The 276,294-nt window shown below is 44.2% G+C and overlaps 2 protein-coding genes and 1 pseudogene across 3 annotated transcripts in view; 1 reads left to right on the top strand and 2 right to left on the bottom strand.

The window, feature by feature from the left end:
- Window positions 1–45,113: 45,113 nt before the first annotated feature.
- On the top strand, window positions 45,114–206,790 carry LOC311108859 (sodium channel protein type 3 subunit alpha-like; the record flags this gene model as incomplete). The annotated part of the gene is made up of 27 exons (XM_084151630.1): window positions 45,114–45,380; window positions 48,800–48,930; window positions 57,145–57,225; window positions 59,304–59,432; window positions 61,862–61,953; window positions 64,402–64,644; window positions 68,746–68,809; window positions 88,086–88,227; window positions 88,327–88,524; window positions 89,788–89,949; window positions 90,194–90,532; window positions 111,739–111,859; window positions 112,263–112,501; window positions 123,899–124,072; window positions 125,010–125,366; window positions 160,250–160,390; window positions 160,616–160,963; window positions 175,400–175,523; window positions 186,547–186,701; window positions 193,041–193,214; window positions 195,687–195,809; window positions 198,536–198,808; window positions 200,472–200,525; window positions 200,788–200,929; window positions 201,044–201,144; window positions 201,524–201,794; window positions 205,538–206,790. 27 exons carry the CDS (start codon window positions 45,114–45,116, stop codon window positions 206,788–206,790), a joined length of 5,898 nt encoding a protein of 1,965 aa, XP_084007756.1.
- A 40,229-nt stretch (window positions 206,791–247,019) lies between these two features.
- LOC311109260 (nuclease EXOG, mitochondrial-like) lies at window positions 247,020–262,542 on the bottom strand (annotated as a pseudogene). Its single transcript has 6 exons — window positions 262,536–262,542; window positions 252,079–252,229; window positions 251,834–251,971; window positions 250,954–251,030; window positions 250,680–250,794; window positions 247,020–247,512 (listed from the first exon to the last, which is right to left on the bottom strand). The product of its transcript is annotated as a nuclease EXOG, mitochondrial-like (transcript).
- A 671-nt stretch (window positions 262,543–263,213) lies between these two features.
- The window catches only part of LOC311109259 (activin receptor type-2B-like), a 55,884-nt gene continuing 42,803 nt past the window's right edge, over window positions 263,214–276,294 (bottom strand). The window contains exons 6-10 of the mRNA XM_084152096.1: window positions 266,728–266,876; window positions 264,613–264,727; window positions 264,220–264,358; window positions 263,860–263,990; window positions 263,214–263,682 (exon numbers count right to left, since the gene is read on the bottom strand). Of these exons, the coding sequence (XP_084008222.1) occupies window positions 263,488–263,682; window positions 263,860–263,990; window positions 264,220–264,358; window positions 264,613–264,727; window positions 266,728–266,876 (729 nt within the window). The 3' untranslated portion in view covers window positions 263,214–263,487. The remainder of the gene's footprint in view (window positions 263,683–263,859; window positions 263,991–264,219; window positions 264,359–264,612; window positions 264,728–266,727; window positions 266,877–276,294) is intronic.

Raw genomic sequence — 276,294 nt, 5'->3', positions numbered from 1 at the left:
GGGAAATCTTAATGCTAAAGCATACAATTATATTCTAGACGATTCTGTGCTTCCACCTTTGTGGCAACAATTGGGGAAGGTCCTTTCCTGTTTCAGCATGACAATGCCCCCGTGTACAAAGCAAGGTCTATACAGAAATGGTTTGTCGAGATCGGTGTGGAAGAACTTGTCTGGCTTGCATAGAGCCCTGATCGCAACCCCATTGAACACCTTTGGGATGAATTATAACGCAGACTGCGAGCCAGGCCTTATCGCCCAACATCAGTGCCCAACCTCACTAATGCTATTGTGGCTGAATGGAAGCAAGTCCCCAAAGCAATGTTCCAACATCTAGTGGGAAGCCTTCCCAGAAGAGTGGAGGCTGTTACAGCAGCAAAGGGGGGGACCAACTTCATATTAATGCCCATGATTCATAATGACACAGCACTTATGTAAGACATTAAAAAATGTAAACAGAAAAGTGCAACATGTTTGGATGTGCTATGTCTAGAGCGTTCTCCACTAATGTGACATCATACTACACATCAGATCGATGTTATGGCTGAAGCTTTTGTTTTCCATTCTATTTCTCCCATAGGGCAGCGCACAATTGGCCCAGCATCGTCCGTGTTTGGCTGGGGTAGGCCGTCATTGTAAATAAGAATTTGTTCTTAGCTGACTTGCCTAGTTAAATAAAGGTTAAATAAAAAAATATATAAAAACACCACACCATGTTGCCCTAAGTCAGGTATCTAGAAGTGGAGCCTCTGACTGTGCTATGAGGGGGTTTGTTGGTTATATAAAATACCAGGCTCATGCATGCTTGTTATGTGGTTGCACATGATTAACAGCCTTTGTATTTGCATAAAACTGTCAAAACATCATCAACGCCTTTGGCAAGACATCCACAACTCACGCTGCCTTGCTTGACTGTGTGTGTGTATATATAGAGAGATAGTTATGAATTCATGATTATGAGTCTAAGCAAAAGGTTTAATTTGTTGAAGTCTTGTTATTATCAGCAATAGGCACATCTGGAATGTTCTCTCAAAACTTGTCTTATCGACCCCCAGCAGCATTAGGGAAAGAAATGAGGGCAAATGCATTCACATGCTCTCATTTCATTGTTATTGAACACTACAAATGGATAGCACTTATCATTTTATCCCATGGTTTGTCTAAATCCTACGCCAGGGCTATAGCCTATGGGGAGGATCCATCCGAGTGTAGAGGTTTCATCAGGGTCCCTATTGTTGTTTTTCCAAACGCTTCAGTGTGCTATGATATAAATGATATGCTAATGTTTTATGACTCTGGTGGTGAAGCAAAGGAGTCCAGTCAATCACAGAATGGGCATGCCCGCATTACATCTCTGAAAATGTATTGGCAGCAGACCAGGTTGTTGTGAAACATTGTATCCCACATGTATTTGTTTGTTGTGGTTTTCAATGGTAGAAACATAATCCTCATCATTTTGACATGACCAGCATCTGTTTCACTAAAGCAAAGCAAGCCATGACTCTCTAATAGCAGATACCACCGATGACCATGGGTTCATTATTTGTTTTGCAGCTCATGGTATTCTCTGTGTGAATACAGACATTTCTGTGATTTATTGGATATTGCTTGGTGTCACAAGTGTAGAGAGTCGCAGGTTTAGAACTATTGAATTTATTAAAGCACCATTGCTTAAAGTGGGACGAAACCCACAGTGCAAAATATAAAGTACTCAGGAATTAGTAGGAGATACCTCTCAGCAAAACAAGCAACATATACAATGACTGACAAAGACAAATGACAGAGGTAGTATATATACAGTGATAGAGTGGGGATTGAAACCAGGTGTGTGTAATGATGACAAGACAAGTCCGGGGTTGATGAGTGAAGGGCATTTGCCAGCAGCAGGTTCGGCAGCAGCTAGAAGGCCTACGACGCTGAACGCCTGTGCTGGACAGGAGGGGGAGCCAAAGCGAAGGCTGGTGTGACAGTACCCCCCGAGGCACTACTCCAGCAGCGGGGCGCCGCCGACCTTGAGGACGACCCCGGAGACGCGGTGCGGGTCGGTCGGGACGTCACCTGTGGAAATCCCGAATGAGAGAACGGTTCAGGATGTCCCGTGCCGGAACCCAGCACCGCTCTTCGGAACCGTACCCCTCCCAGTCGACCAGGTACTGCAGAGACCCCCCACGACGCCTTGAGTCCAACAGGCTGCGGACGGAGTACGCCGGGGCTTCCTCAATGTCCAAGGGAGGGGGAGGTGCGTCGTGGGGTCCAGCACTAGCCAAGGGACCAGCTGCCACCGGCCTGAGGAGAGATACATGAAATGAGGGTGAGACACGGTAATTGACGGGGAGCTGTAATCTGTACGTCACATCATTGATTCTCCTCAGGACTTTGAACTGCCCCACAAACTGCGGGCTCAGCTTCCGGCAGAACAGGCGGAGGGGCAGGTCCTTCATAGAAAGCCAGACCCTGTCACCGGGTTGAAAGACCGGGGCCACACTGCGGTAACGATCGGCCTGCACCTTCTGCTGGAGGACGACGCGTTGGAAATGGGTGTGAGCTGTGTTCCATACCTCCTCGGCGCACCGGGACCAGTCGTCCACCGCAGGAGCCTCGATCAGACTCCGGTGCCAGGGTCGGCTGATAGCCTAGAACACACTGAAAGGGTGTGAGGTTAGTGGTGGAGTGACGGAGGGAGTTTTGTGCGTATTTTGCACAAGGCAGAAACGCAGCCCACTCCCCCGGCCGGTTCTGACAGTAACTACGAAGGTACCTACCCAGTTCCTGATTTACCCTTTCCATCTGCCCATTTGATTGGGGACGGTATCCGGAGGTGAGGCTGACCGTGACCCCCAGTCCTTCCATGAAGGCCTTCCCGGTATTCCTCCGGGATAGTGACGTGGGTGGCCTGGTCCGGACTTTCCACAGAGGTGGCACAGAGAGACACCTCCCCTGACACTCCTGCGACCAACCCAACAACCTCCTTTCTGTCCACGATATACTGGGCTTATGCAACTGTAGCCAGGGGAAACCTAAAACTACGGGGTGTGCAGGAGAGTCTAAGATGAGGAAAGTGATGCGTTCATGGTGGTTGTGATTAATTGTGAGGGAAATGGGAATCGTGGTCTGGTGCACCAGTCCTGTTCCTAGAGGATGGTTGTCTAGGGCATGGACTGGGATGGGGGGTTGTAAAGGGACTAGAGGAATGCGTAATGATAAGGCCACTGACCGGTCTAGGAAATTGCCTGCAGCATCTGAGTCCACTAGGGCAGGACTCAGTGGGGGACCAGGATAGTCAGGGAAGGTGACAGGGAGGAGGACGGGCTGGGTGGACAGAGAGGAGCAAGGCACGTCCACGCCTACCTGGGAAGGTGCAGGAGTGCTCCTCGGCCTGTCGCTTCCTCGCCTGGCAGTAGGAGCAGAGACCCTGTTGACGGCGGCGTTGACGTTCCGCAGGGGGAAGGTGCGTCATGCACACCTCCATGGGCTCAGTCTCGCTGGAGGTTCCTGGGAGAGACCTGAACCCCCGGGATGGGCAACGACGGGCACGCAGGAGATTATCCAGGCGGATGGCCATGGCGATGAGCTGGTCCAGCGTGAGGTCCTCATCGCGACAGGCCAGCTCGGTCTGGACATCCACCTGTAGCCCGCTGCAGAAAACCGTCAACAGGGCCTGGTCGTTCCAGCCAGTGGACTCAGCCAGTGGACTCAGCCACCGTCCGGAAATCCAGAGCGTACGCAGACGCTGTCCTGGACCCCTGGTGTAGACGGAGGAGATGCTCACCTCCCTCTCTGCCCTCTGTTGGGTGGTTGAAGACGGCACGGAATAATTGGGTGAAGCGCTCATAGGACTGCACTTCTGGACCGTCCCTCTCCCAGACGGCATGCGCCCACTCCAGAGTGGAAATTACAAACTTTAGAGAAGCCTTTTCAAACCTCAAATACACTACGACTTTCATTTACTGCATTGCTGGAAACTTATCCTGCAACAGGGTGATCAAATTAAGATCCTACATCTGAATGATGTACTGACTTCAGCTGCTCTGAGTCATGTAGGTTACACAAGCTGTCAGCAGATCTTTCTTCACAACTCTCATTGCTAGAATTAGCAGTGTGCCATACTTAGAACTCCATTTGCATTTATAGATTTTCATTTATTTGAAATGGATTTGAGCATTTTCCCCTCTCAACTTTGCCTTCATGCTACACAATCGCATGTATATTTTTTACTGGGTTGGGGTGTGGTGTAACTCACACCAATCATGGTGGTGCCGTTGCACTATTGACCTGTCACTAATCACCAGGGAAACGATTGTAAACAACTTTGTCTTATCTTTCAACCACCTCTGTCTTTGTTGCTCTACTGTAATAACCCTTTTGGGTGGCCAATAAACAATCTCTTAAAGAGACCAATTTAAAGGCCAAATGGTTTGTCAGTGTTTTGACATGTGCCTTCTGGAGGATCCTGAGGGGGTTGATATGAGGAATGGTTTAAAGGATGACCTTGATTACCATCTTGTTTGCCTGAGATGACCCCTATGTCAAGGGATTTGTCTGCGGCCTAAGTTTAGTTACGGGTGCCATTTGATCTAAGCTATCTCAGTGGCTAAGAACACAGATTAGTCAATGGCCACGCAGTAATCTCTACTTTTAATGGTTCCCCCTGGGAACATGACAGACTGCTCTATTTGATTGTATATGTAACGATGACGCTGGGAGTAAGGAAGCAGGTGCAGGTGGAGAGTAAAAAATTAATAAATAATAATAATAATAATAATAACATAGAGTGATACAAAACAAGAGAAGCATCTGGACATGAACTCAGAACCAATACTGCCGCAGGACAACCCAGAGGGCGAGGAGCGGGCCGGTCCGGACGGCAAAGGTGGAAATCTCTGATAATGTTGGGATCTAGGACATCGTCCACCTGAACCCAACACCGCTCCTCTGGACCGTATCCCTCCCAGTCCACCGGCCTGAGGAGGGAAACATGAAAAGAGGGTGAGATCCAGTAATTAGTGGGGAGCTGTAATATATATGTTACCTCGTTGACCCTCCGGAGGACCTTGAATGGCCCCACAAACCAGGGTCTCAGCTTTTTACAGGACAGGCGGAGTGGGAGGTTCCTGGTGGAGAGCCAGACACGATCATCAGGATGGAACATGGGAGCCTCTTTCTGGTGGCGGAGCCTCACGTGGGTGTTGTTCCAAACCTCTTCTGCGTGCCTGAACCACTCGTCCACCGCAGAGGCTTCGTTCTGGCTCTGGGGTTGGCTGATAACCCAGAACACACTGGAAGGGAGTCAGCCCAGTGGAGGAGTGACACAATGAATTCTGAGCGTACTCCGCCCAGGGAAGGAATCGGAACCACTCCCCCTGCCGGTCCTTGCAGTGACTCCTCAGGAACCTCCCCAGCTCCTGGTTCATCCTCTCCACATGCCCGTTAGACTGAGGCCAGTACCCGGAAGTGAGGCTGACCATGACCCCCAGCTTCTCCATGAAGGCTTTCCATACCCTTGACGTGAATTGGGGGCCATGGTCGGAGATTATGTCCTCCGGAAGGCCATAGCGCCGGAAGACCTGCTGGAACAGTGCCTCAGTGAACTGGAGAGTGGTAGGGAGACCAGAAAGAGGGATAAAATGGCAAGATGTTGAGAATCTGTCCGCAACCACCAGAATGGTGGTGAAACCATCAGATGAGACCAGGGACGCTGAGGCACGGGAAGGGGAACAGAGTTTCCCTGTGAGATTTAGTTTGGGGACATACGGAATAGGAGTTGATGTAGCGAGTGACGTCCTGCACCAAGGTGGGCCACCAGTACTTTTCGGAGATAGATTGAATAGTGCGATGTCCACAGGACTCTCAACCGACGTGGAACCACAGGGGAAGGGAAAGCAGGTCCTCCCTCATTCGGGTGCCCAGTCTGTGATTGTTATCCTCGACCATGAGATGGTGGGGTTATGGCGTTGGAGCCATGGAGAGCCGAGGATGATCTTGTGTAACGGTGCACTGATAATAATATGCCATTTAGCAGACGCTTTTATCCAAAGCGACTTACAGTCATGTGCGCATACATTTTTACGTATGGGTGGTCCCGGGGATCGAACCCACTACCCTGGCGTTACAAGCGCCATGCTCTACCAGCTGAGCTACAGAGGACCACACTGATGATGAAGAAGGGAATGCTTTCTTGATTTATGGACTCCACGGTGAGGGTGTGTGGTGTGATAGTCCCAGAGGTCGATTATCTAGCACTTGAACCGGAAATAGAGAGGAGAGCAGGTATGAGGTGATGTTCAGAGAGGAGGCAAGGGCCTGGCCAATAGAATTCCCCGCAGCACCGGAATCCACTAGAGCTGTAGAAACAGTAGATGAGGGACAGCCAGTTAGTGAAATCGATACTAAAAAGTGATTTAAATAAATTCATTTGGCCCTAATCTTTAGATTTCACATGACTTGGAATACACATATGCATCTGTTGGTCACAGATACCTTTAAAAAAAGGTAGGGGCGTGGATCAGAAAACCAGTCAGTACCTGGTGTGACCACCATTTGCATCATGCAGCGCAACATCTCCTTCGCATAGAGTTGATCAGGCTGTTGATTGTGGCCTGTGGAATGTTGTCCCACTCCTCTTCAATGGCTGTGCAAAGTTGCTGGATATTGGCGGGAACTGGGACACGTACCATCCCAAACATGCTCAATTGTTGGCATGTCTGGGGAGTATGCAGGCCATGGAAGAACTGGGACATTTACTGCTTCCAGGAATTGTGTACAGATCCTTGCGACATGGGGCCGTGCATTACAATGCTGAAACATGAGGTGATGGTGGCGGATGAATGGCACGACAATGGGCCTCAAGATCTCATCACGGTATCTCTGTGCATTCATATTGCCATCGATAAAATGCAATTGTGTTTGTTGTCCGTAGCTTATGCCTGCCTGCCCATACCATAACCCCACCGCCACCATGGGGCACTCTGTTCACAACGCTGATATCAAGCAAACTGCTCACCCACACGATGCCATACACATGGTCTGCGGTTGTGAGACAGGTTGGACGTACTGCCAAATTCTCTAAAACGACATTATGGTAGAGAAATTAACATAAAATTATCTGGCAACAGCTCTGGTGGACATTGCACGCTCCCTCAAAACGTGAAACATCTGTGGCATTGTGTTGTGTGACAAAACTGCACATTTTAGAGTGGCCTTTCATTGTCCCTAGCACAAGGTGCACCTGTGTAATGATCACGCTGTTTAATCAGCTTCTTGATATGTGTGATGAGGTGTGAATGACAGAGTCAGGTGCAGGAAGTAAAACACAGAAATCCAGAGGTTATTCAGTGTACATGAATAAAGCGCAGCAAGCGTCAAAACGAAACTAGCACAAGGGAAAAATCCACCTTGGCTACATACAAGGAAAGAGTAGCTCAACCAAGCTACTCACTCTCACAACGAACAATCAATCACAAAGGACAAGGGGGCAGAGGGAACACTTATACACAGACTAATGAGGGAATGAGTACCAGGTGTGTGTGATTGACAAGACAAGACAAGACAAATGGAGTGATGATAAATGGAGCGGTAGTGGCTAGTAAGCCGGTGACGACGAACGCCGAAACCTGCCCGAGCAAGGAGGAGGGGCAGCTTCGGCTGAATTCGTGACAATATGCCACACCTGTCAGGTGGATGGATTATCTTGGCAAAGGAGAAATCCTAACTAACAGGGATGTAAACAAATTTGTGCCTAACATTTGAGATAAAAACATTTTTTTATGCATATGGAGCATTTCTGAGATCTTTTATTTCAGCTCATGAAACATGGGACCAACACTTTACATGTTGCGTTTATATTTATGTTCAGTGCATACTGATCACGCAGCTTCCCAAGTATTTTTGAAGAGACAAGCCTTTGTCAATGGACAAAGAAAAGTGATTCATACCTTGTTATGGAATGGCCCCTTTTGACCAGATTTGCAGTGTTTAAATGCTGTATTCAGAGTAAGGTTAGTCATATAGCACAAGATGATATCTGGCTTCGTCCCATGAGACAATATGAGTGTAATACGGTCTCATTAGATGGTATCAGTAGGCCTTCATGATTTTGTGTACAAGTGGAATTAGTATATGAGAGATGAGAGGAGTTTTGATGAACTCAGTCATTAAATAAGACAGCAGTGGTCAGACAGCAGGAATGTGCTACCACTGTTCTAACCGGTGTTGGGAATGTAAAGGCTTTGGGAGATGACCAAGTCTCACCAGCAGTAACAGCAGTCTAAGTCCCCTGCCTTTTCATTTGAGATTTGCAGGCCGACCGGCATTCAGTCAGAAGGGTTCAAGCACGGTATGACCTTACAATAATGAGTTGGAGATTTGTGGCATTGATAACGCTCAAAGGCACTATAATTACGCAAAAAGGCCAGAGGGGGTGTGGTATATGGCCAATATACCACGGCTAAGGGCTGTTCTTAGGTACGACGTAACGCAGAGTATATTGGCCAAATACCACAAACCCCCGAGGTGCCTTATTGCTATTATAAACTGGTTACTAACGTAATTAGAGCAGTAAAAATAAATGTTTTGTCATACCCGTGGTATATGGTCTGATATACCACGGCTGTCAGCCAATTAGCATTCAGGGCTCGAACCACCCAGTCTATAAAATAATGTTAATAACACATCAACATAAGACACAGCAATAAATGCAATTCCACAGAGGAAGTACATTGTCTTAATCCCTGTGTGGTTTACCTTACAGAATGCTAACAACATAAACAGAAGAAAGGGGATGTTTTTATTCGCCATTGACAAATATCTTGTTGGAGTGAATTAAAAAGCTGTCCTTGAGGTTTCAACGGTTCTTTCGTCAGTAAATCATTCCTAGGTACCCATTTTGATGTTTAAACCAAGTTAAAACACGGAGTAGAGGGGACACTTAGCTTTGAGGCTATACATCACTGGTTTACAGACAGGATGTCCTTGTGACTTTAGTGTTCTGCTTTCTGATATCGCCAGCTCCATTACTAGTTGTGGTTCAGTTGGGCTAGTTTTGCAGAGTTTCCCTTCAGATAGGTCCTTTTCAATAGGACATTTATTTTAGAATGGGAGTATTTAATTCATTGGACATTTCACTACATGTATCTCTTTTAGTTGATCTTTTCAGAAATTAAAGGATATTTGAGGGTTAAGAAGAGCAAAGGAGGGATGTTTTGTCAGCGTCAATCATACATGTACATATTAGTCACTTTACCCCTACCTACATGTACATATTACCTCAATTACCTCGTCTAACCTGTACCCCTGCACATTGACTCGGTACCGGTACCCCCTGTATATAGCCTCGTTATTGTTCTTTTATTATTACTTTTTTAAATTTGATTTAGTACATCTTTTCTTAACTCTTATTTTTCTTAAAACTGCATTGTTGGTTAAGGGCTTGTAAGTAAGCATTTCACGGTAAGGTCTACACCTGTTGTATTTGGCGCATGTGACAAATACAATTTGATTTGATCATTCAGTACATACTTTGAACAAAGTCGAATGTGGCAGACACGGAAGGGGGGAAACACTGTACATATCTCTCCATAGATTGTGACATCGCCTCCATCGTACAGGAGAGGAGGCACACAGCTATTATTGGAAGCCAGTTTGGATGCATTATGAATTACACACACACTGATTCTGGCATCCACCCTAGTCTATGTCGGCAGTAGGCTCGGGGGAAATATGGCCATCACACTTGTAGTAGCTAGATGAGCTGCGCTGCCCTCCAACAGTGTTTCACATGTCTGACAAGCACAGACCGTGCTGAGATTGGCAGACTTAAATACTAGAAATGCCAGATCCTGTAGAAAAGTGCAACAACAATGTCCCGCTGGGCACAGATGTCAGTTCAACATCTAGTTTTGATTTACATTTGGTTGAGTTGTCAACTAACTTGAATTCAATGTGAAATCAACAAAACATTTCACCATGTCATTGGATTTAGGTTAAAAGTTGGGTGACTTTTTGCAAATCCAATCAGTTTCCCACATTGATTAAACGTCATTACATTGATTTGTTTTGGGTTGAAATGACGTGAGAAACCTGTTTTTGCCCAGTGGGGTATGAGATTTAGTGGGTATGTGTGTTTGTTTGTTCGTTTGTGTGTGTGTGTATGTGAGCACATGCGCGTGTGTGTGTATTAAGAAAGTGTATGTTTGACAATAAAGTATTTTTAACACATGGCTGATCCGTTACAAATGTATTGAAACTACAGATGAAAACGACAAGTCAAGACATACATAAGACCAGATTGGAGTAGATTGAACAACCCAAAAAGGAAAGTAGTGCGGAGAAAAACGGAAAAACAACATGAGACCGAGCGTCATGACAGTGCACAAAGCCCTGCATGAGCTTCATCAAGCCACTGAGTTCTACTAAAGAGGCGACGCTGATCTTTTAGCAGGAAACTAATGTGACAAGGTGGGGAGGAGAGGATTCAAACAAGATGAATCTAAGTGGGTCGCGAGAGCATGAGGCAATTCTGCATCCATAAAACAGACGGAAAGGGAGTGAATCAACGTAAAGGCTATTAGGATGATCAAGATCATGTCATTTTAGGACCAGAACGGGGCCAAAACAGAGTTTGTTGAATATATGCAAAGGCAAGGCTTTCTGCACCGTTGCTTTGTCTCAAATATGCACATATTAGGTCAAATGTAGGGTTGGGGTTTGAAATTCCTGTATTTCTCGGCTATTACCAACTCTAAATATGTCAGTGACAGTAGTTTTTGTATTTTATCTGTATGTAGTGGCTATGTGTTTGACTATGTGTAACGATGTTGTGCGAAGGAAATGAACAGAACTAACTAGCAGTGAGCTTTGTTTTGATTCAACATTGACTTAGTAGGCCTCATTCTAGCCTCGGGGGAATCCGGTAAAACATTATTACTAAGATGGACAATTTAATAATTTCTAATGAAGTGGATTGTGATTTGCCTCAAAAGTGGAAGTGGGTGGTTTGTTATGACGTACGCATTACATCAAGATAATGCCTTAAGGATATCAAAGGGGGAAAAATCAAAGGGGGGGGAAATGCTGTGCCGCTTCACTTACAACACTGTCACGATCGTTGAGAGACGGGTCAGACCAAGGCGCAGCGTGGAATGCATACATGTTTATTAACAAATAAACACTCACGACAAAACAACGTAACGTAAAGCTCAACACAGGCTAAACACAAACAAGCCAAACTAGAGTCAAGATCCCACAACTAAGGTAGGCAAAATGGCTACTTAAGTATGATCCCCAATCAGAGACAACGATCGACAGCTGCCTCTGATTGGGAACCACACCCGGCCAACATAGACATACAGTGATATAGAATGTCCACATAGACATACACACACATGATATTTATGCCCTGACCAAACTGCCTCGAGAATTAACAGTCTCTCCAGGTCAGGGCGTGACAGTACCCCCACCCAAAGGTGTGTACTCCGGCCGCACCAACCTGACTCATTAAGGTAGGGTCCGGGTGGGCATTCCGCCTCGGAGGCGGATCCGGCTCCGGGCGTGACGACCTCTCCCTCTCTGCCTCCCCGTTGCGCCCCTGGTCTGGTCTGGACCTCGGCACGATGCTTCCCCTCTCCTTCCTCCCGCGATGCACCAAGCCCTGTCTGGACCCTGGTGTGGGAGGCCCCGACCCTGGAGAGGGGCTGACTTCTGGGTCTGGAGTGGAGCCGCTGACCGGAGCTGAGCTGGACCCCGGTGGAGCGGACTGCTCTGGCTCCGGAGTGGAGCCGCTGACCGGAGCTGGACTGGGCACTGGTGGAGCGGACTGCTCTGGCTCCGGAGTGGAACCACTGACCTGAGCTGGACTGGGCACCGGTGGAGCGGACTGCTCTGGCTCCGGAATGGAACCGCTGACCGGAGCTGGACTGGGTACCGGTGGAGCGGACTGCTTTGGCTCCGGAGTGGAGCAGCTGACCGGTGCTGGATCAGGCACCGGTGGAACGGGCACGGGCCGTGCTGGACTGGGAACACGCACCACTGGCTTGGTGCGAGGAGCAGGAACGGGCCGGACCGGACTGGGAACACGCACCACTGGTCTGGTGCGAGGAGCAGGGCCGGGCCGGGCCGGACTGGGGACACGCACCACTGGTCTGGTGCGAGGAGCAGGAACGGGCCGGGCCGGACTGGAGACACGCACCACAGGTCTGGTGCGAGGAGCAGGGACCGGCCGTACTGGACTGGGAATACGCACCACTGGCTTGGTGCGAGGAGCAGGTACGGGGCGTACCGGGCTGGCGACACGCACACTGGTTTGGTGCGAGGAGCAGGGACGGGCCGTACTGGACTGGGAACATGCACCACTGTCTTGGTGCGGGGAGCAGGTACGGGGCATACCGGGCTGGTGACACGCACCACTGATTTGGTGCGAGGAGCAGGCACGGACCTTACCGCACTGGGAGCACGCACCACTGGCTTTGTGCGAGAAGCAGGCACGAGGCGTACCGGACTGGGAACCGGCGCTGGAGGTCTACGACTGTACCAGTCCTTTACTCTCCACGCCCAATCCTCCTCCAGTGAGGACTCCTCCTTGAGCCCCCCACGAGTGCAGTGATCGGGGCTCTTCTCTATCGATCCCCGACCACCCTTTTAGCCCCCCCCAAAAAAATGATTGGGGCTGTCTCTCGGGCTTCCTCCTCGGCCGGCGCCTTCTGTGTTGCCGTTGCTCCTCTCTAACCCGGGCTTCCTCTGTCTGTTCCCAAGGACGGCGATCCATCCCAGCCTGGATCTCCTCCCATGTCCAAGATCCCTTACCATCCAGGATCTCCTCCCATGTCCAGGATGTCTGCTCCTGGCCACACTGCTTGGTCCTCGTTTGGTGGGATCTTCTGTCACGATCGTTGAGAGACGGGTCAGACCAAGGCGCAGCGTGGAATGCATACATGTTTATTAACTAATAAACACTCACGACAAAACAACAAACAACGTAACATGAAGCTCAACACAGGCTAAACACAAACTAGAGTAGAGATCCCACAACTAAGGTAGGCAAAATGGCTACTTAAGTATGATCCCCAATCAGAGACAACGATCGACAGCTGCCTCTGATTGGGAACCACACCCGGCCAACATAGACATACAATGATATAGAATGTCCACATAGACATACACACACATGATATTCACACCCTGACCAAACTACCTCGAGAATAACAGTCTCTCCAGGTCAGGGCGTGACAAACACATACTGCTCTGTCACATGGGAGGCAGCGAAAAGTATGCTTTCAAGTTAGCTATCGCCCATGTAAGCTTTTCCATGTAATCTCAGAATATGACTGAATGTGGTCTCTCCTGTCTCCTTCACCAAGGTAGACAGCAACAAAGATGGTAATAATAATAATAATAATAATAATAATAATAATAATAATAATAATAATAATAATAATAATAATAAAATGTAACTCTGACCTTGGCTATGCTAGCCTACATTAACAGTACCAACTTCCCCCTCACAACCCTACCTGTAGCACAGACCATATCGTCATCCCTTATAGAACACTGATGGGACCGACGCTGGCTTGAACCTGGGTCTCCTTCTGAGCTTAAGCCTAGGCATTATCTCAGTGAGTCAACATAAGGGGAAGGGGAAAGTGGGATTTCTAGTCAGTTGTACAACTGAATGCATTCAACTGAAATGTGTCTTCCTCATTTAACCCAACCCCTCTGAATCAGAGAGGTGCGGTATATCTGTCTCAGGCAAGGTCATCAGACGAGTGTGTTTCTGAATAACTTCTGTTACAGTAACCGGAGTCATGGCTGTGTAAACACCATGCTCATTTGCTTGTTTGGACTATGATACATATGTTATTACTGTTGACGCTTCTGTTTTTTCCCTCCCCATCAGTCTACTGAACTTTGCTCACGTTGGCAGTGAATTTGATCTCGATGTTTCCCCGGTAGCTCAGTAAACACTGGGATGGCGATTGGAGACTCACCCTGAACTAGAGTAGAGGGGTGACAGGGTTTCTTCCCATTACACTATCACTCTGCTGCCTAGTTGACATTCAAGGCTGCACAAGTAATTGGCAAAGACAGGGAACCCTGAACAATGATTCATATACAGTGCCTTCGGAAAGTATTCAGACCCCTTGACTTTTTCCACATTTTGTTAGGTTACGGCCTTATTCTAAAATTGATTAAATTGTTTTTTCCCCTCATCAATCTACACATACAATACCCCATAATGTCAAAGCAAAAACTGTTTTTTAGAAATATTTGATAATTCTTAAAAAATACAAAACTGAAATATCACATTTACATAAGTATTCAGACCCTTTACTCAGTACTTTGTTGAAGCGCCTTTGGCAGCGATTACAGCCTCGAATCTTCTTGGGTATGACGCTACAAGCTTGGCACACCTGTATTTGGGGAGTTTCTCCAATTCTTCTCTGCAGATCCTCTCAAGCTCTGTCAGGTTGGATGGGGAGCGTTGCTGCACAGCTATTTTCAGGTATCTCCAGAGATGTTAGATTGGGTTAAATTCCAGGCTCTGGCTGGGCCACTGAAGAACATTCAGAGGGCTCTGGAGCACGTTTTCATCAAGGATCTCTCTGTACTTTGCTCCATTCATCTTTGCCTCAATCCTGACTAGTCTCCGAAGTCCCTGCCACTGAAAAACATCCCCACAGCATGATGCTGCCACCACCATGCTTCACTGTACGGATGGTGCCAGGTTTCCTCCAGACGTGACGCTTGGCATTCAGGCCAAAGATTTCAATATTGGTTTCATCAGACCAGAGAATCTTGTTTCTCATGGTCTGAGAGTCTTTAGGTGCCTTTTGGCAAACTCCAAGCAGGCTGTCATGTGCCTTTTACTGAGGAGTGGCTTCCGTCTGGCCACTCTACCATAAAGGCCTGATTGGTGGAGTGCTGCAGAGATGGTTGTCCTTCTGGAAAGTTATCTCATCTCCACAGAGGAACTCTAGAGCTCTGTCAGAGTGACCATCAGGTTCTTGGTCACCGTCCTGACCAAGGCCCTTCTCCCCCGATTGCTCAGTTTGGCCAGGCGGCTTGTTCTGTGAAGAAGTTCCAAACTTCTTCCATTTAAGAATGATGGAGGCCACTGTGTTCTTGGGGACTTTCAATGCTGCAGAAATGTTTTGGTACCCTTCGCCAGATCTGTGCCTCGACACAATCCTGTCTCTGAGCTCTACGGACAATTCCTTCGACCTCATGGCTTGGTCAACTGTGGGACCTTATATAGACAGGTGTGTGCCTTTCCAATTAATGTCCAATCAATTGAATTTACCACAGGTAGACCCCATTCAAGTTGTAGAAACATCTCAAGGATGATCAATGGAAACAGGATACACCTGAGCTCGATTTCGAGTCTCATAGCAAAAAATATCTGTGGAATTAGAACTGATTGACTGTGGAGTGTGGACGCCACACACTGACAATGAAGACAAAATAGCAAAAACGACCAATCCTTTCTGATCTCTTTTCAAGCTAAATTAAAATTAATCTGAACTTTCATGCCCACTGAAGAACACATACTGTGCAGTGAAGGCTTAAAGCGGAGCACTCTGCAAAATGACTGAGCTAAAGGTAGGCTATGTGTGGGAGTCTGAGAGCCATTTCTCCTCATTCATTGGTACAGTATTCTGCGATGCAGGGAAGGTGTCGTAAAAGTACTATATTTTATACTGGGGGGCCAGTATAAAAAAAATATGTATTCACTAACTGTAAGTCGCTCTGGATAAGAGCGTCTGCTAAATGACTAAAATGTAAAATGTAAATATGACCAATAGTGTTAAAAAGGGCTCAATATCTGATTTGTTGATTTTCTGTTGTTTTTTTGCAGTTCATTTAAGTACATTAAGAGCTTCAAAATGGTGTATCATACACTATATTGGCACAAACGCAAAGCTGTTTTTAGGATGTTTTAATCCAGGTGTTGCAAACTGCAACCTATGCCTAAGGCTGAAGCAGCACCATAGACATAGATTTTTTCTAACCATATGTGGCATGCCAAAGGAGAGAGTTGGTCTCCACTCTTCTGGGAAGGCTTTCCACTAGATTTTGGAACATTGCTGCAGGGTCTTGCTTCCATTCAGCCACAAGAGCATTAGTGAGGTCGGGCACGGGTGATTAGGCCTGGCTCGCAGTCGGCATTTCAATTCATCCCAAAGGGGTTTGATGGGGTTGAGGTCAGGGTCCATTCTCTGTGCAGTCCATTCAAGTTCTTCCACACCGATCTCGACAAACCATTTCTGTATGGACCTCGCTTTGTGCACGGGGGCATACTGAAACTGGAACGGGCCTACCCCAAACTGTTGCCACAAAGTTGGAAGCACAGAATCGTCTAGAATGTCATTGTATGCTGTAGCGTTAAGATTTCCCTTCACTGGAACTAAGGGGCCTAGCCCGAAACATGAAAAACAGCCCCAGACCATTATTCCTTCTCCACCGAACTTTACAGTTGGCACTATGCATTGGGGCAGGTAGCGTTCTCCTGGCATCCGCCAAACCCAGATTTGACTGTCGGACTGCCAGATGGTGAAGAGTGACTCATCACTCCAGAGAATGCGTTTCCACTCCTCCAGAGTCCAATGTCGGCGAGCTTTACACCACTCCAGCCAACGCTTGTAATTGCGCATGGTGATCTTAGGCTTGTGCTCGGCTGCTCGGTCATGGAAACCCATTTCATGAAGCTCCCGACGAACAGTTCTTGTGCTGACGTTGCTTCCAGAGGCAGTTTGGAACTCAGTAGTTAGGGTTGCGACCAAGGACAGACGATTGTTACGCGCTACGCGGTGGTCCCGTTCTGTGAGCTTGTGCGGCCCACCACTTCGCGGCTGAGCCGTTATTGCTCCTAGACGTATACACTTCACAATAAAAGCACTTACAGTTGACCGGGGCAGCTCTAGCAGGGCAGAAATTTGACTAACTGAATTGTTGGAAAGGTGGCATTCCTATGAGGGTGACACGTTGAAAGTCACTGAGCTCTTCAGTAACGCCATTCTACTGCCAATGTTTGTGTATGAAGATTGCATGGCTGTGTGCTCGATTTTATACACCTGTCAGCAACGGGTGTGTCTGAAATAGTCTAATCCACTAATTTGATATGGTGTCCACATAATTTTGTATATATAGTGCATATAGCCATACTGAAAATTGGACCTAGCCAGTTCAACCTCTCACTTTGACCAGTCTTAACTGGACGGTTTTGTTGGAGCCCATCGTTATATTCTTATTTTTAACCAATGGGTAGGCTTTTTCCTCACTGCCAGAGTGTAGAATTTAAAAGAGATTCCTAGAGGCCTGTGGGTAAGAATCAGTGAGACAATGGCCATTGTCCATACTAGCATACCATGCACACTTGGAATAAGCAATGTATTGGGCTTGCATTCTAAGTTATATGCCAGTGCTGTTATTGGAACAGACTACGTTATGTTCCATTGCGAAAGGTCCACTGTTGTATTGGAACAGAGCCTATGACACTGGACAATAAGAGTATGCAAGATGCATGACCCCTCCAAACTGAATTACACTTGTCACTGTACTCCAACTGACCCCAGCAACTGTGTGTATGTGTGTGTGTTATTTAGCGAGCAGGGGCGTCTAACAGGGCGTCTAATAATATCAGAGTTTGCCTTGTCCACCACGGGGGTCCTGGGATAACTCGTGGTTGGCTTTGGCCCGGCATGGTGCGAGAGTGGCTGAAACAACACCCCCCTGAAAGGTGCAGGACATGGGTGGCGGCGAGCTGCTGGTTGATAATCTTTAGACGGGGGATCAAAGAAAAGTGATAGCTGAGCAGCGAAGCACTTCCACAGGCGAGATGGAAATTCAGGTTATAAGGCTAAGGATATAAGGCTGGAAAGAGGGCCAAACCAAGGGCCGGGCTGACCCAATGCCTTTCATCAACAGGCAGGCAGGCAGGCTGGCATCAAGGCACACACACTACATGTTAATGTTTTTTAATGTATTTCAATTAAAGCATTCAAAGTATTTTGTCTGTAATGTCTTTTTCGTTATGTGTCGAACCCCAGTAAGACTAGCTGTTGCCATTGGGATCAGCTAATGGGGATCCTAATAAATCACATCAAAATCAAGGCAGGCAGACACAGACAGGCAAACAGACAGACAGGCAGGCAGACAGGACTTTCAAATCAGGCACCACTACGGACAGCACATCCATTTGGACACGACCCCCTCACAACCTGCTGACACCTGTATGGTGTCTAGTTTAGGACACCCTCAGCCTCACGCCTCATGCCTCACGCCTCATGCCTCATGCCTCATGCCTCATGCCTCATGCCTCACCCCTCCTTGAGTCAATGGTGTCCAGTTTAGGGTAACCTCAGCCTCACGCCTCACGCCTCACGCCTCACGCCTCACGCCTCACCCCTCCTTGAGTCAATGGTGTCCAGTTTAGGGTAACCTCAGCCTCACGCCTCACGCCACACGCCTCACGCCTCACGCCTCACGCCTCACGCCTCACGCCTCACCCCTGCTTGAGTCAATGAGGGACTCTCACCAAAAAGCACTGACACTTACATTAGCTTCCATCATGGAGGAGCAGCCATACAGAGCCAGATGGCAGAACAACAGCCGGGGCGTCCGTGCCTTGTCACATCCTTCTCTGGCTCCATGGCAATCTATCTGGTCTGTGGTCTGCCTCCTAGACTCCCTGACTCTCTGTCTTTCTCTGTTTTAAAAAAATCCTCTCTCTCTCTCTCTCTCTCTCTCTCTCTCTCTCTCTCTCTCTCTCTCTCTCTCTCTCTCTCTCTCTCTCTCTCTTGTCCCTCTCACTATCTCTCTCTCTCTCTGTCTCTCCACCTCCACACACTGGCTGGGGATTGACTGAGACGCTATGTTTTTAATGGTGCAATTCACCTCATTTTTCATTCTAGTGTTTTCACCTCTTAGCACAGTCATCCTCTCTCAATTTGTCAATAACAGTCAAATTAACTAGAGCACAATTATGTGGCAGCATTCATATCACCATAAAATGGTGTGAAACATAATGTTTATTATTTTCCAAGGACCTCCAGAGTGGAATTCAATCTGAACAACACCACACATGGGACTGGTTTCCCGGATATAGAATAAGCTTAGTCCCGCACTAAAAGCTATTTCAATGGATTTTCCATTGAGCATGATTTTTTGTCAAGGACTAGGCTTAATCTTGTCGGCCCTTAATGTAATTTTAATTATTCTGTCTTGGTTGTCGAGTCCTCCCATTCTATTGTTTCCAGTCCTGACATGTGGAGTCATCCTTGATGAGCCTTGCTTTAATGTTCTTTTAAATGTTGCCTAAATGTTGCCTAAATGTGCCTAAATGTTGCCCAAATGTTGCCACCAGAATGGATCAGGCCACACAGAGTATACAGTGCCAAGCAAAAGTATTAATCCCCCTTTGTCACACCCTGACATAGAGATCTCTAGTTGGGTTGGTCAGGGTGTGAATATCTATGTGAATATCTATGTTATCTATATCTATGTTGGCCGGGTGTGGTTCCCAATCAGAGGCAGCTGTCGATCGTTGTCTCTGATTGGGGATCATACTTAGGCAGCCATTTTGCCTACCTATGTTGTGGGATCTTGTTTCAGTTTGGCTTATTGGATGTTTTAGCCTTTTGAACTTTACGTTCTGTTGGATTTTGTTATTTTGTCTGTGTTTCTATAATAAACAACTATGTACACAAGGAAGAAGCCCAGGCAGGAGAGGATCAACGGCGACGCCGAAGTGCTCAACAACGAAGGAGGCCCGAGAGGCAACCCCAAGAAAAAAAATTGGGGGCACACGGGGTGGTCGACGAAGCAGCAGGATGCCGTGAAAAGGTTGACTGTAGAGGAGGAGAAAGCCGCTATAGTAGAGGCCCTCCAAGACCTGCAGCTCAGCAGTCTGAGAGAGGAGACCACCACAATGCGGGGGCTGTTAGCTCAGAGGGAGCAGGAGTTCTCCCTTCAGAGGGAGGCGCTACAGGAGGCTCACAGGGAGAAGGAGTCAGTGGATGCACTGAGAGAGGAGTTGGCCAGGCAACAGGAGGAGCTGAGAGAGGAGTTAACCCTTCAGCAGCAGAGAGCTCAGTACTTACAGTGAGGGAAAAAAGTATTTGATCCATGCTGATTTTGTACGTTTGCCCACTGACAAAGAAATGATCAGTCTATAATTTTTATGGTAGGTTTTATTTGAACAGTGAGAGACAGATTAACAACAAAAACATCCAGAAAAACGCATGTCAAAAATATTATAAATTGATTTGCATTTTAATGAGGGAAATAAGTATTTGACCCCCTCTCAATCACAAAGATTTCTGGCTCCCAGGTGTCTTTTATACAGGTAATGATCTGAGATTAGGAGCACACTCTTAAAGGGAGTGCTCCTAATCTCAGTTTTTTACCTGTATAAAAGACACCTGTCCACAGAAGCAATCAATCAATCATTTTCCAAACTCTCCACCATGGCCAAAGAGCTCTCCAAGGTTGTAGACCTACACAAGGCTGGAATGGGCTACAAGACCATCGCCAAGCAGCTTGGTGAGAAGGTGACAACAGTTGGTGTGATTATTCGCAAATGGAAGAAACACAAAATAACTGTCAATCTTCCTCGGCCTGGGGCTCCATGCAAGATCTCACCTCGTGGAGTTGCAATGATCATGAGAACGGTGAGGAATCAGCCCAGAACTACACAGGAGGATCTTGTCAATGATCTCAAGGCAGCTGGGACCATAGTCACCAAGAAAACATTTGGTAACACACTACACCGTGAAGGACTGAAATCCTGCAGCGCCCGCAAGGTCCCCCTGCTCAAGAAAGAACATATACATGCACGTCTGAAGTTTGCCAATGAACATCTGAATGATTCAGAGGAGAACTGGGTGAAAGTGTTGTGGTCAGATGAGACCAAAATGGAGCTCTTTGGCATCAACTCAACTCGCCGTGTTTGGAGGAGGAGGAATGCTGCCTATGACTCCAAGAACACCATCCCCACCGTCAAACATGGAGGTGGAAACATTATGCTTTGGGGGTGTTTTTCTGCTAAGGGGACAGGACAACTTCAACGCATCTAAGGGACGATGGATGGGGCCATGTACCGTCAAATCTTGGGTGAGAACCTCCTTCCCTCATCCAGGGCATTGAAAATGGGTCATGGATGGGTATTCCAGCATGACAATGACCCAAAACACACGGCCAAGGCAACAAAGGAGTGGCTCAAGAAGAAGCACATTAAGGTCCTGGAGTGGCCTAGCCAGTCTCCAGAACTTAATCCCATAGGAAATCTGTGGAGGGAGCTGAAGGTTCGAGTTGCCAAACGTCAGCCTCGAAACCTTAATGACTTGGAGAAGATCTGCAAAGAGGAGTGGGACAAAATCCCTCCTGAGATGTGTGCAAACCTGGTGGCCAACTACAAGAAACATCTGACCTCTGTGATTGCCAACAAGGGTTTTGCCACCAAGTACTAAGTCATGTTTTTCAGAGGGGTCAAATACTTATTTCCCTCATTAAAATGCAAATCAATTTATAACATTTTTGACATGCGTTTTTCTGGATTTTGTTGTTGTTATTCTGTCTCTCACTGTTCAAATAAACCTACCATTAAAATTATAGACTGATCATGTCTTTGTCAGTGGGCAAACGTACAAAATCAGCAGGGGATCAAATACTTTTTTCCCTCACTGTAGAGCAGAGGCTGACGAGGCCAGGTTGCAGAGCAGAGCCAACTCCCCGCACTCGCTTTGAGGAGCGTGTGACCGTGCAGGCACCAGGCACTGTGCCGCCAGGGCGCCTTCACAGACCCGTGGTGCCTGTTTTCAGTCCGGTACGGCCCGTGCCTGCTCCTTGCACCAAACCAGTGGTGCGTGTCTCCAGTCCGGCATGGCCCGTGCCTGCTCCTCGCACCAAACCAGTGGTGCGTGTCTCCAGTCCGGCACGGCCCGTGCCTGCTCCTCGCACCAAACCAGTGGTGTGTGTTTCCAGTCCGGCACGGCCCGTACCTGCTCCTCGCACCAAACCAGTGGTGCGTGTCGCCAGCCCGGTACGCCCCGTACCTGCTCCCCGCACCAAACCAGTGGTGCGTGTCTCCAGTCCTGTACGGCCCGTACCTGCTCCCCGCACCAAACCAGTGGTGCGTGTCTTCAGTCCTGTACGGCCCGTACCTGCTCCTCCTATCAAACCAGTGGTGCGTGTCGCCAGCCCGGTACGCCCCGTACCTACTCCCCGCACCAAACCAGTGGTGCGAGTCTCCAGTCCTGTACGGCCCGTTCCTGCTCCTCGCACCAAACCAGTGGTGCGTGTCGCCAGCCCGGTGCGCCCCGTACCTGCTCCCCGCACCAAACCAGTGGTGCGTGTCGCCAGCCCAATACGGTCCACTCCAGTGCCAGAGTAGTCCGCTCCACCGGTGCCTAGTCCAGCTCCGGTCAGCTGCTCCACTCCAGTGCCAGAGCAGTCCGCTCCACCAGTGCCTAGTCCAGCTCCGGTCAGCTGCTCCACTCCAGTGCCAGAGCAGTCTGCTCCACCGGTGCCCAGTCTAGCTCCGGTCAGCTGCTCCACTCCAGTGCCAGAGTAGTCCGCTCCACCGGTGCCTAGTCTAGCTCCAGTCAGCTGCTCCACTCCAGTGCCAGAGCAGTCCGCTCCACCGGTGCCCAGTCCAGCTCCGGTCAGCTGCTCCACTCCTGTGCCAGAGCAGTCCACTCCACCGGTGCCCAGTCGAGCTCCGGTCAGCTGCTCCACTCCAGTGCCAGAGCTGTCCGCTCCACCGGGGTCCAGTTCAGCTCCGTTCAGCGGCTCCACTCCAGTGCCAGAGCTGTCCGCTCCACCGGTGCCCAGTCCGGGTCCGGTCATCTACTCTCCCACACCAAGGTCCAGACAGGACTTGGTGCATTGCGGGAGGACTGCAGAGCCAGAACCAGACGTCAACCCCTCTCCAGGGTCGGGGCCTCCCACACCAGGGTCCAGACAGGGCTTGGTGCATCGTGGGAGGACTGAGAGGGGAAGCATCGCGCCGGGGTCCAGACCGGACCAGGTGTGCAATGGGGAGCCAGAAAAGGAGAGGACAGTAAGGTTGACGTCGCGCCCGGAGCTGGAGCCGCCACCGAGGCTAAATGCCCACCCGGACCCTCCCCTAATGAGTCAGGTTTTGCTGCCAGAGTGGGCACCTTTGGGGGAGGGGGGGGAGGGGTGCGGTACTGTCACGCCCTGACATAGAGATCTCTAGTTGAGTTGGTCAGGGTGTGAATATCTATGTGAATATCTATGTCATCTATATCTATGTTGGCTGGGTATGGTTCCCAATCAGAGACAGCTGTCGATCGTTGTCTCTGATTGGGGTAATGGACATACACAAAATAGTCCAAATTGGTGAAGTGAAATGAAAAAAATAAGTTGTTTCAAAAAATTATACAAAATAAATAACAGAAAAGTGGTGCATGCATGTGTATTCACCCCCTTTGCTATGAAACCCCTAAATAAGATCTGATGCAACCAATTACCGTCAGAAGTCACATAATTAATTAAATAAAGTCCACCTGTGTGCAATCTAAGTGTCACATGATCTGTCACATGATCTCAGTATATATACACCTGTTCTGAAAGACCCCAGAGTCTGCAACACCACTAAGCAAGTGGCACCACCAAGCAAGCGGCACCATGAAGACCAAGGAGCTCTCCAAACAGGTCAGGGACAAAGTTGTGGAGAAGTACAGATCAGGGTTGGGTTATAAAAAAAGATCTGAAACTTTGAACATCCCACGGAGCACCATGAAATCCATTATTAAAAAGTGGAAAGAATATGGCCCCACAACAAACATGCCAAGAGAAGGCCGCCCAACAAAACTCACAGACCAGACAAGGAGGGCATTAATCAGAGAGTCAACAAAAAGACCAAAGATAACCCTGAAGGAGCTGCAAAGCTCCACAGCGGAGATTGGAGTATTTGTCCATTGTGACACTCTGGCTCTATGGACGTTTATATTGAGCCAGGGTTGTTCATTTTCATGTGTTTGGGTGTATTTCATTTGGTGGTGTTGGGGATGGGTGAGTTTCATTTTGTTTGTGTCATGTGGTGATTGGTCGATGACTCCCAATCGGAGGTAACGAGTGTCAGCTGTCGGCTCGTTATCTCTGATTGGGAGCCATATATATTCTGTATGTTTTCTCCTTTGTGTTGTGGGTTATTGTTTCTTTGTTGCTGTTAGTCGTATTCAGTATAGAACTTCACGTATCGTCATTTGTTGTTTTTCGTGGTTGCTTTAATTTAATAAAGTCATCATGTTCACTCCACGCGCTGCGTATTGGTCCGCTCCTTCAGACGATCGTGACAGAATAACCCACCACAAGAGGACCAAGCGGCGTAACAAGCGGCAACAGGACCTACCTACGCAGGATTTATGGAAGCCTCCTAAGGACTTTTGGACATGGGAGGAGATTCGGGCTGGAAAGGGTCCTTGGGCACAACCGGAGGAATATCACCGCCCTCGTGAAGAGCTGGAGGCAGCTGCAGCCGAGAGGAGGTGGTATGAGGAGGAATATCACCGCCCTCGTGAAGAGCTGGAGGCAGCTGCAGCCGAGAGGAGGTGGTATGAAGAGGAAGCGCGGAGTCGAGGCTGGAAGCCCGTGGTTACTCCCCAAAAGTTTTTTGGGGGGGGGCACATGGCTTGGGCGCCTGGGCAGCAGGAGGCTGCCACAGGTAGAGCTGGAGAGAAGGCTATCGGATTACGGGAGCCATTGGCGAGTAGAGGGAGGGAAGTTGTTGTGGCACGGCATGAGAGACTGAAGTGTGTTCCCAGTCTGGTCCGGTCCGTTCTTGATCCCCAGTTAAGGCCAGTGGTGGGTGTTCCCGGTACGGACCGGTCTGTTCCTACTCCACGCACCAGGTCCACGATGTGCGTCGCCAGCCCGGCCCGGCCTGTTCCGGCCACTCGCACCAGGGATAAGGTGCGCGTCGCCAGCCCAGCCCGGCCTGTTCCTGCTCCACGCACGAATCCTACGGGGTGCGTCACCAGTCGGCCAGAGTCTGCCGTCTGCCCAACGGCGCCTGAACTGGCCGTCTGCCCAACGGCGCCTGAACTGCCTGTCGGCCCTATGGCGTCTGAACTGCCCGTCTGTCAAGCGCTGCATAAGCCGCCCGTCTGTACTGAGCCTGCAAAGCCGCCCGTCTGCCATGAGCCTTCAGAGCCGTCCGCCAGATCGGAGCCGCTAGTGCCTTCCGCCAGACAGGAGCCGCTAGAGCCTTCCGCCAGACAGAATCATACACCTGCTATGGAATCAGCAGGAGCCGACGCAGCCCATATCAGACTGGAAGCTCAGGTTCGGAACCAGAAAGAGCAGCTCCTGCAGATGGGAGCCGCCCTGCTGGAGGTGATGACTGCAATCCGAGGCTGGGGTCCGCCTCCACCGCCAGCCTCCCAGCCAGCACCATCAGCCAGCCATGAGCAGCCAGATCTGTCAACCAGCCATGAGCAGCCAGACCCGTCAGCCAGCCATGAGCAGCCAGACCCGTCAGCCAGCCATGAGCAGCCAGATCCGTCAGCCAGCCATGAGCAGCCAGACCCGTCAGCCAGCCATGAGCAGCCAGATCCGTCAGCCAGCCATGAGCAGCCAGATCCGTCAGCCAGCCATGAGCAGCCAGATCCGTCAGCCAGCCATGAGCAGCCAGATCCGTCAGCCAGCCATGAGCAGCCAGACCCGTCAGCCAGCCATGAGCAGCCAGATCCGTCAGCCAGCCATGAGCAGCCAGATCCGTCAGCCAGCCATGAGCAGCCAGACCCGTCAGCCAGCCATGAGCAGCCAGACCCGTCAGCCAGCCATGAGCAGCCAGATCCGTCAGCCAGCCATGAGCAGCCAGATCCGTCAGCCAGCCATGAGCAGCCAGATCCGTCAGCCAGCCATGAGCAGCCAGATCCGTCAGCCCGCCAGGATCCGCCAGATCCGTCAGCCAGCCAGGATCCGCCAGAGCCGTCCAGCCAGGATCCGCCAGAGCCGTCCAGCCAGGATCCGCCAGAGCCGTCCAGCCAGGATCCGCCAGAACCGTCTAGCCAGGATCCGCCAGAGCCGTCCAGCCAGGATCCGCCAGAGCCGTCCAGCCAGGATCCGCCAGAGCCGTCCAGCCAGGATCTGCCAGAGCCGTCCAGCCAGGATCCGCCAGAGCCGTCCAGCCAGGATCCGCCAGAGCCGTCCAGCCAGGATCCGCCAGAGCCGTCCAGCCAGGATCCGCCAGAGCCGTCCAGCCAGGATCCGCCAGAGCCGTCCCGCCAGGATCCGCCAGAGCCGTCCAGCCTGGATCCGCCAGAGCCGTCCCGCCAGGATCCGCCAGAGCCGTCTCGCCAGGATCCGCCAGAGCCGTCCCGCCAGGATCCGCCAGAGCCAGCCAGCCAGGATCCGCCATCTAGTCAGGTACTGCCCCTTAGCCCGGTGCTGCCCCTTAGTCCGGTGCTGCCCTTTAGCCCGGTGCTGCCCCTTAGTCCGGTGCTGCCCCTGAGTCCGGTACTGCCCCTTAGCCCGGTGCTGCCCCTTAGTCCTGTACTGCCCTTTAGTCCGGTACTGCCCCGTAGTCCGGTGCTGCCCCTTAGTCCGGTGCTGTCCCTTAGCCCGGTGCTGCCCCTTATCCCGGTGCTGCCCCTTATCCCGGTGCTGCCCCTTAGGCCGATGCTGCCCCTTAGTCCGGGGTTGCCCCTTAGTCCAGGTGGGGTTAGGTGGAGGGTGGTCATTAGGAGGAGGCTACCGAAGCAGGTTGTGACTGTGGTGGGGTGGGGATCACGACCGGGGCCAGAGCCGCCACCATGGACAGACGCCCACCCAGACCCTCCCCTAGTCCTGATGTTGGTGCGCCCGGAGTTCGCACCTTTAGGGGGGGGTACTGTGACACTCTGGCTCTATGGACGTTTATATTGAGCCAGGGTTGTTCATTTTCATGTGTTTGGGTGTATTTCATTTGGTGGTGTTGGGGATGGGTGAGTTTCATTTTGTTTGTGTCATGTGGTGATTGGTCGATGACTCCCAATCGGAGGTAACGAGTGTCAGCTGTCGGCTCGTTATCTCTGATTGGGAGCCATATATATTCTGTATGTTTTCTCCTTTGTGTTGTGGGTTATTGTTTCTTTGTTGCTGTTAGTCGTATTCAGTATAGAACTTCACGTATCGTCATTTGTTGTTTTTCGTGGTTGCTTTAATTTAATAAAGTCATCATGTTCACTCCACGCGCTGCGTATTGGTCCGCTCCTTCAGACGATCGTGACATCCATAGGACCACTTTAAGCCGTACACTCCACAGAGCTGGGCTTTATGGAAGAGTGGCCAGAAAAAAGCCATTGCTTAAAGAAAAAAATAAGCAAACACGTGGGAGACTCCCCAAACATATGGAAGAAGGTACTCTGGTCAGATGAGACTAAAATTGAGCTTTTTGGCCATCAAGGAAAACACTATGTCTGGTGCAAACCCAACACCTCACACCCATTCTTGAGGGAAACCTGTTTCAGTCTTCCAGAGATTTGAGACTGGGACGGAGGTTCACCTTCCAGCAGGACAATGACCCTAAGCATACTGCTAAAGCAACACTCAAGTGGTTTAAGGGGAAACATTTAAATGTCTTGGAATGGCCTAGTCAAAGCCCAGACCTCAATCCAATTGAGAATCTGTGGTATGACTTAAAGATTGCTGTACACCAGCGGAACCCATCCAACTTAAAGGAGCTGGAGCAGTTTTGCCTTGAAGAATGGGCAAAAATCCCAGTGGCTAGATGTGCCAATCTTTTAGAGACATACCTCAAGAGACTTGCAGCTGTAATTGCTGCAAAAGGTGGCTCTACAAAGTATTGACTTTGGGGGCGTGAATAGTTATGCACGCTCAAGTTTTCTGTTTTTTTGTCTTATTTCAAGTTTGTTTCACAATAAAACGTATTTTGCATCTTGAAAGTGGTAGGCATGTTGTGTAAATCAAATGATACAAACCCCCCCAAAATCTAATTTAATTCCAGGTTGTAAGGCAACAAAATAGGAAAAATGCCAAGGGGGGTGAATACTTTTGCAAGCCACTGTAGATTTCAGAAGGAGATCAACCCCAACGCAACCATCTGCTCAGGTGTTCTTCATTATTTACTGTCCTTGTTTCACACTCTGATAGCGGTCATTACTTTAGAGCGAGATGTCTCTCATGTTTAACCAAACTAAGCTGCGGTGAAGCCCAAGCCGCCCCCCTGAGCTGTGAAGGTCCCTGTCAGTCAGTCAGACGGCAGGCAACCTTAATGACTCAGTTAACACACGCACACACACACGTTGGCATGAACGAACACACACACACACACGGCTAATACACCACCTATTAATACTCCCATTCCATGGTCACTGGCCAACACCCAAGCCTGCCACTGCCTCTGGATGAGATATTAATGACAGGATTGCTGGAGCATTCCACGGCTGGCTCATCCCAGCGTCTAACATTTGATATTTGTTCATTTTTGGGTTGTTTAAACGGTTTGTTTGTCTGGTTGTATAGATGTCGAGTTATTCGAGAAAGGAAAGAGACGAAGGCATCACTCTCTCACTTGAGTATCTTACATAGTTATTTTTAGATTATCTCAATTTGCTCTTTTGTAGCTTTGGCAAGTATGTATGTGTTTTCTATCCTAGTTAGCTCCTCTCCATGTAGGTTTTACAGACGCTCTGCACCTCATGGCTACAACCTTTCTAATTTAGTGTACCCTGCGTGCACAACCCATGTGGAATTCCTAGTCTCTGGCAGCGTTTGAAACTGCCGATCTGCGGTCAATAAGGCTGAGTTTATCTCAGCCTATATTGCCCTTCAGTCACTGCACTTTTTGGCCCTGACGGAGACATGGATCACCCCAGAGAACACTGCTACTCCAGCTGCTCTCTCTTCATCTTACTAAGTTTTCTCTCATAGTCCAGGAGCATCTGGTCATTGAGGTGGTGGCATGGGGCTACTCATTTTTTCAAAGTGGAGATTTTCTCTTTTCTCCCTCTCTCACCTGTCCATCTCCTAATTGGAATTCCATGCAGCCACTGTCACTTGTCCACTCAAGCTTAACATTGTTGTCATTTATCGTCCACCAGGTGCCCTTGGAGAATTCCCCAATGAGCTTGACACCACTTGATAAGCTAATTTCCCGACACTGGCTCACCACGCATTGTACTGGGCGACTTTAACCTCCCGAAGCTTGACTTCAATTAATTTCTTTCCATCTCTTTCTTTCTACTCCTTTCCTCTTTTGACCTCACCCTTTCCCAGTCACCTCCCACTTACAAGGTAGGCAATATGCTTGATCTCATCTTTACTAGAGGCTATTCGACTACTAATCTCACTGCAACCCCCCTCCAGGTCTCTGATCACTACTTTGTTTCCTTTTCTGTTTCCCTTTCCGCCAACCCTAACCACTCAGCCCCTACCCAGATGGTAATGTGCCGTTGCAATATTCTCTCTCTCTCTCCCTCCTATCATCTCTCCCTTCTGCTAAATCCTTCTCCCTCCGCCTCTTTGACCCTACTCTCCTCCCTTTCCACATCCTTTGAATCTCACTGTCCACTTTTCTCCTGGCTGGCTCGACCTTCCGCTCCCACCTTCCCCTTCCACTCCGTGTCTGACTGCATGCTAACTGAACAGGGCTGCAGGCAGCTGAGCGGAAAACTAAACTTCCGGAGGATCTATCATCCTTCCACTCCCTCCTCTTTTCCTTCTCGTCCTCTGTATCTGCTGCTAAAGCCACTTTCTATCACTCTAAATGTCAAGCTTCTGCCTCCAAACTCTTTTCCACTTTCTCCTCCCTCCTTAATCCTCCACCTCTTCCCCTTCCCTCTGCAGACGACTTTGTCAACCATGTTCAAAAAAGGTTGACGACATCCGCTCCTCATTCACTCAGCCTACTGAGCCCACTGATCCCACTCACACAGAATTACCCCATGCCTTGACCTCTTTCTCCTGTTTTTCTCCAGAGGAAATCCTGCAACTAGTGATGTCCGGCCACCCATCCACCTGCCCACTTCACCCCATCCCCTCCTCCCTTCTCTGGAGACTTCCCATTCCTCACTTCACCCCATCCCCTCCTCCCTTCTCTGGAGACTTCCCATTCCTCACTTCACCCCATCCCCTCCTCCCTTCTCTGGAGACTTCCCATTCCTCAGTTCACCCCATCCCCTCCTCCCTTCTCTGGAGACTTCCCATTCCTCACTTCACCCCATCCCCTCCTCCCTTCTCTGGAGACTTCCCATTCCTCACTTCCCTCATCAACTCATCCCTGACCACTGGCTTCGTCTCCTCTGACTTCAAGATGGCCAGAGTGGCTCCCTTCATTAAGAAACCGACACTCGACCACCCTGACGTCAAAAGCTGCAGACCGATATCCCTTCTTTCTTTTCTTTCCAAAACATTTGAGCGTACTGTCACTGACCAACTTTCTCGTTATCTCTCTCAGAACGACCTTCTTGACCCTAATCAGTCAGGCTTCAAGGCGACTCACAGAAGCTCTCTGCTCTGTCAACGCTGACTTTCTCTCCTCTATTCTCATCTTCCTAGATCTATCCACTGCCTTCTACACCGTGAACCATCAGATCCTGCTCTCCACCGTCTCAGGACTTGGCGTCTCAGGCTCTGCACACTCCTGGATTGCATCCTACCGGGTGGCGTGGAGAGGATCTGTGTCTACACCATGTGCTCTCACTACTGGTGTCCCCCAGGGCTCATTTCTAGGTCCTCTCCTTTTCTCTCTATACACCAAGTCTCTTGGCTCTGTCATACTCCTCACTTGGCCTATCCTATCATTGCTATACGGATGACACTCAACTACTCAGGTGGCTTCACTCATCTCTGCGTGCCTGGCAGACATCTCAGCTTTGATGTCGGCCCACCACCTCAAGCTCAACCTCGACAAAATGGAGCTGCTCTTCCTCCCGGGGAAGGCCTGCCCGCTCCAAGACCTCTCCATCATGGTTGACAACTCCACGGTCTTCCCCTCCCAGAGTGCAAAGAACCTTGGCGTGACCCTGGACAACACCCTGTTGTTCTCTGCAAACATCAAAGCAGAGACTTGCTCCTGCAGGTTCATGCTCTACAACATCCGTAGAGTACGACCTTCCTCTCAAAGGAAGTGGGGCAGGTCCTAATCCAGGTACCTGTCATCTCCTGTCTAGACTACTGCAACTCTCTGTTGGCTGGGCTCCCCGCTTGTGCCATCAAACCCCTACAACTTATCCAGAATGCTGCAGCCCGCCTGGTGTTCAACTTTCCTATGTTCTCCCATGTCACCCCACTCCTCCGCACACTCCACTAGCTTTTAGTCGGAGCTCGCATAATCTTCAAGACCCTGGGGCTTGCCTACGGAGGAGCAAGGGGAACTGCCCCTCCTTACCTTCAGGCTATTCTCAAACCTCTGGTCTCTTGGCCCTCCCACTCCTACGGGAGGGCAGGTCCCGCTCAGCCCAGTCAAAGCTCTGTCCTGGCACCCCAATGGTGGAACAAGCTTTCCCCTAAAGTCAGGACAGCGGAGTCCCTGACCATCTTCCAAAAATATCTAAAACCCTCCCTCTTTGAAGAATATCTTAAAGATGTACTATGCAGAAATCGCTCTGCCATTTCCTGGTTGCTGAAATTCTAATAGTTCACCTAATTTCAGTATATGTGACAAAACAAGCAAGTAGAGAATCATTGTACCATCTAAACCGCTGTGAAATATATTTTTCATAACAAAACATTATTGTATTATTATTGAAAGTAAAAGACAAAAACATTTAACGTAAGAACGATAAGCATAGAAATAGGGCAGATAGGAGAGATCTACTTCTTAGACTTGCTTTCAATGAGAATGACTGATCTATAACTCATATTTCTATATGGATCTGGTCGGGTCATACTTGTCTTTTCTTACTAGTACTGACTTTGCTGATAAATACTTTGTTGAGGAAAAATGTACTTGATACGACTGTGACATGTTGTCGTCTCACCTAGCTACCTTAAGATGAACACGCTAATTGTAAGTCTCTGTGGATAACAGCGGCTGCTAAATGACTACAATGTAAAATGTACTTATTTTAGACAAACACACAGCTTAAAGGGATAGTTCACCCAAATGGCCATCTATGGACAAGGTATGACAGCAGTCCATGCTTTGTTTGTTTCTTCACGATTATGTCCAAATCATCCTAAAGTATCTGAAATTGATTGTGAAGTAACGTATAGATGATTTGGACATGAAACATGAAAAATTGTAAAATCGGTACTATTCACTTGCATTGGATTTGTGCCACAAATTAGAATTTGGAAACAGTGGCCAGGTAAACATAACCAAAGTATGGATTGCCGTCATAGCTTGTCAATTGACTGCTTACAAGGTAAAAAAAACATAATTTTGTAATTTGGGTGAACTATCCTTTTAAGTATTAGGGTGCGAGCTCATTTAGTCAAAAAAACAAAAAAACTAAAACAAATCAACAATCAACAATGAAGCAACATGTTGGCAAGAACACCAAGGACACAATTTAATAATCAAACAGTGCCATTGATTACAAACACACAGACAAACTGAGAGACTCTGACTTCCCAAATCAATGACCTCTACGTGAACCCCCCCACCCCCTCCTTTATTTCTTAATTTACTCTAATTTATCATATTTTCTCTCTTCCCCTCTTGTCTTCTCTTCCCCTGTGGTCGGAGCGAGGGAGTTGATTACACAGAGGGTTCAGTTCGGGTACAGTTGTCTTGCCCAGATGAATAATCTGTCACGAGGTGGAACGAGGGGGTCACCAGTCATTGATGATAGTGTTTTGTCTTCACCCCCTTGTTAATTAAGCATGTAACGGCTTCGGGGGAGGCTCAGGGTGTGTGTGAACGCGTTTGTGTGTGTCTGTGTGTATGCTTTTGTGTGTGTGTATGTGTGTGTGTGTGTACGTCTTAAGTGAAGGGAGCTAGATTAAAGACAAGTTGTAATCCTATAAAATCAAATCAAATTTGATCTGTCACATGCTTCATAAACAACAGGTGTAGACTAACAGTGAAATGCTTACGGTCCTTCCCAGCAATGCAGAGAGAGAAATAAACAGAAACAATAGTAAAATAATAACAAGAGGAATAAATACACAATGAGTAACGATAACTTGGCTATTTACACGGGGAACCAGTGCAGGGGTATGAGGTATTTGAGGCAGATATGTACATATAGGTAGGGGTAAAATAACTAGGCAACAGGATAGATAATAAACAGTAGCAGCAGCGTATGCGATAATTCAAAAAATGAGTGCAAAAAGGGTCAATGCAGGTAGTCCGGGTAGCTATTGGTTAACTGAACAAAAATATAAACGCAACATGTAAAGCGTTGGTCCCATGTTTCATGATCTGAAATAATAGATCCCAAAAATTGTCCATACGCACAAAAAGCTTATTTCTGTCAAATTTTGTGCACAGATTTCTTTACATCCCTGTTATTGAGTATTTCTCCTTTGCCAATATCATTACACAGGTGCACCTTGTTCTGGGGACAATAAAAGGCCACTCTAAAATTTGCAGTTTTGTCACACAACACCATGTCACAGATGTCTCAAGTTTTGAGGGAGCGTGCAATTGGTATGCTGACTGCAGGAATGTCCACCAGAACTGTTCCCAGAGAATGTAATGTACATTTCTCTACCATAAGCAGCATCCAATGTCGTTTGTAGGAACTTGTAGATCTTGATAGGGACTTAAAGGGATACTGTGAGATTCTGGCATTTAGAGATTATGTTAGATTCTGTGAGATTTTTATGTCTCTGTGTGCAGTATGAAGGAAGTTAGCGGTAGTTTCGCGAGCCAACGCTAACTGGCGTTAGCGCAATGACTGGAAGTCTATAGGTACGGTAGCATTGCGGTGGCATTGACCTTTAAAGTCTCAATAATAACTAACTCATGATAAAGAAGCCGTCGGTTAAGATGCATTGATTAAGCATGATCCCCCTTTCCCCCTTATCACGGTGACTGTGGAATCAATTCCATAGTCCTGTGTAGCTCAGTTGGTAGAGCATGGCGTTTGCAACGGCAGGGTTGTGGGTTCGATTCCCATGGGGGGCCAGTATGAAAAGAAAAATGTATACACTTATTAACTGTAAGTCGCTCTGGATAAGAGCGTCTGCTAAATGACGTAAATGTAATTCAACAAAGCCTGTATTTTGTAGGAAGACTTTCAGCTCAGTGTTTCTTCTAGTGACTGGCTCCTTTGCAAACTGAGCATCAAGGTTTGAGGTGCACCACACACAATAATGATGAGGAATAACTCCGCTGTCAGCATCTGTTGACCATGGTACGCTCCTACACTCACATGCACCCCAAGTCTCTTTCCATTATGTGATCTGGAGTGGTTTACTATGTTTAAATCATAGAATGAATCGTCAATTGCACAGGAACACTACATAAAACAAATAATGGTTCTTGTCCTCACATCTCCCAATGAACAGTTTCTATGTATTTATACAACAGGTGGGTCTAATCCTGAATGCTGATTGGTTAAAACCGCATTCAAGCTAGTGTCTATTCCACAAGTTACCACCGGCTGAATCTATGACGTTAAAATGCCATCCCATCCTAGGCTACCATACGATGGTGAGACGTGAACGTGTGGGTCTGAAGACGAGTCATGCCACAGCATCCAGTCAGTCCTTTCAGGGTTATGGCTTTTCTTACATCCTAGTACAAGTTGTGCTTTAAAAAAAAAAAGGAAACATAAACGAATCATGCTGGCAACCTGTAAAGTGAGAGATTCTTCTCTCTGCTTTGGTTGAATATGCTGGATAGAGGCTCTGACTGAGCCCATAGCCTCTGGCACCGCTGGTACACTGCTCCTCCATGTGTTGCTCTTTATTGCTGATTTCCCAAAGCGATACCAGGTCAATCCCCAGTCCCAGGATTGACGGATTTGGGGTGGAATTGAGGGGCAGAGGGTGGTGGGCTTGACCGCAGCGCTGAAGTAAGGTGCTAGGTCTCCCTTGAAAAAGCAGTACTTTGACCTCAATGGGACAGGTAAAATAATGATTAGGTTTAGTTCTGATTTATTGGGGTTTTCCTGGGTTATGGGCACATAGCTGGGGTGTGTTCAATGAGGTGAAATGTTCATAACATTTCACACAGAAATGTTGCTGACATGATTCCTAATTCTACTCAACAGACAATCGCATCTGTTCTTCACAATATATTTATATCTGCATGTTGCGCTATGTTTTGCCTAATAAACTACTGTTTTAATCCTGTTAGTTTCAATGCCAGGGAACCTGCATGATTAGTGTACTGTTCTTGACCAGTTCACTTTTGTCAATACGGGTCGGAATCATACCAGAAAAATAAAACATCAGTGACATTGACATCATTTTGATTGTGATCAGAAGTATAGACATTTAAAAAAATGAGAGGATAGTATTTTCAGAGTGAAGAAAAAGGCATTGGGGATCTCTGCTTGAAATGAGTTCTTGATAGGCTCTCTGCTTTCACTCTTCATTTCCCTGGTGTCTCTTTATCTGCCCCATAATGAATTCATAATGATGAAACTGTCCAAGTCATATTTTGCAACGTGTTCTTCCATGCAAAGAAGCATCCTAGTGATATTCTCTGCTCTTGCCCAGTTGTTTTTGTGAGTGTGCGAGTGTGTGTGTGACAGAGAAGGAGAGACAGAGAGAGAGAGAGAGAGAGAGAGAGAGAGAGAGAGAGAGAGAGAGAGAGAGAGAGAGAGAGAGAGAGAGAGAGAGAGAGAGAGAGAAATAGAATGTGGTTGTGTGTGTGTGTTTGTGTGTAGTGAGCAAGCTGTACTAAATCATGGACATCAGGCCAACAAGCTATGTGCTCCTATCCTCAGGTAAACCCTGTATTTCCCCCTCTCCCTTTTGTTCGGACTTCTCTTTAGACGCCTGCGCTCTAGTGCTGCAGCTGAAGGACCCGAGCGGCGCAGGCAGCGAGCCTTTGAAATGAATCCAAGGCCCATTTAACTTGTTCAATGCCCCTGGTGACTTATATAGTGTACTATTTTGGGAGGGAATTGTATTTGCCTAAATGGACTCTCAGTCAAGCTGGCCGAGCTGGCCTTTACATTCAATTAACTCCAGCTATGCTGACTATAGGGTGCTAGACTACAGGATGTTAGAGTAAAGGTCACTAGACTACAAGTCACTAGACTGCAAGGTGCAAGACTTCGGTGTGCTAGACTACAGTGCGCTAGTCTACAGGGTGTTAGAGTTAAGGTCACTAGACTACAAGTCACTAGACTACAGTGTGCTAGACTACTGGGTGTTAGACTACATGTCACTAGACTACAGGGTGTTAGACTACATGGTGTTAGACTACATGGTGTTAGACTACAGGGTGTTAGACTACAGGGTGCTAGACTACAGGTCACTAGACTACAGGGTGTTAGACTACAGGGTATTAGACTACAGGGTGCTAGACTACAGGGTACTAGACTACAGGGTGTTAGACTACAGGGTGTTAGACTACAGGGTGTTAGACTACAGGGTGCTAGACTACAGGGTGTTAGACTACAGGGTGCTAGACTACAGGGTACTAGACTACAGGGTGTTAGACTACAGGGTGTTAGACTACAGGGTGTTAGACTACAGGGTGCTAGACTACAGGGTGCTAGACTACAGGGTGTTAGACTACAGGTCACTAGACTACAGGTCACTAAGCTACAGTCTGCTAGACTACAGTTTGTTAGACTACACAGTGTTAGACTACAGCGTGTGGTAGACTACAGGGTGTTAGAGTACAGGTCACTAGACAATGGGTGTTAGACTACAGGGTGCTAGACTACAGGGTGTTAAACAGAAGGGTGCTAGATAACAGGATTCTAGACTGCAGGGTGTTAGACTACAGGGTGCTACATAACAGGGTGTTAGACTACAGGTCACTAAACTACAGGGTGTTTGACTACAGGCCACTAGACTACAGGGTGCTGGACTACAGGCCACTAGACTACAGGGTGCTGGACTACAGTGTGCCAGACTATAGGTTGTTAGACTACAGGGTGCTAGACTACAGGGTGCTAGACTACAGGGTGCTAGACTACAGGGTGTTAGACTACAGGGTGTTTGACTACAGGGTGCTAGACTGCAAGGTGCTCCACAACAGTGTACTAGACTACAGGGTGTTAGACTCCACAGTGTTAGATTAAAGGGTGCTAGACTAAAGTGTGCTGGACTACAGGGTGCTACACCACAGTGTGCAAGACTACACAATGCTACACTACAGTGTGCTAGACTCCAGGTTAGCAGACTACAGGGTGCAAGACTCCAGGGTGCTAGACTCCAGGGTGCTAGACTAAAGGGTGTTAGACTACAGGGTGCTAGACTAAAGGGTTTTACATTCCATGCTGGTAGACTACAGGGTGTTAGACTACAGGTCACTAGACTACAGGGTGTTAGACTACAGGGTGCTAGACTACAGGGTGTTAGACTACAGGTCACTAGATAACAGGGTGTTAGACTACAGGGTGCTAGACAACAGGTCACTAGACTACAGTGTGTTAAACTACAGGGTGCTAGACTATATGTCACTAGACTTCAGGCCACTAGACTACAGTGTGCTGGACTACACGTCACTAGACTACAGCGTGTTAGCCTACATGGTGTTAGACTACAGGTCACTAGACTACAGGTCACTAGGCTACAGTCTGCTAGACTATAGTTTGTTAGACTACTACAGCGTGTGGTAGACTACAGGGTGTTAGAGTGCAGGTCACTAGACAACGGGGTGTTAGACTACAGGGTGCTAGATTACAGGATGTTAGAGTAAAGGTCACTAGACTGTAGGTCAATAGACTACAGGGTGCTAGACTACAGGGTGTTAAACAGAAGGGTGCTAGATAACAGGAATCTAGACTGCAGGGTGCTAGACTACAGGTCACTAGACTACAGGGTGCTACATAACAGGGTGTTAGACTACAGGTCACTAAACTACAGGTCACTAAACTACAGGGTGTTAGACTACAGGGTGCTAGTCTACAGGCCACTAGACTACAGGGTGCTAGACAACAGGGTGCTAGACTACATGGTGTTAGACTACAGGGTGCTAGACTACAGGATACTAGACTACAGGGTGTTAGACTACAGGGTGCTAGACTACAGGATACTAGACTACAGGGTGCTGGAATACAGTGTGCTAGACTACAGGGTGCTAGACTACATGATGTTAGACTACATGGTGTTAGACTACAGGGTGATAGACTACATGGTGTTAGACTACAGGGTGCTAGACTGCAAGGTGCTAGACTACAGGGTATTTGACTACATGGTGTTAGACTACAGGTCACTAAACTACAGGGTGTTAGACTACAGGGTGCTAGACTACAGGCTACTAGACTACAGGGTGCTGGACTTAAGTGTGCTAGACTACAGGCTGCTAGACTACATGGTTTTAGACTACAGGAGCTAGACTGCAGGGTGCTAGACTAAAGGGTGTTAGACTACATGTCACTAGACTACATGGTTTTAGACTACAGGGTGTCAGACTACCGTATGCTACACTACAGTGTACTAAACTACAGGATGTTAGACTACACCGTGTTGGATTAAAAGGTGCTAGACTAAAGGGTGCTAGACTATAGGGTGCTGTACTACAGTGTGCTAGATTACAGGTCAGTAGACTACAGGGTGCTAGACTACAGGGTGCTAGACTAAAGGGTGCTAGACTACAGGGTGCTAGACTACAGGTCAGTAGACTAGAGTGTGTTAGACTACAGTGTGTTAGACTACAATGTACTAGACTAAAGGGTGTTACATTACATGCTGTTAGAATACAGGGTGTTAGAGTACAGGGTGTTAGACTACAGTGTGGTAGACTACAGGGTGTTAGACTACAGTGTGGTAGACTACAGGGTGTTAGACTACATGTCACTAGACTACAGGTCACTAGATTACAGGGTGTTAGAGTACAGGTCACTAGACATCAAGGATTAGACTACAGGGTGCTTGACTAGAGGCTGCTGGACTACAGGGTGTTAGACTACAGGTCACTAGACTATAGGTCAGTAGACTACAGGGTGTTAGACTATAGGGTGTTAGACTGAAGGGTGCTAAATAACAGGGTGCTAGACTACAGGGTGGTAGACTACATGGTGTTGGACTACAGTGTCGTAGACTACAGTTTGTTAGAGTACAGGGTTTTAGACTACAGGGGTGTTAGACTGAAGGGTGCTAGATAACAGGTCACTATAATATAGGGTTTTAGATAGCAGGGTGTTAGACTACGGTGTGCTAGACTACAGGTCACTAGACTACAGGGTGTTAGACTATAGGGTGCTAGACTACATGGCACTAGATTACAGGGTCCTGGACTACAGTGTGCTAGAAGACAGGTCACGAGACCACGGGTGTTAGACTACAGGTCACTAGACTACAGTGTGGTAGACTACATGGTGCTAGACTACAGGGTGTTAGACTGCAGGGTGCTAGACTACAGGGATTTAGACTACAGGTCAATAGACAACAGGGTGTTAGGCTACAGGGTGCTAGACTATTGTGAGTTAGACTAGATTATATTAAACTGCAGGGTGCTAGACCACAGGGTCATAGAGTACAGGTCACTAAATTACAGGGTGCTAGACTACAGTTTTCTAGTCTATAGGCCACTAGACTACAGGGTGCTAGAAAACAGGGTGTTAGACTACAGGTTGCTAGACTACAGGTCAATTGAATACAGGGTGCTAGATAACAGGGTGTTAGACAAAAGGGTCATAGACTACAGGTCACTAGACTACAATGTGCTAGACTACAGGTAACTAGACTACAGGTTGTTAGACTATAGGTTGCTAGACTACAATTCACTAGATTATAGTGCACTAGTACTACAGTTTGCTAGACTACGGGTCACTAGACTACAGGGTGGTAGACAAAAGGTCACTAAACAACATGTTGCTAGACTACAGGGTGCTAGACTACAGTGTATTAGACTACAGGGTGTTAGACTACAGGGTGTTAGACTACAGGGTGTTAGACTACAGGCCACTAGACTACAGGGTGCTAGACTACAGGGTGTTAGACTACAGGGTGTTAGACTACAGGCCACTAGACTACAGGGTGCTAGACTACAGGGTGTTAGACTACAGGTCAGTAGACTACAGGGTGCTAGACTACAGGGTGTTAGACTAAAGGGTGCTAGACTACAGGGTGTTAGACTACAGGCTGTTAGATTACAGGCTGTTAGACTACAGGGTGCTAGACTACAGGGTGTTAGACTACAGGCTGTTAGACTACAGGGTGCTAGACTACAGGGTGTTAGACTACAGGCTGTTAGACTACAGGGTGCTAGACTACAGGGTGTTAGACTACAGGCTGTTAGACTACAGGGTGCTAGACTACAGGGTGTTAGACTACAGGGTGCTAGACTACAGGGTGCTAGACTACAGGGTGTTAGACTACAGGGTGCTAGACTACAGGGTGCTAGATTACAGGGTGCTAGACTACAGGGTGTTAGACTACAGGGTGCTAGACTACAGGGTGTTAGACTACAGGTCGCTAGATAACAGGGTGTTAGACTACAGGGTGCTAGACAACAGGTCACTAGACTACAGTGTGTTAAGCTACAGGGTGCTAGACTATATGTCACTAGACTTCAGGCCACTAGACTACAGTGTTCTAGACTACACGTCACTAGACTACAGCGTGTTAGACTGCATGGTGTTAGAATACAGGGCACTAAACTAAAGTCTGATGGAATACAGGGTGTTAGACTACATGGTGTTAGACTACAACGTGTTAGACTACAGTTCACTAGACTAAAGTCAGGTAGACTACAGTGGGTTAGACTACAATGTGCTAGACTACAGAGTGATAGACTACAGGTCAGTAGACTACAGGATGTTAGACTACAGGGTGTTAGACTACAGGGTGCTAGACTACAGGATACTAGACTACAGGGTGTTAGACTACAGGGTGCTAGACTACAGGGTGCTAGACTACAGGGTGTTAGACTACAGGGTGCTAGACTACAGGGTGCTAGACTACAGGGTGTTAGACTACAGGGTGTTAGACTACAGGGTGCTAGACTACAGGGTGCTAGACTACAGGGTGTTAGACTACAGGGTGTTAGACTACAGGGTGTTAGACTACAGGCCACTAGACTACAGGGTGCTAGACTACAGGGTGTTAGACTACAGGTCAGTAGACTACAGGGTGTTAGACTACAGGGTGTTAGACTACAGGCCACTAGACTACAGGGTGCTAGACTACAGGTCACTAGACTACAGGGTGCTAGACTACAGGTCACTAGACTACAGGGTGTTAGACTACAGGGTGTTAGACTACAGGGTGTTAGACTACAGGCCACTAGAATACAGGGTGTTAGACTACAGGTCACTAGACTACAGGGTGCTAGACTACAGGATGTTAGACTACAGGATGTTAGACTACAGGGTGTTAGACTACAGGGTGCTAGACTACCGGGTGCTAGACTACAGGGTGCTAGACTACAGGGTGTTAGACTACAGGGTGTTAGACTACAGGGTGCTAGACTACAGGTCACTAGACTACAGGGTGTTAGACTACAGGGTGTTAGACTACAGGCCACTAGAATACAGGGTGCTAGACTACAGGTCACTAGACTACAGGGTGCTAGACTACAGGATGTTAGATTACAGGCCACTAGAATACAGGGTGTTAGACTTTACACTTACAGAGCAGAAATAACGATGGTTGTATAATGCCGTAAACAAAGCGTTATACTTACAGGATTCAATCATCTGGACTGGCCTAGGGGGCCCTGGTGGTAGCTTCCCAAATAATTAATACAGAGGTTGTGTGTGTGTGTGTCACCAGCCATCTTGCTCTCTAACCTCCTTAGTGGTGACCCATGACCGTGTAGCTGGGGGGTCAACAGGTCACTGATATGTGTTGAGAATGGGGGACAGCTCTGCCCACCAGGCCCTAGTGACAATCAATGTTATTAACACAATACGGTATTTGGACACACAACACCACACTATCTGAGTTGTGTTCATAAGGGCACGTTTAAAAAGAAAAAGTTTTTCCAATGGAAAACAAATTTCTGTGTTTGTTATTGGACGAGTCCAAGTAGTCCCTCGCTGTTTCAGTCTGTTTTTTTCCGTTTTGGTGCCTGGTTCTCCTGTCTGCTTGGCCACACGTTGTGATGTTAGAGTCAGTGATGACCGCATGCACACAATCACACATACAAGGTCAAAACCGCCTATACTATATAGTAGGCCTATTACGCAAATACCAATAGACAAATGACAGGAGAAAATTAATATGCCGTTCTTTTGTTGCTTGTGTTGCATGTACAGTACAGCACAGCACAGTACAGTGCAATTCAGTGCAGTATAGTGCAGTACAGTAGAGTCATTCTGCATCAGTGGTGATGTGTTATCAGGATATCCAAGTCTGCGGTGCGTATTCTCTTAGTTCCATTAGGTGTCTCTTCAGATAGCATCTCTGGGCTCCATAACAACAACGCATTAGAAGCAGAGGTGTGCATTGAATTACCCACCATGCTTTCCCATGGATGTACACAGCAAATCAAACACGTAACATATTTTATTTATACACAACAACAAGTTATTGAATTATCTTTATATTTTCCCAAAGATCTATAATACAAGCACTGAACATGTTGATTATATTCATGTTACACATGAATCCTGGACTGGTGGTTACCACGATAATTATACAGACTAAAGGAACATGGGAATAACCAGAGCTGGATGTGAAAGCATGGATACATGAGAGAGGAAGGATTCTGCCAAAGCAAAAGCAGAAGCGACGTTGGTTAAGATTATGCTGCAAGGGGGGAAAAAGCAACCCAAGCGTACTGGCGTTTTGTTCAGCCCTGCACAATGTCCGTTGCGTCAGGGGACCATACAGTGCAGGTTGCCCGGTTGCGGTGAATAGCTGAAATGGTATGGAAATAAAAGACGAGACTTCAGATGCATGGTATACAGGCGCAGGGGGCCACACAAAGGCCATGGAGTCACACACAGATTGATTTAACCCGTTTATAAAGCTGCAAAGAAGGACGGAATACTTTAGCCATAGGCTTTAATGCAGGTCAGGCCTGAGATATTGTATAACATGTATAATATCTTATTGTGTGGTTGACTCTCATTGAAATACTGCATTTGAGGAATATTTTAATGGGTATATTGACCCAGAAAGTGATTTCTGAAGACGAATATTCAGTAACACTTCATGAGCATTTATTTAAGTGATAATGCCTGAGAAGCCGGTGTTTGGAGGATATATTGGCACGGGTGTTGTTAGTGGCAAACCGTGGCAATATATCCTCTAAACACCAGCTTCGAGGGCATTATCACTTTTATACAATGGGTTATCAACATATTCAAATAATGATTTACATATTTTCATTAAAAACATTATTTTTTATTAATTTATTCATACTATTTCATCCTTCCACAAGATATTGTCCCGACACAAATCTAGAGTTACTACCCACGTCGGCTGATCGTACCATACTGGCTGGCAACGTTATTATCCCTTGCTTGCTAGCTAGCCAACTATGGCTAACTTACAGTCATGTCAAACAGTGCAGCCAGAATAACAGCAAAGTAGCTGCATTTGCGTTTGTTTAAGCTGTTTTCTAGTGACATTTATTTGGATACATCCATAACAATGAGCTAATGATGCACGATTTCACATGGCGTAGAAAATGTGCTCTCTCTCGTCAGGACACTGTTGTTCAGAGGAGCTAGCCAACAACACAGCTAACACAATCACTTCAAACTAAAGCTGGAAAGACAGCAAACTAGCTGTTGACCTGTTTTCTATTGATAGTTCTTTGTATATATCAATACAAATGATTCTGATTCATGATTTTGACTGGCTGAGAAAAGCTGCCTGCCTGTCTGTCTCATCCCGACACGTTCATTACTATGGGACATCTGGATATTGAATTTTAATAATGAAACAATGTTGCAAATGTTGGAGAGACAGACGGCAAGGTTTATACAAATCTCCACTGTTGAAAACTAAATGTTAGTCTCAAAGAAATGTGAGATAATGTCTAGATGCTTTTTATAGTGGAGATCAAGTTTATAAACTCCCCCCAATACACACACACACACACACCAACTCCCCCCAATACACACACACATAAACACACACCAACTACCCCAATACACACACACACACACACATAAACACACACCAACTACCCCAATACACACACACACCAACTACCCCCAATAAACACACAAACACACACACACACCAACTCCCCCCCAATAAACATACACACACACCAACTACCCCAATACACACACACACCAACTACCCCCAATAAACACACAAACACACACACACACACCAACTCCCCCCCAATAAACATACACACACACACCAACTACCCCAATACACATACACACACACACACACCAACTCCCACCAATACACACACAAACACACAAACACACATACACCAACTCACCCAATACACACACACCAGATGGAACAGAGTAAATAGGCATTTTAACGTCATAGATTTAGCCGGTGGTAACTTGTGGAATAGACACCGGCTGGAATGTGGTTTTAACCAATCAGCATTCAGGATTAGACCCACCCGTTGTATAATAGCGGCAATGTTGTACATTATACTGTTAAACAGTACATAAATGCACACACAAACACACACATACACACACCAACTCCCCCAATACACACACACCAACTCCCACCAATACACACACAAACACACATACACACACACCAACTCCCACCAATACACACACAAACACACATACACACACACCAACTCCCCCAATACACACACACCAACTCCCACCAATACACACACAAACACACACATACACACACCAACTCCCCCAATACACACACACCAACTCCCCCAATACACACACACCAACTCCCACCAATACACACACACCAACTCCCACCAATACACACACACCAACTCCCACCAATACACACACACCAACTCCCCCAATACACACACACCAACTCCCCCAAACCCTCCCCTGTGTAACTGCCCTGTTGATTAACCCTTTACGTCTCCTGATCTCTCTCTATCTCCCCCTCCGTAATCCCTCTCTTTCTCTCTCGCTCTCTCTTTATCTCTCTCTTTCCCTCCCCTTCTTCCCCCCTGATAGCTGGTGAAGTCATCCCTAGGACAGGAGACTCAGGATGAGAAGATGGCTACCCTGCTGCTACCACCGGGTCCTGACAGCTTGCACCGGTTTACCTGTGAGTCCCTGGCTGCCGTGGAGCAGCGGATCGCCGAAGAAGAGGCCCGGCGCACCAAGCACTACCAGGAGGACCTGGGAGATGTGGAGCTGCCCAGGCCCCGGGCCGACCTGGAGGCCGGTAAACAGCTGCCGCGCATCTTCGGCGACATCCCCAACGGCCTGGTGGGCGTCCCACTGGAGGACTTCGACCCGTTCTATTTCAAGAACCAGAGAGTGAGAATGGGGTGGGAATGGATACTTGAGGGTGTGTGTGGGTGTGTGGGTGTGTGTGTGGTGTGTGTGTCCTTATACCTGTGCTTGGATGCCTGGGAATATTGAATCTGTATCCAAATGCGTGTCACTTCTTATATCATCACTGCCATCTCTTTCCTTTGTGTATTTGACCTCCTTGAAGGATGTCATTTTTAGTACGACTCTAATTACCGGAATCTTCCAGTGTTCTTTTGTACATCTGAACCAATATCCCCCTCTGAAACACATCTGATGTATTCACAATGACCATCCTTATATGAATGCTATGAAATAGTGTGTGTGTGTTTGTGTGTGTGTGTGTTTGTGTGTGTGTGTGTGTGTGTGTGTGTGTGTGTGTGTGTGTGTGTGTGTGTGTGTGTGTCAGTATCAGTCCTAATTGAAACTGGCTGAGCCTTTGAGGAAGGGTTGAAATGATTTCCCATGCCCATATTTGGGCCCTGTGACTGGACCTTTCCTGTGACTGGACCTTTGGGCCGCTGATTCAGGAAGTGTGTGTGTTGGCAGGACGTAAAGGAAAGGACAGACTGATGGATAGAAGGATGAATCAGTTAGACAGACAGACAGACAGGCAGACAGACAGACAGACATACAGACAGACAGACAGACAGACAGACAGACAGACAGACAGACAGACAGACAGACAGACAGACAGACAGACAGACAGACAGACAGACAGACTGACAGACAGACAGACTGACTGACTGACTGATGAATAGAAGGATGAGTCAGTCAGACAGACAGACAGACAGACAGACTGATGAATAGAAGGATGAGTCAGACAGACAGACAGACAGACAGACAGACAGACAGATGATAGGTTTAGTGTTGCTACTGCTAGCGCTGTCTGTTTCCCTTACTCTCCTTCTTCCCTAATAAGAGTTTAAAGTTCTGCTTTGAAATGGGATCGTGCCCCTCTCACTGAGTAGGGCTGTTGAATGTCGGTCCTGGAGGGCCGAAACACTTCTGGTTTTCATCCTGTTCTTCTAATAAGGGACTAATTCAGACCTGAGACACCAGGTGAGTGCAATTAACTACCAGGTAGAAACAAAAACCTGAAGTGTTTTGGCACTCCAGGACCGGCATTCAACAGACCTGGTGTAGAGGGTGATTCTATACAGCAGGGGTTTCAAACTCGTTCCATGGAGGGCCTAGTGTCAGCTGGATTTTGGTTTTTCCTTTCAATTAAGCCCTAGAAAACCAGTTGAGGGCAGTTCCTTACTTATTAGTGACCTTAATTCATCAACCAAGTACAAGGGAGGAGCGAAAACCCGCAGACACTCCTCCGTAGAATGAGTTTGACACGTGCTATACAATACGTATTACAGTAAACCCCCCAGAGTGGCACATTTGTGTTCCAGCCCAACACTAGCACATTGCTCTTTTGCACCCCAGTATCTCTATTTGCACATAATCTCTTGCACATCTAGCATTCCAGTGTTAACACTAATTGTAATTATTTTGCACTATAGCCTATTTATTGCCTTACCTCCATAACTTGCTACATTTGCACACACTGTATATATATTTTCTGTTGTATTTTTTGACTTTATGTTTTTTTTACCCCATATGTAACTCTGTGTTGTTGTTTTTATCGCACTGCTTTGCTTTATCTTGGCCAGGTCGCAGTTGTAAATGAGAACTTGTTCTCAACTGGCTTAAAAAAAAAAAAAAAAATCCTGAGTGAACTTTACTTGACTTATTGTCAAGCCACTTGATAAGTTGAATCAGGTGTGATAGTGTTGGGCTGGAACAAAAATGTGCAACCCTGGGGTTACTGGACTAAACATGCATTCCAGGATGTGAGTATTAGGCTTTTAAGCTGGTGGATAAATCTAATTGAACTGACAGCTATGGCTGTAGTTGCTGTGGCATGAGTTGTGATTTCAGTGTGTAGCAGTTGAGAAAATACATTGAATCAGCTGCCCAGGGAGTGGAAATTGTACTGTTACAGTATGTGAAAAGGACAGAGGCCATAGTAGGCTACTGGTTTCAAGGTGCTCAGTTTGAAATGTATTCTTTCAAAATTCATCAGTCAGGAGCTTTGGCTGGTTTGCCCAGGACACAGAAGGAGGCTGAGGTGGGTATGGAAAGCTATTTCTCCTGGGTATAGATAGTTCTCCTGGGGATAGATAGTTCTCTCTAACACTATCACTTCCTTAATGTCTCTGCCTCTCTCTCTCTCTCTCTCTCTCTCTCTCTCTCTCTCTCTCTCTCTCTCTCTCTCTCTCTCTCTCTCTCTCTCTCCCTCCCTCCTCGCTCTCTCGTTCTCTCTCTTTTTCTCTCTTTCACTCTCTCACTCTCTCTCCCCTCCCTCCTCGTCCCCAAATCAGCCCAGGTGCACATCTCCTCCAGGGGAAACAAAACCAACCTGTCACTGTTTATCTTAAACGGCATAGGCCTCGCTATCTGATAATCCAATAGGTTTCCACAGCGAAAGACTGTGAGAGAGTGGATAGGCATTCAGACTTCTTTGATGGCCAACAGTCTAGTATAGAGTGGGCTATCTTTGTTGTTATCTCTGGATGTTAGAGGAATGATAACCCTACTTCACAGAATGTTCCACCCCAGTGATGTGACTACAGCCACTGTAATGTTCTTACACGTTCTCACACTTCCAGCAGACCTGCTGGAATTTTAATGGACGTTATACTCCAAAATCAGCATCTGTCAGATATGTTCTGACCTCCGAAGTGGTCCACGTTCCAGGCCATCTGATTAGCCACATCCCAAAATGCATTGAAAAGATAAGCACCATATCATTTCAAAAGTTTGGTACTTATGTTTTACATCCATTTGGGGTTGAGGTGAATAGCTGGATCGACACAACCGATGGCTTGGGATGTGGACTCATCTTGACATTACACTACTTTTGAGGTCTGAAAACATCTGACACACTTTGAGTGTAATGTCCCTTTAAGCACAGAGCAGCAGTTGATAGAGTACAGAGTATTAGGGAGTTTCAGCACATTCTGGACTGGCTGATATCAATCTCCTTCATCTCTGTGTTGTGTTGTATCTCCCATGAGGAGACTCCCTTAAAGGTAACATCTTCTATAGACCTGTCAGGTTTTATCATTGACAGGGCATTAAAGGAAGTTATTATTTTTTTTACGAGCGCCATCTTGCTCGTTATAATACGTAATCAGTGCTTTTATTTGTGCATGTCTGTGTGTGTAGATGTGTGTGTGTGTATGTGTGTGTGTGTAGATGTGAGTGTGTGTGTGTAGATGTGAGTGTGTGGTTGGTGTCACTGCAAGTTTATTGTACATGTTTATTGCCATGCCATGTTGTCCTTAACCATGACGCATCTTTCTGTCTCTTTCGATCGCCTTCTCTCTCCCCCTCTCTCTCCGCCTATCTCACTTTCTGTTTCTCCACAGACTTTTATAGTACTGAACAAAGGGAAGGCCATCTTCCGATTTAGTGCCACATCTGCACTCTATATTTTTAGCCCCTTTCATCCTGTTAGAAGAGCATCAATAAAGGTTTTAGTTCACTCATATCCTTTCTGGTGGAACGCTCACATTTCCACCAACACTCCTCTGTCAAAATGAAAATCAATGAGCAGAGATGTAACATTTGGGAGGGAGGTAAAAGCCTTGGGATAGCCTGTAAGAACCTACTCTAGTTCAGTTTGTCTAGATATATTATCCTGTCATTCTCGTTGTAATCATGTTGATCTTGTATACTGATGGGGGAAATAGGGTCTGGGAAGGGCGAGCTGGTCAGAATTGAGCCGTTGGTATTGCCTGCTGTCTCTCCGTCAGTGAATAAAGGGAGCTTCAGTCCCGCTATTAGTTTGTAGTGTTTTATTACGCAATCAATGATTGAGAGGATTCTAAACAGGACTGGACTTATACTGTGAAATCAGAATATTTGAGTATCTCTTGAAAATGTCTCAACACAGATGGAACTCTTCAAGAATTGCCCCATGCTTTATGTGCATTGAACTCATTTTAGAGGTCATACTCCAAAAGAGATTTAATCTCAAGCTGTCACTGACTCATAGACTCAAACAGTAATAGACCCACCAGCAACCATGGTGATCACTGTTAGGTTATGTACAGATGTAGGATCTTAATTATAGCCAGTTTGCAACAGCAGGAAAAGAATCCTGCAGCAACAGGAAATATGAATTATTATGTGAATTATAATTCATGGTAATTTTTTGTAGGGGTTAATCAATTTTTTCGTTAGGGCAAATCAAGTCTGACATGTTAAAGTGGAAATTACAAACTTTAGAAGCCTTTTTAAACTTTGAATACACTACAAGTTAGCATTTCCTGCTGTGCAGGAACATTCTCACCAACAAAAGAGTGATCAAATTAAGATCCTACATCTGTAATAGACTGGATGGTTACTGTTAGGTTATGTAATAGACTGGATGGTTACTGTTAGGTTATGTAATAAACTGGATGGTTAATGTTAGGTTATGTAATAAACTGGATGGTTACTGTTAGGTTATGTAATAGACTGGATGGTTACTGTTAGGTTATGTAATAAACTGGATGGTTACTGTTAGGTTATGTAATAAACTGGATGATTACTGTTAGGTTATGTAATAGACTGGATGGTTACTGTTAGGTTATGTAATAAACTGGATGATTACTGTTAGGTTATGTAATAAACTGGATGATTACTGTTAGGTTATGTAATAGACTGGATGGTTACTGTTAGGTTATGTAATAGACTGGATGGTTACTGTTAGGTTATGTAATAGACTGGATGGTTACTGTTAGGTTATGTAATAGACTGGATGGTTACTGTTAGGTTATGTATAGACTGGATGGTTACTGTTAGGTTATGTAATAGACTGGATGGTTACTGTTAGGTTATGTAATAGACTGGATGGTTACTGTTAGGTTATGTAATAGACTGGATGGTTACTGTTAGGTTATGTATAGACTGGATGGTTACTGTTAGGTTATGTAATAGACTGGATGGTTACTGTTAGGTTATGTAATAAACTGGATGGTTACTGTTAGGTTATGTAATAAACTGGATGGTTACTGTTAGGTTATGTAATAGACTGGATGGTTACTGTTAGGTTATGTAATAAACTGGATGGTTACTGTTAGGTTATGTAATAAACTGGATGGTTACTGTTAGGTAATGATACAGTCTATTACAGTTACCCATCATCCATTAGAAGCCAGAAAGTGACTGAATCTTCCTGAAGAAAGTTTGACTAGATTTTGTAAAAAGATATTGAGTAATTAAAAAACAATATTTAGGAGCAGAGGCTAAAAAGAACATTTGAGACAGGAAATCAAGTTTCAAGCCACCTAGTTTCCATAAACACCTTCTCAATTCCACCTCACTGGGTGAGTTTAAGTTGCATATTTAATATGCTTTTTAATAGGCGGTTTGGGTTCCTCCTACACCCCCCCCCCCCCCCCCCCCCACTCCTCTCTTCCTCCGCTGAGAACTGTTATAAATATCGGGAGCAGAGTTTGCGGGTGTTGATAAATATTACGCTGCCGGACACTTTGCTCTTGTCAGCCCGATAAGCGGGTGAAATAGGTCTTCTCTAAAGGTGCTGTGTGGGTAGGGACAGACAGGGAGGGGGGGGGGGTTAGGAGTTAGGATTTAGGACCGTGTGACTGCTCTGCCGGATAGCTCTCAAGACGGGCAGCATGAGCAATCACATACTACAATATTTACTGTACATACACACACATGCAAAGAGCTGTGCACACACATGAACACACACAGCGATTCTTCGTCGGCTCGTCCTTTTATGTGTGTGCCTATCTCTCTGTTCATGCCAGTGTCCTGCCTGTATGTGTGCATGAGTGAGCTGACAGAGTGGTGAAAAGCGCTCACTTTGAGGCGGTGTTACATATGCCATGTGTCCTCACTGGTAGCTGATTACCCAGGGGCCCTTGGGCCAGGGTACATGTTTGATAATTAACAAGGGATCAATGAGGTTGTAGCCAGAACACTCTTCCTTTGAAGGGGGTACAGCACTACAAAGCTGTGAGTGAAGTCATCAGAGAGAGAAGATAGAATATAGTCTGTAGATGAAGCCGTATGAGACCTTAAAGCGGGAAAACCTAAGTAAGCATTCTATAAAGGGATGATAATTCAGGCTAAAGCTGCCGCCGAGATTTGCTTTGACGACTGGCAGTTTGACAGGCCAGTTAGCGCGTAAGAAAATGGCTGTGTACATTTGTCTAGCGGTTTATAAACAAACCCTGGGATTCCAGGCCTTAGCAGCTTTTTGGCAGCAGTCTGATTTGTACATAATGCTGAAATTGACTTTTACATTAATAGTGTGGGTGCTCTGGAATCCTCTGCAGAGCCAGGGTGCTTATCGTTATGATGACTCATTTGAGTAAAGTGCTGTCTGTGAGTGTGGGAATTTAAACAAGCCGTTGGGACGTGAGAGGTACTTCATAGTAATGCAGTGCTTCCTCAGGCAAAAGGACACGGCAGCCATTATTTTAACACTTCAGTTTTGGCAGTGGAGTCATTTGATTGTGTAACTAACCAGGGGTTTGAAACCTGGGTCGCCTGTGGGTAGCCCTCTGAGCTGAAGCCTAAGCATTAGCATGAGGAATCTTCAGGTCTCAGTCAAGGTTATTCATCACCTGAGGGTGTTTCCGAACCACCTGCTCTCGTAGAAAAAAAATTGTTATCTAGAACTTAAAATGGTTCTTCGGCTGTCCCCAAAGGAGAACCCTTTGAAGAACCCTGTTTGGTTCCAGGTAGAACCCTTTCACATACAATGTAGGACCCTTTCCACAGAGGGCTCTACATGGAACCCAAAAGGGTTCTCCCTGCAACTAAAAAGGGTTTTCCTATGGGGACAGCCGAAGAACCCTTTTGGAACCCTTTTGTCTAAGAGTGTATAAATACAAGACACAATAAGGACGCAGAACATTCTCCCATACAAATGACTCAGTGCTTTTGGCGTAGTCTACAGCAAGCCAATTCCAACTATTAATGCAGATGAGGGACAAGTTATTCTATCAAGAAACGTTTGACAGACATATCAACCAATCAACATCCTACAATATAGGCTAAATAGAACATTTGGGACAGGAAATCAAGTTTCAATCCACCTAGTTTCCATAAACACCTTCTCAATTCCACCTCACTGGGTGAGTTTAAGTTGCATATTTAATATGTTTTTTAATAGGCGGTTTGGGTTCCTCTTACCACTCTCCACACAGCACGGTGGACGTTCTAATCTTGCCCATGAAATGAGAAGGGAGGGGGGAGTGGGAGGATAATGCTATTAGCACCATGGGGGACAGGGCTAACCAACTGCTGAGGTATAATTGTCGGCGTCAATTAGCTTTCGCCCCCCCCACCCCAGCAAACAGTTTGAATATTTGTTCTGTGCTTGCTCTTTGCCCAACCTGGTCTCAGGGCAATTCGTAGGATTCAATACTGTTCCCTCCATTTAGTTTGATGTACAGTATTACGTTACGTTAGGTTACATTATAAATGGAATAGCGGTCGTACAATATCATATGAATTAGAGGACGTATAGCATCATGCATTGTACCCAGTTTTATAATAGCATGCAAATTGGATGATGTTACTTATCATACATCTTGGAGGACATATACAGTTCATTCGGAAAGTATTCAGACCCCTAGACTTTTTCCACATTTTGTTACGTTACAGCCTTATTCTAAAATTGATTAAATTATTTATTTTCCTCATCACTCTACACACGATACCCCATCATGACAAAGTGAAAACAGGTTTTTAGAAATGTTTGCAAATGTATTAAAAATAAAAAAATGAAATATCTTATTTACATAAGTATTCAGACCCTTTGCTATGAGACTCAAACTTGAGCTCAGGTGCATCCTGTTTCCATTGATCATCCTTGAGATGTTTCTACAACTTGATTGGAGTCCACCTGTGGTAAATTCAATTGGACATGATTTGGAAAGGCACACACCTGTCTATATAATGTCCCACACTTGACAATGCATGTCAGAGCAAAAACCAAGCCACGAGGTCGAAGGAATTGTCCGTAGAGCTCCGAGACAGAATTGTGTCGAGGCACAGATCTGGGAAAGGGTACCAAAAAATGTGTGCAGCATTGAAGGTCCCCAAGAACACAGTGGCCTCCATCATTCTTAGATGGAAGAAGTTTGGAACCACCAAGACTCTTCCTAGAGCTGGCCGCCCGGCCAAACTGAGCAATCGGGGGAGAAGGGCCTTGGTCAGGGAAGTGACCAAGAACCCGATGGTCACTCTGACAGAGCTCCAGAGTTCGTCTGTGGATGGGAGAACCTTCCAGCAGCACTCCACCAATCGGGCCTTTATGGTACAGTGGCCAGACGGAAGCCACTCCTCAGTAAAAGGCACATGACAGCCCACTTGGAGTTTGCCAAAAGGCACCTAAAGGACTCTTAGACCATGAGAAACAAGATTCTCTGGTCTGATGAAACCAAGATTGAACTGTTTGGCCTGAATGCCAAGCGTCACATCTGGAGGAAACCTGACACCATCCCTACTGTGAAGCATGGTGGTGGCAGCATCTTGCTGTGGGGATGTTTTTCAGTGGCAGAGACTGGGAGACTAGTCAGGATTGAGGGAAAGATTAATGGAGCAAAGTACAGATAGATCCTTGATGAAAACCTCCTCCAGAGCGCTCAGGACCTCAGTCTAGGGCGAAGGTTCACCTTCCAACAGGACAACAACCCTAAGCACACAGCCAAGACAACGCAGGAGTGGCTTCGGAACAAGTCTCTGAATGTCCTTGAGTGGCCCAGCCAGAGCCCGGACATGAACCCGATCTAACATCTCTGGAGAGACCTGAAAATAGCTATGCAGCAATGCTCCCCATCCGACCTGACAGATCTTGAGAGGATATGCAGGGAAGAATGGGAGAAACTCCCCAAATACAGGTGTGCCCAAGCTTGTAGCGTCATACCCAAGAAGACTTGAGGCTGTAATCGCTGCCAAAGGTGCTTCAACAAAGTACTGAGTAAAGGGTCTGAATACTTATGTAAATGTAATATTTCCGTTTTTATTCTTAACAAATATGCAAACATTTCTAAAAACCTGTTTTTGCTTTGCCATTATGGGGTATTGTATGTAGATTGACAAAAAAACAAAACAAAAACAGACATTATAACGTAACAGAATCTGAAAACTTTCCGAAATAACTGTAGTATTATACATCTTTCTCTGAGACCAGGTTGCTTGTTGGGATGTAACAACAAAGAAGACCTATGGGGAGAATTGATGTTGGTGTTTAGGTGAACTAACAACAAAGTTTAGGATAATTTAAGTAAAAAGGTTAGGTGAATTAGGTCAAATTTAGAATAAAGTTTAGGGGAAGGGTTAGCTAAAATGCTACAGTTGTCTCCGACGCTCCCGAACATTTAACCTTTGGATTGCTAGATGGTCACGGATTACACCCACCCACCAATCCTCCCCGACCAACCTCCCTACTTTTGTTTCTGTCTAAAGTACCTAGTCCATTAGTACATATCATATGTCTGGGAGGTGCTCAGAAACACGTATATACAGTGAGGGAAAAAAATTTTTGATCCCCTGCTGATTTTGTACGTTTGCCCACTGACAAAGAAATGATCAGTCTATAATTTTAATGGTAAGTTTATTTGAACAGTGAGAGACAGAATAACAAGAAAAAAATACAGAAAAACGCATGTCAACAATGTTATAAATTGATTTGCATTTTAATGAGGGAAATAAGTATTTGACCCCCTCTCAATCAGAAAGATTTCTGGTTCCCAGGTGTCTTTTATACAGGTAACGAGCTGAGATTAGGATCACACACTTAAAGGGAGTGCTCCTAATCTCAGTTTGTTACCTGTATAAAAGACACCTATCCACAGAAGCAAGCAATCAATCAGATTCCAAACTCTCCACCATGGCCAAGACCAAAGAGCTCTCCAAGGATGTCAGGGACAAGATTGTAGACCTACACAAGGCTGGAATGGGCTACAAGACCATCGCCAAGCAGCTTGGTGAGAAGGTGACAACAGTTGGTGCGATTATTCGCAAATGGAAGAAACACAAAAGCACTGTCAATCTCGCTCGGCCTGGGGCTCCATGCAAGATCTCACCTCGTGGAGTTGCAATGATCATGAGAATGGTGAGGAATCAGCCCAGAACTACACGGGAGAATCTTGTCAATGATCTCAAGGCAGCTGGGACCATAGTCACCAAGAAAACAATTGGTAACACACTACGCCGTGAAGGACTGAAATCCTGCAGCGCCCGCAAGGTCCCCCTGCTCAAGAAAGCACACATACAGGGCCGTCTGAAGTTTGTCAATGAACATCTGAATGATTCAAAGGAGAACTGGGTGAAAGTGTTGTGGTCAGATGAGACCAAAATTGAGCTCTTTGGCATCAACTCAACTCGCCGTGTTTGGAGGAGGAGGAATGCTGCCTATGACCCCAAGAACACCATCCCCACCGTCAAACATGGAGGTGGAAACATTATGCTTTGGGGGTGTTTTTCTGCTAAGGGGACAGGACAACTTCACCGCATCAAAGGGACGATGGACGGGGCCATGTACTGTCAAATCTTGGGTGAGAACATCCTTCCCTCAGCCAGGGCATTGAAAATGGGTCGTGGATGGGTATTCCAGCATGACAATGACCCAAAACACACGGCCAAGGCAACAAAGGAGTGGCTCAAAAAGAAGCACATTAAGGTCCTGGAGTGACCTAGCCAGTCTCCAGACCTTAATCCCATAGAAAATCTGTGGAGGGAGCTGAATGTTCGAGTTGCCAAACGCCAGCCTCGAAACCTTAATAACTTGGAGAAGATCTGCAAAGAGGAGTGGAACAAAATCCCTCCTGAGATGTGTGCAAACCTGGTGGCCAACTACAAGAAACATCTGACCTCTGTGATTGCCAACAAGGGTTTTGCCACCAAGTACTAAGTCATGTTTTGAAGAGGGGTCAAATACTGATTTCCCTCATTAAATTGCAAATCAATTTATAACATATTTGACATGCGTTTTTCTGGATTTTTTGTTGTTGTTATTCTGTCTCTCACTATTCAAATAAACCTACCATTAAAATGATAGACTGATCATGTCTTTGTCAGTGGGCAAACGTACAAAATCAGCAGGGGATCAAATACTTTTTTCCCTCACTGTATATGTTTCGTATGGCTATGAGGCCAGACTGCTTTGCCCCTGTAATTGAAACACACTGGAATGATGCACTGTGAGTATTTAAAAGTGATATACTTCTTACGTAGTGGGGAAAATTATACATTTATTTTGGACAGATATTATTGACAGTATGTTTATAATTTGAGATATTTTTGAGTAATTTGGTTTCCTAAACATAGAAGATATTGAAAACTATTCAAATGTACAGCACACACCTACAGAGATGCAGAGATGTGGTTTCTCAGCCTAGCGGCAAAGCTTCAAATACTGTATAATTCTGTGTCAATGTAGCTTTTGATCAAATTCCATTACCATTCAACTACAACACTGAAATAGTATGTAACAACAATGTTGTTACTGGGGTTATTACAGTGTTACTACACATGAACAATGTAACGTAACGCGTTAGCAACGTTTTTGGTTGTTCTTCTCTTTACTCTGCTCATTGAAAGTGATTATGACAGCAGGCAAACCAAACCTAAACGGGGTACAAGGGCATAATCATGATGTCTTTATATTTAGAATAGTAGCGTTGTGATGTACAGTATATGTTGTTATTGAATCACCATTTTCCTTAACCACGTGCACGTTATTCAGTCTGTTCATAATGTGCACCATTTTGACCAACTGTTGCTTCATGGCCATGTCGGAACCAGCGTATTGGGCCAAGTATGTAGAGTAAGTATACCTTGTCCTCCTATCTTCTCTGTCTCTCAGCATTGACGCTAGCTTCTTCTGTGAATTCTCTCTGTGTTCTTCTTTCTTTTCTGTTCCCTCAACCCTCTTTGACTGTATTGACCCTCTGTGCCCTATGTGTCCTGATGTAACGCTTTGCCAGGTGTTTGTTGCCTTGCCAACCACAATTAGCAAGTAAGTTCACGATTTTAGTGTACCCGGCTAATTTGCTGATTGCATTCTTGCTATGCTGCATCGGAATGAACAACCATGGGTGACACATACCGTTTATGCCTTAATAAATGTGTATTAAAGGGATTCATATTCCAACCACTACGATAAACAAACAACTGAAAGCAAAATCAATGAAGGAATGGGAATTATCATTCAGATGAATCTTTATAGAAATGGGATCAGTAGAGTTGAACTTGGGTAAAATATATCCATCTATCTATCTATCTATCTATCTATCTATCTATCTATCTATCTATCTATCTATCTATCTATCTATCTATCTATCTATCTATCTATCTATCTATCTATCTATCTATCTATCTATCTATCTATCTATCTATCTATCTATCTATCTATCTATCTATCTATCTATCTATCTATCTATCTATCTATCTATCTATCTATCTATCTATCTATCTATCTATCTATCTATCTATCTATCTATCTATCTATCTATCTATCTATCTATCTTCTGTCTGTCTGTCTGTCTGTCTCTGTCTGTCTGTCTGTCTGTCTGTCTGTCTGTCTGTCTGTCTGTCTGTCTGTCTGTCTGTCTGTCTGTCTGTCTGTCTGTCTGTCTGTCTGTCTGTCTGTCTGTCTGTCTGTCTGTCTGTCTGCCTGCCTGCCTGCCTGCCTGCCTGCCTGCCTGCCTGCCTGCCTGCCTGCCTGCCTGCCTGCCTGCCTGCCTGCCTGCCTGTCTGTCTGTCTGTCTGTCTGTCTGTCTGTCTGTCTGTCTGTCTGTCTGTCTGTCTGCCTGCCTGCCTGCCTGCCTGAATGCCTGCCTGCCTGCCTGCCTGCCTGTCTGTCTGTCTGTCTGTCTGTCTGTCTGTCTGTCTGTCTGTCTGTCTAACTGATTCAGTCTGTGTATCTATCTATTTATAATGTCTCTCTCTCTCTTCTCTATTCTCAATCATTCAGAGTATAAGTCCATCCCACACTATGGATTTGCTGTTAGGCAGAGGCATCTGTCATATGGATAGAGTGGATTTGACCCACAAACATGTAACCAATAGTAGTCCTCTATGTTATGAAAATCAACCACCCTGAGTCTAAAGCCAGAGTCAGCCTGCCAAGTTTACCTTTAATGAAGACAGCCTTTCAGCAAATGGAATCTGCAATGTCAACAACACTACAAATCAGGCAGTTTATATTCTCACTCAAAAAGGGGCTCATTGGAACAATCTGTAACATGCAATGACTCCCAGCCAGTCACAGTCTCCCTTATTAACCATTAACATTACAGGAAGAACAGAGTCAGTAGCTATGACAAAAACTAAAAGGAATATGGCTGTGCACTTCCTCCGAATGCTGCATCCTCCATCCCAGTCTCCATTGACTCTGACTATGAAGAGTGTCTCTCTCTCTCTCTTTAATTGATTCGATGTTAAAATTAAGTGACTGTAATGTATTGACTTGGACTGATCTATACTGTCAATGTAAAGTACAGTTCAATGATTCCCGTCAGTCCGAGTCAAACCAATACATCACAGTGACATCCTGGATTTGAATGCCTATTCTTGTCTTAATGACCTGCTTAACTCATCAAGGAGCGCTGCTGTCAAAGAGCTTGCTGTCTGTCTCATTCCCTCTGGGCTGTATTATCCACGCGCTTCTCATTCTTTCTGTCCTGTGTCTCTGTGTCTCCCTAAAGCTGCTACATGTCTACCTGTCTGTCCCTTTCCTTCTTGTTTTCGTTCTTCTTTTGACATTTGGTTGAATTAGAACTGCACTTGGAGTTGGGGCAACCATGTGCAGGAAGAAGGGGGGGGGGGGCTTATGCCATTGCTTGCTAATGTTTTCACTTTTTGTTCCCCCCTTCCCTTCCCTTCCCCCATACACCCACCCAGGTACACTTTCACTGGCATTTACACGTTTGAATCGTTGATAAAGATTCTGGCGAGGGGATTCTGTGTGGGTCCATTTACCTTCCTGCGAGACCCTTGGAACTGGCTGGATTTCAGTGTGATTGTCATGGCGTAAGTATCTCTCCTGTTACAGTAGACCTCTCTGTATCTCTCCTGTTACTGTGTGACCATAACCCTAACCCTTCCTTTTAACCTGTCCTCTCCTTCTAACCTTCCTTCTAACCTACAATCGAATCTACACTCTCAAAGCCCTTTTTATTCCTTCTCTAATACTCTTTTCACACTATTGAGATGAGTCGAAATGAGCCGAGCCAAGCTGTACTGTGCTGGCCTGGTTATGCATCCACAATGTTGTAACCGTTGTTGTAACAGTTGTTGTAACCATGCTGGAATGGAAAACGTGAAAGGAAAACATCTGAGGCAGCAAAACTACGTTTTGGGTTGGCACAATAGTGTGAAGGGTGTATTAGAGTGTTGTATAATATTTATTGTCTGACATGTTGTATTCTGACTTCCTTCTATCTTTCCTCTATACTCCTTTGTCAAATCCCTTAACGTTCGACGGAAAAATGTCACTGGAAGTAAAAGTTTGCGGATGCTGTTCTTACTTCCTCTTTTTCTAGAATATTGGAGGAAAGTAAAGTTCTACGAAAACAACTCTGTTGTTTTAAGTTGACCTACATCTTTTTGATGCATCCATACTACTTAATGAATAACTGAAAATCACTAACATCGGGATTAGTTACTGATCCAATTGGAGATTAACTTGAGTTGACGAAGTGTTATACGACTCAGATAAGATGAATGATCCTCAACTCTAAAGCTTCAATTAATATTTGACCTCAATATTGAGGGCTGCTCTTTATGATTGTAAAACTAATATATGTTCCGCAAAATTTGAATGTGACATTTGTATTACTGTAATAGAGTAAACTTTTACTTCCAAAATTGTACAATGCAACCTAAATTAAATGACCAATTACCAATATCCTCAAACGTTATATTTTGCTTTGGTTGTGTGGGTAAAGAAAGTACCTTAAGTTGCTTTTGAATAATGTATTTAGCTCCTGACCTACTGTGGATGGTCTAAACACAGCATATTTTATCTATGGCAACTATTTTGAACACCCCCCCCCCCCCCCCCCACCCCACCCCCCCACATGCATCCCCCCATACGGTGATGAAGTGTTGATGTCTCTTTTGGCTTCTACAGTTTTATTTACCCCTCCTTCCAGAGGGCCAGTCGTCCTTGAACTGGAAGCCTCTGTGGGGTCAGATGGATCTTTAGCAGGACAGGAACACATAAGTCACCGACCCTCGCATCCCTCCTGCTAGTTTCGACGACAGGCTACCTTCCTTCCCACTGCTGGCTTTATTAAATCCAGACTGATGACCGGGGAAATGGATAACCCCCCCTACCATGCTGATAAATGTCCACACCCCCAACCCCGTGGGTTCCCATGGAAACGGAGGGGTGTCGCCCCCCTGTGGGGTGACAGGTAGCCTAGCTGTTGAGAGCGTTGGGCCAGTAACTGCAAGGTCGCTGGTTTGAATCCCCGAGCCAGCAAGGTAGAAAAATCTACCGTCATACCCTTAAGCAAGGCAGTTAACCCCCAACAACGACTGCTCCCCGGGCGCCAATGACGTGGATGTCGATTAAGGCAGCCCCCCGCACCTCTCTGATTCAGACAAGACACATTTTGGTTGAATGCATCCAGTTGTGCCGCTGACTAGGTATCCTCTTTCCCTTCCCTTGAATTACAGAATTCAAGAAATTAAGCACTTTGCTGTTCTACAAGTGGGCTATGCCTGGGTCCCCGAGAGAAATAACGTGCCATGTTAGCTATGAAGCTTTTGGGAAACTCACCTCAGAAATGTAATAGGGAATGGAACCACTTATGTCCAGAAGACTTGATATACTGTAACTCACATAAGCAGCACATGGACTGGCACCATACTGGTTTTTCCCAACATTTTCGAGAATCTCAGCTGTCTCTTGGTTTGGAGACACACTAACAGCAGTCATAAAGGTCAAAAGGGTCCCTCTAAATATCTATTCTGGGATGTTTCTGTCCTGTTCTTCAGGGAAATTTTACACTAAGACACAGTGAGCAGTGCTTAGCCTACAGTTGTCTTTCCTTTTTTGTGTTTGACCAAATAACTGTAATTTGATCCTGCAGGTTGCTAACCGAGTTTGTTAAAGTAGGCAATCTCCAAGCACTTCGAACATTCAGGGTCCTCAGAGCATTGAAAACTATTTCAGTAATCCCAGGTAAGAGGGAGACTCCCCTGCTGCTGCAGTGTTACCGAAAAAATGGGTTGCATCTTCTATTGTCCAGTCCACGTACTGTTACTGTTCTGTACAGCCCCTCCCCCCTCTTCCTCCTCTCTGTCCAATCCAAAGCCACTCTCTCTGACCCTTGACCTGTTGCCACATTCCCCCCTCTTTCCTCTCCTCCAATCCTGGCCCCTTCACCTGTTGTGTTTTACCTGTCGTTTGTGCTTTGTCATTGTGTCTGCTTGACTTTCACTTATTGCAGATATGTTACTGAATTTGTGGACCTGGGCAATGTCTCAGCATTACGGACATTCAGAGTCCTACGAGCACTGAAAACTATCTCAGTCATCCCAGGTGAGAAGGGAGTTTCAAACACTAAGACACCACCCACCGCTGGAAGAACTAAACCACGGCTACGTTCCAATATGTCCATATTAGCACACTACTTAGGATGAAGCAATGTATTTGGCATGCATTCAAAGTGGCCTGCTAGTGTGGGTATTGGAACAGAGTTCCTTGTCATTTCCTTTTTGTTTCTGTTGATTAAATAACGGGTGAGTGGAAATGTCAAAGAGGTGAAGGAAATGAGACCTTTGGGTTGGGCAACCTCTGATTCAAAATGGAGGATTGTCACATTTTAGATACTCTATAGAATATGTTTGCCTAGAGTTTGTTTTAACTTCAAAATTGTTTTGTATTAAGATGTTAATTTTGATGTATGTCAATCATTTATTAAAAATACAAATCTAGTTTCTATCAAGGCATGGTCATGCATCCACCTGCTATATGCAAACACTATGCTATAGACATCAACAAAGTGAATGTAGTCCATTAATAAAGTTTCAACATGACATCTGGCCTTAAGCCCAAAGATCATGTTACCTCGTTACCTGGCTCAACAGGTCTCATTCACCCTTAGTGTTTAACATCAAACAGGCATGGGTATAGTCAAATACCACTTTGTATGGTAATAATATCTTCACAACAGATGCTCCCCTAGGAAGTAGGACATCCATTCAGAATGGATCTCTACTCAAATTGGACTAAATCTCGTTTGGATGATACAGGTGTACAGTACCCTTAGCAACATATAGTGCAGTATATTTCTGAGCAGGACCTTATATGACTTAGGATCTTAATTTGATCACCTTGTTGTTGCAGGAAATGTCATGCACAGCAGGAAATGCAAACTTGTAGTGTATTCGCGGTTTTAAAATACTTTTAAAGTTTGTAATTTCCACTTTAAAATGTCAGACTTGATTTGCTCTAACATAAATGTATCAACCCCTACAGAACATTACATGTTTTATAATCCATACAATAATTCACATTTTCTGTTGCTGCAGGATTATTTTCCTGCTGTGATAAACTGGTCAAATTAAGATCCTACATCTGTAATCCTACAGTACGTAACATGTCCACTTGACCTGACAAGGGAAAAACCCTCAACCCTACTTGTTATTTTAGCCTAACTAGGGCCTAGAGTTTTTCCTGGTTAGGTCACATAGGGATTGCCAGTACCATAGGTACCCAGTATCTACTCTGAAGGGGCTAACTTCCATCAGTCATGGCCCAGGTATTCCACCACTACTTCCTGTTATCTGGTGCTCTTCAGAGACATGGTGCGTCAGGCTCTTCATGGCCGACCTCCTTTGGCCCACGCCGTCTGCTGGAAATGCCAGGGTGGAAGCGATGGCTTAGAGGCTGTCAATTCCTTTTTGTGTTCATACTGTACTGCACAGCAATTTGACCCTGCTCCAGCTACACTACCTTTAATCCAATAGGAATCAGGATAGTGAGATAATAGCATAGGCTCAGATGAGATATAGTTAGCTAGCAAACAGAATGCTATGAAAGCTTGGAAATGCTTTGGGCACACTCTGAGACAGGGTTAAAGTTCAAATATGTCAGCCAGTCAGTCAGTTAGTCAGCCAGCCAGTCAGCCAGCCAGCCAGCCAGCCAGCCAGCCAGCCAGCCAATCAGCCAGTCAGTTAGTTTGTCAGCCAGTCAGCCTCCATAGTCAGCCAGTCAGTTAGTTTGTCAGTCAGCCAGTCAGCCAGTTTGTCAGCCAGTCAGCCAGTCAACCAGTCGGTTCGTTTTTCAGTCAGTCAGTCAGTTGGTTTGTCAGTCAGTCAGTTATTTAGTTTGTCAGCCAGTCAGCTAGTCAGCCAGCCAGTCAACCAGCCAGCCAGCATAAACTAGTTCAATTAGATTGTTTCACTCATTATTTGGGAAGTGTCTGTTGTCAATGACCATACATTGTGAATTTGCGGTGCATTTTGATATCTCGAAAAGAAACACAAGACAATGTTTCTTTCTGCAGTGGTTAATTAGTTTGCGTTAGCTTTCGTTTTGTCTTGACTGTCGTGTTGGTGTCTTCAGTTTGTGTGTGTGTGTGGCTTTGTTGGTTTGATGTTCTGAATTTGTTACTGTACAGTATATTTAATCCATGTCATGATTATGGATAGTGAGTCGTTGTTTTGTTCCTAATACAATTGTTGTAATTTGTATAACTTCTTGTACATAGTAATACACTGTACTTAAGTCACTGTTACTACTGTACAGTATGTGATTGTAAAAAGTAAACAGACCACTAGCTTCCAGAATTTTTAATAAAAAATATAAAACGTTTTGTTAATAAATTACATATACACAATAAACATAACTTCAGATTTTAGATCTAAACCAACTCCTTATGATTACACAGAGGTAGCTAGCCAAATATATTTACCCTGTGTCCATTTCCATGTCCATGTGTGTGCGTGCTGACCTATTGACCTCTGCCCCTGTTTCCCCGGGCAGGTCTGAAGACCATCGTGGGTGCACTGATCCAGTCAGTGAAGAAGCTGGCGGACGTGATGATCCTAACCGTTTTCTGCCTCAGTGTGTTCGCCCTCATCGGCCTTCAGCTCTTCATGGGTAACCTGCGGCAGAAGTGCGTCCGCAGTACAACGCACTGCGTCAACGACACCCTCAACACCAACACAACCTTCTTCTGCAACAACCGGACGTGGCCCTCACTCAAACACTTCATTGCAGACGAAGGTGAGCACTGTGTATCAGTTAAATGCCTGTTTAATTGATTAATGAATGTATCATTTATTTAAAAAGGTTGACCCTATTGAGAGCAAAGTTATGTTATGTTTGAGGAGACTGAAAATAGTCAGCCAGTCACCCAGTCAGCCAATCAGCCAATCAGCCAGTCAGCCAGTCAGCCAGCCAGTCAGTTTGTCAGCCAGTCAGCCAGCTAGTCAGTTTGTCAGCCAGTCAGCCAGTCAGTTAATTTGTCAGTATTAGGAGACTGGGAGTGTAGGGCAAGTGCCGCCCTACACTCTATATTCCTGCCACTGGCACAATCTAATTAGACTTATGTAATGGCGTGGGCCTGCCTCAAGTTTCTGTGACGTTGAGTTTTCACTCAAGGCTATGTGTGTTGTTGACTTGTAACACGATATCCTCGAAATATGAAACATATGAACAACGCTACAGCAGTAGTTTAATAGTATTACTGCCCTCGAAGTGACTCTTCTTATCAACTCTATGCAAGGATGCCTGTGTGTTGTCTTCGGAACGCCTCATTATCTCTCCAACCCCCATTGTCTCACCTCTGAGAAGAAGAGGTTCTGTTGTATTTACATCATGTAGGTCTGATGTCTGATTGGAAGTTAACTCAACAGTGATACTATTGGTCAACCAGTCAGATTTTGAATCCAAACAACTCAGATTCTTATAAAAGGGTTTTAGATTCATTGTTCTTTCTCTTCTTTGTTCCTGACCTGCGCTGGTGAGATACCTACACTCTCTTTTTCTTTCACTCTCCCTTGAGCTATGGGCCATGGCACAAGCCATGGTTACTTTGTCTCTCTCTCTCCCATGAGCTATGGGCCATGGCACAAGCCATGGTTACTTTGTTTCTCTCTCCCATGAGCTATGGGCCATGGCACAAGCCATGGTTACTTTGTTTCTCTCTCCCATGAGCTATGGGCCATGGTACAAGCCATGGTTACTTTGTCTCTCTCTCCCATGAGCTATGGGCCATGGTACAAGCCATGGTTACTTTGTCTCTCTCTCTCCCATGAGCTATGGGCCATGGTACAAGCCATGGTTACTTTGTCTCTCTCTCCCCCATGAGCTATGGGCCATGGTACAAGCCATGGTTACTTTGTCTCTCTCTCTCCCATGAGCTATGGGCCATGGTACAAGCCATGGTTACTTTGTCTCTCTCTCTCCCATGAGCTATGGGCCATGGTACAAGCCATGGTTACTTTGTCTCTCTCTCTCCCATGAGCTATGGGCCATGGTACAAGCCATGGTTACTTTGTCTCTCTCTCTCCCATGAGCTATGGGCCATGGCACAAGCCATGGTTACTTTGTCTCTCTCTCTCCCATGAGCTATGGGCCATGGTACAAGCCATGGTTACTTTGTCTCTCTCTCTCCCATGAGCTATGGGCCATGGTACAAGCCATGGTTACTTTGTCTCTCTCTCCCATGAGCTATGGGCCATGGTACAAGCCATGGTTACTTTGTCTCTCTCTCCCATGAGCTATGGGCCATGGTACAAGCCATGGTTACTTTGTCTCTGTTAGCGTATAAGATTAACGTGCTGTAATATAGACCTGGTTTCAAACAGTATTTTAAATCTTTCAAATACTCTCAGCGCTTGCTTTAACCTGCCTGTAGTGCCACATGGGCGGAGTTTGTACGTTTGGGACTATTCAGTTGGCTACATTGTGAATGTATTTGACTGATTCCAACTAGTTAAACCCAGGTCTGGCTCACATGCTGTCGTAGCGATCGACGTTTCTTAACTGCACTGATATGGTCACGTTGTTGGTCGTGGGTCTCTTAGCTTTGGGTGAGTCTCACAGTTGTTGTGTGACAGTGATGTCGACAAGACGCTACTTGCAGCTATAACATAACATGTTTGCAGGGGATAATTTGTAGCCTAGAAAAAGTCCCACACAGCAGTTCTGAAGCTTGTCATGGGCACACATGACATGGCAGTGTTCCATTCCAGTGTCCTCTTTCCTGTACCATCCAAACAGGCAGTAACAGAGACAGCCCTGCAGCGATTGCACTACTAGGGTGGGTCCACACTCACCGACACAGATTATGGCGTGCTTACTTTTGCTGCACAACACTGATGTGGGGCAGATGTTTAAATGGACAGTTGTTCCTCTAATGGTGAATGGTCACGTGAGCGGACTTCATATTTCAAGTTATTACATATTTCATGATTGACCATTTCAGATTACTTCATACAGTTACAGGTCACTTTGCCTCTACCCACATGTACATATTACCTCAATTACCTGGACTAACCGGTGCCCCCAGCACATTGACTCTGTACCGGTGCCCCTGTATAAAGCCTCGCTATTGTTATTTTATTGTTGCTCTTTAATTATTTTTTATTTTCCTATTTTTTATTTTTTACTTCAGTTTATTTTAGTAAATACTTTCTTAACACTTATTTTTCTTAAAACGGCATTGTTGGTTAAGGGCTTGTAAGTAAGCATTTCACTGTAAGGTCTCTACACCTGTTGTGTTCGGCACATGTGACAAATAAAATTAGATTAGATTTGATTTACATTTTACATTTTAGTCATTTAGCAGACGCTCTTATCCAGAGCGACTTACAGTTAGTGAGTGCATACATTTTCATACTGATTTGATACATACGTGTAGATGAGTCAGAGGTCGTGGACATTTGTCCATTGTTCAAAGACTGTGCTTCTCAATCCTGGCCCCGGGGACCCAGAGGGGTGCACATTGTACGATGCTTAAAGATGACAGTACATGAGACAACCAAAGCAACAAGGCATTTCCTGAGATTGCGTCTACTCTTTTTTTCTTTAACACAGCAATGATGGAAAGCTAATAAAAAATAAAAAAACACCCTCATCAAAACGTAAGACTCATCTTTCAGATACACATCTAGTCAATCTGCACAGTACAGTGGTGTAATGTGAAAGCTGTCGCTGAAGAGTGTCTCTGAGCTGTCGCTGAAGAGTGTCTCTGAGCTGTCACTGAAAAGTGGCTCTGGGGTCCAGCTTTTGTGTGTGTGTGTGTGTGTGCGTGTATGTGTGTTGGAGAGGTCCATGGTCCATAAAGGAGGAACATTTAAGGCCACACTGAAACCAGGAATGCCTACAGCTGACGGAGGGCTCGGGCCGCCTGCCAAAGAGCCCGTCAGGCGAGCCCTTCTCCAGCCCCTCTCCCCATAGTGGTCTAACGGCACTCAAACCCTCTAGAGTGGGACAGTGAAGCTGAAACGCTGTGAAAAGGAGGGGAGATAAAATGTAGGAACACTTAGCATGAAGGAGCATTGGAGTGGACATGGAGCCTTCTGGACGTGTAATCTCTTAGTGTGTTCTAGTGGGAGTCGGCAGCAACACAGTCACCGGGTTATTGCTATTGCTATTTATTCATTCATTTCCATCCCCTTCAACTTCAAGCAGTCTCTGCTATCCATCACCTTACACAAATGTCAAATGTCCAAGGCAGGCCTCCGTATTGATCCCTTAAAGCTCGGGCGAAACATGAAACAAAACCATTTTCTTAATTTGATAAATGGCTAAAATCATACATCCAGTGGGTTATTTAAAGGTGGACTGAATCAATGATGGCGCCTTATGATTAATATAATACAGTCGATAAACTTCTTTCCCCAACCAGGGCTTCTGGTCATAAGGTCTGAGTACCACTGAAAGACTTTTGACCTTGAGATGAAAATGCTTGTAGGATCAGCAATACTAGGGCCATGTAATCAAATGAATCCCTGTAATCAAAGTAATCACTGCAATCAAATGAATCCCTGTAATCAAAGTAATCACTGCAATCAAATGAATCCCTGTAATCAAAGTAATCACTGCAATCAAATGAATCCCTGTAATCAAAGTAATCACTGTAATCAAATGAATCCCTGTAATCAAATGAATCACTGTAGTTAGTCAAATGAATCACTGTAATCAAATTAATTACTGTAATTAAATTAATTACTGTAATCAAATTAATCACTGTAGTCAAATAAATTGCTGTAATCAAATGAATCACTGTAATCAAATGAATCACTGTAATCAAATGAATCACTGTAATCAAATGAATCGAATCCAGGCCTCATCCATTATTTTATTTTCTTTCTTCAGAAAACTACTACAAAGTGGAGGGAGCGAAGGATGCCTTAATATGTGGGGACGGGAGTGATGCTGGGTAAGTGACACTACTCTTTCTCCTCCTTCTATCGCTCTTGCTATCGGTGAAGAAAAGCCAATGATTATGAATGTGCGTTAGTGTGATGATAGCCTGGTCCCATTCTGTACGTTCTGTGGCCAGCTCCCCTCTTGTTGATCGTGTTTGGCATGGCTGAAGCCCAAACAGACTGGACCACCAGGCTAGTGTGACGGTGACTTGTAGACGGTTCAACCATAGCCTCGTGAACCATAGCCTCGTGAACCATAGCCTCATGAACCATAGCCTCGTGAACCATAGCCTCATGCTGTATACTCTAATCCAGTACATGCTGTTGAGCAATACCAGAGGATGTCACGAAGGGGCCCTGAGGTTAAGGTTTAGGTGGCTGAGGTGATGCCTGTCGCCGTGTGGCTAAGTCAACAGAGATAGCCCGGCTCTGAGGGTGTGAGTCAGCAAGATGGAGTGATGGCGACCGATGGTGACTCAGCTGCCCTCAGGCTGTAGGGAGACGACACCATGGGCTTATCAACCACCATCCAGCCTGTGAGAGCCAATGGGCTTTAACAAGAGAGTGGGCCTTGACAGTGATGTTAATTATGGTTGTGTTTATTATGTACCTGAGGTGGTTTCCCCAAACTATGCTTGATGAGTAACCTTGTCTTGGACGGGAAGAGTTGTGTTAGCTCCAGAGCTAATACCTTGTTTAGGCTTTAGCTCAGAGGGATAATGCCTTTTTGAGTCGTGCGGATGACACTGGTGTGCTAGGCAGTAGTCTTACAGGTCTAAGAAGGACTGAATCACACAGCTTATTATTTTTTTTTTGCTGTCATAATGCGTGCACCCCAAGTTATTATAGGATAGTTGGAGGACTGTCGATAGAAGTAAGCCCAGCTGATAAATGCAGTGTCATTTTGTGTAACTAATAACTTTGGTGTGTGTAACTTTGATTGTAGTGTCACTTTGGCATTGGATGATCTTTGTGTTTTAAAGATTGGGGCCAACTCCATTTTACAGTAGGTAATTCTTTAAAAAAGTATCACATTTTTTATATTTTTTCTACAATTCCTGATTATCTCCCACATTGACTGAAGTGAAACGAAATTGACCTCAAACCAACTCTGATGTATTTTGGACCGAGATTTGGAATGGCGAGGGGATGTATTGTCTTTTGGACTGAGATGGGAGTGGTGATTCGGAGAACATGCGTGTTGCTGCTTGGCTGTAACCTCTGACATCCCTCAGAGTTTACAGTGTCCATTTTAGGAGACTCAGTGGCAGTTGTATTGTCCACAGTCAGGAAGGAAATGAGCCTGGACATAACTACACTGAGTACGCAACAGTGAAAAATATGTGTCCATGAAAATGTGTCATCTTTCTTAGTCAAGAAATAACATCTAAGTCACTTTCACATACAGAAAGACGGGGGAACAAAGGGGCTGTCCATTGCACATGATATCTGTGATGTCTCCCAAACCCTCTGATGTAGGTCTGAGACATTCTCAGTCTCATTCTCAACCCGGCTACTCATAAATTGACTGCATTGTCCATAGACATAGAATTAACGAATACCCTTAACACTAGCACGACCTGTCCCGCCGACACTCTAATCCTGTAATGCCAAGTGCTTTTGGAGCGGCGGGCAGGAGTGGCAGGAGAGGAGTTCCTGATACCAACGCTGCCAGGGCAAAGATCTAATACCCATCTGTGTTCTGTTGGAACTAATGTTCCCCTAATGTTTCTATGTTGATTATATATGAGGCTCTGTTTTTGGTCTGGTATTGATATTTGAACAACTGTAATGGCTTCAAATACATGGTTTGTGTTGGTGCACGACATTATTGCAAGGTAGCAGTGGTGGAAAACGTACCCAATTGTCATACTTGAGTAAAATGATTTTATTTATTTAACTAGGCAAGTCAGTTAAGAACAAATTCTTATTTACAATGACGGCCTACACCGGCCAAACCCGGACGATGCTGGGCCAATTTTGGGGCTCCCAATCACGGCCGGTTGTGATACAGCCTGGAATCGAACCAGGGGGTCTATAGTGACACCTCAAGCACTGCGATGCAGTGCCTTAGACCGCTGCGCCACTCGGGAGCCCAATCAAAGATACCTTAATAGAAATGACTCAAGTAAATGTGAAAGTAACCCGGTAAAATACTACTTGAGTAAAAGTCTCAAAGTATTTGGTTTTAAATATACTTAAGTATCAAAAGTAAAAGTATAAGTATAAATAATTTCACATTCCTTATGTTAAGCAAACCAGACGGCACAATTGTTTTATTTTTTATTTAATTTCCGGATAGCCAGGGGCACGCTTCAACACTCAGACATCATTTACAAACTAAGCATGTGTGTTTAATGAGTCTGCCAGATCAAAGGCAGATGACCAGGGATATTCTCTTGATAAGTGTGTGAATTGGACCATTTCCCTGTCCTGCTAAGCATTCAAAATGTAACGAGTACTTTTGGGTGTCAGGGAAAATGTATGGAGTGAAAAGTACATAATTTTCTTTAGGAATGTAGTGAAGTAAAAGTAAAAGTTGCCAAAAATATAAATAGTAAAGTAAAGTACAGATACCCCAAAAAACTACTTTACAACACTGGAAGGTATCCATTATTGGAAACCCCTTGTTATCAGTATTAATACATGGATAAATGTATTAGAACCAGATCAATCAATAAGTAAGTAACTATACTGAACAAAAATATAAACGCAACATGCAACAATTTCAACGATTTTACTGAGTTATATTCATATAAGGAAATCAGAATTGAAATAAATTCATTAGGCTTTATTACAGACAGAAATACTCCTCAGTTTAATCAGCAGTCCGGTGGCTGGTTTCCGACGATACCGCAGATGTGGAAGTCCTGGGCTGGCGTGGTTACACGTGGTCTGCGGTTGTGAGGCCAGTTGGACATACAGCCAAATTCTCTAAAATTATGTTGGAGCGGCTTATGGTAGAGAAATTAACATTACATTCTATGGCAACAGCTCTGGTGGACATTCCTGCAGTCAGCATGCCAATTCCACACTCCCTCAAAACTTGAGACATCTGTGGCATTGTGTTTTGTGACAAAACTGCACATTTTAGAGTGGCCTTTTATTATCCCCAGCACAAGGTGCACCTGTGTAATGATCATGCGGTTTAATCAGCTTCTTGACATACCACAACAATCAGGTGGATGGATTATGTTGGCAAAGGAGAAATGCTCACTAACAGGGATGTAAACAAATTTGTGCACAACATTTGAGAGAAATAAGCTTTTTGTGTGCATAAAAAATTCTGGGATCTTTTATTTCAGCTCATGAAACATGGGACCAACACTTTACATGTTGCGTTTATATTTTTGTTCAGTATAGATTCAATTATTTAATATAAAAGTAGATATCATTGTCTTATTATTTCCGTGCGTGCCTAAAGTCACAGTTCTGCCAGACTTGAAGAGTATAATTTAAGTGCTGTTATGAGCTCTTTGCAGCAGTGATCTTGTCACGGTTTCGGCCGAGGCTGCTCCTCCTCCTTGTTCGGGCAGGCTTCGGCGGTCGTCGTCTCCGGAGTACTAGCTGCCACCGTTCTTTGTTTTCGATGTTTGTTTGGTTTGGTCTGTTTGGTACACCTGTTCATGTTTAGTGTTGATTATGTGTCCTATAAGTTCTCGTTGTTTCTGTCATGTGTTGTGTGTAATTGGTTTCACCTGTCTGTTGGTGCTGTTCACTTTTTGCCAGTCACTAGCGTGTACCGTTGCACTGTTGTTTTCGTGCGCAGTCGGTTTTGTGTTTTACGCACTGTTGCGTATTGTTCGCCTCCGGGTTGGTTAGACCCGTTTGTTATTTTGTCTTTTCAAGTAAAGACTGGTTTGACTTAGCTCCTGTGTCCTGCACTTGATTCCACACCACATCCGCATCAGATACCCTGACAGATCTGGCATTGTTGCAAGTTTCATATCAGGGTAATAGTCAGGTCGGGTCATACTCCAACCACAAACACGGACAAAATAGTCCCCACTTTCAATTGAAAATGAATACCAACGACATTGCGCCCATGTCTTTTTCAGGAACTCACACAAGCAATCACACAAGCAATCTCCATCTTTTATGAGCACTGACATGATGCAAACCACTTCCAATGCTCTCAATGCCCGTGCTGCTATAGCTCAGGCTTTCAACATTCCCCCTGCCACAAATGGTTGAAACATTGTCTTAAAAGCAGCTGTAATTGACACCATGATATCATCAATATAGATTTTTTTTTTTTTTTTTTCTTCTGTAAGACTGTGAATATATTGAACATACAGTTGAAGTCAAAAGTTTACATACACTTAGGTTGGAGTCATTAAAAGTCGTTTTTCAACCACTCCACAAATTTCTTGTTAACAAACTATAGTTTTGGCAAGTCGGTTAGGACATCTACTTTGTGCACGACACAAGTAATTTTTCCAACAATTGTTACAGAAAGATTATATCACTTATAATCCACTGTATCACAATTTCAGTGTGTCAGAAGTTTACATACACTAAGTTGACTGTGCCTTTAAACAGCCTGGGAAATTCCAGAATATGATGTCATGGCTTTAGAAGCTTCTGATAGGCTAATTGACATAATTTGAGTCAATTGGAGGTGTACCTGTGGATGTATTTCAAGGCCTACCTTCAAACTCAGTGCTTCTTTGCTTGATATCATGTGAAAATCAAAAGAAATCAGCCAAGACCTCAGAAAAAAATGTGTAGACCTCCACAAGTCTGGTTCATCCTTGGGAGCAATTTTCAAATGCCTGAAGGTACCATGTTCATCTGTACAAACATTAGTATGCAAGTATAAACACCATGGGACCACGCAGCCATCATACCGCTCAGGAAGGAGACGCGTTCTGTCTCCTAGAGATGAACGTATTGTGGTGCGAAAAGTGCAAATCAATCCCAGAACAACAGCAAAGGACCTTGTGAAGATGCTGGAGGAAACAGGTACAAAGGTATTTATATCCACAGTAAAACGAGTCCTATATCGACATAACCTGAAAGGCCGCTCAGCAAGGAAGAAGCCACTGCTCCAAAACCGCCATAAAAAAGCCAGACTACGGTTTGCAACTGCACATGGGGACAAAGATTGTACTTTTTGGAGAAATGTCCTCTGGTCTGATTAAACAAAAATAGAACTGTTTGGCCATAATAACCATTGTTATGTTGGAGGAAAAAGGGGGTCGCTTGCAACCCGAAGAACACCATCTCAACCATGAAGCACAGGGGTGGCAGCATCATGCTGTGGGGGTGCTTTGCTGCAGGAGGGACTGGTGCACTTCACAAAATAGATGGCATCATGAGGAAGGAAAATTATGTGGATATATTGAAGCAACATCTCAAGACATCAGTCAGTAAGTTAAAGCTTGGTCGCAAATGGGTCTTCCAAATGGACAATGACCCCAAGCATCCATCACAAAGCCTACAAACCTGACTCAGTTAAACCAGCTCTGTCAGGAGGAATGGGCCAAAATTCACCCAACTTATTGTGGGAAGCTTGTGGAAGGCTACCCGAAACGTTTGACCCAGGTTAAACAATTTAAAGGCAATGCTACCAAATACTAATTGAGTGTATGTAAAGTTATGACCCACTGGGAATGTGATGAAAGACATAAAAGCTGAAATAATTTATTCTCTCTACTGTTATTCTGACATTTCACATTCTTAAAATAAAGTGGTGATCCTAACTGACCTAAGACATGGAATTTTTAGAAGGATTAAATGTCAGGAATTGTGAAAAACTGAGTTTAAATGTATTTGGCTAAGGTGTATGTAAACTCTTGACTTCAACTGTATAATGGAAATTGGGAAAGACATTGGGGTTGTGAGTTATTGGGAGGCTGCCTAACGGGAGAGCGTGTAATGGTCTGTTGGGGTGAGTTATGATGGGCTGCCTCCAGCTACAAGAAGACAAAGGACAGATCTGTCTGTCTCTCTGAGAGATAACGGCCAATCCAAACGCACGATACAGCTTGTGTCCACGAATGATAAAACAACCAGACTCTAACCTTTATCTGTCTGGTGCATGGTGATTGGTCACCAAAGCTCCAAAGCTCTGATTTAGTCACCTTATTTTAGCCATTGATTAAAATTGAAATGGAAAAAGAAAGGATTTAAATACTGTGGCCTTCCATGGCCTTACATTATGTCTAACCTTTATTTTTTCAAAGTGCTAAGATTTTTGACTCTATATAAAATTCCAAACACCCATCTAAATATTGAATGGAATATACAGTGCATTCAGAAAGTATTCAGACCTCTTGACTTTTTCCACATTTTATTACGTTACAGCCTTATTCTAAAATGGATTAACTAAATAAAACTACTTCTCAATCTACACACAAAACCCCATAATGACAAAGCAAAACCAGGTTTTTAGAAATGTTTGCAAATGTATAAAAACAATATATATATCTTATTTACATAAGTTTTCAGCCCCTTTGCTATGAGACTCAAAATTGAGCTCAGGTGCATCCTGTTTCCATTGATCATCCTGTTTCTACAACTTGATTGGATTCCACCTGTGGTAAATTCAATTGATTGGACATGATTTGGAAAGGCACACACCTGTCTATATAGGGTCCCACACTTGACAGTGCATGTCAGAGCAAAAACCAAGCCATGAGGTCGAAGGAATTGTCTGTAGAGCTCTGAGACAGGATTGTGTTGAGGCACAGATCTGGGGAAGGGTACCAAAAAATGTGTGCAGCATTGAAGGTCCCCAAGAACACAGTGGCCTCCATCATTCTTAGATGGAAGAAGTTTGTAACCACCAAGACTCTTCCTAGAGCTGGTGACCCGGCCAAACTGAGCAATCGGGGGAGAAGGGCCTTGGTCAGGGAGGTGATCTAGAACCCGAAGGTCACTCTGATAGAGCTCCAGAGTTCCTTTGTGGAGATGGGAGAACCTCCCAGAAGGACAACCATCTCTGCAGCACTACACCAATCAAGCCTTTAGGGTACAGTTGCCAGATGGAAGCCACTCCTCAGTAAAAGGCACATGACAGCCCACTTGGAGTTTGCCAAAAGGCACCTAAAGACTCTCAGACCATCAGAAACAAGATTCTCTGGTCTGATGAAACCAATATTGAACTCTTTGGCCTGAATGCCAAGCGTCACGTCTGGAGGAAACCTAGCACCATCCCTACTGTGAAGCATGGTGGTGGCATTATCATACTGTGGGGAGATTTTTCAGCGGCAGGGACTGGGAGGCTAGTCAGGATCGAGGGGAAGATGAACGGAGCATAGTACAGAGAGATCCTTGATGGAAACCTGCTCCAGAGCGCTCAGGACCTCAGACTGGGGCGAAGGTTCACCTTCCATCAAGACAATGACCCTAAGTACACAGGCAAGACAATGCAGGAGTGGCTTCGGGACAAGTCTCTGAATGTCCTTGAGTGGCCCAGCCAGAGCCTGGACTTGAACCCGATCGAACATCTCTGGAAAGACATGGAAATAGCTGTGCAGTGACGCTTCCCATCCAACCTGACAGAGGTTGAGAGGATCTGCAGAGAAGAATGGGAGAAACTCCCCAAATACAGGTGTTCCAAGCTTGTAGCGTCATACCCAGGAAGACTCGAGGCTGTAATCGCTGCCACAGGTGCTTCAACCAAGTACTGAGTAAAGGGTCTGAATACTTATGTAAATGTCATATTTCAGTTTAATTGTGTTTTTATAGATTTGCACAAAAAAAGTCTAACCTGTTTTTGCTTTGTCATTATGGGGTATTGTGTGTAGATTGATGAGGGGGGAAAAAAACAATTTAATCAATTTTAGAAAAAGGCTGTAACATAACAAAATGTGGAAAAAGTCAAGGGGTCTGAATGCTTTCCGAATGCACTGTATAATATATATTGTATTGTCTTGTGGATAAGAACTGAGATGAACTGTCAAACGCCTTTTGGGAGTTAGTATTGACACAGCACCCTTTATATGAAATACATGGCAGACAATGGTATTTGTTTGTTTACTGGTCTGGCTGCCTCTCTCTCATAGTGTAAATAAAGGTCTGTAGAAATCAATGCTACCATAGGCTAGTCCCACATTCAACTGCTCACTTGCTGTCACTCACTGGAACTTTTGGCTGTCAATCAAAATGGACATGGATCTGGGCCCATATTATCAAACTTCTGAGAAAAGAATCGTAAGAATCCTGTGAAAAGCTGATTTTGGAGATGCTTGATGACTACGTTCCAGGCAAACCTTAGGACTAACAGTTCAGATATCAAGCGATAAAGTGCATCAGAACTGATTATTTTCCCATATCAAATATCATTCTAGTTCCTGTCCCTTCTAAGAAAACGCGCAAAAGCTCTGTCAGAACTGTACTATTCTAGAGAGTGAACTAGAATGTCTTGTTCCCTGTGTGTTACAGAGAGGGAAAAAAGTATTTGATCCCCTGCTGATTTTGTACGTTTGCCCACTGACAAAGACTTGATCAGTCTATAATTTTAATGGTAGGTTTATTTGAACAGTGAGAGACAGAATAACAACAAAAAAATCCAGAAAAACGCATGTCAAAAATGTTATAAATTGATTTGCATTTTAATGAGGGAAATAAGTATTTGACCCCTCTGCAAAACATGACTTAGTACTTGGTGGCAAAACCCTTGTTGGCAATCACAGAGGTCAGACGTTTCTTGTAGTTGGCCACAAGGTTTGCACACATCTCAGGAGGGATTTTGTCCCACTCCTCTTTGCAGATCTTCTCCAAGTCATTAAGGTTTCGAGGCTGACGTTTGGCAACTCGAACCTTCAGCTCCCTCCACAGATTGTCTATGGGATTAAGGTCTGGAGACTGGCTAGGCCACTCCAGGACCTTAATGTGCTTCTTCTTGAGCCACTCCTTTGTTGCCTTGGCCATGTGTTTTGGGTCATTGTCAAGCTGGAAACCCATCCACGACCCATTTTCAATGCCCTGGCTGAGGGAAGGAGGTTCTCACCCAAGATTTGACGGTATATGGCCCCATCCATCGTCCCTTTGATGCGGTGAAGTTGTCCTGTCCCCTTAGCAGAAAAACATCCCCCAAAGCATAATGTTTCCACCTCCATGTTTGACGGTGGGGATGGTGTTCTTGGGGTCATAGGCAGCATTCCTCCTCCTCCAAACACGGCGAGTTGAGTTGATGCCAAAGAGCTCGGTTTTGGTCTCATCTGACCACAACACTTTCACCCAGTTCTCCTCTCAATCATTCAGATGTTCATTGGCAAACTTCAGACGGGCCTGTATATGTGCTTTCTTGAGCAGGGGGACCTTGCGGGCGCTGCAGGATTTCAGTCCTTCACGGCGTATTGTGTTACCAATAGTTTTCTTGGTGACTATGGTCCCAGCTGCCTTGAGATCAGAGTGTGCTCCTAATCTCAGCTCGTTACCTGTATAAAAGACACCTGGGAGCCAGAAATCTTTCTGATTGAGAGGGGGTCAAAAATTATTTCCCTCATTAAAATGCAAATCAATTTATAACATTTTTGACATGCGTTTTTCTGGATTTTGTTGTTGTTATTCTGTCTCTCACTGTTCAAATAAACCTACCATTAAAATTATAGACTGATCATTTCTTTGTCAGTGGGCAAACATACAAAATCAGCAGGGGATCAAATACTTTTTTCCCTCACTGTACATTAGATTGATATATGCATTTTGGCTAGTCTAACTCAGTCTAAATACAATCGACATACAATGGGGCATTCCAAATGGGGGTGTAGGGGCCCGTGGGGGGAGGGGGAAGGTTTTTTCCCTCCACTTTAGTCACATTTAATCCATTTGAAGCTTTCTGGCTTCACTCTAATGGGTTTGTTAATGGCTACCCTGACTGCAAAGTGAAGATTATTGCCTCTCACTTACGATTCACCCCCCCACTAAGCTCTCTGTATGTGTCATGTTCTATAGAACCGTTGAAGTGTTCTTAACTCCTGGTATTTCTCTGACTCCAGTTCTACTCGAATGAGTCATCAAATTGAATGTAACAGCTCGTTAATTGCATTTATATCGAGTGTATGTTGAAGGGCCTTTATTTTTCTGGTTATTTATGCTGGCTAGCTTGGCTGTTAGATTTGTGGGGGATGGCATTATAACTGGTTTAGGCTATAGGCCTTTGTCGTTAGGGTGGCCATTCAGGGCTACTTCACAGAAAACTTTAAGATAGTTCAAGGGTATGCTAACAATTACGCCAACATTGCCCAGTCATGATACCAGCTGAAGGACTCCTCTAATGATCTGGTCATTTTCTTAGAACTGTAAATGTTCATAAATACCCATCAGCAAGCATGATAATTACAGAGTGTAAATGTATGTTCATTAAGGTACTTTTTAAAATATACATTAACTGTAATTAGGATGTATTTTAGATACTCTTAATATTACATGAGTATGTCCGCCTCCTATAATTTGACCAAATGGAAGGTTCAAGGTTTTGGTCAAAAGCCAGACAGATTCACCTCAAAATAGCCCATAGGAAACAGCATAGTCGTAGTTGTATTATTGTTTGTTTGTTTCTCCAGACCTTTTACTTTATAGCTTATTTACCTAAGAGAAATATTGATCAGAGGTTTCCCTTTATCAAGTTATTATGGACTCTGAAGGTTATAAGCAGACTGAATATACTTATATATATATATATATAAAATGGCATAAAGTCAGTTTATCAACTTATTAACAAAAAGATCTATGAATTAATTATGCAAGGAAACTCAACTATTTTGTAAATGCATGAATATTGTATGGCATTCTTACCTAATCAGCCAATCTATCTTAATCTACACGAGCTACACTGGAAATAAGAAAAGTCATAAAATCTCACATAAATCATGACGACCCAATCATATTACTTGCCTCCACTGAGTTCCTCCAATCCCTGAGAGGCCGATCCACATACTCCGGAGAGGTGGCACAAAACAATCTCCATGGGCAACATTCTCCTGGATACTGTTGCTATAGAAATGTTAAGTACTTTCATTATCATAGGCCTCAATCCTCTGTTTTATTTTTCTTAATGATTTGGAATGATGAGATAGTTTCTTTGTGAGATGAGATGGCCTAACGTTATGGGTGCCCTACAGTAGATAGACGTGTGTACAGTTTCATTTCCAGTGAATATTGTAATTTTGTTAAAACACATATTATGTAATGACAAAATACACACCCAAACTATTCATTTTCCTCTTTGACGTAACATTGTGAACATCATTATTACCAGTGCAGGAATATTAGTTCATTTCTGTCGTCTTTTGCTGATTTGTTCACTCTGTCTGTATCAGTGCCTCGGGAGGAGGATGTGTGGTTTCGTGAGAGCTGAGGCCTATTGCAGAGTTCTTCATCAGGATCATGTTCATTAGACACCAAACTGAAAAAGCAGACTGAAACAGGGAGGGACAACCTGGACTTGGCCAATATGAAACACTCATTCTCATTTTCCATTGCAAACTGTAATGAAAAACTCAGCCCTGACTATTCCCAGCCTGTGGTTGGTCACTTGGTGAAGCAACCTGTGCAGAATCCTGACTCATGTTCATTAGGGCACACAATGGGGGAAAAAAAATTAGCATTTATTGTTGGACAAGTCTTGGTAGACCCTCTGTGTTTTCAGATGTTTTCTTCCATTTGGTGCCTAATGAACACTGGCCTGGTGAAGCTGGGCAGAAATATGAGCTGTGAGAACACCAGGTCTAGAAGGGCAGCCTCCTCCACCCACCAGTCTTTGAAGGCTTCCCCACCGGGCTTTGTTGTTTCACAGGGTGGAAGGGTTGGATCTGAAAGGGGTGACTCAACTCTCAGCCAAGCCAATGTTCCCTCCACTCTGCGACCATGGGAACCCTCCGATACCTTTCTCTCTCACTCCCCCTTCTCCCTCAGATGCCTTGTTCTCCTACTCCCCCTTCTCCCTCAGATGCCTTGTTCTCTCAATCCCCCTGCTCCCTCAGATGCCTTGTTCTCTCACTCACCTGCTCCCTCAGATGCCTTGTTCTCTCACTCACCTGCTCCCTCAGATGAATTGTTCTCTCACCCCCTGCTCCCTCAGATGCCTTGTTCTCTCACCCCCTGCTCCCTCAGATGCCTTGTTCTCTCACTCACCTGCTCCCTCAGATGCCTTGTTCTCTCACTCACCTGCTCCCTCAGATGAATTGTTCTCTCACCCCCTGCTCCCTCAGATGCCTTGTTCTCTCACCCCCTGCTCCCTCAGATGCCTTGTTCTCTCACTCCCCCTGCTCCATCAGATGAATTGTTCTCTCACCCCCTGTTCCCTCAGATGCCTTGTTCTCTCACCCCCTGCTCCCTCAGATGCCTTGTTCTCTCACCCCCTGCTCCCTCAGATGCCTTGTTCTCTCACCCCCTGCTCCCTCAGATGCCTTGTTCTCTCACTCCCCCTGCTTCCGCTTCTGTTCTCTTCTATGATCTGGGGGAACACACACCTGTCTGCTACATGGGCCATGTGCTCAGATATGCCGATCTGATGTTACAATAAATCCTCCCCAGCTGATTTGATGCTTTTAATAGCCCACTAGTTTGTAATGCAGGTAGACCACCAAAACGGTTTTGCTGCTGCCAGTCTGCTTGGTCTCCATCTGTATTGTGATCTGTATGGTTGTCAGTGGTGTACTGTTGTCAGTAGTGTACTGTTGTTAGTGGTGTACTGTTGTTAGCGGTGTATTGTTGTTAGCGGTGTACTGTTGTTAGTGGTGTACTGTTGTTAGTAGTGTACTGTTGTCAGTGGTGTACTGTTGTTAGCGGTGTATTGTTGTTAGCGGTGTACTGTTGTTAGTGGTGTACTGTTGTTAGTAGTGTACTGTTAGCGGTGTACTGTTGTTAGTGTGGTACTGTTGTCAGTAGTGTACTGTTGTTAGTTGTGTACTGTTGCCAGTGGTGTACTGTTGTCATTGGTGTACTGTTGTCAGTGGTGTACTGTTGTCAGTGATGTACTGTTGTCAGTGGTGTACTGTTGTTAGCGGTGTATTGTTGTTAGCAGTGTACTGTTGTTAGTGGTGTACTGTTGTCAGTAGTGTACTGTTGTCAGTAGTGTACTGTTGTTAGCGGTGTATTGTTGTTAGCAGTGTACTGTTGTTAGTGGTGTACTGTTGTCAGTAGTGTACTGTTGTCAGTAGTGTACTGTTGTTAGCGGTGTATTGTTGTTAGCAGTGTACTGTTAGCAGTGTACTGTTGTTAGTAGTGTACTGTTGTCAGTAGTGTACTGTTATTAGTGGTGTACTGTTGTTAGTTGTGTACTGTTGTCAGTGGTGTACTGTTGTCAGTAGTGTACTGTTGTCAGTGGTGTACTGTTGTCAGTGGTGTACTGTTGTCAGTAGTGTACTGTTGTCAGTGGTGTACTGTTGTCAGTGGTGTACTGTTGTCAGTGGTGTACCGTTGCTTCCTTGACAATCAGTTTCCCTGGTATTACACTCTTCGGAAAAAAAGCTGCTATCTAGAAACTGAAAGGGTTCTTCGGCTACCCTTTGAATAACCTTTTTTGGTTCCAGGTACATTTACATTTACATTTAAGTCATTTAGCAGACACTCTTATCCAGAGCAACTTACAAATTGGTACAACCCTTTCCACAGAGGGTTCTACATGAAACCCAAAAGGGTCTACATGAAACCCAAAAGGGTCTACTTGGAACCAAAAAGGGGTTCTACCTGTAACCAAAACGGGTTCTACCTGGAACCAAAAGGTTTCTCCTATGGGGACTGCCGAAGAACCCTTTTGGAACCCGTTTTTCTAAGTGTGAAGGTCTATAGTATAGACCATAGTGTACATCACAGCTCCCTTTTCAACAGCGTATTGTGATGAACTGTTAGGTAGTCACTATCCTCCCAGGGATATAGTCACTATCCCCCCCGACCCTCCTAACGGGACAGTGGCCGGGGCTCACTGCTGGTGCCCAAATTAACCCCATATCAGAATGCCCAGTGCCCTGGCCAGAGATAGTATAGCAGCCAATCACACCCCCAGCTGCCGGAGTGCTGAGAGACTCCTCCCTGGCCAGTGACTCCTCCCTGCTCAGTGACTCCTCCCTGCTCAGTTACTTCTCTCTGCTCAGTGACTCCTCCCTGCTGAGTGACTCCCTGCTGAGTGACTCCTCCCTGCTCAGTGACTCCTCCCTGCTGAGTGACTCCTCCCTGCTGAGTGACTCCTCCCTGCTGAGTGACTCCTCCCTGCTCAGTGTCTCCTCCCTGCTGAGTGACTCCTCCCTGCTGAGTGACTCCTCCCTGCTGAGTGACTCCTCCCTGCTCAGTGACTCCTTCCTGCTCAATGACTCCTCCCTGCTCAGTGACTCCTCTCTGCTCAATGACTTCTCCCTGCTCAGTGAATCGTCCCTATCTCTCACTGACAACAACACAACACAACACGTTACGCATAACAACAGGGTCGGACCTGTATCCTATAAAAGTGATCTGATTCTGTGGATGTTGCATGTTTGGGGCTCATTATCAGGCAAGTTGGTGTGACTGCTGTGGTGACACTTTCTGTGCAGTCAGATTAGAGATAGGGTGAGAGCATTTATTTAACCAAACTGGATCCTTTTAATTACAGTGGGAGGCATTGTTATGTTTTAGCAGGTTTAGCCTGCTCATCTTCATGTTGTTGTCCAGCGATTCTGGCTCAGATTAGATCCATTGTATTGATGCCTCTGGGTGTCCCACTGTTAGAGATTGCAAACACAGGTGAGATTATAAACTGGGTCTCAGATTGACAGATCTAGGACAGGGGCCAACTCAAAATGACAGGGTTCAGAACGTTCCATCTGCATCAATGCGTGACATCTCAGCGATCACTGCCTTATTGCCTGCGTCCGTAACGGGTCCGCGGTCAAACGACCACCCCTCATCACTGTCAAACGCTCCCTAAAACACTTTAGCGAGCAGGCCTTCCTAATTGACCTGGCCCAGGTATCCTGGATGGATATCGATCTCATTCCGTCAGTAGAGGATGCCTGGTTGTTCTTTAAAAGTGCTTTCCTCTCAATCTTAAATAAGCATGCCCCATTGAGAACTTGTTGTCAACTGGCTTTCCTGGTTAAATGAAGGTGAAAAAAAAAAATAAATAAAATAATTACCAACGGCAGGGAGAAGGATATCCACCCCTGTAAAGATAGCGCGAGTGTTCATCTGCCTCGGTATAATCCCTGCCACTCTATCCTGGTTTTCGTGAAAGGTCATAAGGAGTTCTGCCCCTAGAAAAATAACAAAACATTATTCAGCTAGGGTATTTTGGTGGCTTACTATGGACTTGCGTACATGCAGCCATGATAACAATGACAGAAAACACGAAAGAATCTGAAATTGAAAAGCTAGGAAATATATCTTAAAAAAGATGATAGATTATATTCTGTTCTATCCCAGTTCAGACGTATTTATGTCGAGCCACCGTATGGGAATTGTGTCGGTGTGTGAGCAATGTGTGAATGTGTGTGTGTGTTTGTTTGTGTGTGTGTGTGTGTGATATGAGGCGAGGGCCAGGCAGAGCAGGGTTTAGGGCCTCCCATTAGGGGCCTCCCGGAGGCTGAAATGGGGCCTGTCCATTAACACGTCCTCAGAGACACAGAGACGTGTCTGGTGGGTGATAGAGCCCATCTCCCCACACCCTCCACATGCCACAGCCACGACCAAATCTGCTGAGTGACGGGTGTTGCCTGCAGGGTTTGGGTTATTTCCACTAATTCAATTCTAATTCAATTCTAATTCAATTCTAATTCAATTCTCTCTTCCTATAAATTCCATTTAATTCAATTCAAATTCCAGGTCAGTCTTTGAATTCTGAGATGGTTCAAATCCTCTCAATTCCAATGTCAGGTAAATTCTAAGAATTCAATTCCCGATTCAATATTAACCCCAACACGTCCACAAATTAAAATTAAATTCCCCCAGGCTTTGACGCTGATCATGTCACTAGCTATACTGGATAAATGATTTAAAACAAATCCTGAAGCACATTTTTTATACGAATTATATGAATTAAGTCTATTAACTGGGAAATGTAAAAATATTTAATTCCAATATAATTAAATTCCAAAGATTTTATGTTTTTACAATTCCAATTCAATTCCAATTCAAAAAGTCCAAACAGTCTATTTCTAATTCAATTCCAATTCCATAACTTGAAATCTTGAAATTTAAATTGAATTCAACATAAATTCTCCACTTCATGAGTGAATTCAAGAATTGAATTATATAATTTCAAATTAAATTGGAATCAATCCCATCCCTGGTTGACACATTTACATTTTAGTCATTTAGCAGACGCTCTTATCCAGAGCGACTTACAGTTAGTGCATACATTATTTTTTTTCATACCCCCTGTGGGAATCAAACCCACAACCCTGGCGTTGCAAACGCCATGCTACATCCCTGCCGGCCATTCCCTCCCCTATCCTGGACCAATTGCGCGCCGCCCCATGGGTCTCCCGGTCGCGGCCGGCTACGACAGAGCCTGGATTCAAACCAGGATATCTAGTGGCAAAGCTAGCACTGCGATGCAGTGCCTTAGACCACTGCGCCACTCGGGAGACTAGGCCCACCAGACACATCTTGCCTGGTGGGCCTTGCAGGGAAGGTGAAGGGCTGGGGTGGTGTGAGGGGAAGAGTGACTGGCGTGATGGCAGGTTGGTGGCGCCACGTCCTTTCAACTCCTCCACCTCACTCTTCAAGACACCCACCCATTTCACACGCCCCCCAGCCCCCCTAGCCCCTCTATCCCGTTCCGCGTCTCAGAGGAAGCCGGGTGTCGGAGTCACTCACCTTTCTGTCATGGGGGTTCGAGGGGGTGGGGGGTGTTTCTAACGTGGGGTGGCATGCAGTGGCATTGCTCTGGGCTGACATCACCCTCTTACGCCCGATAAGTGTTGTCTACACAAGGGTTTAGTAATGGAAAAGCATATAAACCTGTCCCATTACGTCATATTTTGAACAACAATCCCATACTACTCCAATACGCTTATGTACTATATGTGTGAAATTTCCCCTTACTCAATTAATATTATCTGTAGTAACTGACTGCCATGATCCATATGGGACCTAGTCGCGTGGATAAAGCCTGTGGACACGGTTATTTATCTTAATGGCCCTCCTTTTTTAAGATAACAGGCGTAGGATGAGGTCACTGTGCGGCAATGAAGCCAGTGAATGTGCATGAACTGTACAGTCGTGGTCAAAAGTTTTGAGAATGACACAAATATAAATTTTCACAAAGTCTGCTGCCTCAGTTTTGATGGTGACAATTTGCATATACTCCAGAATGTCATGAAGAGTGATCAGATGAATTGCAATTCATTGCAAAGTCCCTCTTTGCCATGAAAATGAACTTAATCCCAAAAAAAACATTTCCACTGCATTTCAGCCCTGCCACAAAAGGACCAGCTGCCATCATGTCAGTGATTCTCTCGTTAACACAGGTGAGAGTGTTGACGAGGACAAGGCTGGAGATCACTCTGTCATGCTGACTGAGTTAGAATAACAGACTGGAAGCTAGTGCAGAACTTGCTCAGATATGGCAGCAGGCAGGTGTAAGTGCATCTGCACGCACAGTGAGGCGAAGACTTTTGAAGGATGGCCTGGTGTCAAGAAGGGCAGCAAAGAAGCCACTTCTCTTCAGGAAAAACATCAGGGACAGACTGATATTCTGCAAGGTACAGGGATTGGACTGCTGAGGACTGGGGTAAAGTCATTCTCTCTGATGAATCCCCTTTCCGATTGTTTGGGGCATTCGGAAAACACCTTGCCCGGAGAAGACAAGGTGAGCGCTACCATCAGTCCTGTGACATGCCAACAGTAAAGCATCCTGAGACCATTCATGTGTGGGGTTGCTTCTCAGCCAAGGGAGTGGGCTCACTCACAATTTTGCCTAAGAACACAGCCATGAATAAAGAATGGTACCAACACATCCTCCGAGAGCAACTTCTCCCAACCATCCAAGAACAGTTTGGTGACGACCAATGCCTTTTCCAGCATGATGGAGCACCTTGCCATAAGGCAAAAGTGATAACTAAGTGGCTTGGGGAACAAAACATCGACATTTTGGGTCCATGGCCAGGAAACTCCCCAGACCTTAATCCCATTGAGAACTTGTGGTCGATCCTCAAGAGGCAGGTGGACAAACAAAAACCCACAAACTCCAAGCATTGATTATGCAAGAATGGGCTGCCATTAGTCAGGATGTGGCCCAGAAGTTAATTGACAGCATGCCAGTGCGGATTGCAGAGGTCTTGAAAAAGAAGGGTCAACACTGCAAATATTGACTCTTTGCATAAACTTAATGTGACTTATGGAATGCTTGTAATTATACTTCAGTATACCATAGTAACATCTGACAAAAATATCTCATAACACTGAAGCTGCGAACTTTGTGAAGACCAATACTTGTGTCACTCTCAAAACGTTTGACCATAACTGTACACACTAAAGCCTGTCGCATTCTTCCCAGTTGAAACTGTTTGCGTATATATTCTGCATACATTTTGTGACGTTTTTGTTTGTTTTGGTGTTCGGCAGGTGTTTTGGGGGGCTGTTCGTGCACACACATTTTTTTCTTGAGAAATACTGCACCAAACATCTTCGTTAGATATACAATTGCGAGACTTAGACATCCTCTGCAAAAACGTCAAAATTCATTACAGATTTCTTGATTTATCTTAGATTATTCTATTTTGAGGAAGCGTATACTGTCTATGGCGTCTCAAGAGGGACAAACAGTCAAATTGCAGTTTTTTCAAGTGAAGGTCTTTTAAGGGAGTATTTGTATTTGTATTTATTAAGGATCCCCATTAGCTGTTGCAAAAGGCAGCAACTACTCTTCCTGGGGTCCAGCAGAATTAAGGCAGTTAAGGCATTACAGTACGTTTCACAACAGATTTCACAACACATTAAGTGCGAAGCACAGGCAAGGCACAGACGTTCGCTTCACCTAGCCTAGTTCTGCTTGGAGCAAACCAACCCTAGTATGGGGGCACCTTAAAGAGGCAGCATATTGGTACGAGATCCAATCTTTTTCTACATTTCCTTTGGTACGTGTTTTTTGTTGTTGATCTTAGGCCCCATCCAGAAACCCTCTAACTCCTAACCCCTAAGCACATGTGGATTTGAAAAAATCACATAGCTATGAGCAGTATGGTTGCAGCTCCTTCTTGCCCTCCATCTTCATAGGCTAAGTGGAATTTCTGCCATATTGCCTAAACATATCCAATTCCTTCAGATCTACACAAGTGCCTAGGTGTTAAGGAGCGTTGTTTCTGGATGAGAGCCTTACTGGGTTGTCTTTATGTTTTGTTTCTGTTTTCTCCCCAGGCATTGCCCAGATGGGTTTGAATGTAGGAAGGCAGGAAGGAACCCTAACTACGGTTACACCAGCTTCGACAGCTTCGGTTGGGCGTTTCTCTCCCTCTTCCGGCTGATGACACAAGACTACTGGGAGAACCTCTATCACCAGGTCAGTAAGGATACCTGGGAAATGGTCACCTTTATTTCAAACAATCTCCTCTTTCAGGTCATAGTCTGAAAGATCATGTGTCCATCCATCCCTCCCCAGACTCTGCGGTCAGCGGGAAAGACCTACATGGTGTTCTTCGTGGTGGTCATCTTCCTGGGGTCCTTCTACCTGGTTAACCTGATCCTGGCTGTGGTGGCCATGGCCTACGAGGAACAGAACCAGGCCACTATCCAGGAGGCCTGGCAGAAAGAGAGAGAGTTCCAGCTGGCCATGGAGTGCCTCAAGAAGGAAGCGCAGGTAAGACATAGAGTTTCATGTCTTCATTTTATGGCTAATGCTTTGGGAATTTGGACTGTAGACATAGAATTGCAGATTTCTTTAACTTCTACGGGATCGGTGTCCCGTATACGGGACGGTTGAGCTAACGTGCGCTAATGTGATTAGCATGACTGTTGTAAGTCACAGCAAACTTTCCAGGACATAGACATGTCTTATATGTGCAGAAAGCTTAAATTCTTGTTAATCTAACTGCACTGTCCAATTTACAGTAGCTATTACAGTGAAAAAATACCATCCTATTGTTTGAGGAGAGTGCACAACAACAAAAAAGTTATCACAGCAACTGGTTTGATACATTTACCTCTGAAGGTAAATAATGCACTTACATTCAGTATTCTTGCTCTGATTTGTCATCATGAGGGTCCCAGAGATAAAATATATAATAGTTTTGTTTGATGAAATCAATTTTTATATTCTAATGTAGGAACTGGGTTCTACAGTTTGAACCCTTGCTGTCTCTGGCTCCACACCCACCCTGCCCGGCCATCTAGATGTGTGAAGTTAGTGTATAAGCTAATGATCCATCATGTATGACATTCCTGGGAGTGTGTAAACTTACATTTTGTATTACCATATTATTTTTGTATGTTCTCTATAGTTATGTACTTGAAAATGTATCAATTGACCAATTTGGCACATTTGGGCAGACTTGATAGAAAATAGTCCAGTATTGCAATGCTTCGCTGGATAAATCTGAAACTTTGCACACACACCGCTGCCATTTAGTGGCCAAACTGCAATATTATATTGAGGCCTTTCTATTACATTTCAAAGATGATTAAAAAAAATAAAAAAATAAACATGTTTTATCTTTTACCAGATCTAATGTGTTACATTATTTTCACATTTCCACAAACTTCAAAGTGTTTCCTTTCAAATGGTATCAAGATTATGCATATCCTTGCTTCAGGTCCTGAGCTACAGGCAGTTAGATTTGGGTATGTCATTTTAGGCGAAAATTTTAAAAAAGGGTCCGATCCTTAAGAGGTTAAATTGGTTATCAGATGCTGGTATGGGACTTCTGTTAAAATGGAATGAGACAATATGCTGAAAAAGGACTATAGCTATTGGCCCTAGGATTTTGTTTGATAGGCTAACATAGCCTTGTTAGACCTAAACGACTCATGTTCGAAACCTGGTCAGTCACACATGAAAATGTATTTCATAGCAAATCTAGGTAAAAATTATTGAACTAACGCTTTGCCTTCCAACGCTACTCAGAAAGCTCAAGACACAGAATCATTGATGTCCCCGGAACTGTCCCCTGGCCTGGCTCTGCCTGACAACAAGGAGTTGCAGAGCAGGAGGAGAAGTCTAGAGGGGCTGGTGGAGGAGATGGAGAATGAGGGAGATGTGGTGGATGGAGAGGTGAAGACATTAAAGGTGGATACCGTGGATGGGGGCAGGGTAAATACAAACATGCTGAATCTGAAGTATAATTTCAGGTTTTGTAGATAAGTATGTATTTTGGAATATAGATCTTTCTACCCTACTAACATCAACTTTCTGAAACTATAGTGATCAAAGCAATCCTAATTTGTGAAAGGATTATCTGATTTCCAGTGTTTGAGTCAAAGACTTCCCTATCATATAGCCCACTCAAACTTTTTCTCCACTCCCCCACCAGCCGACACACCCCCTCCTCATCCGCACCATCTCCACGCGCACTAGACGAGGAAGCAACGTCAGTATCTTTAACTTCCGTCCCCGGAACAAAGACTCAGAGGGCGACTTCGCCGACGATGAGTTCAGTGTCCATGGGGACAATGAGGGGACACACAGTCGTACTGGGTCCCTGGTGGTCCCGTGGAGCGCCAGGCGCAGACCCAGTACCTACAGCACAGGCAGCCGGGGTTCCCAGGTCTTCCTCAACATCAATGGGAAGCTGTTTGTGGCCATGGACCAGAACGGGGTCGCCCCGCAGGGGCTCCCAGCATGCACCATGGAGAGGGTCAAGGAGGAGAGTGTGAGTACTGAGTTTGATGTTTCAAGTTTTAATGTCACGTGCGCTAGTACAGTGAAATGTCTTTCTTACAAGCTCCAAACCCAACAATGCAGGAATCAATATCAATGTAGCATTAAAAATAACAAGGTAGAACAAAAACACACGAGAAATAGAAATAAGAAGAACAGGAGAAAGTATGAAGCTATATACAGGGTCAGTTCCAGAGTTAGTTCCAGTACCACATTTACAATGTTCAGGGATAATGGAGTGATAGAGGTAGATATGTATAGGGTTAAGCTGACTATATACAGTGTCAGTTCCAATACCATATTTACAATGTTCAGGGATACTGGAGTGACAGAGGTAGATATGTATAGGGGTAAGGTGACTAGGCATCAGGATATACACTGATTGTACAAAACTTTAGGAACACCTTCCTAATATTGAGTTGCACCCCCTTTTGCCCTCAGAACAGCCTCAATTCGTCAGGGCCTGGACTCTACAAGGTGGCGAAAGCGTTCCACAGGGATGCTGGCACATGTTCACTCCAGTGCTTCCCACAGTTGTGTCAAGTTGTCTGGATGTCCTTTGGGTGGAAAACCATTCTTGATACACACAGGAAACTGTTGAGCATGAAAACCCAGCAACATTGAAGTTCTTGGCACCTACTCCCATACCCCGTTCAAAGGCAGTTAAATATTTTGTCTTGCCCATTCACCCTCTGAATGGCACACATACACAATCCATGTATCAATTTTCTCAAGGCTTAAAAATAATTATTTAACCTGTCTTCTCCCTTTCATCTACACTGATTGAAGTGGATTTAACAAGTGACATCAATAAGGGATCATAACTTTCTCCTGGATTCACCTGGTCAGTCTATGTCATGGAAAGAGCATGTCTTGTACACTCAGTGTATGATAAACAGAGTAGCAGCAGCGTAAATGATGATTGTATGTGAGCGTGTGTGCATGTGTGTAGAGGCAGTATATGCGTGTGTTGGAGTGTCAGTGTGCGTGAGTGTGTAGAGTCCTGCAAGTGTGCATAGAAACAGTGCAAAAATAAAACATTAAATACAAGGGTCAACTCAGATAGTCTGTGTAGCCATTCTGTTAGCTATTTAGTAGTCTTATGGCTTCAGGATAGAATCTGTTCTGGAGCCTGTTGGTGTCAGGCGATCCACCAATACTGCTTGCCATGCGAAAGTAGTGAGAACAGTCTATGGCTTGGGTGGCTGGGGTCTTTAACGTAACGATTTTCCGGGCCGTCCTTTCAGACCGCCTGATATAAAGGTCCTGGATGGCATGGAGTTCTGCCCCAGTGATATATGGGGCCGTCCGCATCACCCTCTGGTATGGCTGTTGCCATACCAAGCATTGATGCAGCCAGTCAAGATGCTCTCAATGGTGCAGTTGTATAACTTGAGGATTTGATGCCAAACCTTTTCAACTTCCTGAGGGGGAAGAGGCGCTGTCGCTCATTCTTCACGACTGTGCGTGTTGACCATTTTAAGTCCTCAGTGATTTGTACACCGAGGAACTTGAAGCTCTCGACCTGTTCCACTGCAGCCCTGTCAATGTGCACTTGGTCTTACTGACGTCGAGGGAGAGGTTGTTGTCCTGGCACTACACTGCCAGGCCACTGACCACCTCCCTGTAGGCTGACTCAGTGTTGCCGGTGATCAGTCCTACCACCGTCATGTCGTCAGCAAACTTGATGATGGTGTTGGAGTCGAGCGTGCGTGGCCACGCAGTCGTGGGTGAACAGGGAGTACAGGAGGGGACTAAGCACACACTCTAGAGGGCCCCTGTGTTGAGGGTCAGCGTGGTGGAGGTGATGTTGCCTACCCTCACCACCTGAGGTTAGCCCATCAGGAAGTCCAGGATCCAGTTGCAGAGGGAGGTTTTCAGTCCCAGGGTCCAAAGCTTGGTGACGAGCATGGAGGGGATAATGGTGTTGAACGCTGAGCTGTAGTCAATGAACGTCATTCTCACATAGGTATTCCTCTTATCTAGGTGGGTGAGGGCAGTCTGGAGTGCAATTGAGATTGTGTCATCTGTGGATCTGTTGGAGAGGTATGCAAATTGGAATGGGTCTAGAGTGTCTGTGATGATGGAGTTGATGTGTGCCATAACCAGCCTTCCAAAGCACTTCATGACTACAGATGTGAGTGCTACAGGGCGGTAACAATGGTCTAGGACTTTATTTGTCCCTAGTGGCGAAGGACACGTGTTGATGGAAATTGGGCATCACATGTCTTAATGCCGCGGAGTTAAAATCGCTAGCGACAAGCAAGGCAACCTCCGGGTGTAAGTTTTCCTGCTTGTTTATAACCTCGTACAGTTTGTTAAGTGCCAGCTTGTTATATTTATTGTCCTGAGGTGGAATATATACAACAGTCACGATAACAGCTGAAAACTCCCTAGGGAGGTAGAAGCGTTGGCATTTGACCATCAGTTATTCCAAGACGGGTGAACAATGGGTCAATGGGTCGAGACTACCACTGTGCTCGAGTCAGCACACCATTTGTTGTTGATGAAGAGGCAAACCCCTCCTCCTCTTGATTTCCCTGACTCTACTGTCTTGTCCTCTCGGTGAATGGAGAATCCATTGAGTTGGATAGCCATGGGGGTATCTTGTCCGAAAGCCATGTTTCAGAAAAGCAGAGAATATTGCAGTTACGAGAGTCCCGTTGGTAGCAAATCCGCGATCAGAGATCATGCATTTTATTATCATGTACATTGGCCAATAGAATGGAGAGAAGAGGTGGCCGGTTTTCCCTTCGCCTTAATCTCAATAGGACTCCCACCTCTCCAGCATCTGTAATGCCGACGTTCCCTCTTGCATACCCCGAAAATTGGGTCGGAATTATAAGAAAGAGCCCAGGGCAGATAAGTCGAAGTCGAAGTTGAAGCCGGCATTGGGGTTAGTAACTGCCGATCTGATGTTCAAAAGTTATTGTCGGTTATAAGAAATGATAGCAGATATCTTTCGTGAAAATAAAGTAAAGATATAATAATCACAACATAGCAAAGTACGGGCTGAGCTCTCAAAATGTAGGCCATCCAGCATGGTGTCATCTTCTGAGCGGAGTTACTGAGTGGAGTACTGAGTGGAGTTACTGAACTGAGTGGAGTTACTGAGCGGAGTTACTGAACTGAGTTACTGAGTGGAGTTACTGAACTGAGTGGAGTTACTGAACTGAGTGGAGTTACTGAACTGAGCGGAGTTACTGAACTGAGCGGAGTTACTGAGTGGAGTTACTGAGTGGAGTTACTGAACTGAGTTACTGAGCGGAGTTACTGAGCGGAGTTACTGAGCGGAGTTACTGAGCGGAGTTACTGAACTGAGTGGAGTTACTGAACTGAGTGGAATTACTGAGCGGAGTTACTGAGCGGAGTTACTGAGCGGAGTTACTGAACTGAGTGGAGTTACTGAACTGAGTTACTGAGTGGAGTTACTGAGCGGAGTTACTGAACTGAGTGGAGTTACTGAACTGAGTGGAGTTACTGAGTGGAGTTACTGAGTGGAGTTACTGAGCGGAGTTACTGAGCGGAGTTACTGAGCGGAGTTACTGAGCGGAGTTACTGAACTGAGTGGAGTTACTGAACTGAGTGGAGTTACTGAGTGGAGTTACTGAGCGGAGTTACTGAACTGAGTGGAGTTACTGAACTGAGTGGAGTTACTGAGCGGAGTTACTGAGCGGAGTTACTGAACTGAGTGGAGTTACTGAACTGAGTGGAGTTACTGAGTGGAGTTACTGAGTGGAGTTACTGAGTGGAGTTACTGAGCGGAGTTACTGAGCGGAGTTACTGAGCGGAGTTACTGAACTGAGTGGAGTTACTGAACTGAGTGGAGTTACTGAGTGGAGTTACTGAGTGGAGTTACTGAGTGGAGTTACTGAGCGGAGTTACTGAGCGGAGTTACTGAGCGGAGTTACTGAGTGGAGTTACTGAGTGGAGTTACTGAACTGAGTGGAGTTACTGAACTGAGTGGAGTTACTGAGTGGAGTTACTGAGCGGAGTTACTGAGCGGAGTTACTGAGCGGAGTTACTGAGCGGAGTTACTGAACTGAGTGGAGTTACTGAACTGAGTGGAATTACTGAGCGGAGTTACTGAGCGGAGTTACTGAGCGGAGTTACTGAACTGAGTGGAGTTACTGAACTGAGTTACTGAGTGGAGTTACTGAGCGGAGTTACTGAGCGGAGTTACTGAACTGAGTGGAGTTACTGAACTGAGTGGAGTTACTGAGTGGAGTTACTGAGTGGAGTTACTGAGCGGAGTTACTGAGCGGAGTTACTGAACTGAGTGGAGTTACTGAACTGAGTGGAGTTACTGAGTGGAGTTACTGAGCGGAGTTACTGAGCGGAGTTACTGAGCGGAGTTACTGAGCGGAGTTACTGAACTGAGTGGAGTTACTGAACTGAGTGGAGTTACTGAGTGGAGTTACTGAGCGGAGTTACTGAACTGAGTGGAGTTACTGAACTGAGTGGAGTTACTGAGCGGAGTTACTGAGCGGAGTTACTGAACTGAGTGGAGTTACTGAACTGAGTGGAGTTACTGAGTGGAGTTACTGAGTGGAGTTACTGAGCGGAGTTACTGAGCGGAGTTACTGAGCGGAGTTACTGAACTGAGTGGAGTTACTGAACTGAGTGGAGTTACTGAGTGGAGTTACTGAGTGGAGTTACTGAGTGGAGTTACTGAGCGGAGTTACTGAGCGGAGTTACTGAGCGGAGTTACTGAGTGGAGTTACTGAGTGGAGTTACTGAACTGAGTGGAGTTACTGAACTGAGTGGAGTTACTGAGTGGAGTTACTGAGCGGAGTTACTGAGCGGAGTTACTGAGTGGAGTTACTGAGTGGAGTTACTGAGTGGAGTTACTGAACTGAGTGGAGTTACTGAACTGAGTGGAGTTACTGAACTGAGTGGAGTTACTGAGCGGAGTTACTGAGCGGAGTTACTGAGCAGAGTCACTGAGCGGAGTTACTGAACTGAGTGGAGTTACTGAACTGAGTGGAGTTACTGAGTGGAGTTACTGAGCGGAGTTACTGAACTGAGTGGAGTTACTGAACTGAGTGGAGTTACTGAGTGGAGTTACTGAGCGGAGTTACTGAACTGAGTGGAGTTACTGAACTGAGTGGAGTTACTGAGTGGAGTTACTGAGCGGAGTTACTGAACTGAGTGGAGTTACTGAACTGAGTGGAGTTACTGAACTGAGTGGAGTTACTGAACTGAGTGGAGTTACTGAGTGGAGTTACTGAGCGGAGTTACTGAGCGGAGTTACTGAGCGGAGTTACTGAACTGAGTGGAGTTACTGAACTGTGTGGAGTTACTGAACTGAGTGGAGTTACTGAACTGAGTGGAGTTACTAAGCGGAGTTACTGAACTGAGTGGAGTTACTGAACTGAGTGGAGTTACTGAGTGGAGTTACTGAGTGGAGTTACTGAGCGGAGTTACTGAGCGGAGTTACTGAGCGGAGTTACTGAGCGGAGTTACTGAGTGGCTTTGTGTGTCTGTGTGTGTTGTTGCGTATCTGCGTGCGTCATGGGAATTCACCCTGTGGATAACTGGATAACTATGATATAAGCCTGTATCAAAGGAATGGCCAGGCTCATATCCTGCAGAGTAGACTCAGGGCTTAGTAGGCTCTGGCTGCCTGGAGTCATTGGCCAAGACCTCTGTGACATTCATACAGCTAACAGCTCCCTCTTCCCCACTGGGCTCCTCAACATTAACACAACACACAGTTTGATTTGCTGTTTCAATACAGATGATTCACACTATCCCGCGGAGGTGTTAGCAAATGTGTAGGAACGGAAGAGGAAAGAGCCTTAAAGCAATTGCATTTTCTCTAATACTCAATGAATCACTTGCCATGCTATTGCTGCCTTGTGTGTGTGTGTGTGTCTGTGTCTGTGTTTGTGTGTGTGTGTATGTGTGTGTGTGTGTGTCTGTTGACAGGGTTTATTGTAGAGTGAAACAGAGCATATACTTATTTTTGGTGTCCTTTTGTCTGGATAGCTACTGTACATATGTCTTATATCCCCTGACATTATGCTGCTCCGCCTGACCCCAAGGAAAATATAAAAACTAGGGCCCTATTTGGATACTTTCAAAGGCATCCTTCCTTACTCTTTTACCACTCTACTTCACCAATCAAACCTAAATCAAATCAGTCAATACCTGAGGAAAGGAGGAAGGAAATATGTATTTAGAAAACTACAGTGCCTTGCAAAAGTATTCATCCCCCTTGGCGTTTTTCCTATTTTGTTGCATTACAACCTGTAATTTAAATTGATTTTTATTTGGATTTCATGTAATGGACATACACAAAATAGTCCAAATTGGTGAAGTGAAATGAAAAAAATAACTTGTTAAAATAAATTCTAAAAAATAAATAACGGAAAATTGGTGCGTGCATATGTATTCACCCCCTTTGCTATGAAGCCCCTAAATAAGATTTGGTGCAACCAATTACCTTCAGAAGTCACATAATTAGTTAAATAAAGTCCACCTGTGTGCAATCTAAGTGTCACATGATCTGTCAAATGATCTCAGTATATATACACCTGTTCTGAAAGGCCCCAGAGTCTGCAACACCACTAAGCAAGGGGCACCACCAAGCAAGCGGCACCATGAAGACCAAGGAGCTCTCCAAACAGGTCAGGGACAAAGTTGTGGAGAAGTACAGATCAGGGTTGGGTTTTAAAGAAATATCTGAAACTTTGAACATCCCACGGAGCAACATTAAATCCATTATTAAAAAATGGAAAGAATATGGCACCACAACAAACATGCCAAGAAAGGGCCACCCACCAAAACTCACAGACCAGGCAACGAGTGCATTAATTAGAGAGGCAACAAAGAGACCAAAGATAACCCTGAAGGAGCTGCAAAGCTCCACAGCGGAGATTTGGAGTATCTGTCCATAGGACCACTTTAAGCCGTACACTCCACAGAGCTGGGCTTTACGGAAGAGTGACCAGAAAAAAGCCATTGCTTGAAGAAAAAAAATAACCAAACACGTTTGGTGTTCACCAAAAGGCATGTGGGAGACTCCCCAAACATATGGAAGAAGGTACTCTGGTCAGATGAGACTAAAATGGAGCTTTTTGGCCATTAAGGAAAACGCTGTCTGGCGCAAACCCAACACCTCTCCTCACCCCGAGAACACCAATGTTTTTTATCGGCAGGGACTGGGAAACTGGTCAGAATTGAAGGAATGATGGATGGTGCTAAACACAGGGAAATTCTTGAGGGAAACCTGTTTCAGTCTTCCAGAGATTTGAGACTGAAAATGCCAAGGGGGGTGAATAATGAAATTCTTCAACACCAACTGAAACCTTAACCCCCTAAGGTCGAATTTTAATTAACAGAGTAAAAAAATCCCCATAACAGTCCGTAAGTTTAAGCTAAAGATATCTGTTTTTTGCATTGGATGCGCCTCAATCCACCTCACCCGCCCGTGTAGCTCAGTTGGTAGAGCATGGCGCTTGCAACGCCAAGGTTGTGGGTTTGATTCCCACTGGGGGCCAGTATGAAAATAATAAATAATGTATGCACTCACTAACTGTAAAGTCGCTCTGGATAAGAGCGTCTGCTAAATGACGTAAATGTATGTACAGCTTCCGCATTTGTGGTGAAAGGTGAGAGAGCTAGAGCGGTGTTTGTCAGACCATGAGACATCCCCAAAATCGTCAGTAGCATCCGAATGGTTTGGTCTAAAAAATTATTATGACAACTCTATGGAAAGATGAGACTCTCACGAACAAAGATAAGACTCTCACATTTTACTATACGTCCCCCACAAGCATCTTCAGACTCGTCTGACGTTGGTACAGCCGATCTGCCAACTACTGTCTGTAGAGTCCGAACAGTTTGGGCTACACACTAATATGACCCCTCTGTGTAAAGGTGAGACTCTCAGGAAGGACGCCCACAGGCCTCACAAAACTCGTCTGAAGGTCCCCCGGTACCAGTTGAAACAATTTATGGAAGTATACAGTACCAGTCAAACGTTTGGACACACCTATTCATTCAAGGGGTTGTCTTTATTTGTACTGTTTTCTACATTGTAGAATAATAGTGAAGACATCAAAACTATGAAATAACACATATGGAATCATGTAGTAATCATGTAGTAAAAAAGTGTTACAAAAATCATTCTTCAAAGTAGCCACGCTTTGGCATTCTCTCAACCAGCTTCACCTGGAATGCTTTTCCAACAGTCTTGAAGGAGTTCCCACATATGCTGAGCACTTGTTGGCTGCTTTTCCTTCACTCTGAGGTCCAACTCATCCTATACCATCTCAATTGGATTGAGGTCGGGTGATTGTGGAGGCCAGCTCATCTGATGCAGCACACCATCAGTCTCCTTCTTGGTAAAATAGCCCTTACACAGCCTGGAGGTGTGTTGGGTCATTGTCCTGTGGAAAAACAAATGATAGTCCCACTACTCCCAAACCAGATGGAATGGCGTATCGCTGCAGAATGCTGTGGTAGTCATGCTGGTTAAGTGAAGAAAATTATGTCATGGCTTTAGAAGCTTCTGATAGGCTAATTGACATCATTTGAGTCAATTGGAGGTGTACCTGTGGATGTATTTCAAGGCCTACCTTCAAACTCAGTGCCTCTTTGCTTGACATCATGTGAAAATCAAAAGAAATCAGCCAAGACCTCAGAAAAAAAATTGTAGACCTCCACAAGTCTGGTTCATCCTTGGGAGCAATTTCCAAAAGCCTGAAGGTACCACGTTCATCAATACAAACAATAGTACGCAAGTATAAACACCATGGGACCACGCAGCCGTCATACCGCTCAGGAAGGAGACGTGTTCTGTCTCCTAGAGATGAACGTACTTTGGTGCGAAAAGTGCAAATCAATCCCAGAACAACAGCAAAGGACCTTGTGGAAATACTGGAGGAAACAGGTACAAAAGTATCTATAGCCACAGTAAAATGAGTCTTATATCGACATAACCTGAAAGGCCGCTCAGCAAGAAGCCACTGCTCAAAAACCGCCATAAAAAAGCCAGACTACGGTTTGCAACTGCACATGGGGACAAAGATCATACTTTTTGGAGAAATTACTTCTGGTCTGATTAAACAAAAATAGAACTGTTTGGCCATAATGACCATCATTATGTTTGGAGGAAAAAGGGGGACGCTTGCAAGCCGAAGAACACCATCCCAACCGTGAAGCACGGGGGTGGCAGCATCATGCTGTGGGGGTGCTTTGCTGCAGGAGGGACTGGTGCACTTCACAAAATAGATGGCATCATGAGGAAGGAAAATTATATGGATATATTGAAGCAACATCTCAAGACATAAGTCAGGAAGTTAAAGCTTGGTCGCAAATGGGTCTTCCAAATGGACAATGACCCCAAGCATACTTCCAAAGTTGTGGCAAAATGGCTTAAGGTCAACAAAGTCAAGGTATTGGAGTGGCCATCACAAAGCCCTGACCTCAACTCTATAGAAAATGTGTGGGCAGAACTGAAAAAGCGTGTGCGAGCAAGGAGGCCTACAAAACTGACTCAGTTACACCAGCTCTGTCAGGAGGAATGGGCCAAAATTCACCCAACTTATTGTGGGAAGCTTGTGGAAGGCTACCCGAAACATTTGACCCAAGTTAAACAATTTAAAGGCAATGCTACCAAATACTAATTGAGTGTATGTAAACTTCTGACCCACTGGGAATGTGATGAAAGAAATAAAAGCTGAAATAAATAATTCTCTCTACTATTATGCTGACATTTCACATTCTTAAAATAAAGTGGTGATCCTAACTGACCTAAAACAGGGACGTTGTACTAGGATTAAATGTCAGGAATTGTGAAAAACTGAGTTTAAATGTATTTGGCTAAGGCAGGGGTGTCAAACTCATTTTAGCTCAGGGGCCACATGGAGGAAAATCTATTCCCAAGTGGGCCGGACCGGTAAAATCATGGTATATATAACTTAAAAACAACAACTTCAGATTGTTTTCTTTGTTTTAATACTATCAACATAAAACATAAAGCTGGAGCCTGAGGACAGTGTGTCCAAAATAGTACAAGCACAACATCACTATTAATCATAAAACACCTCAAGTTTATTTGAAAATTCTAAAGAAAAAGAACACACAAACACACAATGCCTCAGTGATTCACAGAACTGTTTCACAGATCACAGAACTATATCAGGGTGTCATTTCTCAGGCAGAAATGTAGATACAAATAATGAAATCCTGTTCCCCAAACAAGTGCAAGAACCACAGAGTCAAGAATAGGTTAAATATACAAATAAAATAAAATAAATTAAAAACAATAGCACATCAACATAAAAACATATAAACATAAAGCTGGAGCCTGAGGACAGTGTGTCCAAAAGCACAACATCACTATTAATCATAAAACACCTCAAGTTATTTGAAATTCTGAGGACAAACAACACACAAACACACAATGCCTCAGTGATTCACAGAAGTATATCACAGATCACAGAACTATATCAGGGTGTCTCATGCAGCACTTTAAGTGGGGTTGCATAGTTTATTTGACTCCTGATACCTGGCATCTTTTAGCTTTCACCAGCACATCAATATCAGGCGTCACATCCTGAGTGGCAGCCAACTTCAGGATGTGATTCAAGTGCTTGTGCGTGAGCCTTGAGCGCAGCTTTGTTTTATTTATGCTCATTACAGAGAACTTGCTCACAAAGATATGTGGTTCCAAACATGCACAACAGTTTTGCAGCAAGGGCTGTCAAGTTGGGGTAACCTGGCAAGAGATTCTGATAAAATGTGTCCAAGCCAGCTGCGGCAAATTTGCCCTTCAAATCCGAGTCACACTGCAAGTATATTATTTCAAGTTGGATGCTGACGGGCAGATCAGAGGGATTCACGGTGAATGGCGAACAAAACACTTTGAAGTTTTTCTCCAGTTCACCAAAAATCTGAAAGCGTTGCTCAAACTCCCTTAACAGTCCCGTTATTTTATATTTGAACCGCTTCATGTCTGCCACATGTTGGGTCGCGCACACATTTTTCAGACAGGGGAAGTGAGCTGCATCACCACCGGCGAGTTGCGTCTCCCACAATGACAGCTTCAACTTGAAAGAACGTATGCTGTCATAATACTGCGTGGCAACTTTGTTGCACCCTTGCAGCTGTTTGTTCAAGTTATTCAGGTGCTCTGTAACATCCACCATAAATGCAAGGTCCTGCATCCATTCTGTGGAATGAAATTCTAACACTGGTTTGCCCTTTTCTTCCATGAACTGTTCAATTTCTTCTCGTAAATCAAAGAAACGCCTCAGCACCTCGGCTTAACCATCTTACCTCAGTGTGGTATGGCAGGCCATAGATGTGGTCTTTCTCTCTGAGAAGGCTGTCAAACTGACGGTGATTCAGGCTTCTGGATCGGATGAAATTAACAGTTTGGATGACCACCTTCATGACGTTATCCATCTTTAATGACTTGCAACACAAAGCCTCCTGGTGCAAAATACAGTGAAAAGTCCAAAAATCACGTCCTCCATTTGCAGATTGCACTTTCTCTCTGAACTTTGTCACAACGCCTGCTTTTTTCCCGATCATTGAGGGTGCACCATCTGTAGCCAGGCTGACAGCGCGGGACCAGTCCACTCCGACCCTGTCCAGCACGCCGACAAGTGCAGTGAAAATATCAGCTGCTGTCGTTGTATCTGTCATCGGCACCAACTCCACAAACTCCTCGGTGACGGTCAATGTGTCATCAACTCCGCGGATGAAAATGGCCAGTTGTGCAACATCTGTAATGTCCGTGCTTTCATCAATTGCAACCGAAAACGCAATAAATGACTTTACTTTTTGCTTCAACTGGCTGTCCAAATCCACTGAAAGATCGGAAATCCTGTCTGCAACTGTGTTTCTTGTCAGGCTGATATTTGCAAAAGCATGGTGCTTTTCAGGGCACACAATCTCTGCTGCCTTCATCATGCATGTTTTTACAAATTCACCCTCACTAAATGGTTTTGAAGCCACTGCGATTTCATTAGCAATGAGGTAGCTAGCTTTCGCTGCAGCGTCACTGATGTCTCGGCTGTGAGTAAACACAGACTGCTGTTTCTTCAGACCCACCAACAGTTCATTCACCTTCTCTCTTCTCCGCTGTCCTTGAAAGTTGTCATATTTGTCGTTATGAAGACTCACATAGTGGCGACGAAGGTTATATTCTTTCAGCACTGCAACATGCTGTGAACACACCAAACATACAGCTTTCCCATTCAATTCCGTGAATAAATAGAAGGATGACAATTTTTCTTGGAACACTCTGCACTCTGCGTCCACTTTTCTCTTTTTTGACAGAGACATATTGGGGCAATGAGGGTGCCAAAGCACATAATGTTAAAAGTAGAAGCCTTAATAAATATCGCGGGCAAAACAAAGTAGCTCATCCGGACTGGCTGCACTTGCTTGACCTATTTGCTCTGCCCCGGTATAAACAGTTTGCTTGCTTAACACAATTGCTATTGCGCCATCGAGTGGACACAATTGGAACAGCAGTTTATTTTATTGAAAAATTGCAGCTCATTTTTATACTTTACAAAATCATCTTGCGGGCCGGATTAAACCCGTTTGCGGGCCTGATCCGGCCCGCGGGCCGGACGTTTGACACCCCTGGGCTAAGGTGTATGTAAACTTCCGACTTCAACTGTAGGTAGGTTACCTAACAGGGGGACTCAGGCTGGGTACAGCAAGGCCACAGCCAGGGGATTTGTCCAGTAAATCTCATTGACCCAGGAGACCCTCTTGTTTTATATTTCTCTTCAGAGAGTGTGAGTGTGTGTGTGTGGGCACAAATAAAGATCATGATGCTCCTCTCTCCCAGGGAACAGACTGCTCTCAGAACAGGCTGCTCTCAGAACAGGCTGCTCTCATCACAGACTGCTCTCATCACAGACTGCTCTCAGAACAGACTGCTCTCAGAACAGGCTGCTCTCAGAACAGGCTGCTCTCATCACAGACTGCTCTCAGAACAGGCTGCTCTCATCACAGACTGCTCTCAGAACAGACTGCTCTCAGAAAAGCATAGGTGTCGGTGCACTCCACTGACCCTATCTCCATTTCTGATCCTTTTTTATATATCTTTTTCATTCTCAAACACACACACACACGCATGCACACACACACGCACATGCACACGCACAGACACACACCAAACACACTCTGCAGAGCCAGATAAAACAGGGTCCCCTGGGTCAATGAGATTTATTGGCCAAATCCCCTGGCTGTGGCTGGCTGTACTTGTTCCCAGCCTGGGTCCCCCTGTTAGGTAACCTACCTATCTGCCTGTCTATTGCCTGACCATGTATCATGTAAACATATGATGAAAAGAAAGAAACTAATCAAATCAAAAGATTATATTCCAAAGGAATTTACAGTTTTTTCCAACTGCTTACACACGTTTTCAAAACGATGTCTCCTTTTTTCAAAACTCTACACACAATTCCCAAAACTGCACACACAAAATGCAAAATGCCTCACATCTCCTTCAAAATGTAACACTGCATTCAAAATGCCATAAACACATGTCAGAATGAAGCATTTGCTTGAAATGGCAAACACTTCTTTCATAATAGTACATTTTTGGATATACCATGTAAACACTGTTGTTCTAAATCTAAAGCTCTTTGGTCTTTCATAGGCTTATATATACATTTCAATACAATGTTCTACAGTGAAAGTAATCTGCTGAGAGGGGTAACAAGTACACTGTAAACACCAATGCAATGTAGAAACAGAAAATATTTATTAGGCCAAACATTACTGTTGTATACAGTAGCATACAACAAAACCATAAACATATGTAAACCAAAAGTATATTCTTTAGAATACAGTAAAGAACACAATTGTGTGTGGGGGGTCCCGGGGGTGCAGTCCAGGAAATGGTAGGAGGGGGGGCAGTCACCAGTGCTAAGCTACGCTTCATCTCTTCTCCGGGCTGGGTCTGGCCACAATACTTCGTCCACATCACAAGATACGTTTTCTCTTGCCAAACATCGAGGGAAGTATCTCCTAGCATGTCGTATCCAACCTTGGACAGAGGCAACCTCTATGTCCCCACATGCGTCCTCCATTGCCTGGAGAAGCGGCATGCGGGCATAGGGTTGGCAATCATACACTTTCCAGCGCCAGGCTGAGAAGAATTTCTCTATGGGATTTAGAAAAGGTGAATATGGGGGTAGGTACAAAACTACAAATTGTGGATGGGTGGCAAACCAGTTTTGGACCAGAACAGCCCGGTGAAAACTAACATTGTCCCATGTAACCACAAATCTAGCAGGCTCCTGATCTGGATCAGGGACAAGCATTGTGTAAATTGCATCCAGAAAAATGAGGATATGGCCGGTGTTGTACGGACCCAGTGTGGCATTGTGATGGAGGACCCCGTTTTGAGTGATGGCAGCACACATAGTTATATTACCCCCACGCTGTCCAGGGACATTGGTAATTGCCCTCTGTCCTATTACATTTATTCCGCGGCGCCTGGTTTTGGTGAGGTTGAAGCCAACCTCATCCACATAAATAAATGTACATGGGCATCCATCTCCAATACTCTCTGTAACAGACAAAAGGATATACAGATGAGTAAATATGGTATGTCTGAAGTACTGGAAGTAGTGTTGCAGACATACCTCTACAAAGTCATGTCGCAGATTCTTGACTCTGTCAGAGTTTCTCTCAAATGGCACCTTGTAAAGTTGTTTCATCGTCACTTGGTGCCATTGGAGGATGCGTTGTATTATCGACAAGCTTACAGCATTGATGTTGTTAAATATGGTGTCATTATTCAAGATATGCTCTCTTATCTCTCAAATCCTAATTGCATTGTTGACCAAAACCATATTTATAATTGCAGTCTCTTGTACATCTGTAAACAAGCGTCCTCGTCCTCCATGATGTCTTTGCCTTTCCACTCTGTACAGAATTCAAACACAGTATGTGTTCAGCATAGGAACTGTAAACAATGTACACAAAAATGTAGTACAGCATGATAACCAACCTCATTCATTCAATGCAGTGCAGTAAATGGATGGCTTAGAGTTACAAATGTTTATGCAATACTATGCAGTCATACGTATTTTACAGTACATTACTGTAATGCTAAAATAGTAATTAGATAGTTGCATACCTGTTCTCATTTCTGAAGGTTCGAATTATGGACGCCACTGTAAATCGACTCAAGTTGGGCTGGACTCTCAGTCCAGCCTCTCTCATGGTCAAACCGTGGTTGATCACATGATCAACAAGTGTTGCCCTAATCTCATCAGAGATGGCTCTCCTTCCTTCTCTTCTTTGCCCTCGTCCTCTTCTTCCTCTTCCTCTTCCTCTTCCTCTACCTCCTACTCCTCCTCTTCCAACTATTCGTCTTTGAATTTGTCCTCGTTGTTGTCCCCTGCCTCTCCCTCCTACTCCTCTTGCTCTCTGTCCATTGTTGGCATCCATTGTTCAAAACAGTCCTATACTACAGTAAAGCAGTGATTGGTTAGTGATCAGTTAAGCAATTAGTGTTTGAACATGTGAGGAGAGTGTGTTTGACCTGGTGAATAAGTGTAGCATTTTGATTGGTTGTGTTTGGAAAAGGAAAGCAAGTCACTTCCTGTTAGATTTTTGTGTTTTAGGTAGAGAATTGTGTGTAGTGTTTTGAAAAAAGTGTTTTATGCAATTGACAACTGAGTCAAAGGCTGAGAAATAGCTTATGGTTTTGGAGATTTTGTGTGTAGTTTTGCACTTTGAGTGAGAGGTTTCAAAAATCGTGTGACATGAAAAGATTTTGTGTGTAAGCAGTTGGAAAAAACTGTAACTACCACTCATTTCTATTTACCCCAAACAAAAGAACAAGCACAGTTCATTTGAGATTGATTGTCGATTTTATTTGCTAAATCAACAATAACCCGCATCGTGCTTGCGCTTGCAAATTTGACGAATCAACTCACTATTACCACATAGAACAGTAAAATCATCACAATATTATTGCATAAAACTGACCGATCACCGCACTAGAAAAAGAGGGCTCGCAATTTCAACCAATCACCGCACCTTTACCACATAATATGGTTCAATCAAGCCACATGTCAACAAACTCTTTCCCTCGTCAGCACATTTTTGTGACAAATTTGACAAAATCATTTTATATTGCCATGCAAAATGTCAGATTTACCAGAGCAAAATCAAGCATTTTTTTATTGCAAATACCACAAAAAATCACACCAAAATCCTGGAGGAACTAATAACCAGAGATATTGTCCTCTGGAGGACAGTACAGTAATACTGCACTATAACACACCAAGGACTGACCAGGAACTAAAACCTCTGTGTTGCTTTTTCAACAGGAAGCCCTTAAGTCTGCTAATACAGATCGGTGTGTGTGTGTGTGTGTGTGTGTGTGTGTGTGTGTGTGTGTGTGTGTGTGTGTGTGTGTGTGTGTGTGTGTGTGTGTGTGTGTGTGTGTGTGTGTGTGAGTGTGAGTGTGAGTGTGAGTGTGTGTGTGTGTGTGTGTGTCAAATAAAATAAAATTGTATTGGTCGCGTACACATACAGTATTTTGAAGAACGTTGCAGCAAAATGCTTATGTTTCTAGCTCCAACAGTGCAGCATATCTAACAATACACCCAAATCCCCAAAGTAAAGAAATATCAGAACGAGCAATGTCAGAGTCCGGAATATCAATATATATATCTACAGTGGGGCAAAAAAGTATTTAGTCAGCCACCAATTGTGCAAGTTCTCCCCCTTAAAAAGATGAGAGAGGCCTGTAATTTTCATCATAGGTACACGTCAACTATGACAGACAAATTGAGAAAAAAAAATCCAGAAAATCCCATTGTAGGATTTTTAATGAATTTATTTGCAAATTATGGTGGAAAATAAGTATTTGGTCACCTACAAACAAGCAAGATTTCTGGCTCTCACAGACCTGTAACTTCTTATTTAAGAGGCTCCTCTGTCCTCCACTCGTTACCTGTATTAATGGCACCTGTTTGAACTTGTTATCAGTATAAAAGACACCTGTCCACAACCTCAAACAGTCACACTCCAAACTTCACAATGGCCAAGACCAAAGAGCTGTCAAAGGACACCAAAAACAAAATTGTAGACCTGCACCAGGCTGGGAAGACTGAATCTGCAATAGGTAAGCAGCTTGGTTTGAAGAAATCAACTGTGGGAGCAATTATTAGGAAATGGAAGACATACAAGACCACTGATAATCTCCCTCGATCTGGGGCTCCACGCAAGATCTCACCCCGTGGGGTCAAAATGATCACAAGAACGGTGAGCAAAAATCCCAGAACCACACGGGGGGACCTAGTGAATGACCTGCTGAGAGCTGGGACCAAAGTAACAAAGCCAACCATCAGTAACACACTACGCCGCCAGGGACTCAAATCCTGCAGTGCGAGACGTGTCCCCCTGCTTAAGCCAGTACATGTCCAGGCCCGTCTGAAGTGCATTTGGATGATCCAGAAGAGGATTGGGAGAATGTCATATGGTCAGATGAAACCAAAATATAACTTTCTGGTAAAAACTCAACTCGTCATGTTTGGAGGACAAAGAATGCTGAGTTGCATCCAAAGAACACCGTACCTACTGTGAAGCATGGGGTTGGAAACATCATGCTTTGGGGCTGTTTTTCTGCAAAGGGACCAGGACGACTGATCCGTGTAAAGGAAAGAATGAATGGGGCCATGTATCGTGAGATTTTGAGTGAAACCCTCCTTCCATCAGCAAGGGCATTGAAGATGAAACGTGGCTGGGTCTTTCAGCATGACAATGATCCCAAACACACCGCCCGGGCAACGAAGGAGTGGTTTCGTAAGAAGCATTTCAAGGTCCTGGAGTGGCCTAGCCAGTCTCCAGATCTCAACCCCATAGAAAATCTTTAGAGGGAGTTGAAAGTCTGTGTTGCCCAGCGACAGCCCCAAAACATCACTGCTCTAGAGGAGATCTGCATGGAGGAATGGGCCAAAATACCAGCAACAGTGTGTGAAAACCTTGTGAAGACTTACAGAAAATGTTTGACCTGTGTCATTGCCAACAAAGGGTATATAACAAAGTATTGAGAAACTTTTGTTATTGACCAAATACTTATTTTCCACCATCATATGCCAATAAATTCATTAAAAATCCTACAATGTGATTTTCTGGAAAAAAAATTCTCATTTTGTCTGTCATAGTTGACGTGTACCTATGATGAAAATTACAGGCCTCTCTCATCTTTTTAAGTGGGAGAACTTGCACAATTGATGGCTGACTAAATACTTTTTTTCCCCACTGTATATAATGGTGTGTATAGACATTATGAACAGTATATGAATAGAAAGGTATATACAGCAGTAGTTATTTAGCATGAACCTTGACTAGAATACAGTATATACATATGATTTACTGTATTGCGCGTGCGGATGCATGCCTGTGTGCGACACAGACGCCCAGTTGTCTCGGAAATGCAACTATGGCAACGCACAGAAGCGACAGATGCTAAACGAGCATTTGTGGCAGTTGTGGTAGTAGTTGTGAGGCAGGCTGCTCTCCTTTCAACAGGGATAGATGGTGTATGGTCCTCTGGTGGTTTCCCTACTTACCTAACAGTGAGTGGGTGGTTTTATGTGAGCCCTGAGACTGGGGATGTGCGTCATGCATGCCTGCCAGCTTGACTACCTGGGACAGCAATGAGACGTTATGTAATCATAGAGGGAGGCTGATTTGTGTCGGGAAGGCTTTGATTGGACTCCCTATAACCCCTGTCATTCACACACACAGCTGTGAGGAAATGTGTATCTTGTTATATTTGCAGTAAGAGATGGACTGCTGTCATTCTGCAGAATAAGAAAGATGTAAGATGTTTGGAGGAAAATGCAAATAGAGCCTCCCTTAGTCCTCCCTCAGCAAAAAAAAGAACTCAGTTTGAATCTTATTTACAATGTTTGACATCCATACTTGAAATCCCGATCTAATAATATACAGTGGGGGAAAAAAGTATTTAGTCAGCCACCAATTGTGCAAGTTCTCCCACTTGAGAAGGCCTGTAGTTCTCCCACTCAAGGCCTGTAATTTTCATCATAGGTACACGTCAACTATGACAGACAAATTGAGATTTTTTTCCCCAGAAAATCACATTGTAGGATTTTTTATGAATTTATTTGCAAATTATGGTGGAAAATAAGTATTTGGTCACCTACAAACAAGCAAGATTTCTGGCTCACACAGACCTGTAACTTCTTCTTTAAGAGGCTCCTCTGTCCTCCACTCGTTACCTGTATTAATGGCACCTGTTTGAACTTGTTATCAGTATAAAAGACACCTGTCCACAACCTCAAACAGTCACACTCCAAACTCCACTATGGCCAAGACCAAAGAGCTGTCAAAGGACACCAGGAACAAAATTGTAGACCTGCACCAGGCTGGGAAGACTGAATCTGCAATAGGTAAGCAGCTTGGTTTGAAGAAATCAACTGTGGGAGCAAATATTAGGAAATGGAAGACATACAAGACCACTGATAATCTCCCTCGATCTGGGGCTCCCCGCAAAATCTCACCCCGTGGGGTCAAAATGATCACAAGAACGGTGAGCAAAAATCCCAGAACCACACGGGGGGACCTAGTGAATGACCTGCAGAGAGCTGGGACCAAAGTAACAAAGCCTACCATCAGTAACGCACTACGCCGCCAGGGACTCAAATCCTGCAGTGCCAGACGTGTCCCCCTGCTTAAGCCAGTACATGTCCAGGCCCGTCTGAAGTTTGCTAGAGTGCATTTGGATGATCCAGAAGAGGATTGGGAGAATGTCATATGGTCAGATAAAACCAAAATATAACTTTTTGGTAAAAACTCAACTCGTCGTGTTTGGAGGACAAAGAATGCTGAGTTGCATCCAAAGAACACCATACCTACTGTGAAGCATGGGGGTGGAAACATCATGCTTTGGGGCTGTTTTTCTGCAAAGGGACCAGGACGACTGATCCGTGTAAAGGAAAGAATGAATGGGGCCATGTATCGTGAGATTTTGAGTGAAAACCTCCTTCCATCAGCAAGGGCATTGAAGATGAAACGTGGCTGGGTCTTTCAGCATAACAATGATCCCAAACACACCGCCCGGGCAACGAAGGAGTGGCTTCGTAAGAAGCATTTCAAGGTCCTGGAGTGGCCTAGCCAGTCTCCAGATCTCAACCCCATAGAAAATCTTTGGAGGGAGTTGAAAGTCCGTGTTGCCCAGTGACAGCCCCAAAACATCACTGCTCTAGAGGAGATCTGCATGGAGGAATGTGCCAAAATACCAGCAACAGTGTGTGAAAACCTTGTGAAGACTTACAGAAAACGTTTGACCTGTGTCATTGCCAACAAAGGGTATATAACAAAGTATTGAGAAACTTTTGTTATTGACCAAATACTTATTTTCCACCATAATTTGCAAATAAATTCATTAAAAATCCTACAATGTGATTTTCAGGAAAAATAATTCTCATTTTGTCTGTCATAGTTGACGTGTACCTATGATGAAAATTACAGGCCTCTCTCATCTTTTTAAGTGGGAGAACTTGCACAATTGGTGGCTGACTAAATACTTTTTTCCCCCACTGTATCACTCTGAAGGGTAGAAAACACTACTAATACTAGGTATAGGGATATCACATGGCACTAGGGATGATATGTGTGTTTGTGTGTGTGTTTGTGTGTGTGTCTTTGTGTGTGTGTCTGTGTCTGTGTCTGTATCTCTGTGTGTATGTATTTGTGTGTGTGTGTATGCGTGCGTGTGTGTGTGTGCGCATGTGTCTGTATCTCTCTGTGTGTGTGTGTGTGTGTGCCCGTGTGTGTGTGATTGTCTTAGATAAATGTCACCACCCTGCCTCTATCCTGAATCATGCCTCTGCCATTGACCCGACATAAATTGAAAGACCTGTCTGTGGAATCAATGTGAAATACTGTACCTCTCCTCACCATTATGGCTGCTTCTAATGTCCAATATGGATGCCTTTCCTCACCAATATGGCTGCCTCTCCTGACCGATATAGCTGCTTTTAATGTCCAATATGGCTGCCTCCCCTCACCAATATGGCCACCTTTCCTCACCAATATGGCTGCCTCGCCTCACCAATATGGCCGCCTCTCCTCACCAATATGGCTGCTTCTAATGTCCAATATGGCCGCCTCTCCTCACCAATATTGCCGCCTCTCCTGACGAATAACCTACCGTTCTTTCTCCTCCAGAGGGCCAACTCCAGCACAGAGCTGAGCAACATGCTGCTCCCTCGCCAGGTGTCCAGAGAAGAGCACACATGCAGGGACCGAGCTCTGAGCGCCGCCAGCTATCTCACCGACGCCTTGGAGGGTAAGGGCAAGGGCCTCTGTCCTCTACCATTCGCTTCACTGCCTCATTGAGGGACAAATTGTGTGAGCCCAGGAGCTCCTCTTATCTGCTGTTTACCCCTCTATGAGGCTTGAGGCTGAGGGTGTCCTCAAATGTGCACTGGCCTTGCCTATGGACTAGATAGAGGGTGACTGTGCGGCGGAAGCCACAGTGCAAAGTTACACCAACAGATAAACACATTAGAAGTCATGATCACACATGAGGCCCTACCGCCTCATCCTCAGTGACCTGCCATCAATCTTCATCAAACTCCTCATTACGCATGCATGCACCCAAGCTAGGCCCAACCCACATCTGGCAAAGGCATACTGTGACAACCTTCCTGAACAAAGTGTGTTCTTTTGCCCCCCACCCACCCTCCTAGAACTGGAGGAGTCGCGTCAGAAGTACCACCCCTGCTTGTATGAGTTTGCCCACAAGTACCTGATCTGGGAAAGCAGTCCACGTTGGCTTCAGTTGAAGGCGCTGGTCAAGGTAATGGTGATGGATCCCTTCCTGGACCTAGCCATTACCATCTGCATCGTGCTCAACACCCTGTTCATGGCCATGGAGCACTACCCCATGACTGACGAGTTCAACGGCATGCTGTCCATAGGCAACCTGGTAAGTGGAGAGGAGAGGGCACAAGGGGAACTCTTGGTGATAAATTGTTTTTGTTTTTTTACCCACCATCTTTGTTGGAGGAACACTTAAGTTTAGGGCCTAAAGGTTTACCCCGGTCAGGTGAGTTACTCAGAGAAAAAACAACAACTATTTGCTCCACTATTGTCCTATATTGTCACTGAGATTCACACCCAAACCTAAATGGACCCCAAGCCTCTACCTTTTATGCACTTGTGGAGACCTGAGAGGAAGAGTTAGGTACAAGTAATATGTTAATAGCATCTGATTGGCTGACTGAATTTCAGTGGTGTATAGTACTTAAGTAAAAATACTTAAGTAGTTTTTTGGGGTATCTGTACTTTACTTTACTATTTATATTTTTGACAACTTTTACTTTTACTTCACTACATTCCTAAAGAAAATGATATACTTTTTACCCCATATATTTTCCCTGACACCCAAAAGTACTCATTACATTTTGAATGCTTAGCAGGACAGGAAAATTGCTTAATTCACACACTTATCAAGAGAACATCCCTGGTCATCCCTACTGCCCCTGATCTCCAGACTCACTAAACACATGCTTAATTTGTAAATTATGTCTGAGTGTTGGAGCATGCCCTGGCTATCCGTAAATAAATAAAAAACAAGACAATTATGCCATCTGGTTTGCTTTATATAAGGAATTTGAAATGATTTATACTTTTACTTTTACTTTTGATACTTCAGTATATTTTAAACCAAACTACTTTTACTCAAGTAGTATTTTACTGGCTGACTTTCACTTTTGCTTGAGTCATTTTCTATTAAGGTATCTTTACTTTTACTGAAGTATGACAATTAGGTACTTTTTCCACCCCTGCTGAATTTTCACAGTATCAAACCTCCATAGGGCGTAGGGGCTAAGGTTCCATTTGGGATAAGAACAGTGAAACGGCCTGTTAATCACACATCAATAGACATTATTCACAACAATGAGTTCACAATCACATTATGAAGTCAATATGGTGGTACCATTAATTACAAGTCACTGGAACCAGTTATGCGTGTTTGTATGATATCTGCTGGTTCTCTATAGTGTTGGGTATGGGTCCTGCACTATATAGGGAATAGGGTGCCATTTGGGACATAGTCATGGTGTTGTTGGTGTTATGTAATTGGTTGTGTTGTAGCAGGAGTGGTCCAACAGGGAAGTCAATAGAGCTTTTCCTCCAATTGGCTGGCCACTGTGTGCTACAGTGAACAATCTGGTGTGTGTGTGTGTGTGCGTGCGAGCGTGGGTGGATGGGAGTGCACGTGTGTGTGCACGGCAGATATATGTTGTGTCATCCCTCTCTGGTCCTGCCCATCTTTTAAGCAAGTCATTATCACCTTGGTCACTTCAGTCTGAACTGTCGTGGGGTGGTGGCTGTGTTGGATACATAGAGAGTCTGAACTGTCGTGGGGTGGTGGCTGTGTTGGATACATAGAGAGTCTGAACTGTCATGGGGTGGTGGCTGTGTTGGATACATAGAGAGTCTGAAATGTCGTGGGGTGGTGGCTCTGATGGATACATTTACATTACATTTACGTCATTTAGCCGACACTTATCCAGAGCGACTTACAAATTGGTGCATTCACCCTATAGCCAGTGGGATAACCACTTCACATTTTTTTTTTTTTTTTTTTTTTTTTGTATTTTATTTTATTATTATTTTTTTTTTGGGGGGGGGGTAGAAGGATTACTTTATCCTATCCCAGGTATTCCTTAAAGAGGTGGGGTTTCAAATGTCTCCGGAAGGTGGTGAGTGACTCCGCTGTCCTGGCGTCGTGAGGGAGCTTGTTCCACCATTGGGGTGCCAGAGCAGCGAACAGTTTTGACTGGGCTGAGCGGGAACTATGCTTCCGCAGAGGAAGGGGAGCCAGCAGGCCAGAGGTGGATGAACGCAATGCCCTCGTTTGGGTGTAGGGACTGATCAGAGCCTGAAGGTACGGAGGTGCCGTTCCCCTCACAGCTCCATAGGCAAGCACCATGGTCTTGTAACAGATGCGAGCTTCAGTCTTCAGGATACAGCTTCAGCTTCAGGATACATCTAAAGTAATGTGAAAACGTGTTTTTGGAACAATTCACATGTGATCACGTTTTCACATTTGTAGTTTCATGTTATCACATGTTGCTTTACATGTTGTTACATGTTATCACATTAACTTCACATGTGATCACGTGTTTTTGGAACACTTCACGGACATGGCAGTTCCACCAATTAACGATTCCAGCTTTACGCTTATCACAGGAGATATGAATCGTGTGGTCACGATACCGTGACATGCTCAGACCAACACGTCAGCATTACTCAATTACCATGTCTGCCTGGGCATCCTAAATGCTTACTCATTACTGCTGCTTTGGCCTGACATAAATAATTACCCTGCATAACTTTGGGTTATGTCCCAAATGTCACTATACTCCCGATATAGTGCACTATTTTGACCAGAGTCCTATCAGCCCTGGTCAAAAGTAGTGCACTATACAGGGAATAGGGTGCCATTTGTGACACAGCATTCCATGTAAAAACATTGTAGTTGTTTAAACTAATTATTATTAATTATTACTCAACTTTTCAATTAAAGTGTTACCTGAACTTAAACCATATTGTTGGCCCAAACTTACAGTAGCTACAACTTGGCAACAATTCAGTCAACTTAAAATGATGTTTGTTCAACTAGAAATTATTATTTGGGCATCTTCACTAAATAAGGCTGTGGATTCGACGCCGGATTCAAAACATAAAATGTTTCAATTTAAATTATTATATAAAATTCTTGCTACCAATAGAATGTTATTTATATGGGGGATACAATCTTCCCAGCTCTGCAGATTTTGCTGCGAAGAGACAGAATCATTAGATCATTTGTTTTGGTACTGTCCATTTGTAGCTTGTTTTTGGACACAGGTCCAGGAATGGCTAAAGGATTGCAATATTTACCTGGAGGTAACCCTGCAGATAGCACTACTGGGTGATCTGAAAAGTCATAGTCAATCGATCAATAATACAATAATACTTTTAGCAAAAAAAAATATTTTCAATTTACAATCTGTAGAAACAATGAGAATAGAAGGGTTCAGAACTTTTGTAAAGCATCACAGTACAGTTGAAAAATATATGGCAAATAGAAGTCCAATATGGATGGTAAGAGATAAATGGGTGGTGTTGAATGGAGCTGAAGGATGGGACTAATAACAAGATAACTAATGTAAAGCATACTGTGTCCATAAGAAGTATACAGGTTATAGGCTGAGAGCTTTTTGAAAGAGCACAGTTAGAAAGATATGGCATATAGAAGCAAACCGGATGGACATCATGAAAATGATCGGAGAGGTTGAGGATAGACGAAGTTCATGAGTAAAAACAAACAAAATAGAATTATTGTAAAATTGACTATGTCCATAAAATGTATATAGTATGTATAAGCTGGAAGTAGAGGCCTAAGCATTGTTGTTCAATAATTTACTCCAATTAGGGAAGGGGTGGTGGGGTTGGAAGTTTACATAGACTAAGTTGACTGTGCCTTTAAACAGATTGGGAAATTCCAGGAAATGATGTCATGGCTTTAGAAGCTTCTGATAGGCTAATTGACATCATTTCTGTCAATTGGAGGTGTACCTGTGGATGTATTTCAAGGCCTACCTTCAAACTCAGTGCCTCTTTGCTTGACATCATGGGAAAATGAAAAGAAATCAGCCAAGACCTCAGAAATAAATGTCTAGACCTCCACAAGTCTGGTTCATCCTTGGGAGCAATTTCCAAATGCCTGAAGGTACCATGTTCATCTGTACAAACAATAGAACGCAAGTATAAACACCATGGGACCACGCAGCCATCATACCGCTCAGGAAGGAGATGCGTTCTGTCTCCTAGAGATGAACGTACTTTGGTGCGAAAAGTGCAAATCAATCCCAGAACAACAGCAAAGGACCGTGTGAAGATGCTGGAGGAAACAGGTACAAAAGTATCTATATCCACAGTAAAAATGTCCTATATTGACATAACCTGAAAGGCCGCTCAGCAAGGAAGAAGCCACTGCTCCAAAACCGCCATAAAAAAGCAGACTATGGTTTGCAACTGCACATGGGGACAAAGATCGTACTTTTTGGAGAAATGTCCTCTAGTCTGACTAAACAAAAATAGAACTGTTTGGCCATAATGACCATCGTTATGATTGGAGGAAAAAGGGGGAGCTTGCAAGCCGAAGAACAGCATCCCAACCGTGAAGCACGGGGGTGGCAGCATCATGCTGTGGGGGTCCTTTGCTGCAGGAGGGACTGGTGCACTTCACAAAATAGATGGCATCATGAGGAAGGAAAATTATGTGGATAAATTGAAGCAACATCTCAAGACATCAGTCAGGAAGTTTAAGCTTGGTCGCAAATGGGTCTTCCAAATGGACAATGACCCCAAGCATACTTCCAAAGTTGTGGCAAAATGTTTTAAGGACAACCAAGTCAAGGTATTGGAGTGGCCATCACAAAGCCCTGACCTCAATCCTATAGAACATTTGTGGTCAGAACTGAAAACGTGTGTCAGGAGGAATGGGCCAAAATTCACCCAACTTATTGTGGGAAGCTTTTGGAAGGCTACCCGAAATATTTGACCCAAGTTAAACAATTTAAAGGCAATGCTACCAAATACTAATTGAGCGTATGTAAACCTCTGACCCACTGGGAATGTGATGAAAGAAATAAAAGCTGAAATAAATCATTCTCTCTACTATTATTCTGACATTTCTCATTCTTAAAATAAAGTGGTGATCCTAACTGACCTAAGACAGGGACTTTTTACTAGGATTAAATGTCAGGAATTGTGAAAAACTGAGTTTAAATGTAGTTGGCTAAGGTGTGTGTAAACCTCAGACTTCAACGGTATATATATGTATGTATATGTATTTATATGTATGTATGTGTATATGTATGTGTGTGTGTATGTATGTATGTATATGTACAGTGCTGTGAAAAAGTATTTGCCCCCTTTCTAATTTTCTATGCTTTTGCATATTTGTGATACTGAATGTTATCAGATCTTCAACCAAAACCTAATATTAGATAAAGGGAACATAAGTGAACAAATAACACAACAATTACATATTTATTTCATAAACAAAGTTATGCAACACCCAATTCCCCTGTGTGAAAAATGAATTGCCCCCTTACACTCAATAACTGGTTGTGCCACCTTTAGCTGCAATGACTCCAACCAAATGCTTCCTGTAGTTGTTGATCAGTCTCTCACGTCGCTGTGGAGGAATTTTGGCCCACTCTTCCATGCAGAACTGCTTTAACTCAGTGACGTGTGGGTTTTCAAGCATGAACTGCTTGTTTGAAGTCCTGCCACAACATCTCAATTGGGATTAGGTCTGGACTTTGACTAGGCCATTCCAAAACGTCCAATATGTTTCTTTTTAGCAATTTTCATGTAGACTTGATTGTGTGTTTTGGATCATTGTCTTGCTGCATGACCCAGCTGCGCTTCAGCTTCAGCTCACAGAGGGATGATCTGACATTCTCCTGTAGAATTCTCTGATACAGAGCAGAATTCATGGTTCCTTCTATTAAGGCAAGTCGTCCAGGTCCTGAGGCAGCAAAGCATCACACCACCACCACCATGCTTGACCTTTGGTATGATGTTCTTACTGTGGAATGCAGAGTTTGGTTTTCACCAGACATTACTGGAACCATGTCGTCCAAAAAGTTATACTTTCGAATCATCTGTCCATAGAACGTTCTTCCAAGAGTCTTGATGATCATCCAGATGCTTTTTGGCAAACTTGAGTCAACTTCTTGGACGAGATGGGTCCCATTATGTCTGGCGAAAACCAAACTCTGCATTTTACAGTAAGAACATCATACCAAAGGTCAAGCATGGTGGTGGTGGTGTGATGGTGTAATTCATGTGTAAGGGGGCAATTCATTTTCCACACAGGGGAATTGGGTGTTACATAACTTTGCAAAAGTAGAGAAAATTAGAAAAGGGGCAAATACTTTCTCACAGCACTGTATATATATATATATATATATATATATATATATATATATATATATATATATATATATATATATATATATTTGTGAGAGAAAAAAACATATGGGGGATTGGAAGTGATGCAGACAATTACATTGATGGAAGTTACAATATATCTGCAATATTAAAGCTGATATCCCCCTAAAAAAATAAAAATAAATAACAATAATAACAATAATAATAAAATAATTAAGGCTGTGGAACCAGTGACATACAACGGTTTCAAATTACACATTTGACACACAAGATTTCACTGGCATGTTCAACATGTCCTCACCTGGAATTTGAACTCACAATCTCTTGGTTCACAGCATATTGATCTTCCTGCTACACCACCATCTCTGTGTCAATGACTGATTTCACCTGTATTGCTAGACTTTGCACCTCAAAGTAAATATCAGGCTCTGTTAAAAGTACACTCAAGTGAAATTATTGTATTTATCACACACTCTTAGAAAAAAGGTTTCCAAAAGGGTTCTTCGGCTGTCCCTATAGGATAACCCTTTTGGCTTACAGGTAGAACCCTTTTTGGTTCCAAGTAGAACCCTTTCGGGTTCCATGTAGAACCATCTGTGGAAAGGGTTCTACCTGGATCCAAAAGCGTTCTACCTGGAACCAAAAAGGGTTCTTCAAAGGGTTCTCCTATGGGGACAGCCGAAGAACACTTTCAGGTTCTAGATAGCATATATTTTTACTGAGTGTAGTGATTAAGGACTAACATTAAAACACAGTACATTAGACAACTATACAGAAACCCCCAACATTTATGAAATAAATTGATCAAATCAATGATGAGAGAATAGTGGGATTAACTGATAATTGACACAGACATGGTCGAATAGCAGGAAGATCTGTCACGTTCGTTGAAGGACGGGTCAGACCAAGGCATAGCGTGATATGCGTACATGTTTATTAACGTAATAAACAACACGACAAAACAACAAAGGAAACGAAACGTGAAGTCCAAGGTAGTACAGAACAACAAACCTTACACGAAACAGACATACTAGATCATACAGACATACTAGATCCTCATACATAGAACAAGCACAACAAGGAATATACACACCCTGACTCAACATCTAAGCGTCCCAGTACCCCCCCCCAAAGGTGCGGACTCCGACCGCACAACATAAACATAACAGGGTAGGGGCCGGGTGGGCATTCCGCCTCGGAGGCGGATCCGGCTCGGGGCGTGATGACCTCTCACTCTCCGCCTCCCTGTTGCGCCCCTGGTCTGGTCGCTTCCCCTCTCCTTCCTCCCACGATACGCCAGGCCCTGTCTGGACCCTGGTGTGGGAGACCCCGAACATGGACAGGGGCTGACATGGTCTGGACTGGAGCCACTGACCGGAGCTGGACTAGGCACCGGTGGAGCGGACTGCTCTGGCTCCGGAGTGGAGCCGCTGACCGGAGCTGGATCAGGCACCGGTGGCGCGGACTGCTCTGGCTCCGGAATGGAACGGCTGACCGGAACTGGATCAGGCACCGGTGGAGCGGACTGCTCTGTCTCCGGAGTGGAGCAGCTGACCGGTGCCGGACCAGGCACCGGTGGAACGGGCACGGGCCGGACCGAACTAGGAACACGCACCACTGGCTTGGTGCGAGGGACAGGAACAGGCCGGGCTGGCGACGTGCACCACTGGCTTGGTGCGAGGAGCAGGAACAGGCCGGGCCGGGCTGGCGACGCGCACCACTGGCTTGGTGCGAGGAGCAGGAACAGGCCGGGCAGGACTGGCGACGTGCACCACTGGCTTGGTGCGGGTAGCAGGAACGGGCCGGACCGGACTGGCGACACGCACCACTTGCTTGGTGCGAGGAGCAGGAACAGGCCGGGCCAGACTGGCGACGCGCACCACTGGCTTGGTGCGAGGAGCAGGAACAGGCCGGGCAGGACTGGCGACGTGCACCACTGGCTTGGTGCGGGTAGCAGGAACGGGCCGGACCGGACTGGCGACACGCACCACTTGCTTGGTGCGAGGAGCAGGAACAGGCCGGGCCAGACTGGCGACGCGCACCACTGGCTTGGTGCGAGGAGCAGGAACAGGCCGGGCAGGACTGGCGACGTGCACCACTGGCTTGGTGCGGGTAGCAGGAACGGGCCGGACCGGACTGGCGACACGCACCACTTGCTTGGTGCGAGGAGCAGGACTGGGTTCCTTTATTAACCCCCGCTCCTTCTGCTGCCTAACCGGCTCCTCTCGCCGTGCCTCTACTCTTTCCTTCTCCCTTTTAGCCTGCTGTAGCACCTCCCTCTGACCGAATAACTCCTGCTCCCTCTGAACCAATAGCCCCCGTAACATGGTGGCCTCCTCTCCTAACCTGCAGATCCGCCCTTTAACGGCCTCCTGCTGCCTCGTCGTCCACACCGTGTGACCCCCAAAAAATGTTATTGGGGTTGCCTCTCGGGTCTCCGACGTCGGCACTGTTGGCGCCGTTTCTCCTCTCCTACCTGGGCATCCTCCTTCATCGCCCTCCGATAACGGACGGCCTCCTCCTCCGTAATTCTCCCCCAACCGAGGAGGACATCTACTAACGTAACCTCCTGTTGAGTCCCAGGCGTTTGCTCCTTCTCGGCACGCTGCTTGGTCCTTGTTTGGTGGGATCTTCTGTCACGTTCGTTGAAGGACGGGTCAGACCAAGGCGCAGCGTGATATGCGTACATGTTTATTAACGTAATAAACAACACGACAAAACAACAAAGGAAACGAAACGTGAAGTCCAAGGTAGTACAGAACAACAAACCTTACACGGAACAAGATCCCATAATTAGACAGTGCCAATAGGCTGCTTAAGTATGGTCCCCAATCAGAGACAACGAGCGACAGCTGCCTCTGATTGGGAACCACACCGGCCAACATAGAACTAGACATACTAGATCCTCATACATAGAACAAGCACAACAAGGAATATACACACCCTGACTCAACATATAAGCGTCCCCTGAGTCAGGGCATGACAAGATCAGAATACCATGAACCAAAAGGTTGAGTTCAAATCGCAGGTGAGGACATGTCGAATAACAATGACTGTATAAATGCACAATGTAATCATTCATGTCTAATATCTGAGTTGAAAACATTGTTGCGCAGTTTGTTTTTGTTAAGATGCCCAAATAATAGTTGAATGAACATATGAGATGAGTTGAACAAACAGTGTTAGTACCGTGTGCTACCAATTATCTGAGTTAGGATTACAGAGATGCTACAGTACAGACTTGATGAAAATGTGTTTTAATAACATTGCAACAAAGTAAATGCATTTTTCAACACTTTTGTTGTGTGTGCATTTCCAGTAGTGGAATGTCATTCACCCAATCAAACCGTAATTATTAACTCACATTCATTTTTGCATCACACTAGGCAACATCAACATCATCCTAAAGACATGAAATAATTGTCTCCTGCACCATATCTCCCCCAAACCAGCACAATGCAGTACACAAACCGATAACACTTTATTTGGATAGTCCCAAGTAGATGGTTTGTAGATGTTCAGTAGATGGTTTGGAGATGTTCAGTAGATGTTCAGTAGATATTCAATAAGTGTCAACAACATTTCAACAAACTATCAACTAAACTTAACCCTAACCCTAACCCTAACCTTAACCCTAACCCTAACCCTAACCCTTATTCTAAACCTAACCCTAACCGTAACCTTAGCAAGCAGTTGTTTGTTGACAATATGACCATCTGTAGATCATCTATATGGGACTATCAGAATAAAGTGCGACCCACAAACCCAATCAATTCATGTAGTAGGCTACATGTCCATGTGTTGTCCTTCTCTGGGGCGATGCCATGTCATGTTGGACGTCTTCCTGGCTCAATGTTGGCACTGATCTCTGTGATAGATGCAGCGGCAGCATCATTGCTCGCAGGATACTCCTCCGCCCAATCAGAATAAACACCCTGTCTTGTCCTCGGGTCCTGACAGCGTAATAACGGTATGATTGTGAAGTCCCTCGTCATCCATAACGAGCTGTGTGCCGAGCTTAATGAGCCCCATGTAAATGAGAATGGATACACACATACACCAAAGCAGGTAGGCAGGCGCGCACACACACACACACACACACACACACACATACACACTGACATTGGGCCACTCCAGGCGACTGAAAGTGGGGGCTTCAGTGCCAGTCAATATCCCAGCTGTAATCACAACGCACTGCCCACTCAGCCACTCACTGTGTGTGTGTGTGTGTTTGTGTGTGTGTGTGTGTGTGTGTGTGTGTGTGTGTGTGTGTGTGTGTGTGGACATGACCTACAGATCAGATCCTTTCAAGGCTACCCAGACGCGCCCTATGACGATTTCACCTTGTCCACCCGCTACACCCCCCCCCCCCCCCCCCCCCCCCTTCCATCCATGTGTCACGTACTCAGTGTCACATCGAGGAGCACGTTTGCAAGGAACAACTAGCAGAGAGCTGCAAGACGAAAACACACGGAGATCACAGAAGCAAGCACAAATACACGTACACACCTAAACTGCAGAGCTGTCAGCTGCTTCAGCTTTTACCACACAAACACAGAGCAAGAGGCAATACCTATCTCCATAGGGGTCCAGCCAAAGGAAGAAAAAAAAACCAATGGTGGCTAACATGAAAGAGATGAGGATTCTCCTAAAACAGCATCTGAAAACTGATATCATAAGCAGATTTCCCCTTAAGGAGATTAGGTGGGACACAGGAGCCAGCTCACTGTGTGCAGTACAGGCTGTGAGTCTTAATTCAATATACAGGAAAGCTCCCAGTCTGAGGTCTCAGTGTTATTATTGACGTTGCATTAACTGTGGAGTTTGATGTCGCAGCTCCAGACACTCCAATGAAGAAAACAGCAAGACAGGGATTTAATCAAAGGTGCATTGTACTGGCAATTTCCCTGATGTTCGCTGAGATCACATTCACATTAAACGCTGCGGATGTCGGCTCAAGCGTAAATGACCTTTTGTCAAGTGCGGTGCGCTTGTCAACAATGCAAGTAGAGCTGCTGTGCTTGTATGGGTAGGCATTGGCAAAAAAATCTACTGTTTTTTTAGGAGGGTGGTTTTGGGCAAATTCCACAATCCTTTAGATCTTATTTCAAAACATTTCTCGTCAGCTCCCACTAGTACTTCAAGTTAGTTGTGGAAACGTTGTCCAGGCCTGACTTCCAGATAGTTCCAGATGGATAAGATCAGTCGATTGGGAGGCAATCAGGCAAAGTGGCAGACAGCAGTGTTCTACTGCAGTGCTTCATGTGCAAAAAAGGAGGCCTGATTCTGACTCTAACCTGCTCTGAAGTTTCCTACCACCAGGCTAAGCTCTCCCTCTCTGTCTGTCTGTGTCTGCGTTTCCTAGGTATTCTCTGGGATCTTCACCGCTGAGATGGTCTTAAAGATCATCGCTCTGGATCCATACTACTATTTCCAGCAAGGTTGGAACATCTTTGACAGCATCATCGTGTGCCTAAGCCTGATGGAGCTGGGTCTATCTGAGGTGGAGGGACTGTCCGTTCTCCGGTCCTTCAGACTGGTATTTAACCATTGAACATGTCGCCACACGGGCCTATCTGTGTCTCTGTGTGCTGTCTGTCTCTCTGTGTGTTTGTAGATGACGGTTGTCTGGAAATTGATATGTTGCTGGCTGCACTGTTTGACAGTGTGACTGGTTAGGTCTCTCTCCCAATGATACTGTACATGTATGCCAACTGTAAGTCCCCCTAACTGTGAGACCATTGGCAAGTCCTTCTCAACAGTTACTAAAGCAGCCTGAGTTATGTAACCTCTTTTTACTACCACATCCCATTGACAGAATGATTTGAATTGTAGTCAGTAGCCACTTCTTTATTTAGAAATGTGAAACGTGGGCCTCCCGAGTGGCGCAGTGGTCTAAGACACTGCATCGCAGTGTTGCTGCGTCACTACAGCCTGGGGTTCGATCCTGTGTCATTACTGGCCGGGACCGGGCATCCCATAGGGCGGCGCACAATTGGCCCAGCGTCGTCCGGGTTTGGCCGGGTGGGCTTTACTTGGTTCATCGCGCTCTAGCAACTCCTTGTGGTGGGCCGGGCGCCTGCAGGCTGACTTCGGTCATAAGTTGAACGGTGTTTCCTCCGACACATTGGTGCAGCTGGCTTCCGGGTTAAGCGAGCGGGTGTTAAGAAGCGTGGTTTGGCGGGTCATGTTTCGCAGGACGCATGACTCGACCTTCGCCTCTCCCGAACCCATTGGGGAGTTGCAGCGATGAGACAAGATCATAATCTCGAAAAGGGGGGGTAAAAATTACACACACAAAAAAAAGTGAAATGTGACTAATAGACATTTTATTAACTTTTAAAAGTTTAAACTTGAAGATGAGAATAGGATAAAGAAAAGGTGAATCTATCTCTAAATCTCTTGATTCAACTTCTAGTTAACATCCATTACTAAAGTCATTTCTCAGATAACTAACTCCCCCCCTCCCCCCACAGCTGAGGGTGTTCAAGCTGGCCAAGTCGTGGCCCACCCTCAACACGCTCATCAAGATCATCGGCAACTCTGTGGGCGCCCTGGGAAACCTGACCCTGGTCCTAGCCATCATAGTCTTCATCTTTGCCGTGGTGGGCATGCAGCTGTTCGGCAAGAACTACCAGGACTGTGTGTGTAAGATCTCCAGGGACTGTACGCTGCCGCGCTGGCACATGAAGGACTTCTTCCACTCGTTCCTCATCGTGTTCCGGGTGCTGTGTGGCGAGTGGATTGAGACCATGTGGGATTGTATGGAGGTGGCCGGGCAACCTCTCTGCATCCTGGTCTTCATGCTCGTCATGGTGATCGGGAACCTGGTGGTGAGTCAAACTAAGTCACTCAGTCTCTTTGGTCAGTGTGGGTTTATAAGGTCTGTCTAGGTCAAACTAAGTCACTCAGTCTCTTTGGTTAGGGTTGGTTTTAAATAGTTTAATAGCTTTTGAAGAAAAACTGCATTAGACACAAAACAATTTTTTGTCTGATTTAGTTTTGCCGTGTTGTTCATGCGACTTCTAGAGTTTGTGTAATTTCAGGGCTTATACCCAAGTTTGACATTACCAAGTGTCCTCAAAAAACATGGGGTGTTTGTTTGTGTGCATGTGTGAGTGAGGTGGTGAGTGCCTCCTCTAGCTTTCTGCCCTTCCACTTGATCTCCCACCTACCAATGTCTCTCTACCTGCCATGGTTGGAGCTTTTTGCAGGGTGGGCAGGGGTGTAAAGGGGTTGGGGGAAAGGAGGGAGGACGGGGGGGGGGCGAGCTAATCTCCATGAACTGTTTTGGTAGCGGTATCAAATCAAATCAAATTTTATTTGTTACATGCGACGAATACAACAGGTGTAGACCATACCGTGAAATGCTTACTTACAGCCCTTAACCAACAATGCAGTTCAAGAAAAAGAGCTAAGAAAATATTTCCTAAATAAACAAAGTAAAAAATAAAATAAAAAGTAACAATTAGATTACATAACAACAACGAGGCTATATACAGGGGGTACCCGGTACCGAGTCAACACGATCCTAATGGTGGCCCTCGTCGAACTCGAACCCACCACCCACTACTGTGTCCAGAGCTGCAGTGGGTCGGTGGAGGGGAGTAAGGGCAGGTTGCAATAAAATGACCCCCCCCCCTCCCCCTCCCCCTCCCCCTCCCCCTTCCCCACAAAGCTCACATGTTCCCGATACGGGGCCTGATTCAGTTTCACAAAGACGCATGCCTGGCAGTGGCTAGCCTTGTTAGCCTCGGCAAAAAGAACACAAAGGGATGAAATGGTGTAATGTCACAGGGTTCTGTTTTGTGACCACTTTGTGTCCCTTAGAAAAGGACTGAGTTTCACGGTGCTGCTCCACATGTATGGTAATTAAAAGACACCCCTAACATTCTATAATGTCCTATAATGGAGCCATTTATTGAACACCGGTAGTGTTGAGCTTTGGGCCAGGTCAGGGGTTCAGCTGGTGAATCTAACAGTGTTAATGAAGGAAACAGGGTCCTGGGCCCAAGTTGGTCTAGATAGCATTTGTCAAAGAAGCCTATGCAGTGTTGCTGCTGTTTTGTCGATGACTTTAGAGCTGACTTCAGCAGTTTTGCTAGATCATGGGGATATCTGCACACTTACAAGGCTGTCTTCCTTGACTGTTTTTCTGCTCTCTGTATCTCTCTCTCTCTCTCTCTCTCTCTCTCTCTCTCTCTCTCGCTCTCTCTCTCTCTCATTATATCTATCTCTCTCTCTCTCTGTGCTGGCAGACCTAATGCCATCTCCTTAAGGCTGTCATGGGTGAGGGGTTTTCCACACGAACTGACATGTAGACAGGTGTTGAAGTTTACACTGGCATTGTTGGGCAGCCCAATGCCATACTGAGGGTTACTGCATAAGTCTCCTACAGTATGTGTTAGGGTTGTTGAAATACAAAATGTCTCATGATTACCATGCGGGAAGTGAACCCACATCCTTGCCACTGCCCTACCCCAACCCACTGAGCCACTTAATTAGGGACTAAATTAGTCGAGGCCCTCTACTATATGGAGTGGTACTCAGCCTTCCCAGTATATCTCTCTATCTACTGTGTCCTCTCTGTCCTCAGTGGTGGCCTCTTTCACAACATGCACCGCTACTGTTCCCATCCGCGGGGCAGGCGAGTGACGAAGCCTCAATTACCCAGCCAAATGTATCTGCTAATATTATCTTTCTCTGCGGGGTCGCCCCCAGTCCCTTAGTCAAGTCAGCGCCTGTCATTTGCTTACGTACTTGTGTCAGAGGCCCCGTCCCTCTCCTCCTCGCTTCTGCCTCCCTCCTCCGCCTCTCTCGACCTCGGCCTCCCCCATCCCTCCTCCCCCCTTCCCTCCTCCTCCTCCCCCACCTCCTCTTCTCTCTCCCTCCTCCCTCCTTCCCTCCTTCTCCTCCCCCACCTCCTCTTCTCTCTCCCTCCTCCTCCTCCCTCCTCCTCCCCCACCTCCTCTTCGCTCTCTCCCTCCTCCTCCCTCATTCTCTACCTCCTCTTCTCTCTCTCCCTCCTCCTCCCTCCCCTGTCATATTTATTTTAGCTGAGCAGTCAAAGGAGGTCGGTTGAGACTTAGAGCTGCCTGGCCTGCGAGACCTTGTGTTGTGTAACATAACATGGCTGCCAGTGTCTCATCGGGAGGCTGACAAAATGTCTGATGTGGGAAGGCGTGTTAACAGATCCAGATCAACAAACGTCAACGTCAAAAGACGCGAGTCATACTGAGGTTCATTAGAAAATGAGCACTCTTCTAGGTATCCAAACCTGACCTCAAGTGATCTTCTGCCTCAGGTCCCTATTGTCTCAAGTGTTGTGAACCACTTCTCCTACATGGTACTCTGTGAACACTTCCCTCTCCTGCATGGTTCTCTGTGAACACTCCCCTCTCCTGCATGGTACTCTGTGAACACTCCTCTCTCCTGCATGGTACTCTGTGAACACTCCCCTCTCATGCATGGTACTCTGTGAACACTCACCTATCCTGCATGGTACTCTGTGAACACTCCCCTCTCCTGCATGGTACTCTGTGAACACTCCCCTCTCCTGCATGGTACTCTGTGAACACTCCCCTCTCCTGCATGGTACTCTGTGAACAGTCCCCTCTCATGCATGGTACTCTGTGAACACTCCCCTCTCCTGCATGGTACTCTGTGAACACTCAGAGATAGAGAGAGAGAGAGAGAGAGAGAGAGAGAGAGAGAGAGAGAGAGAGAGAGAGAGAGAGAGAGAGAGAGAGAGAGAGAGAGAGAGAGAGAGAGAGAGAGAGAGAGAGAGAGAGAGAGAGAGAGAGAGAGAGAGAGAGAGAGAGAGAGAGAGAGAGAGAGAGAGAGAGAGAGAGAGAGAGAGAGAGAGAGAGACTAAAAGAGAGAAGGGGGGGAGGGGTTGAGAATCGTGAAGATCCATGACAATAGCATTCTCTAATCTACTGTTCTGGGAATCGTGTGAACGCGGTGTGTGTGCAGCACAAACACAGGTCATTACGCCACCGCCTGCCACTCTCATCCCCGGCAACAACGTTCAGAAGCAGGCAGCTTGTCAGCCTAACCCTACTCCCCTGCTCTCTAACATACTGCATGTGGGCCACGGCCAGTAAGGTTCAGGTTTACTGTGTGGTCTTGGTTTGGGGGACTGAGTGAATATACAAATGTACGATCTTAATTTAAGCCAGTTTGATACAACAGGAATAGCAAACTGTAGCAACAGGAAATGTGAGTTATTATGTGGATTTTAATTAATGGACATTTTTTGTAGGGGTTGATAAACTTTTTGTTAGGGCAAATCAAGTCTGACATTTTAAAGTGGAAATTACAAACTTTAGAATCATTTTTAAACATTGAATACACTACAGTACAAGTTAGCATTTCTCAGAAACAAAAGAGTGATCAAATTAACATCCTACATTTGTACAGGGATAGTGGATAGTTATCAATCAATTTTCAATCAATTTTATTTTATATAGCCCTTCTTACATCAGCTAATATCTCGAAGTGCTGTACAGAAACCCAGCCTAAAACCCCAAACAGCTAGTAATGCAGGTGTAGAAGCACCTTTAATCATCTCGGTGGCCGTGTTACCTTACCAGCCTTGTACCTCTCGTCCCCTCAGCCTCTAACATGGAAAGGTTGTTTGGACCACAAACGGTGGAAACAGAAACGTGCCGTCAGTCGAGAGAGAGAGAGAGAGAGAGAGAAGAGAGAGAGAGAGACAGAAGAGAGAGAGAGAGAGAGAGAGTTGTGCACTTGTGTGAGTGTGTGTGTGGGAAGGGGGTTCACTAAACAGAGAGAGATGTGTGTGTGACTCATCACATACACTGCTGCTATTGTTTATTATCTATCCTGTTGCCTAGTCACATTACCCCTACCTATATGTACATACAGTATCTACTTCAATTACGTCTTACTCCTGCACATCGACTAGGTACTGGTTCCCTGTGTATATAGCCGTTATCATTACTCATTGTGTATTTATACATTTTTGGGTATTTAAGCATTTCACTGTTAGTCTACACCTGTTGTTTACGAAGCATGTGACAAATAACATGTGATTGATTTTTCTGTCTGTGTCTGTGCGTGAGTGTCTGTGTGTGTGTATGTCCCTGTCTACTGGGCTTGGAGCCTCAATCAGCACAGCAGATGATGCGAGCGGATACGCTACGGGTGCCTGCACCTGCAGGGGGCTGGTGCTAATCAGCATTATTCAAAGCAGAACGGACAGCCTGGTAACTGGAGAGGTGAAAGTAGGCCTGTTATCTGATGGGCAAGCCGAGTTTATAGCCTGGGTTGTGTATGTGTGTGTGCACGACCAGGGACAAGGCTGGGTCAGGTTGCCATCAATCTCACACCATGTCAGCTGTACATGCAGGTTGGTTTTCTCTTAGCATCAGAGAGGCAAGACGTTCATCATTATGAAAACTGTTTAATTCTACAGTGGCTTGCAAAAGTATTCACCCCCTTGGCATTTTTCCTATTTTGTTGCCTTACAACCTGGAATTAAAATTGATTTTTGGGGGGGTTGTATAATTTAATTTACACAACATGCCTACCACTTTGAAGATGCAAAATATGTTTTTGGGTGAAACAAACAAGAAAACTTGAGCGTGCATAACTATTCACCCCCCCAAAGTCAATACTTTGTAGAGCCACCTTTAGCAGCAATTACAGCTGCAAGTCTCTTGGGGTATGTCTCTATAATCTTGGCACATCTAGCCACTGGGATTTTTGCCCATTCTTCAAGGCAAAACTGCTCCAGCTCCTTCAAGTTGGATGGGTTCCGCTGGTGTACAGCAATCTTTCTCAATTGGATTGAGGTCTTGGCTTTGACAAGGCCATTCCAAGACATTTAAATGTTTCCCCTTAAACCACTTGAGTGTTGCTTTAGAAGTATGCTTAGGGTCATTGTCCTGCTGGAAGGTGAACCAGTCTCAAATCTCTGGAAGACTGAAACAGGTTTCCCTCAAGAATTTCCCTGTATTTAGCGCCATCCATTATTCCTTCAATTCTGACCAGTTTCCCAGTCCCTGCCGATGAAAAACATCCCCACAGCATGGTGTTCTCGGGGTGAGGAGAGGTGTTGGGTTTGCGCCAGACATAGCGTTTTCCTTGATGGCCAAAAAGCTCAATTTTAGTCTCATCTGACCAGAGTACCTTCTTCCATATGTTTGGGGAGTCTCCCACATGCCTTTTGGCGAACACCAAACGTGTTTGCTTATTTTTGTCTTTAAGCAATGGCTTTTTTTCTGGCCACTCTTCCGTAAAGCCCAGCTCTCTGGAGTGTACGGCTTAAAGTGGTCCTATGGACAGATACTCCAATCTCCGCTGTGGAGCTTTGCAGCTCCTTCAGGGTTATCTGTGGTCTCTTTGTTGCCTCTCTGATTAATGCCCTCCTTGCCTGGTCCGTGAGTTTTGGTGGGCGGCCCTCTCTTGGCAGGTTTGTTGTGGTGCCATATTCTTTCTACTTTTTAATAATGGATTTAATGGTGCTCAGTGGGATGTTCAAAGTTTCTGATATTTTTTTATAACCCAACCCAGATCTGTACTTCTCCAAAACTTTGTCTCTGACCTGTTTGGAGAGCTCCTTGGTCTTCATGGTGCCACTTGCTTGATTGTGCCCCTTGCTTAGTGGTGTTGCAGACTCTGGGCCCTTTCAGAACAGGTGTATATATACTGAGATCATGTGACAGATCATGTGACATTTAGATTGCACACAGGTGGACTTTATTTAACTAATTTTTTGACTTCTGAAGGTAATTGGTTGCACCAGATCTTATTTAGGGGCTTCATAGCAAAGGGGGTGAATACATATGCACGCACCACTTTTCCGTTATTTATTTTTTAGAATTCTTTAAAATATATATTTTTTTCATTCCACTTCACCAATTTGGACTATTTTGTGTATGTTCATTACATGAAATGCAAATAAAAATCAATTTAAATTACAGGTTGTAATGCAACAAAATAGGAAAAACGCCAAGGGGGATGAATACTTTTGCAAGGCACTGTATGTAAACGTAATCCTAGGTAACAAGATAGCTTTGATATTATATATGCATGTATGCAGACATTTTGGAGGATATCAGTTTTCACAGGAAGCCTCCCCTACTATGTAGACAGGTAAATGTTTAATGACAGGTTTGATTGATGTGCTAGTGTGTATCACCGTCATTCATCACCAGATCAGCCAGAAGTAAACTAAGGCAGAGAGTGAGTCTCAAGGTCTCTCATCAGTGAGTGTTAAATGCCACACACACACACACACACACACACACACACACTCACACACACTTACATAAAGTAGTGGCGCACACCCACGCGCACGCACACACGCGCACGCGCGCGCACACACACACACACACACACACACACACACACACACACACACACACACACACACACACACACACACACACACACATGCACACACAGGCCAGCAGATGAGATGAGGAAACAGCAACCCAAGCTGCTGGAATACATGCAAATGTGACAACACGATGGTATTACCTGGACCATTAGTAGGACTGGCACTGGGCTTTGTATGTGTGTGTGTGTGTGTGTGTGTGTGTGTGTGTGTGTGTGTGTGTGGCATTTAACACTCACTGATGAGAGGAGAGACCTTGAGATTCCTAAGGTGTCTCTTTGGAAGGTTCAATGTCAGGTGGTATCCTTCCATTGGACCCTGGCACTGTGGGACTCCTAACTATACAAGGTGTTAATACCCAGGCACAACTGGCAGCAGTTAGCTCTGATGGCAATAGTTTTGGGGGGATTTGTTGTTGTTGTGTTTTGCTCCAAGCAGATTACAACAGATTAGAAAAAGCCATCACCAAGTAATTCTAATGTCACCAAATAATCACCACATTTTAATTAGAATTTAATTCATGTGATAATTTACTGCCTGGGTAGTCTCACTATAGTCTAATCAAATAACACAGTGGTTTAGTACTTACTAATATTAAAGCATTGAAATTCATTGACGCAAGGCATTTTAATTACTTTGATCCTGAATCATGCGTCTCAAATCATACCATAGGCTAGCCATAGGCTGATCCTCACTGTAACAGCAGGATTCATAGTAAAAGGAGTCCTCTTTTGAGTAGGTTTTTGGAGAGAAGGATTCAGACACTCAAAGGGTTCTGTTTAGCAGTGAGAATGTGGGCCACACTGCCCACGGGCTAACGCCTTCCAGCATTCATGTGACTTATCGGCACAGAAATACTATTATTTTGCATGGATGGGTAAAGTAACCACTCAGTGTGTGTGTGTGCGCGCATGCACATGCGTGTTTGGTTGCAGTTTGATATTCAGTTGTCACAACAGTCGTTGCTTGAATACAGACGACAGGGTTTCGGTCTATTTTTTTTACTCTAGAACAGCTTCAAATGCCAAGTCAAATGTCAAATGTCAATCGTTATCAAACACAATAATGAGATTCGGTTTGTCAAGATATCCTAAAATGTCTGCAGTCAAAGGTATTGGTTGGCTGTACTTGGTCTTGAATGACTCATGGCTATTGGCTATACTTTGTCTGCACATAGTGGACTAGATATGTGAGTTGGTAAAATACCAATCAACAGTGCATTAAAGTCTAACTTTTTAGTATTTTGCCTTGACATTTTGCTGTTTCTCTTCTCTGTCAAGATGTCACTGACCCTCAAGAGAGTAGAAGGCATGAAAACAATATTTGCTCCAATTATGTTGGTGCTACTGATGAAATTCTGTTGGTGCTACTGATGAAATTCTGCTGGTGCTACTGATTAAATTATGTTGGTGCTACTGATGAGTTATGTTGGTGCTACTGATGAAATTCTGTTGGTGCTACTGATGAAATTCTGCTGGTGCTACTGATGAAATTCTGTTGGTGCTACTGATGAGTTATGTTGGTGCTACTGATGAAATTCTGTTGGTGCTACTGATGAAATTCTGTTGGTGCTACTGATGAAATTCTGTTGGTGCTACTGATGAAATTCTGCTGGTGCTACTGATGAAATTCTGCTGGTGCTACCGATTAAATTCTGTTGGTGCTACTGATGAAATTCTGCTGGTGCTACTGATGAAATTCTGCTGGTGCTACTGATGAAATTCTAAAAGCTGTTCTCCAGTTGTATCCTCATTGTACATTTACAGTAAAACAAATCCAGACTGATCTGATGAGGTGTTATACTGCATCATACGAGGAAGAGAACACAAAAAGTCAAAAGCCTTTTTTCTAAGTTGATAATGGGTAAGATCATTTGATTAATGTCATAACTGGGCTGTGTCCCTGTCTGTGTCTAAGAAGGAATAAGGTGGATATCTCCTGGTGGCCTGGATCCAGATGTTGGCTGTGGTGGCTAGGACAGGGTGGTGGGCTGGGACTGGGTGGTGGGCTGGGACTGGGTGGTGGCTAGGACAGGGTGAAGGGCTGGGACTGGGTGGTGGGCTGGGACTGGGTGAAGGGCTGGGACTGGGTGGTGGGCTGGGACAGGGTGGTGGGCTGGGACAGGGTGGTGGGCTGGGACTGGGTGGTGGGCTGGGACTGGGTGGTGGGCTGGGACTGGGTGGTGGCTAGGACAGGGTGAAGGGCTGGGACTGGGTGGTGGGCTGGGACAGGGTGGTGGGCTGGGACTGGGTGGTGGGCTGGGACAGGGTGGTGGGCTAGGACTGGGTGGTGGCTAGGACAGGGTGGTGGGCTGGGACTGGGTGGTGGGCTGGGACAGGGTGGTGGGCTGGGACTGGGTGGTGGGCTGGGACAGGGTGGTGGGCTGGGACAGGGTGGTGGGCTGGGACAGGGTGGTGGGCTGGGACAGGGTGGTGGGCTGGGACAGGGTGGTGGGCTGGGACTGGGTGGTGGGCTGGGACAGGGTGGTGGGCTGGGACTGGGTGGTGGGCTGGGACAGGGTGGTGGGCTGGGACTGGGTGGTGGCTAGGACAGGGTGGTGGGCTGGGACTGGGTGGTGGGCTGGGACAGGGTGGTGGGCTGGGACTGGGTGGTGGCTAGGACAGGGTGGTGGGCTGGGACTGGGTGGTGGCTAGGACAGGGTGGTGGGCTGGGACTGGGTGGTGGGCTGGGACTGGGTGGTGCACTGGGTGGGCTGGGAGAGAGAGGACTGATTTAGTTTGGTCACCCAGATGTTGGCTCTTAATACTAATACGATATTATAAAACCCAATGGGTTCTGCAGACTGGACACTAATGAGCATGGATCAAGACACGTGTGTGTGTATTGGTAGGTGGCAGCGGTGGTGGGGGATTGTGTGTTTATTGGTAGGTGGCGGCAGTGGTGGGGAATTGTGGGGGATTGTGTGTGTATTGGTGTGTAACCGATATAATCTGAATACCTCTTTTCAAGAGAAAGTTTGCATTTTAGACATATTAGTGTCAAATCATCAGAGTTGTATTTGGTGTAATTCATTACAAAGAACTAAAAGAAAATGTTGAGAAACACAAAAGCATTAGTTTAAAAAGCGCTTTAAAGAACGCTTTAAACAATGCTTTAAAGAACGCTTTAAAGAAAGCTTTAAAGAACGCTTTAACGTGAAAATGTCTGGGTTGCAATTACAATGTCTAATAATACGCCTCTCCTCTCTGTCATTAGGGCTGTGTTATTAGCGGTACACATTTCTATCAATCAGAGGCGTGTCAATCAAACTAAATGGCATCGTTAACTATCATGGGCACTTAATGTTTTCTGAAGTGCATTATTTCATTATAAAGGGCCTCAAGTGGACTGGAAGAGTGGTCTTTATGCTTCATTGGGCACTTTTATTGTCCGCTGTGTGTTCGGTTGGCAGGCTAAGGCACTAGACTCTCCTCCACTGGGAGATTGTGACCTAATAAACATAATTTGCTCTCCTCACTAAACAAAGACACAGACACAAATATACCCATTTCACACTACCGAGCCTAGCTGAGCTGGGCTGGCCTGGTTACGTATCCAGAACAGTTCCAGCAGACAACATCAGAGGCAGTATTGTATGGTTCGGGTTGGTACGTTAGTGTGAAAGGGTATTAGACAAGGATGAAGGATGAAGGATATTTTCCTCAGGCCTGAAGACTTGCATTAGCTCCCCATGCCAATCCCAGGTCTTTAGCTCAGCGTGCTAACAGTCTTGTGGCATGCCTACGCCCCAGGTTCGATACTCGGCTGGTCACCTAGAACTTGCACAGAAAGTGAGCTCTCTCTCCCATCTCATGACATGAAACTGACTCAAGTCTCCTATTTTGTCACATGTAGCCAGGGCTGTCCCCTAAAGCCACAGGTGAAACGTCAGTCCTACGACTAAACAGGGTCAACCCTGAGTCATCCGTGAGGTAAGCAGCGCATCATCCTTCTCTCATGTTGGTGAGGTTCACTCGGGCGACGTCAGCCAACCTTTCCTGCTCACGCAACACACATACACACACCACACACACACACACGCCACACAAACACACACACGCCTGTGTCTCTGAGCAGACACAGATACTCTAGGTGCCCTGAGTCACACGGCTCCAGAGTCAGGGTGGAGCAACAGGGGTGGAGCCACAGGTACAGTGTATGTAGTCTCCAAAGGGATGTGTCCCAAAAAAGGACGGGATATGGTTAGTGCTGTGACACACACATTATCCAATGTCATGTGGCCAGAACAATAATGATATGACAATGTCCATGTTTTCTGTTATGACAGGTTTTTCTGTTATGACTTTGTTTGAGCGCTTTCACTGATTATCCTAAATTAGGGAGAGTTGTTTTAGTGAGAGAGGAGAGAGAGAGAGAGAGAGAGAGAGAGAGAGAGAGATTTAGCTTGGTACTCGGTACTCAACTGATGGCTAATTCTGGGCAACATCGATACAACAGAAAGATACAACTCTTTCAATTCCGACAACCTTAAATATTCTGCCTTCGTATCTCAGGGTTTATCTCTCTAACACAAATCAGTGTCCTGTGTTTTGTGGCAGGAAAGCATGACTGCATGCTGTGATGAGCGATTTGGTTCAGGTGACATTTGCGCTGCCCTGGGTCTCAGAGAGGGAAGCAGGCATGGAGTATTAGAGAGCTATGGGGCTAGACTGCTGCCTTGTCGTTCAGGCCTCAGCACCTCCAAGGCCCTTGAGGCTACCACAACATATCTCTGTATTCTCCCCTAGTCCTGAGCTAATCTCTTGCGATGCAGAAGCCTTACTTGGCTTGTTTTGTTGCTGTACGTGGTTTGGTTTGAGCTCCAGTTTTCTTTTAGCCAGGTTGTTATATATTTTTTCACAGGTTTATATGAGAGTAAACCAGTTAACTGGAGTAAAGGTCTGACCCAATCTAAACTAATTGGTACGCTCCTGGTAAATGAGTCGGGCTCAGGTGGGATGGGACTCCTAACATTCTGTAATCCTTCACGAGGGAAATTGATGAATGCATCACGGTTTGCTGCCCCTTCCCCCCAATGAGTTGTGAGGCTGCCGCAGCCGGTGTATGTATGTGCGTGTTTGTGTGTATGTTGCTATTATAGAGCCTTTGTGGGTTGAGGTCTTTACTTGGCGATATTGCCTCGGACAGAGTCAGAGGTCCAAGGCTGCAGGATGGGGAGGGGGAGCAGCATTCATCTGCCATATTGAAAAGGATGTGGCTGTTGGCTGTTAAAAGTGATTTATTCCGAATGCAGGGTTTAATCCTTCACACAGGCCTTGGCTCGGGCGGCCGTAAACGGGCTTGTTGTTGTTGATGTTGTTGTTATTGTTATGAAGAGTGTAGTACTTTGACATGATTGGTGCAGTTTCAGGTGGGATGTTGGTTCAGTGTGTGTGTTTGTGTGTGCACATACAGTACATACACCAGTGGAGGCTGCTGAGGGGAGGACGGCTCATAATAATGGCTGGAATGGAGCGAATGGAATGGCGTCAAACACATGGAAACCATTTGTTTAATGTATTTGATACCATTCCACTTATTCCGTTACAGCCATTACCACAAGCCCGTCCTCCCAAATTAAGGTGCCGCCAACAAAAACACACACACGCACAAATATACACAACACCTCCCCCCCGGCACGACATACATACACATACAGCTTTATTTTTAAGTAAAAATGCTTGACCATTAAAAATCATATTTTCCCTAACCCATAACCCTAATCCTAACCCTAACCCTAACCCTAACCTTAACCCTAAATTTAACCCCCAAAACCCTAACCCTAAACATAACCCTAACCCTAACCCCCAAACCTTAAACCTAACCCTTAAGCTTAAAATAGCATTTGAACAAATTCATGACTTTGCTTGACATCATGGGAAAATCAAAAGAAATCAGCCAAGACCTCAGAAAAAATATTGTATACCTCCACATGTCAGGTTCATCCTTGGGAGCAATTTCTAAACGCCTGAAGGTACCACGTTCATCTGTACAAACAATAGTACGCAAGTATAAACACCATGGGACCCCGCAGCCGTCAAACCGCTCAGGAAGGAGACGCGTTCTGTCTCCTAGAGATGAACGTACTTTGGTGCGAAAAGTGCAAATCAATCCCAGAACAACAGCAAAGGACCTTGTGAAGATGCTGGAGGGAACAGGTACAAAAGTATCTATATCCACAGTAAAACAAGTCCTATATCGACATAACCTGAAAGGCTGCTCAGCAAGGAAGAAGGCACTGCTCCAAAACCGCCATAAAAAAGCCAGACTACGGTTTGCAACTGCACATGTGGACAAAGATTGTACTTTTTGGAGAAATGTCCTCTGGTCTGATGGAACAAAGTTGTGGCAAAATGGCTTAAGGACAACAAAGTCAAGGTATTGGAGTGGCCATCACAAAGCCCTGACCTCAATCCTATAGAACATTTGTGAGCAGAACTGAAAAAGTGTATGCAAGCAAGGAGCCCTACAAACCTGATTCAGTTACACCAGCTCTGTCAGGAGGAATGGGCCAAAATTCACCCAACTTATTGTGGGAAGCTTGTGGAAGGCTACCCGAAACGTTTGACCCAAGTTAAACAATTTAAAGTCAATGCTACCAAATACTAATTGAGTGTATGTAAACTTCTGACCCACTGGGAATGTGATGAAAGAAATAAAAGCTGATATAAATAATTATCTCTACTATTATTCTGACATTTCACATTCTTAAAATAAAGTGGTGATCCTAACTGACCTAAAACAGGGAATCTTTACTAGGATTAAATGTCAGGAATTGTGAAAAACTGAGTTTAAATGTCTTTGGCTAAGGTGTATGTAAACTTCCGACTTCAACTGTACATTATGTCGGAAAAAAACAGTTATAAACTCTTCTGTCCTGTTTAAAAGCAAGTTGTCAGCCAATAGGCTTTGAATATATTTCCAATATCCTCGCCCACGTGGTAATTCTGTAAGAGTAATGTATATGATAATTATATGATGGTCCGGCCGCATTCTGTCCCCTATCAACACTTTTTAAACTTTTGGTGCAAGCGAGAATTACATAAGAAAGTAGTCAAGACGAGGTTCTTGTTTTGCTACCCTGTCAGGACATTGGGGTGACTGTCAGGACATTGGGGTGAATTGGTGTGAATTGTTAGGACATTGGGGTCCTGATAAGGTAGGAAAACAAGTACAAAAACACACACACACACACACAGTATATTTCTCTGTCATTCACTGTGGCCCTAAATTACTGCAGCTGACATTACCGCACCCTCCCCTTCCACTTCAGCGTTTATCACCAAAACCCTGCTGCTCTTCCCTGGCAGACACATACCCCTCATGTCAAAACATCTTCTCTGCCTCGGATAGATCCACCAAATTGACTTGAAACGTTGACATTTAGCAAATATTTTATTTATTTTTTCATCCTATAGCAGGACATGGGTGGGAGGGTCTGTGTCCCCCTATTGGACAGCTGTTCCTTTGTGTTAAAATCATTCCCGGGGTTGAACCAGGGGTTCAAATTCCAAGATAAATCAAGTGCCCAGTATTTGTATATATATCTGACAAAGATGGATGAGGTGCTATTCCTGTACAGTACCTATAGAGCATGGTTGACTGTAAAAAATGGGATCTATAAAATCTATGAATGAGGTCGTCCACCCAGCACTGTCAGCTCATGCTATGACTAATTGATCCGTTACTGGTTGAACATGTGAGACAGCCAATCAGATCCCAGGACAGTGGGAACAGGACGGGGTCGTGTGGATGCTGACTGACACCCATCCCAGATCTTTACCGCTGATCACACACTATAATCAATTTATAGACCGCACGCACACACACACAGACACACACACACACACACACACACACACACACACACACACACACACACATACAGTCTTGTACAGCTCACCTTGTGGGGACACACAATTCAGTCCCATTCAAAATCCTATTTTCCCTAAACCTAAACCTAACCCTAACCCTAACCCTAACCCGTACTCTTACCCTTAACCCCAAACCACTAACCCTAACCCTAAAACTATACCTAACCCTAAATCCTAACCCTAAACCTAACCTTAGCCCCTAACCCTAACTCCAACCTTAATTCTAAACCTAACCTTAATTGTAACCCTAACCCTAAACCTAACCCCTAAGCCTAACATCCTCATGGGGACCGGCAAAATGTCCCCACTTGTCCAAATGTTCCTTGTTTTACTATCCTCTGGTCCCACAAGGATAGTAAAATATAAACACACACACACACATACACACACACACACACATACACATACACACACCGCAGGTGAATCCAAATACATCTCAATCTGTGCAGATGTGTATGCACCAGGCCCAACTGTGAAGGTCAGATTATGTTACGGAAGGTATTTGTTTATTGACCCAGTAGCACAGTTTATTCTGTTCCCTCTGTTATTATGCATTGAGGTGATGTACGTACACCATCAGTGGGTGCGTTTAATGGCACACAATTGCATGTGATGTGGTGGCATTGTCCTGAGCCTAATGCGCTCTCTCTCCCTGTAATATGGTATTGTATTGAGCAGTAGTGATGAGCGAGTTGACTCAGAACCCGCAATTCCCACAGTTATATCCGGGGAGGCGGGCGGGTTTAGGGTAATTATATATTGTGTGGATGAAGGGCGGGTGGGTGACAGGCGGGTTCAATAAAGAGAAAACAATACCTTAAAAGTTTCATAAATGTATAATTCTTGTGCAATTTATATGTATAATTTATATGTATAGGCTACATTGATTTATTTTCAAAAATGTTTAGGCTATCTGGCATTAGTGCTTAAGCCTAAGCTTCAGGGCTTAACTGTAGGCGCGCCAAATAGCCTCCACGTCAAATGCTTTTGGGAATGGGCAGAAAAAGTTAACATCGATCCACGGAGGCAAAAAGGACAATGTCGGAGTAATGTTTGGGAAAGATTTGACATGAGGGGTATGTGTCTGCCAGGGAAGAGCAGCAGGGTTTTGGTGATAAACGCTGAAGTGGAAGGGGAGGGTGCAGTAATGTCAGCTGCAGTAATTCAGGGCCACAGTGAATGACAGAGAGATTATAGACCTACAGTCAGTGTCCAGATTTCAGTTTCCATTTAACCCATCTGAACAGTATTCTAGAGTCCCTTGACATGTGAAGTCGCCGCCTGGTCTCATAGACCAGAGGTAACATAGTAAATGTAAATCTGGGACACTCAACTTAGTATGATATGTTACATTTGGTATGGTTACATAAGACAGAAAGTTACTTAAGGCAAATATGAAAGGAGGGTGTTTGGTCGGGGTGGATGGGTAGGCGTATAACGCGAACGTCTAGCAACTCAAAAGTTGCATGTTCGAATCTCATCACAGACAATTTTAGCTAATTAGCTACTTTTCAACTACTTAGCATGTTAGCTAACCCGCCCCTAACTTTAACCCCATCCTTAACCCTTTTAGATAACCCTTCCCCTAACCCTAACCCCTAACCTAGCTAACATTAGCGTTAGCCACCTAACTAACGTTAGCAACAACAAATTGAATTTGTAACATATCATACGTTGTTTGCAAATTCTTAACATATTTTTCGTTTCACAAATTCATAAAATATTGTATGAACTGCAATTCGTAACATATTGTATGAATTGCAATTTGTAACTTATCATACGTATTGTAATTTGTAACATATAATACGAAATGGATGCTGGACATCTACAAATTAATACATACCATACGAAACCTAACATATCATACTAAGTAAAGTGTCTCGGATTTACGTACAGAATAATATGAAATGCTGTGAGACCAGGTTGCAGCCAGCCCCATCTTGTGCCTCACAATCATCACACATAACATAGGCATTGCAATTATCCTATTTTACCACTTCACCAAATCTTTCCCAAACATTACTCCGACATTGTCCTTTTTGCCTCCGTGGATCGATGTTAACTTTTTCTGCCCATTCCCAAAAGCATTTGACGTGGAGGCTATTTGGCGCGCCTACAGTTAAGCCCTGAAGCTTAGGCTTAAGCACTAATGCCAGATAGCCTAAACATTTTTGAAAATAAATCAATGTAGCCTATACATATAAATTATACATATAAATTGCACAAGAATTATACATTTATGAAACTTTTAAGGTATTGTTTTCTCTTTATTGAACCCGCCTGTCACCCACCCGCCCTTCATCCACACAATATATAATTACCCTAAACCCGCCCGCCTCCCCGGATATAACTGTGGGAATTGCGGGTTCTGAGTCAACTCGCTCATCACTACTGCTCAATACAATACCATATTACAGGGAGAGAGAGCGCATTAGGCTCAGGACAATGCCACCACATCACATGCAATTGTGTGCTATTAAACGCACCCACTGATGGTGTACGTACATCACCTCAATGCATAATAACAGAGGGAACAGAATAAACTGTGCTACTGGGTCAATAAACAAATACCTTCCGTAACATAATCTGACCTTCACAGTTGGGCCTGGTGCATACACATCTGCACAGATTGAGATGTATTTGGATTCACCTGCGGTGTGTGTATGTATGTATGTATGTGTGTGTGTGTGTGTGTGTGTGTGTGTTTATATTTTACTCTCCTTGTGGGACCAGAGGATAGTAAAACAAGGAACATTTGGACAAGTGGGGACATTTTGAATGAAAATGTATGCACTCACTAACTGTAAGTCGCTCTGGATAAGAGCGTCTGCTAAATGACTAAAATGTAAAATGTAAAATATAAATTTTGCCGGTCCCCATGAGGATGTTAGGCTTAGGGGTTAGGTTTAGGGTTAGGGTTACAATTAAGGTAAGGGTTAGAATTAAGGTTGGAGTTAGGGTTAGGGGCTAAGGTTAGGTTTAGGGTTAGGAGTTAGGGTTAGGTATAGTTTTAGGGTTAGGGTTAGTGGTTTGGGGTTAAGGGTACAAGTACGGGTTAGGGTTAGGTTTAGGTTTAGGGTTAGGGAAAATAGGATTTTGAATGGGACTGAATTGTGTGTCCCCACAAGGTTAGCTATACAAGACTGTATGTGTGCGTGTGTGTGTGTGTGTGTGTGTGTGTGCGGTCTATAAATTGATTATAGTGTGTGATCAACGGCAAAGATCTGGGATGGGTGTCAGTCAGCATCCACATGACCCCTTCCTGTTCCCACTATCCTGGGATCTGATTGGCTGTCGCACATGTTCAACCAGTAACGGATCAATTAGTCATAGCATGAGCTGACAGTGCTGGGTGGACGACCTCATTCATAGATTTTATAGATCCCATTTTTTACAGTCAACCATGCTCTATAGGTACTGTACAGGAATAGCACCTCATCCATCTTTGTTAGATATATATACAAATACTGGGCACTTGATTTAATCTTGGAATTTGAATCCCTGGTTCAACCCCGGGAATGAATTTAACACAAAGGAACAGCTGACCAATAGGGGGACATGGACCCTCCCACCCATGTCCTGCTATAGGATGAAAAATAAATAAAAAATGTGCTAAATGTCAACGTTTCAAGTCAATTTGGTGGATCTATCCGAGGCAGAGAAAATGTTTGGACACTGACTGTAGGTCTATAATCTCTCTCATAGCTTTAACTCCTGTAGAATTAAGCATTTCTTGCAGTAAAAGGATACACCAAAAAAAAATTGACTCGGGAACAGGAGTGGAGAAATATGATTTATTTCTTGAGAGAATGCAAAAGCACAGTTAGGGACCGTCTGTAAAGATGCTATCTTTATCAGCATCATAAAAGCTGATAGTATTTCAACCACATTTTCTCCCCGGTCCCTAAAGAAGCAGAGATGACAGAGAAAACTTTACTGATGTCAACTAGATTGAAGCCTTCATTCTATCGCTTTACGACATTATTCTGGTGAGCAAGGGTTTATTTAGTCTTCTGGGGCAACATACATATTGACAGAAGAGAAGCTGCAGGCATATAATTATAGACCAGTTGACAAAAAAATAGCCAACCAAAATGTCGGAAATTATAAGCAGAAAACATTTATAAATCAGCACTACAGCACAGTTTCTATATTGGCGGGTTAGGGTTGGGTGCAGGCCTCAGATTTTCACTTTATCACATATAGTCAGGCGGTTACGGATGGGTTATTAGCAGTGGAGGCTGCTGAGGGGAGGACAGCTCTTAATAATGGCTGGAACGGAGCAAATGGAATGGTATCAAATACATGGAAACCATGTGTTTGATGTATTTGATACCATTCCACCAATTCCGCTCCAGCCATTACCACGAGCCCTTCCTCCCCAATTAAGGTGCCACCAAACTCCTGTGGTTATTAGCAATTGCGGGCGGGTGCAGGTGAACAAACAACTGATCTGCGCACCACTATTGAGCAGCCCTGATGTCATTGTAGACTGAACACAACTCAGCTGATCAACTGTGTGTGTGCGTGTGTGTGGATTTAGTGTCACTGCTGTAATGCCAGAGTTGACGCCATAACGTCCGTCAGTCCGTGGTAGACTGGTAATGGTTTAGCTTACGTTATACCAGAGATAAATATTTGCCAATTTGGTAAAGGCCATGAATTCAAAGGTCAAATTCAAATCAGTTAAAATGTATGCATGTGCGTGTGTGTGTGTGTGTGTGTGTGTGTGTGTGTATGTGCGTGTGTGTGTATGTGTGTATGTGCGTGTGTGTGTGCGTGTGTGTGTGTGTGTGTGTGTGTGTGTGTGTGTGTGTGTGCGCACACATATATGTATACTGCATGCATAAATGCCCTTTTCTGTTTTTCTGTGTGTAAATGTGGTTCTCTGTAGCTCAACTGGTAGAGCATGGCGCTTGTAACGCCAGGGTAGTGGGTTCGAACCCCGGGACCACCCATACACAAAAAATTTATGCATGCATGACTGTAAGTCGCTTTGGATAAAAGCGTCTGCTAAATGGCATATTATTTATTATAAATCCCATTCTACATGAAGCAATGGTACATGGTCCACTATGTGGTCCTCTGTAGCTCAGCTGGTAGAGCACGGCGCTTGTAACGCTAAGGTAGTGGGTTCGATCCTCGGGACCACCCATACACAAAAAAAGAAAATGTATGCACGCATGACTGTAAATCGCTTTGGATAAAAGTGTCTGCTAAATGGCATATTATTATGTGATGTAGCTCTCATAACAGCCTGATCCAAATACAGCAGCAGTAGCGTAGAGTATAGTCTAGTATAGTCTAGTCCAGTCCAGTATAATCCAGTATAATCCAGTCCAGTATAGTCCAGTCCAGTATAGTCGAGTCTAGTCCAGTATAGTCCAGTCCAGTATAGTCCAGTATAGTCCAGTATAGTCGAGTATAGTCTAGTCCAGTATAGTCCAATCCAGTATAGTCCAGTATAATCCAGTCCAGTATAGTCGAGTATAGTCCAGTCCAGTATAGTCCAGTATAGTCTAGTCCAGTATAGTCCAGTCCAGTCCAGTATAATCCAGTCCAGTATAGTCGAGTATAGTCTAGTCCAGTCCAGTATAATCCAGTATAATCCAGTTGAGTATAGTCTAGTCCAGTATAGTCCAGTCCAGTATAGTCGAGTCTAGTCCAGTATAGTCCAGTCCAGTATAGTCCAGTATAGTCGAGTATAGTCTAGTCCAGTATAGTCCAGTCCAGTATAGTCCAGTATAGTCCAGTCCAGTATAGTCCAGTCCAGTCCAGTATAGTCCAGTATAGTCCAGTATAGTCCAGTCCAGTCCAGTCCAGTATAATCCAGTCCAGTATAGTCCAGTAAAGTCGAGTATAGTCCAGTCCAGTATTGTCCAGTATAGTCCAGTCCAGTCCAGTATTGTCCAGTCCAGTATAGTCCAGTATAGTCTAGTCCAGTATAGTCCAGTATAGTCCAGTCCAGTCCAGTATAATCCAGTCCAGTATAGTCCATTATAGTCGAGTATAGTCTAGTCCAGTATAGTCCAGTCCAGTATAGTCCAGTCCAGTATTGTCCAGTCCAGTATAGTCCAGTCCAGTATTGTCCAGTCCAGTATAGTCCAGTATAGTCCAGTATAGTCCAGTATAGTCCAGTATAGTCCAGTATAGTCTAGTCCAGTATAGTCCAGTCCAGTATTGTCCAGTCCAGTATAGTCCAGTATAGTCCAGTATAGTCCAGTCCAGTATAGTCCAGTATAGTCCAGTCCAGTATAGTCCAGTATAGTCCAGTCCAGTATAGTCCAGTATAGTCTAGTCCAGTATAGTCTAGTCCAGTGTAGTCAAGTCCAGTATAGTCCAGCATAGTCCAGTATAGTCCAGTCCAGTATAGTCCAGCATAGTCCACTCCAGTATAGTCCAGTATAGTCCAGTATAGTCCAGTCCAGTATAGTCCAGTATAGTCCAGTATAGTCCAGTCCAGTATAGTCCAGTATAGTCCAGTCCAGTATAGTCCAGTATAGTCCAGTATAGTCTAGTCCAGTATAGTCCAGTCCAGTATAGTCTAGTCCAGTATAGTCCAGTATAGTCCAGTCCAGTCCATTATAGTCCAGTTTAATCCAGTCCAGTATAGTCCAGCTTTTTACTATCATCCTTTATATAATGTATCTTTGTTCAATAGTATAGTTTGAAGCAGACCACCATAGTCCCTGTGCCCAAGAACACTAAGGTAATCTGCCTAAATGACTACCAACCCGCAGCACTCATGGCTGTAGCCATGAAGTCATTTGAAAGGCTGGTCATGGCTCACATCAACACTATTATCTCTACTGCGCTCCTCACTGCCCTTGCACACATGGACAAAAGGAACACCTATGTGAGAATGCTTTTCATTGACTACAGCTCAGCGTTCAACACCATAGTGCCTTCAAAGCGCATCACTAAGCTAAGGACCCTGGGACTAAACACCTCCCTCTGCAACTGGATCCTGGACTTGACGGGCTGACCCCAGGTGGTAAGGGTAGGTAACAACACATCCTCCACGCTGATCCTCAACACGGGGGCCCCTCAGGGGCGCGTGCTCAGTCCCCTCCTGTACTACCTGTTCACTCATGACCGCATGGCCAGGCACGACTCCAACACCATCATTAAGTTTGCCGATGACACAACAGTTGTAGGCTTGATCACCGACAACGACAAGACAGCCTATAGGGAGGAGGTCAGAGACCTGACCGTGTGGTGCCAGGCAACAACCTCTCCCTCAACGTGATCAAGACAAAGGAGATGATTGTGGACTACAGGAAAAAGAAGGGGAGCGAGAACTCCCCCATTCTCATCAACGGGGCTGTAGTGGAGCATGTTGAGAGCTTCAAGTTCCTTGGTGTCCACATCACCAACAAGCTAACGTGGTCCAAACACACCAAGACAGTTGTGAAGAGGGCACGACAAAACCTATTCCCCTTAAGGAGCCTGAAAAGATTTGGCATGGGTCCTCAGATCCTCAAAAGGTTCTACAGCTGCACCATCGAGAGCATCCTGACTGGTTGCATCACCGCCAGGTATGGCAACTGCTCGGCCTCCGACCGCAAGGCTCTACAGAGGGTAGTGCGTACGGCCCAGTACATCACTGGGGCCAAGCTTCCTGCCATCCAGGACCTCTATACCAGGCGGTGTCAGAGGAAGGCCCTAAAAATTGTCAAAGACTCCAGCCACCCTAGTCATAGACTGTTCTCTCTGCTACCGCATGGCAAGCGGTACCGGAGCGCCAAGTCTAGGTCCAAGAGGCTTCTAAACAGCTTCTACCCCCAAGCCATAAGATTAATAACTCTACCTACATGTACATATTACCTCAATTACCTCGACTAACCGGTGCCCCCGCACATTGACTCGGTATCGGTACCCCCTGTATATAGCCTCGCTACTGTTATTTTACTGCTGCTCTTTAATTATTTGTTACTTTTATTTCTTATAATTTTTTTATTTATTGTTTTTGGGGTATTTTTGGGGGGTATTCTTTCTTAAAATTACATTGTTGGTTAAGGGCTTGTAAGTAAGCATTTCACTGTAAGGTCTACACCTGTTGTATTCGGTGCATGTGACAAATACAAGTTGATTTGATTTGATTTGATCTGTTCTTCTTTTTGTTTAGTTTAGTTACATGATTTCTCAATTTACTGTATGTTTGCCAGTCTGCTGTGTTGTCAGACCTATTTGCTATTCCCATTGCCTCATCTCTCTCAGCCATACAGTTTTTCAAGTACAGTTTAGTCCAGTATAGTCCAGTCCAGTAAAGTCAAGTCCAGTATAGTCCAGTGTAATCCAGTCCAGTATAGTCCAGTATAGTCCAGTTCAATATAGTCCAGTACAGTCCGGTGTAGTCCAGTCCAGTATAGTCCAGTATAATCAGTCCAGTATAGTCCAGTATAGTCCAGTTCAATATAGTCCAGTACAGTCCGGTGTAGTCCAGTCCAGTATAGTCCAGTATAATCAGTCCAGTATAGTCCAGTATAATCAGTCCAGTATAGTCCAGTATAATCAGTCCAGTATAGTCCAGTATAATCAGTCCAGCATAGTCCAGTGTAATCAGTCTAGTATAGTCCAGTCCAGTCAGTATAGTTCAGTCCAGTGTAGTCCAATCCATTAAAGTCCAGTCCAGGATAGTCCAGTATATTCCAGTCCAGTCCAGTCCAGTAAAGTCCAGTCCAGTCCAGTTCAGCAGGCCTACTGTATCTACAGTATATGATGTTATATGTAATTAGAGAGTTAGAGGAAACAAGCTGAGCCATTTGACCTCGACCTCCCCACCGTGTACACACCTCCCAGTCAATCTGTCTAAGAGTATCACACCAAATTATTAAAGAGCAAACAAGAAGGCCCTTCCATTATTTATACATTACAGCATAATGAAGTTAGACTACACGGAGCTGGAAACTCTGACCCTAACCCGCTAATATCGAAACAGTGCTGTTGTTGGGTGCAGTATTTTTTTTGCCTGATTTAGATGTGTTTCTGCTTATAATTTCCAACATTTTGGTAGGTTGTTTGTTAGTCAACTTGTCTATAATTAGATACAGTTGAAGTCGGAGGTTTACATACACCTTAGCCAATGTCACGGTTTCGGCCGAGGCTGCTCCTCTTCCTTGTTCGGGCAGGCTTCGGCGGTCGTCGTCTCCGGAGTACTAGCTGCCACCGTTCTATGTTTCATGTTCATTTGGTTTTGTCTGTTCATAACACCTGTCCCTTATTTGTGTCTTAATTGTTTCCCTATTTAGTTTCGTGTGTGTGGGTCAGGTGTTATGCGTGATTGTTTTTGTCAGACTGCCTCTGTAAGGATACCTTTCTCTCGTTGTTGGCTTGTCCCGAGAGTTCGCACTGCGTGCGCTTTTCTTGTGTATTTCGCACCGTGTTTTGTGCGTAATTGTTTTGCGCCACCCGGTTGGGTTGGCGACTATTTTTGGGTTCACGTGTTGAACGTATATATAAAAGACGGTTGAAGTCATCCTGGTTCCTGCGCTTGATTCCTTTCCACTCATCTACACACACCACTCTGACAGAATCACGCATCATATCCATGGATTCAGCAGGAGCGACCGAGCCGACAGCCGAGATGGCTGAACGTCTTCGTGGCCAGGAGGACCGCATCAACCAGGTCTGTCATGCCCTGGAGAGGGTGATGAGTACTCTGCACCGATGGGAGACCAGCGGGGTTCCCACACCTCCAGGAACCGAACCAGCCCCATCAGTCAGCCCTCCTGTCTCATCTCCGGAACCTAGTGGGATTCGGCTCTCGCTCCCGAGGGCGTACGACGGCTCCACTGCCGGGTGTCAAGGGTTCCTGCTGCAGGTGGAGCTCTACCTCGCTACCGTACACCCGGCGCCCTCGGGACACGAGAGCGTCTCAGCCCTCATCTCCTGTCTCACCGGCAAGGCGTTGGAGTGGGCCAACGCCGAGTGGAGGAGAATGGACGCCGCTACCACGAACTATGCGGAGTTCTCCCGCCGCTTCCGTGCTGTGTTCGACCATCCACCAGAGGGGAAGGCGGCGGGGGAGCGTCTGTTCTACCTCCGACAGGGGATGAGGAGCGCCCAGGACTTTGCCTTGGAGTTTCGGACCCTAGCGGCTGATGCAGGGTGGAATGAGCGGGCCCATATCGACCATTTCCGCTGCAGCCTCCGGGAGGACGTCCAGCGAGAGTTGGCGTGCAGGGACACTTCGTTGTCTTTCGACCAGCTTGTCGACATGGCCATCCGGCTGGATACCCTGCTCGCCACCCGTGGACGTTCCGGGAGGGGGTTGCCCATTCCACTCTCCAGCACCTCCGAGCCGAGCCCTATGGAGCTCGGAGGTGCTGGCGCTAGGGAACGGAGGAGGAGGAGCCCGAGGGGACCCGGCCCTTGCACCAACTGTGGTCGTGGAGGGCACACCGCGGCTAGGTGTTGGGGCGGGTCCTCCAGTGAGGGAGAAGGCAGGTCACGCATTGGGGGGTCCACCCAGGTGAGTAGGCGCCCTGCTTACCCAGAGCTTTCTGTCGTGCACCTAACCTTGCCTGTTTGTTTCCCACAGGTTGCACCTCGTTCCCAGCATAAGGCGCTGGTAGATTCAGGCGCAGCTGGGAATTTTGTAGATCGCCAGTTCTGTATAGAGTTAGGGATTCCCCTTCTTCCAGTGGATAAGCCTTTCCCCGTCCATGCCCTAGATAGCCGTCCGTTAGGGTCTGGGTTGATTAGGGAGGTCACAGCGCCCCTTCAGATGATGGCGCAGGAGGGTCATGAGGAGAGAATTCAGCTCTATCTGATTGACTCTCCTGCGTATCCGGTAGTGCTGGGTCTTCCCTGGTTGATGACTCATGACCCTATTATTGGGTGGCGAGAGAAAGCTCTTAAAGGGTGGTCTGCTCAATGTGAGGGGCGGTGTCTGGGTGTTTCCATAGGGGCGACCTCGGTGGAGAGTCCGAATCTGATGCCAGCACTGCAGATTCCCCCCGAGTATGAGGATTTGGCACTGGCGTTCAGTAAGACTCGGGCGGCGCAGTTGCCGCCTCATAGGCGGGGGGATTGTGCGATAGATCTCCAGTCAGGAGCAGCTCTCCCGCGGAGCCATGTGTATCCCTTGTCTCAAGAGGAGAGAAAGGCTATGGAGACGTACATCTCTGAGTCTCTTAGACAGGGATACATACGGGCCTCCGTTTCACCCGCTTCCTCAAGTTTCTTTTTTGTAAAGAAAAAGGATGGAGGTATGCGCCCGTGTATTGATTACCGCGGTCTCAATCAGATCACAGTGAAGTACAGCTATCCACTTCCTCTGATTGCGACTATGACGGAGTCACTGCACGGTGCGCGGTTCTTTACAAAATTGGATCTTAGGAGCGCATATAACTTGGTGCGCATTCGAGAGGGCGATGAATGGAAGACAGCGTTTAGCACGACTTCCGGACACTACGAGTATCTAGTCATGCTATATGGGTTGATGAATGCTCCCTCAGTCTTCCAATCCTTCGTCAATGAGATTTTCCGGGACATGCAGGGACAGGGAGTAGTGGTGTACATCGACGACATTCTGGTGTATAGTCCTACCCGTGCTGAGCATGTAGCCCTGGTGCGCCGAGTATTGAGGCGGCTGTTGGAGCATGACCTATATGTCAAGGCAGAGAAATGTCTGTTTTTCCAGAAGTCGGTCTCCTTTCTGGGTTACCAGTTGTCTGCGTCAGGGGTGAAGATGGAGGTAGACCGGGTGGCAGCTGTGCGTAATTGGCAGACCCCAACCACTGTGAAGGAGGTGCAACGGTTCTTGGGTTTTGCGAATTATTACCGGAGGTTTATCCGGGGTTTTGGACAGGTGGCAGCTCCCATAACGTCTCTGTTAAAGGGGGGTCCGGTGCGCTTGCGGTGGTCAGCTGAGGCGGACAGGGCCTTTGGGAGACTGAAGGACCTGTTTACCTCGGCGCCGGTGTTGGCGCATCCGGATCCCTCTTTACCGTTCCAAGTAGAGGTGGACGCGTCAGAGGCCGGGATAGGGGCCGTTCTTTCCCAGCGTTCTGGCACTCCACCTAAACTCCGTCCCTGTGCGTTTTACAGTAAGAAGCTCAGTCCGGCGGAGCGGAATTATGACGTAGGAGACAGGGAGCTGTTAGCCGTGGTCCAGGCCCTAAAGGTGTGGCGGCATTGGCTCGAGGGGGCTCAACACCCTTTCCTCATTTTAACTGACCATCGTAACCTGGAGTACATCCGGGCAGCTAGGAGACTGAATCCTCGCCAGGCTCGCTGGACTATGTTTCTAGCCCGGTTTGTGTTTAAAATCACATACATCCCTGGGTCCCAGAACGGGAAGGCAGATGCTCTGTCTCGGCGGTATGACGCAGAGGAGAGGTCAGTTGAGTCCACGCCCATACTACCGGAGTCTTGTCTGGTTGCTCCGGTGGTGTGGGAGGTGGATGGGGAGATCGAGCGGGCGTTACGCACCGACCCGAGTCCTCCACAGTGTCCTGTGGGTCGGACGTACGTTCCGCTCGAGGTACGCGATCGCCTCATTTGTTGGGCTCATACGTCCCTCTCCTCTGGCCATCCGGGTATCGGCCGGACAGTGCACTGCCTTAGCACGAAGTACTGGTGGCCAACGTTAGCTAGGGATGTGAGGATTTATGTCTCCTCCTGTTCGGTGTGTGCCCAGTGTAAGGCGCCCAGACATTTGCCCAGGGGTAAGTTACAACCCCTGCCTATTCCACAACGGCCCTGGTCCCACCTCTCGGTGGATTTTGTTACCGACCTTCCCCCCTCACAGGGGAATACTACCATCCTGGTCGTTGTGGATCGGTTCTCTAAGGCCTGTCGTCTCCTTCCCATGCCGGGTCTACCCACGGCCCTACAGACCGCAGAGGCTCTGTTCACCCATGTCTTCCGGCATTACGGGGTACCCGAGGATATAGTGTCTGACCGAGGCCCCCAGTTCACCTCTAGAGTGTGGAGAGCATTTATGGAACGGCTGGGGGTTTCGGTAAGCCTTACCTCGGGTTACCACCCGGAGAGTAATGGGCAGGTTGAACGGGTCAACCAGGATGTGGGTAGGTTTCTGAGGTCATACTGTCAGGGCCGGCCGGAGGAGTGGGCGAGATATGTGCCCTGGGCCGAGATGGCACAGAACTCTCTTCGCCACTCCTCCACCCAACTAACCCCTTTTCAGTGTGTATTAGGGTACCAGCCGGTTCTGGCACCATGGCATGAGAGCCAGATCGAGGCCCCCGCTGTGGATGAGTGGGTGCGGCGCTCGGAGGAGACGTGGGACGCTGCACACGTCCATCTGCAGCGTGCCATACGTCGACAGAAGACGAGCGCCGACCTACACCGCAGTGAGGGGCCAGTATACGCACCTGGAGATCGAGTCTGGCTCTCAACCAGAAACCTGCCCCTCCGCCTGCCCTGCCGGAAGCTGGGTCGGCGGTTTGTGGGGCCATTTAAAGTCCTGAGGAGATTGAACGAGGTGAGTTATAGGTTAGAACTACCTGTTGATTACAAAAATATTAACCCCTCGTTCCATGTGTCTCTCCTCAGGCCGGTGGTAGCTGGTCCACTCCAGGACTTTGAGATTGAGGAGACTCCTCCGCCCCCGTTGGACATCGAGGGGGCTCCGGCGTACACCGTGAGGTCCATCCTGGATTCTAGACGCCGGATGGGGGGTCTTCAATATCTCGTGGAGTGGGAGGGGTACGGTCCGGAGGAGCGGTGCTGGGTGCCAAGGAGGGACGTATTGGACCAGTCCCTACTGACCGATTTCCATCGGGGTCATCCTGCGCGCCCTGCTCCGCGTCGTCCGGGTCGTCCCCGAGCTCCGGGTCGGCGCACGGCTGGAGCCGCGCGTCAAGGGGGGGGTACTGTCACGGTTTCGGCCGAGGCTGCTCCTCTTCCTTGTTCGGGCAGGCTTCGGCGGTCGTCGTCTCCGGAGTACTAGCTGGCACCGTTCTATGTTTCATGTTCATTTGGTTTTGTCTGTTCATAACACCTGTCCCTTATTTGTGTCTTAATTGTTTCCCTATTTAGTTTCGTGTGTGTGGGTCAGGTGTTATGCGTGATTGTTTTTGTCAGACTGCCTCTGTAAGGATACCTTTCTCTCGTTGTTGGCTTGTCCCGAGAGTTCGCACTGCGTGCGCTTTTCTTGTGTATTTCGCACCGTGTTTTGTGCGTAATTGTTTTGCGCCACCCGGTTGGGTTGGCGACTATTTTTGGGTTCACGTGTTGAACGTATATATAAAAGACGGTTGAAGTCATCCTGGTTCCTGCGCTTGATTCCTTTCCACTCATCTACACACACCACTCTGACAGCCAACTACGTTTAAACTCAGTTTTTCACAATTCCTGACATTTAATCCTAGTAAAAATTCCCTGTCTTAGGTCAGTTAGGATCACCACTTTATTTTAAGAATGTGAAATGTCAGAATAATAGTAGAGATAATTATTTATTTCAGCTTTTATTTCTTTCATCACATTCCCAGTGGGTCAGAAGTTTACATACACTCAATTAGTATTTGGTAGCATTGCCTTTAAGTTGTTCAACTTGGGTCAAACCTTTCGGGTAGCCTTCCACAAGCTTTCCACAATAAGTTGGGTGAATTTTGGCCCATTCCTCCTGACAGAGCTGGTGTAACTGAGTCAGGTTTGTAGGCCTCCTTGCTCGCACACGCTTTTTCAGTTCTGCCCACACATTTTCTATAGGATTGAGGTCAGGGCTTTGTGATGGCCACTCCAGTACCTTGACTTTGCTGTCCTTAAGCCATTTTGCCACAACTTTGGAAGTATGCTTGGGGTCATTGTCCATTTGGAAGACCCATTTGCGACCAAGCTTTAACTTCCTGACTGATGTCTTTAGATGTTGCTTCAATATATCCATATCATTTTCCTTCCTCATGATGCCATCTATTTTGTGAAGTACACCTGTCCCTCCTGCAGCAAAGCACCCCCACAGTATGATGCTGCCACCCCCGTTCTTCACGGTTGGGATGGTGTTCTTTGGCTTGCAAGCGTCCCCCTTTTTCCTCCAAACATAACAATGGTCATTATGGCCAAACAGTTCTATTTTTGTTTCATCAGACCAGAGGACATTTCTCCAAAAAGTACGGTCTTTGTCCACATGTGTAGTTGCAAACCGTAGTCTGGCTTTTATATGACGGTTTTGGAGCAGTGGCTTCTTCCTTGCTGAGTGGCCTTTAAGGTTATGTCGATATAGGACTCGTTTTACTGTGGATATAGATACTTTTGTACCTGTTTCCTCCAGCATCTTCACAAGGTCCTTTGCTGTTGTTCTGGGATTGATTTGCACTTTTCGCACCAAAGTACGTTCATCTCTAGGAGACAGAACGCGTCTCCTTCCTGAGCGGTATGACGGCTGCGTGGTCCAATGGTGTTTATACTTGCGTACCATTGTTTGTACAGATGAACGTGGTACCTTCAGGCGTTTGGAAATGGCTCCCAAGGATGAACCAGACTTGTGGAGGTCTACAATTCATTTTTCTGAGGTCTTGGCTGATTTCTTTTGATTTACCCATGATGTCAAGCAAAGAGGCACTGACTTTGAAGGTAGGCCTTGAAATACATCCACAGGTACACCTCCAATTGACTCAAATGATGTCAATTAGCCTATCAGAAGCTTCTAAAGCCATGACATCATTTTCTGGAATTTTCCAAGCTCTTTAAAGGCACAGTCAACTTAGTGTATGTAAACTTCTGACCCACTGGAATTGTGATACAGTGAATTGTAAGTGAAATATCTGTCTGTAAACAATTGTTGGAAAAATTACTTGTGTCATGCACAAAATAGATGTCCTGACCGACTTGCCAATACTATAGTTTTTAACAAGAAATGTGTGGAGTGGTTGAAAAACAAGTTTGAATGACTCCAACCTAAGTGTATGTAAACTTCCGACTTCAACTGTACATACAGCTTCTCTTCAGTCATTATATGTTTCCTTATAGATATAAATTGCACAATAATTATATATTTATGGATTTTTAAGGTATTGTTTTCTCTTTATTCAACCCGCCTGCCACCTACCTGCCCTTCATCCACACAGTATTTAATGACCCTAAACCCGCCCTGTGTCTTTGTGTGTGCCAATGCGCAAATCTGTGTGTCTTGACTGACTTTTTGACTGACTGGCTGAATGACTGGCTGACTCATCACCAAATGAAGAGCATCCCATGGGAATCAACCCTCTGTATTCACAAGGTGTTTGTGAGTTCCTATTAATCCCATTGGGAATTGAGAATATATCTGCTAATCAAGTTGGATGTACAGTCATTCTTTTCTCCTATACATTTACATTTACATTTACGTCATTTAGCAGACGCTCTTATCCAGAGCGACTTACAAATTGGTGCATTCACCTCATAGCCAGTGGGATAACCACTTTACAACCATTTTTTTTTTTTTTTTTTTTTTCTTTGGGGTGGGGTAAGGGGGGGTAGAAGGATTACTTTATCCTATCCCAGGCTATAGGCTACAGTAGCCATGCAATACAAATTGATTTTAAAAAAGGACACATTCATTATAATAACCAATTTGACATTGGTCTGGAAAATAAAATCCTATTAGCCTATAAGGTTTATCATAGCATTATAGCACTTCAGTTTAAATGTTATTACCCGTTGGTAATTCCGTGGGGGGGGATTTCATAGTAACACCGTTGGGGTTGCCTCCCGAGTGGCACAGTGGTCTAAGGCACTGCATCACAGTGCTAGCCGTGCCACTAGAGATCCTGGTTCGAATCCAGGCTCTGTCGTAGCCGGCCGCGACCGGGAGACCCATGAGGCGGTGCACAATTGGCCCAGCGTCGTCCAGGGTAGGGGAGGGAATGGCCGGCAGGGATGTAGCTCAGTTGGTAGAGCATGCCGCTTGCAACGCCAGGGTTGTGGGTTCGATTCCCACGGGGGTCCAGTATGAAAAATTAAAAAATAAAATAATGTAACTGTAAGTCGCTCTGGATAAGAGCGTCTGCTAAATGACTAAAATGTAAATGTAAAAAATGGGGTGGATTGAGGTTGGAGGAGGAGGGTTGAGCAGATTATGTTCTATATATACAGTGGAGAAATAAAGTATTTAGTCAGCCACCAATTGTGCAAGTTCTCCCACTTAAAAAGATGAGAGAGGCCTGTAATTTTCATCATAGGTACACGTCAACTATGACAGACAAAATGAGAAAAAATAATCTTAATGAATTTATTTGCAAATTATGGTGGAAAAGAAGTATTTGGTCAATAACAAAAGTTTCTCAATACTTTGTTATATACCCTTTGTTGGCAATGACACAGGTCAAACGTTTTCTGTAAGTCTTCACAAGGTTTTCACACACTGTTGCTGGTATTTTGGCCCATTCCTCCATGCAGATCTCCTCTAGAGCAGTGATGTTTTGGGGCTGTCGCTGGGCAACACAGACTTTCAACTCCCTCCAAAGATTTTCTATGGGGTTGAGATCAAGAGACTTGCTAGGCCACTCCAGGACCTTGAAATGCTTCTTACGAAGCCACTCCTTCGTTGCCCGGGCGGTGTGTTTGGGATCATTGTCATGCTGAAAGACCCAGCCACGTTTCATCTTCAATGCCCTTCAATGCCCTTGCTGATGGAAGGAGGTTTTCACTCAAAATCTCATGATACATGGCCCCATTCATTCTTTGCTTTACACGGATCAGTCGTCCTGGTCCCTTTGCAGAAAAACAGCCCCAAAGCATGATGTTTCCACCCCCATGCTTCACAGTAGGTATTGTGTTCTTTGGATGCAACTCAGCATTCTTTGTCCTCCAAACACGACGAGTTGGGTTTTTACCAAAAAGTTCTATTTTGGTTTCATCTGACCATATGACATTCTCCCAATCCTCTTCTTGATCATCCAAATGCACTCTAGCAAACTTCAGACGGGCCTGGACATGTACTGGCTTAAGCAGGGGGACACGTCTGGCACTGCAGGATTTGAGTCCCTGGTGGCGTAGTGCGTTACTGATGGTAGGCTTTGTTACTTTGGTCCCAGCTCTCTGCAGGTCATTCACTAGGTCCCCCCGTGTGGTTCTGGGATTTTTGCTCACCGTTCTTGTGATCATTTTGACCCCACGGGGTGAGATCTTGCGTGGAGCCCCAGATCGAGGGAGATTATCAGTGGTCTTGTATGTCTTCCATTTCCTAATAATTGCTCCCACAGTTGATTTCTTCAAACCAAGCTGCTTACCTATTGCAGATTCAGTCTTCCCAGCCTGGTGCAGGTCTACAATTTTGTTTCTGGTGTCCTTTGACAGCTCTTTGGTCTTGGCCATAGTGGAGTTTGGAGTGTGACTGTTTGAGGTTGTGGACAGGTGTCTTTTATACTGATAACAAGTTCAAACAGGTGCAATTAATACAGGTCACGAGTGGAGGACAGAGGAGCCTCTTAAAGAAGAAGCTACAGGTCTGTGAGAGCCAGAAATCTTGCTTGTTTGTAGGTGACCAAATACTTATTTTCCACCATAATTTGCAAATAAATTCATTAAAAATCCTACAATGTGATTTTCTGGAGAAAAAAATTCTCAATTTGTCTGTCATAGTTGATGTGTACCTATGATGAAAATTACAGGCCTCTCTCATATTTTTAAGTGGGAGAACTTGCACAATTGGTGGCTGACTAAATACTTTTTCCCCCCACTGTATTTATAATCATGATAAAGCAGCCGACTATGCTATATATATTTATAACCATGGTAAAGCAGCCGACTATGCCATATATATTTATAATCATGGTAAAGCAGCCGACTATGCCATATATATATTTATAATCATGGTAAAGCAGCCGACTATGACATATATATTTATTACCATGGTAAAGCAGCCGACTACGCCATATATACATGAATCATGATAAAGCAGCTTATGGCTGATCAGGGCCATTTAGGAGCCAAGGTTATATCCTGGATAGGTGTGCCAGCAATCACCTGGCGACAAACATAACATATCAACATGCGAGGCGAGTGTTGCGATTTGACACGTAATCATCTGCCCAGCGCAGCACAGTGGGCTCCTTGGGCTATATGGGATAAGATATGAGGTGTTTATGGAGGAGCTTCTATGATGTGTCTCCTGTGGATTCTCAATGGGGGAGTGTTGGGTGTAGATCTGAATGTCCATATTTTCTAAGGTCAACCTCATCCTGCAAACCTAAAAAGCCTCATCCCAAAATCAGCCTACATCCTAAGACACCTCTTCTTGCCCTGAAATAATTTAATGGTTGGAAGCAAGATGTGGTGATTCAGTGGACAACATGGTGTTTTGCTGCATCACTCTCTCAGATGGCAGGATGGCATGGACGGTGTGTTTTAAAGGACAAGTGTAGCAGAGCAGAAAATAGAAAAGCCAGACACCTAATTACACCTGTCACAGCGGGCACCAGGCATGGCGAGACGGGCACGGGGCATAGGGGGTGGAGAGGGGCAGGCAAAGGGGGTCCAGTCCAGGGCTGCGTCGCCTCCAACTCCCATCCTCAAACACACACGCATGCACACACACACATATGGATGCATCTCAGAACCATACAACATTGTCAACTTTGATTGATGCTGGCTGCAGAATGGACGGTTATCAAGAAACAGATGAATGACATGATAATTAATTGATTTGGATTGATTTGATTGATGTGTTGCTACAACAGCTATGAGCCGTTGGAGAAACAGAGAGAGAACCGTCTCAGGTAAACAATGCATTTTAGGTCTAGGACAGGGGTGTCAAACATACGACGTGGAGGAAATATAACTAACTTTAAGTGCATTGTAGACCGAATGTGGCCCCTGGGGAAAATGTGTAATGTTACTTTGATAGGCTCTATCAAATCACAGAAAGGGTTTCATTTATGAAGCTCATGTCAGGATATGGAAAATATCTCAATTTGACTACAAAATGATGTTTGTAATTATTACACAATGGTAATTAAATTCTATGATGAAACTGCATGCACAGTTGACATTTACTAAACTGAGGAAAAGTGGCCCTGTGTCTAAGGGACCATGGTTGCTGTGTGCACTTTAATCAAACAAGCGCACACACTTTCACGCACACATGCATCTGCAAATGCAGGCAGGCACGAACACAAGCACGGATGCATAGACACACACTCACACATACACACACACACACTAAAACCACACAGCACTACAACCCAGAGGAGTAGGTTCTCTTGTTTAACATGGAGATCTCCGGTTCCTGTTGGAGGCTGACATTTATACCGGGCCCAAATCACTCCTGCTGTTTACATTTCTAGTGTTACACATCTGGCCCCTCACCGTCCACACTGCCTCAACGCTCCCGCTTACAGGAACCAAACCTGCAGGCTAGCTTTATCTAGTCTTTTTATCCAGCTGTATGGTTTACTTTAAGATAATGTTGTTTGTGACTAAGTTTTCAATCAACGTGAAAGTAATAACATCTTAATGACTCCAGTCATACTAAACAGAAGGACAAGGCTTTATTCAAACTAATCTCCCTCTCTCCTCCTCCCAGGTACTCAACCTCTTCCTAGCCTTGCTGCTCAGTTCGTTCAGCTCGGACAACCTCTCGGCGCCCGATGACGATGGCGAGATGAACAACCTGCAGATCGCTCTTGGCCGCATCAAAAGCGGCATGGGCTGGCTCCGAAGCCAGGTTGGATTTGTTTTTTATTTAATAATTATGATCTACTTTTTTTTTACTATATAGTGTGGACAATTACATAAATTCAAGGTAAGATATGACACGAAATGTACTATGGGGCAAAATAAAACAACCAATAACAACCAAACAAACAAATTAATCACACAAAAAATTCAAATACATGCAAAAATACAAGTTCATCACATATTCTAAACGTAGTTCATTACTTCATTGTAGATCTGCGACTACTTCAACGGCAACTTCAAGCGGCGACGGCAGAAGAGCAAAGAAACAAAGGCCATGCTGAAGCTCAAGAGGCTGAGCCACGGTGCTCCGCTTGGCGAGGTGGGCAACGGGACAGCGGTGACGGTGGGGGGAGGGATCGGGGTGATCGGGCGCCACGGAGAGCAGATTATGGTCCCGGAGGTGGATGACAGCTACATGACCAACCCCAATCTGACCATCAGTGTGCCCATCGCTTCTGGCGAGTCAGACGTGGAGTTCCCCGAGGAGGATGATGAAGATGAGGATGAGAGCGAGAGCTCGGAGGAGGAGGAGGAGGAAGAGGAGGAAGAGAGCAAGCAGGTAGGATGGGTTGGTGGTAGTGATGTGTACTGAAACTGGAAAGTCTATAACAATATCAGTTGCATCTTTGCGATACGAGCCATTAAGATATTGTTATCTCATCATAAGCTAGGTTTCCACCCAACTGGCGAAATATTTTCATACGAATATTCTAAAATCTGCATTAAAACAATTGACTTGTTGCGGATAAAAGGCTTTGCGTGATGACGTGGTAACTTTTGCGGTTAAATTCCCCTGTACTGAATAAAAAATACAAGTTAAATGGGTTTCCATCGCGTTTTCAACTCTACAGATGGTTTTGTCACACAAAAAGGTTGCGTTTTATAGCAACCCCGAGCACTACACAGCTGATTCAAATAACCAACTCATCATCAAGCTTTCATTATTTGAATCAGCTGTGTAGTGCTATTTATTGGAAAGGAGCATCAAGCTCATCACCTTTCACTTTCACCACCCTGTGTAGTTCATCATAACTTCTTTGATCAGTAGCCTAATAAACTGCATGTCCTCCCGAGTCGTAGTGGAAGGACCACACAACATGTCATCAAGTGACTCCAAGTTTACTTCGATATATGATGGTTATCATATTAATATTTTGTGCATAAAAGCGCTTCCATCGTCATTTCTCGCATAAATCATTTTACAGACACAAAAAGATCCCACCTTGTCTGGCATATTTTATTTTGTCGAAATTTGCTGTTTCAATCAGGCCTGTCGTTATATTTTTGTACTTTACGCGCATAAGAAGGTTGGATGGAAACCTGGTTAGTAAGGCTAATATTGTCTACTTTATAGTGATGCTCCAGAGGTTTTGTATCATTTCAGCCAGTAGTTTTGCAAGTATTGCTCATGAGCAAAAATGGGGCCCCGAAAATTGTGCAGAATTGTGTTCTACGTCATCCATTTTGTATGATATGTTACGTACTGCAAAAAAATTAAAACATTAAAAGATAAATTCCAATTCGTATGATATGTTCCGAATTCTAATTCGTACAATATGTTACGAATTTGTAAATGCTTAAGATCCCGGACTACATCTTTAATTAGTGATTGACTCCAGAGTGCAGACTGCTGGAAGGTATGGAATCATGACAGAGTTGGTATTTTTTCATTCTACAGCATGGATGGGCAACTTTGATGGGGGTGGGAGCCACAAAAAATCTGCAGTTGATCGCGGGTCTGCGTACCCAAATGTGCATAACCCCCCACCACATTGCAAGCAAAACATTTTAGCAGCCCCCTTCTTGACAGCGGAGAGACATTTTGTAAGTTTTAGTGTTCATTTCGTGCATACACATTTTGCCATTGTGTGTAGAGAATATATTGCAGTTTTAAAGCAAGTTTGCTGCAATTCTACACATTTTGCTATGTGGCAGGAAGAAGATTTTGCAATTTTATAATTAATTTCATGCAATTCTACACATTTTGACATAGGGTGGAGAGAATGTTTGTAGTTTTTAATATGATATCTGAGTGAGACTGACGAACAAAATCCATGGGGCCCCCCCGGATGGTAATTCGAACATGATTACTAAGTCTACTAACTAACTTACCAATAAAAAATAAAGATAGCTGACATGGGCTAATTGAGTGACTATCAGTGACTGACATAACAAGAGAAAAATGTTTAATGCACAACAACATTTCGAAATTGCAACTTGCGTATTCTACTATTCAAACTTGCAACAGTAAGTTGAGACCCCGACTAAGTTTCAAAAATATATATACAGTATATATACAGTACCAGTCAACAGTTTGGACACTCCTACTCATTCCAGGGTTTTTCTTAATTTTTACTATTTTCTACATTGTGAAATAACACATAACCAAAAAAGTGTTAAACAAATCAAAATATATTTTACATTTGAGATTCTTTAAAGTAGCCACCCTTTGTCTTGATGACTGCTTTGCACACACAAATATAGAAAAACCCTTGAATGAGTAGGTGTGTCCAAACTTTTGACTGGTTCTGTATCTTTTTACATTTAAAACATTTATTGATCTGAGGGCCTGTGGCCCGCAGGACGCCATTTGCCCATCAAATCAAATCAAATCAAATCAAATCAAATCAAATGTTATTGGTCACATGCGCCGAATACAACAGGTGCAGACATTACAGTGAAATGCTTACTTACAGCCCTTAACCAACAGTGCATTTATTTTAAACAAAAAAAGTAAAAATAAAACAACAACAAAAAAAAGTGTTGAGAAAAAAAAAGAGCAGAAGTAAAATAAAGTGACAGTAGGGAGGCTATATATACAGGGGGGTACCGTTGCAGAGTCAATGTGCGGGGGCACCGGCTAGTTGAGGTAGTTGAGGTAATATGTACATGTGGGTAGAGTTAAAGTGACTATGCATAAATACTTAACAGAGTAGCAGCAGCGTAAACATTGTCATGTGTGCTTGTCTCTTACATTGGCTCGCTCATGAAATGGTAGAACTGTGCTGTTTATTGTGTCTACTAATTGAGGATCAGATAGATTAATGAATTATTCTAGTCCTCACTCTCTCTATCTCTCTATCTCTATCTCTATCTCTATCTCTATCTCTCTCTCTCTCTCTCTCTCTCTCTCTCTCTCTCTCTCTCTCTCTCTCTCTCTCTCTCTCTCTCTCTCTCTCTCTCTCTCTCTCTCTCTCTCTCTCTCTCTCTCTCTCTCTCTCTCATATCTTTCTCTCTCTCTCTGGCCTGAGAGGTTGCTTAGCCAGGCTAATAACTGCCTGTTGGAAAGACTGGAGAGAGCGCCTTAGATGGAGAGAGAAAAGCCTTCTCTCTTTCTTGCTCCCTCTATCTCTCATGCTCTCCCTCCTCCCTCACTCCATCCCTCTCTCTCTGTCTCTCTCTCTGTCTCTCTCTCTCCCTCTTTCTCCCCCACTCTCTCTCTCCCTCTCCCCCCCCCCCCCCCTCTCTCCCTCTCTCTCCCTCTCTATCCCTCTCTCCGTCTGAAGTGAGCCGCTTCAAACCCACGCACAAAGGCTATTTTCCTCCAGTGTAATTTGGCCCAGAGCGGACTCTTCCCAAAATGGATACCCTGTCCAATTTTACCCCTTTCTAAAGATGTATACTACTATTTCGGCAATTGGGTCCTTCTTCCACTTGGTAACAATGGCCCTCTATATTTCCGCCCAATCAGGAATATGGAATTAGATCCTTAAGGGCAAAGTGCATTTGTTTGCCTGCATTTGTTTTTCACTTGACAGTGTCTGTGTGTCACGTCTCCTCCCGTTGCTCCCCTCCGGCGCTCTGATTCGCCAGTCTACTGAGCCACCGGTCTGAGCGCACCACCTCGACAACACCGGAATGGAAACCCAACGCACCCTAATCACCTCCTGCGCACCTGCACCTCATCATCTCATCACCACGCCTATATAGCCCTGGACTGTTCAGTGTTGGGTTGTGTGTGTTTGTTAGTGTCTTGTCGTGTACTCGCTCGCTTTGTTGTTCTCTTGCTCAGTGTTAAGTAAACCTTTACATTGTTCATTCCTGCGTCTTCGTCCTGCCTCTTCGTATCCTCAGTACTCGTCACACTGTGTCTGCATCCATTAAAATGGGACGATTTAAAGATAGATTGTGTGACGTTACTTTGTTGTCTGGGGGTTAGGGTTACTTTCAAATATTCATTTATATTGATAAGGAGGCATGTGAAATGAGCCAGGCTCCTTGAATAAATGTAAAACTGTAATTTAACTTGTTAAAATAGTTGAGAGAGGGAGAGAGGGCTCGGCCTACCACCGGTGTGTACTACATGATTTGCAATCGTATATAGAACAGTTTGTAAATGTTTATGGGAACATGATACAGCATTACCAACAGGTAAACAGAGCTGACTGGTTTGTCTCTTTGCACACCTGTGCTCCAATTAGTTTTAAGTGAGCGGTCACATCTTGCCCACCTGCTTTAATCTTACTACGCACCTGTCTTCTCACCTTCCCTTGTTCTCTCTTTCTCTCTTATCTCTTCACTCACTCCATCTTCGTACACCTGCCCGTCCACCCACTCACTCTGTTTTATCTTTCCCTACACCTGCCTCTCTCAACAACCGGTTCTATAGATGTCTCCCATGGAGGATATATCAGGTTTCCACATTTGTGAAATGTTCCATAAACGTTTGCTGTTGCTCACTGTGTATATTATCATGGTGGTGTGCCGTTCCGTCCATTCCCCTAGCCAGTTTCCCATGCATACGTGGATTTGACCCACAAGGGAAAACATGGCATAAAAATCGACCATCTGCATCTATTAATGTAACCGTGGCCTCAGATGTGTGCCTGTCGCTATCCCTTGTCGGGAAAAGGGCAGCGAGAGAGAATGTTGCCCTGAAACATTAGTTAGCACATAAAGGTTCATCAGAAACATTCAAAACAGGGCAGGTGGTGATGTTGTGGATGTTTATGTACAGTCGTTTTTGAGAATGACACAAGTATTGGTCTTCACAAAGTTTGCTGCTTCAGTGTTTTTAGATATTTTTGTCAGATGTTACTAAGGTATACTGAAGTATAATTACAAACATTCCATAAGTGTCAAAGGCTTTTATTGACAATTACATTAAGTTTATGCAAAGAGTCAATATTTGCAGTGTTGACCCTTCTTTTTCAAGACCTCTACAATCCGCCCTGGCATGCTGTCAATTAACTTCTGGGCCACATCCTGACTGATGGCAGCCCATTCTTGCATAATCAAAGCTTGGAGTTTGTCAGAATTTGTGGGTTTTCATTTGTCCACCCGCCTCTTGAGGATTGACCACAAGTTCTTAATGGGATTAAGGTCTGGGGAGTTTCCTGGCCATGGACCCAAAATGCCAATGTTTTGTTCCCCGAGCCACTTAGTTATCACTTTTGCCTTATGGCAAGGTGCTCCATCATACTGGAAAAGGCATTGTTCGTCACCAAACTGTTCTGGGATGGTTGGGAGAAGTTGCTCTCGGAGGATGTGTTGGTACCATTCTTTATTCATGGCTGTGTTCTTAGGCAAAATTGTGAGTGAGCCCACTCCCTTGGCTGAGAAGCAACCCCACACATGAATGGTCTCAGGATGCTTTACTGTTGGCATGACACAGGACTGATGGTAGCGCTCACCTTGTCTTCTCCGGACAAAGTGTTTTCCGGATGCCCCAAACAATCGGAAAGGGGATTCATCAGAGAAAATTACTTTACCCCAGTCCTCAGCAGTCCAAGCCCTGTACCTTTTGCAGAATATCAGTCTGTCCCTGATGTTTTTCCTGGAGAGAAGTGGCTTCCTCGCTGCCCTTCTTGACACCAGGCCATCCTCCAAAAGTCTTCGCCTCACTGTGCATGCAGATGCACTCACACCTGCCTGCTGCCATTCCTGAGCAAGCTCTGCACTGGTTGTGCCCCGATCCCGCAGCTGAATCAACTTTAGGAGACGGCCTTCTTCACAACAATTGAACCTCTCTCCTTGAAGTTCTTCATGATCTGATAAATGGTTGATTTAGGTGCAATCTTACTAGCAGCAATATCCTTGCGTGTGAAGCCCTTTTTGTGCAAAGCAATGATGACGGCACGTGTTTCCTTGCAGGTAACCATGGTTAACAGAGGAAGAACAATGATTTCAAGCATCACCCTCCTTTTAAAGCTTCCAGTCTGTTATTCTAACTCAATCAGCATGACAGAGTGATCTCCAGTCTTGTCCTCGTCAACACTTTCACCTGTGTTAACGAGAGAATCACTGACATGATGTCAGCTGGTCCTTTTGTGGCAGGGCTGAAATGCAGTGGAAATGTTTTTTTGGGATTAAGTTCATTTTCATGGCAAAGAGGGACTTTGCAATTAATTGCAATTCACCTGATGGCTCTTCATAACATTCTGGAGTATATGCAAATTGCCATCATAAAAACTGAGGCAGCAGACTTTATGAAAATTTATATTTGTGTCATTCTCAAAACTTTTGACCACGACTGTAGTCGTATGTACGTGTATGTTTTCCATTGTAAAAAAATTAAGAATCATCTAAAACATTGGAAATGAAGAGTTCCATATAAATTAGGTTAGCAGCTGAAAACAAAGCGTCTCTGCTCTAGTTTTTGCTGTGGAGAGTATGTGCAGCGGAGGCAGTCACAACTCCTTAACGTCAAAGTGTGGCTGGGGGGTTGTGAGAGAACAACAGACCCGGACAAATCTCCTATATGAGCTGTTATGCCACTGCCGGTTGAAAGACTGGGAAAATGTAGATGCCATGTTTTAACCTCTGACCCCCACCTTACCTCTTTCTCAGTCAACAGCCTGTCTGTCTGATTCATCACACACAGGGGCCAAGCCCCGGACCACTTTTTACACCTCGGAGGGTAGGGTGTGTATATGTGTGTGATAAGCGTATGTGTGTGTGTTTGTGAGTGTGAGTGTGTGTGTGTGTATGTGAGTGTGTGTGTGTATGTGAGTGTTTGTGTGAGTGTATATGTGAGTGTGTGTGTGTGTGCGTGTGTGTGTATGTGAGTGTGTAAGTGTATGTGAGTGTGTGTGTGTGTACGTGCGTGTGTGAGTGTGTACGTGCGTGTGTGAGTGTGTACGTGCGTATGTGAGTGTTTACGTGCGTATTTGAGTGTGTATGTGAGTGTGTGTGTACGTGAGTGTGTAAGTATGTGAGTGTGTGTGTGTGTGTGTGTACGTGTGTGTGTATGTGAGTGTGTGTGTGTATGTGAGTGTGTGAGTGTGTATGTGAGTGTAGGTGTGTGTACGTGTGCGTGTGTGTATGTGAGTGTGTGTGTGTACGTGAGTGTGTGTGTGTACGTGAGTGTGTGTGTGTGTGTGTGTGTGTGTGTGAGTGTGTGTGTACGTGCGCGCGCGTGTGTGTGTGTGTGTGTACGTGCTCGTGTGTACGTTTTTGTAGTGCCTGGAGCTGTTGTTGACCATTGATTCATTGTACATCATAAGCATAGCTTGTAAAGTCAACTCCGTCGCTAATGACTTGATATTGTATTAGCGGGAAGCCTATGTTGATTATCCCACTAACAAGGTTATTGTGCAAAGCTAATCCTGTTAAAATGAGTGTGGAGCTAAACATAGAGAGACCATGCTCACGTTACAGTGCTACACTTCCTGCCATTGTGCTTCACTTTTACTTCTGCTAAACCCAACGGGAAATACCTCAGCATGCTCCAGATAGAACTTGTGATTTGATTGGGTTTAACTAGTAAACTAGTTTAAACTTTCAATCATGTTCATTTCAGTGCTAGTAAATTATACAATTTTCACGTTATTGGCAATTCACAGTTCAGTAATTTCAAACTTTCTGATTACCAAAGTAATAGCATGAAATGAAGCTACTGAATGTATTGGCCATCCATTCTAAGTGGCGTAGTAGTACGTACAGTTGAAGTCGGAAGTTTACATACACCTTAGCCAAATACATTTAAACTCAGTTTTTCACAACTCCTGACATTTAATCCTAGTAAAAAGTCCCTGTTTTAGGTCAGTTAGGATCACCACTTTATTTTAAGAATGTGAAATGTAGAGAGAATGATTTATTTCAGCTTTTACTTCTTTCATCACATTCAAAGTGGGTCAGAAGTTTACATACACTCAATTAGTATTTGGTAGCATTGACTTTAAATTGTTTAACTTGGGTCAAACGTTTCGGGTAGCCTTCCACAAGCTTCCCACAATAAGTTGGGTGAATTTTGGCCCATTCCTCCTGACAGAGCTGGTGTAACTGAGTCAGGTTTGTAGGCCTCCTTGCTCGCACACGCTTTTTCAGTTCTGCCCACAAATGTTCTATAGGATTGAGGTCAGGGCTTTGTGATGGCCACTCCAATACCTTGACTTTGTTGTCCTTAAGCAATTTGCCACAACTTTGGAAGTATGCTTGGGGTCATTGTCCATTTGGAAGACCCATTTACGACCAAGCTTTAACTTCCTGACTGATGTCTTGAGATGTTGCTTCAATATATCCACATAATTTTCCTTCCTCATGATGCCATCTATTTTGTGAAGTGCACCAGTCCCTCCTGCAGCAAAGCACCCCCACAGCATTATGCTGCCACCCCCGTACTTCACGGTTGGGATGGTGTTCTTTGGCTTGCAAGCGTCCCCCTTTTTTCTCCAAACATAACGATGGTCATTATGGCCAAACAGTTATATTTTTGTTTCATCAGACCAGAGGACATTTCTCCAAAAAGTGCGATCTTTGTCACCTTGTGCAGTTGCAAACCGTGGTCAGGTTTTTTAATGCAGGTTTTGGAGCAGTGGATTTTTCCTTGCTGAGCGGCCTTTCAGGTTATGTCGATATAGGACTCGTTTTACTGTGGATATAGATACTTTTGTACCCATTTCCTCCAGCATCTTCACAAGGTCCTTTGCTGTTGTTCTGGGATTGATTTGCACTTTTCGCACCAAAGTACTTTCATCTCTAGGAGACAGAACGCGTCTCCTTCCTGAGCGGTATGACGGCTGCGTGGTCCCATGGTGTTTATACTTGCGTACCATTGTTTGTAGAGATGAACGTGGTACCTTCAGGCGTTTGGAAATTGCTCCCAAGGATGAACCAGACTTGTGGAGGTCTACAATTTTTTTTCTGAGGTCTTGGCTGATTTCTTTTGATTTTCCCATGATGTCAAGCAAATAGGCACTGAGTTTGAAGGTAGGCCTTGAAACACATCGACAGGTACACCTCCAATTGACTCAAATGATGTCAATTAGCCTATCAGAAGCTTCTAAAGACATGACATCATTTTCTGGAATTTTCCAAGCTGTTTAAAGGCACAGTCAACTTAGTGGATGTAAACTTCTGACCCACTGGAATTGTGATGCAGTGAATTATAAGTGAAATATTCTGTTTGTAAACAACTGTTGGAGAAATTACTTGTGTCATGCACAAAGTAGATGTCCTAACCGACTCGCCAAAATTATAATTTGTTAACAAGAAATGTGTGGAGTGGTTGAAAAACATGTTTTAATGACTCCAACCTAAGTGTATGTAAACATCCGACTTCAACTGTATCAGGGGTACAAACATCACGGGCAGCAATGTGTCGTTGTCATGGAGAAGAGCAGAAAGTGAGAGGTACAGTGAGGGAAAAAATTATTTGATCCCCTGCTGATTTTGTATGTTTGCCCACTGACAAAGAAATGATCAGTCTATAATTTTAATGGTAGGTTTATTTGAACAGTGAGAGACAGAATAACAACAAAAAAATCCAGAAAAACGCATGTCAAAAATGTTATATAAATTGATTTGCATTTTAATGAGGGAAATAAATTTTTGAATCCCTCTCAATCAGAAAGATTTCTGGCTCCCAGGTGTCTTTTATACAGGTAACGAGCTGAGATTAGGAGCACACTCTTAAAGGGAATGCTCCTAATCTCAGTTTGTTACCTGTATAAAAAACACCTGTCCACAGAAGCAATCAATCAATCAGATTCCAAACTCTCCACCATGGCCAAGACCAAAGAGCTCTCCAAGGATGTCAGGGACAAGATTGTAGAACTACACAAGGCTGGAATGGGCTACAAGACCATCGCCAAGCAGCTTGGTGAGAAGGTGACAACAGTTGGTGCTATTATTCGCAAATGGAAGAAACACAAAAGACCTGTCCCTCGGCCTGGGGCTCCATGCAAGATCTTACCTCGTGGAGTTGCAATGATCATGAGAACGGTGAGGAATCAGCCCAGAACTACACAGGAGGATCTTGTCAATGATCTCAAGGCAGCTGGGACCATAGTCACCAAGAAAACAATTGGTAACACATTACGCCATGAAGGACTGAAATCCTGCAGCGCCCGCAAGGTCCCCCTGCTCAAGAAAGCACATATACAGGGCTGTCTGAAGTTTGCCAATGAACATCTGATTGATTCAGAGGAGAACTGGGTGAAAGTGTTGTGGTCAGATGAGATCAAAATCGAGCTCTTTGGCATCAACTCAACTCGCCGTGTTTGGAGGAGGGGGAATGCTGTCTATGACCCCAAGAACACCATCCCTACCGTCAAACATGGAGGTGGAAACATTTTGCTTTGCGGGTGTTTTTCTGCTAAGGGGTCAGGACAAGTTCACCGCATCAAAGGGATAATGGACGGGGGCATGTATCGTCAAATCTTGGGTGAGAACCTCCTTCCCTCAGCCAGGGCATTGAAAATGGGTCGTGGATGGCTATTCTAGCATGACAATGACCCAAAACACACGGCCAAGGCAACAAAGGAGTGGCTCAAGAAGAAGCACATTAAGGTCCTGGAGTGGCCTAGCCAGTCTCCAGACCTTAATCCCATAGAAAATCTGTGGAGGGAGCTGAAGGTTCGAGTTGCCAAACGTCAGCCTCGAAACCTTAATGACTTGGAGAAGATCTGCAAAGAGGAGTGGGACAAAATCCCTCCTGAGATGTGTGCAAACCTGGTGGCCAACTACAAGAAACGTCTTACCTCTGTGATTGCCAACAAGGGTTTTGCCACCAAGTACTAAGTCATGCTTTTCAGAGGGGTCAAATACTTATTTCCCTCATTAAAATGCAAATAAACGATTTTTATTTATTTATTATGTCTCTCACTGTTCAAATTAACCTACCATTACAATTATAGACTGATCATGTCTTTGTCAGGGGGCAAACGTACAAAATCAGCAGGGGATCAAATACTTTTTTCCCTCACTGTATGAGTGTCGGTTCCGAGGCTCGGGTCCTCCAGGGACCAACGGTTGTGTAACGCCGCACAGCTGTGTCCGAGCGCAACCACGGCAAAAACCGGGGCTGCCTCAGATCCCGTAGCCGGCCGCGACCGGGAGATCCATGGGGCGGCGCACAATTGGCCCAGTGTCGTCCAGGGTAGGGGAGGGAATGGCTGGCAGGGATGTAGCTCAGTTGGTAGAGCATGGCATTTGCAACGGCAGTGTTGTGGGTTCGATTCCCACAGGGGGCTAGTATATAAAAATAAAAAAAACATGTATGCACTCACTAACTGTAAGTCGCTCTGGATAAGAGCGTCTGCTAAATGACTAAGAAAAAATAAAAAATAAAAATCCCAGAGGAGTGATGAGGAAATGGGATACATGATGAGATGAGACCTTTTTCTGGTATAACTCATTGACAGAAAACAGGCTTGAAATTGTTTTAGTTTTGGATTTTCTCCTGGCATGTCAATGGCTCTTAATAAGTAAATGTCAAAATAAGGGTTGGGGCCAAGCTTCCTCTTGGAGAAATGGGTATGCAGGCTTTTGCTCCAACGCTGTTGTAGCACACCTGATTCAGCTTATCAGCTAATCAAGGTCCTTGTAAGCAGTAGAATCAGGTGGGTTAGATTAGGGTTTGGGAAGAGCCTGCAGGGGGGTAGCTCCCCAGGAGGGGACTCCCTAAAATACGCCACTTTGATACAAGTGACTTTTAAGTAGCAGGTTAGGAGAGCATTTTCGCTAGCCCCTAACCCTTTTCCTAACCTTAACCTAATTTTCCTAACCTGCTACGTTACTTCTCCTAACCTGCTGTGTAAGATCTCCTAACCTGCTGTGTAAGATCTCCTTACCTGCAACGTAAAAGTCGTAGCTGTATCGAAGTTGGAATCTCCCCCAGGAGGATGATTTTTGCTGCACCCCAGAGTGTTATGGGTAGTGATAGAAACAGTTGTCATTCATATTGACATTTACAGATACCTCCTTATTGATCCATATATTACACTGCCAACTATACCCACTTTACAGACTTCTCCTTAGTGTTTGCCTTCTATAAAACGTACCTCTCCAATTTTGGCTAATCAGGTCAAGAAGAGTGTCATTCAAGCAGTGCATTTACTTTGGCAGTTTCTCATCTATCTTATTGTGTCGCTCTTTGGGACCCCTTGAATACCTCACGGCCACCCTTTAATATCTGACACTACACCATGTGTACATGACCCCTGACCCTTAACCCCCTTTAACCCCGTAGAGGCCAAGAGACTCCCCGCAGGTGGCTTCTGCCAACTACACATGGTTATACATGCATTCAGGGGAGTCCTGTTTCATAGAGTTGGGATGTGTGTGTGTGTGTGTGTGTGTGTGTGTGTGACTGTGTTGTGCACACTCGTGTGTTTAACTCTGCTTAGTTCCCCATTCTCTCTCCAAAGGGGCTATTTATAGGTATGTCATATGGGTGGCAATGCCTCTGGTATGTGTATTAGGACTGTGGGGTTTCGTGAGTCAATCACCAGTGCTTTTACCAGACATAGCTGACCTTGTCACAGTAGAACCCCCCCTTAGCTGAGCACGACGATTCTGTAAAACACAAAGGCTCATGGGATGCCCGCATGACAGGCGGAGCAGTACTGTCCATCTGATGATATGTTGTTACAAGCCTGACATAGGTATGGCATGACCAGTAAAACTCAAGAGATGAGATGACATAAAAGGTTTATCTGTTAATTTAGGAGGAAAAACAAAAAAAAGCTTCATAATCATAAAGTTGAGCAGGACAATGACTGTATTGGTTTTAGATTGATGTTGTAGTTCTTGTCGGGCATTCCTGGGTTATTGGCAGCGGTAATATAATACTGATCCTCTAAAGCCCAGAGAATGTAAGAGCGAAATTGGAGTAAATATTGTTTGTTGAAGGGCCGCCTCGTTTTATTGTCTGTACAGAATGGCTGTATGGCTGTGTTGGACAGTTGAGAACATCTACTGAACTGGTAAGTCATCTGTCTCTCTCAGCCTCTCCAAGGCTAGCATCCTTGAGGGTGGAGGGAATGTATACAGAATTCCAAAATGAAAAATTATTCTACAGAATAGATTAATTAAGGAATGGATTGTTCTCCACTTTAGCCCACTTTACAAATATAAAAACATCGGTCATACTTCAGTTTTGCGGTGAACCATCCTTTTAAATGACACATGGCCATGAAGGATATGAATTAAATAATGATTTAAAGATGGAGAGCGTTGAGGGTTCTACTATCCCCAAGGCTGACATTCGTCATCCTGGAACTTTCTCTACCCAGACTTTACTCTGTGTTTATGCATGACTGTCTTATTGACTCTGGTGTTGTCACCTCACCTCAGACACCACGATACACCGGAAACAGTCCACAGAGTCCCGGTGCAAATAGTTAGTTCAAAAGTAGAACCATTATTTTTCCAGGTGCATAGAATGGAATGGACACCGGCTGGAATGCGGTTTTAACCAATCAGCATTCAGGATTAGACCCACCCATTGTATAGAAAATAAATAGATCCTGTATATAATCACACACTGTTGAAGACCGAAAAACCTGGTGGAAAAGTATACGTGTGCGTTCAACAGTGTACAGGTGTCTTCTTTTTTTTTGTGCAACTATTCATCATTTTCCCTACATTTGGGACTGTTTGATCATGGATGGGGTGAGTTACCTTTACAACAATGTATTGCACTGAGACATATTGAAAATAAGTGCAATCCGGCATTATATATATGCAAATGAGATCCATTATCATTATCCTTATGGAGGTAAATTGGTCTCTACATTCAGGAAAAGATCAGTGTCAGAGGCTCACATTTTTGTTGTTGGCCTCTCACAGTAAATTGAGATGTTACAGCTTGGCAAACATGAGCCTTTGAAGTAAATACGGGGTTTTCTCTCGCTCTTTTTTCCCCGCTCCTCTCATCCTGTGCCTTTGTATCCGTTCAGATGTGGTTTGTGAAGGTTGATTGCGGAGGATTCCTTCTCCTCAGTACAGAGTTGTCGCCAGACAATTGTGGTTTCGATTACAGGCTCCATCTTTAGAGTCGCCTCTTCACTGTTGACGTTGAGACTGGTGTTTTGCTGGTACTATTTAATGAAGCTGCCAGTTGAGGACCTGTGAGGCATTTGTTTCTCAAACTAGACACTCTAATGTATTTGTCCTCTTGCTCAGTTGTGCACCGGGGCCTTCCACTCTTTCTATTCTGGTTAGAGCTAGTTTGCGCTGTTCTGTGAAGAGAGTAGTACACAGCGTTGTACGAGATCTTCAGTTTCTTGGCAATTTCTCGCATGGAATAGCCTTCATTTCTCAGAACAAGAATAGACTGACGAGTTTCAGAAGAAAGTTATTTGTTTCTGGCCATTTTGAGCCTGTAATCGAACCCACATTTGCTGATGCTCCAGATACTCAACTAGTCTCAAGAAGGCCAGTTGTATTGCTTCTTTAATCAGCACAACAGTTTTCAGACTTGCTAACATAATTGCAAAAGGGTTTTCTAATGATCAATTAGCCTTTTTTAAATGATAAACTTGGATTAGCAAACACAACGTGCCATTGGAACACAGGACTGATGGTTGCTGATAATGGGCCTCTGTACGCCGATGTAGATATTCCATAAAAAATCAGCCGTTTCCAGCTACAATAGCCATTTACAATATTAACAATGTCTACATTGTATTTCTGATCAATTTGATGTTATTTTAATGGACAAAAAAATTGATTTTCTTTAGAAAACAAGGACATTTCTAAGTGACCCCAAACTTTTGAACGGTAGTGTATGTTTTCATCTAACATGGCTCTGATTGGTTGTTTTCCTCAGGTAAAGGATGACACCAGCCTTTCAGAGGGCAGTACAGTGGATCTGAGGAAGCCAGGGGAGGAAGAGGATGAGTATTCGGAGATGGCCGAAGAGACCATGGATCCTGACAACTGCTTCCCTGATGGTAAGCTTATTCGACTTGTCCTTTATTCAACAAGGTGAGTCCCGCTTGAGATTGGTAAGGAGGCGTGGTTTCGTATTCCACTTCTGACACCATGTGTCAATATGGAGAGGGGATACCATTATGTTTTCGTCAGAACATCTTTGCTAAAATAAAACTGGTACAGAGCATTATGGGTACTGCAGTAATTCATACTAAAGTACATCATGCCATACTGTACAGTAGCAGAGATACTAATCTCTTTTTCAAGGGAGTGCTGGCGCCAAGAGGTAGCAGCATAAACAGTCATACGACTTAATATACTATATACATGCACTATTAATACAGTATACTGCTAATGGTACACTAGTAAAAAGACAGGTAAAAGACGTAAAAGACAGGTAAAAGACATGTAAAAGACATGTAAAAGACAGGTAAACGACAGGTAAAAGACATGTAAAAGACATGTAAAACATTTACGTCATTTAGCAGACGCCCTTATCCAGAGCGACTTACAGTTAGTGAGTGCATACATTATTTTTTGTATTTTTCATACTGGCCCCCCGTGGGAATCAAACCCACAACCCTGGCATTGCAAACGCCATGCTCTACCAACTGCTCTACCAACTGAGCTACATATAAGACATATAAAAGACATATAAAAGACATGTAAAAGTCATATAAAAGACAGGTAAAAGACATGTAAAAGTCATGTAAAAGTCATATAAAAGACATGTAAAAGACATGTAAAAGTCATATAAAAGACATGTAAAAGACATGTAAAAGTCATATAAAAGACATGTAAAAGACATGTAAAAGTCATATAAAAGACATGTAAAAGACATGTAAAAGTCATATAAAAGACAATTAAAAGACATGTAAAAGTCATATAAAAGACATGTAAAAGTCATGTAAAAGACATGTAAAAGACAGGTAAAAGACATGTAAAAGACATGTAAAAGACATTTAAAAGACATGTAAAAGTCATTTAAAAGACATGTAAAAGACATATAAAAGACAGGTAAAAGACATGTAAAAGACATGTAAAAGTCATATAAAAGACATGTAAAAGACATGTAAAAGTCATTTAAAAGACAGGTAAAAGACATGTAAAAGACATGTAGAAGACAGGTAAACGACATGTAAGCACATTTAAGGAATATTATTTAATGTAACGTTATCATCAGCATTATTTTCTACTGTTTGGAAATAAAATAAGATTTAAACTTCTAGTTCATCCGTATATTGTATGTGGATATAGAAACAGAACAGAAACATGTCAAACACGTCAATGAATGTGTTTCCATCATACTTCAAATGTGTTTATTAGTATGTCATGATGATGGGGATAACCTAAACATTTGTATATTTTTAACAGCTTATGTTAGTATAGGGTTTGACTCACTCTCTTTGCGAGCCCGAATCTAAACATTTATTTGGGGCTACCTGAAACAGTTGGCTTTCGCTTCAAGTGGAGGCCATTTGATATAAAACATTAAACAATTAAGTGGCATTTCAAAGGGTAATGGCGCATTAAATTGAATGTCCTGTGTCAGCAGAGATTTGAAAAGGGGTGTCAGGCACAAAATGGACTCTGGTTAATTTAATGATGACTGACTCCCTGAATTCAATTTGGTCCCAACTAATCAACCCCCTCAGACCGTCTGAGGTAACCTAGCACGCCGGACCAATCACGTGATGCCTCCGAGACAATCGTGGTTATTCTCTGAGTGTACACTGAAATAGTCAGCATTGGCTGAGTGTACATTGAAACGGTCAGCGTTGTTTGGGGTTGTTCTAAAAAGCTTTCGACATGTTTATGTTAGAGTGTTAACATCATTACTAAAGGTCTGGTGATTGTTGAAAAATACAGTATTTTGAATCTAGATTTCATTAGGGGATCACGCTATTTGATTACGCATACATTGTGGTTGTGGTGGGGAAGTACTTTAATTCTAAGTGTTTCTGGATTCAATGAACAAGAGGTGTTTCCTGAATGCTGACACTGATAGGTATACATTGAATAGAATCTGACTTGTGTATGAGGGATCATATTACTATGTGTACGTGTTCCTTTGATTACACAGGATGCCTAAGTATCCGTAGAAACAATCAGAGCACCATCACTACTTTAATAACGTGGACTACAGTAGAGGCTGAAACCATCTATTCCTTTCAGCGTAATACCTCAGAATGCTAGTAAACTCAGGGGTGTGGGTGGTGGATAGTCCTAATCAGGGGATTCTATTAAGGTTACATAATAATATCTTAAATGCAAGCCTAATGGTTTGGGTACCTCACCATGGAAACCCATTTGTGTTCCTTGGACGTGACTGGGACTCTGATCCCGCCATTACGGCAGGCTCTTAGTGATACCATGATTTATTATCAATCATATGATACTCACAGTAGGCTTAGCCACTGCCTGTTTGTTAGGTGTGGTGCCAACACAGAAGCATGTGCTCCCTGGAAGGCCCAAAAGGGGATTTATAAACCGGGTGGTTCGAGCCCTGAATGCTGATGGGCTCACAGCCGTGGTATATCGTATACCACGGGTATGACAAATCATATATTTTTACTGCTCTATTTACCTTGGTAACCAGTTTATAATAGCAGTTTATAATGAGGCACCGCGGGGGGGTTGTAGTATATGGCCATATACCACACCTCCTCGGGCCTTATTTCTTAAATATAGTATAGTTATGCCCAACACAAGCATGTAGTAGGTTGCGATTGTGTATCTACACCTTCAATACTAAGAACACTCCATGTTCCCCAAAATGGGAACACTGTCCTGGGATGAAGCAGTAGTACTGTCACTGGAGAGTAGATGAAGAGGTGTTACATGGCCATATTTCACACATTTCTGGGTTGCGTAAGAAAGACAAAATGGTGGCGCGCCGCCATAAAATAAATTAAAACAGATCAATCCTGGAGCTATGTATTGGGACATTACAGCAGCCTATCAATTCCTCTGTCTCTAGCCTAACGTGGGGATTTTCACCGGACAGAAATAGTACAGCAGATAAAAGTCAAACGGTGATAATTGTTGTTGCTGTTGTTACTGGATTTAACCTTGGTACCTGACGCTGTTGTGTTTTCAACAAAAAAAGTTGGTTAAAAGCAAATGGAGACTGACACCCAGGCTACATGGATGTTGCCTCCCTGTTGAAAGAAACATGGAGTTGTTTAGGTTCAGGTTCAGCAGGGTCATTTCAGAGCTGGAGGATGTAGCGCTGGCAGTGTAGTTTGGCTGGGGGCAGGTACTTTATATACATGAGGACCCATGTTTACATTTGAGGCGTGCACTTGAGACAAACTCATGTCACATTGGTTATGTCAAGTTTTGTCTCCCTACCCAATCTTCAAGGAAAATAGATCAAAAGGGAAGTGTGTTGCTCTTGTTGTCGATAAACTGTATATTGACAACCAAATGTTCCGCGACACAAAGACTACTCCATGGCTATTCTGAAAGTTCTAATAGTCGAATAATGGAACACCCAATACTAGCCATGGTAGGGATTGTAATAATAAAGCACATTTATAGTAGGTATAGTATTTTATAAAGGGATAAGACGGTATTACAAGAAAAGATAACAAGCAAAATAATACATCTTCAAATACAACTAAATTAGAACACAAGTACTCAATCAACATAGTGGAGATAAAAACATAGCAAACAGAAGACATAGAAGGCACAGTATGTGGGTATGTGTGGATGAATTGTGATGGAAGGTATGGTGTGTGTTTTTGTGCTTGATTAAGTGTGGCTTTAAGTGATTGAGAAAGGAAATGGTTGCATATCCCAGAACCAACGTGTGTCTGTGAGCAGGGGTTATGAGAGAGAGCTTTCAATTTTGTGCAGATGAGGGATTTACATTTTAAAATACAGTATACATCTAATATAAAAAATGTTATTGTCCAATCATGATGGAACGATCCCCAACCAAATATCCTAGACACCCACCTGAGCGACCCATACACCAAAGAGAAGTCCTCATCTGTTTTATGGACCTGCTGTGAGTTGACTATATGCAGCCAAAACAGAAAAATAAATGCGGTCAGAGACCTACTTGAGCAGCACCGCCCCCTCAAGATTCTGAGCCTGCCTGGCAGGGTTGGTCCTACAAAGCCAGACCCCTCTGATGGGAGAGCATAATATACAAGGAAATTCTCACTGCTGCTAATGAGAATCTTGACGACCTTGTACCTAGCCGGTGGGGATTCCTGTGGGGTACCCCCACCCAGGTAGTGGCAGTGCTGGCAACACTGGATGCAGTAACCCATGGGGAGGGGGCCACACTCGGACAATCAGAGAGGGGGCTTATCATTGTGGCCCAGGTGGCACAAAATAATCAAAGGTCTGACTGCACGGAGATGCTTGGGAAAAATGGTTACAACGGGGGACCAGAGTGTTTGTGTCTCAGGTGAAGAGGGTGGATCTGAACTCCATCACCTAGGACTTGACATAGATTAAATAGATTAATCAAATCTCACATTGTTGTAAATATTTGCTCAATCTTGCATGCTTTCTCAAACAACTGTAACTGTATATGCATTCATGTATGCATTCGTAAATCAGGTCCTTTCTTGAGTTGGGCTCTGGGATGTAACAACCGTTGAGCATCTGATTTTATGGTTGATTGTGGAGGAAAGCGGTTGAGTGTGATAGAGTATGTGCGTGTGTGTTTATCCCACATCTGTTGCAAGGGGGGTAAGGATGTTAGGGAGAATATAGGATGAACCACAATAATTGTTTGCTAAAATAATAATTGCTTGTCAAAAATGTAATGTAATACAATGGCAATCCGGGTTATAGGTTAAAATCCTACACATGAACTGGCGACATTATTACGCATATTAATTGATAATGCTGGAAAATAAGATATGCAAGATATTTGAATAGATATATATTTTTAAATAGCTACTGTATATATATATATATATGTTGAGGTGAGAGCATTGGAAATGCTTTTGGCGGTTGACCTGCTTCTGTTTTGTGGGTGGTGCTGTTTTCGATGGACGGGTCCTGGCCTCTCGGGGCCCTAGGGATCCGGAGGGACGGGGGTGGTATGCCGATCAGTGGGATGACGGCCCAACTTTGGATGGGGAGGGGCTTTAGCGGGGGAATTAGTGGAGAACAATTGGAGGGTTACTTAGTAGCAATGCAAATATCATGGTACAGCTATATGGACACTCAATCACTATGGTATTTTTTATTGGTAAATTTACAAACATATATAATGATAAATAGTTTTGAAACTTGTATCTCATCATGGTATATGGTGAAATAAGTATAGCCAGTTATAATTGTAATGGCTTAGCAGATAATAACAAAAGAAGAACAATATTTATATGGCTCAAAGAGAAGGAATATAATTTCTATTGTTTACAGGAAACTCATTCAACAATTCTAGATGAAGTTGCGTGGGAAAATGAATGGGGGGGGGGGGGGATATACCTCTCCCATGGGCAAAGAAACTCAAAAGGGGTGATGATATTAATTAACAGTAATTTCGATCTGAATGTGCAAATTGTCCAAACAGATATGCAAGGCAGATGGATTATTTTAAATATGTTTTTGGACCATAAACAGATATGGCTCATTAACCTTTACGGACCAAATAATAATGATCCACACTTCTTTTACAATATATATAATAAATGATCAACCATGCAAGCAATTCAAGACTCTATTATTATGGTGGGAGATTATAATACCGTTTGAAATAGCTCAATGGATCGTAAAGGAAATCACACTACAAACAATCACCCTCATGCTCTTAAGGGAATCATGAATGTCATGGATACATTAGAACTAGTAGATATATGGAGGCTTACAAATCCTGATCTAGTGAGATACACATGGCGGAGACTCAATCATGCTATGGTGGAGGGGCAATATCACCCCTATGAATAAAATATGTGTGGGGAGGGGATTCCGATTGTACCCTGGTAGGACACGTTATAACGCGACAGTTACTAATCCTGTATATAGCCTACCACATATGAGACCAGGAAAAGGCTACTAAACTTTATTTTGTTAACATGGAAATGAAGACAATTAGGCCTAAAGAAATTAGAATTATTACAATTCTTATGTTTTTTTTTTTCTTCTAATGCAGGCCTTATGTGCTCTTTTATACAGATCAGAAAAAAAGGGGTAGCCTATACAGTGGGGGAAAAAAGTATTTAGTCAGCCACCAATTGTGCAAGTTCTCTCACTTAAAAAGATGAGAGAGGCCTGTACTTTTCATCATAGGTACACGTCAACTATGACAGACAAAATGAGAAAAAAAATCCAGAAAATCACATTGTAGGATTTTTAATGAATTTATTTGCTAATTATGGTGGAAAATAAGTATTTGGTCAATAACAAAAGTTTCTCAATACTTTGTTATATACCCTTTGTTGGCAATGACACAGGTCAAACGTTTTCTGTAAGTCTTCACAAGGTTTACACACTGTTGCTGGTATTTTGGCCGATTCCTCCATGCAGATCTCCTCTAGAGCAGTGATGTTTTGGGGCTGTCACTGGGCAACACAGACTTTCAACTCCCTCCAAAGATTTTCTATGGGGTTGAGATCTGGAGACTGGCTAGGCCAATCCAGGACCTTGAAATGCTTCTTACGAAGCCACTCCTTCGTTGCCCGGGCGGTGTGTTTGGGATCATTGTCATGCTAAAAGACCCAGCCACGTTTCATCTTCAATGCCCTTGCTGATGGAAGGAGGTTTTCACTCAAAATCTCACGATACATGGCCCCATTCATTCTTTCCTTTACACGGATCAGTCGTCCTGGTCCCTTTGCAGAAAAACAGCCCCAAAGCATGATGTTTCCACCCCCATGCTTCACAGTAGGTATGGTGTTCTTTGGATGCAACTCAGCATTCTTTGTCCTCCAAACACGACGAGTTGAATTTTTACCAAAAAGTTCTATTTTGGTTTCATCTGACCATATGACATTCTCCCAATCATTTACATTACATTTACATTACATTTTAGTCATTTAGCAGACGCTCTTATCCAGAGCGACTTACAATCCTCTTCTGGATCACCCAAATGCACTCTAGCAAACTTCAGACGGGCCTGGACATGTACTGGCTTAAGCAGGGGGACACGTCTGGCACTGCAGGATTTGAGTCCCTGGCGGCGTAGTGTGTTACTGATGGTAGGCTTTGTTACTTTGGTCCCAGCTCTCTGCAGGTCATTCACTAGGTCCCCCCGTGTGGTTCTGGGATTTTTGCTCACCGTTCTTGTGATCATTTTGACCCCACGGGGTGAGATCTTGCGTGGAGCCCCAGATCAGTGGTCTTGTATGTCTTCCATTTCCTAATAATTGCTCCCACAGTTGATTTCTTCAATCCAAGCTGCTTACCTATTGCAGATTCAGTCTTCCCAGCCTGGTGCAGGTCTACAATTTTGTTTCTGGTGTCCTTTGACAGCTCTTTGGTCTTGGCCATAGTGGAGTTTGGAGTGTGACTGTTTGAGGTTGTGGACAGGTGTCTTTTATACTGATAACAAGTTCAACTAGGTGCCATTAATACAGGTAACGAGTGGAGGACAGAGGAGCCTCTTAAAGAAGAAGTTACAGGTCTGTGAGAGCCAGAAATCTTGCTTGTTTGTAGGTGACCAAATACTTATTTTCCACCATAATTTGCAAATAAATTCATAAAAAATCCTACAATGTGATTTTCTGGAAAAAGAATTCTCAATTTGTCTGTCATAGTTGACATGTACCTATGATGAAAATTACAGGCCTTTCTCATCTTTTTAAGTGGGAGAACTTGCACAATTGGTGGCTGACTAAATACTTTTTTCCCCACTGTAAGGACCAAAGGATTGACAGCCGTCCCATATACAGTGCTATGAAAAAGTATTTTCCCCCTTTCTAATTTTCTCTACTTTTGCATATTTGTGATACTGAATGTTATCAGATCTTCAACCAAAACCTAATATTAGATAAAGGGAACATAAGTGAAAAAATAACACAACAATTACATATTTATTTCATTTATTTAATAAACAAAGTAATGCAACACCCAATTCCCCTGTGTGAAAAAGTAATTGCCCCCTTACACTCAATAACTGGTTGTGCCACCTTTAGCTGCAATGACTCCAACCAAATGCTTCCTGTAGTTGTTGATCAGTCTCTCACGTCACTGTGGAGGAATTTTGGCCCACTCTTCCATGCAGAACTGCTTTAACTCAGTGACGTGTGGGTTTTCAAACATGAACTGCTCATTTCAAGTCCTGCCACAACATCTCAATTGGGATTAGGTCTGGACTTTGACTAGCTAGACCATTCCAAAACTTCCAATTTGTTGCTTTTTAGCAATTTTCATGTAGACTTGATTGTGTGTTTTGGATCATTGTCTTGCTGCATGACCCAGCTGCGCTTCAGCTTCAGCTCACAGACGGATGGTCTGACATTCTCCTGTAGAATTCTCTGATACAGAGCAGAATTCATGGTTCCTTCTATTAAGGCAAGTCGTCCAGGTCCTGAGGCAGCAAAGCATCCCCAAACCATCACACCACCACCACCACCATGCTTGACCTTTGGTATGATGTTCTTACTGTGTAATGCAGAGTTTGGTTTTCGCCAAGCATTACTGGAACTTAGAATTTTTTAATTTAAATGATTATATACAATTATTGCTACCAATAGAATGTTATTTATATGGGGGATACAATCTTCCCATCTCTGCAGATTTTGCTGCGAAGAGACAGAATCATTAGATCATTTGTTTTGGTACGGTCCATTTGTAGCTTGTTTTTGGACACAGGTCCAGGAATGGCTAAAGGATTGCAATATTTACCTGGAGCTAACCCTGCAGATAGTATTACTGGGTGATCTGAAAAGTCATAGTCAATCGATCAATAATATAATAATACTTTTAGCAAAAATATTTATTTTCAATTTACAATCTGTAGAAACAATGAGAATAGAAAGGTTCAGAACTTTTGTAAAACATCACAGTACAGTTGAAAAATATATGGCAAATAGAAATCCAATATGGATGGTGTTAAGAGATAGATGGGATTCCCCAACGAAATTATAGACTGATCATGTCTTTGTCGGTGGGCAAACGTACAAAATCAGCAGGGGATCAAATACTTTTTCCCTCACTGTATATATTTACATTTTAGTCATTTAGCAGACGCTCTTATCCAGAGCGACTTACAGTTAGTGAATGCATACATTTTCATACTGCCCCACTGTGGGAAACGAACCCACAACCCTGCCGTTGCAAGCGCCATGCTCTACCAACTGAGCTACAGGGGACTATATATATATATGCAAGAGAAAAAACATATGGGGGATTGGAAGTGATGCAGACAATAACATTGATGGAAGTTACAATCTATCTGCAATATTACCCCCTAAAGATTTTTATTGTATTTTTTGTCTCCCTGTCTCAGTGCCATGACTAATGGTTTTTCATACAAAATGGCCGCCAACCTAACAAACCACAAGTCTCTGGACTTTTCTAACGATAGCTCGAGGGACTAAATCACCAGAGGGACGTTACTAGGGCTGGGAATTTCCAGGGGGCTCACGATGCCATATCACAATACTTAGGTGCCGATAAGATATGCATTGCGATTCTCAAAATACTCACGATTAAAATGATTCTTTATGTATTGCGATTCGATACTGCGATTTTTTTTTTTTATTTGATGTTCCTAACATATTGCTCACTATATGTCTGCTATAGAGAGACGAGAGAGCATGAGACAATTAGTTTTGAACAGTCATGGAAATATAAGTGTTGAAAACATGTTGGCTCACTGTTTAAAAAGAAGATGGAGAACAAGCTATAGGATGAAAAATAACAGAGTTTTGGCGCAGGTGAACCTGATTAGCGCTAGATAACGCTGCCTAGCAAAATAAAAAAGATCTATATAATATCGTCCAAAATAAGTAACTGTATCGTAACTGTATTGATTTATTTTTTTCCCCATCACTAGACGTTACAGCAGCTGAGCTAAACGGACAAACTGCAAGAAGGAGGCCTGCCTTTGCCCTACATTATATTTCTGTCCAGCTCCCTCTAGCTGACGTGCACTCAAACATGCGCAAGGTTATGCGGGCCCTTCATAGCGTTTTACACTCAGAGAAGAGGTAGCAGCATTTCAACACAGCATTTCAATTTGCATTATTTGTACTCTCAAAGAACAAAACTAAAAAAAATCCCTTAGGAAATGCCTCTACTCTGAGGTCTAACCGTATATCGACCGGTTGATAACTGTAAATGCCTTGTCAATGTCAGTCAATAAAGCCTCTTGATTTCTCGTTGATGGCCATTAATTGCTTGGCAGATGTCAGTGCCAGGGCGCTAAAACGTCCGCGGTTTCCAAGAAAGAGCCTGAGAGCATCATTAGAAATTGAGTTGCAAGTGGTCCGTTGCCATAATCCCGTTATTATTAAGTTTACAGGCAATAAATTCATTTGGACGGGGGGCTCAGATGACGGTTATGGAGGAGCCGGGTCGACTCGGCGGCCATGGGAATAGCAGCCAGCCTGAGCCATTGTTCTGGCTGGAAAGCTTTTAAAGAGTAATTGATACCAGGGAATATGTTGCTCCAAAACCATAGTCTCTTCTCTAGTGAAGCAGTGAGATTAGCAAAGACACTGGGTCCTTATCCTCCTGGCTAGGCTGGAGCGCTAGTATAAAGTAGTGGAAGGTGTGCTAGCTAGCTAGCGCTCACATGGGCTATGATCTCTGTACGTTCACTACTTCCTGTCACTACTTCCTGCATCATGTGTATTAAGATGAGTTCGCAGAAATATTAATTGAATCAACCATTCATTAAATGAATGGGTAAAATGTTGGCCTTGGATACGTATTGGAAAAAAGAGACATTGACATGTCAGTACATTTGTCAAATACTTTAATTCTCTCTCTCTCTTTAAAACATTGATGAGTCAATAGAGTATCCATTTGCACACTTACAATAGAGTAATCATTCTCCCTTTCTCTCTCTCTCTGTCTCTCTTTATCCCTCTATCTCTCTCTTTCTCTTTCTCTCTCTCTCTCCCCCAGTGTGTGTGCGCCACTTCCAGTGCTGTGATATCCAAACCACGGAGGGTCTGGGCCAGGCATGGTGGCGGTTGAGGAAGACCTGCTTTCAGATCGTGGAGCACAGCTGGTTCGAGTCGTTCATCATCTTCATGATCCTGCTGAGCAGTGGTGCTCTGGTAAGCAGCGGGCATGCTGGGTAGGGGTGGCGGGGGTCGCATCGGCCCTGCCTGCTGACTGGTCAATCTGCCAGGCCAGGCCACCCAGTGTGGGGTGAGACGGGGGGGGGGGGGGGGGGGGAACAGGGGATGACACAGAGCTATCCAACAGGGACAGTTCCAAAGGGGTTCTTCGGCTGTCCTCATAGGAGAACCATTTTTGGTTCCAAGTAGAACCATTTTTGGTTCCAGGTAGAACCCTTATGGGTTCCATGTAGAACCCTCTGTAGAAAGGATTCTACATGGAACCCAAAAGGGTTCTACCTGGAACCAAAAGGGTTATTCAAAGGGTTCTCCTATGGGGACAGCCGAATAACCCTTTTAGGATCTAGATAGCTCCTTTTTTTCTAAGAGTGTAATGTGCTGTAAGTAGAGGCTTCAGGCTGTGTGAGATGTTTAGGAATAATCTCTCAGATCATACAAGTTGTTTGTTACCTCATCTCTTTTTTTATTGCTATTTTCTACACAGTTATTGATTTACTCTAAGATCCAGGCTATTTAATAAGACAATAATAAGATTATCTCATCAAATAGAAGGTTAGCCAATAGACTTTGCACAAAATCCCATAAATGATATCGGGATGATGCTAACATGGATGGTCGACTCTTGATTAGCTTGTGTGATGTGCTAACTTTGGTCTTAGGCTGTAATAACACTAATACTATGTTGGGCGTTTTTTCCATGAGCCCTCGCACACTATTTCCAAGACAGCACCCTACAAGCCTCTCAGGACTAACTCTAACACCATTTGTTCCAGGATGCAGCTCACAAACAAGGTCAATGACTCTTTCACCTGCTATTACAATCTAACACTAAGGTTGGCAGGCATGAAGTGCCCAACATAGTAGAGCTAGCTGAGAATGTCAAGCAGGTGAAATTGAGATAAGACAAATTGTGGTATATACATTGGGGAGAACAAGTATTTGATACACTGCCGATTTTGCAGATTTTCCTACTTACAAAGCATGTAGAGGTCTGTAATTTTTATCATAGGTACACTTCAACTGTGAGAGACGGAATCTAAAACAAAAATCCAGAAAATCACATTGTATGATTTTTAAGTAATTAATTTGCATTTTATTGCATGACATAAGTATTTGATCACCTACCAACCAGTAAGAATTCCGGCTCTCACAGACCTGTTAGTTTTTCTTTAAGAAGCCCTCCTGTTCTCCACTCATTACCTGTATTAACTGCACCTATTTGAACTCGTTACCTGTATAATAGACACCTGTCCACACACTCAATCAAACAGACTCCAACCTCTCCACAATGGCCAAGACCAGAGAGCTGTGTAAGGACATCAGGGATAAAATTGTAGACCTGCACAAGGCTGGGATGGGCTACAGGACAATAGGCAAGCAGCTTGGTGAGAAGGCAACAACTGTTGGCGCAATTATTAGAAAATGGAAGAAGTCCAAGATGACGGTCAATCACCCTCGTTCTGGGGCTCCATGCAAGATCTCATCTCGTGGGGCATCAATGATCATGAGGAAGGTGAGGGATCAGCCCAGAACTACACAGCAGGACCTGGTCAATGACCTGAAGAGAGCTGGGACCACAGTCTCAAAGAAAACCATTAGTAACACACTACGCCGTCATGGATTAAAATCCTGCAGCGAACGCAAGGTCCCCCTGCTCAAGCCAGCGCATGTCCAGGCCCGTCTGAAGTTTGCCAATGACCATCTGGATGATCCAGAGGAGGAATGGGAGAAGGTCATGTGGTCTGATGAGACAAAAATAGAGCTTTTTGGTCTAAACTCCACTCGCCTTGTTTGGAGGAAGAAGAAGGATGAGTACAACCCCAAGAACACCATCCCAACCGTGAAGCATGGAGATGGAAACATCATTCTTTGGGGATGCTTTTCTGCAAAGGGGACAGGACGACTGCACCGTATTGAGGGGAGTATGGATGGGGCCATGTATCTCGAGATCTTGGCCAACAACCTCCTTCCCTCAGTAAGAGCATTGAAGATGGGTCGTGGCTGGCTCTTCCAGCATGACAACGACCCGAAACACACAGCCAGGGCAACTAAGGAGTGGCTCCGTAAGAAGCATCTCAAGGTCCTGGAGTGGCCTAGCCAGTCTCCGGCCCTGAACCCAATAGAAAATCTTTGGAGGGAGCTGAAAGTCCGTATTGCCCAGCGACAGCCCCGAAACCTGAAGGATCTGGAGAAGGTCTGTATGGAGGAGTGGGCCAAAATCCCTGCTGCAGTGTGTGCAAACCTGGTCAAGACCTACAGGAAACGTATGATCTCTGTAATTGCAAACAAAGGTTTCTGTACCAAATATTAAGTTCTGCTTTTCTGCTGTATCAAATACTTATGTCATGCAATAAAATGCAAATTAATTACTTAAAAATCATACAATGTGATTTTCTGGATTTTTGTTTTAGATTCCGTCTCTCACAGTTGAAGTGTACCTATGATAAAAATTACAGACCTCTACATGCTTTGTAAGTAGGAAAACCTGCAAAATCGGCAGTGTATCAAATACTTGTTCTCCCCACTGTATATATATATACAGTTGAAGTCAGAAGTTTACATACACCTTAGCCAAATACATTTAAACTCAGTTTTTCACAATTCCAGACATTTATCCTAGTAAAGGTTCCCTGTCTTAGGTCAGTTAGGATGTGAAATGTCAGAATAATTGTAGAGAGAATGATTTCTTTCAGCTTTTTTTTCTTTCATCACATTCCCAGTGGGTCAGAAGTTTACATACACTCAATTAGTATTTGGTAGCATTGACTTTAAATTGTTTAACTTGGGTCAAACGTTTCGGGTAGCCTTCCACAAGCTTTCCACAATAAGTTGGGTGAATTTTGGCCCATTCCTCCTGACAGAGCTGGTTTAACTGAGTCAGGTTTGAAGGCCTCCTTGCTTGCACACGCTTTTTCAGTTCTGCCCACAAATGTTCTATAGGTTTGAGGTCAGGGCTTTGTGATGGCCACTCCAATACCTTGACTTTGTTGTCCTTAAGCCATTTTGCCACAACTTTGGAAGTATGCTTGGGGTCATTGTCCATTTGGAAGACCCATTTGCGACCAAGCTTTAACTTCCTGACTGATGTCTTGAGATGTTGCTTCAATATATCCACATACTTTTCCTTCCATCTATTTTGTGAAGTGCACCAGTCCCTCCTGCAGCAAAATTCCCCCACATCATGATGCTGCCACCCCCGTACTTCACGGTTGGGATGGTGTTCTTCGGCTTGCAAGGACCCCCTTTTTCCTCCAAACATAACGATGGTCATTATGGCCAAACAGTTCTATTTTTGTTTCATCAGACCAGAGGACATTTCTCCAAAAAGTACAATATTTGTCCCCATGTGCAGGTGCAAACCGTAGTCTGTCTTTTTTATGGCGGTTTTGGAGCACTGGCTTCTGCCTTGCTGAGTGGCCTTTCAGGTTATGTCGATATAGGACTCGTTTTACTGTGGATATAGATAATTTTGTACCTGTTTCCTCCAGCATCTTCACAAGGTCCTTTGCTGTCGTTCTGGGATTGATTTGCACTTTTCGCACCAATGTACGTTCATCTCTAGGAGACAGAAGGCGGCTCCTTCCTGAGCGGTATGACGGCTGCGTGGTCCCATGGTGTTTATACTTGCGTACTATTGTTTGTACAGATGAACGTGGTACCTTCAGGCATTTGGAAATTGCTCCCAAGGATGAACCAGACTTGTGGAGGTCTACAATTTTTCTTGGCTGATTTCTTTTGATTTTCCCATTATGTCAAGCAAAGAGGCACTGAGTTTGAAGATTGGCCTTGAAATACATCCACAGGTTCACCTCCAATTGACTCAAAATATGTCAATTAGCCTATCAGAAGCTTCTAAAGCCACTCAGTACTCCTGAGTGGCGCAGTGGTCTAAGGCACTGCATCGCAGTGCTAACTGTGCCACTAGAGATCCTGGTTCGAATCCAGGCTCTGTCGCCGCCGGCCGTGACCGGGAGACGCATGGGCGGCGCACAATTGGCCCAGCGTCGTCCAGGGTAGGGGAGGGAATGGCCGGCAGGGATGTTGCTCAGTTGATAGAGCATGGCGTTTGCAACGCCAGGGTTGTGGGTTCGATTCCCACGGGGGGCCAGTATAAAAAAAAAAAATGTATTCACTAACTGTAAGTCGCTCTGGATAAGAGCGTCTGCTAAATGACTAAAATGTAAATGTACATCATTTTCTGGAATTTTGTTTAAAGGCACAGTCAACTTAGTGACCCACTGGAATTGTGATACAATGATACAGTGAAATAATCTGTCTGTAAACAATTGTTGGAAAAATTACTTGTTTCATGCACAAAGTAGATGTCCTAACCGACTTGCCAAAACTATAGTTTGTTAACAAGAAATTTGTGGAGTGGTTGAAAAACTAGTTTTAATGACTCCAACCTAAGTGTATGTAAACTTCCGACTTCAACTGTATATATGAAAACATTGAAAACAAAGTGTCTATTGCAATAAATTGGGCCCACAGAAGCAATGAATGATTGGTTGAGGTGCAGCTTTTCATTGCCCTCTCACACTCATCCTCCTCAATTTCCTCCTCCTCAGTGATGTAGTGCATTAACAGATATGCAGCTGAGAGGAGTCAGATCAATGATTACTCAAGCCTTCTCCGCTCTCCTCCTAATTAGCAGTGGATTGGTCAGAGAGAGCCCAAACCTCAGCTGTGCTACCAGTGCCTGCCTCTCCACCCCACCCCGACCCATAACTCATTCTCCATCCACCCTCCTACTCCTCCATCTCTGTCCAAGCAGATTGTTGTTTCTTCTGGGCATTTCCCTGTCAGTGTGGGCATTCTCCTGGGCATTGCCCGGTGCTGAGTGTGCAGGCCAAGCCCGCGTGGCGTTAATGTAGGGCGCATGGCGGCGTAGCTCATGAGTGTAGAGCAAATGGTTTCCGACGGTGACGACAGGGCTCTTGTTGCTCAGCAAAAGCACTCCATTTTGTTTGGTTGTTTAATTTCCTATGAAAGCACTTTCCTTCTTTTACAGAAAAGCATGCATATTCCATGTATGCAGCATGTTGACAATATGATAGAGAATAGATACCGGCACATTGATGAATGTTCCTGTTGTTTCACTGTAAAACTTGTGTTTATATGACGAAGGGTTAATTAATGACACAGCCTGTATCGCCTGCTCATTATGTTGAATCTATAAATATCATCGCATTTCTTATGTGGGTTAAGCCTGACGAGGACATTTGGGTTGAAACGTTAAACAACGGGAGCATTCATCAGTGTGTGAGTATCTATTATTTCATTCGTTTATTTTTGTACCCAGCAGCTGCATGTCATTGGATGTTCGTATACCATGTTTGAAACTAGTCATTATACATTACTGGACATTTTACATGTCACAGTCCCTCATTCTAGAAATGTTATCATCTGTAAAAGACCCTTGTTGTTTTCATTCAACTTTATTATCTGAGTAATAATTGTGATGCAAAAGGCCTCAATCAATTATTATACACTGTAGCATATGAACATATTATTTTGCTGGTTGTGAAATAAAACACTGAAAGGGTTTCATGTAAAAAATAGCGTGTAGACTTCCTCACGTGTACATACTATTACAATACCAGAAATTAGCCTACTGGGTTTGCTGCATTTGTTATGTCTAGGGGTCTTAGGCCTAGCTACATGGTCTGTGACCTGATTGGATGTGTGCATAAATGTGAGAAGTATGCATATGTGACCAGGTGTTCAGTGCTTGTACCCGGAAGACAGCCACCTTAACTCAGGTCCAGGGCCAGCTCAGTCATGATTCACATTGTCGGCCTGTCCAAGCAGATTATTATTTGTTTCGATGGTGATGTAAGTAAACATACAAAAAGGAAAAACTACAAACAGGCATGCCTAAACTAAAGACTCAATGGCCACCAAACAAAGCCAGCAGCCTCACGGCCCTGCCAGCTGGGACACTGACTGACTATCACCTTAATTGGCAGCACCTGTGTGCAAATAAAGACTTGGCTCAGCATCTAAACCAGTTGCTGCTGCCACCTGGGGATAGAGTGTGGATGTACATCCTGGTAGTGTGTTTGTCCTACCACTAACCTTCCCCCACATCATAACAATACATACTACCAGTTTCCAGTGATTAGAATAAGACACTGATGCACACAATCGGTATGTATGTCATTAAGATACAGCATTATTATTGCTGTGGTAAGATTGATTGCTGAGTGAATACGAGACTAGAGATGTTCCATAGTATTACAGCATGAGACTAATTGCCTATTGACTATTTAAAAAGACCTAATCATGACTCGTCTCCCATGTATCTTTCCGAAGGCCTTTGAGGACATCTACATCGAACAGAGAAAAGTGGTCAAAGTGGTGCTGGAGTACGCCGACAAGATCTTCACCTACATTTTCATCCTAGAGATGCTCCTCAAGTGGATCGCCTACGGATTCAAGAAGTACTTCACTAACTACTGGTGCTGGCTGGATTTCCTGATTGTGGATGTAAGTGCAACGTTTATTTCCAAACCCTCAGACATGATGACGAGACGATGATGTAATTTGCTAAAGCGGCGGCCCACTTCACTTGATTGTGTTTTATAATCTGGTCAGACGTGATCAATCGATCTGTTTTTCGCATGCATTCTGAAAGCTCTGAATTAGTTTTGAGAAGTGGACAATGTGGAATCCTGATTTGTCTTGTCTTACTCTGTCAATAATAGTTGTATTGAGCCACTTCACTTTTTGGATGGTTTAGCTGTCATGCCAGACAGTCATAGGACCCATTTCCCGGATTCAGAAAAAGCCGAATCCCGAATGAATAAGGATGCTAAATGGAGAATATTGTCAGGGAATCTTAATCTGTGTGTGGGAAACCTGCTCATAATGTACAGTATACTGGTAAATACTGCCTGGGAAGGACTAGGCACATTTCGGGAATTTTCACCGACCTACTGCGGTTCTCAAAAACGCTTTGTCCAATCAGCACAGCCCTGTAGCGAGTCTAGCAACCCCACAATCCCCTGGGGTCAAACGTCACTTATTTGTTACCGCTTCATCCTCTGGGAGAAACATGAGAGCTGAGTTCACGTCAGTAGTTTGGACATATTGGTCTGTGGCAGAGAGTCTTTAGGCAGAGAGGCTTGAGCAATTAGTGTTTGCTCTCTGCACACAGACACACCGCACAAAGGGAGGGAGAGAGATGTCAGGGGGGAGGGAAGAGAAAGAAAGAGCGGGGGAGTGGGAGAGAGAGGAGGGAGGGAGAAAAAAAGAAAAAGAGATGTAAATAGCATTTTTCTCCCAGGGAAATTTCTCTGGCATGTTTTACCATTGCCATGAAAACTGCTAAGTCAATACGTATTCCCCATACACAGCTTGCTGGGACTATTTCTAATGATAGATGATACCTTTATGCATCTTGGTTTTGGATGTGCAGCAGATGTTTGTTCTATTTAATCTGCAATATTGCCTGTGTTTCTTCATGTAAATTGTGAGATGAAGTGAATTGAAAAGATAACCAAACATGGCATTCAAAATGATCATGCCTTCCTATTGTCCACCAAAATAATGGAAATGTGGCGGTGGATTTATACCACTGTTGGTGGTGTGTAGTTCCCTCCTGAGTGATTCAATATTCTAAATTGCCCCACGGGGGGCCAGTATATTCCCTAACCGCACTTCATTTGGGAGAGACTCCATTTCAAAAAACTGCAACTCTTGACTTTATCCCTATTCACCACTCGATTCATCCGACATGCTTCAATCACTACAGGAATATTTTTCATCTCTTCCAAATCAATTTCCCACGAAACGCCAGATATAAATGAAAATGTATGCACTCACTAACTGTAAGTCGCTCTGGATAAGAGCGTCTGCTAAATGACTAAAATGTAAAATGTAGATGTGACAAGTGGAGGGGGAATCACAATGTGTTTGTGTGCTTGCTGAATCTTTTTTAAGGCCCCTCAACAAAGTGTTTTAATGCATCCTGAACCACTATGTGTAATGCCAACGGTCTCCAAGTGATGAAGTACCAAACACTTTAGGCAAGAAGATCCCCAGTGGGTTTACTCCCTCCATCTAGCTCTGTGCTCTGCTGATCGTGTTCAACAAAAGTGTTGTGATGTTTTTATTTTCTTACATCCCGAGGCATAAGAGCACAAAAAGCCCCTGCTCTTGAGTCAGTGATTCATTAAAACAACATGACGAAGCGCAGATGTCTGTGAACCTTTCAGAATAATTTCAGTCATTTATCTGATTGTGGTATTAGTCTCAGACAGTGTCTGGAGGGCTGTTGAATATTAATTTGTGAGGGGTTTTTGGGGGCTAAAAATGAATTCTTCAGAGTACAAAACCACCCACTTTGCTCCATGCAGGTTTGCTTGTGTAAAAACCTGTATGTATTGGATCAGTCTGTACTATATATTAATTTAAAAGTAAGCAAGTATGTGTTTTCACTGAATTAACTATAATTTGATTCACTGTTGGCCAGATATCAGTGATTGGCCTGTTGGCCAGTGCCGTCAATGTAGAGCAAATTGGCACCTTGCGAGTCCTCAGGACCATACGAGCATTGCGGTGGACCGGTTTGCCGGCGTAAGGGTAAGGCCCGATCTGACCGCTAACCACCACCCCCGACCATGCACAGTAGACACCTTGAGCTGTAGTTTCATTGACCTCTCTTCCTCTCTCTTACACAGATCAAAGCAGAAGTTTCGTGACCATTCATTATTCTGCTACGAAATAACCTAATTTTAACATTATATCCCCTTGAATATCAGAAGGATGACCTTGATGCTCCCATTCTGGGTGACATGAACACACATTGGACTCTTATGAACCCTTAACACAGTTGCTAACAGGATGGGGCCAGAGTGGTCCAGTGTTCCTTTTCAGGTACTGTGTAGACATTTCTTTGAACAGGTTGTGGCAGCCCCACTAACCATGTGGGTTCTTGCGCTTTCTGTCTCCTCCTAGGTGTCTTTGGTGAGCCTAGTGGCTAACACGCTGGGCTACTCGGACTTCGCTGCCATCAAATCACTTAGAACCCTCAGAGCTCTGAGGCCGCTAAGAGCACTGTCCCGATTTGAAGGCATGCGGGTAAGACTGGTCACTCCCTCTCTTTTCTGACTCATCAACTCCCTCACTCCTGATGTCATCGAACCATCTCATCTGTCACGCTCTCTACCACCCTTTCTTTCCCTTACCAGCATTTTCACTGTTTCTATTCAGAATACTCAAAATATTTGCCTACTTCATATCTCCTCTTATGGTGTTATAATGCCGTACAAAATCCATACTTTGCTCATCTCTTAATTCTCCAGCTAATGCCACTAATCCCTAGCCAATCTTTCCCTTGGAAGATTTTAGCATGAAGAGCTAATTATGTTTTCATAATTCCCCTCAACTCCCTCCTTAGCATGACATGACTACCTCATTATCCAGCTTATCAATTTGGATAAGCTTTATTTCATATTAAGCTTTATTTTGTAGTCTTTTTTACCAGGACCTTTCATAGTGAAATTATAATTATGCCCTACATCATCATTCTGGAATCAGCAAAACAGGTATCATATACCAAATGTTTACAACAAATTTAAGTTTGAACAGAAAATTGCCTATTGTTATCACGTAATTTCCAAGTAAATACTTGAGAGATACAGTGGGGTCCGAAATGATTGACACCCTTGATAAAGATGAGCAATAATTTCTGTATAAAATACATTTTCAAATACTGAGCTATATTGTATGCTCCAAAAAATTGGGAAATTATACTATTTTATACTAATGCAATTGCTCAGAGAAAGTGATTTTGTTTAACAAATACAAATCTAAAAAAGGTAGGGGTCAAAATTGACTCCCCTAAAGATTCTTATAAATAAAGTATTCATAAGTTGACTATTTGGTCACATATTCTTACCACGCAATGACTACATCAAGCTTGTGACTCTACAAACTTGTTGGATGCATTTGCAGTTAGTTTTGGTTGTGTTTCAGATTTTGTCCCCAATATAAATTAATGGTAAATAATGTTTTGTGTCATTTTGGAGTCACTTTTATTATAAATAAGAATAGAAAATGTTTCTAAACACTTCTACGTTAATGAGGATGCTACCATGATTAAGGATAATACTGAATGAATCATGAATAATGATGAGTGAGAAAGTTACAAATTACCAATAACAGGCTATCTGTCTTGGGTACAAAACAACCTGAAACAAAACCAAAATGAACTGCAAATGCATCCAACAAGTCACAAGCTTGATGTAGTCATTAAGTGCTAGGAATATGGGACCAAATACTAAACGTTTGACTATGTTTTTAATAAGAATCTTTAAGTGTGTCAATAATTTTGACCCCTACTTCCTTGAAAAAAAAAAAAGTATTACTTGTTTAAAAAATATATTTCTCTGAGCAATTGTATTAGTATAACATTATATATTTTCCTAATTGTTTGGAGCATACAATATAGCTCAGTATTCGAATTATTTATTTAATACAGTCATTATTGCTCATCTTTATCAAGGGGTTTCTGTTAACAAAGCCCAGTTCTCACTAAATCAATGTTGTTACAGCATTATTACACAGGAAAATGGACAAATAATTGTAAACTGTTACCAGAAAAGCTGATAAATTTAGTAGAATTATGCATGTACATACTCCATGTACATACTCCATACACTTAGTATTTAGAATTTCCATTATCTCATTCCAAACTTTCTATCCAATATCACATCTTTACTCATCTGTGATATTACTTTACAAGTTGTTTCTCACTTCTGTCAGTATTAATATAAATATTCTTGCTATTCCACTGTTTGTTTAAGCAGTTGCTTTTCTTCTCACTTTCTCTTGCATGCATTCCTGTGTTCAGATATTCCAATTAATGTTTAGCCTGTAACATTTCCATAATCATTATTCATTCCCTCAAACACATCCTTAAACCCCCTCGAACAGTTCATGCACACTGTAGTTAAGATTTTGGGCTATTGTTCCCTCCTGTTGCACCATGTTAGTTTTCTAAGTCAACAGCTGTCAGCCTAGCTTGTAGGCCTTTAATATGTATATAATTTCCCCTGACATCCACTGGAATGAATTTGAATTCCTGCTCATGAAATGTGCATGCTGTCGGAAATGGGGGGGCTGATGTCCGCCGAGCTCGCTGCTCTCCGCCACTGTAAATCTGGCAAATGGGATTAGGCGTCACACTGCTTGAAAACGGCTGGGTCCGCTCCTCAGTGGGAAACACGAAGTGGAAGTGAAGCCCTGCTATACAAAGGAGTGAGTCTGAGTGAGCAGCAGGTTTCTTTGTGACACCCTCTTGAGGGATGTGCAGGGCTGAACCCCAATATCCACTGGTTCTATTACAGCAGTGACACTCAGGAACTCCTAGCTCTGCAATCACTACCCTCCTGTTGCTCTAGTCTAGCACTTTAAGGTTCGTCTCAACCAGGAAATCTCTTAACAGGGTGGTTTAAAAAGTTGCTGCTGCTCCTGATTTGAATATGAGACAAACAAACATGCTTAATCTCATTTGCCAGTTCCACTAGTTTGCATTTTGGAAAATTTGATATTTTTAAGGGTGGTGGGATTATTCTACAAAAGTGTTTTTGAGTGGTTTGATATTTATATATATATATTTAGTGTTGGGGGGATGTGGTTTGGGCAAGCACTTAGGGAAAGTGTGTGAAGTCAACCACAAGCATGTAGACACTGGTGTGAGTTTCTCTGATTAAGTTACTGGCATCATGTATAGAGTGTGTCACATGAAAGCAGAAGGGGGCGGATGGATACCTGACGTGCTGCGTGTGTTTCCATGGCGACAGGTTGTGGTGAACGCCCTGATCGGCGCCATCCCGTCCATCATGAACGTACTGCTGGTGTGCCTGATCTTCTGGCTCATCTTCAGCATCATGGGGGTCAACCTGTTCGCCGGCAAGTACGGTCGCTGCGTCAACCGGACAGGCTTCATCCACAACGTGTCCATGGTCAACAACAAGACCGACTGCCTGGCCATGAACGACACGCAGTTCTACTGGACCATAGTCAAGGTCAACTTCGACAACGTGGGCGCCGGTTACCTTGCCCTCTTACAAGTTGTGAGTTGGACTTATTATTTTTTTTTATTTTCCTCACAGTTTGAGATGTTCTTTCCTCCCACTTGTACCTCATATTTTTTGTCGCTGCCCACCGTGCCTGTCTAGAGATCCCTGAATCAATCAACAAGTCGAAAGCTTTTATTTTTAGCAGCGGCGTGGGCCATTACAGAGAATGTTGTGCTATGCAAGTGCATGCACTTCATTCTTCGCTTTAACTTAGTTGGCGCGGTAGCCTAGCAACAATTCACTTAACTCCTTTCTGTCACCTTCTTGTGACTTGGCTCCATTCAAACTTCCCATTTGCATCTGGAAATAGTCTGGCCCTCAGTCATTCACAAAAGCCAATAATAACCCGTAACCAAGGCGAAAAGGCCCACCACTGTGATTTCTCGCTGATAAGAACTCACTTGTCAATATCAAATCAAATGTATTGGTCACATACACCTGTTTAGCAGATGTTATTGCGGGTGTAGTGAAATGCTTGTGCTTCTAGCCCCGACAGTTGAAGTAGGGCACCCTGCTCACTCTCATTTTTCCTCCCTCTAGAAAGACACTCCATGCTGTCAGGAGGAAGCACATATAAGTCCTTTCCACTGCCATTCATAACATCTCAGCTCTAACATGGCAGATGTCCAATATTTATTTTGTAGAGACTGTATGATTATTATTTATATATTTTTTTTTTGGGGGGGGGGTGTTCTTCCGTTTTATGGTTGATGACAAAACCGTATCATAGGAAGGATAGATACCCACACTCTGTCATATAGAATTACAAACATATTTCGTTTGAATTTTCATTGTAACATGTATGCATTTATATAGTGATGCTCATTGAAGTTGATAGTGGCACATGCACATTGAAGTTGATAGTGGCACATGCACATTGAAGTTGATAGTGGCACATGCTGATTGAAGTTGATAGTGGCACATGCACATTGAAGTTGATAGTGGCACATGCACATTGAAGTTGATAGTGGCACATGCTCATTGAAGTTGAAAGTGGCACATGCTCATTGAAGTTGATAGTGGCACATGCACATTGAAGTTGATAGTGGCACATGCACATTGAAGTTGATAGTGGCACATGCTCATTGAAGTTGATAGTGGCACATGCTCATTGAAGTTGATAGTGGCACATGCTCATTGAAGTTGATAGTGGCACATGCTCATTGAAGTTGATAGTGGCACATGCACATTGAAGTTGATAGTGGCACATGCACATTGAAGTTGATAGTGGCACATGCTCATTGAAGTTGATAGTGGCACATGCTCATTGAAGTTGATAGTGGCACATGCACATTGAAGTTGATACTGGCACATGCACATTGAAGTTGATAGTGGCACATGCTCATTGAAGTTGATAGTGGCACATGCTCATTGAAGTTGATAGTGGCACATGCTCATTGAAGTTGATAGTGGCACATGCTCATTGAAGTTGATAGTGGCACATGCTCATTGAAGTTGATAGTGGCACATGCACATTGAAGTTGATAGTGGCACATGCTCATTGAAGTTGATAGTGGCACATGCTCATTGAAGTTGATAGTGGCACATGCACATTGAAGTTGATAGTGGCACATGCACATTGAAGTTGATAGTGGCACATGCTCATTGAAGTTGATAGTGGCACATGCTCATTGAAGTTTGTGTCCTTTGTTACAAGGCTACATTCAAAGGCTGGATGGACATCATGTATGCAGCAGTGGATTCTCGTGCTGTAAGTATTAAATGTCAATGTACTTGTTTTGTATGACATGATTTAACATTTGAATGTTCTATCATAAGGCCAATATAAGAGTGTCATAAAAATAACTTAGAGCTTTGGTATTTTCATTAATGACTGTATATTGCATTTTTTGTCATAACCATGCCTTGATGCAATACCACCATAACATTTACCAGAATAACACAGTTTTCAAATGATAAAATGTAACTGAACAGTGTATTGTCCTAACATGGTTTTTCCCTGGCTGCACAAGGTGGACGAACAGCCTATCAGAGAGGTCAACATGTACATGTACCTCTACTTCGTCATCTTCATCATCTTTGGCTCCTTCTTCACCCTCAACCTCTTCATCGGTGTCATCATCGACAACTTCAACCAGCAGAAACGAAAGATAAGTATCAAAAACATCATGGCCAACAAATGGTCTGATGTGAATAACCTGCCATGAACTTAAAAAAGGGGTTATTTTCACAGTGAAAATAACTGAAACGGGATGTCTCTTTACTTAGGTGGGCAAGACATCTTCATGACAGAGGAACAGAAAAAGTACTACAATGCCATGAAGAAGCTAGGGTCTAAAAAGCCTCAGAAACCAATTCCAAGGCCAGTGGTAAGCTGGAGCTAATTGAACCCTATTTTCTTGATCTAATTAAAGGGATATTTCACTTTTTGAGAGCTTTTGGCTTATTTTTGATAACACACCAGATAAGTAGAAAATAAGCTAAAACCTTTTTAAAAAAGGGAATTATTCCTTTAATTTTCTTTGCCCTATAGTGTATTAGCCTCTTGTGTTCCAATGACTTATATTTCTTGATCTTAAAGGGATAGTTAACTTTTTGGAAGTATTGGCTTTAAAAAACTATATTACATAAAAGTTCAAACCTCAAATAAGTTACCTATTCTTTAAATTTTCTTCACCTTAGTGCATAAGCCTCTTGCATTTCAAAAGAACTTAACACCTATTACTCACTCTACCTCTCTACTGCCAGAATCAAGTGCAGGGCTTCTTCTTCGACCTGGTGGGCAAGCAGGCGTTCGACATCATCATCATGGTCCTCATCCTGCTCAACATGATTACCATGATGGTGGAGACGGACGAGCAGCCGGCCCGCATGGAGTACATCCTCAACAAAATCAACCTGGCCTTCATCATCATCTTCTCCTGCGAGTGCCTCATCAAGATCGTGGCGCTGCGCTGCTACTTCTTCACCATTGGCTGGAACATCTTCGACTTTGTGGTGGTCATCCTCTCCATCGTTGGTGAGTCTGTTGATTGGGCTTTATTAAATCAGGGGTTTTCAATTATGCTCATTTACGATGTAATTGCATGTCTTTGTCAACTGGCAGTTATACTGAAATAAGGTTACTTTATGTAGCTACACTACCGGTCAAAAGTTTTAGAACATCTACTCATTCAAGGGTTTTTCTTTATTTTGACTATTTTCTACATTGTAGAATAAGTGAAGACATCAAAACTATGGAATAACACATATGGAATTATGTAGTAACCAAAAAAGTATTAAACAAATCAGAATATATTTTATATTTCAGACTCTGTATATGTAGCTGATGTATGGCTAACGGTATGTAGTTCTCGTCTAATGCCACTGTGGCAGCTCAACATCCTTGGGTGATACAGTTGATACATGACCTTGGCGGTTTGCTTATAAGCAAGGCATTCCAAGTTACTAGCTGGCCCATTCACAGATAATGACATTTAGCTTAGGACCTTCAAATTTTCCAACAAAAATCATATCAACAGATTTCCCATGTCCTATGTAGCTCAGTTTGTAGAGCATGGCGCTTGCAATGCCAGGGTTGTGGGCAATATTCCTTCAAATGAAATGTGGCATTGAGCAAATTTCAGGTCCGCTGAGCGCAAACTTGAATGTTATGATAATTCTGTGCACTTCCAGCACGCGTTTACTGTGAACAATGAGGCTGAACCCGCTTTAGGTTACAGTTTTAACAGTGGTCATGTAGACTACTGTGGCTATTTGATCATAATGTAGGCCTACCAGAGTGGCTTACCATAAAAAAACAATGGAGAAAATGCATCCCATAACATCTTAACATGGAAATAGCTGTTCTACATTCAGCCTACAGTAGCAGCCAATCTGTGGCGTTCAATGTAGGCCTACATTCCATGAGACTTTTGAAAAAAAAACATGCAGGGCTTGACATTAACCTGTTTATCCACTTGTCCTTCAGACAAGGAGGAGACTGAAAATATTGTTGTGTTGTTTGATGCAAGAAACCACTTTACAAAATAAAATACATACATTTTCCCATACCATTTATTACAGCGAATCAGACAAATTATGCTAGCCTCTGCCTATTGGCTACTTAGCTTATTCAAGCCTGTCTCAGAATACAACACTGCCCCTTTAAGACAAAAACAAAGCTGACTTTACCTGACTCACTTTTCAAAGATGTCTAGAAATGTACACGTTTTGTGCTTTTGTAGGAAGCAATCACTCCCCTATTGTTGACTACCAATGATCTATAACTGGGATAATAACTCACTAACTAGCAAAGGATATGAACACAATGTGCACACGTGGCTACATGCAGCTTTCGCTTTGATCTCAAAACAAGCGCATCTACTCACCACCACTCATGCTGTAAACACAGTCCAGTTCAAAGTAAATTGCACAGATCCATGTATGGCAATGGTCTATTTGCATATAGGCCTACTGCAGCTCTGATTGGTTATGCCGTACTGGTCTGTGTAGAGTACAGGCTGAGTCGTGCGTGTCAATGCAATAGAATCCTACTCCGATGTGTTCTGCCTACAACAAAATCTCTTGCATAGTTTGCTTTGTTTCGGTATGTTGCGTTGAAAGTGGCTAATATTGCGTTGATTCGATCACAATTGCCACATTAAAGGGAAACGTTGATAGTGTTAACAGGGAAAACTCTAGAACAGTGGTCACCAACCTTTTCTGAGTCACTTTTAGTCTAAATGCAAGCCGAGATCTACCGCTCAGATTCTTTTTTTTACCTGTCTTAAAAAACGCAAGCCTATGCAACATTAACCAATTAAAAACAGTACTGTTGCAATGAGGTTTGTGCAGTAAGCTATAGGCCCATCACATTATCACAGCATATTGGCTTTGCTTGAATTGCCCTACCAATGCATTGTTGTTCGGGCCATTTCAACATTTGAGGTAGGCTATATGATCACATCAGTAATAGATCTGCTGTTGTATTACTTATGAAGCACAGCTGAGTGAGCATACATTTAAATCATTCGCTTATTTTATTTTACTGGGCTGATGGTGGCTGCATCTGATGGTCAGTCTCAGCGGAGGGAGAGGGCAGCAGACTGGGGGTCCGTCTCTCAACGTCCCTCCTCTCCCATTCCTCCACTGACACTGACCAAAAAGGGACACCGTCTTCCAGTTGATGGCAAAACTCAATACGCACCGCATTATTTCTGCCTCATGTACTAATTCATGTTGTTACTCCTATGAACAGAGAAAGTGAAGTATTCATTGATATAAAAAAAGACCCAAGCTGCTAATAATAACAAGGCAAGCCTATAGGGATACACTTTCCTACTCATTCATTACTGCTGCAGCGCTTGTTGTAGCGCTGAGTGGAAATAGGAAGAATGCGGATTTTATGGCTTATAAAAGTGTTGAATACAAAGTGTTGACAGTGCTGAGTAAGAACTTAAACATGAACTCACTCATAAAAACAGCATATCTTTGCTGTATTCGTTGACAGTCTATCTCTAGTCATGGTTTTAAACGTTTTGAAATCTCACAGGACAGCTGAATCGGGTGCACCTACCGCTAACAGTTTTACTTGACTGTGTTTGGCGGATCGACTAGGAATGCCTTGGAGATCGACCAGTCGATTCGCAATCGACCGGTTGGTGACCACTGATCTAGAAAGTTGAGTGAAATTAAATCTCGTGCTTCTCTCTGTGGGCTGATATTTCTGCGTGGCAGTCTCGGGGAGCTGCTCGGCAGTCTCGGGCTACTGCGCGCACGCGTGCAGCTTAGAGGGAACATTGGTTGTTTGATTCCCACGGGGGACCAGTATGAAAAATGTATGCACTCACTACTGTAAGTCGCTCTGGATAAGAGAGTCTAATACATGTAAAAAAAAAAAATGCTAAGGAACACATTTCAGAATCTTAATTGTGTTTTGCAATGTACCTTGGCCATCACGTCTGTCATCCAATATTTTTGTATTCATTTGGCAAGGTTATCTATCGTGTCAATCAATTCATTGATAGTAAGTGGGGCTATATCTGATGAACCAGGGGCACTCTGTGCTTAGGTAATAGCCTCTCTCTATTCAGTATCCGCCAAACTGATTTTCCTTTCTGCGACCATATATGTTCTGCATGGCCCTGATGGGGAACTAAAGCAAACCAAAGGGCCAGCACATAGGTTGAATCTAAATAGCCGTCACCATGCTAAATTACATGCGTGGGCAAGGATGCCTCTGTTGAGGTGAAGGTAATTGTAGCAATCGGGGCTGTCAGCGGGGGTGATTTGGGCATGATTGAGGTGCTGCATCACAGGGTTGTGGTTGGTGGTTGGTGGGGGGCTGGGGGCTTAACGTATGGCTCCAAAGGGTGACTCCCAACCCCCCTCCCCAATCAATAACTCAGGTGCGACCTTCCTGGTCCATGGGAGAGGAGGGACACAAATCAGGGACAGATGGTAAAGTGGTCGTGGAGGTGAGAGGGATGGGAGGCAACTTGAATGTCATTTGAAGGCAGGCAGACCCAGTAATAAGTGGAAGCCTTTATCATGAGCTCATTGGTGAGTGGGTCTGGGGAAGCTAGAATTTACATGAAGGAGAAGGAAGCTGAATAGTGATAGCAGGGAGACTCTGTACTTCAGCTTAATTCACTCCTGGTTACCAATAGTCAACCTAATTCCATAAGATATTGTGTACATAGTGTGTGAAAGAGCTGGCCTACTGTTAATGATGGTCTATTAGAAGTACATAAATCTCATGTTTTTTCCCCTATCTTCCAGGTATCGTTCTCGCTGACATCATAGAGAAGTACTTTGTGTCGCCCACACTGTTCCGAGTCATCCGATTGGCCAGGATCGGACGAGTACTTCGACTCATCCGCGGAGCCAAAGGAATAAGGACCTTACTCTTTGCCTTAATGATGTCCCTTCCCGCCCTGTTCAACATCGGCCTCCTGCTCTTTCTGGTCATGTTCATCTACGCCATCTTTGGCATGGCCAACTTTGCCTACGTCAAGAAGCAGGCGGGCATCGACGACATGTTCAACTTCGAGACGTTCGGCAACAGTATGATCTGCCTGTTCCAGATCACCACATCGGCGGGCTGGGACGGCCTGCTCAGCCCCATCCTCAACAACTCTCCGGAGGAGTGCGACCCCAACCTCATCCACACAGGCACCAATGCCCGGGGCAACTGCGGCAACCCTTCAGTGGGCATCACCTTCTTCGTCACCTACATCATCATCTCCTTCCTCATCGTGGTCAACATGTACATCGCCATCATTCTGGAGAACTTCAGCGTGGCCACCGAGGAGAGCACTGAGCCGCTGAGCGAGGACGACTTCGAGATGTTTTACGAGGTGTGGGAGAAATTCGACCCGGAGGCCACGCAGTTCATCGAGTACACCAAGCTGTCAGACTTTGCCGACACGCTGTCGGAGCCACTGCGCATTGGCAAGCCCAACAAGATCAAGCTGATCTCCATGGACCTACCCATGGTCAGTGGGGACAAGATCCACTGCCTGGACATTCTGTTTGCCTTCACCAAGCGTGTGCTGGGTGAGTCAGGAGAGATGGACGCTCTCAAGCAGCAGATGGAGGAGAAGTTCATGATGGCCAATCCGTCCAAGATCTCCTATGAGCCCATCACCACCACGCTGAGGCGCAAGCAGGAGGACATGTCGGCCGCTGTCATCCAGAGGTGCTACCGCCGGCACCTGGTGCGGAGGCAGATGAAACAGGCCTCCTTCCTGTACAGATCAATGCAGATCAATCTGACGCAAAGCTCCACGGACAAGAGGGGCACCACCCTGGAGAAAGAGGGCCTCATAGCCTCCATGATCAAGGAGAACTACGGGGGGCCTGAGATGGAGCTGATGGAGACCCTGTCCTCCACCTCCTCCCCGCCGTCTTACGACAGCGTCACACGGGCGACTAGCGAACTTTTCCAAGTTCTAATTCTAGAACAGTCCAGGAACAGTGACCTAAGCTTACATTGCCCTGCCCCCGACAGAGACCGCGAGACATTTCTGTAACAGCGACTAGGAAATGCTTTTTTCTCTTTTTATTTTGTTGTTGTTGTTGTTGTTTACCGAATGTAAAATAGCTCAAATTACCCTGGTTTAGTACATGTGGTTGTGCAGAGAAACTGCTAGGGGTTTTCATAGAGAAAAGGCAAACTATTTGTTTATTTTTGGTGAACATGCTTTGTGGGAGTACACAAAGGGGCCGTGTGTAAATCCTAGATTACCTTTGACCCTGCTCATGTCAACATTGCTTCACAGTTAATATGCATGAATAACCTCTGCAGGGTCAGGACAATTATATAAATGATGTAATAATCATTTATTACACTAAAAGACATACAGTTTATCAATATTTACAAAGTATGCCTGACCGTATGAGTTCATTAAAGTTATTGCTGTTATTGGTGTGATTCCTTATGATAAACAGTTTTCAAACTGTGAGATGTGAGAGGAAAAACAAAGGGATACACATTTTCATAGTAAAGTATAACTTTGTTGATGTTACCAGTCTTTCATAGCAGTACAATTATTACTATTTTTGATATTTTTAGAGTAAGAAAATAAACATGACCTCTTCTGAATTGGAGTCGCTTACCATGAAAGGGAATTATTCCACACTGTAACAAGACGAAAGGGGCAAGTAATAACTTTTCACATTAAAAGAACGCTGTATTTGACCTGTTTTGACATTAAAGATATCCCGGGGCCCTTGCATATTAGTTCATTTTTCATTCATAACGATCTGGTCCTAGTTTACACAAGGCTAAGAAGCAGTACGGTAACCAAGATGAGTATGTGACAATCAAACCTACATCTCAAGGTTACGATTGACAGATGTCTTCTTTTTTTTTCTCCATAACTTCTTTAGGACTAAAACTGCCCAAATGGCTGCCTATTTTATGAGCATCAGAGATCCTATTCACTTTTAGATGGGTGGATAATCGTCCTATTTATTTATTATTTGAAGTATTTGCTTTGCATGTTTTATGAATGGATCATATAGAAATGTCACGCTCAAGGCTGAAAAACAATAATTTATTATAAACTGTCTTTAGCAATAATTTGCTACTTTTAAGGGAGTTATTTGTCAGATAAAAGTGTCAAAGTTTGTACAGCATTTTTTTTGTTGCTTGATCTCTACAGACCATTTAGCTTCTCTTGGTTACCCATAGATTACTCTCGACTATAGAACTGATACCGGCACATATGGTTTCTATTCAACTAAAATAATAAAGAACACACCGTTCAACTTTAATATGATATACTGTATATTTTCATGTTATGGTTGCAGGTGTGTTGAAGGGCTGTTTTCTGTAGCAATAGATCCAGTATGTGCCTGGTATATACAGTACCCCTGTCCTGTTTCTAAATGGACCTCTACCCACATCGTTGCCCCTTTAGATGCCATGGTGTGTGACTGGGATCACACTGCTATTTATCAGTGTCTACGGGGACTTTTCTAAAGAGATTTCTGATTGCATGCTTTGTATCGGGAACATTTGGGAAAATGTTTAAAACTCAGTTGCGGTTCTATTCGTTGTTGTGGGGGGGGGGGGGTGACATTTTTACACAAAAACGTCATGGCGAAAAGTAAACTCTGCACATCTCTGTCATAAATGTACTGTTTTCATCGTAACAAGAACTGCTTCATCATAAAAACATCCAAGACATGAACAGACAATGTTTATTTTCATTCTTATAAACTGTCAGAAATGCAGTAGCCTATAACATGTATCGTCTCAGCAGTCTGTAGATAATGGTTTTACATTTCTCACTGCTCAACCACAATGCAGTGCCTCAGTAAAGCCCACATTGCAGTAAATATTATTTAGAAATACATTTTAGTACTTTCAGTTGAAGTATTTGTTTGTACTTTGCAAACACATGCCTCTGTATATAAGATAACGACCTCCTGTGAAATAAATGAGAAAGCCTACTGATTATTCTTTTGACTTCAGAGTCACTGATTGAGCTTTTCTGGCAGAATGGAACCACCGAGAGAGTCCCAAACGTGTAAACTCATCCCATCTGGGCACTCCAGGCAGGCACAATCAAAACACTCCAGGCAGGCACAATCAAAACACTCCAGGCAGGCACAATCAAAACACTCCAGGCAGGCGCAATCAAAACACTCCAGGCAGGCGCAATCAAAACACTCCAGGCAGGCGCAATCAAAACACTCCAGGCAGGCGCAATCAAAACACTCCAGGCAGGCGCAATCAAAACACTCCAGGCAGGCGCAATCAAAACACTCCAGGCAGGTGCAATCAAAACACTCCAGGCAGGCGCAATCAAAACACTCCAGGCAGGCGCAATCGAAACACTCCAGGCAGGCGCAATCAAAACACTCCAGGCAGGCACAATCAAAACACTCCAAAGGATTTGAAAGAAACAGATACTATTTGATCACAGCTCTGGCATATGGTACAGTATTATACAAGCAATCTTCATTTTGGCAAATGAGAGTGACGTTACATTGAGAAGAATGCGATAGATTGTTGTGTGACGCCGCAGAATAAAGAAGACGTTGGCACTTGACATGCAGAAGGAATGCAGCATCGTGCTACAGTAGAACATCAACTCAAGTGACCTACTATGATGTAGGTCATGGCTGTAAATAAGTATCACGTCTCTAGTTGCCCACTGGGCACAGACGTCAGTTCAACACGTAGTTTTTACATTTGGTTGAGTTGTCAACTAACGTGAATTGGTATTTGGTATTTTATTAGGATCCCCATTAGCTGTTGCGAAAGCAGCAGCTACTCTTCCTGAGGTCCACACAGAACATAAAACATGACATAATACAGAACATTCATAAACAAGAACAGAACTACATACTGTACATTTAAAAATGGCACACAGCCTACATATCAATACATACACACAAAATATCTAGATCGTGATATCAACACAAAATGTCACAATTTCATTGGATTTAGATTAAAAGTTAAAAAAAATAATTAAAAAAAGCCCTTATGTTGATTACTTTTTGAAAATCCAATCAGTTTTCTACGTTGATTCAACGTCATCACGCTGATTTTTGGGGGGTTGAAATGACATGGAAACAACGTTGATTCAACCAGTTTTTGCCCAGTGGGTGGTTACACTAGGAAGATTGGCTACTGAAACGGAAACCACACCTGGGCTAGAATGCAGATGGTACCAACAACCCACAAAAGAGATAATGTAATTTGGATTCAGTTGGGTTAATTCTGGCAACAGTAATTTGGTAATGTATTTATTTTCAAACACAGATTGAAGGGGACCTAATTAGGCTAGGCCTATTTGCATTGTACTGTGCATATTGTTATGTGCAGCAAGAAGGAGACATTGAAAATGGATCCTAAACCTGTTTTAGAGCTCAATCCAATCAAACTTGAAAGCAGTATTTATACTGTAGCATATAAATATACTGAACAAAAATATAAACGCAACATGCAACAATTTCAACGTTTTACTGAGCTACAGTTCATATAAGGAAATCAGTCAACTGAAATAAATTCATTTGGCCATAATCTATGGATTTCACAACTGGGCAGGGGCGCAGCCATAGGTGGGCCTGGGAGGGCATAGGCCCACCCACTTGGGAGCCAGGCCCACCCACTGGGAGCCAGGCCCACCCACTGGGAGCCAGGCCAATCCAATCAGAATTAGTTTTTCCCCACTAAAGGGCTTTATTACAGACAAAAATAATCCTCTGTTTCATAAACTGTCCAGGTGGCTGGTTTCAGACAATCCCGCAGGTGAAGTAGCCGGATGTGGAGGTCCTGGGCTGGCGTGGTTACACATGGTCTGCAGTTGTGAGGCCGGTTGAACGTACTGCCAAATTCTCTAAAACGATGTTGGAGGCGGCTTATGGTGAAGAAATTAACATGAAATTCTCTGGCAACAGCTCTGGTGGACATTCCTGCAGTCGGCATGCTAATTGCACACTCTCTGAAAACTTGAAACATCTTTTGTCATTGTGTTGTGTGACAAAACTGCACATTTTAGAGTAGCCTTTTATTGTCCCCAGCACAAGATGCACCTGTGTATCTATACCTGATCATGCTGTTTAATCAGCTTCTTGATAAGCCACACCTGTCAGGGGGATGGATTCTCTTGGTAAAGGAGAAATGCTCACTAACAGGGATGTAAACACATTTGAGAGAAATAAGATTTTTGTGTGTATGTGTGACAAGTACTGAGGATACGAAGAGGCAGGACGCAGACGCAGGAATCAACAATGTAAAGGTTTACTTAACACTGAGCAAGAGAACAACAAAGCGCGAGTACACGGCAAGATATATGTCCCGTGTAGCTCAGTTGGTAGAGCATGATGTTTGCAACGCCAGGGTTGTGGGTTTGATTCCCACGGGGGGCCAGTATGAAAAAATAAATAAATGTATGCACTCACTAACTCTGGATAAGAGTGTCTGCTAAATGACAAAAAATGTAAAAAATGTTTTTTTTAAAGACACTAACAATCACACACAACACTGAACAGTTCAGGGATATATAGGGGTGGTGATGAGATGATGTGGTGCAGGTGCGCTGGAGGTGATTAGGGTGCGTTGTGGTGCGCGTAGACCGGTGGCTCAGAGCGCCCGGGAGGAGACGTGACAGTATGGAACATTTCTGGGATCTTTTATTTCAACTCATGAAACATGGGTCCAACACTTTACATGTTGTGTTTATATTTTTGTTCAGTGTATATATGTTTTTCCTGTTGTCAGAAAAATCATAAAATGGTTATCATCTAATGTAATGCCAGAGGATGAAGCTGAGGTTCTCTGAGGATAAGCATGCACATCTGTCGTTACTGTAAAAATAAGAAAAAAACTGTAGATTTTGTTCACACGTCACTGCTTATGGTTTTCGGAGTGTGGAAGGGCAGTGATTTTATACTGCAAGACATGGCAGAAACATTTCCATGGCAGGTTTGACTGAATTCAGCCCTAAGTCTTACGGCACACGGCCTGAGCTTTAATTGTGTAAGTGTGTGTGTCCAATTATGTGTGTGAGCTTATGTACATGCACTCGTGTGTGCTTCAAGAGTATATCTACTGTATACATTGTGTATTGTGTAATGGGTATTGTGTATGTGTGTGTATATTTTTGCTTGTATGTGTGTGTACTCATGCATGTGAGTGTGTATGTGGAGTCCACCATGCCATGGCATGCAGCGTTGCGTCGGTGAAGCAGGACGGAAGGCGGAGCAATGCTGCTGGCTCCGTGATCTGATGCTTTCAGATGGGTTCTGTGCCATGGAAGCGGAGCAGATCGACTTTGACACCTGGACGCAGGGCAGGAAGGTCCCCTTCTGTTGAGGGCGTTGTTTAACAGCACATTGCCCTGGCTCCACTTCTTCTCTCTGCAGTGGATCCAGCCAGGGATTCACTGTTTATGTTTACCTCATATAAACGATTACCATTATTATTTTAATATTTTGTATATGAATGTGTATGACTAGTAATACAGTATGTACACTACCGGTCAAAAGTTTGGACACACCTACTCATTCAAGGGTTTTTCTTTATTTGTACTATTTGTTACATTGTAGAATAATAGTGAAGACATCAAAACTATGAAATAACACATATGGAATCATGTAGTAACCAAAAAAGTTTTAAATAAATCAAAATATTCCAGGTGAAGCTGGTTGAGAGAATGCCAAGAGTGTGCAAAGCTGTCATCAAGGCAAATGGTGGCTATTTGATGAATCTCAAATATAAAATATATTTTGATTTGTTGAACACTTTTTTGGTTACTACATGATTCCATATGTGTTATTTCATAGTTTTGATGTCTTCACTATTATTCTACAAAAATAAAGGAAAACCCTGGAATGAGTAGGTGTGTCCAAACTTTTGACTAGTACTGTATGTAAAGAATACAGAGAGCATACAACTGATATATCAGGCCTATAACAAATATGTCGATGTGCTCTTGAGCAAGGCACGTAACCCTAATTGCTCCAGAGTCTCAGTCAATAATGGCTGATCCCTGGCTCTGACCCCACTCTCTGAGGGTGTGATTTTTCTTCTTCGTTCAAGTGGTATACACAGTAGCAGTTAGTTTTTCCTAATCTATTTTAACCAAAATTCATATTCTATTTTAATCTATCAGGCAGATGGAGTTGACCGTTTATGGTTGTGACCATGGTGATTCCAATATTCCAATAGTTTGTTTAAATCTATCAAAAGTAGAGACCATGAGTGGCCTTGTTGCACTACATGTAATGAGGACATGAATAAGGGGTCCTTATGTTATAGCTGACCCTGCTCATTCCTGATTAATTCAGGATTTTAGACAAATCTGACAGAGTTCACCAAATCTCCGGACACATCTTTTAGGAATGAGAGAAATATTTTTAAAGTCACAGAGGGCTATTGCAAGAAACTCTATACGATAATTTTCCAGTTAATATTCATTATTACCACTGCTACACCTGGCTATCAGCAGAGCCTTGTCTGGCAGCGAAACAGTTCATTCAGCCTCATTTACTGCCTTTTAAAAAAACATAGCTGATATGGCTGACTTGCTTAAATAAAATGTGGTTTCTACTGACAATTGAGACGTAGAAACTATGGCATAAGGGAACGATGAGCGGATAATTTCGACTAAGACATTAAGGAGCGAGCTAAGATGGACATAGTCAATATAACTATTTTTTCAGCACTTTTGAAATGTACAGTGACAGAATAAAAAACATAGGCCGTTCTTACAGTATTTTCCCTGTACACCAAGTCAGAACTGTAGGATAAATAAAGGGGGCATATCACCTTATTGTGCTGTGCTCAGTTGAACAGGAAGGTGGCGCGACGGTCCTTCGTGAGCAAATTTGGTCATTAAACTTTGTCATCAAAGTCTGGCATTCTCTGGATTTATGGTGCTTTCAAGACAACTGGGAACTCTGAAAAAAAAAATAGTTGAATCATGACATCAGTAATCTTCAGGTCGGAGCTCTAGAAAGAGGTCAGAGTTCCCAATTTGAAATTCCGGGTTCAATGACCGTTCAAAACGTATTTTCTCAGTCGGAGCTCGTTTTTTTTTCAGAGTTCCCAGTTGTCTTGAACTCACTGAAGTCTGAGATTTCCCAGTTTCCAGTTTCCAGTTGTTTTGAACGCGGCATAAATTATGCTGGATTGACAGCATGGCCAATGTATTCAACCTTTTCTGGCCCATGGTGTTGCATGTGAATGTTTATCCTTTTAAGCTTGGAAAAGAGACCCTTAAACCCAGACTTGGACCACACACCCTCTCCACTGAATAGCAGGCTAGTGATTGCTTTGCAACGCTTGCAGTTAGCCACTGATTCCTTCCAAACCACTCATTGTTGAATTTGTGATTTCTAACTTGTTGTGTAATGTTTACGTCCAATGGCCGATGAGCACCGATATGTTTTATCTATAATTTATCTTCATATGACAAGGACTGAAAAGGATTTGCCAGTAGATTGTCGACTTGATTCATGACGATGACTGCTTGTCTAGTTTGCTAGTTAAAATGTTGTTTTTGCTAAACAGGTGGGTCTCAAAACAGGTGGGGCTCTGCATATAGCCGTGTGAAGTAGTTTGAGGGTGAGCACCCTCAGCACCACTACTTCCTGTGGCTATGTGCTAGCTAGCTAGTTAGCAATGGACTTATAAGGTGTTCATTTACTATCTGGGGGACCTGACATCTGGGGGTTTGGGGGCACCCAAAGCTTGTGGGCCCCCCTGCCGCCTTGTATGGGCTGTGGGGCTGTGTGCTACGCCAGTGGGGAGGAAGCCACTGTAGACTATAGAGACGCACCCCAGTAGTAAAGATTTGATGGACTGGCTGTGCCGTAATCTGACCATGGTCTGACCCTAAAATGACCCTAATCTGATCCTGGTCTGAAATGTCTAAATGCCCGGAGAACATCGACATATGTCTCTGTGGGAACTGAGTGAATGTACACGACACACTCAACCACTGGCAGGACAAACACACACACCCCCGCCTTATGGGAGAAACGTAGCCTAGCCGTGCCAAGTGACAGACAGCGGCGGAAATGTTGACGTTAGCCTGGCATCCAACTCGCTGTATGTCCTCATCAATGTCGTTGGGAAGGAAGTTGCCTTGATGTCTTCTATTAGATTAGTGTTTGTACATGAGAGAGACCAGGTCTCATCTGAGGACAACATCCTATAGAAAGCCACAGTCCTTCAGTTTACTCAACTTTATTTGACTATAGGTGAAAGAAAATGATAAAATAATTCACCTGAATTAATATCGTTCCCCCCTGTCTTATATCTTATGATCTGAAAGTAAAAACTGACCCTAGATCAGCCCTCATAGACATTAGACAACGGTTAAAACGATATCAAGTTCTAAGCACGTGCAGGACCAAGCTGTTTCCTTGTAAACATGTACAAAATCACAAGTTATGAGACACTTTGTGCCCTGGACTAAAATATATTTTCAGAATGATTTTTAATCCAGGACTAGGCTTAATTTGGGTCCAGGAACGGGCCCTATCAATTATGTCTGACATATATCTGTGTGTTATATAAACACTGCCCATGTAGTCGCCTCACCTGAATGTTCGGTGGTCCCCTCGGGTCGTGTCTGTCATTAAAACACAGTGACAGTTGTCACTTTGGCTCAGTGTCTACCATGTGTGTCTTATGGTTAAGACGTAATGCTTATTACCATACCTGCCCCGGCTCATTCCTATCAATCACACGGTGCTGTCACACACTCTGGACACGTCGCTGCCACAGCACGAGTAAGGACTATGTATCCTCGTCATGTCAGGTGTTTGAACATCCCCCCGCCACCACCCACTCTTCTCACACACAACACATACATGGATATGTAACCGGCTTCAAGGTATAGAATAGCTATAGTGTAACAGTATAGCTTCCTCCCTCACCAGCTCACACTGAGACTAGATCTTGGGTCGTCAGTCATGCAAAGACGTGACTCTTAACCAGCTGCACCACAGAAAAGCTGGCAATTCGATGGCATGGGTCGGTGGGGGTATTTCAACCTGAGGAGTGAGTTTAACCAATCGGCAATGGGGGGCATGAAGGGGCTCAGCGGACATTGCGGAACATCACAGGGTTGAAATGTATCCCCACCTGACATACCAACAAGTCTTTCATGCAATTCTACATCATTTTACATGACTGGAGACAAGCAGAATACTTTTTAATACCACAACAGAGCATGACAACGAATGAGCGCATCCTGCAGCACTAGAGACTATACAGGCTATTGTTAAAAAGGAGGACAGTCTAAGTTTGTAACAGTGCTAAAGTTGTCTATCAACTGTAAAAAATGTGCGCAACAGAACCAGTTACAACTGAAGTATCTGCTCATCAATGAATTAGAGAAAAACAACAGGTTTTTTAACACAGCAGCTGCATATCATCAGGTAGGCCTACAGTATATTATATTTTTTTCATTTGGGAAAGTATAATTTTCTAATTTATTCTATTTTATTCCATGATATTGTTGTTACAAAATAGATTTATTTTGACTTTGATTATCACATTGGAATTTCAGCGCATCTTCTAGGCTAAATTATCAAACTAGGCATGCATAACTCACCGCATTATCCTCAAACCAAAGACAAGCCAAACTTGTATTTCTAAAAGTGAATTCAAAGGCACTGTAGAATAGTCACTAATATGTAAATGTGATATTTCATGTTTTTATTTTACTACGTTTGCAAAAAAATCTAAAAATCCGTTTTTGCTTTGTCATTATGGGTTATTGTGTGTAGATTTTAAATCCATTTTAGAATAAGGCTGTAACGTAACAAAAGGTGGAAAAAGTCAAGGGATCTGAATACTTTCCGAATGCACTGTGTTTCTTAAATGGCAGGCTATAGCCTTGAAATAATAACACTATAGCCTAAATAATTCATTGTCGTTCCTTCTTAGGCTAACTGGCTTGCTCCTGACTGATTTAGAGTTAGGACAGTATGTTCTTTAATAGCCTGTTGAAATGTTGAACGTCAATTGATAGTGACAGAATCACACATTAAATGTTCTTTAACAAAAGCCACAATTCCCTCACATGCCCCCTGGTTTTAACTTAACACACCAATCCCTTTGCTGACACTGAGATATTTAAGGAGTGCATGATGACTGAAGGAACTGGCTGACAAAATCTATGGATAGTAGACTATAATTTTGTCTATCAAACAGGCAGTGGTGTAAAGTACTTAAATAAAAATACTTTAAAGTACTACTTAAGTAGTTTTTGGGGGTATCTGAATTTTACTTTAATATTTATATTTTTTACAACTTTTACTTTTACTTCACTACATTCCTAAAGAAAATAATGTACTTTTTACTCCATACATTTTCCCTGACACCCAAAAGTACTCTTTACATTTTGAATGCGTAGCAGGACAGGAAAATGGTCCAATTCACGCACTTATCAAGAGAACATCCCTGGTCATCCCTGCTGCCTCTGATCTGGCAGACTCACTAAACACAAATGCTTTGTTTGTAAGTTATGTCTGAGTGTTGGAGTGTGATCCTGGCTATCCGTACATTTAAAAAAAACAAGAAAATTGTGCCGTCTGGTTTGCTTAATATAAGGAATTTTAAATGATTTATACTTTTACTTTTGATACTTAAATATATTTTTGCAATTACATTTACTTTTAATATTTAAGTATATTTAAAACCAAATACCTTTAGACTTTTACTCAAGTAGTATTTTACTTGGTGACTTTCACTTTTACTTGAGTCATTTTCTATTAAGGTATCTTTACTTTTACTTAAGTATGGCAATTGGGTACTTTTTCCACCACTGCAAACAGGTAGGCCTACCTGTTATTTCTTGAATAAGAAGAAATAGGCTCCAACACAAAGCCCTCTTTTTGTGGTTAGCCTAAAGTCCAATTAAAATGAAGACTGTTTAAATTAATCATAGGCCTTCTCGAATTAGCCTACTTTCAGCACCCATGCGCTGTCCATCTCCACGGCTGCCGCTTCATAGTAATGCAGTTATGTAAATTAATCGAATATGGCTTATTGTGAGGTCAATAACTCTGATAAATAGCTTCATTATGGGCAACGAAACATGCTGTTTTTTTATTAAAGTCAATTATAGCAGTAGCAAGCTTACCTCCCGTCCTCCCTTTCGTCTTCGAGCTCTCCAACTGAACTGAACAGTAGGTCTAGTCCTCATGCACAGATATTGCAGTTTTTTTTACAAATAAAACATTATTTTCAGAAGAAGCCTTTGACTCGCCTCCTGCAGTGCCGCTGTACACAGCACAGTCATTGGTTAGGCAGCACAAAAGGGTTTACATCAGCAAGAGCAGGGCAGGCCAGGGCTCATGATTGGGATAGCCAATCCATTGCAGTGTGTAATACAGTGTAGGCTAGTTTTATATACACAAAAACTCGGGAAGGAAGTACATTTTCTTAGAAATATAACTTTGCCCTTTGCTTCCCGAGCATGCTCTTCGTATAGCCTAGGTCTATAGCCTATAGTATAGGCTATGGATCATTTTATTGAGACCACACTAGGCACACTTAATATTGTGCACCCAGCTGAGAATCGGGGATGAGGGGCAGCGTCCGTGCACACATCGAGATACAGTGCATTCGGAAAGTTTTCAGACCCCTTAACTTTCTCCATATTTTGTTACAGTGAGGGAAAAAAGTATTTGATCCCCTGCTGATTTTGTACGTTTGCCCACTGACAAAGAAATGATCAGTCTATAATTTTAATGGTAGGTTTATTTGAACAATGAGAGACAGAATAACAACAACAAAATCCAGAAAAACGCATGTAAAAAATGTTATAAATTGATTTGCATTTGAATGAGGGAAATAAATATTTGACCCCCTCTCAATCAGAAAGATTTCTGGCTCCCAGGTGTCTTTTATACAGGTAACGAGCTGAGATTAGGAGCACACTCTTAAAGGGAGTGCTCCTAAACTCAGCTTGTTACCTGTATAAAATACACCTGTCCACAGAAGCAATCAATCAATCAGATTCCAAACTCTCCACCATGGCCAAGACCAAAGAGCTCTCCAAGGATGTCAGGGACAAGATTGTAGACCTACACAAGGTAGGAATGGGCTACAAGACCATCGCCAAGCAGCTTGGTGAGAAGGTGTGATTATTCGCAAATGGAAGAAACACAAAATAACTGTCAATCTCCCTCGGCCTGGGGCTCCATGCAAGATCTCACCTTGTGGAGTTGCAGTGATCATGAGAACGGTGAGGAATCAGCCCAGAACTACACGGGAGGATCTTGTCATTGATCTGAAGGCAGCTGGGACCATAGTCACCGAGAAAACAATTGGTAACACACTACGCCGTGAAGGACTGAAAGTGTTTGGAGGAGGAGGAATGCTGCCTATGACCCCAAGAACACCATCCCCACCGTCAAACATGAAGGTGGAAACATTATGCTTTGGGGGTGTTTTTCTGCTAAGGGGACATGACAACTTCACCGCATCAAAGGGACGATGGACGGGGCCATGTACCGTCAAATCTTGGGTGAGAACCTCCTTCCCTCAGCCAGGGCATTGAAAATGGGTCGTGGATGGGTATTCCAGCATGACAATGACCCAAAACACACGGCCAAGGCAACAAAGGAGTTGCTCAAGAAGAAGCACATTAATGTCCTGAAGTGGCCTAGCCAGTCTCCAGACCTTAATCCCATTGAAAATCTGTGGAGGGAGCTGAAGGTTCGAGTTGCCAAACGTCAGCCTCGAAACCTTAATGACTTGGAGAAGATCTGCAAAGAGGAGTGGGACAAAAATACTTTTTTCCCTCACTGTACATTACAGCCTTACTCTAAAATGGATGTAAAATAATAGTAATTGTCATGCCCTGACTCAGGGGATGCTTAAATGTTGAGTCAGGGTGTGAATATTCTTTGTTGTATATATTCTAGGTTGTATTTCTATGTTTGGCCGGGTGTGGTTCCCAATCAGAGGCAGCTGTCGCTCGTTGTCTCTGATTGGGGATCATACTTAGGCAGCCAGTTTTCCTGCCTGTGTTGTGGGATCTTGTTTTGTGCTCGGTGAGTTTGGCTTGTGTGTATAGCCTTCCGACGTCACGTTTCGTTTATTGTTTTGTCGAGTGTATATTAAGTTTAAATAAACATGTTTGCATATCACGCTGCGCCTTGGTCCGTCCCGTCTATGAACGAACGTGACAGAAGATCCCACCAGACCTGGACAAGCAGTGTGCCGAGGAGGAGCAGAGAGGATGGACTTGGCAGGAGATAAGAGAGGATCTGGCAAGGAAGATGGAGGCCCTGAAAGGGATCAGGGTGGAGAGGCAACCCCAATAACATTTTTTGGGGGGCACACGTTGTGGACGACGAGGCAGCAGGAGGCCGTGATAGGGCGGATCTGCTGGTTAGGAGAGGAGGCCACCAGATTACGGGGGCTATTGGCTCAGAGGGAGCAGGAGGTATTCGGTCAGAGGGAGGCGCTACAGGAGGCTAGAAGGGAGAAGGAAGGTGTAGAGGCACGGCGAGAGGAGCTGGTTGGGCAGCAGAAGGAGCGGGGGTTAATAAAGGAACCCAGTCCTGCTCCTCGCACCAAGCAAGTGGTGCGTGTCGCCAGTCCGGTCCGGCCCGTTCCTGCTCCCCGCACCAAGCCAGTGGTGCGCGTCGCCAGCCCGGCCCGGCCTGTTCCTGCTCCTCGGACCAAGCCAGTGGTGCGCATCGCCAGCCCGGCCCGGCCTGTTCCTGCTTCTCGTACCAAGCCAGTGGTGCGCATCGCCAGCCCGGCCCGGCCTGTTGCTGCTCCTCGCACCAAGCCAGTGGTGCGTGTCGCCAGCCCGGCCCGGCCTGTTCCTGCTCCTCACACCTAGCCAGTGGTGCGCGTCGCCAGCCCGGCCCGGCCTGTTCCCGCTCCTCGCACCAAGCCAGTGGTGCGCGTCGCCAGTCCGGCCCGGCCCGTTCCTGCCCCTCGCACCAAGCCTGTGGTGCGTTTGTCCAGTCCGGCACGGCCCGTGCCCGTTCCACCGGTGCCTTGTCCGGCACCAGTCAGCTGCTCCACTCCGGAGACAGAGCAGTCCGCTCCACCGGTGCCTGTCTAGTTCCGGTCAGCTGTTCCACTCCGGAGCCAGAGCAGTCCGCTCCACCGGTGCCTGATCCAGCTCCGGTCAGCTGCTCCACTCCGGAGCCAGAGCAATCCGCTCCACCGGTGCCTGATCCAGCTCCGGTCAGCGGCTCCACTCCGGAGCCAGAGTAGTCCGCTCTACCGGTGCCCAGTCCAGCTCTGGTCAGCGGCTCCAGTCCAGACCATGACGTCAGCCCCTCTCCAGGTTCGGGGTCTCCCACACCAGGGTCCAGACAGGGCCTGGCGTATCGTGGGAGGAAGGAGAGGGAAAGTAGCGCGCCGAGGTCCAGACCAGACCAGGGGCGCAACAGGGAGGCAGAGAGTGAGAGGTCGTCACGCCCCGAGCCGGATCCGCCTCCGAGGCGGAATGCCCACCCGGTCCCTAACCTGTTATGTTTATGTTGTGCGGTCGGATAAACTTGCTTAGTTGAATATACCAAAAACGATTTAGTCCATTCAATGTTGCTAAATATCATGTGGCTGTCCATGGACTTATTTCTGTCTGTGTGTGTGCATGCGTGCACATTTTTATTTTGACTCACAAGCTAGCGACTGCAGGACATCAACACAAGCAGACCAGTAAAATACATGTTTTTCTGAAAATTACCTTTTGCTTAGGAAGTGATTTCATTGGTGTGAAGCCAAATCCAAACTGGCCTCCCTTGGGGGGCATTTTGCTGCACCAGGACAACCCACAGTTGAGCTCAGCTCAACGCTGATTGGCTAATTATTTTATAATATTTATCAAGGGAGGCCATATGCTTGCTGGCATCAATCAATTAAATGCTACGGCAGCAACATGTTATATTATTCTGGAACAGACAGCATCAGATACATGGGCAACACATACTGAGACAGAGGGGCACTGTTTTCCTTGCTCTGATGATTTCTCTGGTGAGATTCAGTCACTTGCGAATTGACGGAAAATTATGAAAATGAAAACACAGAGACATAAGATACATTATTTTATATATATGTATATCTTTTTTTTTGTTAAATATTTGGGGAAGCCTGGCTTCCCTTGGCAGCCATGAATACTCGTCACTGGAAACAGAGGCTGCGAGAAGAGCCCTGTGGCTTCAAGCTATTCGGAGTGGGAGACTGGGAAATGTGGGAACCCGGTGTCCAAGGAGGCTACACGTAGCTATGTGTGTGGAAAACATTTCATCACAGGTAAGACATTAAACTTGTTCAGTATACTCACTCCACTCACTACTTGTAGCTGTATAGTCAGTTTGTTTGTGTAGTTGGTCTTGGCTAGCTTAATGTTCAAGGTCGGTAGCTAGCTAGAACTCACTCACGTGACTGCTAGCACCATCATGAAAATGGGCATGAGCAAAGCCCTACTATATTACGTTTTTCTAAGTAGTGAGAACGCTAGGGAGCAGGCAATGTTGAAAAGTAATCTTTAGACATGTTGTACTTTTCTTAAATATAGTTTTATAATTGATTAAAACAAGCAGAAAACAAGAAAATTGTGTTTGAAAAAGGTCAAGTTTTTGCTGTGAGCCAACGGAGTAACCACAGGTTGTTTTCCCCACAGTTGGGCAGGGCCACTACGTTCTATTTAATACCGACTGGCACTATGGCAGAAAGGCCAGTCTCTTTGGCACATGACATGGAGTACAGGGAGTGGATTAGCTAAAGAGACTGGTACCCAGGTTAGGGACTGTCCGCCATTAATTCAGAGTTTTTTTTTTCATTTTCGCTGCGCAGCAAGGTGTTATGGGATAGCCTTCCCGGCAAAGGATATATGGGATTGGGACCGTTCTTATTATACCTCAGTGATTGGGACATACCAATTTTGACGTACTGCCTAGAAATTCTACCTCAAATGGCAGCATCCTTATTATCATCGTTAAACCATCAATACGCACTAAATTCACCTGCACAGCTGATCTCAATTGCAACTGTTATTGGTCACCTCATTACCGCTCCCTAAAAGATACTTGCAACCAAAGTCTTTCAAGAAATGTTCGCCCTCTGGCTGGTATAGTCATCGCAACAACGTAGTCCTTTTTGAATAGACTAAGGGCAAGTTATCTACTTTCCGTACAATAGAAATGAAGTATTTCCTCGTTTACCATGGAAAACCTACTCTGGCAATTTACCCGACACTGTATGAGTGGAAACTAATGTTGGTGTAGCCTACTGACTGTTATTTTATTTGTTTCCTATTTATGTTATCCAACAGTGTCTGGAATGGTATTTCTTATCAAGATCAGGGGTAAAATAACCCTAAGACTGTTCATATTTGAAATGTGTAACTACATCAAGTCAATCTGGGGATTGAGTTACACTGAACAAAAATATAAACGCAACATGCAACAATTTCAAAGATTTTACTGAGTTACAGTTCATTTAAGGAAATCAGTCAATTGAAATGAATTCATTAGGCTAAAATCTATGGATTTCACATGACTGGGAATATAGATGTGCATCTGTTGGTTACAGATACCTTTTTAAAAAGGTAGGGGCGTGGATCAGAAAACCAGTCAGTTTATGGTGTGACCACCATCTGCCTCATGCAGTGCGACACATCTCCTTCGCATAAAGTTGATCAGGCTGTTGATTTTGGCCTGTGGAATGTTGTCCCACTCCTCTTCAATGGCTGTGCGAAGTTGCTGGATATTGGCAGGAAATGGAACACGCTGTCGTACACGTCAATCCAGAGCATCCCAAGCCTGCTCAATGGGTGATATGTCTGGTGAGTATGCAGGCCATGGAAGAACTGAGACATTTTCAGCTTCCAGGAATTGTGTACATGGGGCCGTGCATTATCATGCTAATGGCGGTGGATGAATGGCACCACAATGGGCCTCAGGATCTCGTATCTCTGTGCATTCAAATTGCCATCGATAAAATGCAATTGTGTTCGTTGTCCATAGCTTATGCCTGCCCATACCATACATGTGGTCTGCAGTTGTTAGGCCAGTTGAGCGAGACAGTGGGATAGAGAGAGACAGTGGGATGGGGTAGTGGGTGGGTATATGGGAATGGAGAGAGAGCGAGACAGTGGGATAGAGAGAGACAGTGGGATAGGGTAGTGGGTGGGTATATGGGAATGGAGAGAGAGCGAGACAGTGGGATAGGGTAGTGGGTGGGTATATGGGAATGGAGAGAGAGCGAGACAGTGGGATAGAGAGAGACAGTGGGATAGGGTAGTGGGTGGGTATATGGGAATGGAGAGAGAGCGAGACAGTGGGATAGAGAGAGACAGTGGGATAGGGTAGTGGGTGGGTATATGGGAATGGAGAGAGAGCGAGACAGTGGGATAGGGTAGTGGGTGGGATAGAGAGAGACAGTGGGATAGGGTAGTGGGTGGGTATATGGGAATGGAGAGAGAGCGAGACAGTGGGATAGAGAGAGACAGTGGGATAGGGTAGTGGGTGGGTATATGGGAATGGAGAGAGAGCGAGAGACAGATGAGATTTGGACTGGTAAACCACCAGTTGTGCCCCTCACAGCTGTGTGTGGAAGACAGACAGACAGTGAACCCTGGAAAAGGGGCTATTTGGTGGGAGTGTTTGTCTCTCGACCAGGGCACTAAAATATCCAAATGAACTAGCGTCTAACAGCAGACCGACAGTGACAGGGCGAGGACATTAGTACTGCACATTTTGCTGGCACTGGCACCATGAGTGTCTCGGGCTGACTTTCTTATTGGAGTCAGCAGTGCCTTGAGGACCGCATCCTTATACGGTGTGTGTGTATGTGTGTGTCCTGTCCACCACCCAGGGATTTATGGGTAGGAGGACCATTGTGGGGGAAGGGGGAGTTGTGGGTTGGGTGAACATTGGGCAAATGTTGTCCTGTGCTCTAGCCAGAAGCTGGGGTGCAGTTGGCTAGTCCTGGCAGGCACTTAGTCTGGGGCTTGTTTGCAGAGTCAATGATGAAACCAACATACACTACTTTTTATTTTTTTTATTTCACCTTTATTTAACCAGGTAAGCCAGTTGAGAACAAGTTCTCATTTACAACTGCGACCTGGCCAAGATAAAGCAAAGCAGTGCGATAAAAACAACAACAACACAGAGTTACATATGGGGTAAACAAAACGTACAGTAAATAACACAATAGAAAATCTATATACAGTGTGTGCAAATGTAGTAAGTTATGGAGGTAAGGCAATAAATAGGCCATAGTGCAAAATAATTACAATTTAGTATTAACACTGGAGTGATAGATGTGCAGTAGATGATGTGCAAATAGAGATACTGGGGTGCAAATGAGCAAAATAAATAACAATATGGGGATGAGGTAGTTGGGTGGGCTAATTACAGATGGGCTGTGTACAGGTGCAGTGATCGGTAAGCTGCTCTGACAACTGATGCTTAAAGTTAGTGAGGGAGATCACGGCCGGTTGTGATACAGCCTGGAATCGAACCAGGGTCTGTAGTGACGCCTCAAGCACTGAGATGCAGTGCCTTAGACCACTGTGCCACTCGAGTAACAGACACATCTCAACGTGAATCAGGCCTTCATGGTCGAATTGCTGCAAAGAAACCAGTACTAAAGGACACCAATAAGAAGAAGAGACTTGTTTGGTTTAAGAAACACGAGCAATGGACATTAGACCGGTGGAAATGTGTCCTTTGGTCTGGAGTCCAAATTTGAGATTTTTGGTTCCAACCGCCGTGTCTTTGTGAGACGCGGTGTGGGTGAACTGATGATCTCCACATGTGTATTTCCCACCGTAAAGCATGGAGGAGGAGGTGTTATGGTGTGGGGGTGCTTTGCTGGTGACACTGTATGTGATTTATTTAGAAATCAAAGCACTCTTAACCAGCATGGCTACCACAACATTCTGCAGCGATACGCCATCCCATCTGGTTTGGGCTTAGAGGGACTATCATTTGTTTTGCAACAGGACAATGACCCAACACACCTCCAGGCTGTGTAAGGGCTATTTTACCAAGAAGGAGAGTGATGGAGTGCTGCAGCAGATGACCTGGCATCCACAATCCCCCGACCTCAACCAAATTAAGATGGTTTGGGATGAGTCGGACCGCAGAGTGAAGGAAAAGCAGCCAACAAGTGCTCAGCATATGTGGGAACTTCTTCAAGACTGTTGGAAAAGCATTCCAGGTGAAGCTGATGAGAGAATGCCAAGAGTGTGCAAAGCTGTCTTCAAGGCAAAGGGTGGCTATTTGAAGAATCTCAAATATATTTTGATTTGTTTAACACTTTTTTTGGTTACTACATGATTCCATATGTGTTATTTCATAGTTTTGATGTCTTCACTATTATTCTACAAAGTAGAAAATAGTCAAAGTAAAGAAAAACCCTTGAATGAGTAGGTGTGTCCAAACTTTTGACCGGTAGTGTAGGTTGGTTAGAGGTTAGAGTTGGTTAAGAGGGGAGGTTCGAGTTGGTTAAGAGGGGAGGTTCGAGTTGGTTAAGAGGGGAGGTTAGAGTTGGTTAAGAGGGGAGGTTAGAGATGGTTAAGAGGGGAGGTTAGTGTTGGTTAAAAGGGGAGGTTAGAGTTGGTTAAGAGGGGAGGTTAGAGTTGGTTAAGAGGGGAGGTTAGAGTTGGTTAAGAGGGGATGTTAGTATTGGTTAAGAGGGGAGGTTTGAGATAGCACACAGCATGGAATGCTCACACACAGCTGGCCACAAGTTTACAGGACCTACTGTACGTAAAGTGATTATCATTCTATGATATTCAATTCTATTCAATTCTATTCCAGACATGTAATTATATATTATTGTGGCCGCAGTGATTAGGTTTGAATAGTATTTACTCCTATTGAATAGTACTGTATTTAAGTTGAGGGTTTTGTTTAAATCCATTATTATATCAACATATCACCACATAAAATATCAAGTCAACGAAAGGCATTGTGGATTTAAGATGTAACTAAAAATAAAAAAATAAAAACTACAACATACAAATGACCATTAACTTGAACTAAAACTGTGTGTGTCAATGCAAAATCCTGACTAACACTGCCACCCCCCACCAGTCACTGCTGTGATGAGGCAGAACAGAGCAGTAGTCAGACAGCACAGGGGTCTCTCTCTCTCTCTCTCTCTCTCTCTCTCTCTCTCTCTCTCTCTCTCTCTCTCTCTCTCTCTCTCTCTCTCTCTCTCTCTCTCTGTCTCTCTCTCTCTCTCTCTCTCTATCTCTCTCTCTCTCTCTCTCTCTCTCTCTCTCTCTCTCTCTCTCTCTCTTCTCCTCTCTTCCCCCCTGCCTCCCTCCCTCTCTCCATGTGTTCAGAGATAAGTGTGGGTGGGTCCCGGGGGAGCGGTGTGTTGCTGTATGGCGTTGCCATGGAAGGCCCGGTCCTGATGAGGTCTCAGGATGGCCCGGGAAGATGAGAATGTCCCAGTGGGAGGATCTGACCTCACTCTCCTGTTTGTCTCCCGTCGTACACAGAGATGACTACGAACCACACCATTCACACATACATACATGTACATGCATGTGTGCATACACACACACACACACACACACACACACACACACACACACACACACATACACACACACACACACACACACAATAAGCACAGGCACATATGCAGGTCCACACATGCACGCCTGCCAACACATGCCCACAGCCATACAGATAAGTACCTTATACTGACAGAGAAGGGTATCCCTCACTTACAGCAAGACACTGTTGAATCAAACTTCTGCAAACTGACTCATTAGTCTGACATTTTGATGAAGCAAAAAAGCTTTGCAGTTGTCACAACAGACCTCATCATTACTTCAAACACTCAACGTGGCTTATATTGAAACAGTTGTGCAACGGAAGTTTTGTGTCAACTGTCACATTCTGAACCCAAATTAATGTTTGCTGCCCTGGGGTGACCATACAGAGAACTGTATGGTTTGTTGAGGATCTATAGATGGACTATAGACTACTTTGTTGAAAATGATGAGATATACTGTTGAGATGTGACTGAAAGGCTAAAGAAATGCTATTGAAATTTTGTTGATTGGGTTGAGCATAACGCATCAACCATGTTACCTTTAGATAGACAGGCTAGAAATGTTTTAACGATTGAATATTTTGTGTGAAGCTTCCATTCAATTACCCCTCCCTGTTGCGCACAACAAGCTTCCATTTCCCCTGTCACAAGGGGATTTATGGCTGATTTAACCTCTAAATGTCTAAGATTTTGGGGGGTGGGGGTGGGTTCGGGTGTCTACTAAGCTAACATATGGAATTGTTTTAAGATGGTCATACCATGGATCTTTTAGCTATTTCACAAAAAAATTAGGACCCCTGTATGTATAAAAAAAATATAGAGAAAAAAATGATCTGATAAAATATTGAATTTGGCCTAAACTACTATAGCCTGTAGAAATTGCATTGAATAACATATTCATAAATGGCAAAAAAAAAGACAGTCAAAAAATTTAATCATAAAGAATAAGGTTTTGAAGTGTCTGTCATATATCTATGAGATATAAGAAAGCTCAGGAAATACTTTCGTTTTTTTGGGACACATATTTAACCCCTTTTTTGTTGGCACAAAACTACCTCCATACAGTACTTCCATTCATTTGTATGGGCTACCTTCCGATCAGTCACGTGACAGCTGTGAGGGTCGTAGCGCAAAAAAACTGAGAACACCATCGTGTTCATGAGAGTCTCATCTTTCCATAGAGTCTCCTGGTCTGACAAACAGCGCTGTAGCTCTGCCACTTTCCACTGCCGATGCGGAAGGCCGACACAGCCGGATGTGATGGCTTGAGACGCAGCCCATGCAAAAACAGACATCTGTAGCTTAAACTGACAGATTTTGATGGGCATTTGTTTATTTTGTTAACCTCATAAGGATCGGATCCTTTTCTTCAATTTTCACCTAAAATGACATACCCAAATCTAACTGCCTGTAGCTCAGGACCTGAAGCAAGGATATGCATATTCTTGATACCATTTGAAAGAAAACATTTTGAAGTTTATGGAAATTTGAAATTAATGTAGGATAATATAACACATTAGATCTGGTAAAAGATAATACCCCCCAAAATGTTTTGCCATCATCTTTGAAATGCAAGAGAAAGGCCACAATATTGCAGTTTAGGCGCAATTTAGATTTTGGCCACTAGATGGAAGCAGTGTGTGTGGAAACTTTCAGATTGATCCAGTGAAGCGTTGTAATTTACATTTTAGTCATTTAGCAGACGCTCTTATCGAGAGCGACTTACAGTTAGTGAATACATATTTTTTTTATACTGGCCCCCTGTGGGAATTGAACCCACAACCCTGGCGTTGCAAACACCATGCTCTATCAACTGAGCTACATCCCTGCCGGCCATTCCCTCCCCTACCCTGGACGACGCTGGGCCAATTGTGCGCCGCCCATGAGTCTCCCGGTCGCGGCCGGCTGCGACAGAGCCTGGATTCGAACCAGGATCTCTAGTGGCACAGTTAGCACTGCGATGCAGTGCCTTAGACCACTGCGCCACTCAGGAGTAATACTGGACTATTTTGTATCAACTCTGCCCAAATGTGCCGAATTGGACAATTGATATATTTTCAAGTACATAACTATAGAGAACATACAAAAATGATATGGTAATACAAAATGTAAGTTTACACACTACCAGGAATGTCATACATGATGGATCATTAGCTTATACACTAACTTTCACACATCTAGTCGGCCGGGCGGGGTGGGTGTGGAGCCAGAGACAGCAAGGGTTAAAACTGTGGAACCCAGTTCCTACATTTGAATATAAAAATGAATTTTATCAAACAAAACTATGCTACATTTTTATCTCTGGGACCCTCAGGATGACAAATCAGAGCAAGATTACTGAATGTAAGTACATTATTTACTTTCAGAGGTGAATGTATCAAACCAGTTGCCGTGATACGTTTTTTGTTGTTGTGCACTCTCCTCAAACAATAGCAATGGTATTTTTGTCACTGTAATATCTACTGTAAATTGGACAGTGCAGTTAGATTAACAAGAATTTAAGCTTTCTGCACATATAAAACATGTCTATGTCATGGAAAGTTTGCTGTTACTTACAACAGTCATGCTAATCACATTAGCGCACGTTAGCTCAACCGTTCCGTATACGGGACACCGATCCTGTAGAGGTTAATTACATCTGCCATAAATAGACACTTAAGGATTTATTTAAGATGAAATCGTCAAGCCTGTTACGGTCAACCCTGTTACTTTATTTGGCACTTAATAGGCACTTACTATAGTAATTCTATTTAACCTCTTGAGATGGGAAACATGTTTTTATTGAAATTGAACATGAGCTCTTTATGACAGAATGTAAACATTTGGTGAAATCAAACGCTGTTTTTTTTCACCAAGTTACACATCTCAGAAGGCACCGAATTGGTGGAACAACCCTGATACATTCTCTTTAAATGCTACCACTTCTTATTTAGATGCTACCACTTCATATTTAGATGCTACCACTTCATATATAGATGCTACCACTTCATATATAGATGCTACCACTTCATATTTAGATGATAACACTGCTTCTTATGGCACTTTGTTTATGTTGAAGCTAACACTACTTACTTGGATCGTCAAAATGGGACCCTGGGTGATTGTTTCCGAGGGGCCAAAACGTTAGGCCCTAAAGATGTGAAAACAAGGGTTTGAAGGGTTTTGAATGATCATACACTCTTTTCAGTGTTGAATAGTGTTCAACTGTTAAAAAATTGTTCGAGTGTTGAATAATCGCCTTTCTCGAAGACCTTTGCACATTGAGTTTAAGAAGATCTAGAGTAAACAATTCAAGCCACTACCCAATCGTGTGGCAAGTGCCTCTCCTTGACGAGCTTCCAGGAAAGTCAAAGCCAGCAGTGAGTGGGCTCTGGGAGGCCCAAGCCACAATAACAATAATACCGGAACCCCCTCTGACAGCATGTCGGCTCCAGCCTTCCTCACTCAGACGTAATGCGAGTGGTCCTCAGAGCCAAGCCTGTTGTCCTCTAGGATGCCTGACCTCAGAACATCTCTGTGTTTTGCTGCGTCTTTAAGGGTGGCATTGTCTTGCTAATTCAACGAGACAGCTCGCCAGGGTCAGGGGAAAGAGAGAAAGAAAGAGAGAGCAACTCCTTCTGAAGTTCATTTAGTCAACTATCAAGGGAAGCAATTCCCAAACCATTACAAAGCCATCACCTACAGAGAGATGAACTTGGAGAAGAGTCCCCTAAGTAAGCTGGTCCTGGGCTTTGTTCACAAACACAAACAGACCCAACAGAGCCCCAGGACAACAACAACAACACAATTAGACCCAACCAAATCATGAGAAAACAAAAAGAGAATTACTTGACACAATGGAAAGAATTAACCAAAAAACAGAGCAAACTAGATGCTATTTGGCCCTAAACAGAGAGTACACAGTGGCAGAATACTTGACCGCTGTGACTGACCCAAACTTAAGGAAAGCTTTGACTATGTACAGACTCAGTGAGCATAGCCTTGCTATTGAGAAAGGCCACCCTTATCTACTGGGTGAAATACCACAGTGTGCCATCACAGCAGCAATATTTGTGACCTGTTGCCACAAGAAAAGGGCAACCAGTGAAGAACAAACACCATTGTAAATACAACCCATATTTATGTTGATTTATTTTCCCATTTGTACTTTAACTATTTGCACATTGTTACAACACTGTATATAGACATAATATTACATTTGAAATGTCTTTATTCTTTTGGAACTTCTGAGTGCAATGTTCACTATTCATATTTATTGTTTATTTCACTTTTGCAAACTATCTACTTCACTTGCTTTGGCAATGTTAACATACGTTTCCCATGCCCTTAAATTGAATTGAATTGCAATTGAGAGAGAGAGAGAGAGAGAGAGAGAGAGAGAGAGAGAGAGAGAGAGAGAGAGAGAATGAGATGAGAGAGAGAGAATGAAAGAAAGAGGGAGAGAGAGAGAGAGTGAGAGAGAGTGGAGTGTGAGTGAGTGATGGAGAGTGAGTGAGAGTGAGAGTGAGAGAATGAGAGAGAGAGAGAGAGAGAGAGAGAGAGAGAGAGAGAGAGAGAGAGAGAGAGAGAGAGAGAGAGAGAGAAGAAGAGAGAGAGAGAAGAGACAGAGAGAGAGAGAGAGAGAGAGAGAGAGAGAGAGAGAGAGAGACAGAGAGAGAGAGAGACAGAGAGAGAGAGAGAGAGTAGAGAGAACAGAGAGAGAGAGAGAGAACAGAGAGAGAGAGAGAGACAGAGAGAGAGAGAGAGAGAGAGAGAGAGAGAGAGAGAGAGAGAGAGAGAGAGACCACAGCACCATCAACCACATCTACACCCCACCCCCACCAATTAACTCCCTCCAAGTCACCCATGCCCACACCCCATTTAGGCCCCCTCAGATCAGACCTATGCCCCTCCTACCCACCCCAAGCCCCCCACTCCCACAAAGAGGACCTCAACATGAAAGTCACACATACGCCTAGGCCGTGAGCAGGCAAACAGGCCCAACACCCACTCTTTCACTAGCCCCAAGCCAATGGCATGTACCAGATGCTCAGCAGGCTCTGCTCACAATTACTGGCCTGAGGCAAACCACACAACCAACAACATATCCAACACATCCATATCCTGGAATATCCAAGCCTGAGGTCATCTGCCTTTGCCCTAAAGAGCAGGAATCTGGACTTCACCAAAGAAATCGGAAATACAGACATTGTCATCCTACAAGAAACATGGTACAGAGGAGACGGACCCACTGGTTGCCCTCTAGGTTACAGAGAGCTGGTAGTCCCATCCACCAAACTACCAGGTGTGAACAGGGAAGGGACTCAGGGGGTATGCTAATTTGGTATAGAGCAGACCTAACTCACTCTATTAAATTAATCAAAACAGGAACATTTTACATTTGGTTAGAAATTCAAAAGGAAATTATCTCAACTGAGAAAAATGTCCTCCTGTGTGCTACCTATATCCCCCCACTAGAATCCCCATACTTTAATGAAGACAGTTTCTCCATCCTGGAGGGGGAAATCAATCATTTCCAGACCCAGGGACATGTACTAGTCTGTGGTGACCTAAATGCCAGAACTGGACAAGAACCTGACACCCTCAGCACACAGGGGGACAAACACCTACCTGGAGGTGACAGCATTCCCTCCCCCATATGCCCCCCTAGGCACAACTACGACAACATAACCAACAAAAACGGGTCACGACTCCTGCAGCTCTGTCGCACACTGGGTATGTACATAGTCAATGGTAGGCTTCGAGGGGACTCCTATGGTAGGTACACCTATAGCTCATCTCTTGGCAGTAGTACTGTAGACTACTTCATCACTGACCTCAACCCAGAGTCTCTCAGAGCGTTCACAGTCAGCCCACTGACACCCCTATCAGACCACAGCAAAATCACAGTCTACTTGAACAGAGCAATACTCAATCATGAGGCATCAAAGCCAAAGGAACTGAATAATATTAAGAAATGCTATAGATGGAAGGAAAGTAGTGTTGAAACCTACCAAAAAACAATTAGGAAACAACAAATTCAATCCATTCTAGACAACTTCCTGGACAAAACGTTCCACTGTAATAGTGAAGGTGTAAACTTGGCAGTAGAAAACCTAAACAGTATATTTGACCTCTCAGCTTCCCTATCAAATCTAAAAATCTCTAACAGAAAACCAAAGAAAAGTAGTAACAGTGATAAATGGTTTGATGAAGAATGCAAAAACCTAAGAAAGAAATTGAGAAACCTATCCAACCAAAAACATAGAGACCCAGAAAACCTGAGCCTACGCCTTCACTATGGTGAATCACTAAAACAATACAGAAATACACTACGGAAAAAGAAGGAACAGCATGTCAGAAATCAGCTCAATGTAATTGAAGAATCCATAGACTCTAACCACTTCTGGGAAAATTGGAAAACACTAAACAAACAACAACACGAAGAGCTATCTATCCAAAACGGAGATGTATGGGTAAACCACTTCTCCAATCTTTTTGGCCCTATAACAGAGAACAAACAGCAAAAAAATATACATGATCAAATGCAAATCTTAGAATCAACTATTAAAGACTACCAGAACCCACTGGATTCTCCAATTACATTGAATGAACTACAGGACAAAATACAAAACCTCCAACCCAAAAAGTCCTGTGGTGTTGATGGTATCCTCCGTGAAATGATAAAATATACAGACCACAGATTTCAATTAGCTATACTTAAACTCTTTAACATCATCCTTAGCTCTGGCATCTTCCCCAATATTTGGAACCAAGGACTGATCACCCCAATCCACAAAAGTGGAGACAAATTTGACCCCAATAACTACCGTGGGATATGCGTCAACAGCAACCTTGGGAAAATCCTCTGCATTATCATTAACAGCAGACTAGTTCATTTCCTCAGTGAAAACAATGTACTGAGCAAATGTCAAATTGGCTTTTTACCAAATTACCGTACGACAGACCACGTATTCACCCTGCACACCCTAATTGACAAACAAACAAACCAAAACAAAGGCAAAGTCTTCTCATGCTTTGTTGATTTCAAAAAAGCTTTTGACTCAATTTGGCATGAGGGTCTGCTATACAAATTGATGGAAAGTGGGGTTGGGGGAAAACATACGACAATATAAAATCCATGTACACAAACAACAAGTGTGCGGTTAAAATTGGCAAAAAACACACACATTTCTTTCCACAGAGCCGTGGGGTGAGACAGGGATGCAGTTTAAGCCCCACCCTCTTCAACATATGTATCAACGATTTGGCGAGGGCACTAGAACAGTCTGCAGCACCCGGCCTCACCCTACTAGAATCTGAAGTCAAATGTCTTCTGTTTGCTGATGATCTGGTGCTTCTGTCACCAACCAAGGAAGGCCTACAGCAGCACCTAGATATTCTGCACAGATTCTGTCAGACCTGGGCCCTGACAGTAAATCTCAGTAAGACAAAAATAATGGTGTTCCAAAAAAGGTCCAGTTGCCAGGACCACAAATACAAATTCCATCTAGACACCGTTGCCCTAGAGCACACAAAAAACTATACATACCTCGGCCTAAACATCAGCGCCACAGGTAACTTCCACAAAGCTGTGAACGATCTGAGAGACAAGGCAAGAAGGGCCTTCTATGCCATCAAAAGGAACATAAAATTTGACATACCAATTAGGATCTGGCTAAAAATACTTGAATCAGTTATAGAACCCATTGTCCTTTATGGTTCTGAGGTCTGGGGTCTGCTCACCAACCAAGAATTCACAAAATGGGACAAACACCAAATTGAGACTCCGCATGCAGAATTCTGCAAAAACATCCTCTGTGTACAACGTAAAACACCAAATAATGCATGCAGAGCAGAATTAGGCCAATACCCGCTAATTATCAAAATCCAGAAAAGAGCCATTAAATTCTATAACCACTTAAAAGGAAGCGATTCCCAAACCTTCCATAACAAAGCCATCACCTACAGAGAGATGAACTTGGAGAAGAGTCCCCTAAGTAAGCTTGTCCTGGGGTTCTGGTCACAAACACAAACAGACCCCACACAGCCCCAGGACAACAACAACAACAACAACACAATTAGACCCAACCAAATCATGAGAAAACAAAAAGAGAATTACTTGACACATTGGAAAGAACAAACAAAAAAACAGAGCAAACTAGAATGCTATTTGTCCCTAAACAGAGAGTACACAGTGGCAGAATACCTGTCCACTGTGACTGACCCAAACTTAAGGAAAGCTTTGACTATGTACAGACTCAGTGAGCATAGCCTTGCTATTGAGAAAGGCCGCCGTAGGCAGACCTGGCTCTCAAGAGAAGACAGGCTATGTGCACACTGCCCACAAAATGAGGTGGAAACTGAGCTGCACTTCCTAACCTCCTGCCAAATGTATGACCATATTAGAGACACATAATTCCCTCAGATTACAGCGATCCACAAAGAATTCGAAAACAAACCCAATTTTGATAAACTCCCTTATCTACTGGGTGAAAAACCACAGTGTGCCATCACAGCTGCAAGATTTGTGACCTGTTTCCACAAGAAAAGGGCAACCAGTGAAGAACAAACACCATTGTAAATACAACCCATATTTATGTTGATTTATTTTCCCATTTGTACTTTAACTATTTGCACATTGTTACAACACTGTATATATACATAATATGACATTTTAAATGTCTTTATTCTTTTGAAACTTCTGAGTGTAATGTTTACTGTTAATATTTATTGTTGATTTCACTTTTGTTTACTATCTACTTCACTTGCTTTGGCAATGTTAACACGATTCCCATGCCAATAAAGCCCTTAAATTGAATTGAAAGAGAGAGAGAGAGAGAGAGAGAGAGAGAGCGAGAGAGAGAGAGAGAGAGAGAGAGAGAGAGAGAGAGAGAGAGAGAGAGAGAGAGAGAGAGAGAGAGAGAGAGAGAGAGAGAGAGAGAGAGAGAGAGAGAGAGAGAGAGAGAGAGAGAGAGAGAGAGAGAGAGAGAGAGAGAGAGAGAGAGAGAGAGAGAGAGAGAGAGAGAGAGAGAGAGAGAGAGAGAGAGAGACTATTATCAGCTGGCCTTAACTTCTATTGGAGGCCCAGGATACACAAAGCATAATATTATCTGACCTACTTCACAGCACTTAAAAAAGTTAATTGTTTCTATTTTTGATAGGTCTAGTTTTAAGAATAAGACAAAGGAGGTAAAAGTGGCCTAAAAAAAGGGAGATTCGTATTCCAGTAAGCAGAACAAGTCAGTTGTACAGGGCTAAGCTATAAATATTAATGAACTCATTTCACCACTGTTTAAAGATGCACTATGCAAAAATTGCTCCGCCATTTCCTGGTTGCTAAAATTCTAATAGTTCGCCTAATTTCAGTTTATGTGACTAAACAACAAGCAAGTATATTGTAGAGAACCATTGTATAATCTTAACCGCTGTGAAATATATTTTCCGTAACCAAAAACATTGTATTTTCAGCTGTTTGAAGCTGGTGTACAAAACCAAAAGTAAAATAATTAAAAGCAAAACTTATGAACAGGAAGCATAGAAATAGCGCACATAGAACATATCTACTGCTTCATAGACTTGCTTTCATTGAGAATAACAGATCTATAACACACATTTCTATGTGAATTTGGTTGGGTCGCCCAAAAAGTTACCTATTGCAGCTTTAAGTCTATGTGGGTAGACACACCTGGGTCATATTCATTAGGCCAAATGTAATAATTCAGACTTTGTCCAATAAGAAACACTCATTTTTGTTTTCCGTTGCAAAACGTTTTGCTACGGTGCGCCCTAATTAATATGACACTGGCATTAGTAAACCAGAAACCAGTTATTCTACTTTGTGGGGTTCTTTAAGCACCTTCAGGTGGATAATATTAAGGAGATCATGTTTGGACCAGAGCAAGGCCAGTGTAATTTACAGGATCGTGAGAAAAGTCTTAATCACAGATCCTTGGACCTCAATCCCCTCAGGAGTCTGGCTCGTTACCCCTCTCTCTCCTTCTCTTCATCTCCGTCCATCTGCCACTCCTGCAGTCTCAGTGTCCACACACTCTCACGCATACACACACACACACACACACACACACACAATTCAAGCCTGACTTCTGTGCTCTAGAGCGAGATCCTAAACCTGCTGGTATTAAACTGCACTGTCATTACCATCAACTCTAAAGACCTGCTGTAATCAGCTCACTAATAGTACAGTACTGATACCATCGTGGTCGAACATCCCCACCTGCTGGCTTCTACAGGTAGAACCAAGAGTGTCCTGCTCTCTGCTGAAGGACATATACCATCGAAGGAATCACCAACAGTTTCCCTCACATCTGTTCTGACCGAGCAGAGATAGAGTTAGTACTCAGTCTCCGTATCCAGTGTTTTCTGAGCAGGAAGGACTGAGATGAGGAGAGGACGTTATATTGAGACTATTGAGAGCCCCAATGGGGTTAGCTATAGCGTTGCCAAGCTTGGACAACCCTGGATTAAAGACAATGGTTAAGTCATTTTACAGCATATTTTTTTGCTTGGTATATGAAGGGGCACCGAGGAAGTGAGAGAGAAGGTTTTTATCACCAAGAAGTTTGTAGGCATACATTGTCCAAGCCAGAACGGAACTCCTACTGTGCTATAAACTAGAGGACAGTTCATACCTTGCGAGGCCAAACTATAGCAGAGCATGGATGGGCTAATTGCTAACATGGCATGTTGTTTGGAGGGGGAATTCACTCCGACACCGTGGCAGACTGGGGCTGCTAATTACAGCCTAGGGTTTGCCAACGCACCTGCTCCACACAGCATCAGCACAGGTTTGCATGGGGAGGAGAAACAATGCAACGTCACACATGCACGCGTGTGCATACACACAGCATAGAAGTGCACAAGGACACAAACTTTCACATGCACGCAGGTATGACAGACACACACACACACACAGCAGAGACTAGCACATCTCGATTGAAATAAACGCCACTCAGTCACACTGTGTCAAAACCGCCCACGCCGCCACTCGCTCCCACCACTTCCTGCTCTGGGAGATTGGAAATCCTGTGGAGGTCGTGGGCAGCAACTAGTAGTCTCTGTATCAATTTTATGATTGCTCTCAGCATGGAAAGCCACCAGATAAAGTGTCCCTGCGTCAGTAGCACTCAGTTAGCGCCTTTTGATGAGTTTCAGGTGACTCGCTGCACTGTGAAAAGTAGAGAGTTCATTTTATGTTTAATGCACACGTCCCGAAAATTGCTTGATAGAGCACTTCCACTGGGTACAGACATTCATTTTATTTTCATTTTAGTCATTTAGCAGACGCTCTTATCCAGAGCAACTTACAGTTAGTAAGTGCATCCATTTTTTATACATTATTATTAATTTTTTTATACTGGCCCCCAGTGGGAAACGAACACACAACCCTGGCGTTGCAAGCACCATGCTCTACCAATCGAGCTACAGGAGGCCTGTAGCCTGTTAGTTTTGGTTGAGTTGTCTACTAATTGTGAATTCAACTTGAAATCAATAACAAATGTCACCATGTAATTGGATTTAGGTTAAAAAGTGGGTGAAAAAAATACGAAATGCCCTTACATTGATGACTTTTTGCAAATCCAATCAGTTTTCCACGTTGAAATGGCGTAGAAAAAACATTGATTCAACCAGTTTTTGCCCAGTGGGCTGTGAGCTACAAAATCTGGTCTAATATGAATAAGAATGCCTCCAAACAGGGCAGTGAGATACATTGCACTTTGAGGCAGTGCAAACAGTAGGCCTACACGAATTGAATATACCCTTTTTCATACCTTAGTTCTTGGCACTATGCCGGAAAGGACAATGTGAAATGGAAACAACCGAGCCAGCACAGTACGTTTTGGATCTGCCCTATACTGTGAATCAAGTATTACTCTCAATAGCCTATTTACTATGATAAAACATTCCATTCAAATTCTAAACACCAGTAGCAATACCTTTGAATATTCTTATATTCTCCCAAAAAGCCATGTGAGGGTATGAACTTTCTCATGTAACTGAACAAAAATATAAATGCAACATGCAACAATTTAAAACATTTTACTGAGTTACAGTTCATAAAAGGAAATCAATTTAAATGAATTCATTAGGCCCTAATCTATGGATTTCACATGATTGGGAAAACAGATATGCATCTGTTGGTCACAGATGCCTTAAAGAAAAGGTAGGGGCGTGGATCAGAAAACCAGTGAGTATCTGGTGTGACCACCATTTGCCTCATGCAGCGCATCTCCTTCGAATAGAGTTGATCAGGCAGTTGATTTTGGCCTGTGGAATGTTGTCCCACTCCTCTTCGATGGCTGTGCGAAGTTGCTGGATATTGGACTTTGTCATACACTGGAACACTTTGTCATACACTTCGATCCAGAGCATCTCAAACATGCTCAATGGGTGACATGTCTGGTGAGTATGCAGGCCATGGAAGAACTGGGACATTTTCAGCATCCAGGAATTGTGTACAGATCCTTGTGACATGGGGCCGTGCAGTATCATGCTGAAACATGAGGTGATGGCGGCGGATGAATGGCACGACAATCGGCCTCAGGATCTCGTCACGGTATCTCTGTGCATTGAAATTGCAATTGATAAAATGCAATTGTGGTTGTTGTCCATAGCTTATGCCTGCCCATACCATAACCCCACCGCCACCATGGGGCACTCTGTTCACAACGTTGACATCAGCAAACCGCTCGCCCACACGACACCATACACACTATCTGCCATCTGCCCGGTACAGTCATCAGAGTGCGCAGCTGAACATTGTATGCTGGAAAACACTTGGTTTGTTATTTTTGATTAAAACAAAAACGCTATTCATAAATATGAACACAGAACTTGTATTTGCGTGGATTCAACGATGCGGTTAGCTTTTAACAGCTAGGACCGCTATTTCTTGTCCCGGAATCCCGCTTAAGAGACAGGTTGAAGCCTGCTTGACAGAGACGCTAAGCTGCTAGCCATCAAACTAACGAAGTTGGTACCAGATGAGTTTAGCAATGGAGCCCTCTTTGTCTGGAGAACTAAATGAACTGTTCCAGCGTTGTAGAAGCTGTATCTATTACGCTTTGTTTCGGGACAAACCGGATCACTAAGAGTTCAAATGTGGCAATTGTTTACTTGCCGAGGATTATAGGCTTGAGGTGGCTTCCTTGATCACGCAGGTCGCCAGCCTACGAAAGAAACTGGGGAAAACGCAGAGTGGAATGTTTACATTTTCTACACCAGTGGCTGGATGGCGTTCGCGTTTGTTGGATGCATCGCCGCCTTGTCGTTTGTCATTATCCGACTGGCTGGTGTTGCCAGGAGATCCCCATCTGATAGCGCCGTTGAAGGAGCACAGCATGAGGAGAAAGGCAATCAACGATGGTCGCATGTCACGAGTCGTGGATGCCGAAGACAGCGACCTCCCGCAAAGCAGTCTACACTCCCAACTTTCATGGCAGAAAGTTCATTTATCTGGTTCATCTCAGTATGAATGTTGTTGTATAAGATACAGGAACACATGGATCTCTGTTTTATTGTATGTATGTATGTATATCTATCTTTACAGTTAAGTTTTGGCGTTCTGGAGCCTGATCTACCTGCACCTTAGTCGCTAGGGGTACCTGTGTCTGCGGCCGCAGTGCCTACTACCACGATTTCGAAGTCGACGTCAGCAACCTACCATCCCTGCTCTGGATCGAGCCAGGCTTCTCCATCTGTCGGAGGCCTGCACTAGGCGCCGGGAACAACAGGCTCAAGTTATCCTGCCTCTCGCCCATCCATAAAAGGTTCTCCGAATCCTGTGAAGCGGAGGAGTGGGCGGACTTCCTCGTCCTTCTAGCCAGCCGTGGTCCTCTGTAGCTCAATTGGTAGAGCATGGCGCTTGTAACGCCAGGGTAGTGGGTTCGTTCCCCGGGACCACCCATAAGTAAAAATGTATGCACACATGACTGTAAGTCGCTTTGGATAAAAGCGTCTGCTAAATGGCATATTATATTATTATTATATTATTATATTATTATTATATATTATATTTTGGGCAGCTCCATTGAAAGAAATGTGAATGTTTCTGGTGCAAAAACAATGTCCTATCCCGGAGCTCGAGTAAATGACATTACTAAGCTGCTCCCGAATGTACTATGTCAGGACATGGAAATCGATTCTATCGTAGTCCATGTAGGTTTTAATGACATTATGAAGGGCAGCTCTGAACAGTTGGAACTGGATTTTAAAGAGCTGATTGACTCTCTGCTAGACACTAACAAAAAACCCATCATATCTGGCCCTGTGCCCTCTCTGAATCGTGGCATTGATAGCTTTAGCAGGATTCTTGTTCTTCACAACTGGCTAAGTGATTATTGCAGCTAAATAGGTGTAACTTTTGTTGACAATTTCGATAGCTTTTGGAAACAAAACGTTTTTTATAAGGAGGATAGGATCCACCCAAATCATTTGGGTTCCTGGATCCTTTCACAGCATTATAAGGCTACGTTGAGACAATGACTTATCAATGACCCAAGCCCGGCTCAGCTAATCCCTACCATTGTGACGCAGAGTTGTCACAATGCTTCAGCAAATGTACATTACACCAGGGGCATCGGTAGACACAATATAAGTAACCTAATTTATGTCCCTCTCACTGCCCTGAATGCTTATGCTGATCCTACAGCTATTGTATGCAGTAATCATGTGCTTAAGAACCAGATTTATACTGTTAGCACTAAGCCAGTGTGCCCTAGGAGGAAGTCCACTGTGTGCAGCTCACCCTGCACTAACATAAAGAACATGAGCACATCTACTGCTGCTAAGCTTCCCAGTAAAGCAATAAAAACAAGTAAGCATCCCAGAAGAAAAGTGCTCGAAATAGCCCACGTTAACATATATAGCTTAAGAAACAAGGTTCATGAAATCAATAATTTGCTAGTAACATTTACATTTACATTTTAGTCATTTAGCAGACGCTCTTATCCAGAGCGACTTACAGTTAGCGAGTGCATACATTTTCATACTGGCCCCCCGTGGGTAACGAACCCACAACCCTGGCGTTGCAAACGCCATGCTCTACCAACTGAGCTACACGGGACCGAAGCTACACAGTAACAGATGACATTCATATTCTGACTATCTCTGAAACTCTCTTAGATAATACCTTTGATGATACAGTGGTACCAATACAAGGTTATAACATTTACAGAAAATATAGAAATGCCAATGGTGGAGGTGTTGCTGTTTATATTCAGAACCACATTCCCGTGAAAATTAGAGAGGATCTCATGTTAAATCCTGTTGAAGTAATAGGGCTACAGGTTCATCTGCCTCACCTAAAGCCCATTTTGTTGGGAAGCTGCTATAGACCACCAAGTGCTAAAAGTCAGTATCTGGATAACATGTGTGAAATCCTTGATAATGTATGTGATATCAATAGAGAGGTATGCTTTCTGGGTGATTTAAATATTGACTGTCTTTCATCAGGCTGCCCACTCAAGAGAAAGCTTCAAACTGTAACCAGTGCCTGCAACCTGGTTCAGGCATTCAGTCAACCTACCAAGGTAGTTACAAACAGTACAGGAATTAAATCATCAACATGTATTGATCATATCTTTACTAATGCTGCAGAGATTTGTTTGAAAGCAGTATCCAAATCCATTGGATGTAGTGATCACAATATAGTAGCCATATCTAGGAAAAACAAAGTTCCAAAGGCTGGGCCTAATATTGTGTATAAGAGGTCATACAATAAGTTTTGTAGTGATTCCTATGTTGTTGATGTGAAGAATATATGTTGTTCTGTGGTGTGTAATGAGGAGCAAACAGACACTGCACTTGACACATTTATGAAATTGCTTATTCCAGTTACTAATAAGCATGCACACATTAAGAAAATGACTGTAAAAACTGTTAAATCCCCATGGATCGATGAGGAATAGAAAAATTGTATGGTTGAGATGGATGATGCAATAGGAATGGCAAATAAGTCTGGCTGCACAACCGATTGGCAAACGTATTTCAATTTGAGCAATCATGTGACTAAACTGAATAAAAAGAAGAAACCACACTATGAAACAAAGATAAATGACATAAAGAATTATATTAAAAAGGCAAACTCAGCTCCATCACTCATTGAATCAGATGGCTCATTCATCACAAAACCAAATGCAAACTACTTTCATAATTTTTTAATTGGCAAGATTAGCAAATTTAGGCATGACATGCCAGCAAACAATTGCTGACACTATACATCCAAGTACATCTGACAAAATTATGAAAGACAAGCGCTGTAATTTTGAATTCCGTAAAGTGAGTGTGGAAGAGGTGAAACAAGTATTGTTGTCTATCAACAACGACAAGCCACCGGGGTCTGACAACTTGGATGGAAAATTACTGAGGATAATAGTGGACGATATTTCCACTCCTGTTTGCCATATTTTCAATTTAAGCCTACTAGAATGTGTGTGCCCCCAGGTTTGGAGGGAAACAAAAGTAATTCCGCTACCTAAGAATATTAAAGCCCCCTTTACTGGCTCAAATAGCCGACCAATTAGCCTGTTACCAACCCTTAGTAAACTATTGGAAAAAATGGTGTTTGACCAGATACAATGCTATTTTACAGTTTAAAAAAAGGACAACATACTTTCAGCATGCTTATAGAGAAGGACATTCAACAAGCACAGCATTAACACAAATGACTGATGATTGGCTGAGAGAAATTGAAGATAAAAAGATTGTGAGGGCTGTTTTGTTAGACTTCAGTGCAGCTTTTGACATTATCGATCATAGTCTGCTGCTGGAAAAACGTATGTGTTATGGCTTTACTACACCTGCTATATTGTGGATAAAGAGTTACCTCTCCAACATAATCCAGGTAGAATCAGGAGTTCCCCAGGGCAGCTGTCTAGGCCCGTTACTTTTTTCAATCTTTAGTAATGACATGCCACTGGCTTTGAGTAAAGCCAGAGTGTCTATGTATGCGGATGACTCAACACTATACATGTCAGCTACTACAGCGACTGAAATGACTGCAACACTTAACAAAGAGTTGCAGATAGTTTCAGAGTGGGTGGCAAGGAATAAGTTAGTCCTAAATATTTCTAAAACTAAAAGCATTGTATTTAGGACAAATCATTCACTAAACCCTAAACCTCAACTAAATCTTGTTGAGGTGACTAAACTGCTTGGATTAACCCTGGATTGTAAACTGTCATGGTCAAAACATATTGATACAACAGTAGCTAAGATGGGGAAAAGTATGTCCATAATAAAGCGCTGCTCTACCTTCTTAACAGCACTATCAACAAAGCAGGTCTTACAGGCCCTAGTTTTGCCACACCTGGACTACTGTTTAGTCATGTTGTCAGGTGCCACAAAAAATTACTTAGGAAAGTTGCAATTGGCTCAGAACAGGGCAGCACGGCTGTCCCTTGGATGTACACAGAGAGCTAATATTAATAATATGCATGTCAATCTCTCCTGGCTCAAAGTGGAGGAGAGATTGACTTCATCACTACTTGTATTTATGAGAAGTATTGACATGTTGAATGCACCGAGCTGTCTGTTTGAACTACTGGTGTACAGCTCGGACACCCATGCATACCCCACAAGACATGCCACCAGAGGTCTCTTCACAGTCCCCAAGTTCAGAACAGACTATGGGAGGCGCACAGTACTACATAGAGCCATGACTACATGGAACTCTATTCCACATCAAGTAACTGATGCAAAATTAGATTTAAAAAAAATATTTAAAAAACACCTTATGGAACAGCGGGGACTGTGAAGCAACACAAACATAGGCACAGACACATGCATACACACACACGATAACATTTGCACTATACACACACGTACACATGGATTTTGTACTGTAGATATGTGGTAGTGGTGGAGTAGGGGCCTGAGGGCACACACACAGTGTTGTGAAATCTGTGAATGTATTGTAATGTTTTAAAAATTGTATGAACTGCCTTAATGTTGCTGGACCCCAGGAAGAGTAGCTGCTGCCTTGGCATCAGCTAATGGGGATCCATAATAAATATAAATACAAATACAGTTGAAGCCGGGATTAATCTGTGAAGAGCACACTTCTCCAGCGTGCCAGTGGCAATCGAAGGTGAGCATTTGCCCACTGAAGTCAGATACGACGCCGAACTGCAGTCAGGTCAAGATCCTGGTGTGTACAACGAGCACGCAGATGAGCTTCCCTGAGATGCCTTCTGACAGTTTGTGCAGAAATTATTTGGTTGTACAAACCCAGTTTCATCAGCTGTCCGGGTGGCTGGTCCCCAGCACAAGGTGCACCTGTGTAATGATCATGCTGTTTAATCAGCTTCTTGATATGCCACACCTGTCAGGTGGATGGATTATCTTGGCAAAGGAGAAATGCTCACTAACAGGGACGTAAGCAAATGTGTATCCATCCCCTGTGAAAAGACTGGAGAGGTTCAAGCAAGTTCCCAGTATCAATGCAGATGAAGGAGAGAACACGAGGAGAGGACACCGCTTTATATTATTGAGATGCAGCTCGTCTGTGTGGTAAACTGGATGATGATGAGTGAGTGATGGGGGCTAGGCTAGTCATTAGCGGTGTGGTACTACTGTGTATCTGATATATCCGCCTGGTCCATTTGGCCGGCGGGCGGCAGTGGATGAGTGGTAATGTCCTGAAGTCAGCTAAGAGATAATAATAATAATATGAACAATACAGCGACCAATAGCGCTTCTCTGTAACCCAATGAGCCATTACACTGCCGCTACATGTGCTTTGCTTTTCCTGTGGTCCAATTGAAATGTTCAATGCAATTAGTAATGACTACTATCAGGAAACGCATTATTCAGTCTGGGTCCCTATTTACGATTAGCGTACTTACCCGTAAAAGCCTGATAAACTGATTGAGTTAGAGGGAGAGGCCCCTCGTAGGACATGACAAGATCCCCCGACTCGGATGTCATCGATCTGGGGCTGAAACCTCATCTCTCTGATCCGTCAACCTCAGGGTCGTATTCATTATGGAATGCAGAGGAAATGTTTTGCAACGGAAGACAGATATTAGGGTTTGTTATTGGACAAGCACAAGTTGTCCATCGCTATTTCAGTCGGTTTTGTTCCGTTTCATGCCTAATGAATACGACCCAGCCGTAGTAGGGACTGGTTCTTCATTATGCTAACCGCTAAATCAGGAGATGCTTCGATTTTGTTAACTTGTAAATTATCCTCATATCAGACCAGACCAGAGTGGAAGAAAGCCAGACAACATAATTTTAATAGAACATGTATCATTAGATACAGGATAAATAAGAAATGATGTACTGTATGTTCATGTCAAAATCATTTAATGACTATGCAAATCATTCAGAGAGATGTGTCAATAGGGTATTGATAAATTGACAGTGGAAGTTTAATACTGTTAATACTGACTATTACTCTGCATAGCAACACACATCAATAGAGAAAAAAACACTGAGCATTCAATGGAGTTTCAGTAAGAAAACAAATCCTTGATTTAAAACCGATTTTTGGCACAGGAAATACACTTTCCAATTAGTGTATATTTAATTGTTTTATAACTATGTAAAAAAATATATATATATAACATATGTAACCCATATTAAAACAGTCCCTCAACCAGTCGCTCCACAGAGCCATAATGGACGTTCCATCCAGGGTTGTGTTCATTAGACACCAACGGATGTAAACTGACTGAAACAGAGAGGCACTATGTGAACTTGTCCAATAACAAACCCTCATTTTCGTTTCCGCTACAAAACATTTTCTGTTGCGTGCTCTAAGCCTAAGGAATATGAAACAGGCTCTTTGTTTTCCAGCTCCTTCTTCTTCTCCTGGAGGTTGAGTAGGTGGTCGTCCGGGGCGATACCCTACTCTTTTAGCTCCGCCATGAACTTCTCTAGCTTCACCGTGGTGCGGGCACTGCCCACCTTCCTGCCCGTGAGGTACAGGGTGAACTCCTTAAAGTCCTTGTTGCACAGGTTGGGAAGGCTCAGAGTTGTCCACTCCACCTTGGGGAAGAAGGTCAGGCCCGACATGTTCTGCATGCTCGGATAGGTTCACCTGGAAGTCTGTTAGTGGACGCTTGAAGCCGATTGGCCGGTTGGGTACGATGAATGGTCCGAGGGCCAAGGTTTCTGATGCCGATTGGTTGTTCGCAAAATTGCCCGATGCCGATTGGTCCTTCCTGACGAGGATGACTTTGAAGAAGTGGGTGGGCACGGCCACGTCGTCTTTGCCTATGAACTGCACAAATAACCACACATTGCATTAAATCATGTTAAAACGCGCATTTTTCCATTTAGCATATTTTAGTCTACACGTGCTACAATAAATCGTAGACTAGGCTGTTCCGAGGCATGACAGTGTGTTAGTTTACGGAGGCCTCGTAAAATAACAGATACACTCGATGCCTTCAGTGTCCTGAGAACTCAAGGACAGGTGCACCGTGATTTATCGTCAAAGTTGTTAGCTCTAGATTAAAGTAGTCTCTAATCGCTGCGTGAAATAATCCAAAACCAAAGACCAGGAGCCAGCCAGTTATCGTTCAGTGAAGTAACAATTATTTCGGAAAAAATCGTAGAATTACAGTAGTAGGTATGTTTTCATGTATTATATTTTTTATTAATTCTTTATATGATCGTTTGGGATAGGACACTCTCATAAATCCTTAGGGTTTCTGCACAATTATGTTTCACTTCACTACTCATGTTTGTCTTTTATTGCTCCCTCTGATTTTACATGCAAAATAATTTTAAATAAATGGCTAGACCATAGAGCCTAGACTATAAGACAGGCTGGTATTGAGGAAACACAGTAATGTACACATTGGACGACTTGTTGTGAGATGGTATACGACAGTCTTGATGCCACGGACAGTCACTCTGACAGTCACTCTGACAGTCACTCTGACAGTGACAGGTGTGTGTGGGTTCCTTCCTTTGAAGATGGACCTCACCCACTGTGCAATAACAACACAGAGCTCTGTTAGAGGGGCAATAACCATTCAGTCACCACACTAACCCAGTGCCCGGGGCTCCGACTAAGGCCTTGACAACTACAGAGACCTCTCAGTGGGTTACATTACTCTAACTAAGGGGAGTACAGACTGTACACTAAGATTACATTTCCCTTCTTAAGGTCATAAAATGAAACTGGGGTTGTGAAACTGGGGTTGTGAAGGAAAGTACAGAAAAGAAAAGATGTATAGGCTTAGACATAGTATTGTTTGTAAGACATGTCAGCAACACAGTGAACTGGACAGGGACGAGCAATGTTGGAGATTTCTTATTGACAACCAGACTGACAAACCAGGTCTGGTTAAAACAATACAGTCTTCCACTAACTCTCTCCTACAGTAATTCCCCATAAGGTAGGTCTACTACACAGAGCTTTCACTCTTCTGTCTCTCCACGCTCCATCCCTTCCTCTCTCTCTCTCCCTCTTTCTCTCCCTTCTTCCTCTCTAGGTGGGAGTCCTGTTCTTGTTGATGGGAGGACAGTGTGTTGGCCCCTGATAAACAACAGGGAGGCCCCACTCCAGAGGGGATCATCTGGGATGAAGACACTGCACTCCAGGCCTCTCCCATGCTCTCCTGCGGCTGTTAGAGGCTGGCAGTGCCAACCTAAGGTGGGCAGTCCCCTCTAAATCCCAATCCCACACAGGAAACAAGGACCGCCTGGCACTACCCAGAGGACACTGTCATGGCAACTAGAGAGGTAGCAAAAGGGAATCATAAACTGTGTGTGTGTGTGTGTGTGTGTGTGTGTGTGTGTGTGTGTGTGTGTGTGTGTGTGTGTGTGTGTGTGTGTGTGTGTGTGTGTGTGTGTGTGTGTGTGTGTGTGTGTGTAATCCCCACTGCTGCAACTCAGGCCCCAGGTGGGTTTGGGGATTCAATGGGTGGAACACGGCCCCTGTCGTGGTTGATCTGTGTGTCAAGGTAACAGCCCCAAGGGCATCCGTCTGTCTGTTTACACTCTGGGACTCACTGGGGGATGCAAAAACAGTCATAGCACTCCTCCTGTGATAGACCAGCCAGAGGGGGGCAAAGCTAGGATGCCAATCCAACGCACATCAAAACACACTGTAACCTGATGGCAGGATGACGCAGCATCATGATGGACTGTTTTTAGTTTTTCTTTCAGATGTTAAAACTACTGAACAACCACTGGCAGAATCTAGCAAGTGTAATATTACGAATGAGCAAGCCTCTTGTATGAGTGACAATAGGGGTGGTGTTCAAGATTGTCCTTGAAAAAATAACAACTTAGTACTTGTGTTTTCTGAGGGTAGGAAGTCATAGCCGCAGGAAGTAGGGGTGCTGAGGGTGCAGCAGCACCCCTATAAAAATCGGGATGAAAATAAAATATAAATACATTTTAAAAATTTAGAAAAAAAAAACATATTTCACAAAAGTAGTGCACTGGGCATTTACTAGTCCTGTATTAGCGGACTGATAGCACCCCCCACCCCAAAAAATCTTCCAACGGCTATGGTTGGAAGCCTTTCAAAAGATATTGGGCAACATCCACGAGGGATTCTTTGTTCAACATTGCCATCTAGTGGCCATGAGGCTGCACTGACATTTCCAGAAAAGAACCATCACACTGCCTCCTCCCTCTTCTCACACATCATACTATATAGATTGTATAGTATAGATTATACCAATTATATAAATACCAGTACAATTATTTTTGGAGCTCTCATACAAACTAGGACCAGTGACATTATATGGACACTGTACCAGGAAGGCCAAAAAGATAATCAAGGACATCAACCACCCGAGCCACTGCCTGTTCACCCCGCTATCATCCAGAAGGCGAGGTCAGTACAGGTGCATCAAAGCTGGGACCGAGAGAATGAAAAACAGCTTCTATCTCAAGGCCATCTAACTGTTAAATAGCCATCACTAGCACATTAGAGGCTGCTGCTGCCTATTGAAATCACAGGCCACTTTAAGAAATGGAACACTAGTCACTTTAATAATGTTTACATAACTTGCACTACTCATCTCATATGTATATTCTGTATTCTATAATATTCCACTGTATCTTAGTCCATGCCGCTCTGTCATTGCTTGTCCATATATGTATGTATTCTTAAATTCCATTCCTTACTTGATTTGTGTGTATGTTGTGAAATTGTTAGATATTACTTGTTCGATATTACCGCACTGTCGGAGCTAGAAGCACAAGCATTTCGCTACACCCGCAATAACATCTGCTAAACACGTGTAGGTGACAAGTACAATTTTATTTTGTTTTGATTTGTAGGTAGAAGTTGCCCCTTCACACTGATCTTGGGTCAGTTTTTACATTTCCCCTACTAATGGTAAACGGGGAGATCTAGATCTGTACGTAGGGGAAACGTCACCCTGGACTGTACAGTGTGGTCCGCCTAACAGCTTGAGTTACCTGGTAGAACACTGTCTTTTTCCCATCAGCCCCCTCTTCAGGAAGAACCAGAGGTCCTGATATGAGCCACATGTCGTCAAAGCGCTTGGCCAGCTCCCTGCAGTACATCTCCAGTCTGGAATAGAAAACAGTCTCTATTAATCTGGAGCCACACAGGTTTGAGAGACTTGAAAGTGAAGTAAGCCTTCAGGTAGATTAGATTGAGAGAGTTTCATTTCAGCATATGTCATTCCATTTATATACAGTATTAGGACCAAGTAGTATCACCTAACTTGTGGAATAATAGCTGGCGTTGTTTTCATAGTTGTGGGGCACAATGTTGGACAGCTAGAAGGTCTCGGCCATTGACTGCTGTTGACAGGGACAGAATCATAGACCATTCTGTGAGAGTGATTCATATCACATACCTTCAAAACAAAGGGACTAAAGTCACTGGTGTAAACGCCATCGACTGATGACGAGACAATACAACAAGATCAGCTTACTGTTCTAAACCAAAAGATGACTTTCCTGATCAAACATCATGTGGACTGTAAACAGAATTAATGTAAACTGTAACGAGGACCTAGAATGACACCAACGTGTTGGACATGTGTGTTGGTAGGGTAGGGCAGTGGTTCCCAAACTGTGGGGCGCGCGAGGAAGGAACTCAGTCCGGCTTTAAACTTACTCTTGAAGGTTGTAATAGTAGAATGCACAAGGTGCAATTTCGAAATTGGGTAGTGCATCATCAGTTCCTCTTGTCATGTCAGTCATTGCATACCCTAGAGAGCTATGTATAACTTGTCAGAAAAGTCCAGTTCATTAGCCCATGTCAGCTAAAGTAATTTTTATTAATTTTTTATCATAGATATTGTTGTAATTTTTTTGTCACTCAAATATCACATGAATACACATTAGACATGGCACAATGTATAGCTTTAAACTGCAGCATTTTCTTTGCACCCCATGACAAAATGTGTAGAATTGCAGGAAATAAGCTTTAAACCTGCCGAATTCTCTCCACCAACAAGAGGAGGATGAACAGTTTGTGTCATGAACAGTGCTTGTGATCATAGAAATAGACTTGGTGCGTGCAGGGGGGGTGCGGGATGTTCCCCAATGCTGGAAGGGGGACTCCCTGGGGTAGTTTGGGAACCCCTGGGGTAGGGTACCTCCGAGGACTTGTTGTCTCCTGCGGGGGCCATGTGGCCTCTGGACCAGCCACGGCCCAGGTAGTCTGCATTGTGTGCAGTGAAGGGTTCTGGGATACTGGGGTATAGCTTGAACGTAGTGCTTTCTGTCGGCTTTCCCTGCGGCAGCAAGAAGAAGAGTCACATCTAGGATCTCGCTCTAACTGTATCTCTCATTGTTATTACCAAATTAGTACATTAACATTAGCCTATTACTCAATTATTACCTAATAGTTTCTCGTGTGACAGGTGCTCTGCGACCCATCTCAGTGCTTTTCCTGGCTTGGTCGTAGGACAATGTGTGGTTGGCGTAGCATCGCATCTCAGCTCCTGTCAAGGGGAAGTCATACCACCCTATGTCCTGCTGGACTTGAGGAACTGTAACAAAGCATTGGTGTTATTCAGACAGACAACAATAGGGCAAGATTCTACCAATCTAGTTAGCTATTTGACAGTGAAATGAAAATACAGCCACATTTAGCTGGTGGCTGTATTTGTGGCTACTTTTTCATATGATTAATTGTGTATTTGGGTACCTAGTAACAACACAACACAATGCCACAGTTGTCTCATGTTTTGAGGGAGCGTGCAATTGGAATGTCCACCAGAGATGTTGCCAGATAATATAATGTTCATTTCTCTACCATAAGCCGCCTCCAATGCCGTTTTAGAGAATTTGTCAGCACGTCCAACCGGCATCACAACCGCAGGCCATGTGTATGGCGTCGTGTGGAGGAGCTTTTAGCTGATGTCAACGTTGTGAAGAGTGCCCCATGGTGATGGTGGGGTTATGGTTTGGGCAGGCATAAGCTACGGACAACGAACCAATTGCATTTTATCCATGGCAATTTGAATGCACAGAGATACCGTGACGAGATCCCGAGGCCCATCCTCTGTAGCTCAATTGGTAGAGCATGGCGCTTGTAACGCCAGGGTAGTGGGTTCGATCCCCGGGACCACCCATACGTAAAAATGTATGCGCGCATGACTGTAAGTCGCTTTGGATAAAAGCTTCTGCTAAATGGCATATTATTATTATATTGTCGTGCCATTCATCTGCCGCCATCATAATGCACGGTTCCATGTCGCAAGGATCTGTACACAATTCCTGGAAGCGGAAAATGTCCCAGCTCTTCCATGGCCTGCATACTCACCAGACATGTCACCCATTGAGCATGTTTTGGATGCTCTGGATCGACGTGTACAACAGTGTTCCAGTTCCCGCCAATATCCATCAACTTGGCACAGCCTTTGAAGAAGAGTGGGACAACATTCCACAGGCCACAATCAACATCCTGATCAACTCTATGCGAAGGAGACGTATCGCGCTGCATGAGGCAAATGGTGGTCACACCAGGTAGTGACTGGTTTTCTGATCTACACCCCTAACATTTTTTTAAAGGTATCTGTGACCAACAGATGCATATCTGTATTCCCAGTCATATGAAATTCATAGATTAGGGCTGAATTAATTTATTTCAATTGACTGATTTCCTTATATGAACTGTAACGCAGTAAAATCTTGTTGTTGCATGTTGGGTTTATATTTTTGTTCAGTATTTTTTCCTAACAGAAGACTTCACAGAAGCCTGTAAAAATAGCCCATCCGATTACAATGTCTGGCTATGCGAGCCCATGTTCTCACATACTACAGTTAGCACAAATAGATGAACAGGCTACACCTCAAGCATGAACAAAAATGTAAAGAATTACAAATGAATCACTCTAGTTCTGCTGTGCTGTATGTTTCTGTAGGACTGAGGAGCCTTGGTGAGTTCAGATGTGCAGTAATCTTGTGTAAGTATGAGTAGTAGAGGCATTTAGCCCACTGCTGTACGTGTTTGTTCACTGCAGGTGGAGCATTTCACAGTTGAAGCAACATAGCATTCCAGAGAAGCAACATTCAGTCAGCTCCATTCAAGGCCACTATGCCTACACAGAATACACTCAACATTATCACATAAAAACGTTATATTTTTTATTATGCTGCGGTGATCAACATACTAGCACACTAGAAAACGCATGAACACACATACTGTAAATAAACATACATATAATTCTGATTAACAAGGTCGGTGTAGCTTGGTTGGTCGAGCATGGCGCTTGCAACACCAGGGTTGTGGGTTCCATTCCCACGGGGGACCAGTAAGAAAAAAAGTATGAAAATGTATACACTCACTACAGGAAGTTGCTCTGGATAACTGGGTCTGCCAAACCACAACATATGTAAAATAACAACTGTCGTCATGGACAATGTAGGCACATAAAGAACGTAGACGCGGCAATCAAATGCTTTAACAGTATTTTATTGTTTACTTTCATATACAAAAAGATCAAAATGAAATAATCCTTTCTAGTATTTTTTCTCTAACAGTCAGGGTGTAGTTGTTTCACACTGGACAAATACTACATTCATACTGGTTTATTCTGGCACCAAGTGCAGAGTCGAAACAGCCACACCTCAACAAGGCAAATCTATTTCAAACTCTGGATACTGAGTTCTAAAATTACCACAGTAAAAAGGAACAATGAACCACTGCAAATTAAAAAACTATGTTACAATGATCATTCAAAAAAAGTCCTCGTCGTTACGGCATAACAATGGATGTTGGATTTTTTTCTGGGCATTTCACACACACACACACACACACACACACACACATATATATATATACACACATATACATATATATATACATATATACACATATACATATATATACACATATACAGTGGGGGAAAAAAGTATTTAGTCAGCCACCAATTGTGCAAGTTCTCCCACTTAAAAAGATGAGAGAGGCCTGTCATTTTCATCATAGGTACACGTCAACTATGACAGACAAATTGAGAATATTTTTTCCAGAAAAACACATTGTAGGATTTTTTATGAATTTATTTGCTAATTATGGTGGAAAATAAGTATTTGGTCACCTACAAACAAGCAAGATTTCTGGCTCTCACAGACCTGTAACTTCTTTAAGAGGCTCCTCTGTCCTCCACTCGTTACCTGTATTAATGGCACCTGTTTGAACTTGTTATCAGTATAAAAGACACCTGTCCACAACCTCAAACAGTCACACTCCAAACTCCACTATGGCCAAGACCAAAGAGCTGTCAAAGGACACCAGAAACAAAATTGTAGACCTGCACCAGGCTGGGAAGACTGAATCTGCAATAGGTAAGCGGCTTGGTTTGAAGAAATCAACTGTGGGAGCAATTATTAGGAAATGGAAGACATACAAGACCACTGATACTCTCCCTCGATCTGGGGCTCCACGCAAGATCTCACCCCGTGGGGTCAAAATGATCACAAGAACGGTGAGCAAAAATCCCAGAACCACACGGGGGGACCTAGTGAATGACCTGCAGAGAGCTGGGACCAAAGTAACAAAGCCTACCATCAGTAACACACTACGCCGCCAGGGACTCAAATCCTGCAGTGCTAGACGTGTCCCCCTGCTTAAGCCAGTACATGTCCAGGCCCGTCTGAAGTTTGCTAGAGTGCATTTGGATGATCCAGAAGAGGATTGGGAGAATGTCATATGGTCAGATGAAACCAAAATAGAACTTTTTGGTAAAAACTCAACTCGTCGTGTTTGGAGGACAAAGAATGCTGAGTTGCATCCAAAGAACACCATACCTACTGTGAAGCATGGGGGTGGAAACATCATGCTTTGGGGCTGTTTTTCTGCAAAGGGACCAGGACGACTGATCCGTGTAAAGGAAAGAATGAATGGGGCCATGTATCGTGAGATTTTGAGTGAAAACCTCCTTCCATCAGCAAGGGCATTGAAGATGAAACGTGGCTGGGTCTTTCAGCATAATATAATATAATATAATATAATATGCCATTTAGCAGACGCTTTTATCCAAAGCGACTTACAGTCATGCGTGCATACATTTTTTTTTTTTGTGTATGACAATGATCCCAAACACACCGCCCGGGCAACGAAGGATTGGCTTCGTAAGAAGCATTTCAAGGTCCTGGAGTGGCCTAGCCAGTCTCCAGATCTCAACCCCATAGAAAATCTTTGGAGGGAGTTGAAAGTCCGTGTTGCCCAGCGACAGCCCCAAAACATCACTGCTCTAGAGGAGATCTGCATGGAGGAATGGGCCAAAATACCAGCAACAGTGTGTGAAAGCCTTGTGAAGACTTACAGAAAACGTTTGCCAACAAAGGGTATATAACAAAGTATTGAGAAACTTTTGTTATTGACCAAATACTTATTTTCCACCATAATTTGCAAATAAATTCATTAAAAATCCTACAATGTGATTTTCTGGAGAAAAAAAATCTCATTTTGTCTGTCATAGTTGACGTGTACCTATGATGAAAATTACAGGCCTCTCTCATCTTTTTAAGTGGGAGAACTTGCACAATTGGTGGCTGACTAAATACTTTTTTCCCCCACTGTATGTGTGTGTGTGTGTATATATATATATATATATATATATATATACATACACACACACACATATATACACACACACACACATACATACATACATATATATATATATAAAACTTTTAAACATATTATTCAATCCAAAAGAGGGGTTACAGCAACAAGCTCAACTCTCTGTATACATTTAGTCTTATACAGATTATTTTACTATATTTATGTTAAAATCAGTAGTACAAGCCATCTCTGTTCTACAATTTAGCTACAATAGTGAAACATAACCTACAACATTTACATTTCACGTATCATGGTATAGAAACAACACTTTTAAATAAGACCCCTTGACAAAACAAGAAAGAACCCCCCCCCCCCCCGACCCGTTTGCCGAATCCTGCACCCTTGTTTTGGTGGGTCTTGGAAGAAAAACATTGTGAATTAGTCCTTGCAGTGGAATTGTTTTTCGGTTTTGTTTGGTTGAACACTTCCAAACAATGCAAGGAGCCACTGGCAAGCTCTTAGGAGGAAAAAACGAACATTCACCATTGACATTGTCTACCAACAGCAAATCCCACCTCTTTTTAAAGGAGCGAAAGAAACTGGCACTGTATGGAATAATGGCTTTTTAAAGCATAGAGTAGCAAGCTATTCTAACCCAGAGGCTAAAAAGAAGTTGTGGACGTTTTTAGCAATTGGCAGAATCAATAGTTCTCCGCCGCTGGGAAAGGTCTTAATACTTTAAGAGGATAAGTCAATTGGCCGGGCTCACAGCTCGCTGCTGCTGATTGACACAAGACCTGAACACTGATCTCTGGGAAAACATGAGGTAATGTTCACATGGCCTGAGCCACTGTCTGCGCATAGTAAATACACAAAGTAATAACAGTTAGAGATGCTCATAGAGAGTTGGGTAAAGTAAAAATAAGAAGAATCCAAGTGGGATTGATAACCAAATCTTAGGGTACAATGGTAATTAGTGTTGTTATGGGGGCTTTTTTGCGAGCTAGACAGGGCTAGAATGAAATCTCAGCCAACTGAATGTTTTAACAGTCTGAAAAAATCCTCAGTCAGTAGCAATCACCAGAACCATTTTGTTTCAGTTCTGCCTGATGACAGAGTGAGCTGTTAAACCGCTATACACTAACAATTTCAGTTGGGGAAAGTAGCAGACGAAGCACTTGAAAACGGTTTTCCATACAATACAATTTCTTTGCTGTTGAAAAATAAAAAGAGGTGAGATGCTGAGAAGGGACAAGGGTTTTCACATTGTCAAGGGGTGCATGATACATGTTACACTAGTACAAACGAGGTAACCTGTTGTCATGACGAAAGTGTACACCATTATTCTGTAGTGTCGACGACTATCCAGCTAACAACACTGTTTCACGTGAGGTCTGAGGTAATTGGTTCCTGAACAACCTGGATCTAAGACTGCATCCAGAATTACAGCTGGTCACTTTAAGAGTTTTATATTAGAGTATATATATATATATATATATATATATATATATATATATATATATATATATATATATAGCATTTCTTTGTCAGGTACTAATAAGAAATAAACAAACAGGGGCACCGCAGCAGTAGCTTCAGCAACGACCATGAGGAAAATAAAGGCACAACATCAGAACACCTCAGAATTTCCGTCCGACACTCCCGGATAGCAATGTTGCTGATATTTCATGCTGTTTATATTCCAAAACTTCACCTTTGTCATCATGAACCACAATGTGAGTATTGGTAAGAATAGATCACAGATTTGACCCTATGTCCAATGCATAGGAGGCTGGTGGGAGGAGATATAGGAGGACAGGCTCATTGTAATGGCTGGAATGGAATGGCACCAAACACAAACACATTGAAACAACGCGTTTGAGGCTCCGTTCCATTTATTCCATTCCAATGAGCCAATCCTCCTATAGCTCCTCCCACCAGCCTCCTCTGGTCCAATGCACTAAAGCTCAAATATTCTTTTGGAAAGACCTATGTTAAATCCAGCTCCCATTCCATCTCATCCTGGCCCTAAGCTCTCAGATGAAAGACTCAACTAGAGAGACGGTAGAATCCTTAAAATGGCACCAGAGTAAAAATCCAGACAATGATGAAAGACTAGAGTAACACTTGCCTTTCCCATCGTGGCTAAAACTTTAAAACCTCAGATTGGTATTGTAGAACTCATCATAACACTGACCAACAAAATAGAAAGAAGTGCATCGAGACCACTATTTGGAAAGAAACCTTTGAGATTTAAATTTTGAATTCTAACAACTCACTTTTCAGACCTTACCCCCTGCACTGGCTCTCCCTCATCAAAAGCATCCACTTAACTCCTGAAAAAGGTGGTAAAAAGGTCATAGCAGGTGAAATAAAGGCCAAAACGTCAGATTACTTTCTCTAGCTTCTCAAATCATCAAAGTCAAAGGGTCAAACTGGCAGATAAAGGTTTTGTCTCCACTGTTACAAATGTTAACAGCAAAGTGAGACAACCTGGTCTCAGAGCATTTCGTATTATTCGGTACGTAAAACCGAGACATCCATTTAGTATGATGTTTGGTATGTAACCATACCAAACGTAACATATCATACTGATTTGAGTGTCCCGGATTTACATTTACTATGTCACATCTAGTCAATGAGACCAGGCTGAGTGAGAGAATTACCCCCCAAAAAATAGAAAAACAGAAAGACTTTGGTTCCCTCTTGCAGACTTAGGTGCAAGGGATTTGGCTACATGTTTAAAGGTCTGACTGAATAAAAGGTGAAGGCCTATCATAACTCAACGAGCACTATGACCAAGACAATGACTTGGGATCGACAAACCAACCTTCGTCTTGACAACAACAAAGCACATTTTCAACAAGACGTTGAGGTTGGTCGCTAGCTCAAGGGCCTATTACAGTACTTATGAGGTCAGAAAGAATATGTAGAACTATTGCTGTAGATATTGCTTGCTACATTTTACATCCAAACTGGCAATTTCTTGATCCCGTTACATTTATAGCAGAAGTACAGTAAAAAATACTTCTACATCAAACACTAACCTGATCATTTGACAAACATAACCTTGATTTGCTAACAAGGCATTGAAGTCAAACCAATAATACCTCTGTCCTGGTTACTGATAAAATGGTGGGAAGTCAATCCAGAGAAACTACAAAGAGCTGAATGAGTGTGCTTCCTTGTCAGAATAAGGACTTGCTGTTTTCTTGCCCTCTAACACAGGGAAAGAGGGGCTCCTTGAAAAGTAGTGTCTTTACAGACCGAAATACTTGTTCAAGTTTCCTAACCACAAAAGCTTAAATAAAGCTAGCTATGGTTTCACTTACTCCAAGCAACCCGATCGCAGCGATCCGCGGGCCCACGTCAAACACTGGGGTTTCATGATGACAAGAGATTGTAGTTATGAGGCTCTCCATGCTCTCGCTTCTCCATGGGTATAACTAAAACCCTCTGAATCCCTCTGCGCACATGGTTCCACTTACACATGTGGAACGCTGCTGACAGATCTAGAACCTTAAAAACGCATGGCACAGCGAACAATAACTTATAACAATAACTCTCCTCTGTAGGGTGTAGGGTTTTTAAGAAGCTGAGGCCGCTGCAGTGCCTCGTCAGTCAATGTGAAAGGAGAATCCGGGGACAATAACCTATAATCTCTTGGTATTCATTTAGTATTTTCCGTATAAACGCTTTCTTTTTTATCACGGAATGGGATAAGTCATTAAATACATTTTAAAAGCAATGACAAACCCAAGATACACTATAAATACAAAAGTATGTGGACACCCCTTCAAATTAGTGAATTCGGCTATTTCAGCCGCATCCGTTGCTGACAGGTATAGAAAATCGAGCGCACAGCCATGTACTCTCCATAGACAAACACTGGCAGTAGAATAGCCTTACTGAAGAGCTCAGTGACTTTCAACGTGTCACCGTCATAGGATGCCACCTTCCCAACAAGTCAGTTCATCAAATTTCTGCCCTGCTAATGTGAAGTGGAAACATCTCGGAGCAACAACGGCTCAACCGTGAAGTGGTAGGCCACACAAGTTCACAGAACAGGACCGCCGAGTGCTGAAGCGCGTAGCATGTAAAAATCGTCTGTCCATGGTTGCAACACTCACTACCAAGTTCCAAACTGCCTCTGGAAGCAACGTCAGCACAATAACTGTCGTCGGGAGCATCATGAAATGGGTTTCCATGGCCGAGCAGCCGCACACAAGCCTAAGATCACCATGCGAGAAATGCCAAGTGTCGGCTGGAGTGGAGTTAAGCTCGGCGTCATTGGACTCTGGAGCAGTGGAAATGCGTTTTTTGAAGTGATGAATCACGCTTCACCATCTGGCAGTCTGACTGACAAATCTGGGTTTGGCGGATGCCAGGAGAACGCTACCTGCTCCAATGCATAGCGCCAACTATAAAGTTTGGTGAAGGAGGAATAATGGTCTGGGGCTGTTTTTCATGGTTCAGGCCGCTTAGTTCCACTGAAGGGAATTCTTAACGCTACAGCATACATTCTAGAATTTGTGGCAACAGTTTGGGGAAGGTCCTTTCCTGTTTCAGCATGACAATGCCCCCATGCACAAAGCGAGGTCCATACAGAAATGGTTTATCGAGATCGGTGTGGAAGAACTTGACTGGCCTGCACAGAGCCCTGACCTCAACCCCATCGAACACCTTTGGGATGAATTGGAACGCCGAATGCGAGCCAGGTCTAATCGACCAACATCAGTGCCCGACCTCACTAACGCTTGTGGCTGAATGGAAGCAAGTCCCCGCATCAATGTTCCAACATCTAGTGGAAAGCCTTCCCAGAAGAGTGGAGGCTGTTATAGCAGCAAAGGGGGGACCAATCCATATTAATGCCCATGATTTTGGAATGAGATGTTTGACGAGCATGTGTCCACATACTTTTGGCCATGTAGTGTATATCGTAGGGTATGCAAAAATATTACTGGTCAGACACGGTGGTGGATGGATATTCATTTTTTGGGAGGAAAAACCAAATACAGGTTCAATGTCCTTTTAGGTAACGGAGAGGAAAAGATGAGTTGAGGAAAAAGCCTGCACAAATTATGAATAATGCTCAGGCGTCATACTGTATATAGGTAGAATTCTACAACTGTATACAGCTATTTACAAGATGTTCTTTCATTTATACAACATGACACGGTAGCACTTCTTTAAAAGATTTTGGACATTGTATCTTCCAAAATTCCCTAATCATAAAAGCCAAATAAACCCATACCTACTACAAGTCAACACAACTAACAAAATATAGAACAGAACTCATACACATAGAAAAATCTGAGGTATTTCTGGTTTGAGGTGGTCTGTGGTTCATGAACAATATATATATATTTTAGTGTTTTCGTTTATGTTCTATATCTACTAGATTTTATTGTTTGTGTTCTTCTCTTTCACATCGGAAGCCTTGTCATCTCTACCAACATACTTTTGCTCTTGTATGCACGTTTAGTTAAATCTACTGAGATTTGTATGTGTGTGTAATGCACTGAAAAAAAAGGAACACACAGAAATATATTCATCTTTGAGCTGAAACAGCAGCATTGTGGACATTCACTGTTACATTACGACATAGGGAAATGTGGTTTCTTGCGTGTGACTTTTAAGACAAAAAAAAGGTTCCTTGTTTGTTTTTTGTTTTTTGTTGTTATTTTGATCTTCTAATGATCGAGAACGTGTAACCAATCTGAATGAAGTGAAGTTTAAATAGGTTGTTACGCTTGGTGCCCTGTCGAAAACCTTTCTACAATGCAGGACCTACCCGGTCAAAACTCAAAGTTTGGTCCCTGTGAGAAAGAGGTAAATAATGACGGGACCAGGCAGTGACGCTTCAACTGTACTCCGCCCGCCCTCCCTCCCTCCCTCCCTCCCTCCCTCTCGACACTAGTGAAGGATATAGGCTTTTGCTGAGCCCTAAGATGGACCTCTGTGGATAGAGTCTAGGGCCTTAGCTGCCAATGTCCAATACACTCACTGAAATAAAAGATAAGAAATAACAGAACAAAAAGACAATACAAAATAAAAGGGAAACATTTAACTCATCTTCAGCTATTTCCTGCTGAACCTTTTTTTCCATGGTCTTAATCTCCTCCCTCTCCACTATGCACTCATACACTCTCACAGCAAAAATAGTCACACGCAAACACACAACACGCATTCATTCTCACACCCGAAATGCATACATATCTTCACCATGGTCTTGCACCTATTGTGGTTTTCATAGTTTAGTGTTTTTGTAGTTGTTTGGGCACCGTCCATGTTTAGACCGTTTTGATCTCAGCTAAAAAGGTTTGAACCATGTCAGAAAAGCCCCTCCCACCAAAGTTTTCCCCGCCCTACCCATCAAAGGCGGTGGTTGTGGCTCTCGCCCTACTTTACGGGACGCATTGCGATATCACCTTAAATCATAATCTCCTGACCCCTTGAGACTGGTTACCTGAGAAGTAGCTCCGTACCAAACAAAATGCACTATCCAGATGATGTGGGAAGAAAGCCATTTTTTCTTTTGAACTTTTCAACATCCACTCATTAATATGCTTTAGTCAACCCCATTCAGAGTCACCAGTATGAACATAGCAAAAACCAAAAAGAAATAAGTCCAGTTGCCTTCCACTTTTCCCTGTGTTCTAGAGACACCCGTTAGTTCCGAAGGTTTGTATAGCACACTGTCGGAAAGGAAAGGTTTTCTGAAAACATAAATCCCTTGAGGAAGGTTAGTTGTGTGTAAGTCTTAATGTTCCTACAAGGTTTTTGCAGCATTGTTGTATTGTCCAACATGGTAGATGGTTGCTTAGTTGGTTGGTTTTGTCACAGGCAATCCTGTCCAGAAGACAGAAAGAGGAACAAACTAAACCCAAAGAAACGGCTGAGAGCTGAAAACGGTTGAGGTACCTGCGCCATGTCAGCATTCATAAGTCGGCACCTGAATGCACTTTTGAATTTCACTTTTTATTTTTTCTTTCTTGTCCTCTCTTGATAAAAACACAGAAGAGAAGAAGTAATATTGATCCGATTGGAAAGAAAATAACAATAATAATAAATGTTTTTTAAAAAATGTCCGGATAAAACAGCAGCTGCATTCATGTGTTTTTTTTTCTTTTCTGAGATCCGCTGAGGCTGAAGAAGAAGAAAAGGCTGTTTTGTTTGCTTGCTTGTTGTCGCTCTGCGTTGGGTGGGTGGGTGTTGGTAGGGTGAGGTTGGGACTCAGATACTGGACTCTTTGGGTGGCAAGTCCACGTTGGTGACAGAGGTCACCATTGAGACCAGGCAGTCTGAGGTAGGGGGGCTGGTCAGCCGGCGGATCTGCGAGATGCGCTCCTCCACGCAGCCGGCCGAAAGGCGCGCCTCCGCGTCATGGTCCCAGCACTCCTCTATAGTCTCACACATCGACTCCAGGCCCTGGGAGACACATCAGTTAGGACATGAACATCTCAGCACTTAACTAAACATGTTTATGCGTTGAAGTCACGCCTGGGTGACATATTGTGGGAAATGTGAATCAAACTGTACTGCTGTAAGGACATCCCAGTATTGACCTACGGCTTTCTTAGTTGGAGACAGAGCTGGCATACTCACAGCGTGTTTGAGCCAGCAGTCCTTGAAGACCGGCCTCATCTTTTTGTGGACCACCACGTCCTGTAAGTCCTCCAGGGACGGGTGCTGGCCGATCTCCTCCTCAAACGGCAGCATGTACTCATCCACTGGGCCTGACCATACAACACAATAGCAACGTCTTAGCATGGAACCCCAATAGGCTATGCTATGTTGTTACCCACAAGCTATCAACATTCTTGTGTTCTCATTTGTCAATTACACTACATTAAAAGTTCTCAGCCTGATTCCAATGTGGTATGATTGACGATAAATCGGCAAGTATGATCCTGTGTGTGTGTGTGTGTGTGTGTGTGTGTGTGTGTGTGTTAGTGTGTGACTCACCATCGGCCGCCTTGCAGCGTGACACCAGCTCCCACAGCACCAGGCCCATGGAGTACATGTCTATCCTGAGGAAGGCATCCCGCTGGAAGTTAATGGCCCCTTCCAGGACCTCCGGCGCCATGTAGCGCCTGGTACCCACCTGGATGGACAAAACGCTGTCAGACAAGGTCCCCTACACACACACACACAAGCGGATGCACATACACTCACACACTTCCTTTTCCTTGTCATGTGAGTACATGAGCTAGCTTTAAAGCAGTGTCTCCATGATGTTCTTTGTTCACAGTTAGTATGATCGATTTACTTGTCTGAAATATTGTTCACTGGTCAAAAGTAGTCAACTCTATGGGGAATGGGGCGCCATTTGGGACGGACTGATGGTGACCCACTCACCTGGCCGTGAGTGTCCCCTGGGGGCTTGCCCGGCTCAAACCGCACCGCCAGCCCAAAGTCTCCGATGATGGCCGTCAGGTCCGTCCGCAGCATCACGTTCTTACTCTTGAAGTCCCTGGAGGGGAGAAGGAAGAGAGGATGGGGGTTCAGTGATGGTGTGTAGCAGGGCTACTGAACTACATGGCAGCAGGGCTACTGAACTACGCGGCAGCAGGGCCACTGAACTACGCGGCAGCAGGGCCACTGAACTACGCGGCAGCAGGGCTAATTAACTACACGGCAGCAGGGCTACTGAACTACGCGGCAGCAGGGCCACTGAACTACGCGGCAGCAGGGCCACTGAACTACGCGGCAGCAGGGCCACTGAACTACGCGGCAGCAGGGCCACTGAACTACACGGCAGCAGGGCCACTGAACTACACGGCAGCAGGGCTACTGAACTACACGGCAGCAGGGCTACTGAACTACACGGCAGCAGGGCTACTGAACTACACGGCAGCAGGGCTACTGAACTACACGGCATCAGGGCTATTGAACTACACGGCATCAGGGCTATTGAACTACACGGCAGCAGGGCTAATGAACTACACGGCAGCAGGGCTATTGAACTACATGGCAGCAGGGCTATTGAACTACACGGCAGCAGGGCTATTGAACTACACGGCAGCAGGGCTACTGAACTACACGGCAGCAGGGCTATTTAACTACACGGCAGCAGTGCTATTTAACTACACGGCAGCAGGGCTAATGAACTAAACGGCAGCAGGGCTATTGAACTACACGGCAGCGGGGCTATTGAACTACACGGCAGCAGGGCTATTGAACTACACGGCAGCAGGGCTGATGAACTACACGGCAGCAGGGCAAATGAACTACACAGCAGCAGGGCTATTTAACTACACGGCAGCAGGGCTAATGAACTACACGGCAGCAGGGCTATTTAACTACACGGCAGCAGGGCTATTTAACTAATCGGCAGCAGGGCTACTGAACTACACAGCAGCAGGGTTATAGAACTACACGGCAGCAGGGTTATAGAACTACACGTCAGCAGGGCTATTGAACTACACGGCACAACGTAGCAAAAAGATTTGCGGCAGAAAACAGAAACACGTTTTCTTATTGGACAAGTTCAGGTAGTACCTCCCCCATTTCAAAACGTTTTCTGCGTACTGAACCAGACCGTGTTTTTTGTTTGTTTTTTTTACCCCTTTTACTCCCCAATTTCATGATATCCAATTAGTAGTTACAGACTTTTCCCATTGCTGCAACTCCCGTACGGACTCGGGAGAGGCAAAGGTCGAGAGCCATGTGTCCTCCGAAACATGACCCCGCCAAGCCGCACTGCTTCTTGACACACTGCTTGCTTAACCCAGGAGTCAGCCGCACCAATGTGTCGGAGGAAACAATACAATCTGGATGACCCTGGGCCAATTGTGCGCCGCCTCATGGGTCTCCCGGTCACGGCCGGCTGTGACACAGCCTGGGATCGAACCCGGGTCTGTAGTGACGCCTCAAGCACTGCGATGCAGACCGCTGCGCCACTCGGGAGGCCGGTTTTCTTTTCTACCAGTTCAATTAACATCAGTGATTGGCCTGAGAGTTTCATTCCCTGGTGTCCCAGGTCTGAAAAGGACCATATAGAATTTAGTTGGCCCCACAACTGATTTGGGATCAGTTTGCCCTTTCGTCAAGATAGGTCTTATCCTGAACTACACACGAATAAAGAAGAAAGACCTGCTGCCAACAGAGAAAGGTTATGTCTAGATTTATGACACAGTTTAATCATAACTGAATTGAAGTGTTTTCCCAATGGCATAAACTGTAAACAATTTGATTTCCTGCAGTCAAATAAAATTGCAGTCCAGAGGTTTGAGTGCTGTTAAAAGAACAGACTCCCTCAGGGATAGATGCCTCCGGATTGCAGAATGACGACACAGGTGCCCGCAGAGAGAACAAAAATTCAGCATAATCATTGCTAAGGTATAGGATTACCTTATCTTAACTTACCAGATAGGTCATCGAGAAAACAGAAACACTGCTCGAACCAGGTCCCAAATCGAATGCCTCTCTTTGTCTCTCACACACAGCAGTGCTGTCCTCGTGTGCTCTTACCTGTGAGCGATGGCCGGTTTGGGTCCCTCTCCTTTGTAGCGAGGCACGTCCTCGTGCAGGTAGGCCAGCCCGCAGGCCATGGTCTCAGCGATGTGACACAGCTCAGTCCAGCTGATCGCGTTCCCTTTCAGATAGTCTGTCAGGGAACCCTGGAGTAGACACACAGGCAGGCACACACATATACAGAACGAGAGAGACAGAGACAGCAAAAGAGCGAAAGAGAGAGAGAGAGAAAAAGCGAGAGAAAGAAAGAAAGAGAGAGAAAGAGAGAGAGAAGTGGAGCTGTTAACAACAAGATAAAGTAAGACATCCTGAGAGCACACTAAAAAGCATTTCAATGATTGAACTGGGAAAAATATAAGTGTATTCGACTGCAGAGACAGGGTCGCTATCATTCATACATAGTTTATTGTCCGAGATCAATGAACGCCAGCCACTGCGGTCTGTCAAATCGAGTGCTATTAAACTGTAGCAAAACAACTTTTGCGGTATTGAAAATTCAACAGCGAGGAAAATGAAAAGGCAATACATCTCGGATAGGGATGGGCCCAGTTATTTGAATATCCAAACAAGTTTATATTTATTCATATATACACATACAGTGGGGGAAAAAAGTATTTAGTCAGCCACCAAAAAAGTATTTAGTCAGCCACCAATTGACCAAAAAATCCAGAAAATAACATTGTAGGATTTTTAATGAATTTATTTGCAAATTATGGTGGAAAATAAGTATTTGGTCAATAACAAAAGTTTCTCAATACTTTGTTATATACCCTTTGTTGGCAATGACACAGGTCAAACGTTTTCTGTAAGTCTTCACAAGGTTTTCACACACTGTTGCTGGTATTTTGGCCCATTCCTCCATGCAGATCTCCTCTAGAGCAGTGATGTTTTGGGGCTGTCGCTGGGCAACACAGACTTTCAACTCCCTCCAAAGATTTTCTATGGGGTTGAGATCTGGAGACTGGCTAGGCCACTCCAGGACCTTGAAATGCTTCTTACGAAGCCACTCCTTCGTTGCCCGGGCAGTGTGTTTGGGATCATTGTCATGCTGAAAGACCCAGCCACGTTTCATCTTCAATGCCCTTGCTGATGGAAGGAGGTTTTCACTCAAAATCTCACGATACATGGCCCCATTCATTCTTTCCTTTACACGGATCAGTCGTCCTGGTCCCTTTGCAGAAAAACAGCCCCAAAGCATGATGTTTCCACCCCCATGCTTCACAGTAGGTATGGTGTTCTTTGGATGCAACTCAGCATTCTTTCTATTTTGGTTTCATCTGACCATATGACATTCTCCCAATCCTCTTCTGGATCATCCAAATGCACTCTAGCAAACTTCAGACGGGCCTGGACATGTACTGGCTTAAGCAGGGGGACACGTCTGGCACTGCAGGATTTGAGTCCCTGGCGGCGTAGTGTGTTACTGATGGTAGGCTTTGTTACTTTGGTCCCAGCTCTCTGCAGGTCATTCACTAGGTCCCCCCGTGTGGTTTTGGGATTTTTGCTCACCGTTCTTGTGATCATTTTGACCCCACGGGGTGAGATCTAGCGTGGAGCCCCAGATCGAGGGAGATTATCAGTGGTCTTGTATGTCTTCCATTTCCTAATAATTGCTCCCACAGTTGATTTCTTCAAACCAAGCTGCTTACCTATTGCAGATTCAGTCTTCCCAGCCTGGTGCAGGTCTACAATTTTGTTTCTGGTGTCCTTTGACAGCTCTTTGGTCTTGGCCATAGTGGAGTTTGGAGTGTGACAGTTTGAGGTTGTGGACAGGTGTATTTTATACTGATAACAAGTTCAAACAGGTGCCATTAATACAGGTAATGAGTGGAGGACAGAGGAGCCTCTTAAAGAAGAAGTTACAGGTCTGTGAGAGCCAGAAATCTTGCTTGTTTGTAGGTGACCAAATACTTATTTTCCACCATAATTTGCAAATAAATTCATTAAAAAATCCTACAATGTGATTTTCTGGAGAAAAAAATTGTCAATTTGTCTGTCATAGTTGACGTGTACTTATGATGAAAATTACAGGCCTCTCTCATCTTTTTAAGTGGGAGAACTTGCACAATTGGTGGCTGACTAAATACTTTTTTTCCCCACTGTATAGACTGATCATGTCTTTGTCAGTGGGAAAACGTACAAAATCAGCAGGGGATCAAATACTTTTTTCCCCATCACTGTATATATATATATATATATAGTTGAAGTCGGAATTTACGTACACATTAGCCAAATACATTTAAAAACTTAGTTTTTCACAATTCCTGACATTTAATCCTAGTAAAAATTCCCTGTCTTAGGTCAGTTATTTTAAGAATGTGAAATGTCAGAATAATAGTAGAGAGAATGATTTCTTTCAGCTTTTATTTATTTCATCACATTCCCAGTGGGACAGAAGTTTACATACACTCAAGTAGTATTTGGTAGCATTGCCTTTAAATTGCTTAACTTGGGTCAAACGTTTCGGGTAGCCTTCCACAAGCTTCCCACAATAAGTTAGGTGAATTTTGGCCCATTCCTCCTGACAGAGCTGGTGTAACTGAGTCAGGTTTGTAGGCCTCCTAGCTCGCACATGCTTTTTTCTGCCCACAAATGTTCTATAGGCTTGAGGTCAGGGCTTTGTGATGGCCACTCCAATACCTTGACTTTGTTGTCCTTAAGCCATTTTGCCACAACTTTGGAAGTCTTGGGGTCATTGTCCATTCGAAAGACCCATTTGCGACCAAGCTTTAACTTCCTGACTGATGTCTTGAGATGTTGCTTCAATATAACCACATCATTTTCCTTCCTCATGATGCCATTCATTTTGTGAAGTGCACCAGTCCCTCCTGCACCAAAGCAACCACGCATGATGCTGCCACCCCCGTGCTTCACGGTTGGGATGGTGTTCTTCAGCTTGAAAGCATCCCCCTTTTTCCTCCAAACATAACGATGGTCATTATGGCCAAACAGTTCTATTTTTGTTTCATCAGACCAGAGGACATTTCTCCAAAAAGTAAGATCTTTGTCCCCATGTGCAGTTGCAAACCATAGTCTGGCTTTTTTTATGGCGGTTTTGGAGCAGTGGCTTCTTCCTTGCTGAGCGGCCATTCAGGTTATGTCGATATAGCACTAGTTTTACTGTGGATATAGATACTTTTGTACCCGTTTCCTCCAGCATCTTCACAAAGTACTTTGCTGTTGTTCTGGGATTGCTTTGCACTTTTTCGCACCAAAGTACGTTAATCTCTAGGAGACAGAACGCATCTCCTTTCTGAGCGGTATGATGGCTGCGTGATCCCATGGTGTTTATACTTGCATACTATTGTTTGTACCTTCAGGCGTTTGGAAATTGCTCCCAAGGATGAACCAGACTTGTGGAGGTCTAAAATGTTTTTCTGAGGTTTTGGCTGATTTATTTTGATTTTCCCATGATGTCAAGCAAAGAGGCACTGAGTTTGATGTCAATTAGCCTATCAGAAGCTTCTAAAGTCATGACATCATTTTCTGGAATTTTCCAAGCTGTTTAAAGGCAAAGTCAACTTAGTGTATGTAAACGTCTGACCCACTGGAATTGTGATACAGTTAATTATAAGTGAAATAATCTGTCTGTAAACAATTGTTGTAAAAATTACTTGTGTCATGCACAACGTAGATGTCCTAACCGACTTGCCAAAACTATAGTTTGTTAACAAGAAATTTGTGGAATGGTTGAAAAACGAGTTTTAATGACTCCAACCTAAGTGTATGTAAACTTCCGACTTCAACTGTGTATATGTGTATATATATATATATAGGTCTATTTTAATGAAAAGGCTTTGTCTAAAATATGACATTGCTACATACAAGGACTGACCATGACATTCGACATTTTTATAAAACAGTTTTATGACCGTTTTTATGAGTGCGCCACATAAAAAAGACCCGGTAGCCTACACACTTTTCATGCGTTTAGCTTGTTATTGTCGGTCAATCACAGCGGCGCTACAGTCAGAGGTTCCATGCGTAGCAAGTGAAGTGAGAGAATTACAATAACATAATTAAATCGGCTAAATGAGAAGGAGTAGGCTACAATGATCATCCAACAGGTAGGCTGTTGTTTAATATGAATAGAGTTGTTGTAGACAAGGTCGGGGACCCGCTATGCCCTCTGACGAACCATCAAACAGGCAAAGAGTCAATACTGGACTAAGATGTAATCGTACTACACCCGCTTTGACACTTGTCGGATGTGGCAGGGCTTGAAAACTATTACAGACTACAAAAGGAAGCACAGCCGCGAGCAGCCCAGTGACACAAGCCTACCAGACGAGCTAAATCACTTCTATGCTCACTTCGAGGCAAGCAACACTGAAGCATGCTGAGAGCACCAGCTGTTCCGGATGACTATGTGATCACGCTCTCCGTAGCCGATGTGAATAAGACTTTTAAGCAGGTCAACATTCACAAGGCCGCAGGGCCAGACGGATTACCAGGACGTGTACGCCGAGCATGTGCTGACCAACTGGCAAGTGTCTTCACTGACATTTTCAACATGTCCCTGACTGAGTCTGTAATACCAACATGTTTCAAGCAGACCACCATAGTCCCTGTGCCGAAGGACACTAAGATAACCTGCCTAAGTGACTACCGACCCATAGCACTGACGTCTGTAGCCATGAAGTGCTTTGAAAGGCTGGTCATGTCTCACATCAACACCATTATCCCAGAAACCCTAGACCCACTCCAATGTGCATACCGCCCCAACAGATCCACAGATGATGCAATCTCTATTGCACTCCACACTGCCCTTTCCCACCTGGACAAGAGGAACACCTACGTGAGAATGCTGTTCATAAACTACAGCTCAGCGTTCAACACCATAGTGCCCTCAAAGCTCATCACTAAGCTAAGCATCCTGGGACTAAACACCTCCCTCTGCAACTGGATCCTGGACTTCCTGACGGGCCGCCCCCAGGTTGTAAGGGTAGGTAACAACACATCTGCCACGCTGATCCTCAACACGGGGGCCCCTCAGGGGTGCATGCTCAGTCCCCTCCTGTTCACCCATGACTGCATGGCCAGGCACGACTCCAACACCATTATTAAGTTTGCTGACGACACAACAGTGGTAGGCCTGATCACCGACAACGATGAGACAGCCTATAGGGAGGAGGTCAGAGACCTGGCCGTGTGGTGCCAGGATAACAACCTCTCCCTCAACGTGATCAAGACAAAAGAGATGAGTGTGGACTACAGGAAGAAAAAGAGGACTGAGTACGCCCCCATTCTCATCGACGGGGCTGTAGTGGAACAGGTTGAGAGCTTCAAGTTCCTTGGTGTCCACATCAACAACAAACTATTATGGTCCAAACACACCAAAACAGTCGTGAAGAGGGCACGACAAAGCCTATTCCCCCTCAGGAGACTGAAAAGATTTGGCATGGGTCCTCAGATCCTCAAAAAGTTATACAGCTGCACCATCGAGAGCATCCTGACTGGTTGCATCACCACCTGGTAAGGCAACTGCTCGGCCTCCGACCGCAAGGCACTACAGAGGGTAGTGTGTACGGCTCAGTACATCACTGGGGCCAAGCTTCCTGACATCCAGGACCTCTATACCAGGCGGTGTCAGAGGAAGGCCCTCAAAATTGTCAAAAACTCCAGCCACTCTAGTCATAGACTGTTCTCTCTGCTACCGCATGGCAAGCGGTACCGGAGCGCCAAGTCTAGGTCCAAAAGGCTTCTCAACAGATTCTACCCCCAAGCCATAAGACTCCTGAACAGCAAATCATTGCTACCCGGACTATTTGCACTGCCCCCCCCCCCACCCCCACCCCCCTCTTTTACGCTGCTGCTACTCTGTTTATTATTTATGCATAGTCACTTTAACTCTACCCACATGTACATATTACCTCAATTACCTCGACTAGCCGGTGCCCCCGCACATTGACTCTGCACCGGTACCCCCTTGTATATAGCCTCCCTACTGTTATTTTACTGCTGCTCTTTAGTTATTTGCTTTAATTTTTTTTACTTAACACTTTAAAAAATATATATCTTTAAAAAATGCATTGTTGGTTAAGCGCTTGTAAGTAAGCATTTCACTGTAATGTCTACACCTGTTGTATTCGGCGCATGTGGCAAATACAATTTGATTTGATTTGAGTGCAGCAAAATAGCCTCAACTAGCCTAGCTACTTTAGCTAGCAAGCTGGCCAACTTAGCTGGCTAGTGTAGCTAGCTTCTTGACATCGACATGATGCAATCAAAGACAGACACTACCAGATGAGAAGGTAGATAACCTATCGCAGCGACAAGTTTGTCTAACTTGTGCGAGTAGGTTGGCTACTTTCTCTGTCTCCCACCGTGTCACAACGGCCCCTGCTCCACCCTTCTGTGCTGAAACAACTACCAGAGTGCACCGCCTCTCCTGAGTCGCGCGAGAAAGTTGTCATTGAAGTAAAAAAAAAAAATATATATATATATATATATATATATATATATATATATATATATATATATATATATATATATATATATATATATATATATATATATATATATATATATATATATATATATATACACACACATATACATACAGTGGGGAGAACAAGTATTTGATACACTGCCGATTTTGCAGGTTTTCCTACTTACAAAGCATGTAGAGGTCTGTCATTTTTATCATAGGTACACTTCAACTGTGAGAGACGGAATCTAAAATAAAAATCCAGAAAATCACATTGTATGATTTTTAAGTAATTAATTTGCATTTTATTGTATGACATAAGTATTTGATACATCAGAAAAGCAGAACTTAATATTTGGTACAGAAACCGTTGTTTGCAATTACAGAGATCATACGTTTCCTGTAGGTCTTGACCAGTTTTGCACACACTGCAGCAGGGGATTTTGGCCCACTCCTCCATACCGACCTTCTCCTGATCCTTCAGGTTTCGGGGCTGTCGCTGGGCAATACGGACTTTCAGCTCCCTCCAAAGATTTTCTATTGGGTTCAGGTCTGGAGACTGGCTAGGCCACTCCAGGACCTTGAGATGCTTCTTACGGAGCCACTCCTTAGTTGCCCTGGCTGTGTGTTTCGGGTCGTTGTCATGCTGGAAGACCCAGCCACGACCCATCTTCAATGCTCTTACTGAGGGAAGGAGGTTGTTGGCCAAGATCTCGCGATACATGGCCCCATCCATCCTCCCCTCAATACGGTGCAGTCGTCCTGTCCCCTTTGCAGAAAAGCATCTCCAAAAAATTATGTTTCCACCTCCATGCTTCACTGTTGGGATGGTGCTCTTGGGGTTGTACTCATCCTTCTTCTTTCTCCAAACACGGCGAGTGGAGTTTAGACCAAAAAGCTCAATTTTTGTCTCATCAGACCACATGACCTTCTCCCATTCCTCCTCTGGATCATCCAGATGGTCATTGGCAAACTTCAGACGGGCCTGGACATGCGCTGGCTTGAGTAGGGGGACCTTGCGTGCGCTGCAGGATTTTAATCCATGAAGGCGTAATGTGTTACTAATGGTTTTCTTTGAGACTGTGGTCCCAGCTCTCTTCAGGTCATTGACCAGGTCCTGCTGTGTAGTTCTGGGCTGATCCCTTACTTTCCTCATGATCATTGATGCCCCACGAGGTGAGATCTTGCATTGAGCCCCAGACCGAGGGTGATTGACCGTCATCTTGAACTTCTTCCATTTTCTAATAATTGCGCCTTCTCACCAAGCTGCTTGCCTATTGTCCTGTAGCCCATCCCAGCCTTGTGCAGGTCTACAATTTTATCCCTGATGTCCTTACACAACTCTCTGGTCTTGGCCATTGTGGAGAGGTTGGAGTCTGTTTGATTGAGTGTGTGGACAGGTGTCTTTTATACAGGTAATGAGTTCAAACAGGTGCAGTTAATACAGGTAATGAGTGGAGAACAGGAGGGCTTCTTAAAGAAAAACGAACAGGTCTGTGAGAGCCGGAATTCTTACTGGTTGGTAAGTGATCAAATACTTATGTCATGCAATAAAATGCAAATTAATTACTTAAAAATCATACAATGTGATTTTCTGGATTTTTGTTTTAGATTCCGTCTCTCACAGTTGAAGTGTACCTATGATAAAAATTACAGACCTCTACATGCTTTGTAAGTAGGAAGACCTGCAAAATCGGCAGTGTATCAAATACTTGTTCTCCCCACTGTACATACATACACACAGTACCAGTCAAGTTTGGACAAACCTACTCATTCCAGGGTTTCTTTATTTTTACTATTTTCTACATTGTAGAATAATAGTGAAGACATCAAAACTATGAAATAACACATATGGAATCATGTAGTAACCAAAAAAGTGTTAAACAAATCCAAATATATTTTATATTTGAGTTTCTTCAAAGTAGCCACCCTTTGCCTTAATGACAGCTTTGCACACTCTTGGCATTCTCTCAACCAGCTTCATGAGGTAGTCACCTGGAATGCATTTCAATTAACAGGTGTTGCTTGTTAAAAGTTAATTTGTGGAATTTCTTTCCTTCTTAATGCGGTTGAGCCAATCAGTTGTGTTGTGAGAAGGTAGGGGTGGTATACAGAAGATAGAGGAGGAGGTGTGATGGTGTGGGGGTGCTTTGCTGGTGAAACTGTCTGTGATTTATTTAGAATTTATACAACGGGTGGGTCTAATCTTGAATGCTGATTGGTTAAAACCGCATTCCAGCCTGTGTCTATTCCACAAGTTATCACCAGCTAAATCTATGACGTTAAAATGCCTATTTACACTGTTCAATCGGACTGCGCAATCCACTGTTTCATCAACCCAGTCAGGCACTTTATAAACTTGATCTCCACTATAAAAGCATCTAGACATTATCTATTATGTGGTCCTCTGTAGCTCAATTGGTAGAGCATGGCGCTTGTAATGCCAGGGTAGTGGGTTCGATCCCCGGGACCACCCATACGTAAAAATGTATGCGCACATGACTGTAAGTCGCTTTGGATAAAAGCGTCTGCTAAATGGCATATTATTATTATTATCTCACATTTCTTTTAGACTAACATTTAGTTTTCAACAGTGGAGATTTGTATAAACCTTGCTGTCTGTCTCTCCGACATTTGCAACATTGTTTCAATATTCAAAATTCGATCTCCTGCTGTCCCATAGTATTGAACGTGTCGGGAGTCGGGACGAGACAGAATGACAGAAAGCGTTTCTCAGCCGGTCGAAATCATGAATCAGCTGGCATCATTTTTATGTATATACACAAAAAGAATGTCCATTGAAAAAAGGTAAAATGAAACGCAGCTAATTTGCAGTCTTTCCAGCTTCAGTTTGAAGTGACTGTGCTACTGTAGCTGTGTTGTTGGCCAGCTCCTCTGAACAACAGTGTCCTGACAAGTGAGCACATTCTCTATGCCAGGCGAAATCGCGCCTCATTAGCTAATTTCTATGGATGTATCCAAATAAATGTCACTAGGAAACAGCTTAAACAAACGCAAATGCAGCTACTTTGCTGTTATTCTGTTATTCTGGCGGAACTTTTTGATGTGACTGTAAGTTAGCCGTAGTTGGCTAGCTAGCAAGCAAGGGATAAGAACGTTGCCAGCCAGTATGG

This window comes from Coregonus lavaretus (assembly GCF_964263955.1).
Source record: "Coregonus lavaretus genome assembly, chromosome: 34".
NCBI classification, from domain to species: Eukaryota; Metazoa; Chordata; class Actinopteri; order Salmoniformes; family Salmonidae; genus Coregonus; species Coregonus lavaretus.
This window is presented reverse-complemented; position numbering and strand designations above follow the sequence as displayed.